Source organism: Podarcis raffonei, chromosome 8, assembly GCF_027172205.1.
Source record: "Podarcis raffonei isolate rPodRaf1 chromosome 8, rPodRaf1.pri, whole genome shotgun sequence".
In the NCBI taxonomy this organism is placed as follows: domain Eukaryota; kingdom Metazoa; phylum Chordata; class Lepidosauria; order Squamata; family Lacertidae; genus Podarcis; species Podarcis raffonei.
The window spans coordinates 11,224,990-11,513,347 of record NC_070609.1 but is presented as its reverse complement, the minus strand read 5'-3'; the positions used below and the strand labels follow the sequence as shown (position 1 = coordinate 11,513,347).

The window sequence follows — 288,358 nt, the reverse complement described above, 5'->3', positions numbered from 1 at the left end:
GCAGAACATGAGACATAATCTCAAGAGTCGTGAGTTCGAGCCCCACGTTGGGCAAAAGATTATTGGGGGTTGGACTAGATCAGTGTTTCCCAACCTTTTTCCAACTGTGACCCCCTTCCATCCTTGTTACCTCCCTGTGGACCCCACCCCTATCCTACTGAATGAATGGTAGCTCTTTAAATGTTTTGTTTGTAAATAAAGCATGTTTTATGTATGATTTTTATAATTTTTACAAAATAGAATTACATAAGATAATAAGAAACCTCCAAGAAAGGAGAGTCCAGAACCTGAGGGAGATCCATCTTCCATGTATTGTAAAAAGTAAACAACACTTCTTTGACCCCAGTTATTTGACACAGAAGGGGAAACCTACAGATAACAGTCCAAAAGCATACCCTCCAACATTTCTTTGATGAAAATAGGAGCGTCCTATTCCTTAATTATTTATACACTGCCCATCTGACTGGTTTGCCCCAGCCTCTCTGGGTGGCTTCCAACATATATAAAAACATAAGCAAACATTAAACATTAAAAAAACTCCCGTATACAGGGCTCCCTTCAGATGGCTCAGGGGTTGGATAACTGTACCCTCCAACATTGCTCCAATGAAAATAGGGATGTCAAGGAAAAACGGGATATTTTGGGATGAAATCAGAAATGGGGACAACTTCAGTAAATCCGGGACTGTCTCTGGAAAATAGGGACACTTGGAGGGTCTGCAAAAGGTGCACAGGGAGTTCTGTATATGTGGGAGAATTTTAAAAAGCAAGTGGTCGTCACTAACCTGGTGCAAAATGATCTTGTCATCTGAAGAAGCCCTGGCTGCCTAGATAAAACACTATAGCCCCCCTACAACTTTACCTCCACTGTCTTTGGGTCCAGTATTGGACCACTTCGATCGGAAACTCCCAGCCAATGTGGACAGACTCCTCCGAGCTGGAAAGCCCTCCACTTGCCCTCTTGACCTGTGCCCATCCTGGCTGATTACAGCATGTCCAGACAAGGTGCAGGGACCCCTAGGTGACATCATTAATTTGTCCCTTGGCACGGGGACATTCCCAGGGGAGCTGAAGGAGGCAGTGATGTGTCTGCTCTTAAAGAAAACATCATTAGATCCTTCAGATCTATCCAATTACCGCCAGGTTTCGAATCTTCCATATCTGGGTAAGGTGATGGAGACAGCAGTTGCTGAAAAGCTTGGTGGATTTCTGGATGAAACATCGGCCTTGGATCCATTCCAGTCCAGCTTCCGCTCTGGTCATGGGACCGAGACGGCTTTGGTTGCCCTAACAGATGATCTCCATAGGCAGCTGGATCGAGACAGGTCAGGGCTGCTGATCCTTTTAGATCTGTCGGCAACCTTCAACATGGTCGATCATGAACGTTTGGACCACCGCCTTGTTGATGTGGGGATTCAGGGCAGAGTCTTACAACGGCTGCACTCTTTCCTTTCTGGTCGGGGACAGAGGGTGGCATTAGGGGGAGGAGCTGTCGTTGCGCCACTCCTTGGTGCGTGGAATGCCGCAAGGTGCAATTCTCTCCCCAATGTTCTTTAACATCTTTATGCGCCCCCTCGCCCAGATTGTCCAGAGCTTTGGTCTGGGCTGCCATCAGTACGCTGATGACACCCAACTCTATCTGTTGATGGATGACCAACCTGACTCGACCCCAGACACACTGGTCAGATGTTTGGAAGCTGTGGTTGGATGGCTGCATGTGAGCCTTTGGAGACAGAGGTCCTCTGGCTGGGTCGGGACAATATGGGGCTGGGGGCCCAACTCCCATCTCTTGTGGGGGCACAATTAGTGCCAGCGCCTTCTGTCAAGAGTTTGGGTGTAATCCTTGATGCCTCACTTTCTATGGAGGCGCAGGTTGCAGCTACAACAAAGGCGGCATTTTTCCGTGCTAAGCAGTTGGCCCCTTACATCTCTCGCCCTGATCTCACCACTGTGATCCATGCGACGGTCACCTCCAGGCTTGATTATTGTAACTTGCTCTATGTGGGGCTGCCCTTGAAACTGACCCAGAAACTCCAGCAGGTGCAGAATGTCGCGACAAGACTCCTTACGGGGTCTTCGCGGTGGGATCACATTCATCCAGTGCTATACCAGCTGCATTGGCTCCCGGTGGAGTACAGGATCAGATTTAAGGTGCTGATTTTAACCTTTAAAGCCCTATACGGCCTAGGACCCTCGTACCTACGGGACCGCATCTCCTGGTATGTCCCATGGAGGACCTTACGGTCTGCAAATAATAACACCTTGGAGAGCCTGGGCCTCAGAGAGATTAGGTTGGCCTCGACCAGAGCCAGGGCCTTTTTGGCCTTGGCCCCAGCCTGGTGGAACGCTCTGTCACAAGAGATCAGGGCCCTACGGGATTTGACATCTTTCCGCAGGGCCTGCAAGACAGAGTTGTTCCTCCAGGGCTCTGGTAAGGGCTCAGCCTGACTCCCCTTTTCTTTTTGTATAAGAACTAGTATGAAAGAGGCCTCCCAGCATTCTGATGGGCCCATATAAGATCAGCGTAAACAGTTGGGCCGATGAGGACTTACTGTTCCCAACCCTAACCCTGCAGAAAGCCATCTAATTAGACTTTAATCTGATTTTGACCTGTTTTTAGGAAGTAATTATTGTTTGATTTTATACTAACGTTATATATCTGATGCTAGCTGCCCTGAGCCCGACTTCAGCCAGGGAGGGTGGGATATAAATAAAAGTTTATTATTATTATTATTATTATTATTATTATTATTATTATTACCTGGGAGTAAGGCCCACTGAACTCAGCCAGCTTTCTTCTGAGTAGACATTTAGTTATTTACAGCATGTGGCGCTGTGGGTTAAACAACAGAGCCTAGGACCTGCCAATCAGAAGGTTAGCGGTTTGAATCCCCGCGATGGGGTGAGCTCCCGTTGCTCGGTCCCTGCTCCTGCCAACCTAGCAGTTTGAAAGCACACCAAAAAGGGCAAGTAGATAAATAGGTACCGCTCCGGCGGGAAGGTAAACGGCGTTTCCGTGCGCTGCTCTGGTTTGCCAGAAGAGGCTTAGTCATGCTGGCCACGTGACCTGTACGCCGGCTCCCTCGGCCAATAAAGTGAGATGAGCGCCGCAACCCCAGAGTCATCTGCAAATGGACCTAGTGGTCAGGGGTCCCTTTACCCTTTACCTTTTTACATGCAAGTCAGCAGCACCAAATGACCATGCTCAGCTAGGCGCTGGGAACCCAGGCCAACGCTGCCAACGGGCCCTGCGCTCCTTGGCAACATCCAAATGCCCCAGTCTGCCAGGTGCTAGATTGGAGTCAGGCCCACGCTGCCACCTGGCCCAGCAGTGGCAGCAGCTATAAGCAGTGGTCAAAATGGCAGCCTCAGCGACCTTGGAAACAAACCAGAACTGCTCCAAGAAAATGCATGTGGCAAAAAGAAGCGCTAGGCTGCCCCCTGGTGGCCCGCCACCGTACCTGCTTGTGATTGGCCAAACAGATAGCCATTTACGTAATTTTCACCTGTGCCCCCTTTGGAATATGCTGGGACACTCACCGGGGGGGGGGGGCTGCCATATGGCCCCCGGTCGGGAAACACTGGACTAAATGACCCTTGTGGTCCTTTCCAACTCTGTGGTCACTGTTGCATCACCCACCGGCCAAAATCCCCTGTGTGGCTTTGCAAGTTTCCCCATTAAGCCCCTGATGTTGCAGATGGGGGAACGCAGGGAGATTTGCAAAGGCAGCTGGTTTAAGGCAGTCTCATGTTCCCTTTGGGAGAGCGGAGATGTCTTAAAGAGTTGCCTTTGAAGCAGCTTCTCCCCTCCTTTATTTATTTTTCCTTTTTTATGGTCTGAAACTTATTATTATTATTATTATTATTATTATTATTATTATTATTATTATTACTGGTTTTCACATATTACATTACAATACAGATGTACCAAAGCCAACACCATTTCCTCCCCATCCCCCCATACATTTACATTTCTATTTCCTCAATCCATCATATTATTATTCTTTTCTCCTTCCTCCCACTTCCCGCCCCCACTCGATTTCCCCCACATTGTACAATTTAAAATAATCTTTGCATTCTACAACCTTCTCAAATCATCTATATATTCTTATTATCTTTCCTTACTAATTTTTCTTCCATCTGGTACCTCACGTTTTAATCTAGGCATATTAGCACATTTAATATGCTAATATTAGCCTATCTTTTTTGAGCAATATTTTGCCATATATTCATCGAAACACTTCCACTCCTTTTTAAATTTTTGATTCGACTGATTTCTTACTATAGCAGTTAATTTTGCCAAAATTAAATATTCATTTAGTTTATGAATCCATTCTCCCCTCCTTTAAAGGCTCTGCCACCTGAATCAACCTTTGACAACCCTCCAGACATTTTGGACTAAAACTCCCATCAGACAAGAAGGTGAGGGAAGTTATCTGCTGGGAGCGGGGGGCGGGGGAGCACAAAAGAACACCCCCACAATGTACACAGGCAACCTCATTCTTCCCTGTGCAGCCCTTTCACTGGAAAGCAGGGCCCTGGGAGAAGGTGTGGTGTAGCGTTGCTCCACAGAGGATCCTGTTCCCTCTCCCCACTGTGCTTGGACGCTGTCCCTTACCACTTGGGCCTTGGGACAGTGAGCACATGAGCTAATAATAATAATAATAATAATAATAATAATAATAATAATAATAATTTATTATTTATACCCTGCCCATCTGGCTGAGTTTCCCCAGCCACTCTGGGCGGCTCCCAATCAAGTGTTAAAAACAATACAGCATTAAATATTAAAAACTTCCCTAAACAGGGCTGCCTTCAGATGTCTTTTAAAGATAGGATAGCTGCTTATTTCCTTCACATCTGAAGGGAGGGTGTTCTACAGGATGGGCGCCACTACCGAGAAGGCCCTCTGTCTGGTTCCCTGTAACCTCACTTCTCGCAATGAGGGAACCGCCAGAAGGCCCTCGGCGCTGGATCTCAGTGTCTGGACTGAACGATAGGGGTGGAGACCCTCCTTCAGGTATACAGGACCGAGGCCATTTAGGGCTTTAAAGGTCAGCACCAACACTTTGAATCGTGCTCGGAAATGTACTGGGAGCCAATGCAGAGCTCTTACGCTCCGTCAAAAACTGAGAAGAAGGGCAGAGCTTTCAGATTTTGTCAGCAAGGATTTGTAGGGGATGTGTGCCCACGGGAGAGCAGGCCATTATATCAGACTCTAGCAGCTGAAGTCTCAAGTGGGATTATTTCCCATCACAGCCAACCCGGGTCAGAAGGGTGTTAGAGCTCACGCCACACTCCCATCCCAGAGGGGCTACTGAGATTTCCCCCTCAGTCATCTTTGGACCATACGCTTCCCAGAAGACTTAGAGAAGGTTAGGAGAAAAGAGCAGGAGCCTGGCTCCCCAAAATGCCCAGGCCAATCTGTTTGGGCCAATTTTTTTTCTGTTTTATCAGCTCAGGGCATCCTTAACCGAAATCTCCTGAGCTGAGACAGGGTGGCAAAAGTGGCCTCCTTAATTGGTGAACTGCAGCGTGGCTGAACGTGGATGCAGATCAAGCCCTGCAACCTTGCCTTGCGGTAGGGGATAAATTCTTCAGGGAATCCCTATTAGTGCGTCTCGACAGTAAAGGAAACTCAGCAGGCCACACCATCTCACCCCCACAAAAATACCCTAAGTCCTGCACACCTCCTCCAAGTTTTTCCTGCAGCTGGTGTAGCCTAGTGGCTAAGATGCTAAGCTGTAAATCAGGAAGTGCCCAGTTTGAATCACTAATTAATTCACTAAGTGGCCTTAGTGAATTAAGGGGTTTTCTCGTAGCCTCAGTCCCCTTACTTGGGGCATAATTATAGGGCTGTTGTAAACAACTGCAGCCAGATGATGTATGTGAAGCTCTTTGCATCCTTGGAAGCACCACAGAAATGCCAAGTTTTGCTTAATCCATGCAAATCTTCCACTCCAGACCTTTCTAAGGGGGCTGGCTAAGCCCTCTGCCTTTGGAGACAACAGGTAGTCTAATCTTTTTTTAAAAAATAATAATTTCTATACTGTTCTTCATCTGAGGATCACAGGACAGTTTAAAACATAAAAACCCTAAGACAGAGAGCGTCTCCTGCACACACACACACACACACACACACACACACACACACAAATACACACACACACACACACACACACACACACTCAACCTTAGAACCCATTAATGGGAGGAACCAGTACTTTGGCCATGTGTAGAATAGTCTTCCACAAGCTGGTGCAAACCATCTCAAAAGCTCCTCCACTGAATTCTCACCCACATATGTAGCCCAGTTGGTAGAGCATAAGACTCTTAACCTCAGGGTTGTAGCTTGAGTCCCAAGTTGGGCAAAAGATTCCTGCATTGCAGGAGGTTGGACTCGATGACTGTCCCTTCCAGCTTGACAATTCTATAATTGCGACAGGAAAAAAACACCCCATCAGTGGTAAAGCATCTACTAGACCAGCCTTTCTCAACCTGTGGGTCCCCACATGTTGTTGAACTACAACTCCCATCACCCCTAGCTAGCAAGACCAGAGCTCAGGGATGATGGGAGTTGTAGTCCAACAACGTCTGGGGACCCACAGGTTGAGAACTGCTGTACTAGACAAAATAAGTTTAATTGCAAGAGTAATCCTGCCTACTTTCTCCGTTTGGAAGAAATATGAGAACTGGAGAGTAGTCCTCAGCTCCGATAACCTTAAATGATGATGATGATGATGATGACAACGGCAACAACGACATCTCCATGGCAGCCTGGGAGTTCTCCAAGCCCTGAGCTGTCTAAGTCTTGATAGACCTCTCATCAGAAGCCTACCTTCAAATCCTGGTCTTGCCAGATCATTTTCCTTTTTTTAAAAGATATTTATTAAAGTTTCAAAAAAGGTTACAAAATAAGAAAAAGAAAAAAAAGAGAAAATACAAAATACAGAAAAATAAAAACAGTTAAAAACAAATCAATCTTTTTATATCTTGTCTTCCATTTACTTGTTTCCCTGACCTCCTCACACCTCCCTTTTTTTGTGTTCCAGTTCAGTTAGTTAATTCAGCAAATCCTTTCCCTACTTGTTTTTATCTTAATCCTTTACCTTGATATATTATAACTTTACATTCTCACCTGTTAACAATCCATTTTTACATACTCCTTTATAACATTGATGCTAAAACCACTTAACTTCATTCCGACATCATTCTAACATTCATTAATTTTGCAGTATTTCTGTAGATAGTCTTTAAATTTCTTCCAATCTTCTTCCACCGACTCTTCTCCCTGGTCTCGGATTCTGCCAGTCATTTCCGCCAGTTCCATATAGTCCATCACCTTCACCTGCCATTCTTCCAGGGTGGGTAGATCTTGTGTCTTCCAATACTTTGCAATAAGTATTCTTGCTGCTGTTGTTGCATACATAAAGAAAGTTCTATCCTTCTTTGGCACCAATTGGCCGACCATGCCCAGGAGAAAGGCCTCTGGTTTCTTCAGGAAGGTATATTTAAATACCTTTTTCATTTCATTATAGATCATCTCCCAGAAAGCCTTAATCTTTGGGCACGTCCACCAAAGGTGAAAGAATGTACCTTCATTTTCTTTACATTTCCAACATTTATTATCGGGCAAATGATAGATTTTTGCAAGCTTGACTGGTGTCATGTACCACCTGTATATCATTTTCATAATATTCTCTCTTAAGGCATTACATGCCGTAAATTTCATACCTGTGGTCCATAACTGTTCCCAGTCAGCCAACATAATGTTATGTCCGACATCTTGTGCCCATTTTATCATAGCAGATTTCACCGTTTCATCCTGAGTATTCCATTTCAACAGCAAGTTATACATTCTTGATAATATCTTAGTTTGGGGATCTAACAGTTCTGTTTCCAATTTTGATTTTTCCACCTGGAAACCAATTTTCTTGTCGAAATTGTAAGCCTCCCTTATTTGATAATAATGAAGCCAATCTTGCACTTTGTCTTTTAGTTTCTCAAAGCTCTGCAATTTAAATTTATCTCCTTCTTGTTCCAAGATCTCCCAATATTTCGGCCATTTGGCCTCCATATTGAGCTTTTTCTGTGCCTTCGCTTCCATCGGTGATAACCACCTTGGGGTTTTATTTTCAAGTAAGTCTTTATATCTTATCCAGACATTGAACAGTGCTTTCCTGACAATATGATTTTTAAATGCTTTATGTGCTTTGACCTTATCATACCACAAATATGCATGCCACCCAAATACATTATTGAAATCTTCTAAATCCAAAATGTCTGTGTTCTCAAGAAGCAGCCATTCTTTCAGCCAGCAAAATGCAGCTGATTCATAATAAAGTTTAAGGTCTGGCAGGGCAAATCCACCTCTTTCTTTTGCATCAGTTAGTATTTTAAATTTTATTCTGGGCTTCTTGCCCTGCCAGACAAATCTAGAAATATCTCTCTGCCACTTCTTGAAACAGTCCATTTTATCCAAAATTTGCAATGATTGAAACAAAAACAACATTCTTGGCAATACATTCATTTTTATAGCAGCAATGCGGCCTAGCAGGGAAAGCTTCAAATTTGACCATATTTCTAAATCCTTTTTCACTTCTGACCAACATTTTTCATAGTTATCTTTAAATAAATTCAGGTTCTTAGCAGTCATATTAACCCCCAGGTATTTTACTTTCTAGATCATTTTCCTTCTGAACGGTGCCAGTTCCATGTTAGGTTCTCCCATTTGCTCTGACCTTGGTACTAGCGCCTTAATGAAGGAGACAACCATTCTAATGATGTTCCCCTGAGAATGGAGAATCCCATCTTTACCCACATCTAGAGCACGTACTTGCTCACTGGAAGGACAGATCCTGAAGCTGAGGCTCCAATACTTTGGCCACCTCATGAGAAGAGAAGACTCCCCGGAAAAGACCCTGATGTTGGGAAAGATGGAGGGCACAAGGAGAAGGGGACGATAGAGGACGAGATGGTTGGACAGTGTTCTCGAAGCTACCAGCATGAGTTTGACCAAACTGCGGGAGGCAGTGGAAGACAGGAGTGCCTGGCGTGCTCAGGTCCATGGGGTCACGAAGAGTCGGACAACGACTAAACAACAATAAGAAGAGCACTTACTACTCAGTTCAGTCTCCTGGCAGAATGCCTTCAGCAATCAAACCGCATCCCGTTTTGCCTGAAAACCTTTTTCCTATTTTAATCACCATTTTAAAAGGCATTAAAGCAAGAATCATAAAAACAAAACAACAACTTGACATCTTGAATGTGGCCTGGGAAATTGCCTTTCCCCTGAAATATGGAAGGGGCACAATTTTTCTTCCTACTTCCCCACCCCAAATGGCTTTCGACTGGGTATGCGTGTCTTCTCTTTTCTTCGCCATCTTTTGAGAGGGATTCTGCTACTGATCGATCGCAGGGCGCAGATGATCACCACTGCCAATATCAGCGCCCATGGTGAGGATACTGGTGAGCTGAGAAGAGGGATTTACGCTGGACCATTTCTCATCATGAGATGACCCCAGTGGTCTACTGCTATGAGAGAGGGAGGGAGAAACCTCTCCCTATCCAACTTTCTCTGCACCATGAATAATCTTATGAGCCTCTAATCACACCTTTCCTCATTTCTAAACTAAATAGCTTCATACATTGCAGTCTTGTCTTTGCAGTGAAGGAGCTGCAGCCCTCTCAGATTTGCGGACATTCATCAGTGACCTGCTTTACAGGCTTCCCACAGTTTAGTGCTGTGAGAACAGAACGATGGACTGAATCTAGCAAGGCTCCTCTTAAGAATACAGGTGAAACTCGGAAAATTAGAATATCGTGGAAAACTTCATTTATTTCAGTAATTCAACTTAAAAGGTGAAACTAATATATGAGATAGACTCATGACATACAAAGCGATATATGTCAAGCCTTTATTTGTTATAATTGTGATGATTATGGGGTACAGCTGATAAAAACCCCAAATTAACAATCTCAGAAAATTAGAATATTGTGAAAAGGTGCAGTAGCTATTCAATCCATAACACCTGCAATGGGTTCAGTAGGAAGCACAATTATGGGGAAGGCTGTTGACCTGACCTGACAGTTGTGCAGAAAGCCATCATTGAGACCCTCCATAAGGAGGGAAAGCCTCAAACGGTAATTGCAGAAGAAGTTGGATGTTCCCCAAGTCTTGTATCAAAGCACATCAATGGAAAGTTATGCAGAAGGGGAAAGTGTGGAAGAAAAAGGTGCACAAGCAGCAGGGATGACCACAGCCTGGAGAGGATTGTCAGGAAAAGACCATTCAAATGTGTTGGGGACTTTCACAAGGAATGGACTGAGGCTGGAGTTAGTGCATCAAGAGCCACCACACACAGACGGATCCTGGAGATGGGCTTCAAATGTTGTATTCCTCTTGTCAAGCCGCTCCTGAACAAGAAACAACGTCAGAAGAATCTTGCCTATGCTAGAGAAAAAGAAGAACTGGTCTGTTGCTCAGTGGTCCCAACTCCTCTTTTCTGATGAGAGCAACTTTTGCATCTCATTTGGAAACCAAGGACCCAGAGTCTGGAGGAAGAATGGGGAGGCACACAATGCCAGCTGCTTGAAGTCCAGTGTGAAGTGTTGATTTGGGGAGCCATGCCATCAGCTGGTGTTGGTCCGCTGTGCTTCATTAAGTCCAGGGTCAACGCAGCTGTCTACCAGGAGATTTTGGAGACCTTCATGCTTCCTTCGCAGACGAGCTTTATGGGGATGCTGATTTCATTTTCCAGCAGGACTTTGGCACCTGCCCACACTGTCAAAAGTACCAAAACCTGGTTCAATGCCCATGGGATTACTGTGCTTAATTGGCCAGCAAACTCACCTGACCTGAACCCCATAGAGAATCTATGGGGCATTGCCAAGAGAAAGATGAAAGACATGAGACCGAGCAATGCAGAAGAGCTGAAGGCTGCTATTGAAGCTTCCTGGTCTTCCATAACACCTCAGCAGTGCCACAGGCTGATAGCATCCATGCCACGCCACAATGAGGCAGTAATTGATGCAAAAGGGGCCCAAACCAAGTACTGAGTACATATGCATGCTTCTACTTCTCAGAGGTCTAATATTGCTCTATTTGCAGTCCTTGTTTTGCTGATTTCATTTAATATTCTAATTTTCTGAGATTGTTAATTTGGGGTTTTCATCAGCTGTACACCATGATCATCACAATTATAACAAATAAAGGCTTGACATATCTTGCTTTGCATGTCATGAGTCTATCTCATATATTAGTTTCACCTTTTAAGTTGAATTACTGAAATAAATGAACTTTTCCACGATATTCTAATTTTCCGAGTTTCACCTGTATGTTTCCTGCAATGCTATAGAGTGGTACCTTGGTACTCAAACGCCTTGGTTCTCAAACGCCGAAAACCCAGAAATAAGGGTTCTGGTTTTCGAACTTTTTAAGAAGCGGAACGTCCGATGCGGTTGTCAGCTATTAAAGATACTCAGCATTTTATTTCTGTTATAGAAGGTCTCGCTGTTCCCCAGGGTGGCTGGGGAAATCCAGCCAGATGGGCAGGGTATAAATAAATTATTATTATTATTATTATTATTATTATTATTATTATTATTAGCTACTTGGGATGTTGAAGCTTTGTATACTAATGTTCCATTGGATAGGTTACGTTCCCTGGTTGAACAAATACTGCATGACAATAATCAAAATGATCCCCCGGTACATGTATTACTCGATCTGTTGGACCTTATTCTTGAAAATAATTTCTTCCGCTTTAAAGAACAGTTTTATTTTCAATGCAGGGGCGTGGCGATGGGCGCCCATTGTGCACCATCCCTCACCTGTATCTATATGCATTATTTTGATTTAGAATATATTTTGAGTGATTCGAATCCATTTAGGAAGCATTTATTGGCTTATTATCGTTACACTGATGATTTAATTTTTGTTTTGGACCAGGATATATTCTTGGAATTTGACATTTGGTTAAATCAATGTGATACAGCTTTAAGATTTACTGGCAAAAAGAGCGAAGTTAGCATTCCCTTTCTAGATGTTGAATTATTTTTTGTTACTGATGAACATGTCATTAATTTACGTCCATTTCGCAAACCTACTGATAGGAATTCTTCATTATCATTCTAACCATCCGGTCCAATTAAAAAATAGTCTCCCGTTCAGCCAATTTATTAGACTCAAAATAAATTCTTCCCTTGATACTGATTTAAAAAAAAATGCTGCACCCCTTTCCTCTTCATTAAGAGATAGAGGATATCCGCAGGAAATAATTCAAACAGCCTTTGAAAAGGCTAAAAAAAACTTCTAGGCAGGAATTGTTAGTACCAAAACCCAAAAACAATTAGGACAGGATTTTTGGTTCTACAGAGTACAAATCCGCTCCACTTCCCAGTGGGGAGGAGTTGTGGTAGACTGCGTGGCCACCCACTCCCCACTGAGGGCGGGGGACCTTGTCCCCCGTTGCCTGGGGGATCCCGGCCACGTCAGAGCCTGGCCAGCCAACCCGCTGGCCAGGGGGAAGTGGCCGGGGCCGTTTAAACGGAGGAGCGAGTCAGAAGACTTTCTCTTTGGCTCGCTTCCTCAATCACCCGCCCTCCCTCCCTATTTTGCAGGATAGGCAATGGCCTTGCTATGGACTTCAGTTGATCACCTTCGTTGTCCAAGGGGCCTGGTAGGAATTTTTCCACTTGGCAAATTGGCACTGGCCACTTGGTTTTCGCCTACCTCGTGGCAATCGTCACAACTTTGTTAGGGTTGCGGTTAGGCATTGTTTGACCTTGTGTGGGGGAGGGGAGGTGTGGCCATCACCTGCCCCTCCATGCTTAAGGGTATTCCGTTAAAGGAATCCGGGGGGTGTTGTTCTAGTCTGAAGGGGGCTAAGGCCTTGACACGACCCCGACGGGAACACCAGGGGGAGCTTGAGTTGGTCCGCATCGACAGGGCTCCCCCTACCGGTGGCTTGCCCTTACTGGGGACTTCCTGCACAATGGGCAGGAGTCAGATATGTTGTTGTTTAGTCGTTTAGTCGTGTCCGACTCTTCGTGACCCCATGGACCAGAGAACGCCAGGCACCTCTGTCCTCTACTGCCTCCCGCAGTTTGGTCAAACTCATGCTGGTAACCTCGAAAACACTATCCAACCATCTCGTTCTCTGTCGCCCCCTTCTCCTTGTGCCCTCCATCTTTCCCAACATCAGGGTCTTCTCCAGGGAGTCTTCTCTTCTCATGAGGTGGCCAAAGTACTGGAGCCTCAGCTTCACGATCTGTCCTTCCAGTGAGCACTCAGGGCTGATTTCCTTAAGAATGGAGAGGTTTGATCTTCTTGCAGTCCATGGGACTCTCAAGAGTCTCCTCCAGCACCATAATTCAAAAGCATCAATTCTTCAGCGATCAGCCTTCTTTATGGTCCAGCTCTCACTTCCATACATCACTACTGGGAAAACCATAGCTTTAACTATACGAACCTTTGTTGGCAAGGTGATGTCTCTACTTCTCAAGATGCTGTCTAGGCCTGTCATTGCCCTTCTCCCAAGAAGCAGGCGTCTTTTAATTTCATGACTGCTGTCACCATCTGCAGTGATCATGGAGCCCAAGAAAGTAAAATCTCTCACTGCCTCCATTTCTTCCCCTTCTATTTGCCAGGAGGTGATGGGACCAGTGGCCATGATCTTCGTTTTTTGGGCAGGAGTCAGATATAGTCAGGTCCAATCAATGCCTAAGCCAATACCACTCACATTTTGTAATTTCAATAAAGTTGTGGCCAAAATTTGCCCAATAACATAAACTTAATATCCGTGTCCTTGCGTGAGTTATTTCCAATGAGGGGGTGGCTGCAGGGTCTTGACACGCAATTGTTTATCTTCTTCCATTGAAAGAGTGATTAAGAGACATTGGCACATCATTTCCCATATTCCAGGCTGTGAAAATGTGCCCGTTTTAGGCAAAAGCATACTAGATCGCTTAGGGACATTCTTTCTCACACTGAATACTTGAATACCATAATGATGACCCACACACTATGCTGAAAGGGCATTATAGATGTGGTCATTGCACATGTTGCAGATTTGCTTTGCCTGTGAAATCATTTACCAACACAATAAATGGGCAAAAGATTGTCTTGCAACAGTTTACAAATTGTTCTACAAAAAATTGTGTGTACTGTATCCATTGTGCTTGTGGGCTTTTATATGTAGGTAGTACTACCCGTAAGTGACGCTGGTGGCGCTGTGGGTTAAACCACAGAGCCTAGGACTTGCTGATCAGAAGGTCGGTGGTTTGAATCCCCGCAACGGGGTGAGCTCCCGTTACTCAGTCCCTGCTCCTGCCAACCTAGCAGTTCGAAAGCGCGTCAAAGTGCAAGTAGATAATTAGGTACTGCTCCGGCGGGAAGGTAAACGGCGTTTCCGTGCACTGCTCTGGTTCTCCAGAAGCGGCTTAGTCATGCTGGCCACATGACCCAGAAGCTGTACATTGGCTCCCTCAGCCAATAAAGCGAGATGAGCGCCGCAACCCCAGAGTTGTCCGCGACTGGACCTAATGGTCAGGGGTCCCTTTACCTTTACCTTTAGTACTACCCGTGCAATCAGGACTAGAATTTCTGAGCATAGGTCCAAAATACGCAATGCTTGCCTTAGTCCAGCATTTCCAGCAAGAGGCTCATACTGAAAATGACCTGAGTTTTTTTCATCCTGTGGACTGTTGAAAAACTACCTTTTAGACCTGTTGATGTACGAAGAGCCTTGTTACAAAAAGAATACAAATTAATATTTCAGCTAGGAACCTTGTTTCCAAAAGGTTTGAATACTGAATTTGACCTTGGTTGTTATATATAAATTTATTTTTGTGCCTTCGTTTGTTTAGCAATAACAGAGAAGTGTTACTGTACCTTTAACCATGTATGAATGTGATTACTGATTCCATGCACCTGTAATGTATTTAAATGTTTGGGATCACCAGTTTCTACATTTGCTGTACCTGTGAGTACCTTTTGTCTTGAGCGAACCGTGTTCAGTGATTAGGTAAGATATAACATGAGATGGGTATTGCATGTATTTTGTGGTTGTTCATTTATTGTAACTGGAGTGCCATTCTGTATTATTCTATATTATTTAGCATTATGGACTGATGAAGCTTGCTGCGAAACCTGGATAATATCCGGAGAACAGGTCTCATCTATTTGGCTTCAATTGATCATTTGGCTTTGCACTTCCAGCTGACGACTACTTAAAGAACGCTTTTTGGCAACCGCTCCTACGTTTATGGCTTTGTGCTTCCAGTGAACGACTATTTGTTCCAGCTGTGTTATGACGTACTTATCGCATACATAACCAGTACAGCAACTAGGGAGACACTGGTACATTCTATGTTCATGAGTATCTCCTGGCTTGAGTATGCACATTGCACTTTAGTCTGCTCATTGTCTAGTTGGTTTATGAGGTTATATACTTATTCTAGTAAAATTTATCTTTATATTCATAAGCCAGTTCTGGTGTTGTTGGTTTGTTGTTTAATTATTGTTTCTGGGGCACCTGTACCAATGGAAAGCAGCGCCTTGGTTTTCGAACATTTTGGAAGTCAAAAGGACTTCCGGAATGGATTAAGTTTGGCGCTTTTGTTTTTGCTATTTATTTTGCGTTTTTGTTTTTGAGGCTTTTTTGGTTGATTTGTTTTTTGTGACTGTGTGGAACCCAGTTCAGCTACTGATCGATTGATTGTGTGACTGTGGAAATGGATGAAAGCCCCCCTCCAAACAATGACTAACATCAGTGCAGGTAAGAAAACACAATTAATTTTAATTTTTATCATCTACAATACTGTCTTATTTATTATATAGTGCAGTACATTATTGCTTTCATTTTATGGATCAATGGTTTCGTTAAACAGTAAAATTCATGTGAAATTGCTGTTTTAGGGGTTGTTTTTAAAAGTCTGGAATGGATTAATCTGTTTTGCATTACTTTCTATGGGAAAGCACACGTTGGTTTTGGAACGTTTTGGTTTTGGAACGGACTTCCGGAATGGATTAAGTTTGAAAACCAAGGTACCACTGTATGCTCATCTTGAGACAGGCCAGTAGGAACCATGCACAGCACCCCAAGTTGAGCCATGGCATACCTATATTTTACAAGGGCATCAGCAACTAAAATTTTGGATTTTGCTGAATCTTTTTTTCTTTTTAGTTTTCATTTATACTTTTCAAGTCTATAGACTTCATTAGTTTTACAATCAATTTAACATTTCAAAATCTGACTTCCTTCCCCCTCTTTCTGTGGTTCCTTAATTTTTATTTTTTATACTGAATATCCAAATTCATTTCACTTGCAAATTTAATTATCTACTGTAGAGATATACTCTTATGAAACTGCAGGTTGTTACAATAATCCTGCTAATGTTTTTATCTGTTTACAATTTATCTGTAAATACTCAATAAACCATTTCCACTCTTTTATAAAAAGTTTGTTATCTTGATTTCTTCCCGTAAGTTTTGCCATTTCTGCCTATTCTGTGAGTTTTTGTATCCATTCTTCCTTTGCAAGGACTTCTGCTTCTTTCCACTTTTGGGCAAGTAGCATTCTTGCCACTGTAGTAGCATACACAAATAAATTTCTATACAATCTAGGTGGTTCTGTCCCTATAATTCCCAATTGTTTTGGGAATTTTGCTGAATCTTATCCCCTCCTGTCTTAAATGGTATACCTGCAAACAGAGCTGTCTCCAGAATTTCCTCTTCCCTCCAGATCCATTGTCCACATTGGGCCCTCCTCATCCATCCTAAGTGATATTTCTAGGTCTTCTTTAAGCCTCTCTATGAAGAGGGGAAACAAACGGCTGCTTTTTCAGTGCGGCAAGTCCACTGCTAGGCTTGGGGATCTGTCACACACTCAGCCTTGCCATCCTTTGGCACCAGACCAATATGTAAAGTACAGATGTAGCTGATTTGTTTTCAAGTCAGACCAGGCGATCACCTAGCCTGGAACTGTCTACTCTAGCCTTCCGTGATCTGCCACCCTTGGGATGTTTTTGACTGCAATTCCCATCACCCCCTGGCAGAATTTGGTACTCCACTTCTGGTAACAAATTGTGTTGCCTCTGCTTCTAGCAAATAATAATAATAATAATAATAATAATAATAATAATAATAATAATAAAATATTTTATTTATATCCTGCCCTCCCCAGCCGAAGCCAGGCTCAGAGCGGTTAACAGCAGTAAAAGTAATACAGCATTCTAAAATTAATTCATTCTAAAATCAATTCAAAATCAAATTAATGGCAACCATTGGGCTAGAGTTCTATGAAGATTACCAAAGGAGGGGGTCAGACTGTGCCTTGGCCAAAGGCCTGGTGGAACAGATCTGTCTTGCAGGCCCTGTGGAAAGATGTCAAGTCCCGCAGGGCCCTAGTCTCTTGTGACAGAGTGTTCCACCAGATTGGAGCCACAGCCGAAAAAGCCCTGGCTCTACTGCAACCTGAAATGCTTTTGATTGAAAATTGAACCTTGGACTTTCACCCATGAACTATGGTAGCAGTCTCTCCCGTGATTGGGAAGGTTGGGATTCAAACTCACGACTTCAGCAATCTCAGGACTGCTTTCCATGACTAAACACAAACTTCACCACATCATCTTTGAAACAGGTGTTTGTGAATCAGGAAGCAGCCGCAAATTAACAGCACTCGCTGTTTGTCAAAATTGCCACCGGGTGGCTCCACTAAGCTACATATGTCCTTCCCTGCCACTTGGATATTTTGTCTATATTTGTCAGGTTTCTTTTCTCAGGCCCGTAAATGACTGTGATTTCCCCAATGATGAATCAATAATGCACCACTGATCATTAATGAGGAGGGCAGGATCTTGGATTGTTGCAGATTCCCTCCCCGATCTCATCGCAAACTTGCTCCCAAATTGCAAAATTAATCCTAAGGCTTTAAAAGGCAGGGCACTGATATCAGAGCATAAGCCTGTGGTTTCTTGAGTGGCCTAGTGGTTAGTGGCATGCACGGGGGGGGGGCGGGGGGCTGGGAACAGGGGCTGTGGCCCAAGGTCTGCAGTTCAGATCAGATTTAAGGGCTACTTGTGTATAGTGCAGGCCCTCCAAGTGCCCCTATTTTACAGGGACAGTCCCAGATTTACAGAAACCATCCTGGTTTCTGATTTGATCCCGAAATGTCCCGCTTTTCCTTAGGATATTCCTATTTTCAATGGAGTAACATTGGAGGGCACAGAGTTATGTGACCCCTGAGCCAAGGAGATAGGTGACTATACACAGAGGCGTAGCAAGGTCAGGTAGTACCTGGTGCAATTTTTTTTTCACCCCCCTCACATTGCACTTTTGGGGAAGCTTGCCCAGTGTTGTTGAGCTTTTTTAAGGGAAGGCTGCCCAGTGTTGTTTAGCTTAAAATACGACCACCGATTGCATAAAACGGGCGGATTTTCATGGCGGCGATCTCACACCACTCGTGAAAATCCGCCCGCCATGGGTGAGAGCAGCGCCACACCAACAACAACAACAACAACAACAACAACAACAACAATAATAATAATAATTTATTTATTATTTATACCCTGCCCATCTGGCTGAGTTTCCCCAGCCACTCTGGGCGGCTTCCAATTGAGTGTTAAAAACAATACAGCATTCAATATTAAAAACTTCCCTAAACAGGGCTGCCTTCAGATGTCTTTTAAAGATAAGATAGCTGCTTATTTCCTTCACATCTGAAGGGAGGGCATTCCACAGGGCGGGTGCCACTACCGAGAAGGCCCTCTGCCTGGTTCCCTGTAACCTCACTTCTCGCAGTGAGAGAACCGCCAGAAGGCCCTCGGCACTGGACCTCAGTGTCTGGGTAGAACGATAGGGGTGGAAATGCTCCTTCAGGTACACTGGGGTGAGGCCGTTTAGGGCTTTAAAAGTCAGCACCAACACTTTGAATTGTGCTCGGAAACGTACTGGGAGCCAATGCAGATCTCTAAGGACTGGTGTTATGTGGTCCCAGCGGCCACTCCCAGTCACCAGTCTAGCTGATTTTGTCATCCCCCCTAGGCATGACACCCAGGGCAGACTGCACCTCGCCCCCCTTGCAACGCCCCTGACTATACAATCTTTAGAAAACATCTGGAGGCAGCCCTGTATAGGGAAGTTTTCAAATGTTTTATTATGTTTTTACATACGTTGGAAGTTGCCCAGAGTGGCTGGGGCAATCCAGTTGGATGGGTGGGGTATAAATAATAAAGTTGTTGTTGTGGAAGAGGACGTCCCTGTTTTCGTCAGAGAAATGTTGGAGGGTGTGAATATGAGGCAGCTTGCCATGTTGCAACAGATATGTGGGGGGAAGTCTCTATCAACAGAGGGCCCTGCAGTCCGCCTGTGGGCCTTTTGTCGTGCAGACCTCGTGCAACTCACCAGCTCAGACGGAAAGGGTCCAAGTGGGTTGGACAGCTTTGCCTGGGAATGAAGCATTGCTTCCCGACCCAATCGCTGCTGCTCATTTGCCAGCCTCTGACCTCTTCCCCTCCATAGCCCACGCTTGTCCCTTCCAATGTTGATTGTGCAAAGCCCTCTGGGCAGCCAGACCGTGCTCCTTGCAGCACCTGAGCAAAAGTGGCGGCATGAAATATTCCTTCTTAGTCCAAAGTCCCGAGCGGATGTTAAAAGCAAGTAAGAAGGAAAATAAATCAGAGGCCCTGGGTGCTTCCAAGAGGAGACCTCCGAACACAAACAGGTCATTTGCATCCTCTTCATATTTCGTACATTTGCTTCCAAACATTCCTCTGTGTGTGATTCATGGACGTTCATTGCTATTCTGGGCAAAACTTGGCAGAATGTATCTGTGGGGCAGGGGGTTGTTCCTCCCCTCCATCATTCCTTGCCTGCCCTCCACTCACTTCTGCTCTGGTCAAGGAATCAGCTGCATTAGTAAAAAAAAAAAAAAGCACTATAAACATGCAACACCAGATGGTGCCAGAGAGCAAAGAAATATTCTTTGTGATTTTTACGTAGCAATTTTTTTCTTTTGTTATGACGATTTAATTTCTGATTTATTTATAGTGTCCCCCCCCCCCCGTGTGTAGACCGCACTCCAAGAGCTCAGGTATTTCTGTAGCTGTACATGCAGACTTAAAAACAAAAATCTCAGGAAGTGGACAGTACCAGCCTGATGTTGCTCCATTGTGATTTTCTGCTGGGAGGTTCAGCGACGTTGCTCCCCCCCAAAAATAACCTCTCATTATACAGTGCAGTTTCTCACCTTTTGGGGAATAGCACAAGAAGAGCCTGCTGGATCAGGCCAATGGTGTTGGGTTTTTTTAATTGCAAGTCTGAGATCAGGGTTTCAAAAGCAGTTTGGACAAACTCATGGAGGAGAAGCCTATATCAGTGGCTACCAGCTATGATGTCTATGCTCTGTCTCCAGAGTCAGAAATCATTCTGTATACCAGTTGCTGGAAGCAGGGCCGGATGAAGGTTTGATGAGGCCCTAAGCTACTCAAGGTAACAGGGCCCTTTATATGTCCAGCTGTCCTTTGTCAGCAACAAATGGTCGCTGTTTTTTGTGTTGAATATTTGCTATATGGTAATTTATGGACCTAATCGGTATCTAAAGCCATTTGCACATGCAGAATGTAGGCACCCTATATATGGAAATGAGCAAACCAGTAAACAGGGTCAGGTTTAAGCTGCTGGTTTTGACCTTTAAAGCCTTATGCTTTAAAGCCTCTCCTGGAATGCCCTGCGGAGGACTTTAAGGTCCACAAATAACAACACTTTGGATGTCCCAAGCTGCAAGGAGGTTAGATTGATCTCAACTGGGCCAGGGCCTTTTCAGTACTGGCCCTGACTTGGTGGAACACTCTGTCACAAGAGACCAGGGCCCTGCGGGATTTGACATCTTTCTGCAGGGCCTGCAAGACAGAGCTGTTCCGCCTGGCCTTTGGTTTGGATTCAGTCCAACCCTTATGTTTCCCTCCCCTTATGGTTTTGATTTATGGGTTACTACTAAAATGAGGCTGCATTTTAAATTGCATTTTAACCCGTATTTTAATTAACTGTTCTTTCTTTTTCTATTACGTTTTATTGTAATTTTATTGGTGTTAGCCACCATGAGCCTGGTTCTGGCCGGGGAGGGCAGGGTATAAATAAATAAATAAATATTATTTATTATTATTATTATTTTACGGAGCAGGCTAGCAGGTGGGGCTCATTAATTACATCACAGGCTTCTACACAACACAAAACACTGTTGCTGTATGTAGGTTTTATTTTATTTGTTTTTTATCTTATATTTTGGAAATGTACATCCAGTTTTTTCCCCTTTAGTTTTTTTTTGGGGGGGAGGCCAAGAGAGTGGGGCCCTAAGCTATACAGTGGTACCTCAGGTTAAGTACTTAATTCGTTCCGGAGGTCCGTACTTAACCTGAAACTGTTCTTAACATGAAGCACCACTTTAGCTAATGGGGCCTCCTGCTGCTGCCGCGCCGCCAGAACACGATTTCTGTTCTCATCCTGAAGCAAAGTTCTTAACCTGAAGCATTATTTCTGGGTTTGCAGAGTCTGTAACCTGAAGTGTATGTAACCTGAAGCGTATGTACCTGAGGTACCACTGTATACATATACGTTTAGCTTGTACGTAAATCTGGCACTGGCTGGAAGCCACAGTAGGGGTGAGTATTCATGTGACCAAGTCCTTTTGTGGTTTTCCCACTGGTTGGCAAGCTCTTCTTATGTTTTAATTTCTCTTTGTACCTTCTTTTGTGGACCCTTTTAGTTGAAAGCGGAGTAAAAATCTTTTGCTGCTCCTGTGACTATAAAATCCTTGAACGCTAGCAGGATTTTATTAGCAATGTGCTATTTTGTGCAGATCCTGAACCTAGGACCAGGGCAGACCTTGCTTGGTTCACAGCAAAGACCTTTATTAAGATCTGTGACTTCAGCTGCAGCCATAGACAGGATCAAAGGGAAGCAAGATGAGGCACAGGTATCAAAATGTGCGCAAGTCTCATCAACTGCAGGTAGGGGTGAGGGGGAAATCCAGCTCAGTTCACATTTGAAAGGTGGACTTAATTTAACACGCACTTCCTGCAGCAATGTATGAATTAAAACGGAGCCATCCTTCGAAATTTGCACTTCTCCAGGTTTTGTGGTGCAGTTCCCCAGCTGAGTAATATTTGCCAAAATAAAAATGCATTTACCAGGGCAAAATGCATATACAAATGCCTGGTGAAAATGCCTTAGAAAAAGCCTTGCAAAAATCTAGTCAGCAAAACTGCGTACGAAAAAGAAAGGGTGTATTAGGATAAATTCACACTAGAATGATGGTGAATTTTCAGGAGGCCTTCAAGCAAAATATTCGCAAACCGATGTGGAAAGGTGAAGAACTGAATTTAGGAAAAAGGAGAAACTGAAATTAACATGTTTTCGCCCATTGAACTGCAGGCCTTTCAAAACCTGGGTTGCAACTCTGCTAAGCTCCTGGCATTGCATTGGAAAAAACCACCAGTCTCACTGGGGCCAAGTCTATTTAGAGCCTCTCACCTTTGCACCAACCCTTTGCCCTTTCCTGTTCCTATATTACCTCCCTTCCTGTCCCCAGACTTTGGTCAATAAAACCTCTCTCTCCATGTCACTTACAGACTCCAACCTTCTTTGGTCTTTCATGCTTTCTTGAGGTGGGGGGCCTTTTTGGGGTGGGATGTCCCAAGTTGTTGTCTTCTCCACACCTGCCTTAACCCGTCTGGGATAGGGATGTACCACACATGACAGAGGACAGCAAACCTCCAAGTGTCCCTGTTTCCCCGGAACAGAAGCAATCCTGGTTTCTGATTTGATATCAGAATGACCCGCTTTTCCTTAGGATGTCCCTGTTTTCATTGGAGAAATGTTGGAGGGTATGGAGTTATACACCCCTCCCGAACCAAGGAGACAAGTAACTATACAACCTTTAGAAGATACCTGAAGGCAGCCCTGTATAGGGAGGTTTTTGGGGGTTTTTATAAAAAAAAGTTTAATTTTTAAATGTTTTTTAAATATGTTCAGATCCCCCCAGAGTGGCTGAGACAACCAAGCCAGGTGAGCGAGGTATAAATAATAAAATCATTGTTATGGAATAGGACGTCACTATTTTCATTGGAGAAATGTTGTAGCGTATGGGACCGGGACTCTTGCAACTTTAATAGCTGCATACAGGAGAGATTCATAGCATTTGTAGATTGTAATGCAAGCTTAAAGGTAAAGGTAAAGGGACCCCTGACCATTAGGTCCAGTCGTGGCCGACTCTGGGGTTGTGGCGCTCATCTCGCTTTATTGGCCGAGGGAGCCGACATACAGCTTCCGGGTCATGTGGCCAGCATGACTAAGCTGCTTCTGGCGAACCAGAACAGCGCACGGAAATGCTGTTTACCTTCCTACCTATTTATCTACTTGCACTTTGACGTGCTTTTGAACTGCTAGGTTGGTAGGAGCTGGGACCAAGCAACGGGAGCTCACCCCATCACGGGGATTCGAACTGCCGACCTTCTGATTGGCAAGTCCTAGGCTCTGTGGTTTAACCCACAGCGCCAGCTGCGTCCCTAGAATGCTTAGCTTCCTGGAATATCTTCTTCTGCACTATTGTTAAAGGTGCAGTAGTCCCGGTCCTGTTTTGCATCTGAGCTGTCTTGTGGAAGTTTATGGGTCCCCAACCTATCATTCTCTCTTGCTATTTGACTGCACCATCTTCAGCCTGGCCCTGCAGAGAGGGCCTGGAACCCCTCTAAGGTGCGGCCAGATAACCATGACCTAGGTGGGACATTTCAGTCACATTTCTTCCACTAATTAAGACTGACCTTTGCAACATTTTGGAACATTTTGAGAGGTCCGGGGGCTGGCAACACGAGAACGGACCTTCTCTGCAGTGGCTCTCCCCAGGGAAGTTTGCCTGGTGCCTTCATTATACACCTTTAGGAAACCAGGCAAAACGTTCCTTTTTAACCAGGTCTTTGGTTGACCTGATGGACATCCCATCTTTTGGGAGGGGTATTATTGGGTTTTTGCTTTTATTTTTATTTTATATACTGTGATATTTTTATGTGAACTGCCCGTAGATCTCTGGGTATAGGGCGGTATATAAATTCAACAAACAAACATTTTAACATATATTGTGACGGCCAAGACAAGTATTTCTGTTGCCTAAGGGCAACTTCATCACTGCATATTTGCCTGTGTATTGTACAGCGCACAATTTAAACATCAGCTGTAAGAAAAGAGCAATGTTTACAATGGAATTTAATTCATTCGTTTATGGAAGTTATATGAATATTGCATGTGACTAGATGACCAGTTCTACGATCAAACTTCTGGACGGTGCTTCCTGGATTGCAAGGAGATGAATATTTTTCGAAGTTGATGTTCCCAGATCATTTGGTAGGGGGCGCCACTATACTTTATTAAAGTCGCTTCCTCACTTGCCATTCTAAGACCACCTTGATGTAGTAATGCTAGTGCTCCTGTCCACTCCCTGCGTGAAATGGTGGCAGAGAGAGAGAGAGAAAGAAAGAAAGAAAGAAAGAAAGAAAGAAAGAGGGAGACAGATGCTGTGTTTAGCAACTGGTGGCCCTTGAACCAAACTGGGCTCCCTGGACACTGTCACTTGGGCCTCCATTTTGCTGAAGGAAGTTGCCACCCTGGCAATGAGATTTGGTAGGAGGCCATTTTGAGGTGTGTGGGACCTCTGGCCTGACTACCCCAGACCCAAAAGTGGCTGTTTGACAATGACCAATTGCTCGAACTGATTGCTTATTTGAAATAGAACTAGACAGGCTTTGAGATTTCTCAGTTCTATTTATTTTTGGCATATGAGAGATGTCTTAAAAGCAAGGATCATGGACGGTCGTCCACAGGTGAAAGCCTCCAAACTTGATGCAACATAAGTATGGTCTCCTCGCTGCCAACCCCCCCCCCGCCACAATTTATTACGCATATTAATGTAAATTTAACGCTCATGGCATTATTTATTTGTGCCACAAAATATCCTTTCAGGGCTCGCCATGTTTTCCCGGCCACTCAAGATCCCCCGGCATTCACTTTCGAAAAGATTTTGCTGCTCAGCCCCCCCAGCGCCCCCCCTGCAGCTGCCACACGATCCCTTCTGAAGCCCCTACAATGGCAGCTTCCACTCCAGACACAGCGCCAAGTTCAAGGAAACCATGAATTGAATATAAACAAAACCCACTCTCTTTTGTTGTCGACAGTCGCCTAGACCAATCGCGCAGCAATCTTTTTTCGCAACTCAGAAATCTTTCTTCTAGGTTTGCCGGGGGCTGGTTTTCCATTAGGACCCCCCCCCACACACACACGTTGCCACCACCACAACTCCAGTTTGCTGCATCTGGTCAGTGGTAAGTCGTCACGTTGCTGTTTCCACACACCGCAAGCATTTGCTCCCGGGAAACGCGTGCCTGTCAGTGCTACGCCAGACAACATATAATCCAACAAACAACTAGCTTTCTGACGAAATATATGAATTAGAGAGGGAAGGGGTGCTCCTTAGCTTTCCTCCGCAGCTCTTAAGTAGTCCTTGGGCCTTCGCCACGTCGCAAAATGGGAGATGCAATGTTTGAGCAAAGTTTATTAAAAAGGAAAGTGGGGTGTTTAAAATGACGCTGCCTGAGATGTCCTAAGGCTCCAGGGGTCAGCAAACTTTTTCAGCAGGGGGCTGGTCCACTGTCCCTCAGACCTTGTGGGGGGCCGGACTATATTTTGAAAGGAGGGGGAAAAAGAACGAATTCCTATGCCCCACAAATAACCCAGAGATGCATTTTAAATAAAAGCACACATTCTACTCATGTAAAAACAAGCTGATTCCTGGACCGTCTGCGGGCCGGATTTAGAAGGCGATTGGGCCAGATCCGGGCCTTAGTTTGCGTACCCATGTCTTAATCCAATGGCATGCAGAATCACTGTTGGCCCATGGTATATCTGGCCGCGCGACCCTGCTTTCTTTGCAAGCATGGATCGAGGTTTGGTGGTCAGACGCATGGATGAAAATGGCAAACAAAGCATCAGGCATGTCAGCTGTGGTTTGGGAGCACTGGCTGGGAGAGCGGGGCTGAATTAACAGTGTGTTTGTGTCTGTGTGCAATATACATTTCATGAGAAACTAACCATGCATTTTGAAGCCACCAAGTTTTGGATCTCAAATTAATTGCAATAATTAATCCACTCTGATATCTCAGTTAAAAGGGTTAGAGGATAAGTCCATTTGCAGTAAAATTTGGTGCAAAGAGCCTTTATTTTTCCCCCAGTCTGTGAGCCTGAGTTGTGGCACATGACATGGTTCCCCCCAACCCCCCACAAACTAATAGAATCTGTATTTTTCCACTTAAAAAGACCCTGTGTGTTGGCCTTCGCTTGCTAGTGTTCTACGTAACACTAAAACCACACTCGGTACGATGTCTAGAATCCTGAGTGTGTATCCTTTGCAAATATTTTAATTGCCATATATAGCAACCTGTAGATTTGGAACAAATATGTATATATATTTGTCTTCAGAGATGTAAGGAAATAATAACTCATTCCAGGTTCCCATTAGATAAAAGCAACAGTTTTTTCCATTTGGCTTTTCTGTTGCAAAAATGCTTCATTCTCGGCAATATTGTCATTTGTTATTCCTTTGATCCTGAAGATGTATCTTCAGACAACTTTAATTATTGTACAGGATTTCCCCAATTTTTGTCTTGCGTGGAATGCTGAATTCATGTTGCACGTAAATAAGGACTGCATGTGATAAATAACGTTTAGATTTCAGTGTACTGTACATCAAGAACACATATAAAGCAGTACAGATTCTGTAAAATCGTTATGACATGCAAAGTTCTAGGTGTGGCATCTAAACCGAATGCCGAATGTATATTGAGTTACTTTTGGATTACTTGTGGGAATTTTTTTATGTTAGCATGATAGTCATCTTAGCAACTTGAGCAGGCAGTAATTCATCCTGTTCAAGTTGCTAAGATTGGTTTTCAAACCAATGAATACGCATACAACAGACACAGAATTACGGATGTATAGTGGATGTTGTGCATATTATTAACATCACCTATTTGGCTAATGAGAATTGATTCCGAGTCTTGCAGAGCATACAACAGGAAAAAGCCCCGGCAATTTTTATTTTTTATTTTTGCAATGAAGCTGACCAACTGAGAAATGAAACCCTCGGACAAACAAAATATCGCAATCCAATGATACACACCACATGCTGTAGGTTTAATTCTTAAAATACATTGGCTTCAACTGCTTCTGAATGTTCACATACATTAGAAAGGGGGAGGGAATTATCTCTCTAACTTAATTACAGCAATTTCTCTTAGTTTTGTATATTTTTACACTGTCTGAGAGCGAAATAAAATTATTTCATTTAACAAGGAATTTCTGGGTGCATTTTCTTGGAAAGTTAATTAAAAGTTAGATGCCTTACATCATGTTTCAGTTACTTAACATACACGTAACTAAATGGATTTGAAAGTTAAATATTAGAAACCCAGTATTGTAAAATTTGGGCTTTGTGTATGCAGACCAGAATTTATATTTCAAAGGTCAATTGAAGATTTTTCTTTTTCCATTTTATACAATACTTTGAATTATTTAATATGATCATCTTAATTTCCGGTGTTGGCAATTATTCTTAAAATTCTGGATTTGTTGATAGAATCTGATAGTGTGAATAATATTTTGCATATTTTCATATTAATTCTTCGTATAAAGTGATTGAAAATATATTTCCAGTAGTCATTTAAACTTTGCTAGGCTTTAACATTTTGTATCTAATCTATGCTAATTCTTTTATATATAACATCAACTGAAAATTAATCAATGAGTATTAAATATAAAGTTCTCAATTTTATACCTATGTTCATTTATCCACAGCAATCCTTGCTTTTAATTACTGCAGTTTGATTATGCTTTTTCTGTTTTCACTGTATGCAAAAACTTTACTTGGATTTACATACAACTATAATATATGGAGTGACATATGTAATCTTATAAATTTTGTTTTCCTTACAGATCAATTCCTAGAAGTTAACACCATTGGGTTTTTCAATTTTTTGCTTTGCATATAATATTGTTTACCTTGAATAGATTTTACATGAAGTGTTTTTGCATATTGAACATAAAATCCTTTATTTAAAATAAAATATTTCTAAATGTACCCACTAATTTTGTTTTCCAATGAGTAATATTCACCTTGTGCTGATTGTATGAATGTCATTTGATATTGTTCTGCTTGCAAATGAAATAATTAAATATTTTGTTGTGTGCATATATATATATATATATATATATATATATATATATATGTGTGTATTGTACTATATATATTGTACTATAATAAAATGCACAGATTATTCAGTTTTGCCACATGATTATTTACATTTAAATTCTAAGTAGCATGCAGGAATTTGTATAATCTAAGTAAATGTAATGTCAGCTGTGGGTCAACAATTACATAAAGCATTTAATATTAGCTGCATTTTTCATTGATTTCAAGGTAATACTATGGATCATAAATATGCATTTTAAAAGACTGTTTTGCATATTTAAATAAAATCTTATTTAGAGTGTATGACTATCTTTCTATTCAAAAGAGTTCATAAAAACATAACTTTCTCTTTTTAAAATTGTTGCACTACTACTTCTTAATATGCACTTCATATAAACCTTTTAATTATTTTAGCATATATGACTTTTAACTTCAAAAATGTCAGATTTAAATTAATTAACAGGTTAGTTATGTAAGGCTTTGTACATGGTACTTCCACTATAGAATATTATTCCATAAAATGCTTTTAACTCCAACATCTACTTCAAACAGTTTTTAAGACCAAATTTTACATTTAATCCTTAACATCTGTTCTATATATTGTTTTTATTGTTTTTACTCTACCTTCTTTTATAATAACTTCTTATATGTATCTTTTGCACTTGCTAGTCAGGATACAATAATTTGAAATCCTGCGTATAACATTGTACAAGAACACCTAATCCCCTTCAGCAATGTTCCTGTCCAGATTATATTACCTTTGATTCCCCAGAATACTAATTACATATTTCAAATCTCCAAAGTGGGCAGCATGTTTTCCCTGCGTGACCAAATGTTAAATTCTGAATTAGGATTATCTATACAAGTCCTTCAGTTTCTATAAAAGGTTACGTTCTTTATCACCAGGTCTTTTTCATGGCCCCTTTGTGAAAGACTACACAGAATTCTTTCCTCTCCATTTCTGTCTAGAAGGCAGATCTATGCAGACGGGAGCAACGTAGAAAGAAAACTTTTGCATAGTTGCATAGAGCATTAAAACTCTTCCTAATTTTGTATTTAGTGATAGTGTGAAGGTGCAAAATAAGGAGAGGGCGGAAGGAAGGTGTTTACAGACCACACACACACACACACACACGCTGCATACAATACACCCCAGGATCCTAAGCATGCCCAAATAGAACCTCGCCATTAGCCTCTCCTACTCTCCGAAGTCCTGCCGTTTTCCCATTCCTATTTTCCTTCCCATTTTAAGCTGGGGGGGGGGGGATCCTCATCCTGCTCCAGGACTCAAAAGAGCTTTCCCCTCCCACCCAACCCCTAAGGCTTTTTCACCCTAACCCTGTCCTAAATCTTATAATTCCGCCCCCCCACCCGTCTTAAAGTTCAGAAGCACCTTTTTCATGCCCCCGACTTTGATGCCCTCCTTCCCTACACCTCATTTCCAGATCGTAAATAACCCTCACCTTTCTGTATTGCCCCTTCCTTCATCTCTCCCCCGCCCCCCACCCTGCCCCCCGTCCCTGCCCCAGCTGAAAACACTATGGGCATTTTTCTTTCTCCCTCTTCCAAAGACCCGCTGCCCCCCCCCCTCAGTCCCTCAGTTTAACAAATTTGGAAACAGCCCCCCCCACTCTAAAATTCGGAAGCTCCTCTTATTTCTTCCCTCCCATCTGCTCCCCCCTCCAATCAGGGCTCCCTTTCACGCGCGCCCCATCTCCATCCCCATCTGCTGTTGCTGCCCTGAGCATCTTTCATCCTGGTGCTGATGCTGCTGCATCTTTCTCGTTGCCCGGGCAACCGTAGCCGGGGAATGGGGAGGGGAGGGGGGAAATGATGGAGAGAATCCGGCGCGCGCCCTGGCTCGCGCTCTGACTGCTGCTGCCGCCGCCGCCGCCGCTTCTGCTATTGCTGCTGCTTCCCCCTCAGCCCCTGTGTATCTGGGCTGCACCCATGCGCGCATGGAGGAGTCAGCTTGCGCCCACCGATGGAAGCAGAGGTAGGTGCAGTCTCTATGCAATCCCCCCCACCCCGCCTCCTCCTCCCTGTCTCCTTCCCTCTCTCTCCCATTTAAAAATCTTTAAAACTTTGCATATTAATATCTGCGCTTTGCATAAATCTCACCCGCTCTTTATTGATTGCAAAATGCTTAATGCAGCAGCTGGTCTATTGCACACACACACACACACGCACACACACACAAGGCAGTCTATTCCTTTCTCTCTCTTCGTCTCTCAACACAGCAGCTGCAATTGTTCCTTCCAAGAGCTTTCTTTTTTTCCTCTCCCTGGCATATTATTTTTGCTGGTGTCTGTGGCTCAGCCTTTAAGGAAACGGACAAAAAAAATTGCAAAGAGGGAAAAATAATAACGGAGAGATGCATATATAAAAATGCATTTTATTTTTATTTTTTACAAAAACAAATAAAATGCAAAAATGATACAGGCGTGTTTTTAAAGGGCATTTTTATTCATTGCAAAGGGGAGGCGTTTTTTGCAATGGCAAAAAATGATATTTGCTGGCCGTTCTTTCCTTTTGCAAATGGCTTTGTGCACTGAGCGAATGTTTAAAAAAATATATCTATATAGGTTTTTTTTGCATGGATGAAAATAAAATCAGAAGACAGAGAAAACGCTGTTGAGGATTTTCTGTAAATGTCTCTTTGCTTTTCGGTGGCGGTGGCTCGGCTTTTGATGCTCTGGCGATGGAAGAAAGAAGGGAGGGGAAAAAAGGAGGAATAGACAGAAGGAACCTGAGGAGATGGGGGGTTGTGGCTCCGGCGTTTACGGTTTTGCAAAGCGGGCATATATTGTTAGGAAATGTGTTGCAATATTTGGATTCCTAACCCCCCCTCCACCCGCCCCCGAAAAGGGGGGGGGGTGTGCATTAGCGGCGATTGCTTTCATACACTAAGGGGGGGTTTCTATGTTTATTGGGGTATAAGAGAGTAGACCCCTCTCTATTATAACCCCTCTCTAGTATAACCCCTCTCTATTATAAACTCAAGTTGCATAATGCGGGGGGGGGGTGTGCGCACCGAAGATGGAATGGTTTGGATTGTCCAAAGAACCGGTGTTGAGGGTGGGGGGGGGGAGAAAGTGAAGGTTGTTGGGGGGGGGGGAAGAAGGTGCAATGGCCGAAGCGAGGAGGGGGAGGCAGATACATACAACGAGAACTGGACTCTTCTTTTGTCCATGGACGGGGTGGGGGTGGAGAAGAGGGAGGAAAGGAAGAATGTTATTAATAATTATTAGCAGCCCATGGCAGCTATTGTGTGGAGGGAGAGATATTGCCAGGATCTGGAGGAGGTGGGAGCCTGGGAGGGGGGGCGCAGGGGAGACCTGGGGTAGTGGCTGGATGGGTGAAGAGGTCAGATTCTGTGTTTTTTTCGGGGTGGGGGAGTGTATGAGAAGGAGACCTATATGAGGGGAAGGTGAGAGGAGGTAGATATTGTGGGGGGGGGCAGGGTGTGTGGCTGAGGCAGGGGAGGAGAGTTGGGTAAGAAAGAAAGGAGACCACTGGATAGAAGAGAGGGGAGCTCCTGGTGAAGGAAGGGGGTTCAGTGGTCTGGATTCAGTGGGGCAGAGAGAGAGAGAGAGAGGTGGAAAGATACAGCCAAAAGAATGGAGATGGACCAAAATTTCCAAAGTGAGTGTGTGGGTTATGAGGAAGGGAGTTAGAGAGCAGGGAACACATCTCCTAAGAATAGGGTTAAGAATAATGGATCTAGGGGTGTGGCTGTTACCTTCAGTCGTCCTGAACCCCTAAATCCAGAACCACCTACTCCCCAAATTCAGGTTTGGTGCAATAGCTGTCTCCCAGGCCAAGTTGGAACACCATCCCAGTTTTCCAAAACGGATGCTATTTCTGTTTCTTGAGTTTTTAGAGAGTGAGCGAATTGAGGGATGCCTTCTGGTCTGCTGTCCCAGAGCCTGGCATTTCCTTGGCGAGTCTCTCTCTCTCTCTCTTCATTGGCATTCCCTAACTTGTCCATAGTTACTTGGAGTTCAGAAATGACTAACTGGGCTTTGCTTATGGGGTGAGGTGGGCTGGGCTGGGCACTTACAGGACATTGCCATGGGGAAATGGGGAGCAGTGGTTATATGCTGTAAAGACCCCCTTAGTCCTGACAGGTGGGCACTGGTGTAAGTGAAGCTGGCAGCATACTAGGCTGCTTGCCACTGACCTCCCCCCTGTGCTTTGTCAGTGGGTTCATTTAAGACACCAAATTTTTACCTCTTGGCTGCTTAAACCACCAACAGCACTGTTGCATTTTTCTTTAAGCAGTTGCAAGTCTACCTGTAAGCAGCACTGGTAGATAATTCACGGTTCTTACTTTTGTGACAGGGAGAAGTGGAAATTACTCTGGAGTAGGTTCTGCAAAAACCTAATAAATGGAGAAGCCGCAAAGAGTTTTGTAACAGTCCTTTCCCCTGCCAGTTGCATTGTTGGGTGACACAACAGCTTTTATTTCTTCTTAAATATCCCCATTCAGGCCTCTGCAATTTGAGATGTGCGTGTGTGTGTGTCTTATGTCCCTGCAAGTGTACAAATTGCCCCCGTGGGTGTGCATAATCCATCTATTTGTCATCTATGGGAGTTTACATTTTCCTATATAGATTGCATCCCTTTCTGTTCCTTGTGTGTCTGAATTGGCATGTCAGTTGTGGGGCTGGTAAGTTTCCATAAAAAAGACCGCACAGTTTTGGTTCAGATTATTTATGGGGAAACACCTGTATTTTCCTAGATTAATCTTCACGAAACAGACTGGAACTGCCACCACATGTATAAAGATTAAGTCAAACTCTGGAAAGAACTCTAACCTTCTATCATTCTTTCATTACCCTAATCTTGTGCACTCAAGTTCAAACGCTTGTGCTCCATGTTAATTAATCGGGGGAAACTAACACCTCCTTGTTCGCTAATGTGGATTAGAATCTTTTACTTCATCCATAAACATGGATTGAAAGGGTGAACACCCCCCTCCCAGCCTTTTATCACTCGGGTTGTGAGTACAGTGTGATTAAAGCTCACTATGGGGTAATTAATCTAGATTAAGTGATAATGGGTGTGTGCCCTGTGTGTGTACGAAAGGGTTGTTGAAGTGTGTCAAGCGGCAGCAGCGATACATACATTGTCGTGCCCTCTTGTTTTGTGCCTGGCCTTGTGTGTGCGTCTGTTGATATAATGGAGCAGGTCCTTCTTGGAACAAGTCCTTTAGTCACCAGACACTTCCCAAATCTCTTTGCTATTACTGCCTTTTCCTTGGATTCTGCAAAGGGTTATTCCCTTTTGAGTGTGGGGTGCAAATCACGGGAAGAGCTCCTTTTGCCTAAACTGCAGAGAATGTCTCATCCTCCCCTTCAGGTCTGGTCCTGTCAAAAGGTTGGGCTCGCCCCCTGACATTTTGCTGCGGGAGGGAGAACAGCAAATGTCCCTCACCCTCCCTTCTCAAGCCAAGGTTAATTGGCTCCTAATTGGAATATTTCACAAGAGCCCCCACTTCCTATAAAACAGAATAATAAAAAATCAAATGATTCACAATTTGCTGCCTTTTCCTGGCATCCGAAACCTGCCTCAGGTGGCTGCTTCACTCTACCTCATGATAGGGCCGGCCATGGTCCCCCCAATCTGTTTACTAGGCCTCGTTTTCATAGACCTATCACTGAAACACTGTATTTCAAAATTACATCCCAATAATCTGGGTTGATTTTTTTTAAATCTGGAAGAGTTGCAGCTCCTTGCGGGTGGTAACCCCGACTGGGTTTGAGGAGGGAGCTATGAGCTAGAATTTGCGTTTCTGTGTCGGATTTCTCTCATGAGGAGCCATAGTGATTGAGGGGATTGGAGTGCCCCTGACTTTGTGAGAGCTAGGCCTAGTGGCAAAGGCAGAATGGTTAAAGCTTGAAGCCATGTACACAAGATCACTCCTTTACTCTGCATGATTGCGGAATCTCCCCTGGAGTTTTTGCAATCACTAATCTGGATTAGAACCCACGAGTATAAATTGAAAGAGGACGCCATCCCTGTGTGTGCAATACAATGTGCTGACGAGTATTGGCAGGCAGTAATGCTGAATATATATATTTGGAGACGTCCCCTATAGAAGTGTGGTGTTGAATCAGTGTCCTTTTATTTTATTTTATGGCACCCACATCTGCTGTGTGTTGTCTGTGTGCCTGACTCCCGTGATTTAATTGCATTGCTTTATGTATTTAGTACAGCCTTGTCTTTCTCCTGCCCACCCCCAGTGTCCGCTAGACGCTACGCATAGGGTCAGAGGAGCCCGGTATGAGAAGCACCGCACTGTTCTGTTGTTGTGTGTTGCTCTGTGGGTCGGTGCGGTTGCTTGTGTGTGTGTCTGCCTTCCTTTTTCTGTTGGGTGTGCATCTGCTGTTGTCAAGTGAGACCTCATTTCTCTGCAGTGACCTTTTTTTTATTGCTGCCTGGCATGTGTATGTGCATTTGTATGTGCGGGTGCCTCGGTAACCCTTTCAGCGCTGCAGTGCCTCTGCCCCTTGTCTTCCTCTACAGCTCACCCTACTGGTTAGGTCCAGTGCGGAAGCCATTCCAGGGCCTGGCCTGTGATTTCCTCAAGCGACCTGCTTACCGGTCCCTTGGCAACAGGGTGTCCTTCGCTGCCCCATTTCCCTACATTTCCAGTCCCAATACACGCTGCTCTCTGAGCTTCTCGGTGCCTGCCCTTGTCTGTCTGGAACTGTGTGGCAGCCTGACAAGATGTTGACACCCTTATAATGTCCTCATTCTCCCCTGTCCTGAGCACTAGGACTTTTCAGTATATATGTATATATTTTGCCACATCCCTCCATCCATCCTTATATATGATCCGTATATTCTTTGAAACCTCTGCACGATTTTGCCAGTTCCGTGTTTTGTGCGCCATACCTTTTATTCTTGCTCTTTTGCTGTTTTTTTCCTCACCTTCCCTTTTAATTTCCTCTACTTTCCCCTCTAATTGTCATTGTATTATTCCCCCCTCCCCACTTTCCACTCCCCTTTCTATCACCCATTTCTCTCCTTTTATGTTTCCTTTGGCTATACCTCCTTCTCAACCTCTCTGACAAAACCCTTCCAAATTCCGTTCCTATTATACCCTCGTACTTGGTCCCCTTTGTCCAAACTATATTTCGCCCTTAGGCCGCGCTGGAAGTCGTATTTCTGCTGGGAACGGAAGGTGCCTCTTTTCGACCTGGCTTTCCTAAAATCCAGAACGTGAGATGCAGTGGCACAGAGAGAGCCTTTAAAAATAAATAAGTAGTTTTCTTTTATTTAATCCGAACCCAGACTCTTAATTTAGGTTTAGTGGGATGCTTACTCCCAATTGTGAGAGATGACACGTTAGTGGGAAAAGCGATCCCTAGTTCTCCACTGCTACATAAGAGCAGCCATTTCCTGGTCAAGAAACTGACCGCCAGCTCCATCTCACCCGACAAAGAGTCCAGGTCATTTATTCCATGAATGTCACCTGGGGAGGAGGGGAAGGGAGAGAGAGAAAGCAGTCATACCCTTCAGCCATCAAACACTCCATCCCCCCACCCTCCCACCACTTTGGTGTCAGTTTCAGTGGGAATTAGATGCTTCCCACCCCCCCAAACACACCTTTACCATATTTTTCTCTGGGGTGGTGGTGGCCAGAAGGCCAGGGATGTGGTTGGTGTGAGGACGTATTGGGGAGGCAGAAAGGGAAAATATCTGAAATCAGGGGTCTGTTTGCTTTATCACAAGCAAAGCAGCCTCACATTCTAGCCCTGGAAGAATAGAGGGATCCGGGAAAGGAAGAAATCATAGAAAGAGGTGCATAAAAGGATTCGTTCTGTCGTTCACCTTGGCTCTCCTGAACAGCTGGAATTTTTAAAAGAAAGAGTAAAAATTACAGACAGATAGAAATATAAGAGGGGAGCGATAGAAAGGCAGCCGCACATCTTAAAACGAGGAGCAGGCCCCAATAACAATTAGTAAAAACCCATCGTCGTTCTTGTTCCTGATGTACAATTTATCTGTTGTGCAGTCTGTGTAATTGTGTGACCAAGAGATTCATTTACAAATCGATGCATGTTAAATGGGAGGCAGTCAATTTAATTACCACTCTTTCTAAAACTTGATTTCCCCATTAGATAATTTATTTTTAAATCTGCAACTTCCAGATGTAAATATAACGATCTTTTTGCAAATCAATAAGGGTAGTTATAAATGACTGTTGTTGAAAAGTTTTTTAAATGTAGCTAGAAAAAGATGGATTTGCTTGTAAATATATAGATCCAGTTAATCCATAAAGAGCAGATTGATTTGTATATGGAAGTATCAAGATACGTCCAGCCTGTATCTTTAAAACAGAACCTTTTGGAATTGTAGGTATAGCAGTTATTCCTATATATATATGTATTACAATTGAAGATTTGTATGTAAAGTCTCTCAGTTTGCCTTTCCCTATCAGTACAGTACAGTGTTATGCAAATATATACACCTGTCCTAAATAGCAGGTGCCTTGCTCGAGATCAACACATCTGTAAAAAACAAGATCAGTGCTCCAATAATGAAAACAAAACGAGTTAACTCTACATATAATTCCACATTTGAAAGTGTCTTTTGTTTTGAGCGTCTGTAATGGATCTATCAATAACAGGATCAGTCAGTAAATACATTCATCCGTATCAATAATATCCGGTATCTATCTCCAGAATACAGTTCAATAAATATAAAGGGATCGATTTACAAACCTATAAATAATATACATCACTACATTGCGTCCTTCATTTTCCATTACACCAAGAGCACTTCAAAGCACTTATGCAGTGTAAAAGGACTATTGTGAAACAGCCGATCGGGCCCGCTGCCTGCAGTTTTTAAAAAGAGCCTTAACAGGAATGAAGTGGTAGGCCATAAATAATAACTCTGTTTCTAAATATGTTTGCATAGATTTGCATCCACATTTTCAGATGCAACCAAATTGCATAATTAAGAAGCATTTGCCGTCCCCTGCCAAATTGTGGTGCAATATTAATAACTGCGTCTCTCTTTCCTTTTACTTTCTCTTATTTTGGCTTTCTTGTCTGTGTCTGCCTATCTGCTTATCTATTGTCATCTGTCACAGCCAAATTAAGTCCAACCCATAATCAGTTATCCCAGTTCCAAATCATACTTTAAGGTATCATAGATACAGAATAATGGGGCCGGGGGGGGGGAGATCTATTCTATTGGATCGGCTAAATTATATATATATAATCAACTTGTATGTGTTTTTAAATATATAGCTACAATAGATCCAATTTTTTAAAAATAGGCGTAAATATATAGAAAAGCCGTATGTCATACAGTTTTTTAAAGAGAACCCTTTAGGTGTCTTGACGTGTAGTGATTATTCCTTTCTACAGAGTTCACTGCAATTAAAGATTTATATGTGCCTCTTTTATTTTCTATCTTTTATTGGCATGATTCTGATTTATTTCGGAATCTGGGCACCTGCTAAATACCAGATGTGTAAGGAAATAGAGGGTAAACATCGTATATATATTCAGAAAATTACATTGTAGAATTACACACTGAAAAATGGCTTCATCAGTTAACAAAATTATTATTTTAATCTTCCCTAAAAACCCCCACAATTCTTCTAATCTGAACATTCTGCGATGGGATTAATATGTAAATTATTGCACAGATATGAATTGTTAGTGCGAGAGGGAATGTTCTTCTGAAGATTTTGGAGGTGGGTCCAGTGTTACTGGTACGTGGCTGAGAAAAGGGGGTACAGGATTGGTGCGAATGGAAAACAGGATGGGAGGTGGAGAGGATGAGATGAATGAGTGCAAAAACTCAGCAGCCTGGTTTAAAGGAAGGGCGACCGTGGTGAAATTTAGATGCATGGAGATCTTGTTAGACTTTTGACATGTTTTAAGTAAATTCAGAGGGTCCATACCTTTTGGACATTGCATTTGTCTTTGTCCAGATGTGTGAAGAGGCAGATATCACCCCCGCTGTCCCAATAACCCCCCCGGTCTACCCCTCAGCCTACTACTTTAGAGAGAACGGAGTCATTCGGCTTCTCATGCTAGGCTGGCAACCAGTATGTTAAATTTCCCCACAGCTGTGAAGACAGCCACTGCCACCTCACCGCGCAGGAAGGAAACAGCCTCCATGTTCTGAACAATGATGAACATTAATGGAACCCAGCGCAGGAAGCAGACGGGATTGTTGTACGCTATGTTGAGAAAAATAATTGTGCCGCCACGGCGTGAGTTCTATTCGACAGTGGCCCTGCGCTGAAAACTACGGTGAATTCGGGTCTGTAAAACACTTTCCCTCTCGCCCTTTTTGTCGACAATTTAGGCTTCGGGAAGCATATTGGACCAGAAGTGAGACAGTTTTTTACAACCCCGAAGCCTAACAGCTATACAATTGACACCTTGCTTTCAACGAAGGCAAATTCTTACCCCTTCCTAGACTGCAGTTTGCACGTAACGTATGGTGGTTGTGCGAAGCCTCCTCTGTGGGCCCGGCCACATCTGGGCAGAACGTTGTGCAAAACACTTTCGGAAGGTTTGTGATGACATGCCCCATTCATATTCCAACCACAGCCCTGGCTAAACATAAAAATGGGTCATGCATTTTGATCCAGTGACTTGGCTGTGTTCCTGACGACCTTGTTGACAAGTTGGAATAAAAGTACCTTAGAAGACCCATTTTAAACTTAGCCACATAAAGCAAGCTCGCTAAATCGGGGGCATCGCCAGTTTAGTTGCATTGTAGTTAATAGGACCAGCTCGCTTTAAATCTAAGTACTTCAAATTAATTGGTTTTGTGGATCAGTCTAAGAAACATGTTTTGCTTCATTCGGTGGCCTTTGAGTGTATATCTAGCTAGATCAGTAGTCTTTGTACAGAGTTGGGATTAAATGTTACCTTCCAGATTTGATCATGTAGATCATTGGGTGAGTAGCAGTGAATTATAGTCCAGTGTAAAATCTAATCTACATGCTGCCCCCCCAACTCCCTGTTTTAAATATGGAGTAAAGACCCTCGCTCCAGATTGACGCCAGTACATCTGTAGGTTTTGAAACTGAAACAATTCCCTTCTGCCTCTGAAATAGTAAGTTAAATGCTGATAGGTGTTTTATTCTGCATAGTGTAGAAAAAAAATGCCTAGGATGCAGTCTTGGGATATTGCAACATGTTTTTATTTGTTATGAAGTGAAATAATCCCACCTTTTACCCTTGTTGAATTTTGTGTGTTGCAAAATATTTTATGTTTGTTTCCACCACCCCAACAAAATAATTGCAAATCATAAATTTCATGTTTGTGTACCTTTTTTTTAAAAAAAAAGTAACTGGCTATTTTGTTTCGGGATTTGCCTCTCCCCCACTTTCTGCCTCTAAATTTCTTTTTTCTTCTTATCTTTTCAAAAGAACAAACAGCAAAAAATAAGCTAGAACTGATTGCAATCTTGCACTTGATATTTCTAACATTTAAAGCAGAAATAATTCCTTTTGAACGAAGGCTTGTATTCTGAATGATTTGTGAGAAGAAGCAGTTTTGTGTTGCTTTTTGGTTTCCTCTGATTCTTACGGGGTGTGTCTGTGTGGTTTAAAACAGTATCCTTGCATGCTTGTACAAACCATTGTATTCCGTGGTAATTAACCCAGCCATCACAGTTTTGCTGTGTACTTGCAGTCACTGCGGTGGATTGGAATTCTACTTTGCCCATAACTATACAATGTGAGAGGATCAAAAAAAAAATCTTATTTCCCCACTTTTTAATCACCCTTGATTGTTGTTATTTTTTTAAATTTTTACTGGGATTTAGCGTTGAGTGGGTTTGAGTGTACACTAATTTCAGAGGAGATCTTTCTAATTAAAGTTCATAATAAAAACGTTGATCATTTGATGCTTTCCTAAAGTGCTTCAGGGTGTGCGAGTAACTTCCATTTGTTCTCTTCTCCTCAGACAAAACTGTAAACGGGTGGTGTCCGTGCTGGCCGGGTGTGTGTGTACCATGGGCAAATACACAGCATTATCTGCTGGTACACTTTCGTCACATTTGGTGCTTGGAGTCAAGTCTCCGAAATTGTAATTTCCACCTTTCCCTGTGCCTCTTTAGGAGTGCGTATTGGGGATGGTAAACCTGTGCTGGAGACTTTGAATGTGGAACCAGGGGTGGTAGTTATTCCAAGTTAGCTAATTTGCAGTAAAGGGGTGTACTCTTTTGTAAAGGCACAACAGGGCCACCACAATCTGGGGTTGCTCCCCTGTTTGCCCCTTATTTTAAGGGGCACTACTTACGTTAAATGATTGTTCCTTATTCTGGAACATTACTGCTTCTTTGGTCTTAATGGGTGTCCTTTATTTCTGAAAACTACCACTCTGGAAGAGCAAAGGCAAAGCAGAGAAGAACGTGAACGAGGCAGTGTTCAAGGAAAAAGTAAAAAAAACAAAACAAAAACCCAACCCTAAATGGATTTGCAGATTAAGATCCCAGCAATTGGAATGTGACTGGGGCAGGAAGGAAATTGGTTATTGGCAGAGGAATATAGACAATAGTAAGGAGTACAATAGGGAAAAGGGTTCGCAGCGGCAACCTAGTGTTTACAAGAAGGCCAGAGCCTCTGGTAGATGGGGATATTTATGTCTATGGAAAAGTAACAGTGATTCTGTACATTGTAGACAAGGGTCCTCTGCTCATATTTTCACTATAGCCTTTCTGTTGTGGGTATATATTTTGATTTGGGGTGGTGGTCAGAAAGTAGATTGAGATCTGACAGTAGATCTCTGGGTCGTTTGCAGTAGATTGGAAACAGTTTCGGACTTCTAATTGCTCAACACACACACACACACACACACACACACACACACACACACACACGTTAGGCTGTTAGTATATCCCTGACCTGTAATAACTCTGATGCAATGTATGGCTTGTGGGGTGCAGTAGTAGGCAATTGTCTGTCTTCCTGACCACCATTTTGCATCTGGCACCATCCCCCTTAGCCACCATTTTGCCCCACTGGGTTCCAGCTGGTGAGCCACATGGGGTGCTAGTAAAAAAACCAAAACCAATAGACCCCACAAGTCCAAAGTCTTTCCACGCCTGCACTTCTTTTGAAATACTGGTACCTTGCAGATCAGAAACATGAGGGCTGATCCTTTATTGCAAGTCAATGGCTATACTTAAGGTACCATAGCCACTTTTTTTTACCCTTAATAGAGGCTATTTTTTAATGGCTCCTATGCAGAAGTTCTATAGGGGCAGGCTCTCTCTGCTTTTTTAGGTCAGAAAAAAAAGCACGTCTCTTGAATTGCTGCCTGTTCTATAGCTGTTAGGTAAGGTAGCCAAGTCTGTAGTTGTGAGGGATTTGAAAGAGTGAAATGTAGGGAGGCTGTGGAATTAAACGGACCCTAATGAAGGTATCGCAACACAAGAGTAAACTTAGTGTTCCTGGGTTGCTGCAGGCAGAGGAAGGAGTGTGGTAACCTCACCTGAAAAGTGTGATCAGGTGCCTGTTTTGGGGTAGAGAAGGAAGAAACAGCACTTTCATAGTTTTCGTAAGTGCCTGTTGGGTCATGCTTGGCTGAAAAACTGGCAGCCCTTTTAAGTCCTTTTTTCCTCTCTCCATGCGCAGGGTGCTTACAGTCAGACAACCTTTTACACCGCCACAATCACTTGAACATACGGCTCATATATGAAAATAGGCACACCTTCTAGGAAAATTGGGACGTCCTGATTGCCACAACCAGTGACCACGAGCACACCATCACCACACTATCATTTCACATTGGGAAAAGGCTCATGCTACTTCTTAGTGCTTGCAATAGAAACACTGTAGTTTTTTTGGTATTTTGTCGCTCCTTGATTGTACTGTATTCCAGTTTCAACTATATTGTCTATTTGGTGCTTGTGTTGTGTTTTTTATATATTATTGCACGCTGCCTGGAGAGGTTTGCGTAACAAGCAGTATTTAAATAAATAAAGAGGAGAGTCCCTGTGCCTTACCCAGGCGATTAGTTGATGTATGTGTTGCCAGAGCTGCAGAGCAAAGGATGCAACACTACGTAATTTCACTCACTGGAGTCCCACCCCTCGCCAAGAGTGTATTGGGTTTGCGCTTCAGGTGCGAAGATGTATGTGGCTGGCCCTGAATGTATAATCGCCTTCTTGAAGGTCTATAGAAAGGGAGTGGCTCCGATAGGCAGGTCTCAAATATGGTTTGTTGGCCGGTGAGTTATGTTTTAAGCATGTCAGCTAAGTCAGCTGAAGCCCACCCACCTCTTTGTGAAGGGGCTGGCGAAACAAAACACAGCGTTTAAACACCTTGCCACATGCAGAGATTGATTAATGCATGTAATTGACACCTCTTGGCTATCGTATTTATAAAAAAACCACGCTGTACATTCACCTGCCGCGTTGTGTCCCAAGGGACTTGCCCAAGGTCACTCAAGAAGCTTGTAGCAGAGAAAAGGAACTAACCTAGACATTTGCCTCTCAGACCAGGGCTCATTGCTCCTGTATTATCTGTCTGTCACCGTCAGGGATAGGGAAGAAATTCAGTTCCCATTCTAATGGGAACCTATCTAATTCGCCCTTCTCGAAACAATACGGGAATAGCTATGTCCTCAGAATTTGTATTCTCTGAATTTTGCAACGCAGTTCTCTAAAACAAAACAATGTGTGAAAAAACGTACATATTATGGAAAAGTGTGCGTGAAAATGAATTTATTGGTGAAAACAACTCACAAAAGTGCATTGTATCATGCAAAATTGATTACAAAAAATTGTATATTGGGATGAATGCACACAAAAATGCTGATAAATTTTTGTGATTGTTTTATTTTACTTTTTTACTTTTTGAAAATGCAGATTGTTATGGAAATGTGGCAAACTTAAAATGGAAAAATGAGAAACTGAGAAGCCTAATACCTGATACAGCAAAGTTTTCATTTATGGTCTTCACCGAATGCTAAAGCTGTTATAGATGTACAAAATGAATTTAAAGTGTAAATGTAGGGTTGCCATATTTCAGGCAGTGAGAGTCAGGACAGAAAAGTTGTTGAGCTTTTCTTTGGCAAGATAAAAACAAACAAACACCGAAAACGTTTTTGAGCCATACGTCTGGATTTCCCCTTTTTGTTGTTGTCCAAAATAAGATTTGTATCGGTATTGGAATTTACTTATTTATTAGAAATTCATAGTGTCCTCCATCCAGAGAGTGCAGAATGCACAACAATCCTAAGAGGTAGGTTAGTCTGAGAGACATTGACTAGCTCAGGGTCATCCACTGAGTTTTGTGGCTGAGTGAAGATCTAAACCCAGGTCTTAACAGTGCTGTTTTGCAAGGGTGCTGTATAGGATATACAGTGGTACCTCGGGTTACATACACTTCAGGTTACATACACTTCAGGTTACAGACTCTGCTAACCCAGAAATAGTACCTCGGGTTAAGAACTTTGCTTCAGGATGAGAACAGAAATCATGCTCCGGCGGCGCGGCGGCAGCGGGAGGCCCCATTACCTAAAGTGGTGCTTCAGGTTAAGAACAGTTTCAGGTTAAGAACGGACCTCTGGAACGAATTAAGTTCTTAACCCGAGGTACCACTGTAATCTCATAACATAGAACAATGGTCTAGAGTCCTTCAGGATCCCTTTGTACATCAACTCATCTGCGGAGGAACCACTACAGAGGTTCCACAAAACACCACAGGATTCTGGGTCATGTTCTGCAGTGTGCTCACACAGGCCGGGACTCTTTGGACCTCACTACTGTGTCACCAGAACTGAGGGAATGACAAAGAACTGGGGTCTCTAATATGGTGTCCATGGGCAGGGGTGGAGCTAGCTGCTCCGGCACCCGGGGGTAGGGCTAGCTGCCCGCAGGGGCAGGGCTAGCCGCCGTAGGGGTGGGGCTGCAAGTGTCCCAGGGGGCGGGACAGCGATGTCACCCCCCCTCAGGGATGACACCCGGGGCAGACTGCACCCATCACACTCCCTTCCTACAGCAGTGTCCATGGGCACCATAGCACCTTCAGAAAATCCACTTGGCACCAACCAAAGCCCACAGCCCCCCTTTTTAAATTGAGGGGTTTTTTTGCGCTTTGGTACTAGTTTCGCTTGTTTTCATTAGTTCCCCCCTCTGTGAAATAGGTCCTTTGTGGTGACCCCTGGCTAAGGCTTGCATCTGTGCTGTACATTTAAAGTGGTATTATACCACTTTCGACAGTAATGGCTTCCCTTAAAGAAACCTGGGAACTGTAGTTTCTTAAGGGTGTTGAGAGAGTTCTTGGGAGACACCTGTTCCCCTCACAGAGCTACAGTTCCCAGAGTTCCTTGAGAAGAAGGATTAATTGTTAAAACACTCTGAGAATTGCAGCTCTCCGAGGGAGTAGGGGGTCTCCTAAAAAACTAGCACCCTTTGCAGTTCCCAGAATTCTTTGAGGAAAGCCATGACTGTTTAAAGTGGCATAATACTGCTTTAAATGTAGTAGCAGGGGAAGCAGTGGTAGAGTTGGCAAGCTGCTTTTTCCAGGAACTATTTTCTGCCACTACCAATCTCTTCACCAACGAACCAATTGGAAGCTTCTGAGGAACTCAGTGCTGCCCAGAACACATTTTGAAAATAAAGTTGGCAGTGTAGCCAAGAGATCATTAAGTAAGGTGTGTTCACATTTCTCTCCTCCAAAACCAGTTGCTTAGTTAGTGGCTGATCTCAACTTCGGTGGCTGCTCTGTATTCCCTGGAAATTGAGTAAGAGACTTGGAAAAACCCAGCCTTTGCATCAGATTCTGCCAAGGAGGAGAAAGGACTTTAATAAGACACACCATAATGCACTTTAAATTATGCTTTTGTACACACTGCCAAGCTTGTTAAAACATGGATCTTTCCTTCACCTTCTCAGCGGATGCTTATGCACTGAGTGGCAATTGTGAACTATGCTGGATATTGTGAAGATCGAATCAGAGGGGGTTGATGGCCAGTCTGGAATAATTATTTCAGAATTAAAGAGCGCCATGAGCAATAAAATGCTAAGAGGCAATGTAGAAATGATAAATAGTAATATTGATCTTTCGGTATGCCCCCTTTGATAGCGTTATCAGGTCTCCGCTATGAAAAGCAAAGAACCTCTGTCCACAAAGGATGGGACTCTTACTCTCTCGTGAACTGCCCTGGGATTTTCAGATGAAGGGCAGTATACAAATTTAATACATAATAATAAAAAGGGAGTCCCTTTCTCCTTCTCTCTTTGGAAATGACATGGGGACATGCCACCAAGGGGACAAAACTATTGTTCCTTGCACCACCAGTCAAAGCCCTGCCAGGGAAGGAAATAGCTGTTGAAGTTCTCCATCTTCAGAGATAACCCAGGAGAATTTTGGCCATGGACTCGCTACCTGCTGAGGAAGATCGTAGTAAATGTTTTTGGCAATGAAACCTCACCAACCTCGGTCTGCCCTCAGCCACCCCCCACTTGCCTTCCTTCCTACTTTATGAGTCCAGAGGATGCCTGCCAGCTTCTTCCACAGTAATCTCCATGTTGCCATTGCAGAACTCAGCCGGCAAAAGGAGACACAATTAGAAAGAGTTTCCTCCCACCCCGATGGCTGGCTCCGACCACCAGTGGTTCTAGGATGAACATATATTCCACGACTGGGTCTCACCATTGCCCCATATCAACTGAGAGCACATCAGCACTCCCTTTCAACAGTGGATTGTAGGGAAAGTTCTGGTGGGGCAGACTAGCCACTTTCAGTGCACTGTTGCCCACAAGTTCTGATCTTTTCATTGAGGAACCCCTGCTAAGCTTCCAGGGAAATCCAGGGTTTTTAAAATCATTGCATTATCACTGCTCTAATGCGGACAGCAGCAAAGTTTGCTGGAGGGCTAATTTGAGAACAGAAGACCACTGGCTGGTTGCCCCAGCCAGTCTTCCCTACCCACCCCTCTTTTGCCTTTGGTTAGCAACTGGGGGCCCAGACTTGCCCCTTCCCCATCTTATTTCGCTGCTGCTCTGATGCTGGGGGAGGTTGAGGCCATATTGAGCCAGCAGCTGCCAAGTGGTTTTTTTATTTTTAGCAAGCAAATAAAGGGGAAGAAAACAGAAGCAGCAGATTGGGAAAGTAGTTGCCTAACGCCATCAATGGTAAAAGTCCATTCCTTAAGTTTGTCGCGAGTAATTCCACTTTCACCAGGGGCGAAAGCACATTGTCACATACATTTTCCTGATATAATTGCTTGTTTCCCTGTCCGCGACAATTGATGTGTAGGGCTTTCATAACTTCAGCATGGCATGTCCTCTGCAGAATTAGGTTCCCCTGGACAAAAACACACAGTGGAGATGGATTCACAATCTATGCACATCACTCTCAGGGTGTATTTCCTCTGTTTGGCACACTAGTGGAGCCCCTGCCAGGCTGGAAGGCGAAGGGAACCCTTGCAAATGAAGGCAGAATGCAATGGACAGCTACCCACTAGGCTCTCTTTTGTTATGGAAGTCCACCTGAGCGCCTGCAAACCTGCTTGCAGAATGCCCAGCTCTAGTATGTATTCAGAGGCTCTGCATGCCCCAAAGGAGTAAGGGTTGCCAGCTTTTTAACAGGCCCTGCTCCTGTGCTTTAAGCAGTTGAAGTTTTCTCCTGGCATGTTGATATAGCGAGGGGGAAAGCTTCACCTACCAGTGGCGCAGTTAGATAATGTTAGTCTCTAATACCCTCCCCTTTTTTATATGGTAATGTGCAAGAACGTAAAGAAGAGACTGGCTGGATCAGGCCAAAGCTCTGTCTAAGTCAGGCATTGGCAAACTCGGCCCTCCAGATGTTCTGGGACTACAACTCCCATCACCCCTAGCTAACAGGACCAGTGGTCACGGGTGATGGGAGCTGTGGTCCCAAAACATCTGGAGGGCCGAGTTTGCCTATGCTTGGTCTAAGTCCAACATCCTGCTTCACATGGTGGCCAACCTGCGAGTGGTATGTGAGCACAATAACCTCCGCACCGGATCCTTAGCGACTGGTATGCAGAGATACACTGCCTCTAATTTGGTGGTAATATAGCCATCATTATTAGTAGCTGCCGTTAGCTTTCCTGTCCACAAATTTGTCCAACCCCCCTTTAAAAAATTGTTCAGGTTGGCAGTCATTGCTGCATCTTGCGGATTTCGTAGTTTTCAGTATGGTGCTGTGTGAAGAAGAACAAAAATGACTTCCTTTTGTCTGGCCAGAAACTTCTACCCTTCATTCAAAAATGTGGTACGTCAGCTGCCTTGCTGTGTTTGGGCGAGCCTCTTGCTCATTCTGTGGCTGGAGGGCCTCAACTTCCACCCCAAAATCCTTTCCCGATGGCACCACAGAACATGAGAGCAGCTCTTCTAGATAAGTTCCATGCAGTCCAGCATTCTGTTCCCCATCGCATGCCTCTGGGAAGCTCAGAAGCAAGGCAGGAAGGCAACAGCGCCCTGTCACCTATTTGTCCTCAGCATCTGGCAATTCAGAAGTATTCTGCCTGAAAACATCGAGCTTGCACTTAGCAATCGAAACTAATGGCCACTGATAGACCTGCCCTCCATGAATTTGTCTAATCCCCTTTTAAAAGCCGGCTGAATTAGTGGCGATCACCATATCTTGTGGTAGTCAATTCTGTAAGTTAATTATGCCCTTTGAGAAGAACTACTATCTTTTCTCTGTCATGAATCTGTCTTGCTTAATTTCTCTACGTGTGTGCGTGAGGCTGCTGTTTTAATGGCAAGAAGAAAAGCTAGTGGGAAAGTTGGCAACCTGACAAAGGCATGGAGTTCAAGACGAGGGGGAATCTCAAATTCTCCCCAGCCTCTTGGTTTTCGGCATGGCAAAATTGCTGGGAAATCCTGGCTGTTGTGGGGTGTGCGTGAGAATCGAAAGGCACACTGGTGAAATGAACAAGTGCACACATCCCTTTCACGTGTATTGCAGTAATGCCCAGTATTATTGCTCCTGCATTTAATTTCCATGGGTATACTACACTGTTGAGCAGTGCTGCCAAATATTTAATAATGGGATGCTCTTGCGCCCTGGTGGTGTCCGAAATGAAGGACATCTTTTACATGCTGCGGAAAAAGGAGGGATGCTTATTCCCTCTGGGACTGTGATGCTCTGGGTTAGTGAGGAAGGCAAAGCATGGCTCACTGATGATGTACTGTCCAGTTTTTGTTGGACTGCCTGAAACGCTGTTGGTTTCAAGCTGCCTGGGGCTGATGGGAGTTGGAATCCAAAATCTTCTGGAGGGCACCATGTTGGCTACCGCTGGTCTGTAGGAAAAGGCAACCTTTCCTCTTCTTGCCTTGAACAGAAATAAACCTTTATTTCTGCTATTTAAAATAATAGCAACTTGCTTCGTTCCCCAGCCAATTTGTGGCCCCTGAAAGCAGCACCTTGGGCAAAATCAACCAATCTCTTGATTTGAGCTCCCAGGAGAAAAGGGTGGGATATAAATGCAGTAACTAAATAGCAATAATAAAGAAAGAAAACTGATATGTGGTGGCAAGCCCACCTTTGGTATAAGAGTTCCCTTTAGGGGGAGGCTTTTGAAAGGGGGGGGGAGCTTTTCAAAGATAGCAGAACCCATGCGAGTTTGTGGGACAGGAAAAGCATGGCATAAAATTAACTGTGTGCTTGCACTCAAATATTGTGTTTTCTTTGAAGCTGCTGGTAAGCAGTGCCAACCCCCAAAAAATCACACCCCAGAAGGAATTATTTCCCAGGTTTTGTCTCGGTGTCAGCCGTCTTGAGCCTCTGAAAAACAGCATATAAATGTTTAAAATAAGTAAAGATAAGGCCATGAAAAAGGCGGTTGGAATGGGTGCAGCAGCTTCGTGTAAAGATCAACCCTGAGCCCCATCGGGTGAGAATAAGACCGAAGTGTTTGCAGCGTGGGCTGATAAACCAGATGCTAACCGCAGATTTATTTTAGGGGTGTGTGTGTCTCCCCCAAACAATGGAGATGTAGTGGGAGGAATAAGAGCTTACAAGATCAGGTCCTCATCCGTGACAGTGAGTCGGAGGCTAGGTAAGAGCTTGGCTATCTCGGCGACAATAACCATCCTTCCTGATCAATAATACATAATGAACACCGCATCATTAAATAATTCATCGGCAGCAAATAATTTCTGTGCCCCGAGGAGGGGAAGAAAAGCCATCTCTTTAGTGCCCCGCTGGGCCAGCCTTGTGGTTTGCAGTGATTAATTAGTTTTATTTCATAATTAGCCCCCATCCTGCTGCCCCTGATAGAAGATTCCCATGCAGGAAAAAAAATAGCTTTGAAAGCCTCAGGGGTTTGGTAAGAAAGGAAATAGAGCAATGCTTGCAAGATTGGACCTGGTGCAAACGCGTTCCTTTCTTCCCATTTTCTCTCCCATTCTTCTTCCTTCTGTCTTTTCTTTCCTGTTGTGTTCACTGTTGTGCATCTTTCTTGCTCATTTGCGTACGTCCTTGCGTTTTTCTTTGGCCAGCTTTCTACTTCTTCTTTTTTAAAAAATCTTTTTCAAGTTTCTTCTTTGATCCAGACAGCTTTTGTTTAAAACGAGCCAGCAAAATAACCACCCACCCACTCACAACACCCCCTTCCCCCTTAAGAAAGAGAGAGAGAGAGAGACTCTTTCCCCAAGTCTCCCCCAAATGAGACAAACCAGTGGACCACATCTCTTCTGATGTAAAGGATCGCAACCCCTGTCGCTGATGGAAGGCAAATGCAGCCATGCAAAGTCCTTTTTTTATAATTATTTTTATTAATTTTCAACACAATTATATAATTTTATCCAAATTTTAACAAATTACACTTTTTTGACTTCCTTCGGTTTCTCTGATAATCATCCGAAGTTACCCTTTAATACGCATTTCCATTCATTGCATTGCCATTTAACTTCCCTCCCTCTTCTTTTTCTTTTGGCAATACATCTTATATTTTTACAGTGCTTCTTGAAACCCCACTAGCGTTGTTTGCACATCACATACATTTTTCAGATAATCTACAAACTTTCCCCAATCTTCGATGAACTTTTGGTTTCGGGCATATCTTTTTTTTTTTTTTAAAGATATTTATTAAAATTTCCAATTTTTATACAAACAAAAAGAAAAAAGCAAAAAAGTTTAAAAACACATAAAATTCACAATACTTTGTTTTCAATGACATATTTCCCTGACCTCCTCATACCTCCCCTTCTTGTATTCCAATTCAAATTATTTATTCAGCAAATCCTTATCTCAAAGCATTACAGCTAAAAACCCCTTGATTTCTATCCGACATCATTCAACATTCATTAATTTTACAATATTTCTGTAGATAGTCCTTGAATTTCTTCCAATCTTCTTCCGCCGACTCTTCTCCCTGGTCACGGATTCTGCCAGTCATTTCTGCCAATCCCATGCAGTCAATCATCTTCATCTGCCATTCTTCCAGAGTGGGTAAATCTTGCGTCTTCCAGTACTTTGCAATAAGTATTGTTGCTGCTGTTGTAGCATACATAAAGAAAGTTCTACCCTTTTTTGACACCAACTGGCCGACCATGCCCAAGAGAAAGGCCTCTGGTTTCTTCAAGAAGGTATATTTAAATACCTTTTTCAATTCGTTATAGATCATTTCCCAGAAAGCCTTAATCTTAGTGCACGTCCACCAAAGGTGAAAGAATGTACCTTCATTTTCTTTGCATTTCCAACATTTATTGTCGGGCAAATGGTAAATTTTTGCAAGCTTGACTGGGGTCATGTACCACCTGTATATCATTTTCATAATATTTTCTCTTAAGGCATTACATGCCGTAAATTTCATCCCAGTGGTCCACAACTGTTCCCAGTCAGCAAACATAATGTTATGTCCAACATCTTGTGCCCATTTGATCAGAGCAGATTTGACCATCTCATCCTGAGTGTTCCATTTCAGCAGCAAGTTATACATTTTTGACAAAATCTTAGTTTTGGGTTCTAACAGTTCTGTTTCCAATTTAGATTTTTCCACCTGGAAGCCAACTTTCTTATCCAAATTGTAAGCCTCCGTTATCTGATAATAATGAAGCCAGTCTTGCACTTTGTTTTTTAGTTTCTCAAAACTGCAGTTTCAGTCTATCTCCTTCTTGTTCCAAAATTTCCCAATACTTCGGCCATCTGGCCTCCATATTGAGCTTTTTCTGAGCTTTCGCTTCCATTGGTGACAACCACCTTGGGGTTTTATTTTCCAATAAATCTTTATATCTAATCCAAACATTAAACAATGCTTTCCTAACAATATGGTTTTTAAATGCTTTATGTGCTTTAACCTTGTCATACCACAAATATGCATGCCACCCAAAAACATTGTTAAAACCTTCTAGATCCAAAATGTCTGTGTTCTCAAGAAGCAGCCAGTCTTTCAACCAGCAGAACGCTGCTGATTCATAGTAAAGTTTAAAGTCTGGCAGGGCAAATCCACCCCTTTCCTTTGCATCAGTTAATATCTTAAATTTTATTCTGGGCTTCTTGCCCTGCCAGACAAATTTAGAAATGTCTTTCTGCCACTTCTTGAAATTGGGCACCCTTGTCGTGTCCCTTTTTCTATCTTAAATTGTTCCGTAACCACGTTATTTACAATTAATTTAGCATTTTGTTCAGAGTATATTGCACCTATACCATTCTCAAAGCCTTGGCCTACCCCCATACCCTGTAGGTTCTTTTTCATAAAACTCCAAGAGATATTGTCAAAAGCTTTCTCCGCATCCACAAATATCAGAACTGCTTTAGTGTTTATATTCACTTCTAGCTTTTCCAAAATGTCAATTATGTTCCTCAAATTATCAGATAGATGTCTTCCCGGTAGAAAGCCCGCTTGGTCCTTATGAATCTCCTCAATCAATACTTTTTTCAGTCTCTTAGCCAAAATATCAGCAAAAATTTTGTAATCCACATTTAATAAGGATATGGGACGGTAGTTCTTAAGTTGTGTCTTTTCAGTTTCCGTTTTCGGTATAAGTGTAATATACGCCTCTTTCCACGATTCTGGTGCTCTTTTCCCTTCCAAAATTTCATTACAGACTTCCTTCAAAGGTTGTAATAACCAGCCCATCCGGTCCTGGAGACTTGCCTAATTGCATATTTTGAATGGCACCTTCTATCTCCTGGTCAGATATTTTGCAATTCAACATTAGTTTGCTTTCTTGTGAATTTTTTTGTAATCCATTTGTTTTCAAAAAGCGTTCAATGTCCATTTCATTCTGTGGCCCATGTGCATATAATTGTTTGAAGTATTTCTGGAAGCAATTTCTAATCTCAGTTGGATTGTGTATATCTTTTCCTTCTACTTCCAAATTTGTGATGGTATTTAGTTTTTGTCTTTTTTTCAATTGCCAAGCCAGTAGTTTCCCACATTTATTCGCTGATTCAAATGTCTTCTGTCTCATTTGTTTAATTTTCCATTCTATTTCCTGATTCATCAATTCCATATATTGTACTTTATATAATTTTATTTCTCTCAAAATCTCCTGCGACTTTGGCTTTACTCTCAGTTTTTTCTCCCCTTCTTTTATTTTCTCCAAAATTTTATCTTTTTTCTCATTTTGACTTCTCTTTTTTATTGCGTTCTGTTGTATCAAGAACCCTCTCATCACAGCTTTACTTGCATCCCAGATTACTCTTTTTTCGACATTAGTAGTCATATTTATTTCAAAATAGTCTTTTGGGCCTTTTTGTATACTTCTTCATCTCTAAATAGGGTGTCATTCATCCTCCATCTAAAGGAGCCGGGTGTTGTTTGCTTCATCTCCATCTTTACAGCGTTATGGTCTGAGCAAGTTTTAGGGCAGATTTCCACTTTCTTTATCTTTGGTGCCATTCTAGTCCATGTCATCTTAGCTTCAGAGAAGAAAGTTCCCTCTCTCCCCAGGGGGTTCTTAGTTCTCCAAATGTCAATCAAGTCCATATTGTCAGTGAATTCAAAGAAAGTTTTTGGTAGTCTACCATCTTTGGTGACTACCTGTTTTTGTGCCTTGTCCATGTTTGTAGATACAACTCCATTCATGTCCCCCATCAATATTATATTATATTATAGTCCATATAGTCCAAAAGAGTCTCATGCAACTTCTTAAAAAATTCAGATTTCCCCTCGTTCGGTGCATACAACCCTACAATCAGAAATTTCTCTCCTTGAAATTGAATTTCGATTGCCAAATATCTTCCTTGTTCATCTTTAAAAATTAATTTCGGTGAAAATTTCTCCTTTGCATATATCACCACTCCTCTCTTTTTGACCTTATCAGACGAAATAAATTCTTGTCCCAATCTCTTATTAATAAGTATTTTCCTGTGTAGCCTCATTACATGTGTTTCCTGTAAACAAATCAAGTCCAATTGTTCTTTTCTTAATATATGAAAAACACCTTTTCTCTTTCGAGGGGAGTTAAGTCCATTACAATTCCAACTTAGAAGTTGCAGAGCCATGGTGAGTTACTTAGTTTTCCCTCCAACTGCACCGAGTTGTTCTTCTTCTGCTCAAATTTCTCCCCTCCACTCCTGCAAACAGGAGGGGAATCACTTTTTTGGTGTTGGATTTTAAGCCTTTAGAGAAGGTCTTTCAAAGTTACAGCTTTAAAGTCTCTTTGCTTTGATCTATTTACAAGCCGGAAAGGCAGACTTCCTGTTTGTACCTTTCCCATTTCGGTGCCAAAATTACTGAAATTTTTCTCCAATTAATTTGCTTGATCCTACTCACGGGTAGTTGCTTTAGATTCCAATTGTCCAGAAAGAAATCAGCGCTCTCCGACCATGGCTATGCGGCTTCACTCCGTGAAGAAGGTAGACGACTCTCGGCCCGGCGCCGCTCACCCCCGTTCTGTTCCGAAGCCTTTAAAAAGGCTCCTTCGCAGCAGGGGGGGCGCAAATGGAGCCCGCCGAGTCTCCAAGTTCACAGGCTTCACTGCCTGTGATTTCTTCGGGTCCCTGCTTCGCCGCAGCGGCCAGACCCAGTCCCCGCGGAGCCGATTCCCTCCGGAGCTCAGAGGGAATCCGCCATTAGTCGCTGGCGCTGACCGGAAGTCCTCGGGCATATCTTATTTTGCCAGTCAGTCTGTCCAGTTCCGCATAGTCTGTTAATTTCAATCTCCATTCTTGTATCGTCGGAACGTCCTCTTGCTTCCATTTCTGGGCCAATAAAATTCTTGCAGCAGTGACTACATATTGGAAAAGCTTACAGTCTTTCCTTCTTATTTCTTTTCCTGTAATTCCTAAAAGAAAAGCTTCTGGTTTCTTAGCAAAAGTATATTTTAACATCTTTTTCAATTCATTATATATCACTTCCCAAAAGCTCCTCACTTTTTTACATTCCCACCACATATGATAGAACGTTCCCTCTTTTTCTTTACATTTCCAACACTTATTACATGTTTTATACATTTTTACAAGTTTTACCGGTGTAATGTACCATCTATAAAACATTTTCATGACATTTTCTTTCAACGCCGTGCATGCAGTAAATTTTAAGTTTTCTTTCCACAGTTTTTCCCAATCTTCAAATTGAATGTTATAGCCCAAGTCTTTGGCCGAGTGTATCATTACCGATTTAACCTCCTCGTCTTTTGTGTACCATTCCAACATTATCTTATACATTTTTGATAAGATTTTACCTTCATTATCAATTATGTCTATTTGGAACTTTGAGTCTTTTTCTACATAACCACTTTCCTTTATATCTTTTTTAAACATTTCATTTACCTGAAAATAATGCAACCAATCATATATATATTCTTTAACTTGTTCATATGGTTTTAGTTTCCATTTTCCTCCTTCTTTAATCACCATTTCCCCATATGTTGCCCATTTCCTTCTCATATTGACTTTCTTTACACACATTACCTCCAACGGGGATAGCCAGTGTGGAACTCTTGGTTCCAAAAGACTCTTATACCTGTCCCATACCTCTATTAACGAACTCCTGAAAATGTGGTTCGAAAAACCTTTATGTACCGTATTTTTCGCCCTATAGGACGCACTTTTCCCCCTCCAAAAATGAAGGGGAAATGTGTGTGCTTCCTATGGGGCGAATGCAGGCTTTCGCTGAAGCCTGGAGAGCGAGAGGCGTCGGTACGCCGACATCTCTTGCTCTCCAGGCTCCAGGAAGCTAGCCGCAAGCCTTGCATGCCCGGGGGGAGTTCCCCCGGGTGCGCACGGCTTGCAGGCGGCAGCCTGCAGCACGGAGCATGGGGCGTCCTTCGGAGGACTCCCCGTGCTTCGCGTAGGTTTCCGCAAGCCTTGCGCGCCCGGGGGGAGATCCCCCCGGGCGCGCACGGCTTGCGGGTGGCAGCCTGCAGCGCGGAGCACGGGGCGCCCTTCAGAGGACGCCCCGTGCTTCGCTCAGGTGTCGGCAAGCCTTGCGCACCAGGGGGAACTCCCCCCGGGTGCGCACGGCTTGCGGGCGGCAGCCTGCAGCGCGGAGCATGGGGCGCCCTTCGGAGGACTCCCCATGCTTCGCTCAGGTGTCGGCAAGCCTTGCGCACCAGGGGGAACTCCCCCCGGGTGCGCAAGGCTTGCGGGCGGCAGCCTGCAGTGCGGAGCACGAGGCGCCCTTCAGAGGACTCCCCGTGCTTCGCGCAGGTGTCCGCAGCCTGCCCCCCGGCGCGTGGGGCGCCCTGAAGCAGAGCGCCCCTCGCGCCGGGCAGACATCGGCCAGCCCCACAAGCTCGGGGGACAGCCGGGAGGTGCAGCGCCACCATCCCACTGTTCCCCGACCTGGTTTGGGGGGGGAAATAAAGGAAAAAATTTTTTCCTTTATTTCCCCCCCCCCAAAAAAGTAGGTGCGTCCTATGGGACGAAAAATACGGTACTTTCTTCTTATCACACCATAGGTAAGCGTGCCAACCGAATCTATTATCAAAACCTTCAAGGTCTAGCAATTCCCTATTTTCTAATTTTATCCATTCCTTTAACCAACATAAGCAAGCTGCTTCGTAATATAATTTCATATCTGGCAGGGCGAAGCCTCCTCTTTCTTTTGCATCCGTTAGCAATTTAAATTTTATTCTGGGCTTCTTGCCCTGCCATATATACCTTGAAATCACTCTTTGCCAGTCCTTAAAGATTCCTATCCTCTTAATAATGGGGATAGTCTGAAATAAAAATAGCATCTTTGGAAGCAAAGTCCTTGTTTGCCACAAGCGTGTGAATAGTTCTGTGGCTGAATGTCTAATTTCCATGCCTAAATTATACCAGCGTATTAATGGTTGCCAAAGGGGCAAAATCTAGGCATCCCAAAAATTTAGCCATGTTGACCCAGAAGAAGAGTCTGTACTTGAGCAAATTGTGCGTGAAGTTTAGAGTTATCTAGAACTCTTCATCATGCTAAATGATAAATAAAGCTGGGGTGTTGGTGGAACAAATTAATCGTCAGCCAAGTTACTGCCCCCTGCCCTCTTTGTTTGCCATATAGCTTGAGTAAAACTTCTGGAAAACCTGGGGGAAAAACTTGTATTATGTTTTATGACATTTTGGTTGGCTTAATAAATACATAAAGACCCAAACACAGATTTTTGGAATCCCAAGGACTGTGAGAATGAAAAGGTATGTAAAAAAACTTGACAGATAGAAAACCATGGGGGGTAGGGTTAGTATTCCAGGACTATTTCCGCTGAGCTGTATCTGGCTTGCCAAAATACCCCCAACTTTTGATCATACAAGAGTTCAGAAACGCCAGACTTATATACCTGTATCTGTGCTTTGACTACTCCTCCTTTCTCCCCACCCTTCCCAGAAACCTCTTGCCTCAGCTCCCCCCTCCCCCAGCCCAGCCCTTCCAGTCTCCTGATGCAGTTGGAATGTAACTGGATTCCACTAACCGGATTTCTGAAGCAGATTTTCACAGGTTCAGCAATTCCCGACTGGGGATGGTGGGCTGCGCCGTTCTTCTTCCCTGTTTATTCAGGTCCAGCAGTTTGGCAGCAAGCGAAGAGAGAGAAGGGAGTAGGAAGAAAGTATATTGATGAACCTCCTTTCTTCCCTTAAGGATGCTTGGGGATGATAGGGTCCAAGGATGGGGCAGTTTCTTCTCTCGTCTTGCTTCCTGATGGCCTTAGCACGAGCTGTGTTCTCTCTTCCATGGCCAGACCGTTGGAGAGCGCTCCTAAGCAAGATACCTCTGAATATGTAAATGCAGATTTGTAGACATTGACGGAATCGGCATTGGGTCACAGTTCCCAGGAAACCTGCGTATACTTCAACCATTCTTACGGACACATTTGGACAAAGTCTGCACACAGCCACATGATTGTGTGCATGTGTGACACTAAAAGCGCCATTTAGCCTGCTGCAGAACAACTTGGGAGTGCGTGCGAATGTTTTTTTGGATGTGTGGAGATCCAGTTTTCAAAGGTGGGCCCTGCTGGATGGGGGATTTACATCTGTGATGAAGCTCAGTGCTATGCTTTTCCCACACCAAGAATTCCTGCAGTGCCTAATGAACAAAGGGAAAAGGTTTTGGGGCACCTCATAAGGCTTTCCAAGTACTCTGCACCTGGCTCTACCATAAGAAAGTATGCAGAGCTCTGCTGCATCAGAGCACACCCCATCCAGCTCTGCATCTTGCTTCCAACAATGGCCAAACACTGGAATCTGGAATCTAATGGACCTTTGTCTGATCTAGTAAGGCAGTTTTCACAGCCTTATCCAGCAAGCATCGTTTAAATCTCAAGCACGCTTAAATGTAAATCATGCAACTCAGCCCTGAAGTGCATGAAGTTTTGCTCTGCTTTATTCTTCCCCTTGCTTGGTTCACTAAATCTGGAGACTGACAATTGTCTCTCTTGTGTTTTCTTAGAAAGCTGGAGCTATTGCTGGTGGTCGTGTGAATTTTCATCTGTGCCGAACAGGTTTGGCAGGTTTTCGTATTGTTTCAAAAACCTACCAAACCTGTTTGATCAGCGAGGCAAAAGACGGGAACTGATGCCTCTCCCAAATCATTTTCAGTTATCAAAAATAAGCAGCTATTTGCCAGATCCATCCTAAGAAAAATAAAAAAAGCCAGCAGGGCAGAAACATTATTCCCTATTTGGGAGCAGTTAGAACGCAGCCCCCGACCTCTTTGGCAAGTGGTTTTATACCTTCCCATTGTATGCTTTGCAACATGGATGAATTTTCTGCTTTTGTATCAGTTCCAGCGTGTCTGCATGTCTCAGGAGAAGAACATCTTTCCTTTTACGTGCTGTGACGCTGTTTCTGTCTGGGCATCCTTGGTTGTTTGCCACTGCTTTGGTTCCAGTTTCCTCCTCTCTCTTCTTCGGCCCTGGCATATTTTGTGGCCAGTGGAAACACCAGAGCCCCATCACCAGTCACGTCCTCGAGCCATTATTCGTTCGTTGCCCTTGTGACCTTCACCAGGATGGTTTCGAATTCATATTTATGGGGTCACAAGGTGGGGGTGAGGGGAGGAGGGGCGTGCAGGGCAACACAATGGGATCTAGGGTAAACATGACCCCTCTTCTACATTGCAAGCCATATGGGCATCCAAACCAGTCCATCTCTCCAAAGCAGAACGTGCACTGCTTCAGCACAAGCCAACAGCACACTGTTAAACTTTTTTAAAAATAAAATGTGCTAGTATCTTCAAACTGGAGTGTGACTATGCTGTCCTGTACCATGAACAATACACACAATGTACACAATTAATTAAAACAGGCACTGGGGTGACTGCAGATGGCAATATCCTAAAAGCCAGTACCCATCTCCGTTCTCCAGCTTGCTGTGCAACACCCACTCAACTCTCCCCATCCAGAGCCCTGTAATCTGTAGACAGCAGTTGTGCACTGAACATAGAATTGTGCAGTTGAAAGGGACCATGGCAACCATCTAGTCCAACCCCCTACAGTGCAGGAATCTTTTGCCTAACACGGGGCTCAAACCCATGGCCCTGAGATTAAAGAGTCTCATGCTCTACCAACTGAGCTAGGCACTCGAATGTGGTCAAGCTGCCTTTTGGGACCAGTATTTGGGCACACCTGAAAGTGAGCCTTTGGGCGGTTTCCTTCCAACTCTACAATTCTGTGATTCTATTACTCTAAGTGGCAAAGGCACATCAGGTTGACGCGGGTTTTCAGTTACTTGGGATGCTTGACTTATTGCATATTTGCACCAAATCATCATGTGGCATTTACCCTTCCGAAGGAATACACCACGGAGGCCAGCACGGCTGCACAGAATGGGATGCAGAGTACATGCTAATTGCCTCTCAGAAGTCAGATTCTCTGAATTTTAGGATGAGATAAAGCAGGCTTACAAGTAGGCACTTGCAAGGTTACCTGTGGCGAGTTAAAGCTTTGTCTGCAGGTGACCAAGCAATAAAGATTTTGTAAAATGGATGGCAGTGGGTACTTTTTTGTCAACGGGCTACAAACAGCAAGCATAGATAGGTGTGAGAAGATGGACTGGCAAACACTCGGCTGGGAATTCTTTACAGATTTTATCCAAAGGCAGAATTGGTATATGTAAGATAAAATCCAGGTGTTGTGGTATCCAGTTGTACATGGCAATATGTCTGACTATCTGTCTGTCTATCATCTAGCTAGCTATCTATCATCTATCTATCTACCATCTATCTATCTTTGATAAAAGATAAAGATGCAAGTAGCTTAAAAACAGGCCATACAGTGGTGCCCCGCAAGACGAACGCCTCGCAAGACGGAAAACCCGCTAGACGAAAGGGTTTTCCGTTTTGGAGGCGCTTCGCAAAACGAATTTCCCTATGGGCTTCCTTCGCAAGACGAAAGCCCATAGGGAAATCTCCGGGACAGCGGGGAAGCGCAGCGCGTCTTCCCCACTGTCCTCGGACCTCCTCTGAAGGCTGGCGGCGGGACGGAGAGACCTCCTCCCGCCGCCAGCCTTCGGAAGGCTCCTCCAAAGGCTGGCGGTGGGGCGGAGAGACCTCCTCCCGCCGCCAGCCTTCGGATGGCTCCTCCGAAGGCTGGCGGTGGGGCGGAGAGACCTCCTCCCGCCGCCAGCCTTTGGAAGGCTGCTCCGAAGGCTGGCGGTGTGGCGGAGAGACCTTCTCCCCGCGCCAGCCTTCGGATGGTTGTCCTGAAGACTTGCGGTGGGAGGAGGGTTTTCCTTCCCACCACCAACATTCAGAATGCTGTTCTGAATGTTGGCGGTGGGGAGGAAAAACCCTCCTCCCACCGCAAGCCCCGGGAACAGAGGAGAAGCGCTGCGCGCCTTCCCCTCTGTTCCCGTACCTGTCCTGAAGGCTTGCGGTGGGGAGAAAAGCCCTTCTCCGCACCGCCAGCCTGGCAAGCGGTCTCCATAGGAACGCATTAATTGATTTTCAATGCATTCCTATGGGAAACCGTGCTTCGCAAGACAAAAAACTCGCAAGAAGAAAAAACTCGCGGAACGAATTAATTTCGTCTTGCGAGGCACCACTGTAATTTGAAACCTTCACCTACCACTCCGCCCCAGTTGTATTTCTGGATCTCTTTCTCTTTACTTCCTCATCTGTTTCATTCATGCTCCCTTTGACATGCAAATTCACATGCAGTCAAGCTCCTCTGGCCCATTTTGTCTGCAAAAAGAGATTTTTCTGGCCTTGATACAGATATATAACCAGAATGGGCAACACCAGATTTTCCCCTCAGTGACTTACTGTGGTGCACATTGATGCATACTTAAAGCTCTAGAATCCTAAGTTTCATTGAGAAACAAACAAACAAACAAGTTTCTAGACCTCAGGAGGGTAGAGATAAGATTTAGATTTAAAATTGGACAGACATGGTAAAGGATTGGAAATTAGGAAGCACACTTCGCATATTATGATAGATGTATGCCTGTGAAGTGCTATTTTATGAGTTGCACTAAGTTTTAGAGTAACAGGTCCAGAAGAAAAATACACGATGGGAAAAGTACACGATGGCTGTGATGAAGCAGTGCCAGAGTTGTGGAAGTTTTGTATGGAAGCATTATTAACAACGTGTGCCATTGAAATAAGCACATTATAGCTGTGACCTTCTCTCATTTGTGGAGGTCTTCATTACTAAGCAAGTATATGGCAACAGGGCGAAGAGTTGGGAAAGTGGCCTCTTTTTTTCACATGTTCACTTCCCCTGCCCCCTCTTTCCCTGCACAGGGGTCTTTTCCTGTACCTTCTTACCCCACAGCCCATGTATTTCCCCTTGCCCCGTTCCTGTCGATAGGTTAATTGCCCAGGGTCAGGGTTATTGACAGCCTGATTAGTGCCCCTGTCAGCTCTGTACCAGGCTAATCTAGGCGGCCACAGCCCGGAAACACCAGCGCATTGATTTTTTGGGGGATTCCCAGCGACCCCCGCGCTGACACATTGATCCGGCTCCCGGGAGCGAACTCTCTGTCAGCGCTTTGCTGCAGGCCTGCCTTCCTGTCCCAGCCGCATGCACTCCGCGCCAAACTCAGGCTGGGAAGCTATATATATAAAAAAAGAGGCGCCAGGTTTTGTCATCGCTATACTTGCTGGGATTAAAAACGCCCAATTTGTGATCCCTTGCTTGAACCACTAGGCCACAGACGTCTCCCACAAGCGGTTACGTTAAAGGGACCCAACTCCCCACTTCACAGTTTGAGGCAAAGTATTGAAATGCCCACCCCTCCTCCTTCTGCACTGTGTCTCAGAGTGCCTAACATAGAATCAGAGAATCGTAGAGTTGGAAGGGACCCTGAGGGTCAACTAGTCCAACCCCTGGCACGGCAGGAATCTTTTGCCCAATGTGGGGCTCAAACCCATGACCCTGAGATCTCATGCTCTACTGACTGAGCTATCCCAGGACTAGGACATCCCAGAGCTTCCTTCACCTCTTCCCTAAGCAAAGGCCCAAGAGGTTTTGGTGCCTGAGGCCGAATTCTAAACAGTGCCCCCACAGAAGTAAATAATACAGCCAACAACTGCATCATTGACAATGGAGGCTCTCTGTCCCTGCAAATTCATTTTACTTATTTATCAGATTTATACCCCGCCTTTCCTCCAAGCAGCTCACAGTGGCATACATGGTACTCTCCCACCCCATTTGATCCAGACAGCATCCCTGTGAGGTAGGCTAGGCTGAGAGACTGTGACTGGCTCCAGGTCACCCCCAGTGAGTTTCATGGCCCAGCAGGGATTTGAACCATGGTCTCCCAGGTCCTAGTACAACACTCTTGGCCCTGGTGGGGTTTCTGCTCTTTCATTCTTCCACCTGCGCTGCATATGCCCTGCTTGCTACAGCTTACACCCTTTCCAAGGCCCTCCTTACCTCCTTCCTTCCATCTTGGGGGATGCAAATGCAAAAGAGGATATGGTTCTTGCACCTTGAACAGTGGTGTGGAAGATGGGAAGCAACACCCTAAGCCCTGCTGTTCCTAGGCCTGTGCATCGAGTGACCAGAGGGGAAGGGGGCTGAAAAAGTGCCATTGTGGCCGACCCTCCAGATCAGCTCTTGGCAAGGCCAGTTCATCTCCTCCACCTAACTACGGCATCTGCAGCTCCTTCTAGGGCAGCAGGAAAAGAGTCGAGCCGTCGTGATGCCGGACGTTCCCAGTCCACGCACCAGGAGGTAGGCGTAGAATCCCCAAACCCCAAATCTGCAACCCTAGAAAGGCACGGAGAGAAAGCTCATGCTAAGAACTCAGCGAGCAGGAATAAGAAACACAACAAGCGGAGCTCCTTCCCAAAGGGAAACAGCGAGCAGAAGATGCCGGGATCCCCCCCCCCCGCCTTTTCCGCACACGCTTCCTCCAGCTTTCAAGTGCTTTCGTGCCAGACTGGGGTTCCCCCCCCCTTTCCCCTCCCCAACTGCCCCCTGCCATCACTTACACAAATATTGACGCTAATGGTGTGTAGCGGGATGTAGAACATCCCAGCCTTCTAATTGTTGTGACTGGGGATCGGCAGGCCGATTAAACGCCATTGATTTTCTCATACTAACCGCATTGATTTTTAAATTTCCTATTGATTCCTGCCCTAAATCTCTTTAAGCAAAGACTTCACTCCGCAGATGACATCGGCTGATTAGCAGGAACAACTGTGGGTACGCTGCGTAGCCAGGGGTGGGGGGTGCGAGGGGCAGGGGGGAGTTTTATGTCAATTCTGGAGGGTACGGAGAACCAGGACACCTGGATTCCGGCACTGGGAATGGGGAGTGGGCTTCAGTGGGCCGTAGCAGGAATGCCACAAGCTACGAGCCAGGACTCTGGAAGAGGTGTGGGGGGGTCCTAAGAGGACAGTTGTGGTCGGACACTTTGGGTGTGGCCTTATGAGATGGGTTGGGTGTTTGCAAGTGAGCTCTTGCAAATGCAAGGCCGTTTTTTTGATGGTCCCTGTTATGACAACAGCGCTTATTCCTCTACAAAGGAATTCTTTGCTATGAGCCCTGTTTAAAAAAAATGCTCAGAGGAAAATGTTTCATCTGAATTGACCATCCGTGTGTATTTTCGAAGAAAGATCCATAGCGTTGCATTTCTGCTTATTCTTCTCAAGTACCGATTCTGAAAAATTAATGTGGATCTTTAGCTTCCCCCTGTTTCTCCACAAGGAAGGATAAACGCAACTTTGGAAGAGGCCCGTTTGTGGATTGCAGAATTTGTGTGCCTCTCTGCTGCAGTAGCTCACTATGTGTGCGCCTACCTTTCTATGTTCTGTGTAATGAAGGGCATTGGGGAATCTTAGGATCCAGCAAAGTTTTATAGGAGTATCCTGCTTTCTGACGTCTGCAGGTCCGTTGTTTTAGGTACGGAGAGTCTGGGTTTTTCTATCCTGGTGCGCATATAGTTTGGCAAAGGGTACTGTTGGCACAGGTGCTAAATGGTGCTGGGACCAGAGGTTTGTGGTACTCACAGATAAAAAAAAATGGGAAGACCCAGCTGTGGTTGGCATAGAGCTAGCCGGGGCCTTTTCTCTGCCTTGCCGTTTTGCAACGCTATGATCCTACACCCTTTGCATTTCCGTAGGATGGAAGCAACTCCACTCTGAGGCGTTTGGGGAGAGGCGCATACTATCTCTCGATATGTGGCCCCCTTGCCAGAAAGGTTGGCCACCTCTGTCTGAGGTATACCTACAAAGTTAAGTTGCTTTAGTAACAGGCCCTGTCATGGCTGACCCCACCATTAAGCACCATTGTGCAGGATTGGTTCTGTGGGAGAAGAGTGTGAGGCATCCATGAAAGAAACTGTCAGAAAAGGAGGCCACAAATGCACACCACCTTGGTACCAATTTAAACAGCCATGACTTCCCCTCCCCCCACAAATCCTGGGAACTGTAGCTTGTCACAGGTGCCAAGGGTTGTTAGGAAACACCCTATTCCCCTCACAGAGCTACAGTTCCCAGAGCGATTTAACAATTAATCCTTCTTGAGGAGGAAATCTGGGAATTGTAGTTCTGTGAGGGGAACGGCTCTCAGCACAAAGGACAGCTCCCAGAATTCTTTGGGGGAATCCATTGCTGTTTACAGTAGTGTCTTAGTGGGGTGAAAGTGCATCCTGAATTTTATTGAGGCTCAACTCCATGTGAACAGTGCCTGTGTTTAAATCTAGGCCTGATTTAGTCACACTTGAAATGGGGGAGTGGGGGCTGGTTTTCTGAGGCATGAGGTCTGGGGGTGGGTTTCAAAGCTGTTGAACTTTTTTTTATAAAAAAGGTGCTAAGCCTTCTCCCTCATGAATGCATCTTTCCTTCTCACAGTCTCTTTCCTGAAGTCACTTCCCCCCACTTCTGGGCAACAACCATGGAAGTAAGCTCAGGAGAGAGAAAAGTGTCTGTGGCGAGATGCTATGAGGAGATATGTGGCAGATTGGGGGCGGGTAAGGATTCAGCTCCCCTCATTGTCCACATATCCCTTTGCTCTAGAAAATGGCTGCACCCCTGCTTTATATATAGTTGGGGCAGACCACTGTTCAAACCACGTTTGTCATGGGTCATTTGAGCCTGGTGGAGAGAAAGAAGGTGGCACCTTTAATGTTTTGCCTAGCTTAAAAACAGATTATATATTTGTTCCCAGATGGTTAAAGGTTGCTGGAGAGAACCACTGTTTTCTCTGATTATATAGATTCACTTTTCCTGTGCTATTAGCATATCCGATCAAACAGGTCATGCAGGTTTTTTAGGATTTTGGAAAACCTTTCGAAGTCTGTTTGACTGGAGATGACAGTCAGGCGAAATAAATGTGAGCATGTGTGTCCGACTGAGGTAAAGATACTTTTTAATAACTCTTTTAAAAACATCTGCTTCCAGTGGGCCCTGCTGAGCATTCAATGAAATCTCATTTCTTTGTGTGCAAGTTGTGCAGTATTTGTGCATACATTGCTGTTCCTTTGATATGTGCCCATGAGAGTGGCGTTGTCATCCCAGGCCTTTTCTGACACTCTGTTCTCTCCTCAGGTTCTGGACTGGACTGGAGTGAATGTACTACAGCTGCCACTTCTGTCTGAAAGGTCAGTAGTTCTGCAAAGTTTGTTTCTGGGGCGTGTGAGCAGGGAGGGAGGCTATTGACTCCCCACCCGTAAAGAAAAATCAACGAGAAAAAGTCACTAAAAACCACGTTTGGAACTCTCTCATTGTATTAGTGACAGATGCAGCGGCAGAACTACGTGTTACATGCACAGGCCTTTATCAAAAGATGGCTGCTTTTCTTGGGCAAAAGCAGCACTGGGGAGGGGGTGGTTTCGAGCAGAGAAGCAGCTGAGTGTGCCTTGTGTGCCGAATCCTTTCTCGGTTGCTACTTCTCCACTCCAAATTGCTCCGCTCCAAGCCAGCCCTGTGCACCTCCGGTGCCAAAAACGTGCATGCTCTCTGCAGGGGCTGAGGGTGTGTGTGTGATTTGGAGCCACAGGCAGGGAAGGGATTAAGCACACCCCTGCCACTTCTCTGCTCAAAAATTGCCATCCAAAAGTTGGCTTTTCCCTAGGCGAAACAGTTAGTTGTCAGACTCTTGTTACCCACGTATGCATGCAGTGTGAAGCTACGCTGTAAATATCACTAATGCAGGGTAGAATACGGAAGGAAAAGCACGTATGGCCAACGCAGGCTTTTCTTCACGGTATGCACCAATTTAAGCGTAAGCTGGTTCCAGGGTCTTTCTTTCTCCCTTGGGAACTGTACTGTGAGGGGAACTAGGAAAGTCCAAGGAATAACTGTCAACCCTATCACCATACCACAATTCCCAGGATTCTGTGGGAGTAGCCATAACAAAGGGACTTTTTCAAAACCAAAATTTGTAGTGTAGATACACTGGACATTTTATGTATGGAAATATCAATGGAGTGTGAATGAAGGAGGCCATCCTGCTGAAATAAATACAGAGGCATGTGCTCCAACTTTCTGAGGCTAACCCTGACCCCAAAAGCCTAACTGGATGATCAGCGATTGGATTTCCTGACATAATTTTCTTCTTCTAAGAGCAGCCACTTGGGGGTCCTGATTCAGAGTAGGACTACAGGAGTATGGCCCTTTAACCTTTTCCCCTTGCACTTCTACCCAGATTCAAATTGCATTCCTACCCCTATCCCTATTAGCCATGTAGGATGTATAATATAGATACTTTTCTGTCGTTGTCCCCCCTGCAGCTAATAGCAGTAGGTGTGTGCCTGAGGTTTTCATTGGTGAAATCAGCACCTGGCATGCAGAGGGTTAATTCCCTTTCCGCTGTTCTGCAGCCCCAACTGACTTTTCCCACAGCTGCTACTTGCCTGGAAAAGAAAAAGGTGCTGAGAGATGCATTAATGCCACTCCAATATCATGTGTAGTTGGGGTCTAAACTACTAGCAAGAGAAGCAGACAGAGGTATTTTGCTTTTAGGATAGGGATAGCTTCAGCACCCAGATTTCTAAATTCTCTGAGGGAAATTAATGCTTTGGTTTTAGGGCACACAGCTAGGAAACCAAAATATGTATGGGTGGGCAAGCCTTGACTAAGTGCCTTGTGGGTAGAGACTCTGTTTGGGTCTCTGTGGGTAGAGACCGACTGTTTGTGTGACCCTTAGAGGAATCGCACTGTCTCTTTTTTGATTCCATCTCACTTTCTGGGCAAGCTGATGGGCAGGGATGGTTCATGGGCATCACTGTGAGTTCTGGCTGAAGATGGGGACACGCTTAGTGACATCTGGCAGTCTTGCCTGCATTCTTCCAAGGGATCTTAACCTGTGTCCTGTGTCAGGAGCAGAGCATATTGTAGGTGGCAGGACCGTTATATTATTTCAAGCACATACAATGAAGTCTGGAGAAGTCTTGGCTATTTGATTGGCCAGGCATGTGAAATTTTGATGCTGTTGGTATCTATCCATGGGTGCCTTGGCTGGCACTGGAGAAGTTGCTATGTCTGTAAAATGGGAATTATAATACTTAACCATGCAGGGTTATGAACTCAGGAAGATGAAAGAGCTAAAGGGGTAGGGTCCAAATATATGCATGCAGGAGATGGACCCCACACACAGGTAGTGTTTTACTTGCTGTTTTTGCTGACAATGGAAGAAGCCTCTTTTTAAAAAGTGAACAGTGGCTTGATATTTCACTGGTGAGAGCTGCTGCAGTGCTGGCATTTCCCCTCTTCCTGAACATACCTGCCCCTTCTTCGCTTGCTGGCCAGAAACTGTAAGGAACATAAGTGCCAAATGCATCATCATACAGAAAAGATACTGCTATGTTTGATTCTGTGACATGGGATTTTATTCATACGTTTTCACTATTGCCTGCTGCTAATAGTTCAAGTTAGAGGAGCAGGGATCAAGAACAGATCTTTGTACAATCAGGCCAAATGTCTACATTTTCTACAAAGTGGCAAGGAAAATGGATTTGGCCTCTGTTTTCTTCTAATCCAGGGCTGGAGGGACTAGGTGAAACATACCTATGAATGTGATTCTGGTGTGCATGTTGTCTTTTCTTCTTAACAAGGCCCACTGAATCCACAATACTGTACTTTAAAATAAGTGACAGTCTCCCATTACTTATTTTTCAGGGTGGGTTGAAATTGGCTTTATTGTTTCGTTGAACATTTTTTTTAATGTGCAAAGCATCAAACTGTACAATTTCTGATCATGTTAAAAGGCACAGGTTACTGCAGTGGAATTTCGGTGGAAAAATTCAGGATGACACCTTTCCCCAAAAGTCATAAAGGATCACTCTAAAAAAACCAAGCTGATCTCATTGCCCATGAGTGGGATAAAGCAAAGGCCTGGCCCCCTATTGATGAAGGCTTACCCCAAATATTTTCTCTTCCATGTCTTACGTGAGAAAACTCCTCTGTATATTTACTAGTTTCCCACTACAGCAATCTTTTTGCAAATATCACATCCACTTTCCTACCTTCCCTTTTTTATGAACTGGGGAATGAGGGTAAAACGCTTTGCAGGTATCTCCCTATCCCCTAAAAGAAGATAGAGTGGAAGACAGCCAAAGAATGATGCCCCCCCCCCTATTCATTGACGATATCCCAGCGAGAGTTCCGCAGCAACAAAGAAATCCCATTCTTTTTGTTCCTTTTATTTCCTCTTTTAATTTTATGTTACTTTCTGTAGGAGGAGAACTATTTCTGATTAAATCTCAATCTCTCTTTCTCTCTCTTTAAATTATCACCTCCTCCAAACCTCTTTCTAGATTTCCCCACTATTGCCTCCAAATTAGCAAATTGCATTTTAGAAAGATAAAATGAACCAACCAAATCTTAATAAGGTTTGGAATGAGAAACTGGAAAAGAGTGTTCATTCCAGATTTCTTGGTAATTTTTCAGACAGTCCATTAATTGCTCTATTAGATCACTTATTGAATTTTTCTTCCAAATCTTTATTTCTTTTGGATTGAGCTTGTAAGCCACGACATCATAGTACTTTAGATCCTTCCATTTCTTTGAAGGTAGGCCCAGGTTGTAGTGAGGATGCTAGGTTGTACAGGAGGAAAGGCTGAAATTGTACATCTTTTTACGATAAACATTTAAATGGTAAACAAATATGATACAGTAGGGGTAGAAAGAGATTTCATGTTTCCCAGTTTTTAATTCTAAATGAAGACAGGAAGTATCTTAATACATGCAAAAGACATATCTAACTCTAGAACTGCAAAGTAACGTCTTGTACATTGCAGGATAGCAATAATGTTTTCTAAATAATATTTAATAGAGAGTGGCTTCTCTCTCTCTCTCTCTCTCTCTCTCTCTCTCTCTCTCTCTCTTATTTCAGTTAACCTTTTGTACACATAATCTGCATGGTTGAAGTGACCAAAGAGTGTGTATGCATGTTTAGTGATGATTCTTATCCATCTAAGTTGATGGTGCTACTTGCTCTGGATTAATCAGTTCACAGAAAAAGGATATACAAGTTTAACCAATCCAGCAAGAAGTATCCATACATAATGCAGGTTCATCTTCTGGATCAGGATCTGTTTACGCTGCAAAATTGCTACATGAGCAGATCTTTTGTTTGGATGCCAGCACCCAGCTATACATACAGTTCCAGATATTGGATTGGGAACCATGCACGCAGTGCCCAGCGCTCCATTGCTGATTGAAAAAGCATTAGTACAGTGTGGTGTGGATAGGATATTCTTTCCCATCCATCTTGTGTGATGCAGATGGAAACGCAGAATGCCCATCCCTTACTTTGAGTCTGCACATATCTATTACCTGCATGCTAATTAATTGCGTGCCATTATATTTGAAGTTTGAATGCACAAATAACAATGTAAAAGCTGGATTATTTAAGAAAAAGCAAACAGGTGTATGCACACATCTATATGATCTGTCTACAGAGAGAAATTAAGGCCAACATCCATAGAACGGCACAACTGGTTCCTCTTACCCAATGAAATTTGGCATGCTAGAAAGAAGTCATTTTTGAAACTAAATAGTTTGTAATATGACACGGAGGAGAAAATTTTGCTGTTTCAAGAAATAAATACTGTAGTCCAGAATCCAAGCAGGGACCCACCCACAAGCCATTGAGCTCAACTCTTCGGATGCTGGCTTATAGGGATAAAACCTTCCTCTGTTTACTCATTATTCCATACACTTTTCTGTTCCACGTCTCCTTGTTTAAACCTCTTACTCCATGCATCAGTTCTGTTGTAGAAAGGTGGAAACAATGGAAACAACAAATAAACAAAACAATAAATACTTTTGCCAGCAATTAAATTTGAGATTAGCGATGTATTTAGGATGAATATTTTTTATTTCCACCCCACCCAATTCCCATTGGTTTAGAGTAGTTACAATATAAAAATAAATCACATTGAAACAATTCTTCTAATGCCCAGTAGAGTAGATACTGGTGCAGAAAGGGTGGAGACTGGAAATGGCATATCCATGCTGCACATTTTAAAAGAGCAGTGTGTTTCTTTTAGTTTGTTTGGGATGAAATAGAAGAGGGGGCAATACCTCATTGGACCAGCAGTTATAAGGGCATTTTCGCAGGTGCTGCTAAGAACTCCCTTTCATCTACAAAGCAATACTTTTAAGCGTTGTTAAATGCAGATTAGAACGTGGAAAGGAGTAATTTTCAAGGTAGCCTGTTCAGGATTTACATTTGGTGGGCAATTCCAATGCAGGCTGAAGCAGCTCTCCTGGAAACGAACCAAGTCCTCCTGTTAGGTGACTGCCTTGTTTCTTTGGATGGGTGGATTTGTGATTAACTCAGCTCCTCTTTCCTACGGTGGTTTATTATTAGCATCTACAGACCTTCCTTTTCCCTTTGAAGGCTGAAATGGGGTGCACATGTACCCTCTTCCCAGCTTCACTCCAGAAAGAGAATTTCTTCAGGTGAGATCAAACACTATCCAAAAACAGCCATCATCCCCAGTTTGGCTTTTGTTATTATTTTGGAAAATGTCTACTATAATAGCCTTGGTTGGTTGGTTGGTTGGTTCGTTTGTGTGTGTGTGTGTGTGTGTGTGTGTGTGTGTGTGTATGTGTGTATGTGTACATTCCATCTTCTGTGACCTAGAGACAGGGAGAAAAGGAGAGAGAGAGAGAGAGAGAGAGAGAACATATTAACACCCCCACTTTAAGGCTAGCGGCAGTTAATTTCTGACCTCAGCACTGTGGTACTGAATCAAATAATTGCACTCTTTCTATCCCACCAACTCTTATTTTTTCCTCTTCTTTCTCTCTCCCCCCCTCTCTCTCCTTCCCTCTCTGCCCCATGCATATTCATCTATTTGCCCCTCCATCAATCTAATATCTATCTATATTACACCATATATACCCCTCTCCTCTCTCCTTCTGCCTCTCACTAATATATTTCCATCCCATTCTCTGTCCATCCCTTTCTCCGTCTCTCTCTCTCCCCCTCCCTTTCATATATTGTCTGTCTGTCTGTCTTCCACTCCGCGCTCTCTCCCCACACATTTCTATCTTTGCATCCATCCTCTATCTACTTTCTCTCCATGTTTCCAGGGCTGTTGGAATAAAAAAAAAAGGGGGGGGGAATCAAATGATACATGAAAAGAGAGTTCAATGGGACACAGATAATGGTATCTGCTGTTGATCTCCTTTTGGACCACTTGTTTGAAATGCAGTTGAACAGGACTTGCAAGATCATAATAGAGTAATAAGGGATATGTGCATGGAGGTGGGGAGAAGAATCCAACTGCACCCAGAGAGTAAATAGGAAAAAAGAAATATCCTGCGATATTGGGGCAGGACTCAAGTTTTGGGGTTTGGCTGGCTCTAGCTGTGACTCACAGCTCATCCACACAACAGTTTCTCCAAGGGCTGATTTGATGCAGAAGCACCAAACTGGAAGTATGGCGGATGGGGTTCAGTGAGGGTTAGTAGTAGCAGGAGAAAGAGGTACCAACTAGCCTGTAGCGTCCCTCCACTCCAGAGGGTTGAAGTCACTTTGGAAAAGCGGTCCTCTAGTTAGACAGGTCTGGCAGGGCTTTCCCCCCATCCTTGTTGCAAAATCCTACCAAACCCTTTTGGAGAGTGGCAGCAGGGTGGGTGCAGGAGAAATTTGTGTGTCGATGACAGGCGACGAAGCCTTTAGCGATCCATGTTGGTGAACTCCCTTTTGAAACTATTGTCTGTCTCAAATCTTGCCACCCTGCCACTTCCGAGGAAACAGCGCTGCCTGGGGTTGAGACCCCAACTGCGGCTTACACAGACCTGACTGTTGGGGAAGTGGGAGAGAAGGCAGTTGGGGAAAAATAAGGAAACCAACATCGTCTAGAGAAGCAACATCTGAATGCATGTGCATTTTTTAAAAATGTGCCAATTCCTTCAATGGGTGATAAGGCCTGGGTGGGGAGATAAGCACGGTGTGATCCTAAGCCAGGAACCAAAGTGATCACAGAAGAGGTCGCTTTCTCACACTTCCCTCCCCAAAGCCTTATAAAGAGAGACTAGGGGATGAACAGACAGGTGCCTCTGCTTTCCCCCTTGAAGGAAAGTAAAAGAAAGTGAGTCTCCTGGAGAGAAGTCAAAGAGTTATTACAGAAACTCTCTTGGCCTCATTATATATCCCATGGGCTATTTTTTGGGGGTGGGGAAGGTCACCCCTTTATTATTACAGTGCCTAGTAGTAATTATCTGTGTAAATCACTCTTCTTCTAATAATAAACCTGGACGGGGCTGTGAGCGCTGAGTGCCTGGTTTGGGGCCACACACACACACACACACACATTAATTTAAGTAAGGGGATGGTGGAGCCTTATGAAGCTGATTAAGGGGTTTATTTTTAGCCCTGGAAAAAGAGGGATAGTGGAAGTGTCAGGTGTAGGGTGTGTGTTAATTTTTTTTTTTTTAGAAAGAAGGCAAGCGAAGGAAGATTATTTGCTTGAGGGGGGGTGTCAATAATTCATCCATACTCTCTTTCCCCTCCCCCCCTTTCAACACCCACACTAAGCTTGTACCTAAGGAATAATTGCTTTTGTCTGGGTGGACTGTATTTGTGCAAAGAGTGAAGAAGGAAGGGGGGGGGGAGAGATGTTGGTAGCGGAGCCCCCCGCGGGGGGGATTGCGAGGGACGGCAAGTCGCTGGCTCGGATGTCATTTGTCAAAGCGGGGTGGTTGGAAGGAGAGAGGGGAGGTAGAAGCAAAGGGGGGGGAGATAACGGGGAAGACAATAAAGTGGGAATCGTAGGCTGTGTGTGTGTGTGTGTAATGGAAAAGGGGGGCGAGGTGAAGTGGGGGGGAGAGAAAGATTCGGACGGAGCTAAGGGACCCCCATTGATCTAGTGAAAAGGGGCAACACACAAACACACACACACACAGGCACTGTCGGGGGGGGCACGCAGTGTTTTACACACACACACACACACACACACTTGCAGGCACTCGCACCCCCTTTTTCTTTTCTGCAAAAGCCTTAAAACGATGCACACTGTCCGGCTGTAGTGCTCAAACCTCACACGTCCTTGCAGCACGGACAAACACACACGCACTTGCCCGTGCACACACCCATGCACGCACGTGTGTAAGTGCAGAAAGCGGAGCAGTGTGTGTCGAAGGGGGGGGAGAGAGAGAGAGAGAGAGAGAAGAGAGAGAGATTTCCACTCCCCCCCCCGGGTTGATTGTCATCCTCGGTCGATCGTCACCTGTCCAGCGTGTGTGTGTATGTGTCCCCCCCCCCCACTTCGCCCGCCCGCCACCCCTTTCTCTCCACTCACCCACCCACCCTTTTATATATATATTTATATTTTTTTCCCTCCGTGGGGTTATGCGGAGTGTCACTCACAGGTCCCCGACATGTTCATCCCACTGCCGGTCCCCTTGGTCTTCCAAAGATCCGCCGGCCCGGAGAACGGATGGCGCCTCAAGTCGCCGCTCGCCCTGCGCTCTGCAAACGGTAAGAAGAAGGGGGTGTAGGGGGCGGACAGAGAAAGAAAGCAGCCGGCAAGTCAGCAAGGAACATAATGGGGAAAAGGAAGGGAAAGGGGGAAAGAAAAAGACGAGAGAGAGAGAGAGAAGGAGAGAGACGCCACCAACTCTTGCAGGCGAGAAGAGAGAGAGAGAGAAAGAGGGGGAAAGGAGGGGAGAAAAAGGGGAAAGAGGGAGAGGAAGAAAGCGGAGATGGGCGAGCGGGGTTTTTATTCATGCGGTATTGATCCGGAGTGTCACTGCTCCGTATCGAACCTCCGGCGCCGGCATCCTGCGGTCGATAGACGGAGGGGGTGGGGGTCGGTGGGGGTGGGTGGTAAGCAGGGAAAAGAAGCCAGAGGCAGCCGCCGAAACCAACAGCACGCAGACGCCGGTGGAAGAAGACTGGGCAAAAAAGAGAAAAAAGAAAGGGGGAGAAAAAAGAAAGAAAAGAGAGATCCCCCCACACTTTCACTTTTGCTGGGTGGGGTGGGGGGGGACCGGTGAAGCCTTTGCTCCCACCCCAATCATCAAGTTATTTTTATAATATTGCTATTATTTCCCTATGAGGTTCTTCCTCTGTTCCGTATATGGGAAACACCAAGTAAGGTTTAGGGCTAGGCAGGTGGTGGGCTGGTGGGGGAGGATTTTTCTAGCCCAGAGAGAATTAGGGGGTGGGGGTGGGCAGAAAGCACCTGTGAGATCCAGTCTGGGAAGGTGCCCCCATATAACCCCACCTGCCTCTTCTCCAATGCCAGCCAGTTCTGTCAAATTGTTCGCAGCCTCCCATATGTACCCCTTTTCATCAATTGTCCCCCAAGAATATCCTGTTCGAGTTTCAGGTGCAACCCCAGTAAATGGTTACTCTAGTGCAATCATGCCAAACACCCCACCAATATTTTCTGGTTTTATGCTTCAGATCCTCCCTCCAAATCTTCCCCACATCTAGTCAAATGCTTCTAACAATAATCTCCTGTTGAAGTTTGACCAGTCCCCCCCCCCATGTCTGCTTATGCCCACCCTCCTCCACCCACCAATTCTGCAAGTTAAATTCTGGAACTGTGAATAGTTCAGATTCTCTGTCTTCCTTGGGATGGGGTGCTTCAGATGGGAAATGAAACAGGACCGTTGCCTTGTGTTTAAGGGGAATTTATGTCCCCCCTACACCCCACAGCATTTGGGGTCTACTTTGTGGCTCACAGCTCCCCTCTTCCGATTTTAGACATTTCCTCTGTATTCTAGTTACTGTTTGTTGTCAGTGTAAGATGTATAGTTCCTCTACCCCCCCCCGTGTCAAGCTATTTCATTCTGCTATGCGCCCCCCCCCATTCTACACACCTCACTATTATGTCTGGGCGCATCTTAAAAATAGACTTTTGGATTGCACCTCTCGACCATTAGACTATGGACAGTGAACTCAAAAGATAAGTGGGGATGGGTTCCTTTGAAGTGATGGGCCTTCAGAACAGGGGAGAGGGGGGTGCATGGGGGTCTAGTAGTTAGAGAAGGGAGTGGGGGGGGGCTGTCTCCAGAGCTGGGGCTCCCGAGGTCTATGAAGGGCTTTTCTAGGTGACCTTGGGGGAAAATTCTCTTCTGCCTCCTAAAATTATGAGGCAGTGGATTATACGGAATGTGCTGGGTAAGAATCTGTGTAAGAACTGGGACGGCAGTGATATTTTTGGGGTGCGATGTGGGTGCTTATTAATGAACAAATTAGCAATAACCGCTGACTGGTAGATCTCCGTCTTCCCCTTCCCCTCCTGCTCTCCACCTCATGGAAGAGAACCCAGGCGTCCTGATGACTGATTTCCCCTACTCTAAGCAACTATATCCTGGGAGAGCTTCCTTTCCTTGGTAGACCTGACAGCTGGAGATTTAGGAGTATCAGGGATAGGGAAGGGTCAGGGCATGAAGAGAAATGTGGGCATTGGTGCATCAGTGGGTAGGGAGAGAAGCAACCCCTGAGAAAGGGTAAAGGCAAGAACGGGGCGACCCAAAGGGAGGGGGGAACGACAGGAGGCAGTTTTATAATCTGTTCCTGACACGTTCTATGGCTGGCGGGTGGGTGGTGGGGGTTCAGAGAAGTGGCTTTGCAGAGCTGGCCCTGCATGCACACCCCTCCCCCCCTGCTCTGCTGCAGCCAGCGCGGTGTGGAAATTGTATTGGTGTCAAGCCCAGTCCGTGCTAATGAACCCGGAGATCTGGGAAGCGAAGCTTGTTCAGAGGCAGAAATCGATTTTCCAGCCTGTAGTAACTGCCCCCACCTCCACCCTCTCATGCTCCTTCCTTCCTTCCCTCTCTTTCTCCCTCTCTCTCTCTCTCTCTGGTCAGAGAAGTCAGTGTGTTTGGTGTGTGTCCATCCTTCCATCCTTGGCGCCTTCCACATCTAGGTCTGGATGTGGGGTGTCGTGGGATGGCACAAAGCCAGCCAAAGTTCTTTTCGTGGTGGGTGTGGAACCTGGATAGCTGTGCACAAGGGGGAAATGCGCATTGTGGACCTTGTCTTGGCATGTTACATTTGTGTTGTGCACTGGCAAAATAATCATAAAATAAAACTCCATGGGGCAGCCATCAAGGTTTTAGGTACTAAGATCAATTCGGGGGAACTTAACATTATTGGAAATCAGTTTTCCTTTTCTTTTCTAGGCCTGATAATATATACTTGGTCAGCGGAGTGGGAGGCAGAGGCCCAGATGGTTGGACAAGCATCCCTTTGCTGTAGGATAGTTACACCATGCCCTCCTGCAATGTGTGAATGTGTTTTTTTGCAGGAGTGTTTGCCACTGGTATCTCTACACAAGGTTGTGCCTCCTTAGTGTCTTGTGGTCTGTTTACAGTGACACGTACATCCAGTTCATGTTTTTGCCTGTGATTTAGGCTGTGATCTAGGCTGCTTTTGCATTTTTAGAATTACCTTGCTCCATAAGTCAAATAAAAAAACCCATGGTAGATAGAACATGCATTTCAAATTGTGATGACTCTATTCAAAAAAATAATACATTTTGAAAAAGATTTTTTATAAAGGTTTAGGAACATGCCTTTTTAGTGTGTTGCTTCTAGTTTTTAATGTTGTCTTTGGAAACTTTAAAGATCCATGTAGGTAATACCTTCATTTCACCAGTTTTGGTGATGGCATAAGGTTGCAAGCTTTTGAGCTGGTCAGAGCTGTTCATTCAGACAGTAGGCACCCGTCTTTGTAATATTAAGTGCCAGAAAGATGAGAAAGAATTTGGCAGTGATGAAGGTTGCTATGAATTTATTTAAACTCCCCAGATGTATTGGGTGATATCCAGTGTTTGTCATACACAGAGTAGACCCGGTGAAATCAGTGGACTTAAGTATATTAGAAGAGTCTTTCTGGATCAGACCAAAGACCCAAATAAACCATTATCCTTTTTGCACGGTAGCCAGCCAGATGACTATGGGAAGCCCGCAAGCCCAACAGCACTTTTCCCAAATATTCTCCCCAGCAACTGGTATTCAGAGGCATACCCCTTCTGATTCTGGTTGTAGTATACAGCCACCGTGACTAGTAGCCATTGATAGCCTTATTCTCCATGAATTCATCTAAACTTTTTTTTAAAGCCATGCAAGTTGGCTGTTACACTAGGAAACTCCATCGTTGAACCATGTGAATAAATGTGAAGAAATATTTCCTTTTGTCTGTCCTGAATGCCAAGTCCAATCATTTCAATCATTTCTGCTTTGACTATGACTTGGATATCACCCAGCGCAGGATGGCAGAATTCGAAAAGGCACTGTAACTCAATAGGCAAGCCACCCCCAAGCTGACCCTGAGCCTCCACAGTGTATTTCGGATTCCGTTTCAGACTTGAGCATCCATTCCTATTGATGGCTTTTGGGATTTGATTCAAACCCATGGAGAACTTCAGCTTTGAATCTTTCATTTGGCTAAACTTTGATTTGGGCTACATTGCTTTGGTAGCTGGGAGCTCGTTTAGTTTGCTTTGTGGGCTGATTAAAATCAAAGCAGGCACCTGTCAAAAAATCTGAGCACAAGTTATATACTGAATTCCCATATACCCAGTTGACACTGGCAAGTAATACATTTGCTAATAGCAAACTAGGCCCTCAATGAGTGTGGATTTCAAGGACAAAGTTCCTGAAAGGAAGGAAAAATTCCATGAATGTGCATTATTTTGGACGGAAATTTATTATTTTATAATATAGCACACCATAAAGTGCTATGCAATCTCTACTTTACTGCCTAAGTACTTTAGAGGTTGCTCTTATTTCCATTTCATATATTGAGAACCTAAACACCAAAGCGGATGGACAATAGCTTGTTTAGGATGTGCTGATAGCAGTCGATGCATGTAGCCATTTTCATTGTAAGGAGTGCATTGTGAAACCACCAAACATTTGACTTTTTTTGACGTGGTGAGAGGCCTTGTATGAATGCTCTGATATGTATCCGTTCAAACCAGATATATAGCTATTTGTTTGACCAGAAGCTGGTCAGCTGAGTAGACCAGGCATAGGCAAACTCCGGCCCTCCAGATGTTTGGGACTACAATTCCCATCATCCCTGACCACTGGTCCTGTTAGCTAGGGATGATGGGAATTGTAGTCCCAAACATCTGGAGGGCCGGAGTTTGCCTGTGCCTGGAGTAGACCATTCACATCACAGGAATTTCATGGGATCTTCCTCATGGTGATTTTTACATGCCATTTTGCCCAAGAAGTTTGTGATTGAGGTGAGTGCAAAACTCAGGTCTGCCATACCCACTGTTTGGTTCTCGTGGACGTTGTATGTTTGCAAGTGCTTTATTTTTAACCATGTACAACTGATGGTAATAGCTCATGGTACATGCCTTTATGATGTGTGTATGAATGTCTGCCGCCAGATAACTGGGTTAAAAGAGAAAGGATAGGCAAACAGATGGAGGAGACACTAACATCCGTACTCAGGGAGTGCAACTGCTTAAACTTGTCAAAAAAAGGCATGGCTATATACGATACCTAAATCTCCTACTTCCTCCGTGTGGGCAGATCTTTCCCTCTAGGCTCGGTAGCTGTGCTTAGAAGCCCTTGCAAATGGTCCTCTCTTAGAAGTGGGATATTCTGCGTGGGGTTATGTATGCAGGCAAGTGATGGCTATGGCACTGGGCTTGATAGTGTCTTCGCTCTCCTATGGTATCCGGGGCTGAATCGCCATGTCATTTCCAACACCTCTCGATCCAGTTGTGCTCAGATCCTGGGCGGAGCGGCTTCTTCTTATGGCACGGGCAGACAGGGATGTGCCCCTTGCTGGGTTGTGCCCTAGCTGATCCCAGGCAATATGGACTCATAAGGAGCCTGGGCAAGGGGGACGGGAGATGATTAGTGCATGTGGGGGTATTTCTATACAGTGGCTGCAGGAGGGCCGGCTTGTCTTTGCAAAGCTCCGGTCCTCTTCCCCCCTCCCCCCGCCTCCCTTTGCTGCCTCCTCCCCTCCTTTCTCCTCTCCTCGCCTCTGCTTTTTCCCTTAAATAATAATCATAAAAAGGTCAGCGGCAGGAGAGCTGCACACCCTGATTGGCCGAGCTCTGGGCCCTTTGTTCCAGCCGAGCCTCCGGGCACAGCCACGCGCCAGGGTCAGCAGGATTGGGGGGGGAGGAGGACAGGCCTCCCAAGGGACTGGCCATTGGTGATGGGAGGGGGGGTCAGTGCTGAGGCTCATGTGTGTGTGTCTGTGTGTATGAGGGGGGGGAGAGATGAGGGCAGGGTGAAAAACCTTCTCTTGCAGAGACAGCTTTTCCACCCTCCCCGACCCCTTAGCCTCTGCCTGCTTCTTTTTCTCTCTTCCTCTTGCTTTCTCTGTCCACTTTCCTCCATCCATATCTCTTTTTGTCTTTTCCTCCTGGAGAACATCTCTGTGTGAGGTGGGTGCACCTTGAAGTCGCCCACACATATATGTGTCGACCTGGTGTCACTAAAAATTGTGCTGGTTTTGGGATGTAGGCCAGTGTTGCAGAGGGTTCACCTGTTTTCCCCACTTCTACAATCCCCCATGCACACCTCACACAGTTTTCACAACCCATTGGTTGTGCCCTCCTGGCCTGTGTAAAGTGCCCTACTCATCTCTAACACCTCCACACTATGTTTCCCATTTCATCTGCCTTCCTTATTGTACAAGCCTTTCCACTCTCCTTGTCCCCAGATCTTTCCCTTGTTCTTCCCCCCCCAAACGTGCAACCCTGCCAGCTGCATCAGTTTCTCATCTCTTGAGTTCTTTCCTCTTCATTCCAAATATTTTGGCTTTCATGCTTTTTTCTCCCCTTACCCTGGAGTTGTTTCAGCTTGTTCCCCCTCACTCCCGTGCTGCTACAAATAAAGGTTTCTGGAGACCCTTATATTTAAGGGGCAACACCTATTTCAGAACAGATGCAGCACCACAGAAAACACCCACACCTAGCCCCAAAGTGTGCCAGGTTGTTGACATTTTGTGTGTAAGCTGCCAAGTTGACCGAGCAAGCGAGAGACGACAATGCAGTGGCTGCAAGTTGCTTCAGGGTGATGGCTCACCCAGGAAATCACCAGGAGCAGATATTTGCCTGCACCAATACTTTCTCCCACTTGGAATCTTCCCCACTACCTTGTGCCTTGCTGACAGCACACCTTTCCCAGAGTCAGGAACCCTCTCTGATCTCCGCATCTGCTTGCATTTCCCATCCTGCTACCTCTTCCAGTTTTCTGCAGTCCTCCTTTCTGTTCAGCGTGGTGGGTCTCCTTCACCAATTCTTGCAATTTTCACGTGCCGAAACTCTCCCTGTAGCCCCCTTTTTCTGTTCTTTTTCTCTCTTCAGCCCTGTCACAGGCTGGACACAGGGGATGTTAATTCTGATAGCTAAGGTAAAATGGCTGCTGTACTGATGTGAACAACAGTGGGCATGAGAGCTGTCACTAGGCTGGTGTGTGTACTAGTGGCAGTGAGAGCAGCATATGGATAAGCACATTGAGCAGCTACTGGGTTAGCCATCTTGAGACTGATACCCATACCCTGGTTTTAGACAGACTCGTGGTTTGTTTGTTTTTCAACCAGCGTATTCTGCAACATGTTGTTGATGCAATAACTGCATTAGTGGTGGATTTACAAAGGACCATCCACACATTGTTCCTCTTTATTGAGTGTTCTGTGATACTTCCTCAATGCTGCTGCACTGTTACTACCTGGAGGGGCTATATTGCACAAAAGTGGGACAATCCCCACCTCAAACCCTAGAAAATTTGTGCTATTAAAAAGTTACAGGATTTCAGCGGTATATTACAGCAGGACATGCACTGATTGGAAACAAAGCAGTAAGGCCATCACAAAACTCTTGCAGGTGCAAACAGTATTGAAATCATGTGTAACTGCCCTGATACCATCATGTGCCCGAATGGTGTCTTGAGGGGCCTTTTGTCTCTTAGGTTCACTCCCCTCCCTGAAATGTATTATAGGGGATAAAAATAGTGGCCCGTCTTATAAGTGTGTTTTGAGAAAAAGTTGCAAAACTGTACCCAAATGCAGTGCTTTCCTTTCCTCCATAGCAGTGAATGGCTGCTCGTATATTCTATCCTATAGAGCTTGATGCAAATGTGTCTTAATGGTGGGATTCATGTAGATGCATATTGCCTGTATCATTTACAAATTGCTGACATGTGAGATGAGTTTTGTGGACTTCCATGAAGCTCATAGCATGCTGTGGGGGTGACTTGATTCACACAGTGAGTCCTCTGTGCATACATCCAATAGATTTTCTAAAACAAGAAAGGATCTAACTATGCCCTAGACTAGAGCAAAGGTGGGCAGAAATTAGTTCAGGATCTTCTGGTAGATCTTTTGGTGATTTGCAGTATATTAGCAAGAGTTTCTGACTCCCAGTTGTTTTAAGAATAGCAATAACTAAAGAATAGCAATAACTAAAAAGCTTCTCACCTCCTTACCCTAATTACGGTGCTGAAACAAAAAAACGAGAGGTGGGTGGGTGTGACCAGCAGTGGGTTTTCATGTCAGATTGGTTCAGGTACTGACTGCAAATTCCTGGACTGAGCATATGCTCAGAGACACCCTGCTCCTCAGTTCTTACTGTATGTCTGCCTACCTGAGCTTCAGTTTTACGCCAGGCTCTAGTTGGTGAACTTCAGGTAAAAAGCAAGCAAGCAAGTCTGAGGTCTGCCTATTCCAGCTCTGGAGGAAATGGAAGGAATATGTGACTGCATGACCACAGATTGCACGGGATTCTGTGAGTACAAAAACACATACAATCCTTTGTATAGATTCTTGCAGAACACATGTGGCATGTGTGGGATAGCTCCTTGAGCATTGTGGAAGGGTGGCTGTGCACTGTAGGCTGAGTCTCTTGGGTTGAGTATGTGCACGAATGGCTATTGGACAGCCGGTTGCGGATGCCACTTGCTGCTGGAAAACCATACAAGGTGCTCTGGTGGAACAGTTGCAGAACAACTGTTGGATTATTGCATGGCTACATGTGCTGGTCTTTATGGTAGAGTTGGTCATGTGTGTGTGAATCGTTGTGGGGTGACTGTGCATTCAAGTTTTTGGAAATACAAGGTTTTTATTTAATGTGCCTTCAGATTACCTTATTGATGTGGCTAGCGAGTGTTTGCATTCTCACAGTGTTGGAACCTTTTTTTGCTCCAAACCATCCTCCACAAACTTATCCAATCCTGTTATGTCAGAGTGAAGTCCTTTGTGTATGAACAGCAGAACATTTTAGCAGCCTTGAGACGATGAAGTTCAAGATCTTCTGTGCCTGTGAGTGCCAGCATATGCAGAAACATGTAGGCTTTAATTGAAGTGGGCAACTGAAGGAATAGTTGTTGCACAGATGGAACCAGCCAGAACAGAAGAAGGCAGATGGATTTTCTTGGAAATCGGTGCTTTGCAACTCAAAGGGAGAAATTTGCAACACAATTCCTGCTGTGGGTTTGCACATCACCACTGAGAATAGGAACAAGTATGGACTGCTTAGTAGAATAGAATTCCCGCAGCAAATTGTTAAAGGGTTTTCTGTTTTGATTTCAAGTCAGGGACAGTATGGTCCAGTAGATAACATTGTGATTGTTTATTTACTAGGAAGTCATTATGACAGGTGGCATGTGTGTTTGTGTGGAGAGAGGACTTGCATATTGCAAGGACTCATGGGGGGATAGTAGTGCTTCTCTTTGTAATGTGTACACACCATGGGTTCCCTGTTGTTGAAGGCCAGGCCACTCAGAAGCAAGGGGATAGGGCTTTTTGCCCTCAACACAGGACTGTCCCCAGGTACAGTACTTTATTATCCCCTATGGGAGTGAATGGCAGCTGTTCATGTGTGCTGGAGAAAGCAAGGAGTTGAATCAAGGCATAATAACTGGGATAGGGGCTAATTCTGCTCCCTGCTCTTGGGAGGGAGCCAAGCTTGCCTCCATAGGCATACCTCCATCCTGGGTTAGTTAGATCACTTTTCTCTTTGGCTCCTTCCACCACTGGCTCTGGCTCCACCCACCACCAGCATGTGGCCCCTGACAGATTACCCCTGAAGGAATGTGGCCCTTGACAGAAAAAAGGTTGATTTCCCCTTCTTTTGATGACCAACTGGCTTTTATATCTGCATGCTTCTCTTCCTCCAGGGGACACATGGCGGAGGAAAGGTGTGCATGGTCCCTCTTTGCACATCTTTTGTCTCCACTCTCACATCATGCGCAAATGCCTTTTTTGCTTGAGCATCTGTGCACTGTGAGCCATAGCAGCTTGTCTCATGAGTGGCGCTGTGAACGTGGAATAGATGAAGATTGGCTTTACTCGTTAAAAGTCACGCATAAACGATGAGTGAATATAATTTATATAATATCAAGTTGTCCTATATCGCAGCGTTGTGACCAAATGGGAATGGAGCACTTTGGGGAATTCAGGTAGTAAGGCATGTAGCAGTAGTGTAAATGGTGCACTTAGTCTAATGGGTCGCTCTGCAGGTGGGCAAAAAGGAACAGCTTTTATGTTCCAGAACCCCTGTTCTTCTTCATATACACTTTCCGCCCAATCCTATGCAGAGCCAAATCCCACTTAGCAGAGTGGAACTGTACTCTCAAATAAGCATGCGTAGGGTTGCTGCCTTTGGGTGGATCTCCATGTTACGAAGCAGACACAGCATTCTCATGTTTGCCTGGCAAGGCAAAGGGGGAAAGGATGTTTGCAGGAGAAAATCCACGCATGGGGGCTGCTCAGCACTTCTTGCGCCTGTTGATTCTCTTCTGCAGAGATCTCCTGCTGCTTCCATCCTTTTCCATCCCTTCATCCCTTCCCAGTTGGCCTCTGGGAGCCTGGAGGGAAAATTGACTCATTTGCAGAGAGGGAAATCAACAGGTAGAGGAAAAACAACAAAGTAAAGTAGACGCACCTCCTTCTTTACCCACTGATTTTCCTTATGTGTTCCTGCATTTGTATTCAGCAAATTTAGTTTTGGTACTGTGTGTTTTGCCTTCATGTGAAACCACACCTATGTTGGTACTATTCTTCTGACACATCCCAACCCTGTTGTAACCACTTACAGGGACATGTAAAGGAGGGAAGTTAGGGAAGAAAGCTGCAGTGGAGGATGTTAAGACTTTGTACCTTGCCCATTAGATGGAAACAGCAAGGATTTATTGCATCAGTTGTTTAAAACATTTATATCTTGGCCCTTTCCATTACTATCAGAACTTCAATGCAGCTTCCCAAAATCAAAACACTCTGCCAATATAATCTGATAAAAGCCACAACTAAAATAGAGAGCATCGTCATTTGTCAAAAAGTCCAGGCAAAGAAAATTGTTTTTAATTCCTGTTAAAGGGCAGAAGAAAGGATGGTAAATAAATGTTTCTGAGGGAGGCATTCCACAGTCTGGAAGCCATCACAGAGAAGGCTCCGCTCCAGATCCCCTTTTGCCTAATCCCGGTGTGCCTGGGGCAGGGCTTTCAAAGACCATCTTATGGGCAGAAGACAGGGATGTGTGTGTAGAAAGTGGGAAACTGGGAGGCAAATGCTCAAAATGTGGCTAGAGATTTGCTTGAAGGCTAGAAAGTTCTGCAGACGGTTTGTGAGGTTGACAGGTTTTATGGCCAAATCATTGAAACAAAGGGTCTCATTCACAGACGCAACTTCTTTGCCCCCTATGGCAACGGTTCTGTTTTTCCTGAAGTGTGGTTACCATTGATGCCTAATGACTAGCTGTGTAGGTGTGAAACAAGATTGCTGCAGTGATGAGCAAGATCCAGGGTGGGGATGGGAGGGAGGGAGGAAGGGGAAAGTTCCACAGCAAAAATGGTGCATATAAATATCTACAGGACTCTCGCCAGCCTGGTTTCCCCACCTGCCAATGCTTTGGACTACAACTCCTGATCCATACTATCTAGAGGGCACCAGGTTGTTGAAGGCTGTTCTGTAGTATCAAATATTAGAATACCTTTGTTTGAAATTTGTTCGCTTTGTGAATCTGGTTTAATTTCAGCAACGTCCAAGTAAAAGGTGCCTAGTATTGCAGGCTCATGCTAGGTTGGGGAACCTGTGGTCCAGCTCTATCAGCATGGTTGATGGCCAGGGACTATGAAAGCCCAACTGGTAATATGAGGGACTCAAGTTCCCAACTCCATGGTGCAACAAATCAGGTGGTTCTTCTGGAGGTAGTTAATTTTTTACTCAGGGAGGGCGAATTAGTACAGGCGTGGCTGTAACTCACTCTACAGGTCAAGGAAAGGGGAGTGCAGAAATAGTGAGAGTGGTGTGATGGATATACAATTGGCTTTGTTGGTTCCAGGTCTAAAGCCTTCTCAGCCATGAACCACACTGGGTGACCTTGGACTCGTCATCGGCTCTGTTGGCACGTCACAATAAGCAAAACAATGACTTACCATGAAAAACCAAGCATGTTCATGCACAGGAAGAAAACAGTGTCCTCTTCACTACTCACCTGTTTCTGTTGCTGCCACACTGCTAGGTGCTAAGCCATGGTTTGGCACAGCATTACACCAGAGCCTGGACTCATGGTTTGCTTCCTCTAAACAAACTCTGAGCAGTAAGCCAAAAACAAACTTTGGTTTGCAGCTCATGGTTTCTTTTGCAAACCACCCTGTGCTCCTTGGAGGATGGACAGGAAACCAATGTAATATATAGAAAGGATAGAACATGGGTAGGCAAACTAAGGCCCGGGGGGCGGATCCGGCCCAATCGCCTTGCCAATCCGGCCCACGGACGGTCCGGGAATCGGCGTGTTTTTACATGAATAGAATGTGTGCTTTTATTTAAAATGCATCTCTGGGTTATTTGTGGGGCCTGCCTGGTGTTTTTACATGAGTGGAATGTGTCCTTTTATTTAAAATGCATCTCTGGGTTATTTGTGGGGCATAGGAATTTGTCCATTCCCCCCCCCAAAAAAATATAGTCCGACCCCCCACAAGTTCTGAGGGACAGTGGACCAGCCTCCTGCTGAAAACGTTTGCTGATCCCTGGGATAGAACATTGGCAGAGTGTCACTGGAAAGTTCAGGCTGAAAAGGTCTTGGTGAAGAAAGGGTAAACTTAAGCCACAGCTCTTTGGATGTAAGGCCTGGAAGTTTGAAATGCTGGATTTGAACATTTTTGTGTCTAAAAAACATGTTCAGTGGTTTATTTCTGTTTATTTTTTGAATAGGGGGATATATTTTGAATTAAGGCGTGGAAGCTGAAGGCCAACCACACTGGCTCTATCTTGTAGCATTCTTGAGTCATGCAAGAGTGTATGTGGGCATCAGCTACGGAAGGTGTGTGTAGGGCTATGCCCTCCAGCTCTACTCTCACCAGAGTCTTCATGCATTTTTCTGAATATGCTTAGAATCGTTCTTGTGAGGATTGTGATTTGGGAACCCTGCATGCAGAGGATTCCTGATTGCCAGAAGGTTTCTTCGTGTATTCAGCCAAACATGCAACTAATCCCATGGTGGTTGGGTATGTAGTCAGTGGAGATAGGGATAGAGACAGGGAAGACTAGTCCAGTTGCTTTTACAGTTGTCTGCTGCAAATGAACCTGGTGTTGGTCTGCCAAAGCCACACCACCCTTGCAGTACTGAGGGCAAGGCTAGTGCCCAGGACCTCCATAGTTTATTCCTACAGTGTCCTTTGAACGGGCTGAAGAGAGCTACTGACTCACTCTTTTGTGTTGGCAAAGGGAGCCAGATGGAAAGCTTCAAGGGGTCAGATTAAGTTCCTGGCCCACCAGTTGTCTACCCCTAGTTTAGAACTTTGGAATCTGGCACTTTGGGAAGTTTTGTGGCTAAGAATCTTGGAGCTGGAGCGTTTTCATGCTGGTATGTTGGGAGTGGTGGGTGGGAGGGCCACTGTGAAGAACTGTGGAGTTTTGAAATGCTCCCTTACAGACATTAATGGTAAATCATTGGCTTATCTGCTGTAATTTGGGAACGGTTTATGACTCAGAAACAACGAAGAAATACTAAAAATAAACAACCCAACAAGCTGTTAAAATCTCTGTTTTTTAGTAGCTCAGATCTAGGTTTTTGCTTCTGTAGGCAGGAGATGTAAGGGGTGATGTGGATCATTAAGAGGCTCTGATGCTGAGCTGCCACCACACAGGTGGCTTTGCTTGGTCGACACTAGGGGCGGGGGTCTAGGCAACCCCCCACCCCAAAATCAATCCTCCCCATGCCTGTTCTAGACTACAGCATGGTATTTAAACACACACCCCATACTCAGTTATTGTGTGAAGCTTTAATCCTCTTTACATTACACAATGAGGTTAGATCATGTGGGTTCCTAGCTGCTGTATTAAGAGGGGGACAAAATAAAGGACCCAGGTATGAAATGGAAAGAACGAAAGAAAGAAGAAAGAAAGAAAGAAAGAGCAGATAAGCGATTGATCAAGCTGAGGTTTAGAGAGTGATCACATTTACGCACGCTCTTTCCTGCTCTCTCTCTCTCCCCTCATCATCATTTAATGAGGTCGGAAGTGGAGCTGCTTAATGAAGTTTAACAGGGTTTTAATTACTGGCAACTCAGAGCCTGCTCTACTAGGACAGGGCCTGGCCGCCAGCAGGAGTGATGGGGGGTGCTGCTTCCTTGCCAGCCTCAGAAAAAAGGCTGGATCTTGGGCAGCCGGCAGCGGGGGGGGGGGGGGAAGGGAGGTGGAAGCACTGGGGGAGCCCCAACTTTGCTTCTTGCTTCCCCCTCCCATTAAGCAGCAGGGACTCTATGGCTGGGAGGCTATTGCTCTGCTTTCCCTGAAAGCTCTGCTTTCGTATCCCCTTTTTCTCCCCACATATTGTCAGTTGGGGGTCAGTTTCTGTCAGGACCGAGCACCTGGTGTTCAGCGGTTGCCTTGGAAAATCCAGAGAATGGGAACTAGCAGGTTTAGGGAGGTGGGCTTTGCTCACAGCCCAAAGTCAAAGGGAAACTGCTGGTTCATTGGGATGTGAAGTGGATCTGAGCAGGGTTGCCACCTTTTCTTCTGGTTGCTACTCCTGTGCATTTCATGGCAACCTGATACATTGAAATATAGCAGGTGAAGCTTCATCTGGTATAGAGGTGAGTGTTAGGTAGAGCTGCAGGTGTTGTGTGTCAGCCTGCTTTTAGTCGCATGGGAGCAGACCCAGGGAAAGGGGCGAGGAGGAGATGGCAACCATAAGCCCAGAGAGTTGTGTGCCTTCCCCCCTAGTCAAGGACAGAAAGTTTGTTTCCTGCTGCATCTGTTCCTCACACATATATAAGGTCTGAGATGTATCCAGGTTCTGTCTGACATGAGTTAGAGTTCACTTTATATGGTTTTCTGTGTGGAGGGTTGTTCTCCTAGTGGTTAGAGCAGGTGTGGTGTTTCCTCCCTTCCACCCCAAGACAGAGACATTGGAAATCTCCCTCTTCTGGTACGGGGGGTGGGGGGAGAGATAGGACTACCCCCTTTGTTTTAGGAGGGGGCTTTGCCTTGACCCCCCCGACCCTACTCTCGACCCCCTGAGGGCGCAGCGTCCCCACCTCGCAGCATGGCTCCTAGCGGCCGACGCGGGCCTGACGGACAGGTCTGGCAATCGGGCAAATTGTGTGGAGGAGGTGGAGCATGAGGCCCAGTCGCCGAAAGCCAGCAAGGGCCAGCGCCTTGCAGGTCCTTGTCTTGGCACAGAGAAACCTCACTATCACATGTACACAGGGAATTTGGTGCACATGCTCCACTGGCAGAAGCACTTATGCGTTGGCTGGCATGGCCACCCACCCTCCAGGCCTCGGTGTCCTTTGCAAAACAGGGCACAGATGCGTTTCAATGCAAGGGTGTGTCTCCTCTTGAGTGCATTGTGTGACGAGTGCCTACAGATGAGACTGGTCATGGGGAGAATTTGGGGAACGGGCACAGGCTTCAGGGGAGGACAACCCTATTAAGTGGCTGTCATAGGTGGTAGATGTGGCAAGTCACCAAAGGTGGCAGAGTGACAGGGAAATCTTCTGGCAAGCTATCTCACCTAGGTCCAACTGAAATAAAATGTGAGTAGTCCTCTTACACAGCTCCTGTTCCTTTAAATGAGGCTGTGCTGGAGAACCCCCAATGGGTTGCGGGCCTCATGCTAATCCATGGGTGTCCCATGGGTGTCCTTGGCCCACTGACTTCAGTATTGTCTACACTGACTGGCAGCGGCTCTCCAGGGTTTCAAGCAGGGGGCAATCTCAGCCCTGTCTGGAGACACCAGAGATGGAGCCTGGGACCTTCTGTAAGCCAAGTAGATGCCACTGAGCTATAGCTTGGATTTTTAGACTTTGGACTTCATGGTCTTCTTCTATAATGGCGGGGGGAGTTCTTAAGCTGGTAATGCTTTACGTACTTTGATATGTGGCAAGCAGACCCTGCTGCATCTGTAGGTACTCCTGTGCACTTCTGCCTCTGATGGCGCTACTGGACCCGCCTCGGTTTCCCGTGGTTCCTGTGTCTCCATCTTTCATTTTCTGCTGTGTTTTGTCCCGGGCTGAAAAGAAGGAAGTGGCTGGTGGCTGTGATACCATTTGTAAAGTACTTTGCAGCCTTTGTGATCTGCACATCAACAACCATGCGAGATGGGTTGCCGCTCTTCCCATTTTACAGCTGGGAAACGAAATTGAGAGAAGAGGTGCTTGCTTGAGATCATGTTGTTGTGAGCCTGTTTTAGGGGTAACTCCTGAACCCACAATAGGCAACAGAGAGGAAGCCACCTTTTCCCCAAACGACACATTCTGCCTTCTGGCTCCAGTGTTGTGAACAGCATGCCATTGTGATTGCAAAATTCTTTCGGGGATCGGTTTGAGGCCCAGGGTGGGTGGGCAAAAGCAGAAGTTGGGCAGCTGCCATTAATATTAATTCTGCTACAGTATGTCCTGGGTGCTGGACAACAGGGAAGGGCAGGCCTTAGACCTACAGTATGGGATCTACTTTGCATTTTACTAGCAGCTGCAAACCCACCTTTTGCAACCAGGTGCAGAAGATGTAGAATTAAAGAACATGGTGCCTCTGAACAACGGCTGAGCTAATGGATTTCTTTTGAGTTCCAGAACTGAGCTGAACTCACAGTCCTTCCACACAAAAATCTGTTCCTGGTGACCCCAAGCTTTGTTCATTTCAGCAGTTCAACTGTGGGAAGGGGGGCTCATTTTGTTGTTGCTCTTGTTAAATAACTGGGAGCCAGAAACACTTGCTGATCTACTGCGAAAAGCCTGTCAGTAGATCCCAATTTATCTTCTGCTCACTCTTGCTGCACAGTACAGAGCTTTCAACCTACTGTAGAGTAAACCAATGTGGTGTAGTGGATTTGGATGTGGGAAACCCAAGTTGAAATGCCTATTCGGCCACAAAACTCATTGGAAAGGGGGCAAGATTCTATGGGCTTGTCCATACTACACAAGACTTGAATGTGAATTTGCACCTACCTGTCTCCTTATTAATGTTGGCGGGTGTCCAACACTATGTCCTCCTCACCCTAATGTTGTGCAGGACCTTCCTCCACCCCTTTAAATTCAGGGGGGGTTTGTTGTTGTTCTTGGGTATTTTAGACTTTCTAAGGATTGCAAAAGAACACCCAGCATTTAAAAGGGAAAGGTGTGAGAAACACTGGCATGGGGAGAATATCATGTGACTGTGCCCTTGCGTTAATGGGGAGACAGTCACAAATTCACATTTCATTGCGGTGTGGACAGGCCCTCTCTCTGAGCTTAAGCTTCCTCACAAGGCTGTTGGTGAGGGTGGGAATGCTGTGTGTACCAATACAGTCTGTGCCCACCCTCCCATTTACTCTTCATCCAGTACCCGCCCCCCCGCCCCCGCTGGTTTGGGAAGTGGTATATGCACAATGTTAGCCACAATCCATATTTATCCTGCCGATGCTCATGAAAGACTGCATTTTGATGCGTTTCCTCCCAAACCGGCTTTGATCCGAATTGAGACAAAGAGCAGCCTTTCAAGCATGTAATGTGTACACACAGCCACACTTGTTGGGAAGGGCAGAAGGTGAGTTTGAGGGCTGGCTGATGTCTTGTGAGGACGGGGTATAGGGAAGACTCAAGTGGAAAGACATGGACTTAGGGAAATGCTTTGAAGACAAAGGGAGGCAGAAGGTGGAATGTGGAGGGAAGAAAGAAAGAAAGAAAGAAAGAAAGAACGAACGAACGAACTGGGTTTATATAGAGAGAGGTGGTGTGTAGTTGAAGGCAGAGGAATACATGTAGCACTAGGCATTAGGGGAATGGGAGATGGAGAAGGAGATAAAAGTGCCCAAGATCAGATACGTAGGAAGATGGAAAAGGGGGTTTAGGGGAGAAGAGACAGCATCAGACTCCTGGGCAAATACGACTGGTGGAGAACACTGTGTTAAGCTGCGTGGGTTTGCAGAACTTGGCCTAGTCCCCGTCCGAGACAGGGATTCAGCTCTTGACCTTTGGGGGCTGTTCCCACCTCTAGGAGAGTGAATGGGGTCTTCAGTGGACTAGCTAAACCCATAGGTTTGTGGCACAGTGTGGGGCTAGGGAGAGGGGTGGGAATTCCAGCTCAGCCATTGTATTTGTATGACCTTGGCAGGGAGTCTTCCTCCCACCTGCACCATTGAGGATGGCGGTGGAGGTACCTGCCTCTTTGTAAGTGGCTTCTGGAGGCCAGAGAGAAGGGATTTTGGTCACTTCTTGGTTCTTGGTCCAGGTTTTAGTTTAATGGTGTAGGGTGGGAGGGGGGAGAAGGAAATAAGTCCAGCTGTTCCCCCAGGTTTTGCTGCTGTTATTGCTTTTTTTTTTGTTGAAAAAAATTATTATTACTATTATAGCTTTGCCAAGGCATGCTGAGAACTGCGAAATCGTGACACAGAGAGAGGGAGAGGAGAAAGAGAGAGAGACTAGACAGGGTGGGGATGTCACCTGCCCCCCCCCACCATTCCGCCACCCCCCAGTCTGCTGCAACGCAGAAACCAGGGAATGGAATAGGAAAGAAAATGAAATGCGTCTGAAGCGAGGAGAAGGGAGAAATCGTCGGGTGGAAAAGGTGGGGGGGAGGGCGAGAGAGCCAGCGAGTGAGCGAGAGGCCTGGCCCTGCCGTAGCTCCAGCCCCCTCTCTCCCCCTGCACAGTATCGATCGGCAGCCGTGGCTCGAAACCATTTTCATTGTCAGGCGCTTGGGCTGACGGATGCCCCCCCCCCAACAAAGCGCAGCCGCTGGGGGATGGGAAGGGATGCTGCAGCTTGGGGGCTGGTTCCCCACGCCCCATCATATTAATCCTATTTATCATCCCTGCTTCAGTTTTATCCCTCCAAAATAATATCTCACTGCAAATTCCAGTGTCCCCTATTCCTCTCCCTTTCTGCCCCCTGTCCCCCACCCTTTCTTTTCTTTGTAGTTTGTTGAAGGGGACCATTGTTCATCGGAAGCTCCCCCCCCCCCGTACACACCCGTTTCTCAAATTTCCCTTATCATAGGGGGCATACTCCAGATCCCTTAACATGGATTAGTTACCCCTTAACACACATTAGATATCCCTCCTTACTCGCAGCCAGGACCGTTAAAGAGAGGCAAAGAGGACGGGATTTCTTTTTCACCCTTTCGATGTACGCTTATGGGTTAAATGTGATTCTCAGTGATATTGGGGGTGGCGTGAGCATGGGTCTGGAGTCTGGGAATAATTCCCAATGTACTAAACCCATATCAAAATTGAGGAAAAGTCCCAGTATGTGTACCACCTCCCCCCGCCATGTATTGCCAGACGTTGTTCTGTCCTGATCGCAGTCCGAGTGAGAATTATACATAGTTTAACTGATGGTTTATTGTGCTGGACCATGTATTGGGATTCAGGTGCTGGATCACGACCTGTGTCCCAGACTGGGGGTGACAGAAGGGAACAGAAGCTTTGTGGGGGCTTAGAACAGTTTCTGAAACATTTCATAAGGAGAAATCTGGAGATATGAGTGGAAGGTGAAGGGAAATACTCAGGTGTGCAGTTGTACACCATGCACATACAGAGGAGGTGTTCTGTGGTAGCTACTCTCTCACAATCCCGGATACATAACATGGGCCGATGCAAGCATTTTTGGCTAATTTGTGATTAGAAGCCCATCTGACTTCTCAGCAGGACGAGAAGATTGTGTGATTATCCCAACCCCATCTCCAGATCACCTCTCCTTCATCCTCAGAAAAGTTCCAAGTGATCCAGAGGCTGAGTTGTTGAAATGGGTGTTGAAATAATTCCATAAGCGCACTCCGTCATGTAGCAAAGGGAGCCGGCTTTGGCTTCCCACATCGCAAATGAGCAATAAAGCAGTTGCGTGAATCAGTTCTGATGTGTGCTACTTTCACATGCAAGCATATGTATTAAGCCACACTCCTTATTCATTATCCTATATTCTCTCATGTTTAACTCCACCATCATGTGCACCTACTCATTTGTGTACGCATCATCCTGAACATGAATCAATGCTTCATCTCACATGCTTGTGCCTTTTAATTTTATTTCTGGGCTTTTTCACCCTAGTTTTTCTCCCCATAAATCTGCTCAAAACACACTTTTACACTTGAATACTAACTGGCAAACATTCTCTCTCTCTATGTATGTCTCTCTGTTTCACAGACGCTTCAGTTCAGCTTGATGATACTTTTTAATTGCAGGAGAAAGTATAAATAATCAAAATGAACTTCACAAGCTGAAAAGGCTTGTGTCCCCCCCCCCTTCCTACACACGCTCGCACAAACATTCAGTTTAAATTGTCTTTCATGGCCCATTTCTGCCTGCATCTAAATAAAGTTTCATCATCTTTGTAGCACATCTTCATAAGGGAGTTTCCTGCATTTTCAAATCTGCTAGCAGAGCTAATCAAAAGTAAGCACCCCAAGCTGCCACTACAAACATCAGCACAAATGTATGCCTGAATGAGTAAGCAGGATCCTTTCCCCCTTTTGAAAAAGTGATGCTAGATACCGAGCATTTAAAATGGTAGAGTTGGAACGGACCCTGAGGATCATCTAATCCAACCCGCTGCCATGCAGGAATATGCAGCTATCCCATATGGGGATCAAATCTGCAACCTTGGCATTATCAGCACCATGCTCTAACCAACTAAGCCATGAAGGACTTGTTTAGACGAGGGCACAGCATTGGCACATAACTGAAAGCATGTGAAGCAATGAAAGGAAGAAAGCACGGTTACGGGGCAGGAGGGTTTGCACAGCATTCTGCTGCATGGACTTTGCTTCCTGCCCTGAGTCCATGATTTCTCCCTGACCCACTGTGGACTACCTGGGCCTTTGGCATGTTGTTACCATGGGCATGGGATTTGCTTGGTGTGTCTGATTTCTTAAATCCCTGCCCTCTAAACTCAGATATTTAGATGGAGCATCGGGCTTTTTTAGCAGTGCTAGAACAGGCACTTTGCACATGATCAGAATCAAGCGACATTACTGAGCCTAGGCATTGAAACAAGAGTGCTGAGCTTTGGCTCTGATTAGACCAGGGGATTATCCACACCGAAGGAAAATGTGGATCTTGTCTTGTTGTCCTGGACCTTTCCTCCTTTAAGTGCAGGGTCTTTCAGTTCTGGGCTTTTTGGAATTTTGAGGAATGGGGGGGGGGGATCCAACAATTTAAAGGGGAAATGTCCAGGACAGCACTGGGATGGGAAGGATGTCATGTGGATGCCCCAACATTAATGGGGAGAGAGGCAAGTGCAAATCCACATTTTGGTCCTGTGTGGACAAGCCCCTTTTAAAATCACCCCTCCACACACATCCCACAACTACAGCTGCAAATATGCTCACAGAGTTCGTTTCCTTGCAATCAGTGATGGTTATTTATAGTGCATAAAATAAATGAAGTGCCACAGAATATTCTTTTTAAAAAGGCATTCATACAAATGTGGTGATTTAATGCCCCCTTTGCTTTCTCCCTTGTTTATTTTTTAAGATTTATAAAAACAAAAGAGATCTCAAAGGACAAAAAAAGCAAGAGGAGGAGTATTTTAAAAGGAAAACAACAACCAAATAAGACCACATAGGAAAGAGCTATCCCAGGCTGTGTACATATTACCAGTTAAAAATTCCGCTAAGTGGTTCTTTTTCTCTATTCAGATTGAAGCTGCTTTGGGGGAAAAACACATCAAAACGCAGTATTTCATAAGAAACGACAGGAGAGATATGGATTTTGGCTAATGTTGTGTGTACAACCATTTCCCAAACCAGCAGTGGGAGCGCACTCGGAGTAGAGCAAACGGAAGGAAAAGATGATAGCAAAATCAAAACATTCCCTTCTGCCCCAGCTACACACATTTTTAAAGACCATCCCCACGGCTGCTGATTTCTCTGCACACATGGTTCTGCATGTGTAGGGAGGCTGGAGAAGATCTGAGTGCTTTGGGAAACTGGAAACTAGCACTAGTGTGTTGAGGAAGGTTTATTTGACATAAGGCATGTATGACACATGTGTGTTTAAGGCAGAATTTAAGGAGAACAAACAGTGCTTGCTGTTGCAAAAGGAGAGACAAGTGTGAAAGTGCAAATAGTAAAAATGTTCTCACAACAAGGCCTCTGTGTGTATGTGAAGAAGCAAATGAGTATGAAAAAAGATGAGGACAGAAATGTGGACAGCCAGAATAGGAATGTAAATGCAGAGAGCTATAAACACACAAGCAAGGTGTAATAGAGTTATCCTTCCAGTTTCGCTCACATATAGTGCATTGCAGGGGGTTGGACTAGATGACCCCTGGGGTCCCTTTCAACTTTACAGTTCTGTTATTCTGTAACCAAGTCTTTTTCATGTATGCCTCACACCCTGAAAGCATTCCCTTCTATGCTATCTATGGAGCTTCGGAGCTTCTGAGATTTCATCAAGTACTTTCAATTCTGTCTTTGCAGCAAAACGGTCCAGAAAGTTGCAGTTTTTAAAACAGATGAATGCACAGATTATCTGAATGCCAAAATCTGTGCCCACAATTTCTGCAGATGTCCTATGTGGCTGCAGAACAAGGGGGCACATACGTTCCTGCCTACAGTGCTTCACGGTTTATAGCTAGTTCACACAGCCATTTCTGGTTTGGTTTTACACAGTGAAATCCTAACATGAACCACACAATGCTGCTCAAAGTTGGCAAGGCTAGGATATGTTGGATTGTAATTCAGACACCTGTTGAAATTTGGTGACCATGGTCCAAAAATGAGATCCGGATTGATTTCACATTGAAAAATAATCCAGAAAGGGTCACATTAAACAGTGTGATTTAGGTATGTTATAATCCAGAATGGCCTTCCTAACCTATACTGCTCATTGAAGTATCACACAGCCATATTGCTGAATTTGGGAAATGCCAAGGGTGAAACCCACACCTCATCAAGAACATAACATTGGCTAGAATCCATTTTTTGTATCTGCCAATGCATTCACACGGTCATGCAGGTGTGTGATGAATGTGAAAAGGTCTGAAGAAATTGGTGAAGAAATAAAGGTTACCTCAGGATTAAAAGCGGTACCTGCCTTATATCAAGTGGTTGTATGAATGCATTGAGGGAGGGACTGTGACTCAAAGGGTCCTAGAATGAATCCCTAGCAACTCTCATCAACCCTGTCCATTGGCCATGCTGATGGGGGCTGATGGGAGTTTTAGTTCAGCAACATCTGCACCCTTGCCCTAAATGGCTCCTTCTCAAGCCCAGAGGCCAAACTGTTTCCTCCAAGACTGGGAAGATCCATCAGCGAATGCCAGAACTCAAGCCTTTCATTTTTGAACTAGGGTGACTCCTTGCATGACCTGTGAAAAGTCCCTGTTCTACATAAATATTAAAGTACACATTGGCTTCCTTTGCCTTTTCTATTGCCTTTCCAGTACTAAGGGGCCTGATTGCATTGAAGGATTGGACTTCTCTATCTTTAACCAAGGAGCAGGTTGTCATGCAGGGGGTGGGGGAAAGTTCATTTGCCAAAAGAAGTTATAGTCAGGTTACTTACATGCCACATTTTCCACAACTACATCAATGCTGAAAGTGCTTCGTGTAAAAACATTCAAAAACAGTTAACATGAAAGCAAAGTCTAAATAAGTAATACAATAACATAATGAAAAATATAATATAGCTACAGTGCTAAAAACAACAACCACCCAGTAATTTGTACATCAACATTTAAGGGAGCATACAGCTCAAGGAAAAAAATACCAGTGACTTCACATCCAAATGTAACATCGACACACTTTGCAATGCCAACACCCCTTTTTATACCTCAGCCCCAAAAGTCAGTAAATCCTCTCAGAGTTGTTCCAGCAGCCTCTGCAAAGGGGCCATAGTAGAGCATTACCTGCCCTTGTGAATTCTGTTTCAGTTTTACCTTAAATGGGCTGTGGTGGACGCACTGCCTTTCCAAAGTAATGGAGACCATGTACCTGTGTGGCATAGTGGGGCAGGACTCAAGTCACACCCTGGTCCTTCTGCACGACGTGTTCTTCCAGTTTCCGTGGTCCTTTTACAGTAACTTTGAGCTTGCCATTTCCACCACTTTTTGTGTAGAAATCCACTGCTTCCTTCACCCGGACACCCCCAGATTGCAGGTTTTGGCCTATAACAAGCAATTGGCTTTAATTGTTGTGTACATCGCTTGTGACAATGACTCTTCAAATTTGTCCATGGAATGTTTTAGTGCTGAAGCTCTCAGAGGGTAAGTTCTAAATATTTCCCCTCCCTTCTGATCAACTCTTTAAAGGTGCAGAAGTCCCACCAGCTCCCCTTTTCAAAGAGTGCCAGATGTGAGCCACACTCACAAAGGGATAATTAGGAGGATGCAGTAAGGCTCCTGATTATTCCTTTGCCAGTGTGTGCCAGAGTTAAATTTGGTGCCTGATGCAAGCCACACTACTTCAGCTGGGGTTGGGTGATTTGCCCATGCACCATGGATCAGCCCCACCCATCTGTCAAACGTGGCTAATGGTTTCAGGCACAATTTGACCCGGAAGTGGTTCCCCAGCCCTGTCTCAAAGGTACATGAGCTCTCTTTCCTACTTCACATCTGGTTACCTTAGCTTTAATCCAAGAATGCAGATTCTGTGGCACTCTTGATTTTGTTGTATTCCAGCAACTTCCATCATCCCTGACTGGGCCATGTTGGCTGGGGCTGATTGGAGTCAGAGTCCAACAATATCGTTTTCCCCTTCTTTGCCTTTATCTCCAACGTGAAGCCATGGTTTGTGTGTACTTGGCTTTCTAAGACACACACTCTGCACATGCTCACAGGCAGTTTCTTTGCCCCTGCCTTCTGGTCTGTCAAAGACAAACCTGCCAATTGAGCAAAGATATTAATGCAGATACTGTGAACAGACTGGGGGCAAGCAGGGCCGCTCGCTTGCGTTAATGTCCTCTTGTCAACACCCTCTGGTCTAAGAAACATGAAGCTGTGTCCCAAGAGAAGGCGCTTAAGGAGGGGAAAGACCTTTCTGTAGGACAGAGCAGCCAAGAAGGCCTCAGGCCTAGACCTAGGGCTAGGGTTGCCACTGAAATTTCACCTGAAGCAAAATTCGAGGCAAACATGCGTTGTGTTCCTCCAGAGGCGAAACACTCAAGGGAACTCAGAAGGGCACCGATGAGACAAACAACGTTTCACGGTGATCTTTTGCCACCACATTTCATTCAAAGTGAAATTTGGAGCTTGGAAATTCCGGGGTTTCTCCTCAGGCGAAATGCCTGGGGGGAAATCTCAGGAAAGCTAGAAGTTTCGACACAACTAGCAAAATAATATAGATAACAATCTACAGCAGAGGTTTCAATACCCCCGTGCCACGGACCCAGGCTTCGTTAGAGGAGTGCACCTGCAAACATTGGTGTGGAAATTGCCAGCCGCCTGTATAGGCAAGGGGAGAGATAGTAGTGAGCCACAGACCCCTTCCTTCTCTCCCTGCACTCCACCCCATAACTTGTTGTGCCTTCTGCCACCTCACCCTCCCAAAACCTGCCCCATTCCCTGTACTTTCCCCCCGCCTGCTGCTCCCCTCCCCCGCCCTGCTCCCCCGGGAGCGCACTCTAATAATGTATTTGATCGACTGGCGGCCGCGGACAAGCGATTATTGTCTTGTAGGGAGTCAAAAGTATTGATCGGGGGAGAAATATGAGCAGCGCGATGGAGCCGGCGCGTCACATACAATAACCACAGCCCCGGGGGAGCGCCCGCGACACCGGCCGTCTCCTCTCATTACCGCCCGCCTCAGCCAGCCGCGGGGACAGGGAGACAGGGACCAGGCAGGGCGACTCTGCTCTTGCCCCTCAATGCTGACCCGCAGGCCTATTGCTATTCCAGCCACAGGTTCCTCATAGACGGCATGGGTTGTGAGCTGGGGGGGGGGTATGGAGCATGGCTGGCTCCTTAATGAATCTCTTTGCCCCCCTGAACAGCTCGGCTGGTGTGTCGCAGTTGCAACCTGTAGCTCTCCCCTCCAGCAGAAAGAGGTCCTAATATTTGAGGTGGCCTGGGAGCGGGCATCTCTTCTGACCTGAAAGTCTGAGGATCTAATCCCAGAGATGTGGTGAGATTGCTCTGTACATGTTCAGAGGCCCTCTGAGCTAAACCTTAGGTCAAAGGAAAGCCTGCCTGCGATCACATTCCCAAACTGGTGCACATCTCACAACTTTGATACCCTAGTTTGAGGGCAAACTTCAGCCTTCGCCTTGTATCCTGCGTCAATGCATCGGCATCCCACTGTCTAGCAACTGCTGCTGACCTAACTCACAGTGAAGGATGCAGTGAGAATGGAGCATCAGGACTTTTTGCTGTCAGTCTAATTCGGGAACTCCTTCTCCAAGAATTAAACACCTGTCCATTGTTCTTTTGTCACAGTCGAGTCAAACAGTCTTGGTTGCTTAGACTGCAAGTCCCAAGCCTCCTAACCAAGCAATAACTCCCATTAAATTCAGTCAGACATAATTCCAAGTAAGCATGTTTAGGATTGGGCTGCTGAAGTTTCGTTTCGTTTTAGTGATAGATCCCCTCTCTCAAAATCACAACTGCAGTGTTCCTGTTTTGCAGGGGAAGAGCTGCACAGTACTTTCAAAGTTGCAAAACTGTTTTCGCAGTTTTTCGTTGTTGTTTGCAATGACCCTGTGAGGCAGGGCACTGTTCCCATTTTACATATCAGGGACTGACATTGGATCACTGGCTTAAGGCCTCTCAACGAATAACTTGTTTTGATCCATGCTTTCCTGCTTCTGTTCACAAGCTGCTGGACCCTTTTAAGTGAACATGTATATAGAGCTGTAAAGAGTTCTTTTAGTCCAGTTATTGCCTACTTTGACCGATGGTGTCTCTCCAAGGACTCAAACAGAGTTCTTTCGCTTCTTTGCAATGTTCAGACTTTTAAAGTGAAGACACCAGGCTGGAGTCTAAAACATCTGGAGGGCACTAAGTTGGAGAAGGCTGCTCTGTTAGTTCTGGTACTGTGTGTGTGTGTGTGTGTGTGTGTGTGTGTGTGAAGTCTCTGTTACTCTGGGACTCATATCTCTCTTATTCCAGCCCCTGGGCTCTCTAAACTTACATAAGCAGCTGTGGATATGTGCTTTTAACTCCCATACACCCAATTAGTCTAAGCCTAAATTAGTAGAGGGGTGTGTGTGATTTTCTGAACGGCGCAAGTTTTACTTGAAATGGGTTAGAGTAAAGGTATACAAGATGGGATGTAAGCAATTTTCTGTCTTGGAAAATTGTTATTCATGGGCTTGTTAGGGGCATAGCTTGTAGGTGTGTCTGGGTGGCCATGTGTCACAGTGTTCCTGGATGTGTGCACGCACAATTGCTTTCTCGTGTATTTTAGGGGCTTTGCCCCTGGGCAAAGTCTGGCCTCTCAGCTGCCAATCCTGAAGGCAAAAGTGGGATGTGGATAAGCAGAACATGTGGCAATGAGACTTGGCAGCTGGTGAGCCATGAATTGGGGCCTTTGCGCTTCAACCCTCACTCCAGAGTAGCTCTCTGGCAGAACTAGCTGCTGACCTGAGCTGTGAATACAAATAGATTGTTCCTACGTAGACATTGCATATAAGGGGTTCATCTTCATGGAGAATAAAACTATCAATGACTACTAGCCTTGATGGCTGTTCTCTTTCTCCGCTGTCAGTAGCAGTAATGCTTCTGAATACCAGTTTCTGGAAGCGAAAGTGCTCTCTTGTGTTCGAGTCCTGCTTGCGATTGTCCCAGAAGCATCTGATCGCATCTGGTTGACCACTGTGAGAACAGGATACTGGACTAGATGGGTCATTGGCCTGATCCAGCAGGCTCTTTTTACGTTATTATCTTGCATATAGTAAATAAATGATCTCAGGTCAGACTACTTGCATTACGAAAACCTCTAACCAATGATAAATCCATAATTATCACTGTCTGTATTTCTCTGTTTTTTCTTTCCTTCCTTCTCACTTTTAACAACTCCCCCCCTCACCCCATCTCAAGCCATGTATATCTTTACCTGCAGCTCCAGATAATACTTTCATACATCTGATGAAGTGGGCTGTAGGTTCGGTCATAATAAATGTACTAATCTTTAAGGAGCCGCAAGACTCTTCATTGTTTTTGCTGCAAGAGACTCGCACAGCTACCCCTCTGAAAAAAGCAAAACTCAGGGTACTCTTGGCTGTCCAAATGTGTGAGACTGTGAGTAGTAGTGTTTGGTGGATGCACAGATGCTTTTGTGTGTGTGTGTGTTTGTGCATGTGTCACATTGCCGAGAGCGAATGTGATGGTCATCGTGTGCAAGGGAGAGCCGTTGGGTGGGACTGTGCTGTTTCTCAGACTGGAACAGGCCACATCGCCACAGGTGAGTGTGAGAACTGGTGGCATGCTGCTTCCCCCCAGTGGTGAGTTGGCAAAAATGCAGAACCAACTTCTAGCATCGAGCAGCAGCTATGTGTTGTCTTACTTACTTGGGTTTTATGGGGCTTAGAGCTTATCCACATTTACCTTTTGCCCCACTCATTCCAGGCATAGGTCCATGCTTTCAAGCGTTGTGTCTGATTGAGTGCTAAAGAGCGGGCTTTTGCAGGGAAAGCTCTGGGACAAAAAAAGGGGCGCTCGGACTTGGAGCTTTAAAGTGCGGACCGTGCCTGGAAATAGCAGAGGAAAGGTAAGTGTGGATAAACCCTGAGCCCCAGAATCTGTTTCTAATGCCACAGGTCAGCCCTAGAATATATGATGCCATAAGAAAACTGCCTCTGAGTATAAACAGAGTGGCTTTCTCTCACCACCAGTTAACCACAGCCAGGCCCCACATTTCTGATGTTTGGGGAGGGTTTCCAGGGTTCACCCCAGTTGTGCAGACAGAAAGGTGGTTCTTGTCCCTTCAGGGATAACTAAACCTGGTTGAGTAGATGCCTCACCATCTTAACATAATAAGCTCCACATTGAGTCGTCCACAATGAGCTGTCAGGATATTCAGTTAAGAAGACCATCATTATGAGATTTCCTGTAAGAGGTAGGATGGGATTAGGATTGCTAGGTCCAGACCCTCAGAGATCACATTTACCATTTCAGGGCTGTTTCTCTGTCTTGTCATCCAGACAGTCTGAGTCCTGCTGTACCACCTGGGTACCCGAGGCACTTGCCTAGGGCTGTGTACACATTACTGGCTTAAAACACAGTTAGGCTGCTCCCCCCCCCCAATCAGATCAAAGCTGGTTCTGGTTGGGGGTTTTGGGAATGCATAAGAATGTAGTTTTTCCTAGGAAATGACAAGGCAGATACAGAATATCTATGGATTGTGACCAACCTGGTGCGAACGCTGCTTCCCAAAGCAGTGAGGGCACACAGGATGCAGTGCAAACAGGATTGTGCGTACACAGCCCTGGACAGCATTTCTCCAGCCACTGCCAAAGGGTTTCAGTTTCCTTTTCCCCCAGTCCCACATTAGCACACATGCTTCTGCTGCTAAGGACATGCCAACCAATAGATAGGGATTGTGACAGCAGCTGCAGAAGGAGTACCTAGTGGGCCTGGGAGCCAGGTTTTAAGGATTGTCTGGATGAACAAGTCCTTGACCCAAGAGGACTAAAGTCCACTGAGAGGTATTGGGGGCAGTGGCAAGCTGGAGGTTGATGGGAAATGTGTTGTATATCCAAGGGAGGTCCTAAGGCTCTTGACAAGCTATTGGCTATAAGCAGTATTTGAGGTGGGATGTAGGACTGGAGTTGCAGGATCTGGTTTGTGTGTGTGTTTTGGGGAGAGGGACTGTGTTGCTGTTTTAATCTTTCAGCTAGCATGCCAGAAAGATTATAAATGGTCCCACTCACATTGGGGGTTGGGGCTGGGCATTATTCCAGATTCAAGAGAAAATTTATCTGTGCTCATGCCCAGGTATGTAGTACAGCATGTGTGAGAGAATGTGGTGCCGTGGTATGTGCATTTTGCACGAACCCTTCACACCACATCTGTGATGGGTGTCCAGGAATGTATGCATCAGAGCCCTGGGTATGGCAAGCACAAAGGGGAGGGCAGCACCTGTGGGCGACAAGGGTAATTGGCAGGTAACACACATGCCCACACACATGTGTTTGTTGTGTGCCAGTCCTTGCAGTGTTCTTGGCTCCCACCCCCCAACATACCGCTATGGCTTCTTCCTCCCAGCTGCTTCCTGCCACATTCACTGTTCTTGCTTCTGAAGCACCAGGGGACTCCCCCGGCTCTGCCCCAAGCTCAGAGGCCCTTCCTTGTCCCGCCATCCGCTCTTCCCCTCTCTGGAAGAGGTACCGGCTGTCAGCGGCAGGCAGGGCTCTCCAATGCTCTCTCTCCTGCACCAGAAGCATCGTTGCCATGGTGAACTCGGGGCTGTGGGCAGCAGGTAAGTGCCAGATGATATACTGGTGCCAAACTGAGTGCATGGGCCACAAATAATTCTGCCCCTGTCACACCCCACTTTCAGCACTTTTTGAAAACTATTGTCTATCGCCAGCCCTGTCTTCTCTGCAGCTCAGTGCAAAGGTGAAGGGAGAGGATAGGGTTTAGGGACAGAGACTCCAGTAGGCCTGAGATCAGGGCTGGAGCATGGAGTTGGGGATAAGCAGCAAAAGCACACTGGGACTTACGGATGAAATGCATTTGAAACAGAGGGGAGCATTCTAGCTTTTCTCTAGTGGGGCTCCTGTGCCCAAGAGCTCCCTGCCAGGCAGAAAGCCAGCTGGAATGTTTTTGTCCCTGCATAGAGATGTGGGCTTGGGGGTGGGATGGGGGGAAGCGCCACACCTAATTTCTGCTGTTAAAGTCACAGGAGCCCTGCTGGGAAAAAGGTGGCAACCTGACTAAGAGCACAGGCCAAGATTTCCAACTTTGTAAGCAACCACAGTAGCTGTGCCTTCAGCAACAACTCTATGTACAGCCATTAGCAAGTGATGCTTATCTCCTTGCTGTGAAAAGTTTCACTTGCTGATTTCTGCAGAGCGAGGTACTGTTAAAAGCACAGGCTCTGGTCACTATGCAAACCGAGCTGGCTGCGAGGGTAGTCCCAAACTTATTTCTATCCTCCAGCGTACTGATGAAGAACCTGTGGCCGTTGCTGGGCCACAGTTCCTTTTAACCCTGGCCATTGAACGAGCTGGCTGGGGCTGACAAGAGCTTGAGTCCAACGACATCTCTAGAGTTCCTGCTTCCCCATCATTGCTGCATGACTGTAGATTGAAGCAAACAAACCAGTTTACTCTCCCTGTTCCCCTCAGGCTTCCAAATTCCTGCAAGGCTTCCTGAAATCCAAGGAGACAGCAGGCTGTCCCATGCAAAAGAAGACACTGTCCCTGTATCTGTCATAGCTGCTTGCACAGTACTATTTTTGCAGGAACGAAAACAGATTCCCTTTCCTGCAAAATGACTAAAATGGCTCAGAGCTCTGCCTTCCTTTGTATCTGGCTACCCTAGCTGTTTCCATCCCAGTGTTTTCCTGCAGGGGGTGCTGTAGAGAGCCAAGGCAGGAGAATGAGGACCGGCTGCTAGGGGTAGGAGGAGCGCTGCCCGGAGGCTGGTTTCTGGGCTTCTGTTTTTAGCTGGGGTTTCAGTAAATTGGAGTCTGTTTTTAAAACATCTAAAAATGTGAAAGGGAAGCAGAAGTGAAAGCCAGCAAAGGGTGGCCGGCAGTTTGGAGGACTGCAGTGGAGGAGGGGAGAGGCTGGAGAAGCATCATCTCTCAGGTCCAGCTGTAGCTGCCGGGTTCCCCTGAGAGAGAACTTGTGCAAATTTAAGAGCCACAGTGAGGAGGAAACTCCTGAAATTATTTCATGAGTGACGTGACAATTGGTAAAATTGCCACTTTAAAAAAATAGGCCCTGCTCCTATATCTCTATAGCAGTAATTCGAGATTCAGACATTCAGCTGGTGAGGCTTTTCCAGATGTGGAGATAAAACTTTCCCCAACAGATTTCTGAAGAAATTCTTGTATGTCTGGCTGCTGTTAAAGGCACAGGGGCAGGACCCCTGAAAACGTCTTACTTCCCTAAAGCAGCAGTCTTGGACCATTTCAGAATCAGGACGCGCTTTTTCACACTGCTGTGCAACTTCAGACCCACTCTTCAATTTTCTGCCATTTGTACGTTTTTCTTCTTCCCTCTGTTTTTCGCCATTTCTGGGCTCTTCCATAGTGTCAACATCTTCAGATGGGATTCCATTGCATAGTGACACATTCAGGCTGCACAATTTGGAGTTCTTGCTCAGCAAACCTGCTTCCCCAAAGAAGCAGACTTTCTGTGGTAAGCAAAGTGGAAACCGTATGATGACATCCTCTTGACAATAAGGATGACAAAATCTGCCCATTTGGGTTTCTCTGAGTTTCTCATTTTTCCAGTCTTAAATGCAATTCTCCACATTTCCACATGAGCTTGCAACTTAAAGAAGAAGAAAAAAGTTCTCACAAAAACTCACCAGCATTTTAGTGTGAATTTTGCCTAATGTATACACACACGTCTGTTTGTATGCAATTTTGCCTAACTCAAAGAACTGAATTTTGAAGAATGGCTGTGTTTTGGTTTGTGTATTGTTTTGGAAAGTACATAAAGTATGTAAATTCAACTTTAAATAAGAACTGAATAGGATCCCACCCCCTCGCCCAATCCGTCTTTGAATCAGTGTCTCCTGCAAACAAATCAGAATGAATTCTCAATAAAAAGCCAGCATAGTCTAACCTCCTTGCAAATAGATCAAGATGATTGCTCAAGAAATAGATTGTTTGGAAGCAACATCTCTTTGCCTCTCTCCCCTTATCTTCTTCTCCAATTGTCTGTTTCTCTGTGTGTTTCTCTTCCTTTTTAAAAAAGACAGTAAGCAAAAGAGTTTTGGTGCCTGTGATCTGACCAACTTTAGGTGAGGGTGCAGTAACTCACTTAGAATCATAGAATCATAGAGTTGGAAGAGACCACAAGGGCCATCGAGTCCAACCCCCTGCCAAGCAGGAAACACCATCAGAGCACTCCTGACATATGGTTGTCAAGCCTCTGCTTAAAGACCTCCAAAGAAGGAGACTCCACCACACTCCTTGGCAGCAAATTCCACTGTCGAACAGCTCTTACTGTCAGGAAGTTCTTCCTAATGTTTAGGTGGAATCTTCTTTCTTGTAGTTTGGATCCATTGCTCCGTGTCCGCTTCTCTGGAAAGAGAAGCGGACTTGTGGGTACCAACATCACCGGTTGACCACTAGCGCTGAAGCATCTTTGAATGTGGGATGGCTCAGTTGGTAGAGCATGAGACTCTTAATTTCAGGGTCACAGGTTGGAGCCCCCACATTGGGCAAAAGGATTCCTGCATTGCAGGGGATTGGATTACATGACCCTTGTGGCCCCTTCCAACGTTACAGTTCTAGGATTCTATGAATGCTACAGGTATTGGAGGCACTAGCTGCCTTCAGACAAGTCTGAGATGACTGTAAAGAACAGAATTGCCAGAGAATTTACTTCTGCTTTAAACCATACTCACGTAGCAGAAGAAGTTGCTGCTTCTGGGCCTCCTACCCTAACCCTTCCCACATCTTGCTGCTGAAAGAATGAGAAAGGAGGATGGAGGGCAAACAGAGGACTGACTGGGACAGGAGATGCAGCTGGACACGCTTTCACTGCTTTAGTGTGGTTAAAAAGTAAAAGGTAGAATCTCTGGGTTGTAACCTGATAGCCATAGTGTAAAAATACATCTTAGATACAAACAATATGTTTTCACACACACCTGTTACTCACTTCATGCACATAGATGCACACAGCCACGCATAACACCCCAAGCATCTCGCACGTGCACACATTACCACTGTTACTGCTGCTATTTCAGTTTGTTTGAGTGTCAGCGGTGTACAGAATTTGCAAGAAAAGTGAAAATTCAGTAAGAGAAGCCTTTGCAATAGGACAGAGTTTTAGTTGTTGTTTGCAGATCACAACACATTTTTCCTGCAATCCGTATATTATTTTTATATTTCTTGTTTATTGAATATATTGGTTGCTTTTTAACCAAGGCAAGCCAAAGCAACCTACAGTATATAAACAAACACATCCATGAAAACTGGCATAAAAATACAAAGAAAAATTAAAAGGCAGGTCTATTTTTTTAAAAAAGCTAGATTAAAACATCCCACCCACCAGGGGTGCCAACTTAAATAAAATATTGTGGGGGCCCAGGTAAGCCCCGCCTCGCAAAATTGATAGCATGATGCAGTGTGCACACACAATTTGAATGGGAATGCCCATCGACTTTGTGGGGGCCTGGCCCCCTAAAATATTTTATTGTGGGGCCAATGCCCCCACAACCCCCAGGAGTTGGGTCCCTGCCACCCACTCAAAGCTACAGAAAATTAAAAGCCAAAGGCCTGGGGAAAAATGTAATGTAATGTGATATAACGATGGTGCCTGGCGGGCCACACCAGGGAGAGCATTCCACAAACGGAGCCACCACTGACAGGGCCCGTTCTCCTGTTGCTGCCCTCTGGTCCTCCCATGAAAGGCCTCAGAGGACAATTTCAGGGTTTGGGTTCATATGGAGAAGAGGCAGTCCTTGAGGTACTGGGGTCCTGAGCCATATAAGACTATAGGTCAAACAAGCACTTTGAATTGGGCCTGGAAACTAATTGGCAGCCAGTGCAGTTGGGCCAGGATTGGTGTTATGCGCTCAGACTGTACTTCCCCAGTGAGAAAGACCTCTGCAGATCTACCTCCTTGTACATGCCAGACAAGTGTCATTTCTCTTGTCTTTTCGGCACCTAATTTTTCAGCGCCTTCCTTTTTTCATAAGCCTTTTAAGCAAAGATTTTCAGATGGTAGATATACCTGATTTGAATTTCTATTAATTGTTTATGTTTTTTATTGTTAATTATTTTGAAATGTTTTCAAGGGATATAATTCATAAGCTGAATAAGTAATTGTAAATAAATAACAGAGAAACTGACATAATTCTTACCCACTGTCAAAATATTTTAGGGCTGCCACATTTTCATCTTACTGGGCTCCTGCGTCTTTAGCATTTGTTAGTCCTTTGTAATATTTGATCCCGGAACTCCCTGACAGGCAGAAATTCAATAAAGAAGGGTTTTCCTATTCACATCAGAAAACGTGTTGCCATTTAAATTTTCTGTTTGTCACAGAAGTCGTGCTAGGAGTTTGGGGTGTGTGTGTGCACATACCAATTCCTGATAGGGTTTGATCAACAAAATCTAATTCATTTGGGTTTAAGAATGGTACTTTAATTCCTTGCATTTGTAAATTGAATCAACGAGCCCATTGATGGGAAGGTGCATTTAATCTGAAAATATGGCTCTTCCATTTTTGGTACTGAATTAACAACATTCAAAGAAGGTGAGTTTGGATGTCATGTTTGTGTATCTTGTGGGCGGCGGGGGGGGGGACGTAACCCTTTAGCTTATTATTCTTTCTCAAAACCAACTTGCTTGCCTCTTACTCATACATACCTACTGCCTCCCCATTATCTTTGATCAGAGGTTATAGAAACTGCTGATTTTTATCATTCTCACTATCGGTCGCCTTACTGTAGGTTGCTTGCAGCAATGAGTTCCACTTATACTGATCATTCTGTGTACAGTGCTGCCACCTGTTCCTCCTGCAGTTCCTCCCCTGCCTCTAACAGCAGTTTGACACTCAGAAATTGAGCAGGTGAACTTTTGCCCATCATTTCATCAACACAGCAGGGGAAAAAGCTTCAGCTGTTTTATTTCTGCTTGTCATTGTCATTTTAAAAGGAGGCAAGCTAATTGTGAATATTCCTCAGTATCGTTTTGAACCTTCTTTAACTTCTGATGTTGCTTCACATCTACACCACCTCCTTCTAGATCATGATTGTCATGAATCCCATGGAGATGTCATGGAGGGGAATGGTTGGATTCTGAGGATGAATGGGTGGAGCTCGGGGAGTTGGAAATGGATGACCCTGGGGAGCGTGCTAGTGGAATGGGGAATGTGACATTGAGATGTGCCTGAGCCTGAGGAGTAGGCCAGAAGTCTAGGGAGTGGAGAGCTGGATCCAGGGCAGGGTTGGCAGAGGACTGTTTCACCCCATGACATCAGACACTCCTAGTCAGATCAAGCCAGTGTGAACCAGCCCATTTGCTTGCAGTGAGGACCAGGACAGTTTGATCCAACCCCTGCAAGCCCAGACCTCACATCAAGACTGGTGACCAATAATTGCACGGCAACAACTAGGACAACTTCATTGCAACCATGGTCAAGTCCTTCCAGCAGCCTTAGAAGAAGGAGACACCCACACGTTGGCTTCAAAATCAGAGGCGTGGGAGAGAATCAGTGGGTGATTACACCAGTGTGTTTAGACTGTAGGCCCAGGACTGGAATTGAAATGAAAAGGTGTATATGCTGCAGTACCAGTTGAGGCTAAATGATGAGATCCTTGATGAATTGGGGCAAACAGCTCTGCCTGGCATCTGATCAGCCCTCATTCAGCTGTGTGGTAGACCTGAAGGTTGCCTGGAGTTCCAGTACCATGCTCCGGCACACATTTCCCATTGTAGTGTGTGAACATGATTGGTTTCAGGGGAGGAACCTATGCAGATTGGATTAGCATGTTCCCGGTTGATGAAGGATGAGAAGACAAGAAGGTGAAAGAAGTGTGTGTGCCTCTGTTGTGGGCAGGTGAGGCACTGTGCCATGTTGTGTTCAGCCAAGCCGGTTGTCAAGACTCTGGTACTAGAAAACTCAAAATCCTAACTCTTATAGAGGTCTGGGAGCTGGGACCAAAGAAGGAATGTGGACCTCCCCAGAAGGCCCCTGAAGCTCCACCACCACTCAAATCAACCATCACCTTGCCTACTGTCTTGCACACCCCTTTGGGGAAAGGGGTGCCTACTTGAGTCATGACAGACTCAGGACCCTCTAGCAACTTCCTGGATTGGGACATTGCCAATCAGCAGGGCATTGGTTCATGCGAGCTCAGTGAGTCACTCTTCATGGAGGCCATTGACAGTAGAGCAATGGTGCCTGGCACAATCATGCGGGCGACTGCACCTGCTACTCCTGAAGTTGCTGGACCCCCAAGAAGAGCTGACATATTACCTGGCAACCCCACCATGCTTTCCCATTATGCTGGGGGCTGCCCTGGTGCACTCAGCACAACTTGTGCATCTCGTGGGGGCAGCAGTCCCTGGCATTTTCACTTCTATCAGCAGTACTACAAGAAAACAGGACGTGTTGGCTGCAGCCACTGCGCTTTCTTCCCCTGAAAACACCTTGCCCCCTTTCACAGCAAACAAGGACAAACTCCCAGCCAAGTATGTCATCTTTCAGGATGTGTCCTGCAAGAAAGAGGCTGGCAAGCTACCACCACACTGTCCCTACACTGTGTCTATGGTACCGCAGCATCCCCATCGCCACCGAGATGGACCCAGGAAAGGCATAGTGTGGGTTGACCCAGCAGCCACCTTGAACCAAGAAGGGTTTTCAGCATCTCATGGGGTTCACAAATTACTTCTGGAAGTTCATTGTCTCCTTCCCTTACTGTGCCATTGACCAACTGCCTCAAAGGTGGGAAATCCTTTCAGTGGACCAAGAAGGCTCAAGAGGGTTTTCATGGCTGAAGACAATGCCTCTGATGTGCCTATTGGGGTAGTGTTGTTGTAGGCCAACCAAGGAGAAGGAGTTGGTTCTGTGCGCATACGATTCTCGGAAACTGACTCCTCCCAAGCAGACCTACTCCAAATGGAAGAAATGAAGAAAGTGCACTGGAATATGTTGGATAACGCTCACTTGATGAAACGTCATCTGATCTCCCAACAGCCAAATCATGATGAGTACTTATTAAATAGCCAACATGGTCTAATCTTTCTGCAAACAAAGCAGCCTAGATGCACATTAAAAAGGTTGCCTGGAAGCGACCAATAACATTGTTATCATACCTACTAATAGTGAACTCATGAGTGCCATTCCCTAGGAAGCCAAAACAGCAATAAGGGAGGTATTGGCCAGCTTGGAGGCATCTTGTGCTTTGCAAAAGTAGTTTTTTGTGGGGAGAGACCCCAGAACAGCACGATCGGTAGCTACAGAATTTTGAACGTCCACTGGAGTGGGGATGAAATCAAGTATCCGGGAAAATGGCATGACTGCCTGGAACCCTGAACCAAGAGCATTCAGCTCTGCAACATTTTATTGCATGTCCCACCCAGAATGCTTTGCTTATTTCTCTCAGCATGGGGCTAATTGAAGGGTGCAGGAAGTCAGAGCAGGAAGGAGAGTTTGGGGAATTTTGGTGTGTATTTGACCCCATCCGCACTGTACATTTAAAGCAGTATCATAGCACTTTAAACAATCATGGCTTCCCCCAAAGAACCCTGGGAAGCATAGTTTGTTCAGGGTGCTAAGAATTGTTAGGAGACCTCTATTGTACTCACAGAGCTACAGTCTCCAGATTTCCCTGGGAACAGGGATTGATTGTTGAACCACTCTGGGAATGGTATCTCTGTGAGAAGAAGAATAGGAGTCTGTTTGTTAGTCCCCTCACAGTGCTCCAATTTCCAGAGTGGTTTAACAGTCTACTCCTCCTCACAGGGAATTCTGGGAACTGTCATTCCATGAGGGGAATGGGGGTTTCCTAACAACTCTCAGTATCCTTAACAAACTACTTTTGCCACAATTCTTAGGGGGAAGCCGTGACCACTTAAAGTGCTTAAACCTTATGGTGTGAATGTGGCAGATGCCTGCAGCTGGTTCCACTCAGTGGCCAACATCTGGAGGGCTACAGAGCCCCCAGCCCTACACACATGAGTGCGCAGGGCCAGCCCACTCATGAGGCAGAGTGAAGCAACCGCCTCAGGTGGCAGAATACTGCGGGACGGCGCTCCCACAAGGTTTCATGGCAACTGCAGTGGCAGCTTCTGGTGAAATTATATAGTAGTTTATTATTTATACCCCACCCATCTGGCTGGGTTTCCCCAGCCACTCTGGGAGTCTTCCAACAAAACACTAAAATACAATAACCTATTAAACATTAAAAGCTTCCCTAAACAGGGCTGCCTTTAGATGTCTTCTAAAAGTTTGGTAGTTATTTTTCTCGTTGATATCTGGTGGGAGGGCGTTCCACAGGACGGGTGCCACTACCGAGAAGGCCCTCTGCCTGGTTCCCTGTAACTTGGCTTCTCGCAGCAAGGGAACCGCCAGAAGGCCCTCGGCGCCGGACCTCAGATTTCATGTTTTCCAACATATGCATGGCAAAAATTCTCCTTTCTGGTGGAGTTAGGCGATCAAACTAACCCAGGTGAGAGAGAGCTCGCCTCAGAGTAGTTTGCCCATTGGCATGAACTCTCTGTGCCACACTGCCTGGCTGCAAGAGGAATCCTTGTCCTCCTCTACCATCCCCACAGCTGCTCCCCCCTTCCCCAGATTTCTGATCAGGTGCCGAATACGGTGCTGCACGTTGCCTAGAGGATGTGTTTTATGAGGTGACTAATATAACTAATAAATAAATAAGCGTGGTAAAATTCTCCTCAGCCTTTGACAGGATGATGCAGGGCACCGATACAGATGGCCAAACTGCACCCTGGGAAACGTATAACCGTTTGTATATCGTCTTGTCAGGAGAATTTTTGCCACACGGAAGGTAGCAAAATGGTTGCCTGTGATGGACTTAATGTGCAGCTACCGCTGTTACACATGCACTTCAGCTACAATTCATTTAATAAGAGGACCCAACTCAGGGGGCGGCCCCACTTTTTCTTGGACTCTCCACCCGTCAACTGCCCCCCACATCGCATGCTGAGGTCTAGCCTAGCTCAACAGGGCTTCCTTATTAGAGTGTGACTCATTAAGCATATGCAAATCAGACAGGAACAGCCGGTGATAAGGCTCCAGTCTTGGGGGTGGGAAACAGAAAAGACATCTTAAGAGAAAGGCAACTCTCTACACCCCCATCCCTGTCCTGCACTGCAGGGCTGGTCCAGGTAGGAGCTGGAGGGCCAGGAGAGGGCAAAAGATACCCTGGAAGCAAGGAGGGCATTCCTTTTTTTTAATTGTTTTGGGTGAGGCAGCTTTTAGGCCAGACTGGAGCAAGAAAAGCCGTGTAAAACCTGCTCACTAAAGCTTTCCATTGTGAACGGTGGGGGTGGAGGGAGAGTTGACTTCAATCACTTTCAGTTATCATAGTATGTAGGCCCAGCCGTGCCTGAAATGGTTAGAGTTGTGTTCCTCAGCTGGGGCTGGTTGTTATTAAGAAAGAGATTTTCCCCACTTCAAGCTAAGCTACGTGCAGTTCTAGCACGGGACCAAAAGTGCCCAGAGCGGGGAAGTCCACCCTCTGACTCTCCCCAGTTGCATCCAAATCACACCTTCCCCTCCCAGGTACCTCGCAGTGTTGTGTGTGCCTTGTTTGGCAGCATCCTCTACTGGCAGCACGTTCACTAAGGGCAGGATTAGGTCATTTGATTTGTGGGGATCTTGGGGGCCAGGAACTGAAATGGATGACTTTGTGGTTTTAACAATCAATGGAAGTTTTGTTTTGTTTTGTTATTTCTATTCCATTCTTCTCAACTTCGTAAAGCTGGGCGAGTGGTTGCCTAGGCCCTCCTCTTGCAAGGTTTCACTTTCTGATCTGAGCTGCTGGGGTCTCCCCAAACATATTGGGCCTTTCCGAAGAGTGTTCTATAGAATAGGTTTCTGTAGTGCTAAAGTCACACAAACTAGGGTCTAGCATTTGTAGTGCAATATCTTATACCTTTGTAGTGTAGCTTGGGAGGTGGTGGGAAGGAGAGGAGGTAGCGTATGTTGGAAAGCAAAAGTATGCCTCTTTTTATTTATTTTGTGCACATGATCCATGTTAGAAAAAAAAGCAACCTTTAGCTCTCATCTTTACACCTTCTGCCGTGCCATGCTATTTGGACCCAGTTATGTATAAATAGGGTTATGGGAAAGCGGGGAAGGAGTCAAGTTTGTTGGTGATGCCAAATTATTTAGGAGAATCAAAAAATTCAACAGAACTAAATGAAAAACATGATGGCAGTAAGATTGCAAAATGAGATAACAACAACGACGACGACGACGACAATGATAATAATAATAATAATAATAATAATAATAATAATAATAATAATAATAATACCCTGACCATCTGGCTGGGTTTCCCCAACCACTCTGAGCAGCTTCCAGCAATAGATAAAAACATAATAAAATGTCAAGCATTAAAAACTTCCCAAAACAGGGCTGCCTTCAGATGTCTTCTAGAAGTTGTGTAGCTCCTTATCTCCTTGACATCTGATGGGAGGGCGTTCCACAGGGCAGGTGCCACTGCTGAGAAGGCCCTCTGCCTGGTTCCCTGTAGCTTCACTTCTTGTGGGAGGGAACTGTCAGAAGACCCTCGGAGCTGGACCTCAGTGTCCGGGCTGAATGATGGGGGGGACCACCTCCTGCAGTGAGCACTGGAAGGGAGGGTAAGTCGCCTTTAGAGGCCTGGTCCTCTAATGGATATTCCTCCTCTGAATTTTCTGCTTCCATTAAAAATAGAAATAAAATATTGTTTTTACTTGCAGGAGGTAACTAGGAAAAACATGCAAGCTCTTGCTCACCAAAAAGTAAACTGCTTTTCAGTGTTGGCCACTGAAATGTCTTTCCATTATATTGGTCAAGATATAGTAAGACAGAGATGGGAATCTGCCAGAAGTTATTAGACTCCATTTTCCATCAGCCTTAGCCAGCAGGGCCAATGGTCAGCAGGGCCAGAGGCTCCAGAGGGTGGCACCACTGCCATTGTGCACCCACTGCATGCCACCTCCAGTTGCCGACAGGGCACACACTGCTGCTGGGTGACCTCTTCCTCCTCCTGTTCCTCTGCCACTGTGACTGTGTCCTCCCCACTGTTGCGTCTCCTCTTTCACCGCCTGGGGAAGCTCTGGTTTGCTTGGCTGGCAGGTGGTCTGCTGTGCAGGCTGTGGAGAGGTGGGGATAGATGAGGGACTGTGGTGGTGGGGCATGGTCACAGTGGCGGAGGAGCAGGTGCCAAGCACTGGGCAGTAGATGCCCAGCGCTGATGAAGATCAGGAGGGGGCAGAGGAGGCGGGGATAGCTCCAGGGCTTTTGCCTCAAGCAGCAAAACGACTTGGGCTGGCCTTAGTGGTCAGGGATGATGGGTGATGGAGTCCAATAACGCAGGAGAGCCACAGATTGCCCATCCCTGATCCAACTAGGCATATATTTTCAAATTCTATGTACTGTAAATGTTACTGTATTGATATTTAAATACTTTAGATTAGTATTTAGGTTCTGGGTGTTCTGCTCTGATTCCCCCCACTGTTGCTTGGTGTACCGTCACAATCTGATGTAGCGCTCACCCCCATTTTCCTCCCACCCTCTTTTCTTTCTCTCATAGAAGTAAGAATGTCTAAGCCCCTGGAGCTGGAGAAGGCGCGGCTGGAGCTGCAAGAGGAGCACACAGGTAGCAGTGCCTGGAGGGAAGGGATGGGGATTTATTCGTCCATTATAATTTTTATGAACTTGCAAAATATGTCATTATGAGCTTTGAAAAATGGGTGAGGGATGGGAGACTGCTGTGATGTGCACAGTGATCTCTAGAGTCATCTCACCTCAGTACAGACTTCTGTGCTCCCCCGTCACCCAACAACGGTGCCCAAAAGCCATTTTCCTTTGTCCCATAACCCCACAGTTGCAGGGAGACCATGCCTCAGCTTTCATTTGCATTGCTCTGTCCTGAGTTCCCTTCTTTGGTCCTACTGGAATGTGACAAACCGACAAGCTTAGGAACTAGCTTTAATATAATACATGAAACACATGTTTTGTGATATGTACACTTCTTGTTTATTTTGTAAACTGCCCTGAGGTGATCAGCTCCTCCTCCTCCTCCTCCTCCTCCTTACTGTTATTGTAAAATAAATCCTCCCAATGTTCTGCATTTTAAAAAGTTTTTTGGACCCAATAAATTAGACTAAGCAATAAATATGCAACTAAGGTAACATATGATTTGCACTAGCAAGTTTTTGAATGAGTCTTAGTGAAGCAAATTTAGGGGAGAGGGGCAAAGTTAGGCATGATGAAAAATGGTCATGTGGGGTGTCTGGGGGCTGAGAAGAGAAGCAGTGAGAAGTCCTGAAAGCGATTGTTTTAGGGGAGCAGAAGGAATGAAGCAGAGAATAAATGTTAGAAGGAAGGCTGGGTGGAAAGAAGCAGCCAATGTTTGGTACATGGCCGTGCCACTTACCGTAACTGTTTAGTGGGCCAGATTACCCCTTGGTAGAAAGAAGGGAAAGCACCAAATATCAGACAAAAAGCGGGGAGACCTCAGAGGTTTGCCTCTATAAACATGCTACATGTACAATCCATAAAACATTCAGGAAAAAAAGCTTGTGTCTTTAGAATTTACTGTAATGTAGAAATGAATGCAAATATTGCATACAAAACCACCTAGCCTTTATATTATAACAACTCATTTCAAAAATGTAATTAAGTCCCTTTCTTTAAAACCATACCAGCATTGTCCAAAACGCCAGAATTATAGTATGGTTTGCATATATATCTTGATTTTAGAGTGATCCTACACTTGGGCATGTGTGTTCATGCATGTACAGTACCATAAGAAACCTCATAGCCATGACTGAAATCCTGCAAGCGACAGGGAAAGGCACAGGGCCTGCGGGGAGAGGAGGAGAAGAAACAGGCATGGCAGGCTTGATGTGGTCTATGGGACTCTTATTTGAGAATGTAGGCCTTGGGAGGAGGGTTCAAGGGATGGGGATTATTGAAGCGATGGCTTTGTATGGAAGCTTTATGACAATTATCTCCTTGGTTTCAGATACAGAAAGAAATGGACCTGACACAAACCACCAGGTGAGAAAAGTTGGCCAGAAGCTGGAGGTTTAAAGTAGTGGCACAAATGTTGTTGTGGCAGACAAGGGGCATGCTCTTAGTCTGTTGATGCTGACTTCCTTTTTCTCTCTTTGTCCCTTGCAGACCCAGCAGAGCAAACCTTCCCCGTTCTCCCCATCCCCAACCAGCACCGGCACCAAGGTAAGTGGCATCCTCTAGCTTCCACTAGCACCACTGCAGAGGACATTGCTTCTCTGCCAGTTCTCACCATACTCAAAAGAGAAGACAGTTTCCCATACATGCTTGTAATAACAGTGGTCTCCGCCAGTAGGGACCATCTTCCAACAGTTTGCAGGGCTGCTTTTTTGTGCTCCCCGATATGGGGAACAAGGTTAAGTTCGAATCCCCACGACGGGATGAGCTTCCGTTGCTCGGTCCCAGCTCCTGCCAACCTAACAGTTCAAAAGCATGTCAAAGTGCAAGTAGATAAATAGGTACCGCTCTGGCCGGAAGGTAAACGGCATTTCTGTGCGCTGCTCTGGTTCGCCAGAAGTGGCTTAGTCATGCTGGCCACATGACCCGGAAGCCGTACACTGGCTCCCTCGGCTAATAAAGCGAGATGAGCGCCGCAACCCCAGAGTTGTCCGCGACTGGACCTAATGGTCAGGGGTCCCTTTACCTTACCTTTTAGGTACCATCTATGGGGAATAAAAATGTCACCTCTTATCTGCAACCACCATAACCAAATCTAGGAGAATGGAGGTCAGAGAGGGAAGAAATCAGGTTGCAGGTTATAATATTAATGAGGAAATAGGAATCCAATTTTGCAGTGCCTCTGACTGGGGAACCTCTGAACTTTGGCACCCAAGCCACACTACCCCTCCACAAGGAGGAGAGATTTGCTTGTTTTGTGAATGGATGTGTGTGTGTGTGTATGAATAAATATGTGTGTATATGTTAATAGGTAAAAATAAAGGTAAAATATGTTAATAGTTAATAGGTGTGTTAATAGTTGTACGTGTGTACGTTCTGGAATGTGGATTCCAGCAGCTTCTAATGGAGGTAAAGTGGACCTTGGCTCTGTGTCCTGCAATAATGCTTTATCATAAGTAAAGGTAAAGGGACCGCTGACCATTAGGTCCAGTCGTGACCGACTCTGGGGTTGCGGCGCTCATCTCGCTTTGCTGGCCGAGGGAGCCAGCGTACAGCTTCCGGGTCATGTAGCCAGCATGACTAAGCCGCTTCTGGCGAACCAGAGCAGCGCACGAAAATGACATTTACCTTCCTGCCGGAGCGGTACCTATTTATCTACTTGCACTTTGACGTGCTTTCGAACTGCTAGGTTGGCAGGAGCAGGGACCGAGCAACAGGAGCTCATCCTGTCGCGGGGATTCGAACCGCCAACCTTCTGATCAGCAAGTCCTAGGCTCTGTGGTTTAACCCACAGCGCCACCCGCGTCCCAATGCTTTATCATATCACATGTTAAATAATAAAAATAACATGGGTCAGTGGGAGCATTTGGGTGAAAAAGGAGGTTGAGGTATCTAGCTATGTTCACTAGCAGCTGCCACCAGAGGGAGCACTGTATCAATTTGGAGTGCCCTTCGTGAAGAGGGTAGCCGCATTCTAATCTTCACAGTGGTTTGGGAGGTGCAAATCAAGCCAGCTTGTATCAGAATTCAGAAAGAACAAATTCCTGAAGTATCCCTGTTTATTATGATAGAGGGGTATAAAATTATGCATGGTATGAAGAGAGTGTATAAGAGACTCCCCCCACCCCCGTCATAATACTAGGACCTAGGGCCATCCAATAAAGCTACATGTTGGAAGTTTCAGGACAGACAAAAGGAAGTACTTTTTTCACCCAGCACGTATTTAAACCATGCAATTCATTACCAAAGATGTTGTGAAGGCTTCAAACTTAGCTGGCTTGAAAATGGGATTAGACAGATTCATAGAGGATAAGGCTATCAGCAGTGGTGGAGCTAGCTGCTCCGGCACCTGGAGCAGGGCATATGCTGGGCGAGGCTAGCTGCCTGCAGGTGGCGGGGTAGCCGCCAGGAGTGCCGACGAGTCGTGGGGGGGGGGGTGCTCCGGCGGCGAGAGCCTTTCATGATGAATACACTGATAAGTTTAGGCAATAGGTTTATTAGAGTGAAAAGAATTTGGAAAGGACAGGAAGCCAAGTTTACATTCCATTCTCCTTCTCAATGCTCCTCCTTGATTCTCTGAAGACAAGTAGTCCAGAGGGCTGTTTAAATGCCTTTTTACAAAAATGATTTTTGAATGGCCTATGCTGTGCTTTGAAATCCCAATAAGTGGGGCTGCAAAGGGTAACATGACCTGCCGCCCATCTGTCAAATTTTGCCCAGCAGGGTTGGAGAGACAAGGATCTGACCCACTCGCCAGAAAACGTTCTCCACCTCTGTTTATCAGTGTGTTTATCTGTCTTAGTTGACCACTGTTTCCTCCAGATCTCCTGTGGTTCTCTAAATGCTGTACTGCAACTCCCATCATTCCATGCTAATGGGAGTTGGAGTCCAAAGACATCTGTGGGCCACAGGTTCCCTATCCCTACCCCAGAACCAGCTATGGTGGCTGTAGATGAGTGAATTCTAAGGAAAAGTAGCATTTTTGCAGTGCCATGGAGTATTATTTACTACATTTCTATTCCTGTCTTCATTTGGAAAGCAACTTACAGATCCCTCAGGCTAGTCCTCCCATCAGGTCACTAACCTACCGGTACCTACTTAGCTTTAAAACTCTGGTTTTTTTACAGCCCCTCTATATTTTCTGGTTAAACAAATGTTGCTGTGTTTTGAAGCACAACAGAAACCTGCAAAACCCATTTTGTCCCAGGACAGGAATCATGAAGTAATTCAATACCCCCCCCCCCAGTTGATTGATTTCTGAGTAACTGAAGAAACTTATTTTTTATTTTTCTGGTATAATATATAGCTGAGTGGAAGGTTGGGTGGGTCAGAACCGTGGGCAGCTTTGTACTTTTGTAATCAGTGTGGTAGAGACTCATGAATCAGGTTTGGTTTTGCGGGGGAATTCCCTGTGCCTCAGGCCCAGCAGCAAAACAGGAAGCCAACCTAGCAATGAGTCAGAGAGATAGCATCAACTTCCATTTGTTGGGATTTTGGTGCTTGTGTTGCTCTTTGTCCCTTTAGCAAGTCGCTTGCAGCAGCAGAGTGAATTAAACACGTGCGGAGCTGCTTACTTAGCATAATGTATTCAAGTGGCAGAATTTTTTTGTTTTCCTTGGTGTTGCTTAGCAGCACCCAGCACCTTGGACAATGTTCCTCAGTTCCATTGGGCCACCATCCTCTCCCTGCAGTGACACAGATAGGACTCCGTATTTTCAATGGTAGCCTTAAAACTTGATCCTTTTGCGCTGCCCTGTGAGAGCTACCCATTGCCATAGCTCTGCTTAAGCGCTTCTTCCAGGTTGGTAGCTCGGATGTTAGGGAAGGGGAGATTAGGGGCACAGGAGAGGGGGTCAGGAAGCATGGAAGGAGAAGGAGGACAGCATCAAATTTGTGTCTCAAACAAGCAATGTTGAGCTGCAACAGGAGCGGAAGGATGTCTGTCACACACAGCTGGAGAGAGAGTCGTAGTGATTCTCTTTCATCTTGTTTTCTCCCTCCAGATCAAAGCTGAAGACCCAACAGAAATTCCTCCAGCTCCAGCCCCAGTCCCGGCTCCCCCAGCTCAGCAGCCACACCTGCCCCAGGCCCAGCTTATGTTAGCTGGCAGCCAGCTGGCTGGGGTAAGTGGAAGGTCCTGTGGCCAGACATAGATTACGGAGTTTGGCTTAAGTGGCCCAGGGGGTGGCAGGGAGGTGGATACAAACAAAGGGCTGTTTCCATGACCAGTTTTCTAACAATTGAAAGTCCTGAACTCAAGAAGCATTGAGCCAACGTTCATTATGTAAAAAGCATGGTTATTATTTGATGGGAAGCTTCTCTCTTTCCATAAAGTTGTTTCATAGATTATGTAGTAACAAATCCAGGTTTGTAAGTATACAGATTAGAGAGAGTGTGTGTGTGTCTTCTGACAAGCACACTGCATGTGTTTATTATTTAGGTGTGCGCTTGGAAAAAATAGTTAAAGAAATCATGTACTAAAAGGCCTGTGGTATCAGTTAATGATTCAGAATAGTTTAAGGGAAATAGAGGGTTGATAGGAAGATGGTAGCTGGGGAGGCATGGCTCCCTGGCACTCTGGGGTGGACACCGAAGGATGATGAAAAGGAAATGATGATTTTGAAATCTCACCCCTCTCCTCTCCTCTGAATGTGGTAGGTAGAGGCCTGGGGAAGTGGACATTTCTCCTGTGCAGGTGTGGCTTGTGGAGGGGCTTAGATTGAAACTAAATTCTCATTCTGCATTGCCCTAGCAAAATGCTGCTTATACCTTCCTCATATAAGCAGTAAGGGACCCAGAATGGCGTTGTGTGTTCGTCAGCATTTCTCAGTAATGTGAGAAGCTTAGGTTTGCCCACTCCATTCCTCCTCCTGTGCCTTTCCCAGGACAAATTCAACACACACAGGATTTCCTGTCCCTGAACATAACGTGAAAGAACAACAGCCCTCATCTGCTTAGTGAAATTGTCCTATTGTGTTGAATTATAAGCACAGGCACTGCTGTCAGGAAAGGAGTTGACCACCAAGAGGAATATATTGCTTGGCTCTCTGCTTGCTGGGGCTCTCATACCTCTGCTAATGCGCTGGGTGGGAGAAGGACCCAACTAACCAGCTTCTTCCTTCTCTCTGCCTGGTTGATTTCTCCTCCTTCCCTTTTTCGCCTCTTTTCCCCTTCTGCCTGGTCACCCCCTCCTGGCCTGCCATTTGCTATGCTGCCCTTGGTACACCTCTTCTCTGCCTTCCACCAACCCAGCTTACGGCCCTGATGCCTGCCCAACAGCAGCTGCTTCTGCAGCAGGCCCAAGCGCAGCTCCTGGCAGCCGCCGTGCAGCAGTCCAATGCCGCAGCTGCCGCAGCCTCCTCTCAGCAGCCTGGGGCTGAGCTGACGGCGCCACAGAACCAGCCCCAGACGCCACAGCTTGCCCTGTCGCAGCCAATCCAGCTCACTGCACAGGTAAGGGCTTGTGCACGGGAGGCTCAGCTTGCCAGGGGTCTGGCCAGAATGGGTTGCCCAGCATTAAACGCTCACCACCACACAGAGAACAGGGCAGAAGTCAAAGCATATGACAGGCTGCTCATGCAGACGTGGCCTGATCCATGGATGGCATCCCTCTGTCTCAGGAGACAATGGAGGGGTGCACCTTTCTGGGCGAGGTCAAACTGTTGGAAAGTTGCAGTGCCTGCTGTGGCTCTAGAGACCGATGCGGGAGAGACATGTTTTGTTGCAGCTGGGACAGGTGAAGGCGTTCAGTTATGCTGCTGCAGGTGTGCTGTGGCATTTCTTCTCTTATGTAAGGATGTGTATAGAAACTAGGAGAGGATGTGTTTGTTAGATATTATCCTTCAGTTCAGCAGGGTACATCCCATTGTCGGCCAAAAATAAGGAACCTGTTGATAGGTTAGCTTTAACCTTTAGTTTTAGTAATCCAGGATACTTTATTGCAGACTGGATTTCCTGTTATTTCCCCCTTTTCTCCCTTAAAAACAATAGACACGCCAAACAGCCTTCTTATAAGTAAAGATAGAGTTACTCGCTCAGTTTCACAGTAGCATTCTTGAGGCAGGCTGAAAATGTAGTTGCAGATATATACAGTAGTTTAGATCAAAATGGAGTTTGAGCTGTGACTCAGATTCAGCACTTGTCCTTCATCCCTAGTCACTGATGAGGCAACGAAGAGAAGAGAGAGATTGGAGATCAGGAATCAAAGAAAGAGCAGGCTGGGAACGTGACTGGCTTATGTAGATTATGCCCCTTTTACCTGGCTGTACACAGTGGAAGTGGCTCTCACAGGGAGGATTTTCTGTAGACCCTGTGAGATCCAACTTCCTCTGTGTGTGCCTTTCTAGCAAACACACATTGCCACTCGCCACAACAGACCCTGGTCAACTGTAGGAGAATCCTCAACACCTTCACCCAGTCCCCAGCATTAAACTGGCATAAATTTGCATGGTAGATATACCCACACTCTTCCTCCCCCTCGCTTCTCTGTTCTAGGACATCCAGCAGCTGCTCCAGCTCCAGCAGTTAGTCCTCGTCCCAGGGCACCACCTCCAGCCGCCTGCACAGTTCCTGCTGCCACAGGCCCAGCAGGGACAGCAAGGTAAGAATGGCTTGTGTGTGAAAAAGAGACTGCATAGGCCACACTCCGCTTCTCCTGGCAAAAGGGTCTTTGCAGGCAAGCAGTTCCTAGTGCAACCAGCCGTTGTTTTTCCGCTGTAAGCTGCAAATGAAATTGCCATTGACTTCATGCCCTGATGGGGGGAAAGCTCAGTGAAGTGCTCTTTCCCAACAACTTTTGAGATGTATAAGAAAAACGTTCTAAAATGTCGTGAAAAGTCTGAAAAATAAAACATTGGCACAGGTTGAAAAAAACAGCAGCATTTGAAAATCAGCGCTATAATACTCTTTTTCATAGAAGTGCTGTGGCATGAATATTTTAATATTTAAAAATGGTTCTAAAAGCATTTTCAGTGTTAATTAAAACATTTTTTTAAAGCAACAACAACAACAATGTAATGAAATGACGCTGACTGGAAAATAATAATAGTGAAGATGAAACGGCAATAGGTTCGGCTGCTTTAGGCAGCAGATGCCAAAACCAGATGGAAAAGAAAATGGAAGAGTAACAAACTACGGTGATTTACACCTATAAAGATTCCACTAGTGTTGTTTATTAATAACAACAACAACTTGGGATTTTTTGTGGTCTTCCGAAAAGCAGAAGAAGCAGCACAGAGAAGACACGGGGGGGGGGGGGAGACAATGAGTTGATGATGTCATGTAGATGCCCTATGAAAAGTGAGTGAACCAAGCATGAGGATAGTAAGCACCTAGTGTGGAAGCACTGTAAGGCAGGGATGGGGAATCTGTGCCCTCCCCCCTCCAGATGCTCTTCGATCTACTAAACTACAGCCAATGTGGCCAATGGTCAGGAATGGTGGAGTTGTAGTCCAGCAACATCTGAAGGACCACACATTCCTCATCCCTGCTGTAAGCCTTGGACAAAAAAAACCCAAAACACAGAGTTCACTGTCAGCCTACATCTTCTTACCCCACCCTCACCAAACCCAGGTCTACCAGGAATTATGTTCAGTCCTGAAAGGTGATAAAATCATGTGTCTGAATATTTTCAAAGTACTGTTCCCTCACCACAGAATTCCCCGTTTGTTCCCCCCCATTCTGGGATGAAGAGGCAGATTAGGGAACTGGAGAAATCTGCCTCAGCATAAAGCATTTTATTCTCTCAATTTAGAATCATGTGCTGGATGGTAGGGGTGAGTCGACTTGCCAATTTTGCTTCCTCTCTGTTTTTCAGTTTTTCGAATATTAAGTTTCCACACCAGTTTGCAATTTTTAAAAAAAAGTCTTCATGAAAATTCCATCAATGTTTTTGTATGAATTTATCCTAATAAATATATTTTTGCAGAGCAACTTTCTTAATATAACACTACATTTCTATGTTATTTTCACAAATATATGGTTTTATATGCAGCCTTTGCTCTCATATATGAATCTTAGTGCAAAATAACCTAGCTGGAGAACTGCATTGCAGAATTTGGAGAAGTACGAATTTCAACAAATGGCTGTATTTCAGTTTACACTTTGTTTCAGAAAGTGTGAATTAAATAGGCTCACCTTCAAATTCCTCCCCAGTCTGCAAGACTGCAAAGACAAACAACTGTGAAGAATAGAAAAACCACATTTTCTAAATGCTGCAGTGTCCAGCTAGGCTTTTTTCTTGTCTGCACATTTTTAGCAGTAGCTGCCATTGTGAATTTTTATTTTCTCTTCAGCCAATGAAGGATTTTACTTCTCCTAAATAACAACAGTGGAGGTTTTTAGGGGTCTGAAGAATGGCACCAAATTGGCAGGTTTTTATTCCGGGTTTGATCAGTAACTTTTCACACGGTGGAATAAGGTGGTGCTTGATTTTGCGAAGCTGAGCTGTTCACTACATCTTTTCCCTCACAGGGCTGCTCCCGACACCAAATCTCTTTCAGCTACCTCAGCAAAACCCAGGGAGCCTCCTGCCGAACCAGCCTCGTGCAGGACTCCCAGCACAGGTGAGTGCGTAAAATACTCAGTGGGAACGCAGAGATTGCCAGCCTTGGTCTGGCAGTCTCATTCTTCATCTTTTAATGCTGTACTCTTGTCTGCTCCAGTATATCTTGCTTTGAAGAAAAGACTGTTTCACCACAGTTAACGCAGTGCAATGATCATTTTGTCAGACCCTTGAAGGCAGTGGCGATCAGGAATTTGTTTAGTACATTTACACCCCTTCCATTATGGAATTTCACAGTGGTGTGCATGGAGGGGGGTTCCTTTCCCACTCAGTCTTCCAACCAGGCACTGATCAGACCTCTAGACCTGCTTAGCTTCAGTATGGTGGCTCTGTATCTTGTGCCCTGGAACTATGAGGGTTGTGATCACTCATCTCACCTTTGCCTCTGCTTAAACCAGCCTTTCTCAACCTGTGGGTCCTCAGATGGTGTTGAACTACAACTCCCATCACCCCTAGCTAGCAAGGCCAGAGCTCAGGGATGATGGGAGTTGTAGTCCAACAACATCTGGGGACCCACAGGTTGAGAATCACTGGAAACAGTTTTCCAGGTATTGTTTCAAAGACTTGCAGAAATGTCTGACCAGAGCCAACAATGGGATAAAAGTAATATGGTAATATTGACACCACCTGGGAAGCAGTGTCCTTTTGTCCCACTGCTTGGCCCGGGAGGCAGGGAGGGGGAAACCACTCTTTAGTGTTCAACTGAAGCACACAACAAGTTGGGTTTTCTCTAGATTTGCTCCAGTGTGGAGCTAGAGTGCAGGGTTTCCCTGGGAAAGGAGTGAGTCAGGCAGAAGACCATTTGGCCCCATGCTTTCTAGGCACGGGACTGGTAGAAGTGTGGATGAGCCCTAAGCTGTTTCTCTGAGCTCTTGTTCATACATTATTCTTTGCCTTCTGTTCAGTGCTTTCGTGCATCTTGGTTCAGCATTTCTGTGTCTTCTTTCCGCTCCCCAGCAAGTGACTCGGCCTGGCCTCCCCGAGTCCCACCTCACTCACTCACAGCCGCCCAAATGCCTGGAGACCCCTTCACACCCTGAGGAGCCCAGCGACTTGGAGGAGCTGGAGCAGTTTGCCCGCACCTTCAAGCAGCGGCGTATCAAGCTGGGCTTCACACAGGTACAGGCCAAGGTGTCTGGCTTCGGCTAGTCCACGATGGAAGAGTGGGATGTTGTTGGTTTCCTTTAGGGGGCTGTGCCAGATGTTGCCCTGTGAACATTTTCGCTGTGAAATTATTACTATTTTTTTCTTTCCCCCCCAAAGATCTTTATTGAAACTTAACATATATACATAATAACCAAAATTCCCAATGATTCCCTCAGATAAAATATAATATCTAAATTACAACAGCTACTTAATTATACACTTAATTTTAAAACCCACCACCTACCCTCTACTTCCCTCCACAGCAATTTGACTTCTTTATATTTCTTTCTACCTTTTCCCCTTGCATTCTATAATAAATTATTTTTGTTACATTCTGATTTTTCCTTCTTTATTGGTTTTGTTATTGCTTACATTTTTTATTCTAAGCCTATTAGCATGTCATTTTTAGAACAGTATTTTGACATATAATCTTCGAAATACTTCTACTCCATTCTTAACTTTTGATTTGATTGGTCTCTTATAATTGAAGTTAATTTTGCCAATTCTATATACTAACTTAATTCACAAACATTTTCGCTGTGAAATTATTGTTCCGTTTATTAAATTTCTATACCGTCCTCCATCCAAGGACCACAGGACGGTTTACAACATAAAAACACAAGAACACATAACCTAGTAACAAACAGAAACAAGAACGACTCTCCCCTCAGTTTAAAAGGCCTTCAATTGTTTAATTAGCCGAAGGCCTGGGAGAAGAGGAATGCTTTTGCCTGGCATCTAAAGATATGTAACGAAGGTGCCAAGCAAGCCTCTCTGGGGACAGCATTCTACAAGCGGGGAGCCAATGTAGAAAAGGCCTGTTCTCCTGTTGTCACCCACCAGAGCTATTGTGGAGGAGGCACACAAAGAATCATAGAATTTTAGAGTTAGAAGGGATCCCAAGTCCAACTGCCTGCAATGCAGGAAAGAAAAGCCTCATATAATGATCGCAGGGTCCAGGTTGGTTCATATGAAAGAAGCATCAGGGATTGAGGTGGCAATGTTCCCTGGAAAAAAGAGACTAAGGTCACTTCCAGATGACGTGTTTATTGAACATTCATTTGTTTGCCCAAAGTTTGTGGGGTGGTTAGACATTGTTGGACATTAGAGGCTTTAGTTGAGATTCCTGCACTACAGGGGGTTGGTCTAGAGGACCCTTGGGATTCCCTTCCAACTCTACAATTCTATGATTCAGTGATTTAGCATTCATTCTTAATTGTTCACAGGGAGCCTAGATCATGTTGATGTTTGATGAGGTGGTCATGTATCTCCAAATCACATTTAATTGTGCAACCTGAACTTGCCTGAATGTGATGGAATCGAAAATAGTGACATTCTGGAAGTGCCCCAAACATACACAGAACAAGGGCAGCTCTAGAAAGTACATTCCCCACGTTGGTTGCATAAGCACAACCTTCTCTTTGGGATCAACCTGAGGAGTGAGGCAGAGATCACGCCAGTTTGAATGCACAGCCTTAAGTATTTTTTTGTGGTTTTTTGTGTGTGTTTTGTTGTTGTTGTTGTTTTTGTTTTATACACAGGCTTTTTTACTACTTTTAGCCAAAAGTAGTAAACTAAGCAGTTTATAAGCATCCACAGTACAAAACCAGTAATATTTTCAAGAATTTTTAACAGTAGAAATACATTATAAAACAGTGGGTTGTATTCAGCACTTAGACCCACTGAAATCAGTGGACTTTAACTAAAAGTCTTGTATTTCAGTGGGTCTATTCAGAGTATGATGCAACCCATTGTCAGTAATGCAATAAAATTGAAGAGGAATAAAATCAGTCAACCAACTAAAAATTCCATAATATAAACACCTGGGCAAATGAAAAAGGTTTTAAGCATGTACCGAAGAGAAGAAAATGTTGGTGTCACCTGTACCTCCCTGAGGGGAGTATTCTACAGTTGAGGCACCCTCTGATGTTTATACATGGTGTATTTCTGCTAGAGATGGAACTTGGAGAAGGGCCTCCTCTGATGATCTTAATGCCCCGGCTGGTTGTATGCTCTCGGTAACAGCTTCTCTCCCCACCTCTGTCTCTCTATTCCACAGGGTGATGTGGGGCTGGCCATGGGGAAGCTTTATGGGAATGACTTCAGCCAGACAACCATCTCGCGCTTTGAGGCACTCAATCTCAGCTTTAAGAACATGTGCAAACTCAAACCTCTACTGGAGAAATGGCTCAATGACGCTGGTAAGTGGAGAGGAGGAAGCGAGCAGGAAGAAGCTGAGGTCTGCTGGAGGAGGGGTTAAGGCCTCTCAGAGGCAAAAATAAAAGAGCTTTTGGGGGTGGGTCGGAACAAGCGATTAGAAGGAAGGTGGAGCTCAAGATCTGAGATATTTTCTGCTGAGGAAGCTAAGCCCTGATTGAGTTGGTGGAGAGGAAAGATGTGGAAATGAGCAGGTGTGAGGGAAACCATTGTCAGGGCTAAGGAGAGCATAACGGAATAGAAGAGACTGACTTCATTATCTAAGAATGGTCCCCACATGTCTGGCTTAATGCAGGTGTCACATAGGCCTGAACAGGGCTTTGGGGAGCTGGTGGGTGGACAGGGGGCCTGGCCCAAGCCTCCAAGGACAGAGGGAGAGAATGCTAACTTCAGGCCTTGAGGAAAATTCACTTTATGGGCTCAAAGTTCTGCAGATTACTTCCCAGTAAGGCAGAGCATGGGAAAGTATTTCCTCATTTGCTTAATCAGCATATACATTCAACTTTAAAATTGCCCCTTGACTGCTACTAAGATAGATCTTCAAAGGTTTCGTTTTTTGAACTGAGAAACTACTGTTACACAGGCTGCTTAAAAGCCAATCCAGTGTGAACTCTCTAAAGCAGGACTCCAACATAGCCCCCTCCAGATGTTGCTAAATGCCCATCAGCCCCAGCCAGCATGAACAGTGGCCACAGATTGTGGGAGTTGTAGTCTCAACAACATCTGGAGGACACCATCTCACAAGGAGATGGCGGAGAGGCAAGGGCGTGGTGTCACTTCTCAAGGCAAGCAAGTGGAAACTAGGCCCAGTAGAGGGAAGGATGAAGACAGCGGAACTGGATCAAGCCACAGGACGGAGGTGACACACCAGGTGGGTGCTGTACACTGGGTGATGATGTTTGCAAGGCGACTAAATGGCTCCCCCACACCTCATGTTTCAGAGACAATGTCTGTGGACTCTACACTTCCCAGCCCCAACCAGCTGAGCAGTCCCAACATGGGCTTTGATGGGCTGCCAGGCCGGCGCCGCAAGAAACGGACCAGCATTGAGACCAATGTCCGCTTCGCATTGGAAAAAAGCTTTCTCGCGGTGAGGCATTTCCCATTGTCCAGCCCCCCACGTACCTAAAGTATGATATGGAAAAGCCAGGTTTCAAATTCCTGTTCTCCTGCAAAACTCTGACCTCGGCTAGTACCCACATCTCAAGGCTGCTGTAAGGAAAGAGGCAGATAAGACCATGGATGGGCCACCCCAGTTTTATTCGCAGGAAGTGTGTGACATATAAGTAAATGAATAAAGACAAAATCAAGCAATTTTACAATGTGTTCATTTAGATTATATATCGCTTCCCAAGGCTTTCAGCAACTTTTCCTTATCTCTAGTTCTTCATGGGGAAAAGCTGTTGAGGAAAAAGGCCAATCTTACTGTCCTTGGCAGCAATTGCAAGAAAATCAGGGGTTATGCCAGGGAATGGGAATCTGAGGAACCAAGGCAAGGGTGGGGAACCTTTTTCAAAGTAAGGGCCACATACCTTTCTGGGCAACCTTCCAAGGGCCATGTTAGTGGTGGGTGGGGCCAGAGGCAAAAGTGAGTGAGGCAATCAATGTACATAGTCAACCTTTGCACAGTAGGCAAGTTTCTATACACACCTCTCTAACCTCAACCTAGGCAAGCAAGAGGCATTATCTGACTCATTCCTGCCAGGCAAAAAACACGTGAGAATCGAGGCCAGCTATGCATGGGGCCTGGAGAAAGGAGGCATAGCCAGAGAGAGTGGCAAGGAGGCTCACATTTGGCGCTTGATCCTGAGGTTTCTCATCCCTGGACCAGGCATGAGTCAGAATCAAAGAAAACACGAGAGCCAGGAAATCCACTTTGCTCTGGCAAACTCCTGACCCAAACAGGAAGCCCTCTATAGCTCTTCCTATTTAGGAGGGCCCGAATGGCCATCCTAGGAAGAGCTTGAGAAGACTTCATTGCCCTACCTAGAAGTCCAAAACTGCTGCTCTGGTGGCTCACACAGAGCCAAAGGCTCCTGGTTTTAGCCCAGGTAATTAATGACACGCCTATTTTACAACAAAGGGGAAAACAAGGCTGAGAGTGTATGACTTGCCCAAAGTCTTTATGCCAGTCTTTGGCTGAGCTACCACTCGACCCAGGTCTCCCAAATGAATGGCTGACTCTCTTCTCATTTGATCCCAGCTGATAGAAGTGTGTACACACCATACATTTAAAGCACATTACTTCCCCCAGAGAATCCTGGCAGCCGCAGTTCACCCTTCACAGCACTACAGTTCCGAGGATTCTTGAAAAACCATGCGCTTTACATGTGTATTTAAATGCAAGATGTGTGCACAGCCTAGGTGTGTGTTCTGGGTTGTTTTTTAAGTTCATTTAACTCTGTTGCGTTTAACTGATAGGTCACCTTAAGCCTCACGTTACTGGTTGTCAGAAGCAAAGGCAGGGAAATTCTCAGCAGGTTGACGTTTTGTCATGTACTGTGTACCAGAAAGAGCAGAGAAAGTGACACAGAGCAGCAGCAGTTCTGTGCCTCATCCTTTCTAGTTTCATCCGCTGCCTGTATTTCAGGTTCACGTGATAGTTTGGCAGCAGATCTAACATTCTTTAGAATGAGTAGAACAGCCCCCTACATGTTTCTATGATTTGTTTTGTTTTGTGTTCCTGTTTTGACTCTACGCCATGACTTGCCCCAATGTCACACCATCCTGTTTCCCCCCTACTTCCAACACCTTCCCCCAAACTGCAGAACCAGAAGCCTACCTCAGAGGAGATCCTACTTATTGCCGAGCAACTGAACATGGAGAAGGAGGTGATTCGCGTCTGGTTCTGCAACCGCCGCCAGAAAGAGAAGCGGATTAACCCTTGCAGCTCTGCTCCCATGTTGCCTGCCCAGGGCAAGCCTCCTGGCTACAGCCCTCACATGGTACGTTCCTACACACGTTCACTCCCCCCCCCCCGGCACAAAACTCCATGGAATATACCTGTACGGAACATGCCTTCTGTGCTGTGCAGGTGAGGGCCTCTTGCAGATACCATCTTATCAGGGTTTTCTGCACAATAGTTGAATTTGGCCTTTAGAGCTTATTTATTTCAGTAAAATTATATGCTACTTGTTTTTTTTTTGTTTTTTTGTAACCCTCAAAGCACTTTACAAAAAAGCAATCAAATTTATCACTTAAAAAAAAAGATAAAAGCAACTGTTTAAAACTTTCAAAAAATTTAAACCAGTGATATGCTAAAATAATAGTAACAGGTGTTGTGGTACCTACCTGTTAAATATTGGACAGGTGCTAGCTCTGTTTGTCTTCTTGGCACCTGCTGAAGACTTTCCTCTTCCAGCAAGCCTTTTAATTAGTGGCCTTTATCCAAGTCTGCATATGTTTCAGGATTATTTCTAAGATGTCTTAATAGTGCTACTTTTTCTGAATTTGCTGCCCTGGGCTTCTTTCAGAGAATAGACATTTAATAAATAAAAATGAATAAATTTAATACATACATGTATTATTTTCCTCTGCACTGCACATTTAATCATACACTTAGCTTCACAGTTTGGAGTGTGAACCCCACCCCCACTACTTCCCCCTAATGGACAATGCCTACATTACTTGCCCCCCATATGATACATAGCTTCCTTCCTTGATACATCCTATTACATGATGCATATATTGTGCTCATACAAAACTCTGCCTACCTACCTGATCTTTCACTGCAACTTCACTGAGCTTGCATTTACCAATCCACTTACCACCCCATTTGATAAAACCATACATGGTACAAACTTTCCAGGTCCCTAGGCATCTTACCTTAACTTCCTCAAATAATGTACATTCCTATTGCTCACATTACAGAATTTGTGTCTAACATACTTAAATCGTTCATGAGTGTCGCCCCAGCCTAGTCTGCTAGTTGCATCTTAGATATGATCCCCAGTCAGGGGAGAAAGGTCTTTATGTGGATTTTATCCATTGTGTCTCTGACAGTCCGTTTCTCTGCTGCATCTCCTCCAGGTGACCAGCCCAGGCACCGGCACAAGTCTGCCCCTCTCCCAGGCTTCCAGTAGTCTGAGCACAACAGGTAGTTGCCTTTTGTTGACACCTTTTCCCTGGGACCCCCTTTCCCCTTTCCTTTGCCTCCTTCTAGCATAGCTGTCCAGTGGTGGGCTGCTGAGAGCTCAAGGTATTGAGGTTGTGGGAATGACACAAGAGCAGTCTGTTGGGTTATGAGTGAGAATGCATCCTGATGTTAAGACTTCCAAAGGCACAAGCGCTTTTGAGGACCCACTCTCGGCACTTGCAAAATGCTTACAGTCATTCAAAGCACCTGCTGCCTCCATTGCCACCTCCTTCCCCAGCCCTGACCTGTATAACTTACCTTGGCACAGCAAGAGGTGGCAATGGCAAAGAAGGCAGCAGGTGCTCCAGAGGCCCCAGGAGAGCATGTTTCCATGCCATGGAAGGACTGGGACTACCAGGTAAGAAAACGCCACTATGCACATATTATTCACTTGAGGTGATGGGACTAGTTGTCCCAGTCCCATACCTGGTGTGGAAACAGTGCAACACTCTTGTGCTCTCCTTTTAGCTCTGCAAAACTTAACTTCTTGCTACATGCTTAAGGGGACTTGGAAGCAAGACCTGGAGTGCTAGTGAGGCCAAAAAGAGCACCAAAAAGTTGTGCTTTGCTCCCTCTGCTGCTACCACGTACCCCACACACTGGGAAATTGCCTCAGAATTGGGATGACCTGGCACTTGTAATGCTGCTGGCAATGCTATGGCAGATGCAGACATAGGAACTATGTCGAACTTGGTGAGATCTGCAGCCTGGATTCTGGGGTGATGCTCCAATGTTCCATCAGCAGGTGGTGGCAGTTGTATTGTCTGGTTACACCACAGCATAAAACCAACGCAAAGCCATCCAACCTGAGCTAGTGCTGATTTATTCAGTGACATGTTAGCGCATGAATATGTGCAACAACATCCAACAATAACATTTTTTTTCTTTTAATGAAAAACATTATTTATTAGGAGGCTGCAATTTTGGGCAGACAAATGACATGTGAGAAGGAGGATCTTAACTATTTGTGTGATGGTTATTCTTATGCTCAAAAGCATATGTGCTTGGCTGGCTTAGCTCTCCATAGCTCTCCCAATGTGTTTACCCCTGCAAATTCTCACCTGGCATTCTGCAGAGGCAAAAGGAGTTTTGGAAAACTGTCCAATTGTCCCAATTATTTGAATGAAATACAGAGGGCTTATTCACACTTCCCTTTTGCCCCACTCTTTGCAGACACAGGTCTATGCTTAAAAGGTCAGTGCCTCTGGATCTTTCTCTGCGAAAACCTGCTCTTTAGCACTTTTCTAAAGCAAACATCACTTTGGGTTTTCTGCAGATTTACATTTACTCCGATTGAGCGTTAAACAGCAGGTTTTTGCAGAAAAAGCTTTGCAGCAAAAAAAAGGGGAGAATGCTTGGACACAGAGTTTTAACGTGCAGACTGTGCTTGGAAAGTGTGGATAAGCCCTAAGCCACAAACCATGGTTATACAAATTACACACAGCTTGAACTCTCCTGCTTTGCTCTTCTCTTCTTCCAGTGGGAAACAATCTGTGGAGTTGTTGGCTTAGGGCAGGACCTGAGTGCAACAGCGCTACTCCCCACTTGTGATTCAGAGGTATACTGCCTTCAGTACTGGACTGGTATGGGGGCAGACCACGATGGTGGCTTCACCCAGTGGTATATCACAGGTGAAACAGATGCCGCTCCTGAACCCGTCTGCTACCAGTGCCACTTTCAACATTGGGCTGCTGGTAGCAGAGGGACAGGAGCAGCGGCGGTTTCACCTGCAATATACTGCCAGGTGAGGATGCTATTACTCCGCCTTTCATACCACAGAGGGAGGAGTGAGCTGTATTGCCAGGCCAATACAGCTTGTTCCTCCCTTGGCTTCTTTAAACCTGTCCCCAGCTGAGCGAGTCCCAATGCTTCGCGCACAAGCTGGAGAAGCATAGGGCTTGCTCAGCTGGGGGGGGGGCAGGAGCAGTTTAATGCTCAGCTTGGGGGGGAGCTTTCCCACCCCCCAGCTGAGCCTTGCAAAAAAGCCTCACAAACAAGTTGTCACAGCTTGCGAGGCGCTGGGGTGAAAGCATCTCTGCTCCCGTGGTGAGAGCTGCGGCAGTTTCGCCCCACGCCTCACTGTATCCAGCAGTAGCAAGATCTAAATTTTAATTACGTGCTCTGCAAAGATGTACTTAGTTTTGTCTTGACTCTGAACATTCAGGGAATGAGATGTCACACTGAGCCTCAGAGGAGCTTGGAAACATGTAGAGATCTTGCACTTCTGGGTGCCTCTGAAGTTCAGCATGCCGTTAGGCAGATGCCCTCTCTGGGGGGAGAGGCAGAGTTGGTGCAGCTCACAATAATGGTTGGCTACCATGCCTGTGAGGGACGCGGGTGGCGCTGTGGGTAAAAGCCTCAGCGCCTAGGGCTTGCCGATCGAAAGGTTGGCGGTTCGAATCCCCGCGGCGGGGTGCGCTCCCATTGCTCGGTCCCAGCGCCTGCCAACCTAGCAGTTCGAAAGCACCCCTAGGTGCAAGTAGATAAATAGGGACCGCTTACTGGCGGGAAGGTAAACGGCGTTTCCGTGTGCTGCGCTGGCTCGCCAGATGCAGCTTTGTCACGCTGGCCACGTGACCCGGAAGTGTCTCCGGACAGCGCTGGCCCCTGGCGTCTTAAGTGAGATGGGCGCACAACCCCAGAGTCTGTCAAGACTGGCCCATACGGGCAGGGGGGTACCTTTACCTTTACCATGCCTGTGGGTTCCTGCTTCTGACCACCAGCCTTGGCAACTCTCCTTCACTTTCTTTGCTCTTCTTTTGGACAGTTACTACCTTGTCCCCCACAGTCTGCTCCCTGACCCCCAGTCGGACAGCGGTGGGAGCAGGGGGCACCACCCTCAACTCGGTCACGCCACCCCCAAGCAACAGCACAAACCCCAGCCCCCAGAGCAGCAGTCACCCAGCTATCAGCTTGCAAGGCCTGAATCCCAGTACGGGGTAAGTGGTGTGGGAGAGAAAGGTCTTTGGGGGGCGGGTTCAGCTTCCTCAATGGTTGGACTGTGGGAGAAGAGGTTTGATCTTGGCTAGGCTCACACCATTAGAGGGAGGGGGCCTTCGGGGACAGAACCCAAACAGTACGGGAATTAGAACTCGCCTGAAATAATAGACTCTCCATAAAACAGTGTCCACACGTCATTTTAAGCTACCTTCTGGACCCATTTTGAACTGGTGATGGGGGGGGCACTCTAGTGTTTGCACTGTAGATCCCCAACTTTAACCTGCTGCCTCTGGTTTGATTTCAGAAGCACAGTGCTAGGGGTGAATGCAGGGTTAAACCCAGCGCTAATGGCCACCAACCCGCTGGCCACCATACAAGGTTTGTGAAAAAGAAGATCAGACATGATGTCATCACTGCCATTTGCTCCACTGGCCTGTCTGTACAAGACTCTGTGTGTGTGTGTGTGTGTGTGTGTGTGTGAGAGAGAGAGAGAGAGAGAGAGAGAGAGAGAAGCAAAAAGTGTGTGTATGTGAACATATACACACAGAAAGAATACATAAACCCGAAACACAGCCATTCTTCAAAACTGATTACGTATTAGGAGAAATTCACACTAAAACATTGGTGAATTTTCATGAGGATTTTTTTAAAAAATAAATAAATCACAAACTAATGTGGAGAGCTGAATTTAAGATTGGGAAAATGAGAGACAGGGAAATTGACATATTCACTCATTCCTATTCTCAACAGGTGGCAGCACTGAGCCAACCATGAATTTCTCTGCCCATTTCTTTCAGTTGTCTGCTCACTGAGGTGATCATATGGCACAGGGTCTGTGATGTAAAACTCGGTGTCCAAGGCTGAAGTCCAGCATCCTGTTCCCCACAGTGACCAGCCAGAAATCACACTTGTAGAAGTGCCTAAAACCAGCCTGTACAACTGGTTACCCACCATACCCAATGCAGTCATGCACAATGGATTATCAGAGACTCATTGAAACCAGTTTTTAATACCTGCTTGGAACTACAAAAATGGGATTGTCAAGCCCATGGCGCATCACTGGTGTGCCTGTGTTTTGCCTTGATGGGTCACAGATTGAGCAGATAAAGCTGTCTTGCCCTGAATCAAACCCCTGGTCTGTCTAGCCCAGTGTTTATTCAACAGCAGCTCCAATAGGATTCAAACAGGGTTCTTTCAACCCTGAGATCCTTTTAGATGGAGATGCAGGGCTGTGTCCTTCTGTAGGCAAGGCATGCATTCTACCACTGAGTTAGGGCCACTCCGCATGTGCAGGCCTGTCTTTAAAAACGCCCCCCCCCCTTCTGATTTCAAGCATGAAATATTTGAGTCTAGGTGAAAGTGTATGTGAGCTGCTGTGCAAATGTCGTGCGGATGCGCATATGTGCAACAGGTCAGTGGAGTCCCTCAGAACCTCCTCTCATTCCTGTTGAGGTCTCTTCTCCATCCCATCCCTTAGCATCCTACTTCATAACATCCGTCTGTAACATTGCACCTGCTAATCATCTGTGCTCACCCTTCTCGCCACACACCATGTGTCCTTTTCTATGTGAAACGTGCTGGGGGAGGGAGACGGCGATGTGGAGCTGTTGGTTGGGAGCAGGTGTCGTTTGAACTGCGGCTGTGCTGAAATGTGCTGCTGCCATTTTGTCATGGTGGGGGGCCTCGGAGGCTCCTGAGAAAAGATGACCCCCGCATCAACACATCAAGAGGAGAGTCACAGAGCTAATGCAGTTCCTCTGGGCCCATTGCATGCTAGAGGCTGGGATAGCTCAGTCAGAAGAACAGGAGACCCTTAGTCTCCGGGTCGTGGGTTCGAGCCCCACGTTGGGCAAAAGAGTCCTGCATTGCAGGGGTGTTATGCACTGAGTTTAATAGGATCCAAAAGGCAGCAGTCTGATTGGTCCTAGAACAATAGGATTCAGAATGCAGCAGTCTTATTGGTCCTAGAACAATAGGGTCCAGAATGCAGCAGTCTGATTGGCCCTAGAACAATAGGATTCAGAATGCAGCAGTCTGATTGGCCCTAGAACAATAGGATTCAGAATGCAGCAGTCTGATTGGCCCTAGAACAATAGGATTCAGAATGCAGCAGTCTAATTGGTCCTAGAACAATAGGATTCAGTATGCAGCAGTCTAATTGGTCCTAGAACAATAGGATTCAGAATGCAGCAGTCTAATTGGTCCTAGAACAATAGGATTCAGAATGCAGCAGTCTGATTGGTCCTAGAACAATAGGGTCCAGAATGCAGCAGTCTGATTGGTCCACAGGAGGCACCCAATCCAGCTCCAGGTGGAAGTGAATCCGCAACCTCCGAGTATATTTCAAAGGGGTTAGACTAGATGACCCCCGTGGTCCCTTCCAACTCTACACTTCTATGTTTCGACAATTCTGTGACCAGAAGCTACTGGCATCATGCTGACACACATGCACCCTAACCACTGTTCTTTTCCCCTCCTCCTTTGCAGCATTGGCCAGTGGTGGAAGCCTGCCAATTACCAGCCTTGATGCCAGTGGTAACTTGGTCTTCAGTACCAGCGGAGGCACGACTGGAAGCCAGAGCATCGTGACTTCGTCGCTCTTCCTCAACCATGCAGGCCTGCCCTTGCTGAGTGCTGCCCCGGGAGGCGTGGGGCTGGTGTCGGCGGCGGCTGCTGCTGTGGCTGCCTCCATGCCCAGCAAGTCGCCCACCCTGACCTCCTCCTCTTCTTCCTCCTCTTCCTCCTCCTCCTGTTCCTCATGCAGCTCCTCCAGCGAAGTGGCGCAGACTCTGGGGCAGGCTGGTCCCGGATCCACCGAGCCGGATGCCAAGACGGAATGAGGGCTGAGGGGGGAGCATCCTCCCTGCCTTCTCGACACGTGGGGGTAGTAAGGAGCGGACGTACAAACCGACGAGTGAAACCAAAAAAAAAAAAACCAAACAAAGAATTGTCAGCAACAGCCAAACGAAAAACCAACCAAAAAATAACCCAAAGCAACCAAACAAGCAAAGCAAAAAGGGACAAAGGAAGAAACCAAAAAGAATTCCCCAAACTTTTAGCGTTCATTTTTTTTCCTTTTTTCTTTTTCCCCTCCGATGTTCAGGACAAAATGCCTTGCAAAAGGTGACTTTGTCAATTGTTTGCTTGAATTATTTTCATTGATTTCTCTTTATTTCTTATTCGCTAGTTTCCTGGACAGTTTCAGAAAGGAAACAAATAAATGGGGATCGGTTGTTCTTTTTTTGTTTTTGTAAGAAAAAGAAAAAAAGAAAAAACACATTTAAAATCCTTAAGGGGAAAATGAATCTCACACCAAAAATCACCAGTCCTAGCTTCACCCAAAGCTTTTTACAGACTTTTCTAACTTCTGTGTCTGGTCGAATGTCTTTCAAAACTCTTATTTATTCTTATTTATTCTTTTACTTTTCTTTGGGATCCAGAAAGGGTTGGACAGGGTGGGGGTATATTGGTTTAATTTCAGGATCTTGCTATATATATTTTCCTTTTCCTTTTTAAAATGCTAAAATAATATCCTTTTCTGCTGTGTTTTTCGGAACTAACTTTATAGTTTAGAGGGATTCTCACGAAGGCTAGGATTTTCAAAAGGCAATAATGAGAATTAGGTACCAACTTCCCATGATGGTTTCCTAATTGATGTCCTGCAATGATTATTATTATTTTGCATCTCTGCTTCTACCTGACTCAGCCTTGCAATGAACTAAAAAACACACCCAAGAACCTCTAGACCACAGCATCCTTTGACCAGCTTGCTTGCCAATGCATTCCTACATATATAGCCAATTCTGGCTTGAAAGGAGAGCTGCTGGTGGTGGGGAAACTGCTCCCTGTCTAGTTCCTTACCTCTGATTCTGATTCATCATAAGGCCAGAGTATCTAGTGTCTGGGTGAGAACTCTGTGCCCCTTCAGAGGTTGCTGTACTACATATCCCAGCATCCCTGAGCATTGGCCATGCTTGCTGGGGCTGATGGGAGCTGGAGTCCAGGAACATTTGGAAGGCCACAGTTTCCCCATCCTGATCTAGTGTATCGAATGCAGGTGGAGGAGCCTAGGCATTGCCCTCTCCCTGTTACCCCACTGAGGACGGAATGAATTGCATCCATTCAGGAGTAAGCTTATTAGTAACACCTGGGTTACTCACAGGGTACAAAATGTAAATACTCATGTCTTTGCAAGACAAGAAGCCTTATTGAAAGTCTCAGCCTTCAACTGTTTCAGGATGGGCAGCACTAAACGTGTACGTTTTGTTTTATCGGCTTTTTCTTTCTTTCGCCACTGTTCAATTTTTCTGTAGCTTTTCTTTTCTAAATTGATTTTTGCCTGGGGTTAGTATCAGGGGTTATTTTTCTGAAAACAGGGGATGTGTAATTTTTATTCTTATTCTTTTTATTTTTATAACTGTGTTCTGAAAAAAATAATAATACTCATATTCCAGTGCCTGACAAAAACCAAAACAAAACAAAAAAAACGGGAATTTCAGCATTCTTTACATTTTCCAGAAAAAAACCAAAAATTGATAGACATCACTACAGAAAACAACAAGATGAAGACCACTGGGGAATAAAAATGAAACCACAGAAGAGGGATAAAAATCCCCCCCTTTTATGTGGCTCACAGAGACTCGGAGGCGAGAGACAAAACTTTTAACCAAAAAGAACCAACCAAGTGAACAAAGGAAGCGTACAACAACAAAAAAACCACCACACCAAAAACTTTTAATTCAAGAAGAAAGGATGAAAAAAATACGTGGGAATAAATGGGAAATCTTTACTTTCTCTGGTTAGACAAATGGCTCAACCGTCTTTCTCTGTCCTGAAAAAAAAAATACCTCATGGAAAGGTGCGTTGAGAAGCCAAGATTTTATAAGTGGCAAAGAGACAAAATAAATAAAAGTAAAACGAACCAAATCAATGGAAGTTGGGAGGGTGAGATCAGAGGATCCTGAAACTTCCTCCCAGAAGTCTAGAAAGCTTTAAAAATGGCTTCTCAAAACGCTCTTTTTATTTTTTTGTTTTTAAACTTTTATTTTGTACATTTTTTGTTGGTTTCCTTTATTTTATTTTTTAAAAAAACTGGTTGTTTTGGGATTTTATTTCTAAATGTGTTTGAGGGGTGTTTTTTTTTAGTCAATGTTTTGGGGGCTCTTTGAATGTTCGTCTTTTACTTTCAACTCCTGCGAACCAAAGTCTTGCTGTTGCAGAGAAGGAAGTTAGCCATGGCATACTGCGATCTGGTAGAAAACAAAAAAACCAAACAAATGGACAGAGTGGAAAAAAAGATAAACAAGCAAACAAACAAAAAAAGAACTTTGAAACCTTTCTTAAAGGGAAAAGAAAACCCTCGACCTCATTTTATCTCCTGCTTTTGCTGTGTTATAGCGTTCAGGTGGGTTTGAGATAACAAAAGAAAAAAAATACTGTGAAACTTTCCAAAAATGAAACAAACAAACAAAAAAACAGGAAACACCTAGTTTTAAAAGACTTGAAAAAAAAAGTTTTTCATCCCATTATGTGCGTGAGTGAGAGAGAACCGGCGAGTATTTATCTGTCTCTTTTAAGATTCCAATCATGCTATTATGGTGGACATCTGGGGAAAAAAGAAGGAAAAACATTTGGGGAGTCCAATTTCTCTCTCTCTCTCTCTCATGTGCTACTGAACGTGTTACTAGGTGGAATGTAACTGTTTTAGTGATATTTGTTACTCTTTTTCTTTCTTTTTTTCTTTTTTGGGGAAAAAAATTCTTTTGGGGGGTATCTTCTATTTTTTTTTTATAGAGAAAATTCTATGTTCCGCTTTATCGCTTCTTACTGTATTAAAAAAAAGACAAAAAAACAAACAAACGCTAAAGGTTTGCAACAAAAAAAAGATAAAAAAGGGAAAAAAACTAAACAAAAAATCAACAAAAAAAGAAACAAAAACCAAAACGTGTTTTTTTAAAAAAATTGATTCTAGACCAAAAATGACCCTATCTCCATGTGCGGAGCTGAGCGGTGGGTGAATGGCATGGAGGGGAAACAGCCAAGATATATAGGGCAAGCAAAGGGTGATGGAAAGTTGGAAAGGTTGCTTAGAACCTGGAGAGAGGCGTTTCCTTTTTCAGAGAGTTGAAAGGGAAATGACGAGTGGTGATGTGGGCATTCTTCCCTCTCTCTGCCTTCAAAAACCAGCCGGCTGTTTGACCAGAGGCAATAGTGGGGCAAGAGAAACACAGTGAGTGATGTTGCCTGTCTCAAATCACTTTCAACTCTTTTTTTAAAAACAACAACAATGACCGGCTCTCTCCAGTTTTAGGAGTTGGATATATGGGAGGTTGTGAATTTTGCAACTGCGGACTCAAGCCAGAGGGGTACCCCCACTTCTTCCCTCACCCCCAAATTGGAGACTGTAAATGAGGACTAAATGCAGAGTTATCGCTAGCCTGGGGAGGGAAATTTTGTTTTGGTTGGTCCAGAGGAGAACTACGTGGTACTCATTTCAGATTTGGCCACTGGTCTTGTGGGGCAGGATGCTTCGCTGTCTCCGTAGCCATCCTTGCCTCTCTAGTCCACATAGTCCCCCCCCCAATGGCTGGTAAGAGAAAACAGGCGTGAGATGCCAGGCTGCCCTCTTTGAAAAGCCGCCACATCTCTCTGTTCCGCCAACCTCCCACGCTCCTAGGAGTTTCAGAACGAGGAAGGAAACAAGCTTTAAAGTACAGCTGTAAAACCAAATATTTGCTCACACGCCTCCGTGCCGGTGCCCGACCCAGGGTTGGGGGGGCACAAGGGAGGGGGGCAGGCTAGACCCCCTCCCTCCCCTCATAGTGCCAAGACACCCACCACAAGGCTCTTTGGAGATAGCCCGCCATATACCTCATATACTTTAATGATAAACCAAATAGAAAAGCTTTATTAAGGGTGTGTGCCGGACGGGTCTGTTTGGGGCGGTGGGGATCAGGTGCAGCATCCTCTCTCACCCCCAGGAGGGAAATCAGGAGAATGGCCAGGCCCCAAAAAGGTGATCCATTCCCTTAAAACCTTGGTGTCCTTTTACGGAGACTCTTTTCCCACTGTGTTGGAAGAGGAGACTCGGCCGCTTGGGTAAAAGAGGTGTCGGAATCGTTGTGGGGGCTAGATGAATCTCAGTGGGCCTTGTTTACATAAAGCGGGTTCTGCCCTAATATAACGGGCGCTTTTGCACCGGGGTTAATTGCAGGACAGCGATGGTGCCAGAACCTCCACTCGGGCGCTGTCCGACATCCAACGCAAATTCTTGACCGTAGATCCCACTGAAGGCTCCATGGAGCATCTCTCCCTTCCTGTCCTCCTGACTTCTTCTCCTGGGTGCTTGTTAGGTCCTCGGTGGCCTGTATCTGGGTCACGAGAGAAGGGAACCTCATGAGGCGCTTCTACACCAGGGAGGGTGTCTGTCACATTTTGATAGCCCTGGAAGAGTGGGTCAAATGGGCTGACCTTTGCATGAGGGATGCTGCTCCAGCCCCCGACTCCCTTACCACCACCACCCCAACAAGACTGGCCTGTTGCTGTAGCCAACCCGGGAGCAGTGGAAAAATCGTGTGATAACTTTGCCAAAGGTAGTTAGTTCCTAGTATTCAATTTTTATTTTTATTTTCATTTTTAAATCTTCCGGGGTCTGATCCTGTCTCGTTAATTTATTTGTAACTGTGGGGCTTAGAAGTGACTTGAAGAAAAAAAATTAATAATGATGATGATGATGATGATGATAATGTAACAAATATTCTGAGTGATTTTTTTTTATTTGTTATTTTATTTGGTTCTGTCGTGGTTTGTGTTTTTTTTCCCCTGTCTTTTTTTTAAATTAAAAAAACAAAAACAAAATAAAAATCTTGCAACCAAAGATGAGTTGAAAAGGAATTGGAAGTCTGTCATGGTGGCTGAATGGCGTGGACAGTCCTATGGGGAATGTGATGAATCGGAGACTCTCTTGCTTCTTCTGTGGGATCAGATTTGGGGTGGTGGGGGCAAAATCTCCATCTGACTAACGAGGAACGGTAAGGAATCTCCAAGCACTTCCAATCAGATCCTCATGGAGCGCTGGTCATTAATTCTGGCTTTGAAATGTTTCAGCTTTTACTGTTACAAAGTGCTGGTTACCTTATCAAGGGGAAGGTCTTGTCTGTATCGACCACTGGCTCCAACAGCCGCTTCATATACACGCCTGTCAGAAAGCATCCTTTACTTTGCCTCTTGTTTCCAAGCAAGGATTGATCTCCCACTACTAGGCCAGGTCTTTCCAGACAGGAAATGACTCCGCAGGCTGCTTTCCTTCCTTGTCCGCAGTTGAGAAGGAACGGAAGCTGCTTTGGTCCGGGGGAACGAGAGAAAAACAGCATGGAGCCCTGAGTATGCACTACCTGGTGGGGTTCCCCCCCCCCCAAATTGTCTGCTGACATTCAACATGCTACTTGCTCTGCAGTGTAAAAGGGATGTGCAGATTAAAACATCTGATAACGGATAGCCGGCCGGCGCTTCTTCTGAAGCAGTTTTATCCAGCCCCTGGTTGGTGACCCAACCTAATTTAAATCGAGATGTCATTTTTTTTGAAAAAAAGGTTCCTCCCGGTTCCATTTGTATGGAAAATAAACCTTATTTTTTCAAGTTGTAAGAAAAAAGAGAGGCTCCATGTTTCAGTCTTTATTTCAGATGTGATGCGGTGACACTGTCTCAGCGATTGTGCTCCATTATTGTGAATCTGCTAATGTTAAAAAAAGGTAAAGGTAAACGACCCTGACAGTTAAGTCCAGTCGCAGACGACTCTGGGGTTCCAGTGGTCATCTCGCTTTACTGGCCAAGGAAGCCGACGTTTGTCCGCAGACAGTTTTTCCGGGTCATGTGGCCATCATGACTAAGCCGCTTCTGGCGAACCAGAGCAGCGCACGGAAACGCCGTTTACCTTCCCGCCGGAGTGGTACCTATTTATCTACTTGCACTTTGATGTGCTTTTGAACTGCTAGGTTGGCAGGATCAGGGACTGAGCAACAGGAGCTCACCCCGTCGCGGGGATTCGAACCGCCGACCTTCTGATTGGGAAGCCCAAGAGGCTCAGTGGTTTAGACCACAGTGCCACCCACGTCCCCAGTCTGCTAATGTTAGATGGCGTCAATTTATTATTGACAGCTTTGGACTAGAGGACCCCTGGGATCCCTTCCAACTCTACAACTCTATGATTCTACAGCTCTCTGCGAGGTGTTTGGCTGTTGTGGCAAGATATACTTCCAGCCCTTGCGTAAGAATAGAGGAGACCCTAAGGGTCTGGCCATCTCCTTTCTAAGTGCCACATGAGATTCTGGATTTTCCAAGTTACATTGGGATGTCCATGTTATCAAAGGCTGGAGATTTATAGGTGACCCTTGAAGCACAGCAGTTGTTTCAGTGTCAACTTTGTCTCTCAGAACCACCATGCTTCTATCCCTCACATGATTATTTGTAAATTAAGGGACGCGGGTGGCGCTGTGGGTTAAACCACAGAGCCTAGGACTTGCCGATCAGAAGGTCGGCGGTTCGAATCCCCTCGAGGGGGTGAGCTCCCATTGTTCGGCCCCTGCTCCTGCCAACCTAGCAGTTCGAAAGCACGTCAAAGTGCAAGTAGATAAATAGGTACCACTCCGGCAGGAAGGTAAACAGCGTTTCTGTGCGCTGCTCTGGTTCACCAGAAGCGGCTTAGTCATGCTGGCCACATGACCCGTAAGCTGTATGCTGGCTCCCTTGACCAGTAAAGCAAGATGAGCTCCACAACCCCAGACTGAACCTAATGGTCAGGGGTCCCTTTACCTTTACATTGCAACATATTTTAAAACCACATCCCACTTTTCATGATTTAGATCTCAAGAGTGGCTTCCTTCAATATCAATATCAATATACAATATGCAAAATTACAAACATAAATTTAAACTCAAAAATATATAAAACCCCAGATATTGAAAATCTCAGAAATTTTTACCAAGAACATGAAATAATTGTAAAACATCAGATAAGCATTTGTGACTTCTAATGGGATGGAGTTCTAAAGATTTGGACCCACAAAACTGAAGACATGACTTGTTCTTGACATAAATCCTGCTTCTGATGTTCCCCAAGGTGACCTCATTAACTTGGGGTAAACAGATTAAACAGATACAAAATACACAAGTCACATGTTAATTCAAAATCTAGTTTTTACCCTATGCATTATCATTATTTTTTTATGCCACCTGTTCATATAATTCATAGGGATATAGATTCTACCTCTGTTCTTCAAAATATAACTTACATCTACTATGTTAAGTTGCAGCGATCCAGTTCTGCAAGGATGTGGGTTGCTGTTTTTTTAATGAAAAAAAATTATAGTGTCCTTCAGCATAGCTGTCAATTCAATCATTTAAATATTTTTTGCAATAGGTCCCCTTTTGAGGATTTTTCCACATTTTTGCATATAAAACACATGTCACAATGAGAGTTTTCAGAATCATAAAATTGTAGAGTTAGAAAGGACCCTGGGGGTCATCTAGTCCAATGTCCTGCAATGCTAGAATCTCAGCTAAATCATACATGACAGATGGCCATCCAACCTCTGCTTAAAAACCTCCAAGGAAGGCGAGTCCACAACCTCCCAAGGGAGACCGTTCCGCTGCCAAACAGTTCTTGCAGCCAGAAAGTTCTTCCTGATGTTGCCTCGGAATCTCCTTTCTTGTAACTGTATTTGTATTTGTTTTTCACTGTCTTTAATATAAATCAACAGACATATCACTGGGTCTAAAACTAGCTTTATCTAGACTTGACAGATCTGGTCACACACTTCTCTATGGAGAATCTGGATGACAGTACCAAATGGTTGCATTCGACTGTTCTCTGCACTTCCTTCCACGTTTATGTTTAGACTCACTTTCTGGTGATCCCCCCCCCCAAAAAAAACTGCTGTTACAGTGCCAGCCTTTCCAGGGGACAGGAAGTGCCATTAAGGCTTCTAAGAACTACAATGGCACCTCAGGTTACATACGCTTCAGGTTACATACGCTTCAGGTTACAGACTCCACTAACCCAGAAATAGTACCTCGGGTTAAGAACTTTGCTTCAGGATGAGAACAGAAATCGCACTCCGGCGGTGCGGTGGCAGCAGGAGGCCCCATTAGCTAAAGTGGTGCTTCAGGTTAAGAACAGTTTCAGGTTAAGAACAGGCCTCCAGAACGAATTAAGTTCTTAACCCGAGGTACCACTGTACTGTGACTTTAATTAAAAGTATTTTCCTTGCAGGCTGTGCCCCCTATACAGTCTGCCTCTGAAGATTAAAGAGTTGTAAAGTCAACTCCTGGCATAGTGGGGGTTTTTTAAGGGGAAAGGAAAATGAATTAAATAGAGGTTTCCTTTCCTTTCCCTGCCCTTTTGCTTATTCTACAGTATAGCAAAATAGCAGTTTTTCACAATAAAAGAAAGAAAGAAAGAAAAGTAATGTAAACCAGTAATTGAACCTGCCCTCCCGCATAGGGAGAACAAAAGGTGACTAATTAGGGTGCAGTTCATCATTAACCCTTCTGCTATGTTGCTCAGGAAGCGATAAAAAGGGCAGAATCTACAAAGAGGTTGCAAACATAGACTCCATTCATGTGGTAGCTCATTCCTTTTCCCAGACTTTTCCTTAACTGCTAATTTCTGCATTATATCTGAGCTTTCACTTCTGCCACTTCTGGAAACATAGCAGAATATAGTGCTGGTGCTTTTTTCAGTGTTATTTGGTTCCAGAGAAGCTGCATACCCTTCCAATATTTCTCTGATGAAAATAGGGGACGGCTTCTGTAAATCTGGGGCTGTCCCTGGAAAATGGGGACACTTGGAGGGTCTGCTAAATACAGCAGTTCTCAATGGCATGCTGTTGCTTCCAAATGAGAAATTGTTAAGGTTTTCTAATGGCTGTTCCCATGGCTGCTCCCGGTTCCCTTTTTTCATGATCAATTTTAGCCTTTTCCCTGTAGAAGGCAGAAGCCCCTCAAGTTCTGGGACTTCTGCTGGAGTTTCTCAATGTTAATCAACCAAGGCTAGATTCTCCATATCGTATGCGTAACAAATGCCTTTCAGAATTATTCCTATTCAGTCCTTAAGCCAACACCGTAGTCTTCAGATCACTTGAGTTCTGGTTGATTTACAATATAATGATATAATAATAATTTATTATTTGTACCCCGCCCATCTGGCTGGGTCTCCCCAGCCACTCTGGGCGGCTTCCAACAAAGACAAAAAAATACACTAAAATGTCACACATTAAAAACTTCCCTGAACAGGCCTGCCTTCAGATGTCTTCTAAATGTTAGGTAGTTGTTTATCTCTTTGACATCTGATGGGAGGGCGTTCCACAGGGGGGGGCGCCAATACCGAGAAGGCCCTCGGCCTGGTTCCCTGTAGCTTTGCTTCTCGCAATGAGGGAACCGTCAGAAGGCCCTCAGTGCTGGACCTCAGCATCCGGGCAGAACGATGGGGTTGGAGTATATTGGGCCGAGGCCATTTAGGGCTTTAAAGGTCAACACCAACACTTTGAATTGTGCTCGGAAACATACTGGGAACCAATGTAGGTCTTTCAAGACAGGGGTTATGTGGTCTTGGCGGCTGCTCCCAGTCACCAGTCTAGCTGCCACATTCTGGATTAGTTGTAGTTTCCGGGTCACCTTCAAAGGTAGCCCCACGTAGAGCGCATTGCAGTAGTCCAAGCAGGGGATAACTAGAGCATGCACCACTCTGGCGAGACAGTCTGCGGGCTGGTAAACAGCTGCCCTGGATACAGAATTGACCTGCACCTCCATGGACAGCTGTGAGTCCAAAATGACTCCCAGGCTGCGCACCTGGTCCTTCAGGGGCACAGTTACCGCATTCAGGATCAGGGAGTCCTCCACACCAGCCCGCCTCCTGTCCCCCAAGAACAGTACTTCTGTCTTGTCAGGATTCAACCTCAATCCATTAGCCGCCATCCATCCTCCAACCGTCTCCAGGCACTCACACAGGACCTTCACCGCCTTCACTGGTTCTGATTTGAAAGAGAGGTAGAGACACAATATATTTGTGTCCTCTCGAATCTCCCAGGAAACTTGGGTTTCCTTCACAGACTGAAGTTTTTCAAAGTTCTTCATGACTGAAGTGATCGGAACGGAGAAATTTATTTCCAGTATTTTGGGTTTTACATCAGTCACGGCTCCACACTCACTGGGACAGATGGATTTGGATGGAGCCCCCGCCCCCTGCCCCGGTCACTATTTGATCTCAAAATGGTGATCTCATCTCAGAAACGGCCTTGTTGCATAAATTCCTGAAACAGCATTCTGGAGGGCGTGCTGTCCTTGCTTGGGGCAAGAGAGCAAAACTGCATTGCTGTTGCGGAAAGTGTCATTTGAGCCAGGAACATGAGAGCTTTTGAAAGGCGGCATTTGATTTCACAACAGGCAAAAATACCAGGCTGGCTAGGTGACTTGAGTGAGACTTATTGGAGTAACTACCTCTCGTTCCTGTGATCCACCAGCAAAATCACAAACAGTATTTGAGATCTGAGGAAATGATAAGCATTCAAGGGTTACGCCCATTCTATTACCAGCAGACAAAACTCACCAAAGAAAGACTCATCTGGTACACTTGGCTACAGATGACTTGCAGGGCTGGCCCTAATATTAGGTAGACTGAGACTGCTGCCTCAGGTGGCAGGTTGTGAAAGGCAGGGAAGAGCACTTAGGTGCTGGAGAAGATAAGAGGAGTTTTCTGGAACAGACCAAGGGCCAAGGGCCTGTTTATTCCAGGATCCAAATCCTGTTCTAAGTGGAAGCCCAAAAGCAGGACCTGTGTACAACAGGTTTCTCCTTACTTATGATTCCCAGCAACTGGTGTTTAGAGACATACTGTCTCCAACAGTAGAGGTTGAACAGAGCTGTGTGTGCTGTGCATTTGGCCTGTTTCTCCTAAACTGACCTACTGTTCTCAGGTGGGTGGAGGATAATGTCCCCATCACTACTTTGAAGTAAGATTCAGCGGGTCTGATTGGCTTCTGCAGACAAATAGGGGGTGCTATTGTGTCCTTCATCTAAGGTAGCAGGTGTATTGGGCTGGCCCCACTGATTTGACAGCTTCCTTGCCATGGAGATGCTAGGCTTTGGGGCCAGCGAGATTTTATTTTTCAACAGCAGGCCCTGTATTCTTTCTTTACACTTGGGCAAGCAGGCGGAAAGAAACAGCCACATGGCTTCTCCCCAAGAATTTTGGAAACTAGTTTGCTAAATGTGCTTGGAATTGTAGCTCTGCAGGGGCTAAACTATAACAGCTAGGGTTCTTTGGGGAAAGCAACACCTTTTATAGTGGTATCAATGTGCTTATGTATGTGGCGAACCACACAATCAATGCTTGCTGTCACCCTTTCAGCAGTTTGAATGTTAGTTGGCCCAATAAACTAATGATAAAGGGAATGATAAGAATTCAAGGGTTATGCCCATTCTATTACCAGCAGACAAAACTCACCAAAGAATGACTCGTCTGGTCTTTTGTTCTGTTCGGGGGCTGCAAGGTAGTGGTAATACCAGATATTTCATAATTTTTGAAAATGTTATGGGATTTCCTCCATTCCAAATCCAAGCATGGCAAACTCCATTTCTGAATTAATAGCTCTCAGCATAATTCTACATAAACAGCATGCTCTTTTAGCCAGATATGCAATTATCTAGGTTTTCTGCAGTCTAGTGCTATTCAAATGAATTAAGTTGTACTTTGCACCAGCAGACTCCTGCGTTTTTATCAATACCTGATGCATTTCAAACACCAGGAGAAACAAAATTATAGAACAGTCCTATGTATACTTTTTGCCAGTTTTAGTACCATTTTAAGAAAAAATAGCTTTGAAGCCTGCAAACATTTAAGTAGTAAAATATGGTTCTTTCAATCTGGAACTGGCCTGCTTTGTTTAATTCTTGCAGCTGTACGCTGAAGCCTCTTGACAATTCTGTTCGTCAGTCGAACAAGACAGTGACTTGCCCAGCAGTTGAGTGATGATTTGAGTTTCCAAGAGGGAGAAACAGCTGAAGACACAAAAGGCTGTGCTCACATTAACAGCTTAAAATACAGCCCAGCCTCATATAACCAACATGCTTAAGTCTAATTAATACATGAAGGAGTTAACACCATAGAGTATGCTGTCCTGCCAGGCTTAGCTATGCCGCTTCCCTTTACCTTGGGAGGAAATAGATAATCAAGCCCTTGTTCACTCCCTGTTTATCTGAGAAGCTCAGTGTCCTCCAACTCAACCACATGGCTTTCAACAGCCACTCTTGAGTTCCTATACCAATACTGTAGTCTAAGAACTTTGACCATTTAGTAATTAAGCTAGGTTTTGCTGCCAGTTTTTCTTATTGATATATGGAAAAGAGCATGAACCAGACCTTTGAAGCGTTTGTAAGTAAACCAATTTTTAACTTATCAAACGTGGTATTTTCCTATGTGGGGGGAAGAGGGAAATTTTGGAACTCGCTTGAAGGGGCATAGTTTAAAGATCTAACAGCTTATGTTTGCACACTTTAAAGGTAAAGGTAAAGGGACCCCTGACCATTAGGTCCAGTCGTGACCAACTCTGGGGTTGCGGCGCTCATCTCGCTTTATTGGCCAAGGGAGCCGGCGTACAGCTTCCAGGTCATGTGGCCAGCATGACTAAACCACTTCTGGTGAACCAGAGCAGCACACGGAAACGCCGTTTACCTTCCCGCCGGAGCGGTACCTATTTATCTACTTGCACTTTGATGTGCTTTCGAACTGCTAGGTTGGCAGGAGCAGGGACCGAACAACGGGAGCTCACCCCGTCGTGGGGATTCGAACCGCTGACCTTCGGATTGGCAAGTCCTAGGCTCTGTGGTTTAACCCACAGCGCAACCCGCGTCCCTTTACTTTGTTACATATTTTGTGCCTTTAGCATAGCTCAATAGCTCAACCAGTAGAACATAAGACTCCTAATCTCAGGGTGGTGGGTTCAAACCACACCATAGGCAAAAAGATTCCTGCATTGCAGGGGGTTGGACTAGATGACGCCTGGGATCACTTACAATCCTACAATTCTATGATTCTGCTGGGGTTCACTCACCAAAGAAGTATGCACTTGAGCGAAATTTGGATCTTGGCATCCAATGATTTCTCCTTTCTATATATATGCTACACACGCGCGCGCGCACACACACACGGATTGTGGCTAAAGCTATGTGCACACCGCTTCCCAAACCAGCAGCGGAAGAACTCAAGATGCAGAATAAATTGGAGTGTACATGAACAATCTAACACTAACAATAGTCATATCCCTGAACGGTCATGGCTTCCCCCAAAGACTCTTGGGAACTGTAGTTCTCCCCCCACAAGCTACAACTCCCAGCAACTTTAACAAACTCCAATACCCAGAATTCTTTGGGGGTGGGGGTCCTACATTGCAAATGTGATGTAACTTGTCAGTGTGGCTTCATTACAGGGGGTTGGACTATATGACCCTTGAGAACCCGCACACAGGGTGGTTGGGCGACAGGAAGCATCAGGGCCGTATTTAGGTTTGATGAGACCCTAAGCTACTGAAGGTAATGGGGCCCTTTGTATGTCCAGCTGTCCTTTGTCAGCAACAAATTGCCACTGTTTTTTTGTGTTGAATACATGCTATATGGTAATTTATGGACCTAATCGGTATCTAAAGCAATTTGCACATGTTGCCATGCAACCAGTCCATGCAGAAATGTTGTTGTTTAGTCGTGTCCGACTCTTCGTGAACCCATGGACCAGAGCACACCAGGCACTTCTGTCTTCCACTGCCTCCCGCAGTTTGGTCAAACTCATGCTGGTAGCTTCGAGAACACTGTCCAACCATCTTGTCCCCTGTCGTCCCCTTCTCCTTGTGCCCTCCATCTTTCCCAACATCAGGGTCTTTTCCAGGGAGTCTTCTCTTCTCATGAGGTGGCCAAAGTATTGGAGCCTCAGCTTCACGATCTGTCCTTCCAGTGAACACTCAGGGCTGATTTCCTTAAGAATGGATAGGTTTGATCTTCTTGCAATCCATGGGACTCTCAAGAGTCTCCTCCAGCACCATAATGTAGGCACCCTATATATAGAAATGAGCAAACCAGTGATATTTTAGGGAGCAGGCTAGCAGGAGGGACCCATTAGCTACATCATAGGAGCCTACGCAACACAAAACACTATTGCTGTGTGTTAAGTTGTGGGTGAACATATCAGACGACACAGCGATTTTTTAGACAGCTTGTTTATTCACAGGCCAGAACAGAACTGAACTGAAGGGTTCAGCCAACCTGCTTATATAGAGCTCCACTACAACGCAACAGTAACAACTTTCTGTAACTATCCAATCACTGAACGTCACTTTTAATTCCTTATTTGCATATGTGGACCTGAGTGAAAACTATCTACAGTAACCCTGCTGGCCCAAGGTGAGAACTTCAGTACATAACACCGTGTGTAGGTTTTATTTGTTTTTTAACTTATATTTTGGAAATGTACATGAAGTGTTTTTTTCCTTTAAATTTTTTGGGAGGCCCCAAGAGAGTGAGACCCTAAGCTATAGCTTGTTTAGCTTATACGTAAATCCGGCACTGGCAAGCATGGAACTGTGCTTCAGGAATCCAAGCAACTGAGAAGACCCAGCGTTATTCACAGGTGGACTCCAACTCCCATCAGGCCTTGCAAGCACTGGCCCAATGGCTCATGGGAGTTGTAGTTCAGCAACGCAGGGACCTCGATCTGGCGGCCGCAGGTTTCTCCGCCCTTGAGAGGGCGCTTTACAAGTACTCCGCAGGAAACCCAGGCCAGGAAGCACGTGACCCTCGGCACCCGAGAGAACCATCAACGGTCTGAGGAGAGCTTTTCCTAGGGGCAGCTTGAGAAGGGTCCATGTTCCCTTGTTAGGGGAGCAGAAGAGAGGATGAAGGATGCCTTGGCAAAAAAAGGGCAATATATATAAACGTCATAAAAAAGCAAAACAAATGCATTTACGTTCATAAATATCGGTTTACTTCTACTTGTAATCAGTTAAACCGCCGTTTCGACGTTTCGTGTCTTCTCAGACACCCCCCTCCCCCGCCGCTTTTTTGGTACAACCCAACTGCCATTTCTCCCCATTCTCTCGGCCAGCGGGTTCCCTCGCTTTCCCTTTCAGCCCCGCCCACTTCCTCGACGCGCCAGGCGCAGCCTCGCTTCGGCCTCCGCATGACGTCAGTGTCAGATCGCCTATACGGATCCCGACGGGTTCGGGCAAGGGCTCGCGCGTCGGGTAGGAACGACGGCCCCGATTGGGCGCGGGCTTGAGCAAGCGGCCTCCCGATTGGCCGCCCGCCGCGACCCAATCGGCAGGCGGTTTGTTCTGGGAGGAGGGTGAGAGAGAAGGCTGGGCTGTGGGGGACAGAAGGGAGGAAAAGGTGAGGGGAGGAGGGGGACTCGGGGAGAGCGCCCCTAGTGCAGGGGGGAGCCCAAGGCGGGACGGGGGGTGGGGTGGGGGTGGGGAAGGTAAGGAAGCCCAGAGCGGAGCCACCGCCCCCCACTTTGCAGGATTGTGGGGGAGGGAGGGGAAGTGGCCCCTCCCGCAAGGGTGGGGGAGGGGAGCCCTGCACGCCCCATGCAAAGAGGGCGAGTTCCTGGTGGATTTGACCCCACCCCCCATGAAAATGGGGGTGGTGGTGGGGAATGGGAGCCCCCATGCACAGACTGGGAAATCAGACCCCTGTGTAGGGGGCTGGGGCGGAGGAGAAGCGGGGCAGGCGCCCATGTGCAGAGGAGGATGGGCGAAGGGGAGTCCCAGATGCACAGGGAGACCTGGAGAACTACCTGAGGAAGTAGGTTGTGGCCCGTGAAACCGTACTGCGGTTAATGCGCTAGTCTTGCCAAGGTATCATAAGGCTCTTTGTTGGTGATGGGGGGCGGGGTGGGCAGAGAGAGAGAGAGAGGAGGGGGTTCCTCTTTTCCGAAGTGAGGTGGAGAGAAAGAGGAGTGAGAGCTGCTTTCAAGGGCAGGATTGGAAGAAAGTGTGAACTGGAGGCTCTGATCCTCTCCTGTGTAAACAAACAAACAATTTAAGGGAAGGGTGCAGTCCCCTGATGAGAGGTTGGATGTCAAATCATTGAGGGGTCTGTTCAGCCTTGCAGTGGGGATGAGGGGCTGATCTGCACCTTTGCTTCCTGTCTACTTATTTACAGTCTTCTTTTGAACTCAAGTTTTCAGAGGACCGGCTTTCTCAGTCTTGGTGTGTGCTGGAGCAGGCAAGATTGGGTGTCTTTCTAGAGCCACAGGCCCTTCTGGGGCTGGTCCGTGGCTTTAGACCTCGAAGGTATGTGGGAGATGCACCCTGAAGCCAGGTGAAATACAGCTCAAGCCTCAGAAACAGCTGGTGGGGTAAAAATCAGATTTTCGTTTTTTCAAAGATGAATTTAAATTGGTGTTTTTTAAGAGTCTTCCCTCCCCCCTTGAAATAAGATTGTTCAATATGGCAACTTACAGTAATTAAATGCAGATAAAATGTATATATTATAATCTTATACAACTGGACTAATGGTCTCCTATCAAACACATTGAGATAAAACCTCATTTTCTATGTAAAAGACATGTTTATTTTAATCTGTTCTCAGGTCAAGACTTATAAAGGTGGTAATAAGTCACTGAGAAAAATGATGAATATTTATTACGCTGCCAGTACGCTGCACAGACATTTACATTCCATCTCATGGAAAAACATGATTGTGACTAGTAATAGCCTTGCTTCTGGAATGTGTTGGACATTCCTGACTGGGATCTAAAGAACAGCTTAAAAATCTGCAGATTATATGGACCGTCCTAGTAATATTGTTGACTTATTTTCTCTGAAGTGACTCCCATACTAGATCACAACTACTTTTGAAATATCCACAGTATCAAAGCTATGCTTCCCCCCTCCCCTGTGCATCATTTTGCACTTAAATCAAATATTGTTTGTCTTTGTTGCCTGTTCATCCATTAAGGAGAGATCCTTTTGGATCCCCATCCTTAATAACGTAGTGTCCTCCTCAAATAGCGTTTGCATACAGATCCATTGACTGGTTATTTTCTCTGGAACATGCAGTGCACCAGAAATTCAGCTGCAATGTGGCAGTTGGAACTGCTGAGAACTAGGGAAGGCTGCTGTACACTGGAGGACATTTGCATGTCAGTGCCTCTTACATCTGCTGCCAAGATCTGCAAGAAACATCAGCAGCCGTGAGAACCTGGCAGAGGAAGCCCTGCCCTATGACGAACTAATAATATTCCAATTAAATGTTTCCTTGCTCTTTAAATGCATTATAAGGGAGCTTGAGATCTTTGCGTAGCTAATGGGCTATAATCCTAATCAATATTGTCAGCTGACCTAGTCAGATGAGCCACCATGGGGATACAGAGTGCTAGGCAAGATGGGCCTTTGGCTGGACCTAGCAAAGCTCTTCCTAAATGATTGAAAATTGACTTACTTCCAACTTAGCACAACTGAGTTGTGTGTGTGTTTTTTTAAATAATTGCCTTTACTTTTATTTCTTGATTTTAATTGTAACTATTGGCTGACCTTGGTGTTTCAGGATAAATTCTTTTAAAAGTCTGTTTACTAAACATGCACAGTTAGAAAAATATTACTTAACATAGGGGTGTTAGGGGAAGGGTAGTACCTCGGGTGGGGGGACCGGTTGTGGCTCCTAGAAGCTGTCAGCATGTGACAGCAGCCACACCTCAGGAAATGGCTTCAATTGGCCAGCTAAACCAGGTGTGGGTGGCAGGTGGATCTCAAACCCTCTGTGAGTTAGCAACTTCCCCTGCATGCAAAGACAGGCTCCCACAGATTGAGCAGACAAGACCAATAGTGAGTCCAACAGTCAAGATGGTTTCTGCAGGTGCTGTAGAGGGGAGTGAGAGGCAGATGGGGCTCATCAACCTGGGAAGGGAGCCCATCTAGGAGAATGATCCTAAACTTCTGCTACTTTGTGGGCTATCTTTGGGAGAAGAGGAGGCTAAGGAGTAAACCCTACACAAATCTGGACTGGAGTCCCCAAGGCAGTTGGATGGTACCTTGTAGGCTGCCTCCTAACAACTCCAGCAGCCAAGCTGGTGCCAAATGTATCACTCTGCTTTCCTTTGGACCACTTCAGTGAGGCTGAGGGGGAGTCTTGTCACCTGGGCAGCCCAGGAGCTCCATATATAGGTTTGCGCCTTGGGGCGATCACTTGGGTGTTGCTAACATAGCAGTTTGACTTTAGTTAATTTGGGCATTCCATGGTTCTTTGGTTTTTTTGTAATTAGTGTAAGTATCAAGCCTGTTGATGATCAAAAAGATTTCTTGTTTAAATAAGCCTACAAATAGTTAATCATTATTTGACAACATTTGTCCAAAATTGAGTTGATCTTTTCTAACCAGTCAGATGCTCAATTCTGTCCTCAAACTTGGCTGTCTCATTGTTTACCCCAGCTCCAGGTGTCTAATGAAATAGTTATGGTAAATGACTGCTATCTACAGAAGCTCATGGGATACCCCAATACAGTGGTATCTCGGGTTAAGTACTTAATTCATTCTGGAGGTCTGTTCTTAACCTGAGGCTGTTCTTAACCTGAAGCACCACTTTAGCTAATGGGGCCGCCGTGCCGCTGGAGCACGATTTCTGTTCTCATCCTGAAGCAAAGTTCTTAACCTGAGGTAATATTTCTGGGTTAGCGGAGTCTGTAACCTGAAGCGTATGTAACCCGAGGTACCACTGTACTTGTTCCCATCTGTTTTGAAAACAGTCCTCTTATTGCTTACTTCTTTTTTTAACCGGTTTCCAATCCACCTATCTTCCCATGCAGAAGCCATAGTGACTGTTTGGATCCTGCTCTCAAATGTGATTAAAATCATTTATTTATATTCAGCCTTTTCCTAGGCAATTTAAAATCATGAAATCACAGAACTCTGTGATTTACAGTGCAATCCAAACCCCAGAACTGCCAATATGAGTTTGGATTTGGCAGATCTTGGACTTTTTCCAGTTCAGCTAGGGCTATACCGGCTTAAGTCCCTCATCCTGACTGAGCCAAAGATCTAACAGTGTAAGTCTTTCATCCCCAGCTCAGCTGGCAGAACTTACACCAGTGTAGTCCCCCAAAAGAGGTGTTTTGAAGAAGTGGGTAGAGTGAAAGAAGGAGAGACTTACACCTGTTTCAAACCCCATTCAGCTTGGTTGTGTATCCTAGGTCCCAATCCTCAAAACTTAGGCACCCACCCAGCTTCTGGCTTGGCCAGCACTTAGTCTCCTTCCTCCCTCCCCTTGCCAGAGGCTCTTGAAATGGGGTAACATGTGCTAGCATAAGTTTCACCAGTTCTCTATAGTTGGGATTGCTCTGCCACATCAGTCCAATCGCTGCTGTTGGACTCTAGAATTGGGCAAAAAGAAACAATGATACCGTGTGCTAACAAAACAGCACTGAAATCAGGACACAGGCGGCATGACAAGGAGTAGTGCCTTTACTTCTGCTTCGTACTGAAAGAAATGAGAATATTTGTTATAAAACCACACTAAAGAAGATGTAAACATGTGTTTATGCTACATGTTTAAGCCACTTTGAAATCTGTCCATAGTATCTGGCAATTGTACAGCAGAAGGGCTATAGCTCAGTGGTGGAGCGCGTGCATGGCACACAGAAGGTCATCGGCTCAAAATCTGCCATCTCCATTTAAAAGGTTCAGGTAGCAGATGATGACAGTGATCCCTGCCTGAGATCCTGGAAAACCACTGCCAGAGAGTAGGCAACACTGGACTAAACTGCATAAATCCCTGGGTGATTTACTGCCACAACTTCCGTATAGGTGTTTTTGTGAAATAACTTAATTGATACAAGGGAAAGAGGGTCTTTAATGTTTTGTTTTTCCATTCCCTGTTGCAGTAATGCATGAAAACCTAAGTAGCCTTGCAATGTAACGCAAGTCTGCTTAACTCTCAGCCCCGCCAATTAAGGTTTTTGCCCTCAGCTGAATAAATACCGCATTTTCGCTCTATAAGACGCACCAGACCATAAGGCGCACCTAGATTTTGGAGGTGGAAAACAAGAAAAAAATATTCTGAATCCCAGAAGCCAGAATAGCAAGAGGGATCTGGCTTCTGGGATAGCCTCTGGCTGTTCTGGCTTCTGGGATAGCCCCACCAAGCCTCTTCAGGGCAGCGGGATGAAGGCTCCCCCTGCCCAGAAGAGGCTGTGTGTGGCTAAGGCAGAAGCCAGGACAGGCGCTACACAGAGAGGGAGAGCTGCGCAGCGCCCCTTCAGCAAAGCGGGAGGAGAAACAGAAGGGGATCCGTTCCTCCTCCCACTTCTCTGAAGGGGCGCTGCGCAGCTCTCCCTCTTTGCGCAGCGCCATTCGCTCCATAAGACGCACTCAACATTTCCCCTTACTTTTTAGGAGGAAAAAAGTGTGTCTTATGGAGCGAAAAATACGGTACTCTAAAAAAGCAGTAGTTGACTGACGTACTGATGGATGCTGCAATCTTATACACTCTTATCTAGGAGTAAGTGTCGTTGAACTCAATGGGGCATCCTTCTAGGTAGGCCTGTATTGGGCTGTGGCGCTTATACATTTAGTTCTTGCCATTCCTGCTCCTTGCTGTGGGAACCTGTGAACGACCCATATCTTACCTGTTCCATCATAGGATGTATTCTAGACCAGGGTTGTCATTTGATTAATTGGTCGAATTAATAAGTAGCATTTTTCTTTGTATTTAGATGTCTGCATACTTTATCTGATTTTAATTTTGTATTTTTATATTGTAACCTGTCCTGGAACCTTATGGTGAAGGGTGGATAAGGAATATTATTACTATTATTAATTAATTAAAGTGTCACAGTAAACAGCATCTCAGAATCGCCATTCTGTTGTTGTTTTTTAAAAATTTGCAGGCACTGATCAAAGTATTTTTCAGTCAGCGATCCAGATTAATCACCCAAAAGTTGCGACCCTAGTCTAGAACACCGGGCTCCCTAATTTTTCCTTTCTCTTTCTTATACACCCCAGCAGGCTTTCACGATGGCAGAGTCAACCGAGGAGACGCTGCTGTATGTGGAGCATCGCTTTGTCTGCTCGGAGTGCAGCCAGCAGTTCAACTCCTTGGAGGAAGCCCTGGTACATCAGCAGAGCCACCTGTGCTCCCAAGAGCAGCAGTATCAAGTGGTGGGGCTGGCAGAAGCTGGGCTGGTGGCAGGTGGTGAGGCCGGCCTCTACCAGACCGTGACTGTGCAGGAAAGCCAGTACCAATGTCTGGAGTGCGGACAAATCCTCCTGTCTCCGAGTCAGTTGCTGGAACACCAGGAGATGCACCTCAAGATGGTGATCCAGGAGCCGGAACCCTTGGTGAAACTGCTGAGCTCCAGCCAGATCCATTATGAGTGCACAGAATGCAAGGCCCTGTTCACCAGCCAGGATGTGTGGCTCGCTCACCGGCAAACCCACCGGAAGCCACCCGAGCCACCGGCTCCCCCTCCTCAGAGCCGGGCACTGGTCAACCTGGAGCACTCCTACCGCAAGCCGCAGGACGGGGTAGACACTGTGCAACTGCTGCTGTATGAATGTGGCGAGTGTTTCCAGCTGTTTCAGTCGACGGCAGACTTGCTGGAGCACCAGACCACACACCAAGTGATCCAAGCCTCCCCAGGGACACGAGCGAGGGAGCTGCCTGCATCCTGCCCCACGGAACCGAAGGCGCCACCGCCGCTGCCACCACCACCACCTCCAACTTTAGTGGCTGTGCACAACGGGGCTGTGCCGCCGCCAGCCCCCACCAGTGTCACGGCCACGGATCACAGCTATGAGCTAAAAAACAACCCCGGGGAGCAGCTTCCCCGGAAAGCGAAGCAGGCCGCCAAGGAGCACATGTGTGCTGAGTGTGAACAGCCCTTTCCTTCGGCCCACAAGCTCCAGCTTCACATGAGGAGCCACCGGCAGGGCGCCTTCAAGTGCCCGCTCTGCAGCAAGGTGCTGCCGTCCCCAGCCACCCTTGAGAAGCACCGGGAGGAGCACAGCGGCGAGTCGCGCTTTCTGTGCATGGACTGCGGCCTGGGCTTCGGCACGGAGGCGGTGCTCTTGTCCCACCGGCGCACACACTCCTCCAACCCCCTCTACCGCTGCGCTTGCGGGAAGACCTTCATCAACATGACCAAGTTCCTTTACCACCGACGTTCCCACAGTGCCAATTCAGCGCAGACCCACGAGTTGCCTGCATCTCCTCCTGAGGAACAGCCTCCTGAGGAGGAGCCACCTGAAGCCTTGGAGCAGCCGGAGCAGCCGCCGCCACCACCTCCACAACCACCTCCTCCTCAGCAGCAGCAGCAGCAGCAACAACAGCAACCACAGCAACAGCAAGAACAAGAGGTGTTTCCACTGGCCATTATCTGCTCGGTGGACAAGACCTCTGCCCCAGCCGAAAGCAACGTACAGGAGCAAAAGCCCTCGGAGTTCCAGTGCCTGCTGTGCAACAAGACCTTCCCCAAGTTGACGCTGCTGCTGCGCCACCAGCGCTTTGTCCACAACATGGAGCGCCGCCACAAGTGTCTGACTTGCGGCAAGATGTTCAAGAAGAAGTCGCACATGCGCAACCACCTCCTGACGCACACCGGCGAGAGGCCGTACCACTGCAAGGAGTGCGGCAAGAGCTTCAACTCGCAGGCCAACCTGCAGCGCCACCGCCTGACGCACACGGGCGAGCGCCCTTACCGCTGCGAGATCTGCCAGAAGTGCTTCACGCAGTCGTCCACCCTGCAGCAGCACCTCCTGGTGCACAAGCGCCACTACCCCTACAAGTGCCAGGAGTGCAACAGCGTCTTCCACCGGCCCTACCGCCTGCTCATGCACCGCTACCACCACACGGGCGAGTACCCCTACAAGTGCCAGACCTGTGGCCGCTCCTTCCTGCTCCGCCGACTGCTGGAGGTCCACCAGCTGAGTCACACGGGGCAGCAGCCCCACCGCTGCACGTCCGGCTGCGGCGCCGCCTTCGTCACGGCCGAGCAGCTGAAGGAGCACAAGTGCGGCAAGATGAGCCGCCACTTTGAGTGCTCCGTCTGCGGCAAGAAGGTTGGCTCGACGGCGCAGTTGAGAGCCCATGAGCGGCTGCACGGGGACATCCAAGTTCCCGAAGGGGTGGAGGAAGAGCCCCCCGCTTTGGAGCCGCCCCCGCCCCGGCCACGCCGCCCCACCGGCCCCAAGGTTTTCGAGTGCAGCGACTGCAAGAAACTGTTCAGCACCGAGACGTCGCTGCAGGTCCACCGCCGCATCCACACGGGCGAGCGCCCCTACCCGTGCCCGGATTGCGGCAAGGCCTTCCGGCAGTCCACGCACCTCAAAGATCACCGGCGGCTGCATACCGGCGAGAAGCCCTTCAAATGCGACGAGTGCGGGAAGGCCTTCACCATCGCCGTGCGGCTGGCCGAGCACAAGCGCATCCACACGGGGGAACGCCCGTACCACTGCGACGCTTGCAACAAGGCTTACCGCTCCTTCTCCAACCTCTGGAAGCACCGCAAGATGCATCAGCAGCAGCGGCTGCAGAACGAGCAAGAGGCCATGGCAGAGGCTGTTGCTGCCGCTGCCGCCGCGGCCGCTGCTGCAGCTGCAACGCCGTCGGCCTCGTCCACGCCTAGTGACCAGGTCTATGGCAACACTGTTACCATTATGGAGACCATCCCTGTGGTGGAGACCATTGAAATCTACCCTACAGATGCCGGGGTTCACTTCGAGAACATCCAGGTGGAGAATGTCCAGATAGGGGGAGTTTGAGTTGGGCTGGGGGGAGCAAGGAGATGCAGCTGGCCACGCTCTGTGGACCGGGAGCTGCTGCTCTCTGGCTCCCCCTTGCTGGGGCTCTAGTGTAGCTGCAACAACTTCTGCTCCCTAGCTTTTTTATCCATGCTCCCTCTGCTGTCCAGGTTTTGGCCATTTCTGCAACGTGGCATCTTGACTTCTCCGGTTCTGAAGGTGAACTGGGCTCCCATTTCCTCCCTGTCTGCACAAACACCAGGACGGCACTGGGGTTGGCTTGTGCGCTCGATGCCACCGTGGGCTCTGACCCTCCCATTTCCTTTGGGGTTGGGTTCTTTCCCACATAGTGTGTGGAATGTGGCTTTTATTTTTTTTAATGACACAGGCGACCCCCCAGACTTGAGAATGCCCAACCACAGCCTCCCCCCATGGCTGAGCCCCTTGAATGCTAAATGGTTTTGTTTGTTTCATAGAGAGCTCCAGGGAATAGCTTCCCTGCTGGGGTTCAGTCTGACTTGTAAATACCTCTTGACTGGGTTTCCCTCTTCGCTGTGGGAGCTTCTCTCACTGTTTGCTGTTGCTCCCCTATCACCCACACATATTCCCCTTGTGACCCCTGACAGCTGCTTTTATTTGGTTTCTTGCTAACTGGATTCTTCCCCATGGCTGCAGGAGCATTTTGTTATTTCGTATGAAAATTAAACAGGAATCAAAGCGCTCATGGTTTTTTGAAGTGTGTTCTTTTGTATTACGGTGGTTTTGAGTAGAGCTGGGTGCAGCGTAAGGCTGTCAGTGGGTTAATTTCTAATCACCTGCAATGTTCATTATTTGTTATATTAATACTTAATGCCTTCTTAAAACAGGCATTCTTCCCTCTTTCTCTCTCTCACAGGAGGGAATTTATTTCATTCCATTTATGAATCGCTTCCCATAGAACATCTTGAAGCAATTTAACAAGGTGGCTGTTTCGAATATTGTGCCTGTTGCAACATGTTACTTCGTTATCTGAAAAGGGAAATAACCCTTTCTTCAAAGTGTTCTTTATTTATATGGAAATCTATGCAGATTTAATTGTTTTGACTGAAACTTAACACAATTAATCCCCTGATAACGGTTTTTAAAGCAGACAAGCCCTAAAGTTTTCATGTAATCCTCACTGTAAGGTGCTTTGACAAAAATTTAATAAGCAGAAACTGCTGGTCGTTGTTGAAAGAAAGGAGTATCTGTACCGTTTTCTGCTTTCATTTGCTGTTGTAGTAACACGAGATCACTGAAATACACTAAATAAACAACCTGTGCAATTAAATCTTGGTGCCACCACATACAGTTGTCCCCCACTAATTAACTAAAGCAGGAATAGCTAACCTGTTGCCTTCCTGATAATGCTGGATGCCATTTCCTGGAGGCCATGCTGGCTGGACCTTCTGGGAGTTGTAGTCCAGCAACTTGCGGAGAGCCAAAGGTTCCGCACCTTCGATCTAAAGCATTATCTGTCATTTAAAAGTTGCAGCAGTAGCAGAGTAAAAAGTTATGACAAGTCTAGAGGATAGTGCGAAGTGTTTCTTCTTCCCAGGCAGGACTTCCCCGTTAAGGATAATTCTAGCCTGGTGAGGAATTTCCCCTCTGGAATGTGTCCCTTTGTTAGTGGGAGTCTGTAGACCATGGGACTCTTAATTTCAGGGTCGTGGCTTCCAGTCCCATACTGGGCAAAAGACTCCTGCATTGCAGGGGGCTGAGCTAGATGATCCATGTGGTCCTTTCCAACTCTACTATTCTATGATTCTTTTGGTGGATGGATATGAGAGTGAGAGATTCCCCTATCAGACCTTTTTTGGTCAGAGGCTGTAATTTTGCATCATGTCCACTAGGTGGGACAGTTTTTAAGAATTGCCTTGCTGAATTTGACCAAAGGTATGGTTTGGCCCAGCAATCTGTCTCCCAGAGCAGACAGCCAGATGTCACAGATGCAAGCAGGGCGCAACAGAGGTGACAATCAGGGGAATTATAGCATCTCTGAATGTGAAGGCTTAAGTTTAAGCCTTCAATACATACCAGCAGCCCCTTGATACTTGGAAGGCTTGATTGCTTGGAAAGGAAGCTGCTGAAACACAAAAATATATATGAGTCACAAAGTCAGGGTGCGGTGTGGTGGAGGTAGAGAGACCTAGTTGGATTTGGACAGAGGTTGTCACTTACCCAAGTGGAAGCAAGAAGAACATTTTGATTAGAAGGTAAATGATTTGGGTCCCAATAAATGCCAACTGAGAAGAGCTACCTAAAATTCCATCCCTGGACAAACAGAAGCACCAGGTCCCTTAAAATGTAAGCTATGGACATTTTCAGGATCCAGTTGGGGGACAGCTTGCTGCAGGTTGTATCACTCAAGTTTGTGGGCTTTCTGCACTGCAGGTAAAGCCAAGCTAAGGGTTTCTTCTTTCCTCTTTGCTGTGCTTCCCTCTGCTGTCTTCGCCCTTGCAGCCCAAGTAGGGCATCTGCTTGGATCCTCATCCTCTCCAGGTAGGGCTAGGAGAGACCCATGGCTCAAAGCCTGCAGAAACCAACATCTCTCAGCACAGACAATGCAAAAGGCAGCTTCTCACCTTCCTAACAATTGACGCAAGCGATTCCTAGCTGCTGCTGCTTTTTCAGGCTGCCCGGGGGACCTTGGAGCAGGTGGCTTTTCTCCCCCTTATACCCACATAATCACACATGGAGTCTGTGCGGATGGAAGGAAAAGAGTTCCCGACTCTGGCGGGGTGTTTTATGCCACTGGGCTTCCCTCAGCATCTTCTCTCTTAGTTTGCGCCTTATCTCCTGTTCCTCGCTGGCCAAGGAGCTGGCCTTGGTGCTGAGGACACCAGCTGTGAGGGCTCAGTCACTGAAATGCACATCAGATGAGAGAACATTTGCCTTTGTGCTCTCATGGACATGCTTTCCATTCTCCCAGGGCCGCAGAGCAGCTTCTCCTGTGCGTTTTGATGAGGCGCTTTCAGTGGTGTCACGACAGCTTGAGGAAGGATCCCGTTCTGGTCATTTCTCTCTTTCCGCCTGGCTGCAACGCGGCTGCTATTCCCTAGGCATGGCTGTGTCCTTAATACCTCTCCGTTTCTACCTCTGGCACATTAAGGCACCTTCCGGTTGAGCAGCACGTACGTTGAAGATGTGCTAATGCAATATTAAGCACGGAGGGAGGAGGTGTTATTCTGTGATTCAAGATAATGGGAGTTGTTGGTCTGTTGTTGTTTTAATGGCTAGGTGTGCTTGCATTTTCCCAGAGTAAAAGCTTCCAATTTATACATGGCACTCCTGTGGAAATAACTTCTCCAGTAGCTTTTGTGAAGTTCCCCAAGTTATTGAGCAGGAACATCTTTTCAGGAGTGAAGACTCATGGCAGGGGTACTGAAAGAAATGGTCTGTTGAACTTCGGAGTAATTTTATTTTCTTGTATTTTTTCTTTCATGCATGCCTTTTTTATTGGGGGGGATGTTTCAGGAACAGGAGCAGGAAGGGGGCGGGTTAAAGCAAGGTGACTTTCCATTAGGAACATTTTCCTATGCAGATACAGGTAATTTGCATCAGAAAGTGTTCAGCTTGCATTAGAACATTTTCCAACGCCCTAGAGAGTGATCTAATTTAGCACGCTTATTTACGTGTATTTAGTAAACAAAGCTAAAATCTTTGAAATTTCCTGATACTTTATTGGCAGTTGACACCCATTTATCGTTACTAATAAGCTTAGGAGATGGAGATTTTTCTGTGAAAAACCACATCACTGTGAAATTTCTAGCAAATGTTTTTTGTGGTTTCCCCCCAAAACCTGTTAGCTGATTATACTGTTCTCCACAGTTATACATTGCAGTTACACACTCTACAAGCAAATCCTTGGAAGGAGGAAAACCTAGAGCAGTGCTTTTCACACAGAGATGCACCGGTTACCCTCCTGAGTGACCGTGGTGCATCTCCAGTGGGAGTAACTGAATGGCCCATTTGCACCTGAAGAATGTCAGGGCAGGAGGCTCACCATGAGTGAAAGCTAATGGGAAATGCCAGAGTTGTCACAAGTTCACCATATCATTCAGGGAGTCAACAGGCAATGATTTGCTGTGGATAAATTCTCTGGATTAATTTTTTCCCTTGAGGCACAAGTTGTGAAAACAGCTCTGGATAGTCCACGAAAATGGTAACTCTGGATTTAATAAAGTGTCCACGGGTGGCCCCTCTTCTCCCTGCCCCAATGGTTACAGGGGCAATATGGTGGTGGTCTTCAACCTTTTCACATATGACCTACCTTTAACTTCAACTGGCAACAAATGACTGGGCTCTGTTTCTGAACTTTATGCCCTTTCTCTCTGCATGGCTCAGCATATTTGGTTTAGCTCTTTTTTTCCTTGTCTCCAAAGATCTGCGGCAACACAAGAACAGGCCTCCTTGCTTATAGAATGCTGTCCCAGGGGACGCTCACCTGGCACCATCATTGCATATCTTAGGTGCCAGACAAAAACATTTTAAACATTTCTTTTTAATCAGGTCTTTAAGCAGAGGCTTGACAACCATATGTCAGGAGTGCTCTGATGGTGTTTCCTGCTTGGCAGGGGGTTGGACTCGATGGCCCTTGTGGTCTCTTCCAACTCTATGATTCTATGATTTTATAATCAAGCCTTTGGCTTTTATCTGCCTATGGCCTTTTTTCTTGGGTGGGAGGTTTTAATGTAGATCCATCACTTTTATCCTTTTTGTCGCTCTTTTCTGAACCTTTTCCAATTCTTCAATATCCTTTTGGAGGTGAGGCGACCAGAACGGTACACAATCTCATTCCAAATGTGGTTGCACCATAGATCAACACCTTTCAGAGGTGGTCCTCTCCCTCCCTGACTTACATCGCTGGTTTTGTCTTTCAAAACTGATCTACCCTGCACCAAACAGGCCAGAAACTTAAATAAAAAAAAACCCCATACATATTTGCGCACGTGGAGCAGGGACCGCAAACCTTCCTGTTTCTGCTCCAGGGCTGTCTGTGCCTGGAATTGGAGATGGCAGCTTCCAAGCCTGCTTTGGAACTCAACCCAGACAAGTTGCAACAGGAAGACTGGGCAGTGCTGAGGATGATGGGGAGGGAAGCTGGCAGCGAGGAAGGCTAGCAAGAAGAAAGGAATGCGAATGAGTTGAAACTGTTATTCAGTCTTCCCTACGAAGTCCTTTCAATGCATGGGAAGCGAAGGAGCAGCTGCAAGGAATGTGTATCCAAGATACAGTGGTACCTTGGTTCTTGGAATGGCTTGGCTCCTGAACGCTGCAAACCCAGAAGTGAGTGTTCCAGTTTGTGAACGTTTTTTGGAAGCCAAACATCCGGCATGGCTTCCAGTTGAGTGCAGGAAGCTCCTGCAGCCAATTGGAAGCCGTGCCTTGGTTTTCGAACCGTTTCAGGAGTCGAATGGACTCCTGAATGGATGAAGTTCGAGAACCAAGGTACCACTGTACACAAGGGTAAGGGAGATGGATCTGCACTCAAACTGCTCATTAGAGCCAGGAGGGTTGCAGGATTCTTCCCCTAGCTCCAGGTAGAGAGAGAGGTAAAGGTAAAGGGACCGCTGACCATTAGGTCCAGTCGTGGCCGACTCTGGGGTTGCGGCGCTCAACTCGCTTTATTGGCTGAGGGAGCCGGCGTACAGCTTCCGGGTCATGGGGCCAGCATGACTAAGCCGCTTCTGGCGAACCAGAGCAGCGCACGGAAACGGCGTTTACCTTCCCGCCGGAGTGGTACCTATTTAACTACTTGCACTTTGACGTGCTTTTGAACTGCTAGGTTGGCAGGAGCAGGGACCGAGCAACGGGAGCTCACCCCGTCGCGGGGATTCGAACCGCTGACCTTCCGATCGGCAAGTCCTAGGCTCTGTGGTTTAACCCACAGCGCCACCCGCGTCCCTTTAGAGAGAGAGGTAGAGGAGATTAAAACAGGAGGCATGGGAACTGTAGTTTTCCCTTCACAGAGCTACAATTAACCAGCATGCTTAACAAACTACACTTCCCAGGATTCACGTGCTTTAAATGTGCAGTGTGTGTGTGTGTTGTGCGTCTCCTGGAGCTCTCCCTAAGCAGATTTCAAAACACACAAGGTAGGAAAGGAAAGTAGGAAGGGAAGGCAAGCTAATAAGGAGCAGAACAACTGAGGTATGGTGTGGATCTGCCAACCTTTTGCTGCTATGATGCACAATAAGCAACCAGCAACCCACTATGCCTAAATAAGACTGTCTATGGGTACGGGAAGTTCTTGGGTCCCCCTGCACCTTGCACTTAATCCCTTTCTACCCAAAGCTGCCTATGCCAATTGTAGTGTCAGCTTGCATATTAAACAGCTGAAACCAAGATGTGGCCCTTGATTTGTCTGCTTAACAAGGTGTCATGATTAATCTTGATCCTTGGATCGATGCTCCTGTGTTATACAGGTGTTTGCTGCATTCAAACCTTGCAGTTTCAGGTGTACGTGTTAAAACATATGCAGCTGATGTTAGGTACAAAGTTCCAACATAAAGTATGAATGCTACTGCACACTTCAGGTACTTCAAAATAATCTGCCCCAGCAGTTAGCATAGATGACCAGCCTGCGATTAGAGCAGTGCTTTCCAAACGTTTCAGGTTGGTGACACACTTTTTAGACATGCATCATTTTGCAGCACAGTAATTCAGTTTTACAGTACAGTGGTACCTGGGTTTGCGTATGTCTTTGTTTGCATATGTTTTTTATTACAAACATGTCAAACCTGGAAGTGTGTGTCCTGGTTTGCAACCTTTTTTTGGATTACAAACTTCTTCTTTTTTATATTACTAACAAAAAAAATTTGGAGGCCCCATTGCCAAAAGCGCGCCTTGGGTTACAACCTGTTTTGGTTTACAAATGGACCTCTGGAATGGATTATGGTTGTAAACCAAGGTACTAGCAAACGGGAGGTTAAACTAACCCCTTTCCAGCTGCATGGGGAGCGTTTGAGCGACACACAAACTGCAGCCAACACACTGATGTGTCGCGACACACAGTTAGGAAAGCTCTGAATTAGAGCATCAGACGAAGACCAGGTTGGGGGATGGGGAGAGAGACTTGCCTAAAAATCTCCACGCAGGCATTGAGCAATTCCCAGTCATCTTTCCCTAACTATCTTATAGGGTAGTTGTTGTGAGGGTACAGGGAAAAATATATTTTATGCCATCCAGGGCATTTTGGAGGACAGGTGGCATAGAACTGCAATTACGTAAGAAAGTCCAAACCAGTCACATTTGACTTCAAAAGAAAACAGTTTTTTAAAAAACAACAGTAAGTAAGGGGACAGGGAAGAAGGAAACTGGAAGGGAAAGCCAAGAGGGTTCTGGGGTGAGTTGTATGGCTAAAACAAAATGAGGTTGGGTAAGAACTCCAAAAGAATCTCTCCAAACTCAGTAACGGGCATTAAAATCCCAGATACAGCTGGGGGTAAGCAACTGTAAGTGATGCACATTAGGGCAATAAGAAACCTAACTTTGCAGATTTGCTTGTAGGGTCTGAACTGGTGGTGAGCAATCGGCGGAGAGCTCTCAGGGTTGCAGTGGGAGCACGTTGAAGGCGTCGACCCAGTGTGCAGCAGCTGCAAAGAGAGTAAATTCTATTGTAGGGCTCATTAGGAAAAGGATTGAAAATAAAATTGCCTATATTATACAAAATCTATGGTGCAGCTGCACTTAGAATCCCATGAACGGTTTTGGTTGCCATGCCTCAAAAACTACATTGGCTCAGAAAACGGTAACCAGAGCGATCACGGACATGGATCAACTCGCTTACAATACTGGGGATTATTTTAATTTTTTTATGATTGAGGAAAACAGCAAGTAAGATGGGGAAGGTGCAGAGAGAATGGGTTGAGAGAAGTCTATTATAAGAACTGAGGGCCATCTCATGAAGCTGAATGTTGGGAAATTCAGCTTACACAATGGAAAGGACTTACTCGTACAGCGCATAGTTAAAAACTGGGGGATTTGCTCCCACACAATAGAGTGCCGGCTACCAATTTGCATGGCTTTAAGAGGAGATTGGACAAATTAATGATAGCTTTGATACCCTCCATTGCAGCTATGGTTTACCTTCCACTGTCAGAGGCAATGTGCCTCTTAGTACCAGTTTGTGGGAACTGCTGGTCCTGCACTCATGTGCATTGCAAGCCTCCCATAGACATCTACTTGCCCACTGTAAGAACAGGATACTCAAATATCTGGGCCTTTGGTCTGATCCAGTAGACATTTGGGGAGCCAGGCAAAGCCTACCCTGTTTCAGTTGGCATTTGTGCTTTAACTCGGTCACGTTTGCCAGTTCGTTAACTTTGCTTCGTATTTTATGTTTCAGATCTAGCCCTGCAATGTCTGAATTATAGCTTTTACGGCTTTTGTTCTTTCATTCTGCTAGCCTGAGTTTGGCTTCTGCTATATGTTTTGTCACTTGCATTTTCACATCGCATTATATTTTTATGATGTGCTACTGTTTGTCAAGCCACCTTGAGTGCAATTTGTAGAAAGGCAGCACAAAATAAATAAATTAAAGCATCTCTCTCTCTCTCTCTCTCATGCACACACACACACACACACACGCACGCATGCGACCACCAGACCAGAATCAAGCTTTCAGGCTGCAAGCAATTCTGGTTGAACATTTCAGTACAGAATTTATCGAAGGAGGCGGACGCTCCATTGAGGAATCGCTGATTTCATTTCTGGTCCCTCGTGAAAGTGACGCGTGTATGTAGAAGGAAATGGGGAGAGACCAGTAGAAGCAAAGATGATAAAGGGTTTGGAATGCAGAGCAGGCTAGAAGAAAGTGAAGGGAAAAAGAGAGAGGTACATTTAGTTGGGGGGGGGGCAGATTAAGACAGTGGGATAAGCATCTTCAGATATGTAAGAGTCTGCCAGTTACAGAAATTCTCTCTTGCTGCCACTGATGTTTTTGCAATTTTGATTCATCCTATTCCATTCTTATATACCCTACAGTGAGAGGGGGGAAACTTTCCCCCCTGTTGAGGGCCGCTTTGCCATGGGGACAATCTGTTGGAGGCCACATGCCAACTATGGGCACGACCCCTTCCTTTCCCTCTTTCTTCCTCCCATTTATCTCACATTCCACCCTCCTCTTTCTCCTAACTGCACAGATGGCTTTGCAAGCCCCCTACTTGCCTGTTTAAATTTACAGGTGTCTCATAGGAATCCCAGGCAGGAGCAGGGAGGACCTACAACCCTTTTGGATGGCAGTCCTACAAGAAATATGCAAAATAACTACACAGGTATTAGAAGCCACCCCAGAACTAGCAGGTGAAATCATCAGTGACACACTGGGCAATGTATATAGGACATAATATTGAATTAGCAGCATGGGAAAGGTTATGGAACGTTGATTTGGAATTTACAGCATGCTATGTGATAAAAAAATTATATGAAAATGGTGTATAGATGGTATCTGACTCCTAGTAAAGTAGCAAAAATATATAAGTCGGAATCGTTGGAAATGTAAAGAGAAGGAGGGTAATTTTTATTCCATATGTGGTGGTCATTTAAGGTAGCAAAAGCTTTCTGGTAAATGATTTATAATAAATTGGGGGAAAATGTTGAAGATAACCTTTGTTTAGAAATACTTGGTGGAGAGGTACCTAAAGAACAGAAAAAAATATTTATGTATGCTACTACACATGCCTGAATGATTTATGCCCAGAGATGGAAAGAAGAAACAGTTCCGACAAAGGAGGACTGGCAAACAAAACTGATGGAATACGCAGAGATAGTGAAGCTTATGGGAAGAATAAGAAACCAAGAAGATAGACTTTTTAAAACAGAATGGGAAAATTTATTGATTAATTGAAAATACATTGTAAGCAACTTAAAATATTAGCAGGGCTGACATTAGGGTTGCCATATTCTCAAAAGTGAAAATCCAGACAAAGGTGTTGAGCTTTTTGGGGGAACATCTCCCTCTCAAAATACATTTTTGGGCTTTTCTTGATTTTTTTTAACCATAAAAAAAACAAAACAAATCACTCTACGAACGTTTGGGTTTTCTCAGTTTCTTCAGCTGCCCAGACACCATTTTGCAGCCCAAATCCTGGATATGTCCAGGAAAACCCAGACTCATGCAGTAAGAAATAACAAAATGAGAACATAAGGGAAAATTCATAAACAGGTTTGAGCTGGAAAAGCTGTAGTAAAAAAGATATAAACTAAGTAAATGGAGAAAGGAGGGGAGGGAAGTTGAAAGAAATGTAGACTAACTTTGTTGGGATTTTTGCTTAAAATATTTGTAAAATGTGAACGTGAAAAATGTACTGGCCCTACTGAATATTTTCCAAGACAGGAATATGCTCACTCACACTATAAAGAGCTTATAACCCACCTACTCTCAGCAGCCAGAAGCATCATAGCTGGACCCTGGAGAGACCTGTTGATTTATAGACCGCTCTGCCACAAGGTACTGTAATGGCAAATGCCTTTCAGTTGCACAGATTCATGGCGAACGATCCGTTTGCCACTTAGTGGCCATAAGGCATAATGGCTAAATGGAAACGCTTAAGTTCATGACAGCACACAATGGGAGAAAGGCTTTATTGCCAAGGATGAGGAAGCTGTGAGCTGTGAGCCTCTTGGTCCTGTTGGCATCCCAATTCCCAACAAATCCCAGCTGGAACAGCCAGTGGGCAGGAATGGTAAGCGGTGTGGGCCGACCACATCTGGAATGGCAGGCTGCAGTTTATCCCTCACGGAGCTACAGTTCCCAGCGTCCTTAACAAACTACTTGGAGGGAAGCCACATGCTTTAAATGTATGGGGCAGATGTGACCTAGGATGGAGGATACAGGTGCGAGAATGCGAAGAAAGCAGCTTACTGTACAAAGGTAGTATTTGCATTCGTAGATCTAACCCCCAGTTGCCTCTGGCCTTGCCCACACTGGCATGTGGCCCCTGGAAAGTTGCTCATAAGGGATTGTGGCCCTCAAGCTGACGAAGATTCCTCACCATGCTATAACATAGTTGGGGGGTGACCATGATGTGCCAACCAGTGTCTGCCTGCATTCCTTTTACCAAGTTGTGTTTTCTTTTCTGTCTCCTCATTTGGATAAGACTTCTGTTTTCTTGCCTCTAGTAGCTTCCTTGACTCTGCTGGTTAACCACACTGGCATCCTCTCGGCCCATTTGGATACCTTCTAGCAGAGCTTCTCTTATTGTTGTGGTTTTGAATCATGCCAAGCATTCTGGAGAGATGTGATCCTCTTGACTTTCCTCTTTTTGAAGTCAAATGTGATTTGTGTGGGACTCTCTTGGCAACGGTCTGTTCAAGACATCTAACGAAAAATAAAAACCTAACTATCAGTTTGGAAAAGGGTCTGTCCATTTGTTCCCTATACAGTGGTACTTCAGGTTACATGCGCTTCTGGTTACAGACTCCGCTAACCCAGAAATAGTGCTTCAGGTTAAGAACTTTGCTTCAGGATGAGAATAGAAATTGTGCTCCAGTGGCGCGGCGGCAGCAGGAGGCCCCATTAGCTAAAGTGGTGCTTCAGGTTAAGAACAGTTTCAGGTTAAGAACGGACCTCTGGAACAAATTAAGTACTTAACCCGAGGTACCACTGTAGGTTCCAGCCGCTTCTGGAGATATCGCGGCCAAACATGGCGCCAGGGTTCCTGCGGCGGGGGCAGAGGAACTCATCAACATTGGATGCCAGCTGCCATTTTGAACCAAGATGGCAGACCAGAATGTGACTTGGGCGTGACTTTACACAATCTTTGGCGCGAGGGGTCCCAACTAAAATGAAAAACGCTATCCATTAAGAAACCTCGCAACCTTCTTTGGATTCTAAACATAATTGTTTAGTGCCGGTAACTCCCAACCTAGTAAAAAAAAAAATGATGTTGTTGATGCAAGGCGGTGGTAAAAGGAGAGGCAGTTTGCACATGCTCAGATGCACTCTTGCTATGTGCAATTCTCACCGCCCTAAAGCTGAGTGTCGGTGTGGGGGGGCGGAACAGGTGTCTGGGTACACATCGCAGCTTAGGTTCACAGATGCGCGCGCGCAATCCCGCTCCTCGCGGGCCGCCGGAGTGAGTCCGGATTGCAGCGAGCCTCATCAAGATTCTGTGCGCGCCGGCGAAGCGATGCAGCGCATGCCAATGCGCCTCTCTCCTCTCCCTCCTCCGACGCCGCGCTCCCCTCCCCAAGTCAACCACCCCCTCCCAGCAGTGGGAGCCTGATGAGAGGGAGAGAAAAAGGCAGTGCTGCCGCCGGCCAACGCCCCTCCCAGCCTCGACACCCCCAAAGGGACACCCCCCCCAGCCCAGCCACCTCCGCTTCCGCGCATCGCCCACCCCCTCTCTCCACGGGGGTGTAGCAGGATAACGGGAGGGCGGAAGAAGAAGGGAGAAGGAAGGAGCGTTTTGGCTGCTGCGGCTTTGGCAGCCAACAGATCGCAGCCTCTGGCCTCCCCCGCCTGGCTTTGGGGGGTGGGTGGTAACGGGGGGGGGAGGAGGAGGAGGGGGCCAACCGGAGAGATCTCGTTCCTCCCCATCACCACCCCCCGGGAGGACCATCCAGACGTGGACCGCGGATCTTCGCCCCTCCACTTCGCTTGCCTCCGCCGCCGAATGATTGAAGAATCGTAGAGAGAGAGAGAGAGAAGGGGGGGCGCTGCGTCTCTCCCACCCAATTTGCAGAAGGAGGCTCGACGTTTGCTCCCAGAATCCGGAATTTGGGGGGGGGGGTGAGCCAGAAGAAGACAGCGTTCGATTACAGAGGAGGGGGGTCCGGGAAGGGGGTCCTACCCCCACCCCCACCCCCCGAAAAGGGGGGTGCTGCATCCTGGAGAGACGGACATGGGGAGTTTCCTATTTTATGGGCAGTTCTCCCCCCCTGGACAGGAGGGGGCCTGCGAGGCTTTGACTCCTGAGACATCTGATTAGCCCCCCCCCTCCTCCAACAACCCCACACGACCCTGAACTTGCTGTGCACCACGGTTTGGCTGCAAGGGGCTGGGGGGGCCAGGCCCCCTGGGAGCAAAGGACCCCTCTTGTCTCACTCTCTCCCCCCCCCAACCATTTTCTTCTCTTGAGCCTTGCGGTACTGGGGCTGTTTTCTGGATGGAGAGGTGATCCGAGAGTTCTCCAAGGATACTCCGTGGAAGGGAGATTCTGAGGGAGCCGAAATCTGGAGAGTGTACGCTTTTATTTTCCAGAGAAATATATATATATATATATAAAAGAAAGGGGTGGGGGCGACCGGCCTCTCCCCAAGGAAGACCACAGAGGAAAGTGGGCCTCCCCCCTCTCGAAGAGGGGGAGCTGCAAGGAGACAGAGGCCGGGGGGCGCAGTTCACGGATTCCGTAAGTGGGGAGCACTTCGCTCTTTCATTTCTTCGGGGGGGGGATGTGGGGTGGGCGAAAGAGGGTGCCTCTGTGTTTGTTGTCCCCCTTTCCTCGCTCCCTCGGATGTGGCCTCAGTCCAAGGGCCCTACAGGCATATGTGAGGGTGATGGGGGGGGGAATTGGTGGGTCTTGGAGGGGGGCAGGGATCAGAAGGGGGTGTTTGGATTTGAGGCTGGTGGGTGGGTGGGTTGCCTTTCAGATGTTGTGTTTGGGCTGAGTGGTTGGGTGGCTCGACGGAGACGTACAACGTAGAAGGTGGTGGAACTGGGTGAAATGGGTTTTTGGGATGAGTGGGTGGGGGTCGTGGAGAGGGTGGGGAGATGCCACACGAAGATGCAGTTTATCTTCCCATCTGCCCACCCTCCTGCACCATCCACCGCTTGCCATAGATCATGTCTTTCCCCTCCTAATCTCGCCTTGCATCCCATCTCCCCACCAAAAAAAGCCCCCAATGAATTATTACATTTGAGCCGCACGCTCACCGCCGCTTTAGAAAAAGACTTATTTACAGCAGCCGAATACCCCAGGGCTTCCCCCTCTCCACTGCCTCTCCCTCGCCTTCCTAGGCTTTCTGGCTCCCTCAATCTAGGCCAGAGAGCTCTCTTGCTCTCCCAGTTGGCCTAGGTTGTTTCTGTTAGCCAGGCCCATCAGCCGAGGCCACAGCCCTCCCTTCTCCTTGTTAATGGAGGGGATGGTGCAGGTGAGTGGCATCGGACAAATCCAGGGGCTTTTCCAGCCCAGTAGGCAAGGCCGACAGAGTCTCGGTTGGAGAGCAGAGATCTGGGGATAGCTAAGGAATACATGTGTCGGAGATGGGTTTAAGCCCGCACAAGTTTCTAGCCCACATTGTGTGTGTGTGTGTTCACTAGTGCACTTGCTCACAACTGGCTGCTGCACCAGTCTTTTGTGGCGTATTGGTGGTCTAAGGGGCGGAAAGAAAGAAAGAAAGAGAAAGGGCCAACTCTGTTTCAGGATACAAAGGCCCCGTTGCCTCTAGGCCATTCTTAGTTGCCACGGGCTACACAAAGTCTGCCTGCCTGCGCAAGTCTCCTTCACTCCCTGTGTAATTTTTAAGAAACACTTCTCTCGTTCTGTCCCCTTTCCTGGCTCTTCTGCAAATCTCTGTCTGTGTGTCAGAACAGAACCATCAGAAGCTTCCCAGCTTCGCCCACCCTGGAAGGTAGGCCTCTGTTGCTATAATTTCTCGGTCCATTGTTCTCAAGTTAGACTTTAGGCCCACAGACATTCCCTGCTCTGTTTCCAGCTCCTTTACCCCACAATGCAGTTCACTCCTTGTTTCCTTCCTTCCTGAAGGAGGTCTCCTGAGGTCTCTCCATCTTCTGACGTCTTCTTTTGCATCCTCTCAAGCCTCTTCGCCACAGTCCCAATCCTTCTGCCCAGGACACCTGCTTGGGCAACTCTCGGGTTCAACCCCCCCCCCCCCGTTCCATAACACCAGATATTCTCGCTGGTATCTCCAGCTCCCGCTCCCACAACCCCACCTTCCGCTCCAAATCCTCCCCATGCAAAACAGAGGCAGGCTTTTGAGACTTAGGAAGCGGCCTGCCATCAGGCAAACTATTTGTCCACCTAACCCAGTGCTGCCTGCTCTGACTGGCAGTCACACTCTCGCATCTCAGGCAGAGGTCTTTCCTGATCCCTTTCTAACTGGAGATACGAGGGATCAAACCCCTGGACCTTGTTCCTGTAGAGCACTGCGTTATGGTCCCACCCTCAAGCTCCCATCCCACATTGATTCCACATTGGGTTTCTTAATGCAGGCTTCCCACTGGGACACCTAGTTGGCCACTGTGAGGACAGGATGCCTGATCCTGCAGGGATCTTCTTTCATTGTTCCTTACAAACCCACCTACATGTCTGGAAGCAGCAATGACCAAGGATGGGGCACCATTAACGACTGTTTGGAAGAGGGAAATTCAGCAACTTTTCTGCCCCACTTGCTGAAATTCTCTCTCTTGCACAACAGCTGTAGTTACAGTTGGGAACCTTCTCCTCCTCTGTCCATCCTAATAGGGGGCCCCTTTCTTCCCAATCTCCCACCTACACCTCTCCCCAAACCGAACCATTAGGAAGCACCCCCAGTGACCTCTCTCCTGCCATCAGTTACCTTGCACACCTGCCTTGTATCTCACTATTGCAACCTCCTGCATAAGCTCCCTGCTTCCCCCTCCAGCCACGGCGTGTTTCCTTTATCCAGGATGCACCTCCTTGCTCCTAACCCAACCCGCTTGGTTGGTTCTTTGTTGTCATCCCAGCCTGCCTCCATTCTCCCATCCCCAATCTGCCCCTAGGGAAGCCACTATCTCCTCCTCCTGTGGTGCCCTTTGCTCTCCCCCCAACATACTTCCATCCTCCTTGTTTGCTCCTTGGATGTAACCCTTGCCTCTCTCTCTGTGTGTGATGATGTGACCTCTTCCTCTCTCTCTCTCTCTCTCTCTCTCTCTCTCTCTCTCTCTCTCCTGACTCCCTCCCTTCCTTTGAATCTCACACCCAACACCCTTTGCTTTCCATTAAGAGCCGGCTCTGCCATTGCTTAGCAGGGTGAAGTGGCCCGACTCAGGTAGCAAATTTATTTGGTGGAGGTTGGCGGGAAGAGCAGCAAATTGTTAACGACTTAGTTGGCGCCCACCATGGTGGGCCCTAAAACTAAGGAGGCTTTCTTATTCGGATCTCATCCGGCTTCCACACGGTGCCCTGTGCCCGCTTACTTCCCTCTTTTCCTTCTCTCCAGTGCCCGCCTCCTTCTCCTCTCCTGACCAGCTGGGAATTTTGGAACCCCTGTGCCCTATTTCCACCCCCTTTGCTCCCTGCCCCTTTCTGTCTTGGGTGCGCAGCAGCCTTGCCAAGCAGCTGTTGAGGCCGCGGGTGGCGGTTGGTGAGGAGAGGGGTAGAGCTCTGCCCCTGCCAGCCCCAGTTAGCATCTCCCCATCCCCCTGGCAGCTTCACCAAGCTCCGTGGCAAGAGACGGAAACGGATCCCAGACAGGGACCCAATTGCTGTGACAGCCACAGCAGATTTGCCGAGGCCTGGGTGTCGCAGCCTTCCTGGGGCTTTGGTGGAGTGTGGTGGTGGTGGTGGGGAGGAAATGGGGTGGGGGGGCCAGGGAAGTGCATGGGTTTGTGTCTCTCTCTGTGTTTAACGTGTCTCTGTGTGGCTCAGGAAGCGAAAGGGAAAGGACAGTGGCGTTTCTGGGTGCCAGGGAGCTCAAAAAGGTCTTGTTTCCTTATCCAAGCTTTCTTGCTCTGTTTGCTGGGAAGAAAAGGAGCTGTTTTATTCAGGGGGAGTTTTTCCTGGGGAAGAAGGGATGGGAAGTTGCAAGGAAAATGCAAGCGTCTGAGGCTGGAGGGTGCCAGCGTTAAGCTCTGGGTCCCCAGCAACAACTTGGCTGCTTGTTTGCAGTCTGTTGTGGCACCTGCTTAGGAAATGTGCATGTTTCGTGGCCTGGCGTGTCTCCATGACTGTATTCACATGCTCCGTTTGAAGCACTATAAACTGTCATGGCTTCCCCCAAAGGATTCTGGGAGCTGCAGGTCCCAGAGTGGAATAATTATCATTCCCTCTTCCCAGGGAACTCTGGGGATTGTAGCTCTGTTAGCGGGGTAGGGCGGTCTCCCGACAACTCTCAGCTCCCTTAACAAACTGCAGTTCCCAGAATTCATTGGGAGGGGGAGCCACAACTGTTTAAAGTGGTATCACAGTGGTTAAAATGTTTGGTGTGACCATTGTTCAAGAGCTGGAATCCTTAATGGAAATAAGTCTTTCCCCAGTGTAGGACTGGAGTGTGGAAAGTCTGGCTCTCCAGAGATGCTGCTGGACTACAACTCCCATCATCCCCAGCCGTCGTGGCCAATGCCACCTGCGAGGCCACCGCATTCCCCAGTTTTCTCTGTGGGTCTAGGCTGGGCCTGCGGGATTTGTGACTACATTTCACCAGCAGCGGAGAAACATCTCTGCTTTGCTTTCTACCCGAGATGGCAAAGATGGGGCAGTGTTGTTGAGCATTTTGCGGCTGCAATAAATCAGGGGTGGGGGCTGCAATTCAGCTTGATGGGTCGTGTTCAGCAGGCACAGCTGGTGGGCACAGGGATGCTTGTGACTTTGGACACTGGTGGCGATTTTACGACCCACCACAATAGGAGATCAACATGTGCGCTGTGCTGTGAAAACGATGCAGAACATCTCCCTGGAATGCTACGCGGTGTCCATTTCTTTCTCAACCACCTCCTTCTGAATCCCTATTCCCAGACCATAGGTTTTTATCAACGAAGTATACCCCTCAGCCCCCATCGCAAAAATACCAAAGTCTAAGCACTGACATCTGCATGGGGCCCTATTTATCCCTTGTTATTCTTGTCCCTCTCCTTTTGTTTTGTCTCCCACAGCCAACGTTTAGACTGTAAGTTGCTTGGGGCACAGACTGATCTGCCTGCTGTCCTCAAGTACATTGATGGTTCTAGAGAGGAATGTTCCCCTTAACTTGAAAGAGTTTGAGGCATGCACTTGTACTCTGGTTTTGTCCTACTGAGAATAAGCCCAACTTCTTTTCTTCTACACGTGCAGTAAAATGTGTTGGGAATGAGGTAGTAGAGTCCTTGAATGGGAGAGGACTGTACCACTTCACAGGCTGCAGGGAGCAATTGCTTCCCTAAATGGTGGAAAAATCCCTATCAACCCCCCCCCCCAAAACCCCTAAAGCAAAACATCAGATTGTTCATAATAAGCCTTAACAGTTCAAAAGACGTAAGATAAGTTTTCCCCAACCTGGTGTCTTCCAAAGCTTTTGGGCCAGAACTCCCATCGTTCCTTGCCGGTGTAGCGGAGAGTTGTAGCCCCAAACTCCCAGAAGTTGGGGAAGGCTGAGTAGGAGTTCAGAAATGTAACATTTCTATGCACTGATTAAAAATTCAGACTTAACAAGTGGAAAATCTAGAGCGGTGATCTTCAGCTTCTCCAGAACCGAGGCCCACCTCTGATTCCTAACCTGCAATGTGGGACCTGCTTTCCCACATTCTCTTTTGATCTATACTTACTATAATATGCTAATGAGGCATATTATTGAATCTTGAAATGGCAATTCACAGAGCAATGGACACAGTGGTATCTTAGCATTACTACTAAATGAAAACCAGCAAGAAATTAACTTCCCCCTGATTCCAACCCTACTGCAGGAAGTGGAGTGAGGCTGATGTTTTTATCCCTGCTTTTTCTACCCTCCAACATTTCTTCGATGAAAATAGGGACATCCTATTCAGTTGTTCAGTTGCTGCTGCCTTCAGATGTCTTCTACAGGTTGTATCTCCTTGGCTCGGAGGTTGCATAACTCCATACCCTCCAACATTTCTTCGATGAAAATTTGTTGTTGTTGTTTAGTCGTTTAGCCGTGTCCGACTCTTCGTGACCCCATGGAGCAGAGCACACCAGGCACTCCTGTCTTCCACTGCCTCCCGCAGTTTGGTCAAACTCATGCTGGTAGCTTCGAGAACACTATCCAACCATCTCGTCCTCTGCCGTCCCCTTCTCCTTGTGCCCTCCATCTTTCCCAACATCAGGGTCTTTTCCAGGGGGTCTTCTCTTCTCATGAGGTGGCCAAAGTATTGGAGTCTCAGCTTCAGGATCTGTCCTTCCAGTGAGCACTCAGGGCTGATTTCCTTCAGAATGGATAGGTTTGATCTTCTTGCAGTCCATGGGACTCTCAAGAGTCTCCCCAGCACCATAATTCTTTATGGTCCAGCTCTCACTTCCATAAATCACTACTGGGAAAACCATAGCTTTCACTATACCGATGAAAATAGGGATGTCCTAAAGAAAAGCGGAACGTTCTGGGATCAAATCGGGAAACTGGATGGCTTCTGTAAATCCGGGTCTCTCCCTGGAAAATAGGGGCTCTTGGAGGGTCTGTAAACTCTCATATCCTGTAACCAGACTTCTGCCATCACTTCCTGGGTCCCCTTGTTGCTGCCATGATGTCAACTGCTGGGCAACCAAGCTACCCGCAGAAGGAGACACTTTGGCATTACAATCCCCAAAGTACTTCCATTCTGGGAGAAGTCTAGAAAGCCGTCAAGACAGACTGGAAAGCAAGCAGAGTGTCCCTTGTTCCATTGAAAAGCTCCCTCACTAAAGACGTAACTCTAGGAAGGTGGGCCACGTGGTTAGCCAGAAATGCTGTTTTTATTGAAAAAAAAGGCTCTTAACTATCTCTTGACCCATCGCGAAAATGAGTGTCTTGTCCGAAGAAGTTGCTCTAGCCCAGAAACTGCATAAAATGCTCCTTTGGTTTGGTCAGCCTTAGCTTGGAGTCCAACATGGCAGCGTCAGCACTGTCGTGACCTATCTGGTATGGCCTCACTTCCTCCCTGTGGGTCCTGACCCACTGGTGGAAGACCTCTGATGCTGAACAGAACAATCCATCAATTTATTATAGGCAGTACAGCAAGCACTTTAAAAAGCATGCTGTGCAGGGAAATCTCACAGCAGCACAGGTTGAGAACAGTTGTACTGTATAAAGCAGGCATAGGCAAACTCTGGCCCTCCAGATGTTTGGGACTACAATTCCCATCATCCCTGACCACTGGTCCTGTTAGCTAGGGATGATGGGAATTGTAGTCCCAAACATCTGGAGGACCGGAGTTTGCCTATGCCTGGTATAAAGCTTCGATAATGTTGAGTGAGGCCCTAAAGATTGTTCTTCCAGGTTCAGGAATGGATTTGCTTGCTTCTTCTCACTGCTACAGATAGTAAGCAACTCCTTTGCCAGTGATACTGTTGGGATTTTACCCTCCATTAGATATTTAACATACAATTGAACTGACCTTCCAGGTAGTTTGATCAGCAAAAGGCCAATCCATCCATCCATCCATCCATTGACTGATTAAGCAATCAATTAATTAATTAACTGAAGGGGAGAACCATGTATGCCACTTTGAGCTTCCTTGAAGAAAAGTGTGAGATAGAAATGCAATAAGTAAATAAGCAAGTAATATAATTAATATAATGTATGCTGCTGAACTCCAGCACAGAAAATACAGAACGGAAGGGCACAGAACGTATTTTCTTTCTATAATATCGTGGTTATGATTTGATAGACGGGGTGCAGAAGAAGGGGAGAAACAACAACACCATGCGAAAAGGGGTGGGAAGTCGACAAAAATAAGAGAAAAGATGAAATTGTGTTTTGGCTGTATATGCTAAAAATGTTGAAACTTAATAAAATATAAAGGGAGGGAGGGATGGAGGAAGGAAGGGAAAGTAAGTAAGTAAGTTCTTTATCACTAGGGAGGTGAAATCCCTGCCAAACTTCATGTGCCCCCCCATTAGCTCTGAGACAGTGGATTTGAAATAGTGAAGGGTTTAAGGGACATGTTTACTTCCTGCAGTGGTGGCTTGCGGTATACCATGGAAAACGAGAGGGCCGGCTGGTCATTTTGGGATAGTTCTTCCTGCCTGATTTGCCAAGATGCAGACTGTAGAACAGGATTGTGCTCAGATGGCATATTGAGCTGGGCATGCAGACTGGAGCAGATCATGTGTTGATGCTTGCTTGAAGACTTGCGTGTGATTTCTTGGTTTCTAACATTTTTTCCCCCTCGGGGGCAGCGGCTGGATGTAGTGGAATTGATGGGTGCTGCCGCCTTGATGCTGCGAAACTCCCGGAGAAGGGAGTTGTCATAGAGAGCTCTGGGTTTCCTTTTCAAATACTATATCTGTGGCAGAGGAAATCAGATTGCATTTCTCCAGTACTGGCATTTTCAGGGTGCCAACCTGGCTTGCAACAGGGCTAGTTTTTTAATACCAGGCATCTGTGCTTGGACTGGAATATTTGTTTAAAGAGAGAGCTTCAGAGCATGTGCAGAATGGCCTCTCCCTGCAAACTGGCCACAGTCGAAGCACATCTGAACTTTCAAATTTTCCCTGCTTTTGCCACTTTGTCCTCTGTGCCCAACATATCAGTCAACAGGAATGCTCTGTCCCTCCTCTGTGAGCTTGCATGCATGTGGCTACTAGGCTAGAGTGTTTCATTCATTCATTTGTGTAATATATTTATGTCTTGCCTTTCTTCCGAGCTGGGATTCCAGGTGGCTTACAACACTTAAGAATGTATATATAAATTATAAAAATGCAAACTGGTTAGAAACAAAACTTAAAACACATCAGAACACATTTAGAACCAGTAATTGAAATCCAGTTTGCCTCTAGAGCAGCCCTGATCCTTAGTTTCCAAAGGTCTGCCTGAACAGGAAGGATAACAAAGAGGGAGCCAGTCTAACCTCTCTTGGGAGCGAATGCTGCAATATGGGAACAGCCACCGAAAAGGCTCCTTCTCATGTCATCACCAACCGGGCTTCTGATGTTGATGGGACCGAGAGGAGGTGCTCACCTGGGCATCTTAGCACCAGGGCAGGTTCATATAAGGAGATATGATCTTTCAGGTAGCCTAGGCCCAAGTTGTATATGCAGAGCTGACCTCAAGGATTTGGCTTTCAGGCTCCCTGATCCAGTGACTGGGTAGAAACTGCTGTTGTTTACAACAGGAGTTTCATTGCCATTGAGGTGGCATACCTGTGTCTCAGTTGGAATGGAAGTAAGGACCAAGGCCTTACCCACACTTGTCTTTTGCCCTGTTCTTTCCAGGCCCAGGTTCATGCCAGGAGAAGGAAAGCTGGTCCTAAACCTCTGCTGCCTTGCAGGATATCTTCAGGAGAATAAATGCCCAAGGAATAAACCCTTAGTCCCTAAGACGGTTGGATGGCACCTTGTACACCTCCTTCCACAACTCCAGTTCAGTGAGGCTGAGAGGGGGGTCTTGTCATGTGGGCAACCCAGGACCTCCATGCACACCGTCCAAGCTTGCACCCCGAGGAGGTCACTTTGGCATTGCTAACGCAGAGGTTCAATTTTACCCCTGGAGGCCAGTGTGGTGTAGTGGTTAAGAGTGGTAGTCTCGTAATCTGGTGAAGCGGGTTCGCTTCCCCGCTCCTCCACATGCAGCTGCTGGGTGACCTTGGGCTAGTCACACTTCTTTGAAGTCTCTCAGCCCCACTCACCTCACAGAGTGTTGCTGTGGGGGAGGAAGGGAAAGGAGATTGTTAGCCGCTTTGAGACTCCTTAGGGTAGTGATAAAGCGGGATATCAAATCCAAACTCTCCTCCTCCTCCTCCATTGTCTCTCAAGACAGATGGCTGCCAACACTTTATCTGACTTAATATAAGGCAAAACAAAAAAATGTTTTTCCTTCCAGTAGCACCTTAAAGACCAACTAAGTTAGTTCTTGGTATGAGCTTTCGTGTGCATGCACACTTCTTCAGATACCCTTCAGATGCATGCACACGAAAGCTCATACCAAGAACTAACTTAGTTGGTCTTTAAGGTGCTACTGGAAAGAAAAAAAAATTTTTTTTGTTTTGACTATGGCAGACCAACACGGCTACCTATCTGTAACTTAATATAAGGCAGCTTCTGTAGCTTGTGAACCCCACTTCCAAACTGAAGTGGTAAAGGGTGGGGGGATGTCTTCAAGGAAAGCATGTTTTACAGGAGTTGGGATATTAGTCTGCTTTGATCATTTGCAAGACTTCAGCCCTTCTTTAAGTGCAGGAGCTGAGGAGAGCGGCATGGGCAAAGTGGTCTCAGCTGTCCCTTGATAACTGAACTCCTAGGACTGGGAAATCTTTATAAACAATTATATGTAGATATACACATGCTGAGTTCGATGATCTGTCTGTTGAGCCTGTACATAAGTAAAGCCCCTACGTTGCAGGGTGAAGGTTAAAGATGCTTGTTGGGTCTGGGAAGGGTAAAGGCCACAGGTCTAGGGAATGAATCCGCGCAGGGGGACGAAGCCACTACCAGCATCTCTGTAAGCTGATTATCTCCACAGCCTTCTCCTTGCTAGGATTGCAGCTGGGAGCGCAGGAGGCCTTTGATCCCATTAAACTCTTACCAGGGCTTTGCCCACAGCTAATCGGGGACTTCCTGCTAAGAACCGCTGTAATACAACCTACCTCCGAACATTTAACGGAGGAAACGAGCCATGTTTAGGGTCTCTTTTTCTCGCCACCAGCTCAGTATGGGCTGGGCAGGGCTTTGAGAAAAGCCTTCTAGATTGTTGAAAAAAAGGAATCTAGCACACGACCCGCAGCTGTGGCTTCCTGCCCCCCCCCCAGTGTGATATGGGTAAGGGGTACTTGAACCTTCTCCTTGGTGCATGGGCATAGTTGGGCAGCTGCCCCCCCGTAAACAAAGTAAATAAATACAAATACTTCACTAAAAGTAGAAATGATCAGAATATTTGAAATTTAAATGCTTGCGGAGGTCTCTTGGGTGGTGTTGCGCTGCATTCTAGTGATGCAACTGACAATCCGACTGAGCAATAGACAGAGCCAGAGAGAGGGTATGACAGGCGGGTGTCCTCCCCCCCAACATCATCATCATCATCATTATTATTATTATTATTATTTATACCCTGCCCATCTGGCTCAGCTTCCCCAGCCACTTTGGGCGGCTTCCAACAAAATATTAAAATACAGTAATGCATCAAACATTAAAAGCTTCCCTAAACAGGGCTGCCTTCAGATGTCTTCTAAAAGTCTGGTAGTTGTTGTTCTCTTTGACATCTGGTGGGAGGACATTCCACAGGGCGGGTGCCACTACCGAGAAGGCCCTCTGCCTGGTTCCCTGTGACTTGGCTTCTCGCAGTGAGGGAACCACCAGAAGGCCCTTGGTGCTGGACCTCAGTGTCCAGGTAGAACAATGGGGGTGGAGACGCTCCTTCAGATCTTGGCTATGCCCAAGCCTTGGTGTGAGGAGCAACAGGCTGAGCTCACTTATTGCAGGAGAGCATAGGGACCTGCAACGGACCACGGATCCAACACATTGTCTACGCTTGGCTGGCTGTGGCTCTTTAGGATTCCATTTTTTTTGGGGGGGGGGTCCTCTCTCAGCCCTACCTGGAATGAACCTTGACCTCCTGCATGCTGATGCTGTGTCACTGAGCTGCCTCCTTCCCTGGAGTGATAAGTAGCAACCATTTCTTTTTATTTAAGTAATGTATTGATTAACTGGGATGTGGGTGGCACTGTGGTCTAAACCACAGAGCCTAGGGCTTGCCAGTCGGAAGGTTGGCAGTTCGAATCCCCGCGACGGGGTGAGCTCCTGTTGCTCGGTCCCTGCTCCTGCCAACCTAGCAGTTCGAAAGCACGAAGTGCAAGTAGATAAATAGGTACCACTCCAGCGAGAAGGTAAACGGCATTTCCGTGTGCTGCTCTGGTTCACCAGAAGCGGCTTAGTCATGCTGGCCACATGACCCGGAAGCTGTATGCCGGCTCCCTCGGCCAGTAAAGCGAGATGAGCACCACAATCCCAGAGTCGTCCGCGACTGGACCTAACAGTCAGGGGTCCCTTTACCTTTACCTGTTGATTAACTGGAACATTCATAGCCTCTTCCTCCAGTGTAAATACACCAGTCAGGGTGGCTAGGACTGTACAAAAGTTGCAATTTCATAAATAAATTTTTAGATATTTTTACTTTCGGTTTTTTTCTATTAAAAAGATTAGGTCTCTAGTAGGGCTGAGCGATATGTGGTTTTCAACATCGTTATATATCACCAGCTAAACATCACAATACAGTGGAACCTCGGTTGTTGAACGTAATCCGTTCCAGAGGACCGTTCGACTTCTGAAATGTTTGACAACCAAGGCACAATTGCCAGTTGCCAATTGCAATTGAGAAAATGGAGAAATGCGCCTCAGAAGCTGTTCAACTTTCAAGGCACGTTTGAAAATGGAAGCATCCACTTCTGGGTTGTCAGCGTTTGAAAGCCGAAACATTCGACTTCCGAAGCATTCAAGAACCGAGGTTCCATTGTATACCAATATATCACAATGTCTGAAATAAGGATGGAGCTACATAGAGACATTGGCAAGCTTCACAGTTTTTCTTGCATTATGATTTTTGCATAGCATACATATGATTCACAATATATTGCCAGGTCAAAAATTATGAAACCGATATCACAGTATGGACTTAAAACCGGTTTTGGATGATATATCACTATATTGCCCAGTCCTAGTCTCTAGCCCACAGATGGAGAACCTAAGCCCTTTGGACGCTGTTGGACTACAACTCCCATCATCCTTGACCATGCTTGCTGCAGCTGATGGGTATTGTAGTCCAGCAACTTCAGGAAGTTCCCCACAGGTTCCCCACACCTGCCTTATGGTTATGAAAGCTTGTGAGCGATATATTGTGTGGCATTTGTAAAGCCAAAAAGGAATTTGGTAGGGTTTCCAACAGAGGACGACTTGAGCAGAGCTTCCGTGTCTTGCTGTGCTGTGTCTAGAAGCAGAATGAATTATAGAAAGTAAGAGAAGAGATATTCGAAGCTCCTTTGACTGGGGATCGCAGTGGGACCGGGAGGAAAATGAATTTGTGCATCCGCAGGCAGCAATTCTTCTATCATGCTGCCTCTATGTCTCTGAAAAACGGTTCTGGGCACACATGAGGATTATCTCACAAACACGATGACCGAGTGCTGAAGCCCCAAGCTGGTCACAACAGCACAGCTATAGCCACAAATAAGATGCCCTCTAGCTTGTGTCTGAATTATGTGCTCTGTGGGCACCCATAAAGAGCAGACTCCCAGATTTATGCCTTGTCTTGTTTCGTGGGCACAGTTGAGGTAATAAGACGCTCCACCCCAGTGGTTTTCTCAAACGGCGTTCGGGGAAATCCCTGGGTTCATACTGGGGGTTCCTCAGGGACAAGATCAGTAATGGCAGACAAGTTTTACTGTCCCCCATTAACTAATCTCCCTTTGCATTAAGGGTTGCCATAAAGAAAAATCACCCTACTTGCCACACGTCTGGGTTTTCCTGGACATTTTTGCCAATTCAGCAGAAATCCTCCCGGGTGCCTTTTTGCAACCCGATTCCCAGATGTGTCTGGGAAAACCTGGACTTTTGGCAGCCCTACCTGCATGCAAGCTCTGTGTGAAGCCAGTTCAACCTGGGGAAGCAGGCTGATTAATTGGTTAGATTAACCATTTAAATATGTACGTGTGTGTGTATATGTATGTGTGAGTATGAAATATATGTATATCAGTGTGGGGTAGAGGTTTGAGTGCAGGACTACTGAACTAGGACCTGGGAGACCAGGGTTCAAATCTCCACCCAGCCCTGAATCCCGCTGAGTGACTTTGGGCCAGTCGCTGTCTCCCAGCCTGACCTACCTCACAGGGTTGCTGTGAGCACAAAAATGGACTGGGGGAGAAGTGTGTAAGCCACCATGATCTCTTTGGAGAAAAGGTGGGACATAAATGTGTGTTTGTGTGGGTGTGGGTGCGGATACACTTAGAATAACTTAAAATCATTTTTAAAACAATTACTCTTTTAAAAAAAACAACAGATCTCAGAAAACTTTTTTTTTGTCAGCTCCACTAGAATGCAACAGTAACCATTTTCTGTAACTATCTAATCACTGAACGTCACTTTCAATCCCTTATTTGCATATGTGGACCTGAGTGAAAACTATCTACAGTATCCCCCTGCTGGCCCAGGGTGAGAACCTCAGTACATAACAGTCACCTTCCACACACAGCTGCTCCTTGTCAGATTGGGACCTGAGTTCAAATCTATACTTTGCCATGAAGCTCCTTGGGCAGCTGTGCAGGGCCAGTGGCTTTCTTTCAGTTTGACCTACTTCGCTGGGTGGTTGTTAGAGTAGTCAGATGTAAAAAAAGAAAAGCATGAGGTTCCTGCACTTTTAAGAGTTGTATGGGGGAACGAGGGGGTGCACTGTTTTATATTTTGTCTCAGGCAGCAGAATGTCTTGGGCCTCAGAATGAGTCGCAGAATCCTCAATAGTGCAAAGTTTCTTCAGCAGACGGATCAATGTGGAAAAACTTCCATGAAAGTGGATATTCTGAAAAACCAGTATTCTACCAAAGGAGAGAGGCATATTCCAGGCCGTGTACGCACTATTCATTTAAAGCACATTCAAAGGACGTTCATTCCCTCAAAGAATTCTGGGCAATGTAGTTCCCCCCCTCACAGAGTTAGAATTCCCAGCAACCCTTAGCAAACCATAATGTTCAGAAATTTATGAGGGAAATAATGTGCTTTGAATGTACTTTAAAGGTATCGTGTGTGCATCCTAAGTCTCCAAAGGCTCTCTCAAATTGTGGATAATGTCTTTTTGGTTGGGGTGCCTCTTCAGAATGGTTTTTTAAAAAGAGAGCTTTTTTATTATTAAATTTCAAGTATAAGCAACATAAACAACTCCCGCCCCCACAGATGAGTGCAATATATCATGTCTGTATTGAAAGCAACTCCAATCAAAATGTCCATCACATTTAAGTGACCTTCCATAGATAGCTGTGAGATGCTGGCATGTTTTGTCAAGGCATATCTAATGAAACTGAGCCAACCAGCATAACATTTGTCGGAATTACAATATTTCTTTGTTCTTGTGGTTTGTGGGTTAATTTTTCCACGAGCAACCTGTCCAATAATTGCAGAGAAACTAAGTTTCCATTAAGTTTGGGTTTTACGACCTGGGTGCAATAATAGACACATGACAGAAAGTTTATAAAAATTACTTGTGAAATAGAGGAAGTCGAAAAATAGAGGGAGGGAATTCTTCTCTTATAGCTCTAGAACTCATGAACATCCAGGGGAAGCTGAATGTAGAAAGGTTCTGGACCAAAATATTATAAATTGTTGATATACGGCCTTTATCCAAAGAATCTGTGGAGTAAAATCCTATTTTTACACCTTCTTTGGAACACTATGCTCCTGGAGTTTTGCTAGCCTGTTGTTTATGCTGAAATTATTTTGTTGCCAGGCAGAGAGCTTTCTAATTCTTCCAGGGTTTCTGTTTATTTGTTTGTTAACCTTTTTAAGCAGCTTTAGAAGTTCTCTGTCAGCTGTGGGTTTGGTTTTGGTTTTTTTGTCATCTCTTTGTTGTTGCTTTATTTTCCTGTTTGTTAATTATGCAGGGACGTCTTGTATGGTTTTCCCCTTTTTTTGCGACCTGCCTTGGAAAGACCTGGACGTCCAAGGCAGAAATAGATAGAAAGAGTTGATGGGGGAGGGGCAGAGAGGAAGGTGGGTGAACAATAGAGGGAGAATTTAAGCCGTGTATTATAAATAGAAAAAAATGTCAGAGAACCCTAATTCACTCCCACCTACTCACATTAAACAGCAGCTCCTCGCTTTATTTATTGCTCTATCTCCCCTCCTTTATCTCGTTCGTAAGCTGAAGGTCTGTTATCTTGTCTCCTGCAAAAACCTCCTTGTGGGTAACAAAATCTTTATGTACCACATATTTATCTCTCTGTGTATGTGTGTGTATATCTGCTCCGCCCTCCTGAGGGCCATTTAATATAATCAAGAGGTAAAGGTTCCTTTGGACTGTACTATTTTGGGCTGCAAGTGTGCTGTTCTAAGCTAAATCTAATATTTCTGCCTAACATGCTCGTTTTGCATATATGTAGAGACTTTTGTTTTTATTTTTTAAAGGGGGGGAATGGAGTATTGTAATATCCCTTACCTGCCGCTTGTCCTGGGATAAATTGGACTGCTTGGTGCTTTCTGAATTTACACCCTGAACCTGAGCAATCGAACGCTCAGTCCCTATATGACTAAATCCCTATATTTAGGCATGGAGTTCTTCAACCACAGTTACCTGCTTAAGTGGGAACAAATATAGAAAATTCACGGGGTTGTGGGAGGACAAATTAAATATTGCGGAAAGCGATTTGCGCGTTAAAAGTGCTGTGTAAAACTTTAATCAACGAGATGCTGGAGGTTGTGCTGGTTGCCTCGGGGGAGAGCCAGGGGGAGGAACAGCGTAATCTTTTTGGGGTTTTTTTTTGGGGGGGGAATGGATGCTCAGTGGGCATAAACCCAGCTCATTCCCCTCTGTCTCCCACCTTTTCCAGAAGACAACAGGCTGGGCAGAAGGGTTGTGTTAGGGCAGTCGTATTTTCATCAGAGAACTGTTGGAGGATATGTGACAGGGCTTTTTCAATGGTGCTTCCCCATTCATGGAATGACCTGCCTGGCGATGTGCTTCTGTCTCCTCGCTTTTGACTTTCAGTAGAAACCTAAAAACATTGTTTACCTAGGTATTCTGTGGCCAAAAGACCCTGTTCCTGGCGACTAGAGAACACTGACTGTTTTTAGCTGTCTTTAGAATGTTTTTAACAGGTATTTATTTTTATTTTTATTTAGTTTTAAAATTATTATTGATGTTTTGGCTGCCCTGGGTTCTTTCAGGAAGAAAGGCGGGATATAAATTGAGTAAAGAAACAGTAATAAAGGTGAAATATACTCAGAGTCGCAAAGTGATTTCACGCTCTTTATTCAGCTCATAGTGGTGAGGAGGAATGAAAGTCCCCTCAAGTATCTGTTTTATAAACATTATTTACACAATGGGCTGCACATGATTGGCTAATTCCGGAATTGTCCTGTAGGCCAATCAGGTTGTGGATTCACTTCTATCTGCAGCTGTATTGGGTGGCTCCTGCCGACCAATCATACTGCTGCATTGTTCTAGGACCAATCAGACTGCTGCATTCTGAATCCTATTGTTCTAGGACCAATCAGACTGCTGCATTTTGGATCCTATTGGTCTAGGACCAATCAGACCGCTGCAGTTTGGATCCTATTCAACTCAGTACATAACAAAAGGTATGTCTTATAGCAGGCGTAGGCAAACTTGGCCCTCCAGGTGTTTTGGGACTACAATTCCCATCATCCCTAGCTAACAGGACCAGTGGTCAGGGATGATGGGAGTTGTAGTCCCAAAACATCTGGAGGGCCGAGTTTGCCTATGCCCTGAGGCACGAAACTAGCCGGCCACCTCAGGTGTGGCAAAGGATGCTATCCCATCACCAGTCCTGAATAAGATTTGACTTCTGTACGTAGAATGGGGAAGGAAGTCATCTTGCTCTTTGCGTCAGGTGACAAAATGTCCTGGGTCTGGCCCTGAGTCTGGACTATTTTCATCCTGTGGACGACATTCTGGCAGAGCTCCTGTGCATTTCAACACCTGTATAACCAGCAAAGAGTTAAGCGTGAAGGCTTTTTTCGCCACGGCCTTTCCTGCCAGTCGAAGCTTCGCTTCTTGAATGTTTTGTTCGTCCCACAGCTGCCAAAGTCGCAGGAGCCCTGCCAGAAGTAAAGTTGGCAACCTTGCATGCCCACCTGCTATTCCTTCAGTGCCGTCCTGGTGTCCTGCAATGAACCCAGCAAACCTATACTCCTCGTCCGTCTTCACAGCCTCGGCTTGGATGTCTCCCGGGGAGCCTTCTTGCTAGATTTTCTAACAGCACTTTAAACTGTAGCTTGTTTGTTTTGTTTTTTTATAAAAAGGGCTGAAATGCGGTAATTTAAAGCCCTTTAAGGCTGGCATATCAATTTACATCACAATGAAAGCTGCCTAGGTCAAGAAAACAAACAATCCAGCCTTTCCCACTAGGCCAACCCTGCTGTGAAGGAACACAAAGGCAGTGATATGATTAATACAACAACAGCAGACCTGATTCTGCCTCCACCGCCATCCCATATTAATCTTTTTACTGGCTCCGCTGGGGTTATCTGTTTATCAGCCAACCAACCCGCCTGTAGCGGCACCGTCTAACTAAGGCTACATTCACATCATACATTAGAGCATTTTAAACAGGCATGGCTTCCCCCAGAGAATTCTGGGAGCTGTAGTTTGTTAAGGGTGCTGAGAGTTGTTAGGAGACCTCGGAGAACTACAGTTCCCAGAGTGGTTTAGCAGTCAATCGCTCTTCACAGGGAACTCTGGAAATTGTGACTCTAGGAGCAGAACCGGGATCTCCTGGCTGCTCTCAGCAAACCACAGATCCCAGAATTCTGTGGGGGAAGCCATTTTGGAAAGGGTGAATGAGGAAGCCTCGCCTTTTCAATGTGAACTTGAAATATACTCGGAGTCGAGTGGACTTCATGCTCTTTATTCAGCTCATAGTGGTGAGGAGGAATGGAAGTTCCCCCACAATATCTGCTTTATATACATTATTTACACAATGGGCTGCACGTGATTGGCTAATTCCGGGATTCTCCTGTAGGCCAATCAGGTTGTGGATTCACTTCCACCTGGAGCTGGATTGGGTGGCTCCTGCGGACCAATCAGACTGCTGCATTGTTCTAGGACCAATCAGACTGCTGCATTCTGAATCCAATTGTTCTAGGACCAATCAGACTGCTGCATTTTGTGGGATGTAAACACAGGAGCAGTCAATGACAACATTCCTAGAGTGTACATGTTAGAACATGGGGAGGGATGTCTGTCTAGCAAGCAGGTAAACTTCCTGGGGACGGACTTCCTCCGCATGTGACCAGAGGTGGGTGTGGCCTCACCTGTGCAGGTAAATGACAAAAGCACAGGGCAGGCAGCCATCTCTCTCTCTCTGCCATCTTCCTTCGATGAGGAAACATCTAAGGATGCTCTCTTGGCTCCCAGCCAAGAGAGGAGATAAGGACTATCTTGCTACAAGATAGATTCTAAATGTATTTTACCTTTTTAAGCCTGTGTGCCTTCTGGGATCATATTGTGAACAGAACGTGAGTAAACTCTTTTATACTTTTATAAAGACTGTGTTGTGTCTTGTATTTTAAGAGGGAACAAAAGGGGAAATTACCAGAGTAATTATTATAGAGGTTCTAGCGAACCTGTGCACACGTTACCGTTGCGAACTTAAAGGGGAATGTCTATAAACTCTGCTGATATTTTGGGAACTTGTTAGCACAAGTTGGATAAGGATATAATTAGTCAATATATCCTCTCCTGCACCCCTGAACATTCCCACAAAGGGTTAGTGGCCCCAGTATTGCACATTTCTGCGTATTTTTGAAGGATTGCATTGGATTGTGATTTTAAGTTGAGTAGTATTTTTCTGAGTTAACTTCCTGGTAAGCACATGGTCCTTTGTTCCATTGTGCAGTGGGGATTAAGCAACCCCCCCCCTTCCCTCAGAGTTCACAGTGACCCAAGGCAGTGAAGAATTGTTTTGCATTTTGAGATTTTTGAGATTTTGATTTTAAAATTTTGAGAAATTTTGAAATTTTGAAGAATTTTCAAATTTTGGATTTTGAGATGGCTAGAGCAGCTTTTGATAGTGATGCAAAGCTAGGAATGCCTGTGCTGAATGAATACAATTTCATACACTGGAAGCAGCGCTTGATAGCATGTTTAGATTATAAGCACATTTTGGAAGCTTTAGAGCCTCAGCCTACAGGGTCGTCTGAGGAGGATTTAGCCAAGATAAGTGCTTGGAAACGCATGAACAGCGAAGCTAGACACATAATTTTGAGTGGACTTCGTGATGAGCAGCTATCATTAATAAATAGTACAGATGATGCATCTCAAATCTTAAGAGATATTGAGCGTGTGTATGGAGAATCTAGCATAAACTGCTTCAGAAACTTGGTGTGTAAATTAACCAGAGTGAGGATGAATTCAAAAGAGGAATTCACAGAGCACATCAACAAGTTTACTGAGATTATTCAAAGAATTGATCTGACTCCCAAAGCTTTTGATGAAGATACAAAGATAGCATTTTTGTTATCATCACTTGGACCACGCTTTAGCGCATTTGTAAGTTTGATGGAACATAGACAAGGTCTGACTTTTAAAGACTTGATTGGTTATTTAAAAGAAGAATGCAGAGATAGAGCTGAATCTCCAGTGAGAAATGCTAGAAGCAAAGACAGCAGTTATGCATCTAGGCAATGTACAAAGTCCAAAGAGATGCCTAAGAAAGTGATTTGTTTCAATTGTAACAAAGAAGGACACATTGCAAAGAACTGCAGGGCTCCTAAAGCAAAGAAACCCCACCCCTTTCAGCCAAAAGGGGAAAAGAAGGGGAAATGTGAATGCACATGGCTACTGCAAGAAAGGAATTTAACTGTCCAGAATCGTGTAAATAAACGTAATAAATGGATTTTGGATTCAGGTGCATCCTCCCATTTTTGTCATAAAAAGGACTATTTTAATGAGATAAATGATGAAGAAGGATCTGAAATTGAGATTGCAGATGGCAACATTGTTAAAGCAAAAGGTGCAGGTTCCATGAGTCTGAAATGCAATATAAACAATGAATGCATTGAGAACACAATCTCTAGAGTTTTGTATGTTCCAGAGCTGAGCTGCAATTTAATCAGCGTGTCCACTTTGGACAAGAAAGGTTTCCAGATCACATTTGGAAATGGAGAATGTAAAGTGACTAGAAATGGCAAAGTGTTTGCTCAAGCAAAGCTAATCAATGGTGTATATGAGCTTGATCTTTCAGAGAACCAGTCTGCAAAAGTGGCACATTCCAGCCAGAGGGATGAAGCAGATCTGGACCTATGGCACAGAAGGCTTGGACACAGAGACACCAGCATCATTCTGGATCTACAGAAAAGAGATCTTGTAAGAGGTTTGCAGGTAAAGCAGAGCAACAAAGCTCCAGCAAAGTGCATAAGCTGTATTACTGAGAAGGCTGTAAAACCTTCATTTCCACGTTGTGCAGAACAAAGAAGCAACAAAGTGCTTGACATAGTGCACACTGACATATGTGGACCCATGAATGTTCCCTCACTGGGAAAGAATAGATACATTTTAATATTTCTGGATGACTTTTCAAGATTTTGTGTTGTATATTTCCTCAAAGAGAAGAGTGAGACAGTGGACAAGCTCCAGGAATACATTGCCATGGTCAAGAACAAATTCCAAAGAGCTCCAGCTGTGTTAATGAGCGACAATGGAGGTGAGTACTGCTCAAATGAAATGCAGGCTCTCCTGGCCAAGGAAGGAATTGCACACGTAACCACAATTCCTTACACACCACAGCAGAATGCCATAGCTGAAAGAAAGTTTAGGTCCATTATGGACATGACAAGGTGCATGCTAAAGGATGCATGTTTGCCACAGAAGCTGTGGGCCGAAGGAGTATACACATCGGTCTATTTGCAGAATAGACTGCCAACTAAAGGTGCAGAGCGCACACCATTTGAACTTTGGCATGGGAAAGCTCCCAATCTGTCGCACATACGTGTGTTTGGAAGTCCGTGCTACTTCCACGTGCCCAAGGAACACAGACACAAGCTTGACTCCAGGGCAAAAGCAGGTATCCTGGTGGGATATGCCTCTGGAGGCAAAGGATACAGAATTATGGACTTACAAACTGGTAAGACAAATGCATACCATGCGGTTTATTTTGATGAATATGGAAAAGTAGACACTAAGAACACTGTTGTGGATTCTTCAGATGAGTCAGAAAGGACTCAAGAGTTTGTATATTTCCCTTTTGATACCCCACAAAGTAATAATCTGCCTTCGAGTGTTACAGCGCCCCCTACAGGCGACGCACCAGAAGACGCAGAGGACCAGAACCCTGGCGGCACCAGAGACGAAGATGAGGACTCAGATGGGGACATGCCTGCGTTGGAGGAGGATGAGGAAGCTGATGCGGTCACACAACCAGAGGTCAGGATCTCATCCAGAACCAACAAAGGTGTCCCACCATTACGGTTGTCCTACTTTGCAGGGTCGGCGTTTCCACAGGAACCTTCCACTTGGGAAGAGATACAGGAGATGCCAGCTGCAGAAGCCAGTCTCTGGAGGAAGGCCGCACAGGAGGAGATGGATGCACTGCATCAGAACAAGACCTGGACACTCACTGAGCTGCCTCCCGGTAAGAAGGCCATTGGCAGTAAATGGGTTTTCAAGGTTAAGAAGGGGTCAGAAGGAGAAGTGCAGCGCTACAAAGCTAGACTTGTAGCACAGGGATTTTCACAGCGTTTTGGTGAAGACTATGATGAAGTTTTTGCACCAACCATTAGGTACAGCAGCGTAAGAATGCTTTTAAGCATCGCAGCCTCCAAGAAAATGAGGGTGAAACACATAGACATTGCTACCGCTTTTCTACATGGGCAGATTTCTGAAGAAATTTATATGAAACATCCCAAAGGTTTTGTAAAACCACATGAGGCACATTTAGTGTGCAAACTCCAGAAAGGACTTTATGGACTTAAACAGGCTGCCAGAGCCTGGAACCAGAAGTTGCATAAAATGCTGACGCAACTTGGGTACAAGCAAGGCGATGCTGACAAGTGCTTGTACAGTAAGTCAAATAATGGACAATTCTCATATATCTTAGCTTTTGTTGATGACCTGATTATTGCTACAGCAAGTGAGAGAGACTATACACAAATAGTAAAACACCTTAGCAAAGAGGTGGAGGTCAAGGAGCTAGGAGATGTCCAGTACTACCTCGGGATCCAGGTGGAAAGAGAAGAGGACGGATCATTTCTTCTCAGCCAAAGACAGAAGATCCACGAGCTGATTGAGCACATGCAGATGCAAGACGCACATCCAGTTGCTACACCGATGGCTACTGACTTCCTGAAGAATCAGCAGGATTTGAAGCAGTTGCCAGACAACAATGACTACAGGTCGGCGATTGGTAAACTTTTGTATTTAGTTACCACATGTAGACCTGACTTAGCTAATGCTGTGGGGATTCTTAGCAGAAAAGTGAATTCTCCCACTGAGCATGATTGGGCAGGTGTAAAGAGGGTGGTGCGATATTTGAAGGGTACCATGAATTGTAAATTAAGGTTACCAGCCGTCAGAGACCCTAAGTTGGTTGGGTATACTGATGCGGATTGGGCTGGGGATAATGTTGACTATAAATCAACAAGTGGTCATGTTTTCATGTTTGGGGATGGACCTGTCGCATGGGGCAGTTATAAACAGAGCTGTGTAGCATTATCTTCCACAGAATCAGAATACGTTGCAGCAACAGAAGCCTGCAGAGAGATCGCCTGGCTTGATCAACTCATAAAGGACTTTGGGTTGGTGAGGAAAGGGCCTGTCAGCTTGCTGGAGGACAATCAAAGTTGCCTGAAGCTGACGCAGAGTGAGAAGTTCCTGGCCAGAACAAAACACATTGGGGTTAAATACCACTACATACGCCAGATGATCCAGGATGGACTTGTGGAGCTATCCTACTGCAGCACCCAAGAGATGACTGCTGACATCCTGACGAAACCCCTACCAAGAGAGAGTTTCCAGAATCTACGTGTCAAGCTGGGACTCTGGGTGGTTGAATAAAGTTGTTTATGTTTTGTATATGTTGTATTGCCTGAGAAGGGGTATGTGGGATGTAAACACAGGAGCAGTCAATGACAACATTCCTAGAGTGTACATGTTAGAACATGGGGAGGGATGTCTGTCTAGCAAGCAGGTAAACTTCCTGGGGACGGACTTCCTCCGCATGTGACCAGAGGTGGGTGTGGCCTCACCTGTGCAGGTAAATGACAAAAGCACAGGGCAGGCAGCCATCTCTCTCTCTCTGCCATCTTCCTTCGATGAGGAAACATCTAAGGATGCTCTCTTGGCTCCCAGCCAAGAGAGGAGATAAGGACTATCTTGCTACAAGATAGATTCTAAATGTATTTTACCTTTTTAAGCCTGTGTGCCTTCTGGGATCATATTGTGAACAGAACGTGAGTAAACTCTTTTATACTTTTATAAAGACTGTGTTGTGTCTTGTATTTTAAGAGGGAACAAAAGGGGAAATTACCAGAGTAATTATTATAGAGGTTCTAGCGAACCTGTGCACACGTTACCGTTGCGAACTTAAAGGGGAATGTCTATAAACTCTGCTGATATTTTGGGAACTTGTTAGCACAAGTTGGATAAGGATATAATTAGTCAATATATCCTCTCCTGCACCCCTGAACATTCCCACACATTTTGGATCCTATTGTTCTAGGATCAATCAGACTGCTGCATTTTGGATCCTATTCAACTTAGTACATAACAGAACTGAACTTAATTTCTCCTCGGCACAAGGTGGACACGAACAGGCCAGGTTCTGTCTGCGCCGTGGAGATGGGTCGCTGCTGGTTCGGTTTGTGAGCTGTGCCCTTCACTGACAAACGCAGGGGTCACGGATACCACCGGGCAGCATAGGGCAGTGGGCAGCTATGCGTCCATACGACAGCACTGACAGCACTGCCTCCTTCCTTGGCGGCTGCTTCACATCTCCCTCAGGCAAGGACGTGCTTCTCCAACTCTCCCCCTTGTTGCTGCTCAGTGGCGGCGGCGGCTGAGGACGCCTTGGGCCCAAGCCTCACCATTTGTGTTGGCAGCTCTAAAGAGAGAAGCAGTCCCCAGATTGCAAATTTGGATGCCTGTACTCCAGATTCGTTGGGACGCCATCGTTTGTACCAGGCTCTCTGCTCCTGCGCCTTTTTAACAGGAGCCTGAAAAGGACTGCTTCCTTTTCTCCAGACCGTGCCCAGTGCCAAAATCAGCAGAGGGCATCCTCTTGGTTGTTCTATCTTCCTCAGAAGTTTGTAGGCGGTGGATGAAAAGACATTCTTTGTGGCAGCTCCTAAGTTGTGGAACTCAGAGGTGCATTTGGCTTCCTACAGTTTTCAGATAATGCGGAAGACGCACCGCTTTTGACCCAGGGTTTTCGACGCCTGAGGTGTGTGTTTTCACCCTGTTCCCGTGACTGTCATCTGATTTAACTGTTATTAATTCTGAATATTAAATTGTTGTAACCTGCCCCAGAACCTGCTGGCGGTGGATGGGTAATAAATTTAATGATAATAATAAACAGAAATATTAATAATAATCTTTTCCCAACCAGCATGGTGCTAAGGTTTCTTTGAAAATAATAATAATAATAAAAAAGCAGAATAATTCAATCAGGGCAATCATGCACACAAGTACAAAGGATGGTATGGGTCCAGTACAGGTATAACTCACTGTATAAACAGTAAATTGTTTGGTGAGTCTTTCCAATCCATGTGTACTGATATAACTAGCTAAAGGGTACCAAGTTACAGAAAACACATCATTTTTTGTATGCCCTAACTCTGTTGTACCAATAATTCATTGAAAATCTTTCTAGGACCTGCCACTAACGTGCTATTTGCAATCAACAAGCTGCTAAGAGAAGTAATATTAGGTCTTTAAAGAAAATATTATGGCTTATGTTCTCCAATAAGTTTAATAATTCCAGTGCTGGTGGGATAGTGAAGGACTGGCGAATTACCACATTATTTCATCAAATACAATTACCTAGGATACCTGTACTATTGGGCAGTGCTACCTCATGTGAAGGTAGGTGTCAATTTCTCTGCCCAGTCTCCAATGTTCAGCTTTTGTGCTATTTAGCGTGTGTCTGAAAAGCAGTAAAATTTTGAGTCACTTGTGCAGCACAGTGCAAATAATCTAAAGTCACACTTGGTGCCCGTTCACTTATTTAATTGCCCCAAAGTGGGAGCTTGCTTCCTAATCCTTATATTTTAAATGGGGATGATAACCACTTGAGCCTCTTGGGCTTGCTGATCAGAAGGTCAGCAGTTCGAATCTGCGTGATGGGCTGAGCTTCCATTGCTCTGTTCCAGCTTCTGCCAACCTAGCAGTTCAAAAGCACACCAGTGCGAGTAGATGAATAGGTACTGCTGTGGCAGGAAGGTAAACGGCGTTTCTATGTGCTCTGGCACTCGTCACAGTGTCTCTTTGCACCAGAAGTGTCCTAGTCATGCTGGCCACATGATCCAGAAAACTGTCTGTGGACAAACGCCGGCCCCCTCGGCCTGAAGCGAGATGAGCGCCGCACCCCATAGTCGCCTTTGACTGGTCTTAAACCATCCAGGGGTCCTTTACCTTTTACCTTTTTTTTATTCACAAGCAGTAGCAATGGAGATGGAGGTGGTGATGGTATTTTAAACCAGGACCTCCCCAATCTTGAGTTAAGGGTTAGAGACGTGTGTCTTCTCATGAGGAACGGGAGGGAAGTAGCAGCACCATCCCAGCTTATCCTTTCGGTTGTGGATTATAAGGTGCTTAAGTTGAAATGCTTCAAAATAAATTGTAGGTGAGGGATTTCCAGACCTCCACATACTGGATCTTGTTTCCAATCCTAATTTCCGCACACCCCATGTATAAAGGAAAGAAGCATGTTTTGCCAAATATTAAGACATTCTCGTAGAGAAGGGGAACTCAGGAAAACCTCTTGCACCTCTTCCTTGTGTCCAGCTGTCCAGCACTGCTGTAGAGAGCCACCTACTAATGCCACCCCCTTGTGAGACTCTGGCCTATTTCCCCCAGAGAAGGAAGGAAGGATTTGGGGCTGTCCAATTATCAAGTAGATCCTGGGATCCCAGAAGGATGCACCACCGGCCAATCCCTTGCAATTTACCAGGAGTGCAAAGGCAGCCCACACTCCCAGTCTCTCTCAGACATGATAGAGCAACATAAAGGTAAAGGTAAAGGTACCCCTGCCCGTACGGGCCAGTCTTGACAGACTCTGGGGTTGTGCGCCCATCTCACTTAAGAGGCCAGGGGCCAGCGCTGTCCGGAGACACTTCCGGGTCACATGGCCAGCGTGACAAAGCTGCATCTGGCGAGCCAGCGCAGCACACGGAAACGCCGTTTACCTTCCCGCCAGTAAGCGGTCCCTATTTATCTACTTGCACCTGGGGGTGCTTTCGAACTGCTAGGTTGGCAGGCGCTGGGACCGAGCAATGGGAGCGCACCCCGCCGCGGGGATTCAAACCACCGACCTTTCGATCGGCAAGCCCTAGGCGCTGAGGCTTTTACCCACAGCGCCACCCGCGTCCCGATAGAGTAACATACTGATCCCCAAATAGTCCTAAATTTGCAGTGGCGTGGATCCCAAGTCCTCTTGGGATTCCACGGCAAATGCTAAGATGCTGAGATCAGCAAGCACCCACACTTCAGTGGTCCAGTGATGAAACTTGATTAAGAACAAAAGAATTTACTCTGAACCTGGCCACAGAATGAGCATTGCAGCCCTTGTGAAGGAATCACCCATGTTTATTTTGGTCGTTAGTGTCTTCAGGAAATCGCAGCTGGTCTTGTCAAAGCCTAAGAAAGAATAGCCGGGGGTTTTGTCATTGCTTGCTAAAGTGCATTTAAGGAGCCTGCGAATACTGTGAGGTATTTGCCACCCTCCCATAAAGTCTACTTGGTCTGGTAGAATATGTTTTGTAATTGAATCAACTGATTCTAGTGTGGACAACTGGAGCTTACCAAGAGGGCAGGGAGCGAGGCTCAAGGAGATTGTCCCGGTGAGGGTGTGACGATAGGAGTGTTGAATTGGCCACCTCATTGGCTGCTACTGGATGGACTGATATGATTCTGCAATTTGGGGAGTAACACAATCTTAGAACAGAACCATGAAGGAGTTATAGAACCTTGTTACATGAGGTAAGTAAATAAGTTGGCAAGATGAGGAGGGGCTGGTCCCCTCCCCCAATTTATTTTATAAAAGTTAGCTCTAAAGCCATCAGTGCCTAGGGATTTATGATTCTTTAATTTCTTGTTGGCTTCAATCACTTATTTGCTTGAGATATTTTGGTTTAGATATACTTTATCCTTTTTAGCCAATGGTGGAATACCAGTTGTTTGTAGTAAAATATCTTTACAGCTCCACCATTTGTTCTTTGGGTGAACATAGAGTTGTATAGAAGTCTGCAAAAATGTTGCTCATTTCACTATGGACAAAGCAAAGCTTCCTCTTCTGGTTTTGTACAGAACCAATTTTTCTACTATTTTGTTTGTTTTTATTTTAAAAAACACACAATTTTTATTGGTTTTTAAACAAATACTAATATACAATAACCATTCAGCAGTTATCCAGCAGTACAGCTAATTGTGTTTGTTTTATCCCTTGTCTCTAGACATACACATTCAACATTCAGACATATTACTTCATGTAACCTCTCTACTGAGAATATTGAGTGGTTGGTATGAGAAGATCTTGGTTTCTTTTCAATTTGGTTTGCAAGTAATTGAGAAATTTTCTGCCAAATTTGTATTTCTTTCCCCCCTCTTTTTTCAATTGTATATCTTTATTGTTTTAAAATAGATACATTTATGCGAGGAAAGCAAAGAAACCAGCCAACCAACCAACAACATACAATCAAATAGACAAACAATAAATTAACAAACAATAACAATATATGAAACATCACAATTATTATAACTGACATCATTTATACTTCCAATGATGTGAACAGTTATAGAACTTATAAAACAAGAAATTAAAAATGACTTCCAATTAGTCTCGCTGTACTTTATCTGTTGATTATCTTGTACTGCACAGTTACATATTTCATATCTAGTTTCTGTTAACTTCCCTACAAACTATATTTATACCTTGCAAGGTTCAGTCTAATTCGGCCAAGAGGTTTCATTTTATACCATAGTTTTTAAAGTATTCTTTTAAAAAAAATCCAATCCTTATAGACTTTTTGTTTCGTTTGGCCTCTTTTCCTTCCTGTCGTCTTTGCTAGCTGCAGATATTCTACCAAATTCATATTTCTGATTAACATACATTAGTTGTGTGGGAGTTTTTGCAGCCTTAATTCTGCCTGTTCTTAAAGAAGTGTTCTTTTTCATGTTTAAGTTCCAGTTCTCCAATTTCCTTCACCAGACATTCTTGTTCTGCTTCTGTGGCTTATTTTGATGGCTGACGTTCCACTGATACAGACCCCTCTGATGGCCAATTTCATGGCATCCCAAGTGGTCGACGATGAAAGGTTGCAGCAGGAGTTCACTACAAAATACCCTGTGATTGATGAACCCAGTCTTCCCACCTCCAGCTGATTTTGCAGTAGTAGTGAAAGGCAGCTCCAGAACAGCAGGCGAGCAGAGCAGGATTGGCGTTTGACAGTAACCCATACAGGGACGCAATCTGACACTTCCAGGCAGACAGTTTTTGCATAATTTTTCAACTCATCCAGGGGATGATAGGATGTAAGCTGTTCATGTGTATACATTTTAGGTTTAGGGGGGGAAAAACAACAGGTGCAATTTCACAAATTAGGAAAAAAGTCTTTCAAAGTTCCTTCTAGGGTTTGCTGAGCATTCTCATTTGTTTGGATCAACCTTCCCTTTTTATTGTGCTGTAAATGCCTCGCTGGATTCAAATCACCTCCCCTGGAATGTTTTCAACACTTTAAAAGTTTTATCCAAGAAGGGGAGCTGGGACAATGCTATGTTTTTACTGCCTTAATAGGCCGCGACAAAAATATAACATTCCTCCGTATCTTCGAGCTATGCTAAAGGAGAAAAGTTAAATTAGCAAATAGTATTGCTACCCCTTATGCTGGTGAAATATATTGCAGGAGAAATCTCTTAAAGGTAAAGGTAAAGGGACCCCTGACCATTAGGTCCAGTCGTGGCCGACTCTGGGGTTGCGGAGCTCATCTCGCGTTATTGGCCGAGGGAGCTGGCGTACAGCTTCCGAGTCATGTGGCCAGCATGACTAAGCCGCTTCTGGCGAACCAGAGCAGCACACAGAAACGCTGTTTACCTTCCCGCCGGAACGGTACCTATTTATCTACTTGCACTTTGAAGTGCTTTCGAACTGCTAGGTTGGCAGGAGCAGGGACCGAGCAACGGGAGCTCACCCTGTTGCGGGGATTCAAACCGCCGACCTTCTGATCGGCAAGTCCTAAGCTCTGTAGTTTAACCTTAACATGTGCCTTCTGATGCCTAATTCCCCCCCCCCCCGCTCCCAAAGACTTCTTCTGTGTCTGATTCTTCATCATGGGATCTGCATTGTTGAAGGAGAGGGGATGAGAAGTCTGAGTTAAGTAAATAGAATAAGTTCCTCATCTCCTTATGAGTGGATTGCCCAATGCATGACACTACCTGTAGTGGTGATCACCCCACCAATATCTCATGCCTGCCTTTTGCATTTTTTCTGTGTAGGGGTGAAATTCACCAATGTGCCTTAACGTATCGGGACCAGTTGTAAAGAAATAACAGTGGTTTGTCTTGCTGTATAACTTTTTCCAGGCTGTATACTCGCTTGCAAATGGAGATTTCTTGTAGTTGCAAGACTCCTGAAGCGGATCACTAGGTCTCTAGGCAAACGATCCTTTTGGACCAATTCTATACAACACATCAGTGTTGAATTCTGTGATTCCCTCTGAACATGGCAATTTAGTCAGCCATTTTGCCATGAAGGGTATTACAGCTTCACGCCCAGAACCCTTGGCTAATCTGCTCACTTTTAGGTTCAAGCGGTAGCGGTCATTTCCCACCTCCTCTAAGTGTAATTGCGGGCTGAGAGTATTATGCGCTAGCAATTTCAGTTTTCCCACCTGTTTGACAGCTAGATTCACAGCTTCAATGGCTGTCTGAACCACCTTGGTAAGGCTGCCTTTGACTATAGTAACTCCATCTTCCAGAGGCTTTAAAATATCTTTCCAACCAGTGGTTAGATTAGTTCAGAGTCTGTCAAGCCGAGCTGACATTTCTGACAGGAAGAAGTCTGTGACCACTTTGTCCTTCTTTGTCAGTTTCAGCTCCTTGGCCGCCATAGCGGGCCTTCTTCTTTGCTATCTGACAGGACTTTGGGCTCAAAACACTCTCTCAGGTTTCGCTCCGACTACTTGTTTCTTGTTGCGTATACTCGGTGTAAATATTTGTCCTGATTTCAGAGAAGTCCTCATTTAGCGTTTGATTAGCTAAAGATTAAGTGCTGGGGAGAGGAGCTGGTGGATTGCTCCTCCACTTTCTTTCAGTGGCGTTATTATGCTTCCCCTGCATGAAGAAAGTGTTGCCCACTGAATTTATGTGGGAATATCAGACCTGGCTGGCAGGATGTCACTTGGAAACATTCGTTTCAATGGGCTTTCTCTGAGTAGGACTTAATTGGAGACAACTCGTAGTGTTGGCATCAGCGGTGCGCGGACAATGGACTAGGGAGACTAGGCTAGTCCCCTAAATGTTCCCCTTGTGCCTCCTTCTCAAAGCCTTGGAAACTTCTGCCTGGCTTAGGGAGGGAAGAGCGATGCTCTGATGGGTCCATGAACCCTCCCACCACCTTCCCAAAGTCCGTCCAGCTTTGGGAAGGAGGCAAGAGGGCTCCAGCATCCTGTCAGAGCCCTGGCACCTCCTTCCTAAAGCCCAGGAAGCTTCTGTCTAGCTTAGAGAGGGAGGTGTGATGCTCACGCATGTGACATTGGGACGTCACAAAGCCATGCTCATGATGGCGGTCCCCCACCACCTGGCCCTAACTGTTCCCCAATGAAAATTTTCACTGCATGCCACTGGGTGGCATCATTCATTGTCAAAACTCTTACCCTCAAGAAACTCTTCCTAGATAAGTTTTACCTAGGTAAAGGTAAAGGGACCCCTGACCATTAGGTTCAGTCATGGCCAACTCTGGGGTTGCGGCGCTCATCTCGCTTTATTGGCCAAGGGAACCGGCGTACAGCTTCCGGGTCATGTGGCCAGCATGACTAAGCCGCTTCTGGCGAACCAGAGCAGTGCACGGAAACGCCGTTTACCTTCCCGCCGGAGCGGTACCTATTTATCTACTTGCACTTGACGTGCTTTCAAACTGCTAGGTTGGCAGGAGCAGGGACCGAGCAACGGGAGCTCACCCTGTTGCGGGGATTTGAACCGCCGACCTTCTGATCGGCAAGTCCTAGGCTCTGTGGTTTAACCCACAGCGCCACCCGCGTCCCACAAGTTTTACCGACCTACCTAATAAAATAATAATAATAATAATAATAATAATAATAATAATAATAATAATAATAATTTATTTGTACCCCGCCCATCTGACTGGGTAGTCCCAGCCACTCTGGGTGGCTTCCAGAAGCCCCTGTGTGTCTGTCATGGTTGATGTTGCAGAGAATTTGATGTTCGATGTTGCAGAGAATTCTGGGAGCGTTCTCAGTTCCCATGAGGCAATGGGTGCCTCTCTTGGGTTGCCCCACAGGCTCTGAAAGTGTCCTCTAGAGTAAGGGCAACACTCCCCTGTGTCTGCAGTTTTGCACCATGGTCGGCAAACTGACTTCCGGGGAATTCATTCTGCTGTTACTGAATTTCTTATTGAGGAACCCCAGAGTTCCTTCATCACATTGTGAAAGCTATTGGGGGTATGGGCCATGTTTAGGTTTTTTGAGTAGGGATTGGACCTGAAATTCTGACCTGGGAGACAAGCGCAGGTTCCGTCTTTATGATCTGGCTGGCCAAGGAAGGTCCAGGGGTGTCAGAATTCAGAAACAGGGCGTTTCCTATTTGCCCCATAATAAATCTTATTGGGAGCCACCGCTTTTACACACTGAGTGAAGACTCTCCATTTTCCCGACTGCTGAGCGCCTGTGTGTATCGTGGGGTGGAGAAAAGAGTGTGTCTGTTGCCGTTTGAACTTTGATGCAAATATTGCTTTTCCAAATGTGCTGTGAATATGAACGACACTCATGCAAGTCAATGAGGAGGAACTTGGCATTAAATATTCTCTTAAGCAGCACCTGAGTGCAGAATCCAAGAATTCGGGTCTGCGAAGAAGGGTTGGCCAGAGGCAATATATAGAGGACAGGCTGGCAATCCTGTCCCTTTTATAAGTTGAGTTGGGAGTAAGTGACTCCCGTCTGGGGCGGAGGTTTAGCTGTGGTGCAGGAATACTACTGGAAGCAATAAGCTTTAAAAGTTTAAATTAAAAAAAAATGGGGATGGTGTTCATGAAATGTGGATTAAGCAGGGCAGGGAAATACCTTGGCCCTAACTGGGAGTGACTGGAAGTGGCCGCCGAGACCATATAACACCAGTCCTGAAGGACCTACATTGGCTCCCAGTACGTTTCCGAGCGCAGTTCAAAGTGTTGGTGCTGACCTTCAAAGCCCTAAACGTCCTTGGCCCAGTCTACCTGAAGGAGCGTCTCCACTCCCACTGTTCAGCCTGGACACTGAGATCCAGCGCCGAGGGCCTTCTGGCGGTTCCCTCCCTGCAAGAAGTGAGGTTACATGGAACCAGGCAGAGGGCCTTCTTGGTGGTGGCGCCCGCCCTGTGGAACGCCCTCCCATCAGATGTCAAGGAAATAAACAACTATCTGAATTTTAGAAGACATCTGAAGGCAGCCCTGTATGGGGAAGTTTTTAATGTTTGATGTTTTCTCATGTTTTTAATATTGTGTTGGGAGCCGCCCAGCGTGGCTGGGGAAACCGAGCCAGATGGGCAGGGTATAAATGATAAATAATAATAATTATTATTATTATAAAAAACAAAGCCCGAAGGTAATCCTGATGCAAAACAGACAGCACCTATAATGTGTAGAAGACTTAATTCAGCAGGTGTAGCTTGCATGACAAACTATACCTGTTGGAAAGTCCCCTTTCCACAACTACTATATGGAACCTTTTACAGCTAGAGGGCCATATTCCCTTCCGGCCAGCCTATCAGGGGCCACATGCCAGTGGCAGGCAGGGCAATGAATACGGATGTTACCTCTGTACACTAGGCTGATCTGCAAAGATCCAGGAAAGACGGAGGCGCTCGGCCTAAGTTTTGGGAACCTCCCTGCTCTGGAAGACTATGTTGAAAAGAGGAAAGTGAAGAATAAGAGGAAGGGGCATAAAGGTCCTGTGCTGGATGTTGGAAGCATCTGGGTCACCGACTTAGAGAAATACAGCCCAGAAGGGAAATGTGGGAAGGGTCGCTCGCAAGACGAGATCCTTTCACAGAACGGACAATTGATGTCAGCAGTGCAAGAATCAGCAGCGAAAAGACATATGGAGTTCTCTGGGGGATGACTTGCAATGGGCTTGGGAGAAGGAGTTAGCTCATTGAGTGAAAAGCCACATTTTGCTGCCTTTATGCTTTGATTTTTTTTTTATTAAATATGTTGTGCTTTGTTTATTTTTATTATGTAGTTTGTGCTTTGTATGCTGTAACTTTGTGTTGTGAAGCACCCTGAGACCTACAGGTGTAGGTTGGTATACAAATGTTAATAATAATAATAATAATAATAATAATAATAATAATAATGGGCAGGTTTATACACACCTTGGGTTGCCTGACCACTGATCCTGCTAGCTAGGGATGATGGGAGTTGTAGTCCAACAACATCTGGGGACCCCAGGTTGAGAAAAGCTATCTCTAGAGATTGGTGAGCCATAACTCCCATCATTCCTGACCATTGGGTGTACTTGCTGGGGCTGATGGGAGTTGTAGTTCAGCAGCCTCTGGCAGGTCAAAGGTCCCCGCATCTGCCGTTGGCCCTTAATTCTTAGTGTGTGGGAAATGGCTGGCTGTTGCTACTCAGGGAGGGAGACGCCTGTTTATTATTCCAGAGGGAGGGCTGCGTAGCCACATCAGTCTGTTACATCTAATGTAAAAGATGTTTTCTGTAGCAAATCTGTTAGTGTTTTACGGATCTCTGCCTGTTTTCTTTCTTAATTTGAAGGAAGTCCCTTTGCATTGTCCACAGAAGAGGGCCTGGTGATGGAAAATGGGCATGTTTAGGGCAGAAGGATCAGGCCAACGGCTCATCTTAGTCCGGCTTCCTATTCTTACAGTGGATGCTTGTGGGAAACCTCAAGCAGGACCCGGGTTCAAGAGCACTCTGTGGTTTCCAGCAACTGGCACCAGAGCACAGCCATCATGGCTTGTAGCCATCAAAAGCTCCCTGAATTTGTCCAAACCTCTCAGGACCACAGAGTTCCCACCTGCATTAGCAAAATTACCCCTCCTCCCTAGCTGCACCAATGTAAGAACCGTGCGTGACAAATGAGAATTTATTGCACAACAAATCGCCCCTTTCCCCACCTCCCGGCCTGTCGCTGACTTTCATCCCTTAGAAAGTGTCAATATGCGGTGCACCAGATTGGGAAGAAAGCACAGGGCTTGCCTTGTAGGAGAAGCGCTGCCATGCCCCCAGGCCACCTTTGGCTGGGCATGCACTTCCCTCCTTTGCTTGGAGGGGCAAGGAGGTGAGAGAGGGCAGCCAAGCTGCAGATGGCTCTGCCTAGCAACCGCAACATCCTTTTAGCAGCTTCCTGTTTCCTGGCAACGGTTGCCACGTGGTGCACGATAGAGCCCTCTTAGCCAAACTCGGCGGCGGCTGCGAGTACCCCCACATCGCTTCCTAGCAGAGTGCTGTGATGTCTGGGGGTGTCCCTGCTGCCGGTTCCTGACCGTGTTTAAGGCAACCCACCTGCCTGCTTGCTGCCGTGCTCTTCTGGCGCCTTCGCACCCTTGGCTGCTGAGGTTCCAGTTCCTCCACAGGTCTCCCCTGAATGCCTGTCTTTCATTTTAAAAAGAAGAATAAATCAATCTCATAAAAAAAAAAGTCAAGGTGTTGTTGGACTACAACTCCCATCAGCATCAGCCAGAATTGCCCCTGGTCAAGGGTGATGGGAGTTGTAGTGCAGCAGCAACTGGAGTACACCATGTTTACTTCCCCTTTGCTCTAACCTAGACTTTTCGGTTTTGAAGAGGGAGTAGAAAGTGTATATGCAGCCTTTAAAAAAAACACCAAACCACCCAATGGCTCACTGAGAAATGATAAAATTGAACAACTTTAAACATATTAAAGGTAAAGGGACCCCTGACTGTTAGGTCCAATCACAGACAACTCTGGGGTTGTGGCGCTCATCTCGCTTTATTGGCCGAGGCAGCCAGCGTACAGCTTCCGGGTCATGTGGCCAGCATGACTAAGCTGCTTCTGGCGAACCAGAGCAGTGTATGGAAACGCCGTTTACCTTCCCGCCGGAGCGGTACCTATTTATCTACTTGCACTTTGATGTGCTTTCGAGCTGCTAGGTTGGCAGGAGCAGGGACTGAGCAACGGGAGCTCACTCCATCGCGGGGATTCAAACTGCCAACCTTCTGATCGGCAAGCCCCAGGCTTTGTGGTTTAGACCACAGCGCCACCCGCGTCCCTTACTTAAATTTACACTCCGGCTCTTCCGAGATGATCCACATCTTCAACTATTTGAAGGGCTGTCACAGAGATAATGGAGCAATTTTGTTTTCTGTTGTTTCGGAGGGTACAACCTGAAACCAGTGTGTTCAGATGATAAGAATGCAGATTTTTAAAACTAAAAATGAGGAAGAACTTCCTGAGAAAGTTCAGTAGTGAAAAAGTCTGCCTCAGAAGGTAGCAGGCTATCCATCATTGAAGGTTCCGAAATGGAGGCTGTACAGGGCACCTCTTGAGAGTGCTGTAATTGTTAACTTCCTGCATCAGCAGTGGGCTGAACTGGATGATCTCTAAGGTGCGCTTCCAGCTTCCCACATCCCTGCTAAGCCTCCTCACCCCTCTGGCTATGTGGGCTTGCCTTAGAAGCAGGCACTCTTCTCTCCAGCCGGCTCCGGAATACCAATAAGTATGTAGGGCATTAAAAAACCCAAAACAAAATTGAATGCAGAAAGACCCTGCAGCTGAAAGTTGGTCCTGGGGCTCAGCTCAGAGCCCTTTGCTAAAATTAATCCCTAATTAATTTGGAGTAAGGAAAAGATAGTATCTTCCCTTGCAGTGTAAAAGGCCTAGCGTAATGCTCAGGCCTTCATTTGAGTTGGAGTTTGCCAGGGGCAAGATGACACTCTAGCTTTGAGCAACAGGTTCCCAGAAGGGCTGCCATTTCCTTGCTTCCCTCTTCCATTTCTGTTTGCCGTTAAACAAGCAAAAAACAAAACAAAACAAAACCCAAACTCCAGCCCTGAGTGAAGGGATGAGGAAGCATGCAAACCATCTTGTCCTTTTGCTTCAAGGAACCTGCTGGCAAAGCAGCAGCACTCTGCAGGACTGAACCCAGTAACGCCAGCTGATTGACAGGTGGCTGTACAATGCAAGTGGCATTGTGGGCCAAATCGGACACCCTGGCACACTGAGAGTGACCTGCATGTTGGAGGTTCCCCACCCCTGAATGGCATCTTTACAAAGTTTAACCTTAGGATATGATGCAGAGACACCCAAATCCACCTTTGCTACTGGCTAGTTTTGCTGCAGAGGCTGCTGCAGCTTGGAGGGGGGCAGAGAAGGGAGAATTCCATTGGACCCTGCTTTTTCTGCCCTGGCACCACTGTGGCAGACCCTCCAAGTGCCCCTCTTTTCCAGGGACAGTCCCAGATTTACAGAAGCCGTCCCGGCTTCTGATTTGACCTGTTTCCCCTTAGGACATTTCTATTTTCATCAGAGAAACGTTGGAGGGTATGGTGTTATATGACCCACCCTGAGCCAAGGAGATAAGTAACTACAGTCATACCTCATGTTACCTCGGCTTCATGTTACGTTCTTTCAGGTTACGTCCCGCGGCAACCCAGGAGTACCGGAAAGGGTTACTTCCGGGTTTCACCGCTCACGCATGCACAGAAGTGCAAAATGACATTACGTGCATGCGCAGAAGCGGCGAATCACAACCCGCGCGTGCGCAGATGCGCTGCTGCGGGTTGCACTCTTTTCATGTAGCGAACGGGCCTCTGGAACGGATCCCGTTCGCAACCAGAGGTACCACTGTATATACAACCTTTAGAAGACATCTGAAGGCAGCCCTATATAGGGAAGTGGTTTTTTTTTTAATGTTTAATGCTTGTTTATATGTATTAATACATGTTGGAAGCCGCCCAGAGTGGCTGGGGCAACTTAATAAAAATTAAGATGGTATAGGACGTCCCTATTTTCATCGGAGAAATGTTGGGTCCTGTTGCGGTGAGGGATGTTCCCTCTTCTGCTAACCAGCAACACGGGCTTGGGCGCTTCCATGTGAATGCAACGAGAGCTTTGCTTCCAGCAGCAATCGGCCAATTGCCTCCGGGAAGCCCAGAAGGAGGCCTGAAGGCCAGAGCCCTCATTTCTGTTGTTTGCCCTCCAGCAACTGGTACTGAGAGAAACAGTGCCTCTGAGCACTGATCATGCATGCCTCTCGTTTTAGAAATAATCTGCTGTTTCAGCTGGAGGTGTATTTTTTCCTCTCCTCCTGGCTCTTATCTACAGGAATCTTCCTCCCCGCCGTCAAAATGAGCTTGCGAAGTGCAGCACCCCTTTGCCAGCTACTGACCCTTCTCCCCACCCTCCTCACCCCAGCCCCCCACTTACGGCACTCTCCCTGCCCCACCCTGGGGGAAAGGGGAGGGGGCAGCGGAGTCTGACGTGTCTCCCCTTCGGCGAACCTCAGCTGTGCCGTTTGCCCGGCCGAGGCTGAGCGAAAATAAATATTAATGCTCAAGGTGAACGCAGTGCGAGGATGTCGGGTGGGGAGTGTTGCTGACTAAGCTCATAGCAGGACCAGCGTCAAGTGCAAAGGGGGAGGAGGATGTGCTGGTCCCTCTGCAGCACCAGGCCTTGGATGGATGCCCAGAGCTTGGGGAGTGCTGGACTTGGTGGCCACAAGGGGGCAATGGGCTGCAGAGAGGAGGTTTGGCAGTCGGCGGGGTCCCGGAGGGGCCAAAATGCTCTCCAAGTCTCCCTCTTTTCCAAGGACAGTCCTGGGTTTACAGAAGCCGTCCCAGTTTTTGATTTGATCCCGGAATGTCCCGCTTTTCCTTTGTTGTTGTTTAGTCGTTTAGTCGTGTCCGACTCTTCATGACCCCATGGGCCAAAGCACGCCAGGCACTCCTGCCTTCCACTGCCTCCTGCAGTTTGGTCAAACTCATGCTGGTAGCTTTGAGAACACTGTCCCACCATCTTGTCCTCTGTCGTCCCCTTCTCCTTGTGCCCTCCATCTTTCCCAACATCAGGGTCTTTTCCAGGGAGCCTTCTCTTCTCATGAGGTGGCCAAAGTATTGGAGCCTCAGCTTCACGATCTGTCCTTCTAGTGAGCACTCAGGGCTGATTTCCTTAAGAATTGATCGGTTTGATCTTATTGCAGTCCATGGGACTCTCAAGAGTCTTCTCCAGCACCATAATTCAAAAGCATCAATTCTTCGTCAATCAGCCTTCTTTATGGTCCTGGTCTCACTTCCATACATCACTAATGGGAAAACCATAGCTTTAACTATACGGACCTTTGTCGGCTTTTCCTTAAGACGTCCCTAGTTTCATTGGAGAAATGTTGGAGGGTATGGAACAGGACGTCCCTATTTTCATTGGAGAAATGTTGGATGGTATGGAATAGGACGTCCCTATCTTCATTGGAGAGATGTTGGAGGGGACATCTTTATTTTCATCTCCAAGTAGGTTTGGGAATCTCCCAATAGAAACGGTGAGAACTTCTGCCAGTGGTTGTAGACCAGCCTTCTCCAGTCTGGTATCCTCTGGAGGTGAAGTCTGAAACTTCCAGAGGGCACCAAGTTGGAGAAGGCTGGTGTAGACAGTTCCAAGATGGATAGACCAATGGTCTGATGTGGTATATGCCAACTTCCCGGTTCCCTCGCTTCTGGAACCTCTTTTTAGTTGCCCTCCTTGCTGGTCTCCTGAGCTCTGCAAGAGCAGCTGGGAGAGTGGATTAGGGATGGCATTGCTTCAGCAACTCAGTGTGAGACCTTCAACAACATCCCCAGGCCCCAGGTAGCTGGTGGAGTTTGCTGCATTCTGGCACCGTCTGCAGGTCTTCTGCCTTCACCTTTTAAAATGCACCAGGGCACAGACGTGCAGCCACCCCGATCCTCCGCTGTACCTTTGGTCCACCCTTCTCCTTCCCTGTTCTGGAGCAAAAGGAGATTTGCTGGCTCCAGCAGGCAGTGGGCGGAAGAGGACAGGGGGTCGGTGGAGGAAAAGGGCAAGAGGCTCAGCACCAGGGTATTTTAGGGTCCTCCTTTTAACTGGATGTGCTTTCAACTGGGAGGATGTGGTGCCTCTGTTTGGACCCTCAAAGGCCGTGTGTCGTGGGAGACTGTGGAGTCCGCCTCTGGGGGTGAAGTCAGGCTACTACATTAGCAGCACCAAAGTCACCACCCCGGGGTGCAAGCCTGGGCAGTGTGTATGGAGTTCCAGGGCTGCCGAGACAAAAAGACCCCCTCTTGGCCTTGCTGATATGGTCCAGAGGAAAGCAGAGCAAGACGTTTGGTACCACCTTGGCTGCAGGAGTTGCTGCAGGGAGGCGTACAAATAGCCGTCCAACCGCCTTAGGGACTCCACTCCAGATTTGTGTAGACTTTTCTACTCCTGACGATATTTCACAAGGACCAGAGTTTTCTTTCTCCCAGGTGGGCTACCTTCCCAGGTTGGCAAGCCCCCTCTGCCCAAGCTATACTGCAAGGGATCATTATGGCTGTGCCCAGAAGGGGGTCGCTGTGCCAAACTCGGTGTGCCCGCTCCATGTACCTCACAGGGTGTGTTTCTCCTGCCCCTCCTGCAGGTGGCAGCGCGGAGGCCACGGCCGAACTTTCTCCATGAGGAGGGGTAGAAGATGCCGGCTTTGCCCGTGCTGCTGCTGCTGCTGATTCTCGGCTTCGCCCACAAGAGCCTAGAGGTGCTGTCGTCTCTGCGCATGGGTAAGTGGGGGACGCCCACGGGGTGGGATGGGGGGCTGATCTACAGGGCTGATGCTGTGGGTGGCTGGATCCTAGGGGTGAGGCAACAATGGTAGAGGGCAATCTGACTGGGTCGGGTTGGTGCTGAGATGTGGATAGACGCTTGGAAAGGATATATTTGTTAGGTATATATTTGTGAGTGCCATCCTTTTGCAGCTTAAAGGGGATGCTTAGATAAACCAGTTTTAGCCTTTTGGTTTAAGTAACTCAAGATGCTTTAAGGAAGACTGGGTTTTCCTGGTCTTTCCCCCTTAAAACAATAATCAGTCTTGTAAAAGGTAAAAATAATATTTACTCGCTCTTAATTCTTTTTTGAAGAGTACCAGATACAGTAGCTTTGTTCAGGCAGGCTTAAAATGGTAATCCAGCTACAAAGACATACCATATTTTTCTGTGTATAACACGCCCCAGTGTATAAGACACCCCCTCTTTTTTGGGACTCCAAATTGAGAAAATGGAGGGAGATTGCCCAGAGTTGTTGAGCATTTTGGGGGGGGAGCTTGCCCAGACTTGACTTGTTGAGCTTTTTTGGGGGAGGGATTGCTAAAAAACACAGGACCAACACAGCCAATTGCCCGCCCAACTGCTGCAGCAGCCAATAGCCAGCGGACCTTGCAGCACCCACCAATCACCAACGAGAACACCGCTGACAATCTCTTGCTCGCGGCAGCCACCAATTGCCCGTCCTACCTCTCCACTATCCATGTATAAGACAACCCACAATTTTTTGCATATATTTTTTATTACAAAATAACCTAGTCTTATACACGGAAAAATACGGTAACTTTAGTCTAATTTAAGATGGAGTCTGAGCACTGGAGCTCAGACTCAGCCGTTGTTCTCACATTTCTACTTGGCGATGAAGGTGGAAGAGTAAGAGCAATAGAGAAAAGAGGATGGGCCCAGGCAGGTAGGAGAAGTTATATGGCTACTCACGCCCCCTTTCAGGGCACAGTGGGAATGTCTCTCACAGAGGTCTCTAGCAAACTTACAGGAAAACTCTGTGAGCTCCAGCTCCTATCATGTGCCTTTCTAGCAAAACATCACTTGTTGGTTTGAGTGCACTTTAAATATCCGACAGCCGTTTGACAGCTCCATTCTCCATCCTTGAGTCCAGGTGGCTGCAGGGGGAATAAATCAGAACAGGGAAAATGTGGGGAATGGAAAGACATTTCGTGGGGTCACGTGAAAGCCGCTATTGATCCGATTTGATTGCCTTTCTGCTCCGCTTTCCATTCAAATGAACCCCAAAGTGGCTTACAAGCAATAAACAGAAGCAGCACCGACAGAACATTATATAGTTACAGCACAACTCAGAAAATATAATTAGCAGATAATCAATAAAAACAATTACACAACAAAACTGTAACAAGTACGCTAAAGACTATTACATTCAGAACCGCTGCCACTGCTACCACCCCCAGCTCAATCGTCTTTCGCTCTACGCAATCCATTAAATCACAGAGTCATAGAATTGTAGAGGTGGAAGGGACCTCAAGGGTCATCCAGTCCAACCCCTTGCAGTGCAGGAATCCCAAGCAGACCATGCATAACAGATGGCCAACAGACCTCTGCTTTAAAATCTCCAAGGAAGGAGAGTAGACCACCTTCCGAGGGAGTCTGTACCACAGCTCTTACCACTAGACAGTTCTTCCCTATATTTAGTTGGAATCTCCTTCCTTGTAACCTGAACCCATTGGTTCATTTCCTACCCTCGGGAGCAGGAGAAAACAAGCTTGCCGCATCTTCCATGTGACAGCCCTTCATAAAATACGCACCTAGCATACAAGAGGACAAAACACCCACAGCAGAACCACACTGTAACAAGCACCCTGTCTCCCACGCACCAAGGGTGCAATAGGATTGATCAATGTGCTCTGCAGCTGAGCACCTCCTCATCAGGAGGTCCCTTCCATATGATGCAGGAACTGGGCCTTTAGTGTGGTGGCTCCTACCCTTTGGAACTCCCTCCCACTACATGTCAGACGGGTATCACCTCTATTTTCTTTTGGGCATTTATTGAAGTTCTTTTCTTTTCAACAATCCTTTTCAGAAGGCATCACCGTCCTGATTTGCTCACGTACTGGATTCGAAATGGTTTTTACATACGAAAGCATTGTTTGATTCTTCATCACAATATTTTTTGCGTATGAAGTTGTGTGAAGTTCTTTTCTCCCAGTTGCTGATGATTCTGTTGCAAAATTGCTTCGAGATCTTTAAAGGGAAGCGATTCATCAATGGTTCGCCCAACCCCCTGGAGCAGATTTTGGGAAAGATGTGAGGGAAGGCAGTGTGTGTGGAGGGGAAGCCTATTGTAGAAGCAGAAATCCTTGTGCTGGTCGGATGCTTACATACTTAGCATTCTGCGGGATACAACCCATGACCAACATATAAATGTGTGTCCCATGGGCAAAAGCCCTACCCTCACTCAGGCTGCTGCACCTCCAACTCTAGCTCTCACTGAGGAATTGAGATAAACTCCATACCCGTTATGTACTGAGTTGAATAGGATCCAAAATGCAGCAGTCTGATTGGTCCTAGAACAATAGGATTCAGAATGCAGCAGTCTGATTGGTCCTAGAACAATAGGACCCAGAATGAGCAGTCTGATTGGTCCACAGGAGCCACCCAATCCAGCTCCAGGTGGAAGTGAATCCGCAACCTGACTGGCCTACAGGAGAATCCCGGAATTAGCCAATCACGTGGGGCCCATTGTGTAAATAATGTATATAAAGCAGACATTCTGGGGGAACTTCCATTCCTCCTCACCACTATGAGCTGAATAAAGAGCATGAAATCCACTCTTGACTCTGAGTATATTTCAAGACCCTTTCCCTCGAGACCCCACACTGCACCACCATTCAACACCCCCCAAACATAAAACAACAGAGGCAGTGATATATCTATGCCCAACAAATTGGCAGCAGGGCCACCCTATCACTGTTCCCCAGCAGTTCTGTTCTGGTGAGAGTTGAAAGGGTAAAGGCCCCTTAGGGCAGGATTAGAGAGGGCAGGATCCATCCATAACAGACAAACCTCAGCTAGGGATTGCGGACTGTGTGGCTGCTGCATGCTGTACGTTCAAGTCTTCCAAAGCTGGAGTAAATGGTTAGGTTTTTCATTCTTCCAGAAAAGTGGGGCGGGGGATGCCTCTGTGATCTGAGAAAGGAGCAGTGGGCTCTGGAAATGGGGGCGGTCCTGCCTGCCATCTTCCTCCTCCTCACTCTGTGTTGCCCGTGCAGGGAGGAAGGTGGGGGACAAACCCAAAATCTGTTGGCTGTGCCAGACGTTGGCTGTGGCTCCGGCGGCTGTGCTCCTCTCTGCCTTCCACCCTGCCAATTCCAGCAGGCACCAGCTGCCGCTGCCTGAAGGGAGGCGAAGGGCCATGGCTCAGTCCGTCTTTCAAGCAGATGACCCTGGGTTCAATCCCGGACGTCTCCTGGTATGGCTGGAAGAGACTCCTGCCTGGAACGATGCCAAGCCACTGCCAGCCAGTGTAGACAGTCCTGAGCTAGATGGACCAAATGGTCTGGATGGGCACCAGGCAGCTTCCGATGTTCCACTGAGTAGCAGCCCAGGACCCTCCGTTTTTCCGCTGCTTGTCAGTTACAGCCCCTGGTTCCCTGGCATCAGCTGCCTTCTCCAACGCGAACACATCTGGTGGGGCTGGTTTCTGTGTAGCAGCAGCCATTTCTACTGCCTTCAGGCACTCCTGAAGCGCATCATGTGCAGATGTTAGGAGGCGACAGTGCTTAAGACTGCACCATCAGAAAGCCACATGCTGCTTGCTTTTTGATGGTGTTGTTGCTGCTGCTGCATGATAGCTGTTATTTTCTGGTCAACTGGCAACTCTGCTATGGTGGAGGCAGGGCTGAGATGCCATGGGGAGGTTGGTACAGGGTGCAGGCGTCATGCTCTGAAAGCTAAGCTGGTCTGGGTCTGGTCAGCGTGTCAGTGGGAGATCTGAGGACCTTATGCACGCTGCCTTGAGCTCCACAGAGGGAATAGAATCGCAGGTTTGCAGAACCAGAAGGGACCTTGGGGGTCATCTAGCTCAACCCCCCTGCAGTGCAAGGAATGTCAGCTAAAAGCATCTATGACAAGTGAAACAAATGGACAAATGAACACGAGGCCCCATGGCAGCTTCTCACCAAACCAATTTAATGGCGCCTCCAAATCTGCCACTGAAAAGGTATCACTGGCAGTGTGCATTCTGGCAAACCCTCAGAGGGCCATATGCTCAGTGGGTAGAGTGTGAGACTCTTAGTCTCAGGGCCGTAGGTTTGAACCTCACATCGGTCAAAAGATTCCTGCATTGCAGGGGGGGGTTGGACTAGATGACCCTTGTGGTCCCTTCCAACTTTTAAAATTCTATGATACGATTCTATGTCAGTGTCAGGTGGGGCCAAGGATTAAAATAGGCAGAGCAAGGCATTAAATTGTAACCGTACAGTAAGTGAGCTTCTACACACGCTGGCATGTGTCTTTCTATCCACCCAGACAAGCGAGAGACGTTATTAGAATTTAATGACGCATTCCAGCCAGGCAAAAATAAAAATTCAGGGTGTGAAATAGGGCCAGTGTGTGGCCTGAACCTATTTTTGAGGGCTGGATGGAGAGTCCCATTTGGCCCTTGAGATTCCCCTACCCCTGTGTTGCAGGAAACACATATCATGTCCATGCAGTACGGTACAGTGGCTAGATGCAAAAACAGGGTAGGGCTTTTGCACCTTTAATAGTGGTGCAAACATGGGAAATTTCATTTTTTTTTTTTATAATATTTTTATTGAACCATTTTTTATAACAGAAACAAAACATGCATGAACAAACATTCAACAATAATAAAACATAAAACAAGTACCATTTCATAACCCAATTTCTAAACCTTACTTCCTCGACCTCCTCTTACTTCCCGTTTCTGTATTCCAAATTCTTACAGTTATTCAGCGAAATCTTGCCTTATTTTATTATAAATTTATGCTAATCACCCTTATTCTCTTTGTCGTAACCATTACTGATAGTAACCATTTGTTTTAATCCAACATCATTCTAACTGTCACCAATTTTATAATATTTCTTTAGATAGTCCTTGAACTTTTTCCATTCTTCTTCTGCCGCTTCTCTTCCCTGGTCTCGGATTCTGCTCGTCATCTCTGCCAAGCTCATATAGTCCATCACCTTCATCTGCCATTCTTCCAGTGTGGGTAGATCCTGTGTCTTCCAGTACTTTGCAATAAGTATTCTAGCTGCTGTTGTAGCATAGATAAAAAAAATTGTATCTGTCTTTAACACCCCCTGGCCGACAATACCCAAGAGAAAGGCCTCTGGTTTCTTGGGGAAAGTATATTTAAATACCTTTTTCAGTTCATTATAAATCATTTCCCAGAATGCCTTAATCTTCGGGCACGTCCACCAGAGGTGAAAGAAGGTACCTTCCTTTTCTTTACATTTCCAACATTTGTTATCAGGCAAATGGTAGATCTTTGCAAGCTTGACTGGGGTTATGTACCACCTATAAATCATTTTCATTATATTTTCTCTTAAGGCGTTACACGCCGTAAACTTCAACCCGGTGGTCCACAACTTTTCCCAATCAGCAAACATGATGTTATGACCAATGTCCTGAGCCCATTTAATCATACTTGATTTTACCATTTCATCTTGTGTATTCCATTTCAGCAGCAGATCATACATTTTTGACAAATTCTTAGTACTGGAATCTAACAGTTCAGTCTCTAATTTTGATTTTTCCACCTGGAAGCCTATTTTTCTGTCTAGTTTAAACACTTCATTTATTTGGTGATAATGTAACCAATCTCTCACCTTCCCTTTTAATTTTTCAAAACTCTGCAATCTCAGTTTGTCCCCTTCCTTTTCCAAGATTTCCCAATATCTTGGCCATTTCGACTCCATATTTAGCTTTTTAACTGCCTTAGCTTCCATTGGTGATAACCATCTTGGAGTCTTATTTTCCAACAAGTCCTTATATTTAACCCAGACATTCAGCAGTGCTTTTCTGACAATATGATTTTTGAAACTTTTATGCGCTTTAACCTTGTCATACCACAAATATGCATGCCACCCAAAAATATTGTTAAATCCTTCCAAATCCAAAATGTCTGTGTTTTCAAGAAGCAGCCATTCTTTTAGCCAGCAGAAAGCTGCCGCTTCATAGTACAATTTAAAGTCTGGCAGGGCAAACCCCCCTCTTTCCTTTGAATCCGTTAATATCTTAAATTTTATTCTGGGCTTCTTGCCCTGCCAGACAAATTTAGATATATCTTTCTGCCACTTCTTGAAACAGTCCATTTTATCCATTATTTGTAATGCTTGAAACAAAAACAACATTCTTGGCCAAACATTCATTTTTATAACTGCAATTCGACCTAACAAGGAAAGCTTCAAGTTTGACCATATCTCTAGATCTTTTTTCACTTCTGTCCAAGTTTTTTCATAATTATCTTTAAATAAATTCACATTCTTAGCTGTCATATTCACACCCAAATATTTCACTTTTTTAGCCACAGTCAACCCCGTCTCATTCTGAAACCTTTCTTTTTCAATCTGTGTTAGATTTTTCTCCAATACCTTAGTCTTTAACTTATTCAATTTAAATCCTGCCAATTGACCAAACTCTTGGATTATTTCCAAAACTCTTTTCGTGCTAGCTTCTGGCTCCTGTAATGTAAGTACCAGGTCATCTGCAAATGCTCTCAATTTGTATTGTTTGACTCCGACCTGAATCCCTTTAACCAACTGGTCCCTCCTGATCATATTAAGCAAAACCTCAAGGACCGATATAAAAAGTAATGGGGAAATAGGGCACCCCTGTCGTGTCCCTTTTTCAATCTTAAACTCTTCTGTTACAACATTATTTACAATTAATTTTGCTTTCTGTTCAGAATATATTGCACCTATACCATTTTCAAACCCTTGGCCTACCCCCATCCCCCGGAGGTTCTTCAACATAAAACTCCAAGAAATGTTGTCAAAGGCTTTCTCGGCATCCACAAATATCAAAACAGCCTTAGTGTTTATATTCACTTCCAACTTCTCCAAAATGTCAATTATATTCCTTACATTATCCGACAAATGCCTTTTCGGGAGAAAGCCCGCTTGGTCCCCATGAATCTCCTCCATCAAAACTCTTTTCAGTCTCTTTGCTAAAACATCAGCAAAGATTTTGTAATCCACATTTAGTAAGGAGATGGGTCGGTAGTTCTTAAGTTGGGTCTTTTCAGTCTCTGTCTTTGGTATAAGTGTAATGTAGGCCTCTCTCCACGTATCGGGTGCCCTTTTCCCCTTCATGATCTCATTACAGACTTCCTTCAAAGGTTGTATAAGTCCTTCCTTCAAAACTTTGTAATATTTGGAAGTCAGTCCATCTGGTCCAGGTGATTTGCCCAACGTCATGTTTTGAATGGCATCTTCTATTTCCTGTATTAATATCTCCTGATTCAAAATTGTCTTACTTTCCTGCGAAATTTTTTTCAGCCCATTTTTCTCGAGGAATTGTTGTGTATCTGTTTCAGTCTGCGGCCCTTGTGTATACAATTGTCTAAAGTAGTTCTGAAAACAATTCCTAATTTCCACTGGGTTACATATGTTCTTTCCTTCCACTTCTAAGTTTGTTACCGTGTTGAGTTTTTGTCTCTTCTTTATTTGCCAAGCCAATAACTTGCCACATTTGTCTGCAGATTCAAAAGACTTCTGTCTCATTTGTTTAATTTTCCATTCTATTTCTTGATTCATCAGTTCCATATATTGTGTTTGGTACAATTTAATTTCTCTTAGAATCTCTTGCGATTTTGGCTTCAATCTTAATTTCCTTTCCCCTTCTTTTATCTTATCCAGGATTTTCTCCTTCCTCTCATTTTGCTTTCTTCTCTTTAATGTATTTTGTTGTATCAAAAACCCTCTCATCACGGCTTTGCTTGCGTCCCATACTATTCTTTTTTCTACTTTAGTCCTTAGATTAATTTCAAAGTAATCTTTCAGGGTTTTTTGGGCCTTTTTACAGATCTCCTCGTCTCTAAATAAGGTGTCATTCATTCTCCATCTGAAAGAGCCAGTTGTTGTTTGCTTCATCACCATCTTTACTGCATTATGGTCGGAGAGAGTTTTTGGGCAGATTTCCACTTTCTTTATATTCGACGCCATACCGCTAGTCACCCAAATTTGGTCGATCCTAGTCCATGTCATTTTGGCTTCAGAAAAGAAGGTTCCCTCTCTCTCTAATGGGTGTTTTGTTCTCCAAATGTCAATCAAATCCATATTGTCAGTCATTTCAAAAAAGGTTTTTGGTAGTCTTCCATCTTTTGTGACTACCTGTCTTTGTGCTTTGTCCATATTTGTTGAAACTACTCCATTCATGTCTCCCATCATAATCAGTTTATAGTCCATATAGTCCGTTAAAGTCTCATGCAACTTCTTAAAGAATTCTGTTTTCCCTTCATTTGGTGCATATACCCCCACTATCAGAAATTTTTCTCCTTGAAATTGAATTTCAATTGCCAAATATCTTCCTTGGTCATCTTTAAAGATTTGTTTCGGCTGCAAATTTTCCTTTACGTAGATCACCACTCCTCTCTTTTTTACTTTATCTGAAGATATAAATTCTTGTCCCAGTCTCTTATTTGTTAACAATTTTCTATGTGCTCTTGTCACATGGGTCTCTTGTAAACAAATCAAATCCAAATGATCTTTCTTTAAAGCGTGAAATATATTTTTTCTTTTTCGGGGGTTGTTTAGACCATTACAGTTCCAAGTTAGAAGTTGCAAAGCCATGATGGGGTTATTTAATTCCTCCTACAGCTCCCAATTGTTGTTCGTCCTTTGTCGATGGTTCTGTGTCTTTGTCTAATCTTGAAGGATGTCCTTCTCCTGGATGGGTCTCTTTCTGTAGGTCTTCTTCGTGTTCTCCCAAGAACTTGTCTTTATCACTCACTGTTTTTATTCTTCTTTTCTTTCCTTTGTATTTAAAAGACAAGCCTTGGGGAAACTCCCACCTGAATAGTATGTAGTTCCTCTTCAGTAGTGTCACCAAATCCTTATAAGGACCTCTTGCATCCAAGATACTTTTAGGCATGTCTTTAAAGATCTCAATATAAGAGTCCTCAATCCGAAGGGTTGTTTGATAATGCAGGTTCAATATTTTATCCCTCTCTTCTTTGGATCTTAGAGTTATCAAGCAGTCTCTGGGTCTATTCTTCTTCTGCCTTGTTCCCAACCTAAATGCACTCTCTATTTTGAACTCTTCTTCTTTCAAATCTTGCTTCCAAAAGTCAGAAAACTCTTTTGTCAAATAATCCACCAAGTTGTCTCCTTCTTTTTCCGGCACAAGTCTAATCCTTAGGTTTTTCTCCTTGCGTTGCATATCCTGCATAGAAAGTGTCAGTTCATACTCATCCAATTTCCTGTACACCGGTGGAAGTTTCCCTTCAACAGCAGTGGCAATTTCCTTAGCTTCTTCGGCTATCTTTCGCGTTGTAGATGAATCTTCCAATAGTTTCCCAATTGCTTCTGCATTAGAGTTCACTTTATTTCCAAGGTCAGTTATACTTTTTGTATTCAGATCAATTTTCCCAGAGATTTCTTCAATTTTCTTATTTGTTTCAGCACCTTGCTTCTTTAATTCCTCTAAAGAATCACTTATTTTTCCCAAGGCCTTTGTAAACGCATCTTCTGAAGACATTGTTTTCACTCTTGCCTTTGTTGCAGCTGCAGTTCCCGGGGCCCCTGATACAGAGGCCCTTCTTTGCATAGAAGAGTCCACTTTGTATTGTCTACCAGATCTCAAAGTTGTTTCTTGTGGATCTTCTTTCTGTTTACCATCTGCCATAACAAAGTCTTTCGTTCAAGGTCATTCCCACACTCTTAAACTGTCAACAATAAAAAGTTCTCAGGTTTTAAATTCCACTTAGTTACTGAAGCTGACCAAATCCTCTAGAGGGCGCAAAATCAGTTTCTGAACTTTAAATTGTTCCCACACTTCCAAAAAGCAAAAGCCCTCCAAGTCCCTTACTTTGTAAAAGATCCAAATTAAAAGTGTCCTGCAAATGACTTACTATGTAGCCAAATACGATGTTTCAAGTTGAGAGTAACCAAAGTCTATATGTCAGTTACTTTCTAACCTTATTTGTAGCAACCGTCCTTAGCCGGTGTCTTTCCTCCGGCAGTCCGACCCCCAGGTAGATAAGCAGCGGTAATCAGTTCAATCTCCTTTAAATTAGGCAGGAAATCCCTTTAAAATCTTCTTCCCCCCCTCCCCTGCCTTTTGGGGGGGAGTTCTTTGCTTGGTGTTGGGTTTCTTAGCTCATAAAAGCTCCTGTCAGAAGTTACAGCTTCACTGTCTTTCGCTTTAATCTTGCTGCAGGACGGTAAGCAGACTTCCTTTTTAGTACTTATCCGTCTCGGTGCCCAAATTCATTAATTTTGACGTCCAATTTGTAATGCAAACTCAATCCTACTCACGGAAAGTTGCTCTCTTTTAGTCCAAAATCTTCGGAAGAAGTCAGCGCTCTCCGCTGATGGCGACGCGGCTTCGCTTCGCAGGCTGGGTGAAAGCGACTCTCAGCACCGCTCCACGCACCCCTCCGCTGATCTATAGCCTTTAAAAAGGCTATTTCACAACGTCGGGGGGGGGCGAAGGTGCCCGCCGAGTCTCCGGTTCACAGGCTACGCGCCTGTGACTTTTAAGGGTCTTTGCTCCGCCGTGAGCAACAAGACCCGAACCCGCGAAGCAGATCTCTCCCGGAGCTCCGGGAGAAATCCGCCATTCAGCGCTGGCGCTAACCCGGAAGTCAAACATGGGAAATTTCAGCAGGGGTAGCAGGCATGACACAACTAAAGGTACAGGAGCCCTGTACCCTTTTGCATCTGACTACCCTAAGTGCCATAATGGAGGCACCGTAGTAGCTACAGGTGCAGCAGGGTGCTCTCAAGGAAGGTGTGAAGGTGCTTTCCCTTCCTTCTTTGTAGTTGTAAGGACACTGCCTGCACTCCCAGAGCTTCCACTTAGCTGTCACGGTTAATGGTCATTGACAGAGCTCTCCTCTTCATTACAGGAGTCCTGGCAAAACGTGTCATCTGCTGTCATTGCTCTCTGTGGAGCTAGTGATGTTGATTCTGGGGGAAATGAATGCTTTGGGATAAGGAGTAGTTTCCTGGAGCTCTGTGCTCCTTAGGAAGGCTGACGCAGTTTAAAAAGACTTTGCGGTTTTAGTTGGTGGGCTTTAGGCAACCATTACGCCAGAGATATTGTTGGACTCCAAGGCCCATCAGCCCCTGCTGGTATGGCCCCTGACTAGGGTTGATGGGAGTTGGGGTTCAGCAACATCTGGAAATCTGCAAGATTTCCATTCCTATTCAAATCACTCTAGCCCAATGGTTCTCAAACTTTTTCCTCTGTGCCACACTTTCAGAAGAATAATTCGCTTGCACCACACCAAATTTTTATCGATAATAAATACAAATGGAGGACCAAATATTGCATGGTGAGATTCAGAGTCAATACAAGGGCATTAAAGGAGAGCAGCTTTAAAAATCAGGTTCGAGCCAGGCATGCCTTTGACGTTGCAGGGGCTGGTCCTTTGGGGCTACTGGAAAACTGCCCCACCAATCTCCTTCTGCACTCAGCAAGCCATTGCCTGCCATCTCACTTAAAACATGCCCAGTTGCCTGTTCTTCCACTGTAGTTTCAGATTTGCCCTTGTAGAATTGAGCAGGGAGGAAAAATGGGGACAAACACAGAATCAGATGACTCTGCCTGTCATTAGCTCTGGCTAGAACGTTGTTTAGGGGTTTTGGTTTTTGCTGTTGTTATTGACATTATTATTTTTTGTATCCTTATTTTAGATCTTCTTATGATTTATGTGGAAATTGTTCAGTTTCGTTGTGTACTTGTTTATTTATTGTTTATGACTACTTTTGGTATGCTTGTAATTATGCAATTTTTTTATATGTTGCAAGTGGCCTTGAGCATGACTTTGACTCTGGAAAGGCGGCCTACAAATAGAATTATTGACTGGTTGGTTGGTTGGTTGGGTCCACCTCCCCTCGGCCTCCCTGTTTTCAGCCCTACCAGACCCAATAGGCATCAACCACCACTGTTCCTCACTTTCTTGAGGATGAGATGAGAAATGGAAGCACTGGCAACAAGGATGGTGGCTGAAATCTTACCATCCCTTGAATCTCCCTGAGCAGTAGTATCGGATCCTTAGTGCTATCTGGCATTCAGGTCAATAGCGTCTCCTTGGAGATGAGAAACTGACACCCCTAGCTCCTCCAATCCCATCAGGCCTGATGGGTGTGAAAGCGTGCTATTGGCCACCAACTTTTTACCCTCCCAGTCCCAATGGGCAGAAGCCACCCCTCATTAGGGACCCCTTGGGTGCTCATGAGTGATGTTTGCAGAGGAGAGATTTTTCGCCGTGGGCAGGCCGCAGTGACTGACTTCTTGCTTTTCTTCTCCCCTGCCTTGCTGTCCCCCATGACCAGCCGCCATTTTGGATGACCAGACAGTGTGTGGCCGGGGGGAGCGACTGGCCTTAGCCTTAGCACGCGAGCACATCAACAGCATCATCGAGGTGCCTGCCAAAGCCCGAGTCGAGGTGGAGATCTTCGAACTGCAGCGGGACAGCCAGTACGAGACCACCGACACCAGTAGGTTGTGTGTGTGTGTGTGTGTCCGTGTGCAACACTGGAGTGTGAAAGGATCTACGAAGCTCATGTGGGGCAGGGGAGGGCCTTACCTCACAAAGAATATTGTAGAGATGGGAGAGGGTTCCAAAAATGGCAACTGTGATGATCAACAGGATGGAGAGACTCTCCCATGAGGAACGTTTGCAGCGTTTGGGACTTTTTAGTTTAGAGAAAAGGCTAGTAAGCGGGGGCATGGTAGAAATTTGTCCAGTTATGTATGGCATGGGGTAAGTGGATAGAGAAAAGTGTTTCTCCCTCCTTCATAACTCTCCCCTTCTGTGGTTTCCAGTATTCAGAAGCATTATTGCTTCCAATTGTGGAGGAATAGAATAATAATAATAATAATAATAATAATAATAATAATAATAATAATAATAATTTATACCCTGCCCATCTGGCTGGTTTCCCCAGCCACTCTGGGTGGCTCTCAACAGAATATTAAAAACCCGATAAAAGATCACACATTAAAAACTTCCCTAAACAAGGCTGCCTTCAGATGTCTTTTAAAAGTCAGATACAGTGAACGCTCGGGTTGTGAACATGATCTGTGCAGGATGCACGTTTGCAACCCGCAGCGCCTGCAACCCGCAGTGGCGCGTCTGCGCATGTGCAAAGCGCAATTTAGTGCTTCTGCGCATGCGCGACCGCCGAAACCCGGAAGTAACCCGTTCCGCTACTTCCTGGTTTTGGCGGTCCGCAACCCGAAAAAACGCAACCTGAAGTGTCTGTAACCTGAGGTATGACTGTAGTTGTTTATTTCCTTGACATCAGATGGGAGGGCGTTCCACAGGGAGGGTGCCACTACCGAGAAGGCCCTCCGCCTGGAAGAGCATAGCCATCGTGTTTAGTAGCCATCAATAGCTTTCTGCTCCATGAACTTGTCTTTTAAAGCCATCTAAGTCAGTGGCTGTCACTTCCTCCTCTGGGAGAAAGTTCTATAGTTTAACTATGTGCTGTGCCAAGAAATACTCTTTTCAGTCTGGCCCATTCAGCTTCACTGGAGATCCATGAGTTCTGGCGTTAGGATAAAAGGGAGAATAGCTTTTTCCAAGTCACATCATCTACGCCCCGGATCATTTTATACATTTGCTCCATGTCACCTTTTCCTCCAAACTAGAAAATCCCAGATGCTGCCACATTTCACCATAGGGGAGAATAGCTTTTGGTAGAAGATGAATTGCAGCCCGACAGAAACAGCGCTGTATGTAGGTTGTGAATACAGAGCAGAGTGGGGGACGGGACGGGACAGGACCTTCTTCCATTCCCTTACCAGGTGGGAAGAGCTGTAGACTTTGAAAGGTGATGCAGACAGTTTGGTCAGAGGTCTGGGTAGGTGGACAGAATTATAGCCACGGCAACTTAATCACCTTCATGGCCAGCTGTGAGAGCTAGCGGCTGGGGATGTTTGTGTGCATGTCATCGGGTGACCAGGAGGAAGTGAAAAGGCAATTTCCATGAGGTTAAGTGTGCAAGGCCATGTGGCTTTGCTCAGGTGGTCTGGGCACAAGTGTGAGAACAAGCTGAAGGGTACAATAATAATGAATCTGTATAACCTCTTTCTCCTGTTCTCTTTGCCCCTGCACTACAGTGTGTCAGATCCTGCCCAAAGGCGTAGTTTCTGTCCTGGGCCCAGCCTCCAGTCCGGCCTCTGCTTCCATTGTTAGCCACATCTGCGGGGAGAAAGAGGTAATGGCAACTCCATCATCTTCATCACCTTCATGAGCCATAAAACAACCATGTAAGGTTGGTCACTATTATATTGCAGCTTCGGAGGCTGAAAGGCAGTGACTTACCTACAGCCGCCTAGTAAACTTATGTCCAAGAAATTTTCCTGGTCCACAGTTCAGCTACCAATCGCATATACTGTAATGACATTATTATTACTGTTAAAATCATTACCTGCCCTTCACCGACGGATCCCAAGGCAGGTTACAGCAAACGAATTAATTCAAATTAATTCAACCGTTCTGAATTAATGGTTGCCTAGGAAAGCCTGTTTAAAATTTTCGGAGCTGCTGGGGGTTCTTATTACAGACCCCATCCTTCTCTTCGTCTCTGTCCTAACTCCTACTTGAAGCTCCGGCTGCTTTTAAAATTTTTCTCAACCTCTTTCTGCAGTCGGTGACAGAAAGGGGAGGAAATCTGGTTCGGTAGCCCACCCAGTATATAATAGACTTCCCCAAAGGCTTTGATTGCTTTAAGCAGTCTATGGAACTGTAATTAATTTGCTGCATGTAACACTTGTCACAAGAGTTTTCTGTCCTGCAGAAGCTGATCTAAATGAGGACAGCCTCTGTGCTGACTTCTCAGCTGCAGAGGACGACATGGGGAGGCTTGTGTCAGCACTGTAAACAAACGCCTTCTTTCTCTGCCCTAGATCCCCCACGTGAAGGTGGGTCCTGAGGAGACCCCCAAGCTGCAGTACTTGCGCTTCGCCTCTGTCAGCCTCTACCCCAGCAATGAGGACGTCAGCCTGGCCGTATCCCGTATTCTCAAGTCCTTCAACTACCCCTCGGCTAGCCTCATCTGCGCCAAGGCTGAGTGTGAGAAATTGTGGCTGAGCTCTTTGGCGGGGAACGGAGAGGGCAAAGTGGGAGGGGCCAAATGCCGTGCTCGTGGGGGCGGGGCAAGCGGGTGGCCAATCAGATTTCACAGAGATGTGAGCCGTGGGGATGGAAGCGGTTTTCAAACGTCATACCTCTGGCTTTATTGGGGATCTTTTAAAAATTAAAATACGTTTTTAAATTAAAATACAGTGGTACCTCGGGTTACAAACTTAATTCGTTCCGGAGGTCCGTTCTTAACCTGAAACTGTTCTTAACCTGAGGTGCGCTTTTGCTAATGGGGCCTCCCGCTGCTGCCTTGCCACCGGTGCGTGATTTCCGTTCTCATCCTGGGGCAAAGGTACTACTTCCGGGTTAGCGAAGTTTGTAACCCGAAGTGTTTGTAACCCGAAGCATTTGTATCCCGAGGTACCACTGTACTTGTTTAGTGCCATGCCTAGTTTGGCCCCAGTGACTAGATGTGAAGAAAACGGAGCTCCTTCACTTCCTTCAAAGCTGAATGCTGGCAGACTTGGTCAGGGATCCCACTGCATAGTGTTGGCACCACCACAAAGAAGACCCTGCTTGGATTACCTGAAGCCCTAGCCTCCTTCGAAATTAGTATTCAAAGCAGGGCTTCCTCTACTACAGTTCTGGGCACAAGAATATATATATAAAAGCAGAGGTGTTCAAATGCTTTTATGTCCTGATCGGATGGTTCCCGGGCCAAGTCCTAAGCTCTGAAGCCAGGCGGGTTGGGCTGGGTTCTAGCTTGGGCGAAGTGTTGGCGCAACCCCTTGTTCCTTTCGCATCCACCAGGCCTGCTGCGATTGGAGGAGCTCGTGCGTCAGTTTCTCATCTCCAAGGAGACGCTGTCGATCCGGATGCTCGATGACACCAACGACCCGACGCCGCTGCTCAAGGAGATCCGGGACGACAAAATCTCCACCATCATCATCGACGCCAATGCTTCCATCTCTTATCTCATCCTCAAGAAGGTGAGGAGAGGGAGTGGCAGGCATGGGTTTTAGGGTGCCCTGCGAGAGGTCAACATTTGATGACCCTCCTCAACCCTCACGCTGCCTTGCCAGAGGTGGGTAAGGAGGCACCTGGAATAATAATAATAATAAATAATTTTATTATTTATACCCCACCCATTTGGCTGGGTTTCCCTAGGGTGCGAGGCACTGGCAGGGTCCTAGAGCCCTCCCACCTCCTTCCCAAAGCTGGGAAAGCGCTAACTAGGCTTTGGGAAGGAGGAAGGAAGATTCTAGGATCCTACCGGAGCCTCACGCCTCCTTCCCAAAGCCCAGAGCCTCATTTACAGGGCTTTGTTTTTGTTTAATAATATTTATTAAAGTTTTAAAGGTTACAGAAAGAAAAAGTAAAAAACACCATTTTAAACAAAAACAATACAACACATCACAATAAGGAAGAACCAAGAATGAGAAAAAGAAAGAAAAAACAGAAAAATAAAATCCATTAAAAAAAAACAAAAAAGAAAAAGAAAATACAGCGAATCTTCCCATAACTTATCTTTCATTAGCTTATTTCCTTGACCTCCTCACACCTCCCTTTTTTGTATTCTAGTTCGATTATCTGTTTCAGCAAATCCTTTCCATCTTTTCATGTTTTTGTCCTGTAATTTATCTTTATATAATGTAACTTTACTTCCTCCTTTCACCAATTAACAGTCAGTTTTTTCTTAATCCTTAATAACATTTCTGCTAAAGCCACATAACATCATTCCAACATCCTTCTAACATTCATTAATTTTACAATGTTTCTGTAAATAGTCTTTAAATTTCTTCCAATCTTCCTCCACCGACTCTTCTCCCTGGTCTCGGATTCTGCCAGTCATTTCCGCCAGTTCCATATAGTCCGTCACCTTCATCTGCCATTCTTCCCGGGTGGGTAAATCTTGTGTCTTCCAGTACTTTGCAATAAGTATTCTTGCTGCTGTTGTAGCATACATAAAGAAAGTTCTATCCTTCTTTGGCACCAATTGGCCGACCATGCCCAGGAGAAAGGCCTCTGGTTTCTTCAGAAAGGTATATTTAAATACCTTTTTCATTTCATTATAGATCATCTCCCAGAAAGTCTTAATCCTTGGGCATGTCCACCAAAGGTGAAAGAATGTACCTTCAGTCTCTTTACATTTCCAACATTTATTATCGGGCAAATGGTAGATTTTTGCAAGCTTGACTGGTGTCATGTACCACCTGTAGATCATTTTCATTATATTCTCTCTTAAGGCATTGCATGCCGTAAACTTCATACCGGTGGTCCATAACTGTTCCCAGTCAGCCATCATAATATTATGTCCAACATCTTGTGCCCATTTAATCATGGCAGATTTCACCGTTTCATCCTGAGTATTCCATTTCAACAGCAAGTTATACATTCTTGACAAGTTCTTAATTTTAGGATCTAGCAGTTCTGTTTCCAATTTTGATTTTTCCACCTGGAAGCCAATTTTTTTGTCCAAGTTATATGCCTCCATTATCTGGTAATAATGAAGCCAGTCTCGCACTCTATTTTTTAATTTTTCAAAACTCTGCAGTTTTAATCTGTCTCCCTCTTGTTCCAAAATTTCCCAATATTTCGGCCATTTGGCCTCCATATTGAGCTTTTTCTGAGCCTTCGCTTCCATTGGTGACAACCACCTCGTTTACAGGGCTTTGAGATGGCGCCCCCTCAACTCATCACCCACTGTGTGCGCCCTGCTTGCAGAGCCCTAAATCCACCCTTTGGGAATGGGTGGGGCTCTGCTGCAGGCAGAGGTGGCTGGTGCCCCCTAGGACTGGCAAGGCGGAAAGCGGGAGGGCCAGGAAAAGGTGGAGCCAAAGACAGTAGTTTTGTCTGACTCTCCGCCTCCTCCCTGTTGAGTTCTACAAGAGGCAAAACTGAGATGAAGGAGGAGGGATATGGCAGCCAGTGCCACCCCTTGGCAAGAAGGCAAGCAGGTGGGGGGGCTGGCTGAGGTCCATGGGGCAGCGCCCCAGCCTCCAGCGACTGTGGGGAAGCTCATGCCATTTTCAGTCCTAACTTGGTCACTGTGTGCAGAGCAGAGGCACCATGTTCCAGAAAGCACTGAGGGGGCCTGACATTATTCCACGCCCGGCCCCTGTTCGATCTCAACAATGGGGGGGGGGGCTGCCCCCCTAAAAATGATTGAGGGGGGCCCAAAGAACCTTGGTCCCCTGCCACAGAGAGACCTTTAACTGTGTCTGGCCGTTCTGTCTAGGGCTGCCGTTTCCCCGGGATTTCAAAGGTGGAATTGAAGTCTGGGGGGAATTTCTGAAGGGCGGTGCTTTGTCCTGGATCTTAGAGAAGTGAATCGGAAAATTGTGTTGTTTTGGCATTTTTGTAAAACAACAACAACAACAACAAAACACTCAACAACTTTGGGGTCTTCCTACAAAAACTTTTGGGGTGTCCTGGTTTTTACTATTTGAAATATGACAACCATAATTCTGTCATGGGGGCTGGAGGGGGGGGGCTCTTGGTCCTTGTGCTACCAGGCCTAGAAACTTGATTCTGTCCTGGGGAAGAAAGCGCCACGCTGATTGCAGTTAGCAGTGTGGGCTCTGGGGTTCGGGCGGCTGCCACAAAACCGGAAGGCGGCAGCAGGCCTCCACTCAGCATCCCACGGATCGCCTCAGCTTCTGTCGGGTTTTTGCAAGCGTTGCCTCCGAGTAGCTCGAGGGCTTTTGCAGATACTTGAAAAGAATCCTCGAAACGCCCCCGTCCCAATCAGCGCTCCCCCTTTCCCCGCCCCGCTTTGAAGAGCTGCTCGTGGGAAAACGGTTGCTGTGGGCAAAAAAAAAAAAAAAAGGAGACCCTTGAGGTAAAGAGAAGCCCCTGTGGCAGGGTGGCTTTTTGCCTCAAAGTGTGGACGGTGGCGGTGGAAACAATCAAGTTTTTAAAATATCCCTTTAAAGCGGTTTGCAAAAGCCCGTGAGGGTTTGTGAAAACGCTTGCAAAAAATAAAATAAAGGCCTGTAGTTTGTAAGGTGAACCGGGGGGTGGGGTGGCGGGATGTTCAGCCATCTTAGTTAGGATTTCAGCAACACCAGATTTTGAAATAAGAATGCAAGGCAGCCACAGCCAAATTAAAACGGCAGAAGTGGAAGCACAACTATTGCTGGGATCATATAAACTCCAGTTACATTGATAGGGAGTGGAGTGTTTAATGACAGGAAGGTTTAAACACAACAGAGCCCATTTCTTGCAGGGAAAAGATGCAGCACTGGTTAGAGCAAGCGCGGGGAATGTTTGGCTCTTCAGAGGTTTCTGGACTACAACTCCCACCATCCCCGGCCATCAGCCATGCTTGCTGGGGTTGATGGGAGTTGTAGTTCAGCATTGGAGAAAGGGGGTAGTTCTTTTAGTTGCAAGATAAAAGGAAGCGCTTCTTCTAACAGAGCGTAGTTAAACTACAGAATGTTCTCCCAGAGGAGTCAGGCATGTCCGCCCACTTGGGTGTCTTTAAAAGGGGGTTGAAACGAGATTTTGCTATAAACAAGATTTTGCTACAAAATGAGATTCCGCTATATAGCATGACGAAACGAGATTTCACTTACATAGCATGACAAATGTTTGTGATTTTATTAGGACCCATAACAACTGCTTAGAGGTTTTGACCAAAAAAGAAGCAGCAGTATACACATTTTTAAAAAAAAACAAACATATTTTTAAAAATAAGATGCACATGCATTTTAAGAGGCAATTTTCCTTTTAAAAACAAATGTATATTTTGAACTGATTTTATGTATACTTGAGTTGTTGTTTTTTTAGGGCAACTTGTTTTTGACTCCTATTGAAAAATCTCTGTGTCTTTTTTTATGGTTTGTGTAAACTGGTTTGCATTTTCTAATAATTGCATTAATTAAAAAAAAGGGGGTTAGAAAAATTCATGGGGGATAAGGCTCTGAGAAGCTACTAGCCATGATGGCTGAGATCTGCCTCCACGGTCAGAGGCAGCAATGCTTCTGAATACCAGTTGCTGGAAACAACAGGAGGGGCCTCATCCAGCGCTGCAGCGAAACCAGAGCTGGTGAATATTGAGGGTCCGTCGTTGGTGGGGGAGCTCAGAGACCTGAGTTCCTGGAAACTGATTCTCCTCCTTCTCCTTTTCTAGGCTTCAGAGCTTGGGATGACGACCGCGTTCTACAAGTACATCCTGACTACTATGGTTAGTACTGAGACCATGCTATGCAGGCAAAGGAGTCCCTTGTGTGTCTGTGTGTGATTGCGCATGTTCAAATCCCACCCTGGTTTGTGCACTGGAAAGGAGCCGTAGCTCGACAGCAGTTAAACATGTGTTGTGACGCAGATCTCTCACCCTGGAAGAGCTCCTTGCTGCTAGTTTAGAAAACGCAGAGCTGGACAGGACAGTGGAATGATAGCATAAACCAGTGTCACATCAGCTGAGATTCCTGCATTGTGTTGGGTTGGGCTAGATGAACCTTGGGGGTCTCCCTTCCAACTCTAGAATTCTACAATTCTGTATTTTCAGCCTGGGTGGTTTGTAGGGATGTCAGAGAGTTCTGCTGAAAACGATAATGGGGTGGAAATTGCCAATATTCTCTCACCCATTATTCCATGTCTGGAACAGAAATCAGTCCAACGAATACGGTAGAACTGTGCTTCCAATACCCATTCCACATATAGCTCATTCAGACCTCTGCTTGTCTTGCCTGTTCTCTCCCCCCAACCCCTGTTTTTTACCACTGAATTGGAGCAACTGTGAATCAGGTTTTGTGCAGATGGACATTTGCTCGCGTTCAGTGCTAGAGAGCAGGTTTTCCGGGGCAAACTGCAAACCGCTCGGACCCGTGCTTTCTAACTGGCCAATGGGATCAAAAGCCATTGAGAGATCAAATAAAAACAATAGGTTCACATTTTCCCCTGTGTCCTTCTCCCAATAAAAGTCGTCATCCGTCAGGGAGACCAAAGCTGGTTCATTCCTATAAACAGGTCTAAACCCAGATCGAAATGGGTTAAGATCATTTGTTTCATCCAAGAGTGCTTGCGATCGTCGTGCCCCAACCCTCTCGGCCACCTTTCCTGTTTCACCTCTGCACATGCTTGCAGAGTCAGTACTTGTCCGGTCAGTACTTGCAGAGAGCCCCTCTCTCCTCCCCGTAAAACCCAGACCTGTCTGATATAATATACAGGAGAGCAGGGGCAAAGCTATAGATGTGATGCTGCCAAAAACGTTATGTCGTGTTTTATTTTAATTATCGCTTTTTGGCTCAAAGGCTCCCCAAGTAGCAACTATAAAATACAATGCAAAGTAAATATACAATCACAGTGCAATGAATCAATCAAAACAAGATAAAACAGCGAAATTACAACGTACCTATAAATCACGCTAGCTATGCATTAGGAACGCACCAATTAACCCTCCTGGGGGGGGGAGATCTATCAAGTTACCTCTATCTCCCACCTAGAGTGTGCACATCTTCCTGTGCCCAGTTTCCTCTTTTCATTTCAGAAATTGAACATTTTTTGTGGGGTTTGAGGAAAAGAAGGGGGTAATTGGATCTGAGGGCAGCTTTTTTCCAGCTGCAAATCTGTATTGGGGCTGCAGCTTGCATCTCCTTCCTCCCTCAACTGACCCCTGCTTCAGAAAAGGGAGTCCTTGTCCCCTTCTTTAGCGAAACATTGGATCTGGTTCAGCAATTGTTTTAGCAGTGACGAAGGGTGACCCTGCCACAGAAATTCAGCTGGAGGGTATGTTGGTGTTTTTTTATATATATGCTTCTTCTCACTGTGAAGGGATGCTCAGTCTCAGTTTTTTGGGTTTTTGTCCCCGTTTTGTTGGAAGGTGAAAACACTGGAGATTTAGAGCAGGGCAGTACAATGATCCAGACAGAATCATTTTCCAAGCCAGCTTCTGTCAACCCCTTTGCCAAATGTAAATTTGGGGCTGGGTATGCACCACATAGGGACGCAGGTAGCGCTGTGGGTTAAACCACAGAGCCTAGGACTTGCCGATCAGAAGGTCGGTGGTTCGAATCCCTGCGACGGGGTGAGCTCCTGTTGCTCGGTCCCTGCTCCTGCCAACCTAGCAGTTCAAAAGGACGAAGTGCAAGTAGATAAATAGGTACCACTCTGGCGGGAAGGTAAGCGGCGTTTCTGTGCGCTGCTGCTCTGGTTCGCCAGAAGCGGCTTAGTCATGCTGGCCATATGACCCGGAAGCTGTACGCCGGCTCCATCGGCCAATAAAGCGAGATGAGCACCGCAACCCCAGAGTCGGCCACGACTGGACCTAATGGTCAGGGGCCCCTTTACCTTTACCTTTATGCACCACATACTTAAACCATAGGACTTCACCTCCTAAAGAATCTTGGGAAATGTTGTTCATTAAGGGTACTGGAAGTGGTAGTTCTGTAGGGGAGGAACTGCAGTTCCCAAGATTCTTTGCAGGGAGTCCTGCGCTCTCAACGAGTCAAGCTCTGTTACCCCTCTTGTGTTGTAATGTACCGTAGATTCTGGCGTATTAGGCGACAGGGCGTATAAGACGACCCCCAACTTTTGCTGTTCAGTTTTAGAGTTATAGAGTTTGAGCGCCGCCAGGGGCAGAGCGCGCACCCCTCCGCTGCCTCTGCTGTCGCAGAGGTGAGGTGTTTGGCAGGCAGGCAGGTGAGCGCCACGCTCAGAAGGACTTTCCGTGTCCCCTTCTGTGGGGAGGGAGGAGCAGCGACGGCAGAAGGGGTGCCTCTGCTCACCGTCTCCCCCTCTTCCTTCCCAATGCGTATACCCGGCGTATAAGACGACCCCCGACTTTTGCGGTGATTTTCCAGGGATAAAAAGTCATCTTGTACTCCGGAACATACGGTAGGCTTCAAGCTCATCAGGACAAGAACCTACCCCTTCGTGCTTTGTAGAGATCCAGCCACGCTGCTGAGTTAAATGCTCAATGACAATAAGAATCAGCACGAAACATAAAGTGCCAATTAACCTGAAAACAACAGAAATGAAACAGCTACAGCCAGAAGCAGTAAAAAAAATGACAATCAATCCTGCCATCTCTTGGGAAAGTCTCAGGAAAACAAAACCACGTGGCATGTTCGAAAGCAGGAGTCGCCCCTTCATTTCTGAGAGGTGGGTGGAGCCTTGTCCCCTCCTGCCATCCACCTGACCTTCAAAGATGGGGGCACAGGTGTGCTTAGGGCTGCTTATACTGCAAGAAGAAAGAGGAGGGAAAGGTCAAGATTTTTCACCGAGGTAATGCCAATTATCTGCCTAACCCACTTCTTCATCATCATCGACTTTTATTGCGCTAGCCATAGGCCATCGCATCGTTCAGAAAAATAACAAAAGGAAAAACAACAATAACCATAAAAATCATCAGGCACCACACATACAATATGAACCACGGTCACAACTGCTAAGATTGTTTGTTGCATAAAATAGAATAGCAGAAGATTCTTTAGTAAAATGGTGACAAATTAAATATCCGAATTCCCTTTGCAGTTGACCGCTATTTTATCTACTGTAGTTCTTTCCTCCTGATCTTCTTAGCTGCCAACGCATAGAGTGCTACTTTATAAGTTACAAAGTCATCGGTATCGCTCAGCAGCCATTTCACCCTTTCCACACTATTCCATTCGGAAAGAGGGGTTTTATGAATTGGTCTCTTGGGTCTATATATAACGGGCACTGCAATAAATAGCGGCACTGGTCCTCCACACAGGGTTGCCCACACAGCCAAAGTCTCTCTTCATAATGTACTTTGCCGTGGCGTCCGACCTAACCCACTTGAATTTTGCAAAATGCACAACTTCTGCAAAAGTGCACCTCTTTGCTTAGATGCCATTCATTCTGCTCTTAAAGGAGATGCAAACAGGTGTGTAGAGCACTGAGCCCCTCACTCCATGACTGCTTAAAATCCTAGCCCAGTGGCTCTCTTCTTCTCAGCTCCTGAGATTTTGGTAGTGATCGCCCTCATTCTTTCAAACCTATCTTTACAGCGTTGAGGACCAGAAACCTGCTTTTTTAAAACAAACAAACAGAAAATGAAAGCTGAGCTACTCAGGGCACACAATTCTGATCCTGAACCTGGAAGGTCTAGACTTGGGCTACATGCAACCATGGCTACATTTTATGAAATAAATAAAAGCTTAATAAAATAAATTGCCTTGTGTAGGGCCAACCCATAGGACCTGATCAGGAATATGGAACAGAAATCTAGCCCTCCTATGGGTTGGATAAACCACCTACCTTTGCAGAGCAGGAAAGCATGGAATTGCAAGTTAAGAGCTGGGATGTTCTCCTACTTTGGGGCAAACCATAGAAATGCAATACCGTTCTTCGTATTGCTTTCCCATTGCTTTCTCCTAACTTATGGGGAACTGAACCCAGCTCATTTTAGGCTGTGCCTACTTCTCCCTACCTGCCCATAATATGACGGACAGCTGTCCTTTTGCCAGCTGTGGTGGTGTTTGTGATGGTGGTTTAGCTGGAATCGCCCCACCTGGTGGTGGCTCAGAGCCGCTGCTGGGAAGAATGCTGATTAACTTGTTCACCCATTCTGGGCCTGACCGGGGCTGACCCTGCTTTTGCTGTATCAGACTTGACGGGATCCCAGCCGGAGGCATACGGCTCGCCAGATGTTCCCAACGTAACTCAGCCGTGCTCGGTGTGAGCAACTGGCTGAGTCTGCTGCTCCCCTGCAGACACCGCTGCCATTACGGATCTTGGCTGTGATGAGCTCTGCTGAAGGAGCATCGCTGGAACGTTTGCTGAGAAACCAAGCGGTGGACCTTCACCAGCTCCCCTTGCCCTGAATCGACAGCAATCTGCCAGCAGATTTTAGGAAATGAGCAATTCTGCCCAAGCATTAATGGCCCAAAAGTCAGATCCCTCTCTCCCTGTACAGTAACTCCACCAATTTTTTAATTCAAAAAGGTGTATTCCAATTTCTCTCGAAGGGAAGGGGGAAATTGTAAGCAGTAGAGGCAGTCTGCACACTTTCCCCTCTTCTGCACTGAATATTCAGCTGTGAATTTGTGTGTGTGTGTGTAAAAGGATTTTTTCGAGGAACTTGATAGTGTATGTACTCTCCTCAAAATTCCACTGTACCTTATTTTTGCAGGCTTATTATCACATTTGCAAACAGTGCAGGGCATGGGAGAAAAATATACATAGATGTTTCATCTACCGATCCCAGAATTTCTTAAACAATGAATTTCTACGAAGGTTCTCAGCAAGACATGTTTTTAGGTCATGCTGACGGCCTTAAGTGCTGAAGTTCCAAAACTATTTTCATTCTGTGTTTGTCTTGTCACGCTAGCAAGAAATATTAGCAGTGTGTACTTATAACCAAATGGCTTCCTCTTAAAAATCTTCCTTTGCACTTCTGGAAATAGGAACAAAGCAGATGAAATATCTGATCTTGTTGGCAAAAACTTGTTAGAAAACACAGAGCTAAGAGGTGAAGCTAGGTGAAGAACACAGGGTGAAAAGGGCAAGCTGAGAGGTTAGCTATATCTAGCTAAACAGGAGAGTGAATATGTCATGTTTCTTTCTTTTTTTCAATATTTCTATGAGATCATAGGCAACATTATCCAACATTACTGGGCAACAAGAATTTGCAAAGTTAATTTTAAACTAAGTGCAATGATGCATTAAGCTGAGCAGACACTCCTGGGATAACTATCAATCTCTTTCCCTCTTAATAGTCATTAAACTGATTCATTAAAAAACATCCGTAGCATTAGTAATATTTATATCAGAACATTAAAATATCCCCGGCGTATTTATCCATAGTCGTAGACACACACTAGCGGGTAACAAGCCTAACCGACAGCTCACAAACACAAGAACAGTGACAGAAGAAAAAGAAAACCAGAATTATTTTAACATATAGCTGCATAACTCTGTCTCAGAAGTAAGTCCCATTGAATTATGTGGTGCTTCCTCCCAGCAGAGTGGATATAGGGTTGTAATTGAAGATCAAGTTAGTGTTATTTCAACGAACAGCAGCATTCCAAAGGAAATAAAAGGAGAGGGGAAAATGCCTCCATACAAATTAATCTTTCGAGCAAAGCAAACAACAAATGTGGTTGCACAAAAATCAGGAAGCGTAGCGTTCCAGAACATTGTGAATACCATCCATTGTCTTTACAAAGTTGTTAGTGTTATACATCTATGTGATAAGCACGTTTCACTGCTATGGCTGCATCCCAAATTCGAAAAGTAAATAAATAAATAAAACCAGAAAAGGAGAAAGAGAGAGAGAGAGAGAGACTCTCCCCACCCTATAAATGTATTTTAGCAGCTGTGAGCAGATTAATGACCATTTCTACCTCATTATCTACACATCAAGATCATTCCGAATCTTTAACGGAATCCTCAAAGCGCCATCTGTGAATTCATACCCCGTGGCTTGTTCAAACTACAATAACATGGAGAGCATCAATAGATTTTAATTTTCTCACACATTCCCAAAACATATGCAAATAGACACCGTGCAGTTTTGCCTGCACTGGTAACTTTGATTAGTGATCGACGGTAAAACAATTGAATTTTATTGGGTGTGTGTGTGTGAAGTAACATGGGTGTATTTTTGTTTGTTTCAAAGTGTTTCATTGAGTCATAGAACCGTAGAGTTCAAAGCGACCCCCAAGAGTCATCTAGTCCAACCCCCTTGATTGCAAGAATCTCAACTAGATCATATTTTCATTGCAACCGTGTTCCACACAACCCCACTGATGGAGGAAGGGGGGTGCAGTGGGTGCGGTCCGCCCCAGGTGTCATCCCTGGGGGGGTGACATTGTCGTGGGCTGCCCCCCCAGGAGGCTTGCCACGGGTGGTGCCCCCCTGGGACGCTCACAACGCCCCTGTGGGCAGCTAGCCCCTCCCCTGGGTGCACAGCATGTTCGCCGCTCCGGGTGCCAGAGCAGCTAGCTCCACTCTGCACATCCCTGAGCACTCTTGATGAAGGACAGTGGCTCTGAGTACATGCTTCTTGTGCAGAAGGTCCCAGGTTAAATCCTGGTGTCACTGGGTGGGGGTAGGAGAGAGACCCCCACCTGCAATTCGAGAGTCACTGCCAGTGACTGTAATAATAATGTTGTTGTTGTTGTTTAGTCGTTTAGTCATGTCCAACTCTTCGTGACCCCCTGGATCAGAGCACGCCAGGCACTCCTGCCATCCACTGCCTCCCGCAGTTTGGTCAAACTCATGCTGGTAGCTTCGAGAACACTGTCCAACCATCTCGTCCTCTGTCGTCCCCTTCTCCTTGTGCCCTCCATCTTTCCCAACATCAGGGTCTTTTCCAGGGAGTCTTCTCTTCTCATGAGGTGGCCAAAGTCTTGGAGCCTCAGCTTCAGGATCTGTCCTTCCAGTGAGCACTCAGGGCTGATTTCCTTCAGAATGGAGAGGTTTGATCTTCTTGCAGTCCATGGGACTCTCAAGAGTCTCCTCCAGCACCATAATTCAAAAGCATCAATTCTTCGGCGATCAGCCTTCTTTATGGTCCAGCTCTCACTTCATACATCACTACTGGGAAAACCATAGCTTGAACTATACGGACCTTTGTCGGCAAAGTGATGTCTCTGCTTTTTAAGACACTGTCTAGGTTTGTCATAATTTTCTCCCAAAGTAGTGTGACTTGGTGTTGGGCAAATACTCTGGTTCTCCTTTCCATTGCCAAATCAGCTCAGATAAGGTGAATGTTTTCTTTTAGCCATTGTCTTAACTCCAAGGCTCTGGAGTCAGAGGCTGCAAGAGAATGCCCACTTTGTATGCATAAGAAGACTTGGGTATCTAGGGAGCTTAATGGATAGTGCATTTGAACCAGTAAGACCTTGGTTCAGTCCTTTCTCTGCGTTGGGGCTCACTGGGTATTACCCTTGGCTAACCGCCTCTTTCTCAGCTTATCCTACCTCACAGGGTGGCTGTGAAGCCAAAATGACAAAAACCCATTTATAGTGATGTGAGCTTCTTTAAGGATGGAATATGAATGGGTTGGAAATATAAAGAAGTATGATGGGGATATACAGAAATAAACTCTCAGGTTGAAGAATTAGACCTAGCTGAACTGGCATGAGGAACAGATGGAAGAATTTGGGGGAGACACAAACACACACGCAAGCTAATGTAATGCATAAACTGCAAAGCAGTGTTTTCATGAAATATAGCACCAATTAAAATGAACAATGTGAATTTCTGTTTGTATCCAGAGCAAAATGATATTAATAATAATAATAATTTCCAAACAGGAATAGTATAAATAAACCTGATGTTTAAAAACCGAATGCATATGGCTCATAAAGTATCACAGAGCACACACAAAAAATCAGTAAAACCGAGCCGTTAAAATAACAAGCTGCAACCAAACCCAAATGCGTTTCAGCTCTTGATTTCCCTCGGTGGTCTCATTAAAGCTACTTGGCAGCAATAATAATAATAATAATAATAATAATAATAATAATAATAATAATTGTAACTCAATAGATTATAAACTAGAGGTTAGATGAGCAAATCACAAAAGAGCATCGTCTGCAAATATAGTAATTCAGAATATTATAACCTGATTAAAGTAATTTTAAAATCCAATAAAAATGGTGTGAGGAAGACCATTGTTGCTTTTCCTGTCTCTTGATCAGGAAGAAGGTTTCTCCAATGTGAGGTTAGTCCATTGCATTCCAGGTGTGCTGAAACCCCGCCCCCTGCAATTTCCTTAAACACAGGACACTTGACTGCATGCTGTACTTTCCTGTGCATAAGACCAGGTGTTTTTTTTTTGTTTTTTTAAAAATGTTAGAAATTGGGGGTCATCTTACATAGGGGAGACGTGGGATTGGTTGCTGCCATGACCTGGAGATTGTCAGCGGCTATTTGGCGTGTTATTGGTGGCTGTGGCAATGGCTGGTGTTGATTTGCTGTCGCTGTGGCAATTGGGTGGGCGATTGGTGGCTTCTGCCGGCGAGGGGACAGACGAGAGAGAGCCAGTGTGGTGTAGTGGTTAAGAGCGGTGGACTCGTAATCTAGTGAACCGGGTATGATTCCCTGCTCCTCCACATGCAGCTGCTGGGTGACCTTGGGCTAGTCACACTTCTCTGAAGTCTCTCAGCCCCACTCACCTCACAGAGTGTTTGTTGTGGGGGAGGAAGGGAAAGGAGAATGTTAGCCACTTTGAGACTCCTTTGGGTAGTTATAAAGTGGGATATCAAATCCAAACTCTTCTTCTTTTGGGACGTGTGTGAGTGGCAGCGTAGGTCAGGCGGGTGAGCGATTTCTGGCAGTCCCCCCTAAAAAACGCTGAACAAGTGTAGGCCACCCCAAAAAGCTCAACAACTCTGGGCAATCTCCCCCCACTTTTCTAATTTGGTAAAGGTAAAGGTAAAGGGAACCCTGACCATTAGGTCCAGTCGTGGCTGACTCTGGGGTTGCGGCGCTCATCTCGCTTTATTGGCCGAGGGAGCCGGCGTACAGCTTCCGGGTCATGTGGCCAGCATGACTGAGCCGCTTCTGGCGAACCAGAGCAGCGCACGGAAACGCCGGTTACCTTCCCACCGGAGCGGTACCTATTTATCTACTTGCACTTTGACGTGCTTTCGAACTGCTAGGTTGGCAGGAGCAGGGACCAAGCAACGGGAGCTCACCCCATCGTGGGGATTCGAACTGCCGACCTTCTGATCGGCAAGTCCTAGGCTCTGTGGTTTAACCCACAGCGCCAATTTGGAGTCCCCCAAAATAGGGAGTGTCTTATACATGGAACGCGGGTGGCGCTGAGGGTAAAAGCCTCAGCGCCTAGGACTTGCCGATCGAAAGGTCGGTGGTTTGAATCCCCGCGGCGGGGTGCGCTCCCGTCGCTCGGTCCCAGCGCCTGCCAACCTAGCAGTTCGAAAGCACCCCCGGATGCAAGTAGATAAATAGGGACCGCTTAATAGCGGGAAGGTAAACAGCGTTCCGTGTGCTGCGCTGGCTCGCCAGATGCAGCTTGTCACGCTGGCCACGTGACCCGGAAGTGTCTGTGGACAGCGCTGGCTCCCGGCCTATAGAGTGAGATGAGCGCACAACCCTAGAGTCTGGCAAGACTGGCCCGTACGGGCAGGGGTACCTTTACCTTTATACATGGAAAAATATGGTAATTTGTGAAACTGCTGCTCACCAACTCCCCTCCTTCTGCTTCTCTTTGCCTCCTGACTTGTTCCTTACAGGATTTCCCAATCTTGCACTTGGATGAGATTGTGGATGAGCACTCCAACATCCTGGGCTTCTCCATGTTTAACACCAGCCATCCTTTCTACATGGAGTTTGTTCGCAGCCTCAACATGTCGTGGCGGGAGAACTGTGAGCTCAGCCCTTACCCGGGGCCTGCGGTAAGTCTGGCAACTCAGAGTACAAGGGTAATGCTGTGCATAGGAGAAATCCTACCGAATTCTGTGAAGTGACTCTACTAGAATGACCGGCCACTAGGGCTGGAAGAACATGTCAATTTCATTTCTTCTGGTTTCTCGTTTTCCCAATCTTAAATTGGGTTCTCCACGTTTCTGCAGCTAATTTGTGACACATTTATTTATTTAGATCCTCACGAAATTTATTCAGAACATTGGTGCAAATTTCTCCTACCACAATACACATTTGTGTATGCTGTTTTGACTCCTGTACACATTTTTTTGCAAGCAACTTCTCCTGATATAATGCATTTCTGTATGTTATTTTCATGGATATGATCATTTTTTTTAATGCTCACTTTTACCTAACCTATGCATTTTTAAAAACAATTGTCTGTCTGTTGGAAGACTCGATCACAAAATTCAAATCAGTGCTAATTTCAAAGGATGGCTGTGTTTCGGTTCTTCTGTTGTTTCAGATTTGATAGATTCAGCTTTAAATGTGAACTGAATCGAATTTCTCCCCCATGAAATAAGATTTTAGTTTGCATTTAAAGATTTAGTTTGCATTTTCACAGGCTTTTCCCCTAAGGTGAACTCTGAGAAGAGTTTGGGTGTGCCTCCTCTGACGAAACTTCTGAGTGATTTCTAGGAAAGCGAAAATAATTTCAATTAAGGTTAATTAGGTTTCTCGGTGGGGGTTTTGCCTGTCCCTAATGCAGAATGTTAAATTCTGATGTTAAGATACATGGCTGTCCGTTTGAGAAACACATTAATTCCATCCTTGCTCAGTAACTATGACTCATTTCATCCACCTCCAGCTTTGCAGAGGCAGAGATGTTTGAGCCTAGTTGCAGAAGTAAGAGTAGAATGGAGATGATAGGCTAGAGGCCCAGAAAGAATGCTTTGACAGCTGGAAGTGCAACCTGGCTCCATCTGTCAGCCAGGGAAGAAGCAATTGCAGGAGATTTCATTGCCCTGGCATGCTTGGAAGAACACATATAAGAACTTCATAACTGAGAACCGGAGCCTGAGTTTGTTTTTCCCCCTCCTCCTCATCAGCCCCTTTTCCTTTTGTGCCGTGTCTTTTAGAGGGTTAGGATTATCTTAAGTTTTTTCACCTGAAGACTGTGTGTGGGGGTGCTTTAAATAATAAACTAATAATAATAATGGGACGCGGGTGGCGCTGTGGGTTAAACCACAGACCCCAGGACTTGCCGATCAGAAGGTCGGCGGTTCGAATCCCCGTGACGGGGTGAGCTCCCATTGCTCAGTCCCTGCTCCTGCCAACCTAGCAGTTCGAAAGCACGTCAAAGTGCAAGTAGATAAATAGGTACCACTCCAGCGGGAAGGTAAACGGCATTTCCGTGTGCTGCTCTGGTTCGCCAGAAGCGGCTTAGTGATGCTGGCCAGATGACCCAGAAGCTGTATGCCAGCTCCCTCGGATAATAAAGCGAGATGAGCGCCGCAACCCCAGTCGGCCATGACTGGATACAATGGTCAGGGGCCCCTTTACCTTTACCTTTAATAATAATAACAGGTGCCCTCACCCTCCGAGCTGCTTGATAATTAAACGCTGGCTGAACTATTTGCTCCCCTTCAGCTGTCGGCGGCACTGATGTTCGATGCGGTGCACGTGGTGGTGAGTGCTGTGCGAGAGCTGAACCGCAGCCAGGAGATCGGGGTCAAACCCTTGGCTTGCACCTCGTCTAACATCTGGCAGCATGGGACCAGCCTCATGAACTACCTGCGCATGGTGAGATGTGGCTGTGCTCGTAGTGGGCAGGCTGTGTTACCTATAATATCGAGGCACCTACACAGTATGAAGAGGGCCTTGTGCAGATTATATTTGCCCCAGACACAAACGTTTGCCTAGGTTTGAGCCAAAAATAAGAATGGGGTCCAAGTTTTCTGACAGAAATTGTGGCCCTGTGGTGGATTTCTCCTCTTTTCTTGTTTTTATTCTTTTCTTTTTGACACTGTGCTCGCCGTCAGAGATGCTTCTCTGTCTGCTTCCTCTGAGGGGGTGCAAAAGAGGGCAGTGTGTGAGTGGGCCTTCTCGGTGGTGGCTCCTTGTTTGCGAAATGTTCTCCCCAGGGAAGCACACCTGGTGCCGACATGGTTTACTTCTAACTGCCTGGGCAAAACATTTCAATTTACCGTATTTTTCGCTCTATAAGATGCACCCGACCATAAGACGCACCTAGTTTTTAGAGGAGGAAAACAAGGAACAAGAAAGGAACGCAAAGCCTCTTGAGTGAAGAGGCAGGAGCGCTCCGGCTGCGCTCAGGAGGCTTTGCGTGGCTATCCCTGAAGCCAGGAGAGTAAGAGGGATTGGTACGCACCGATCCCTCTTACTCTCCTGGCTTCAGCGAAAGCTGTGCAGACTGCATTCGCTCCATAAGACGCACACACATTTCCCCTTACTTTTTAGGAGGGGAAAAGTGTGTCTTATAGAGCGAAAAATACGGTACCTAGGCGTTTGATGGTTAATTGGGAGAGTAGTGAGTTTTCTGGCCCTTTAGTGGGGTGGGTCAGATTCATCCTTTTACAAATATTCTTGGATGAGCATGCTTGGGTATTATAATGCAGCTGCAGAGATAATGATACATTACTGCTCAACTTCCCAAACTGCTCCTTGGTGGGTAGCTGAGATTTAATAGCCTGGTCTCTCAAAATGGCCTACCAAGCTCTTTTATCTCCTCCTCCCATCACTCTGTGCCCTCCTTCCTTTTCTGCTACCTGTGCGTAGCAGTCAGGTCTTTGAGGCCTTGCCTCCCTGTAACTATTCCTGCTAACACTAAACAGCTCCTTCTGTAAGTAGGCCCTTTGTTTTGCAAAATCCACCCCCCCCCGCCCGAGCAATTCGGAATGTTCACAAACATTCCATGATGTCACTGCAGCCCTGGCCAATGGATGGGGAGGAAGGGCACATTTCAGTCGATTGAAAGCCGGAGCTCTGACAACTTCATTCTCCAGGCTTTTGCACATCACACCTGCTCAGCCAATCTGGAGCAGGCTCAGTTACACTGGGGGGGGGAGGATGGGGGGAAGTAATTTAGTTTTAAAAAGTAAATCTGCACATTGCATCTTTGATAACCTTCATATGTGCACACACTGTCTTAAAATGATGCGCAGAGAGGAACCCATAGTTCACATATATTGATGAATCTAGGGGGATGTGAAAATCCAGTGCTGGCTACCACAAGCTGGTTGTGACCTTCACCGCAGGCTGGCCATATCTCACTGTCTTCCCTTCTTTTCCTGTCTCCCTCTCTGTCTTTTCTCCCTCCCAACCCCCATTTCTGTCTCTCCATCCCTGGCCAGGTAGAGTATGACGGGCTGACAGGCCGTGTAGAGTTCAACAGCAAGGGCCAGAGAACCAATTATACCTTGCGCATCCTGGAAAAAGCCCGCCATGGGCACCGGGAGGTAAGTGGGGGGTTATCCTTAAAACTGGCCTTCCCTTCCGAGTCCAGGTTCTGAGCAAAGGCAACCCAAATCATGCAGTTCAGAATATGCATTTATAGTTCCTCAACTGCAAATCATGGCCACTGGGCCCATCACCTCCTGGCAAATAGAAGGGGAAGAAATGGAGGCAGTAAGAGATTTTACTTTCTTGGGCTCCATGATCACTGCAGATGGTGACAGCAGCCACGAAATTAAAAGACGCCTGCTCCTTGGGAGAAAGGCGATGGCAAACCTAGACAGCATCTTAAAAAGCAGAGACATCGCCTTGCCAACAAAGGTCCGTATAGTTCAAGCTATGGTTTTCCCAGTAGTGATGTATGGAAGTGAGAGCTGGACCATAAAGAAGGCTAATTGCCGAAGAATTGATGCTTTTGAACTATGGTGCTGGAGGAGACTCTTGAGAGTCCCATGGACTGCAAGAAGATCAAACCTATCCATTCTGAAGGAAATCAGCCCTGAGTGCTCACTGGAAGGACAGATCCTGAAGCTGAGGCTCCAATACTTTGGCCACCTCATGAGAAGAGAAGACTCCCTGGAAAAGACCCTGATGTTGGGAAAGATGGAGGGCACAAGAAGAAGGGGACGACAGAGGACGAGATGGCTGGGCAGTGTTCTCGAAGCTACCAGCATGAGTTTGACCAAACTGCGGGAGGCAGTGGAAGACAGGAGGGCCTGGCGTGCTCTGGTCCATGGGGTCACGAAGAGTCGGACATGACTAAACGACTAAACAACAACAACAACATTATTATTACAGTCACTGGCAGTGACTCTTGAATTGCAGGTGGGGGTCTCTTTCCTACCCCCACCCAGTAACACCAGGATTTAACCTGGGACCTTCTGCACAAGAAGCATGTGCTCAGAGCCACTGTCCTTCATCAAGAGTGCTCAGGGATGCGCAGAGTGGAGCTAGCTGCTCTGGCACCCAGAGCGGGGTCACGGAGAGTTGGACACGACTAAACAACTAAACAACAAGAACAACTGCAAATCATCTACTCCTGTTGGGTCATTTCCTGTAGCCTTGAGGGGCTGCAGGTTGAAGTCCGCTGTGTGCTCATCTTGCAAGAAAGCGAAATGAATCGGGCCAGGTTTCGAGATAGGAGCCAAGTTTTTTCTGAAGTTTCTACGTGCAGAATTCTAAGGCCTCTTCTCTTCCTCCTCCTTCAACTGTTCTTCACTCTCCAGTCCTGCAGCTTCTTGTGCCTCTGACTCTGTCTCCTGGCTGTCACAGACGCCTCCAGATCACTGCTTCCCTTCTACCAAGACTGTCTCCAACCCTGCTTCTCCCTCTGACGACTCCTCAGTATCCACTCCTCAGTGTCTATCCAGTTCCTGACACCGTTTCTATACTGCTCTATACTTTAAAGAACAAACCTCAAAGCAGTTCACATCACATTAAAACATCAAATAGAACAATCTGGAATAAAACTAATTCAAGCTCCCAGTACGTTGGTCCTTTAAAGCCCTCAACAGCCTTGGTCCAGTATATCTGAAGGAGCGTCTCCTCCCCCATCGTTCTGCCCAGACACTGAGGTCCAGCTCCGAGGGCCTTCTGGTGGTTCCCTCACTATGAGAAGCCAAGTTACAGGGAACCAGGCAGAGGGCCTTCTCGGTAGTGGCGCCCTCCCTGTGGAACGCCCTCCCACCAGATGTCAAAGAGAACAACAACTACCAGACTTTTAGAAGACATCTGAAGGCAGCCCTGTTTAGCGAAGCTTTTAATGTTTGAAGTACTACAGTATTTTAATATTTTTTTGGAAGCTGCCCAGAGTGGCTTGGGAAGCCCAGCCAGATGGGCGGGGTATAAATAATAAATTATTATTATTATTATTATTATTATTATTATTATTATTATTAGCTTCAAGGGAGATCCTTCAAGCTTCAGATCCTTCTCGAAGTGACGTTTTGCTTCTCCCAGTCGCCAGCCTGGCACCCAGAGATCTCCACACGGTAGCGATCAAACTTGTGCCAGTCACAAAACACACCTGGCACCTAGCTAATTTCAAACACTGCTGATAAAACAGTCTCACTCAGGGTTGGGGGCCTGGGGGCCGAATGCAGCCTTCCAGGTCACTCGGTCTGGCCCTTTGGATTCTCCTCAGGCCACACCCCCTTTCACCAGGCCACACCCTCCTTGGTTGTTTTTTGCCTGGCTGGAATGTGTGCTTGAACCCTGGTAGTGCTTTTTATGTGCCTGAACTGAGGACAAGGGAAGTATGGCTGTGCATTCATTGCTCCGCCCACCTGTCCTTCTAGCCCCGCCCACCCTGGCAACTCTGGGAAGTTTCCCAGAAGGTGTGATGGCCTGGGACTTGGGCTCGGACTCGGAACCAGAGGAGTCTCAGTCTGCACCGGGTCCTCTGTCTCAGGCAGCATCTGAACTGAGTCTGGGGCCTGATTCTGAAGAGCCCCAGTCTGCACAGGTTCCCCTGCAACAAGCACCAGCTGGGCCGAGTCAGGGGCCTGAGCCTGCCCTGGCTCCAGATGCGGGGATTACCTTGTTACCCTCTGCTGGGCAATCACGTACAGCTGCTCCACTACCAGTTGGGTCAGGAGAGGCTGAGGCGGCCTCTAGGTCTAGTAACCCACCGACATCTCCCGAGCTGCAGAGACTCAGGTCTGAGAGAAGGAGAGACCTGAGTACTCGCAGGAGGAGTGCTTGCCTTTTGGCGAGACAGGGAGGTGAGTCACCGGGGGATCAGGACCGGTCATTACCCCAACAGAGATAAAAGGCTGCCAGACCCTGCCCCAGGTTGTGGGAGCAACATTGCTGCTGGAACCTGCCTGAGACCCTGTGCCTGACCTAGCCTGGTTTCCTGTCTTGTGACTTGCCTTGGCCATGTTGGACTGACTCCTCACAGAATCCTTGGATTCGGGACCAGACCTGGACCGCGTTGCTTGGGTTTACCCCCGGGCCCAGCACAGAAGGGAATGCAGCCTTGAGCTGGAAAAGCTTCCCCTTGCCTCTTCTAGTGTGACCCTCTAACACACTTCCTCTTATTTGCAGATCGGGGTGTGGTACTCCAACAGGACTCTTGCCATGAACGCCACAACGCTGGACATCAACATCTCAGAGAGCCTTGCCAACAAGAATCTGACGGTCACCACCATCTTAGTAAGCTTGCTGCCCGCCTTTGCCGGGTTTTGTTAAGGGAGGGGAGTGTGGGTTCCCTTGGCCTTTAATATCAAATTCAGGTTGAGAGTCTTCTGGGCTTGACAGACGGTGAGTTTGTACGTGGGACGCAAGCGACCAGATCCAGAGCGCTGAGCTTCTCAACTTCTGTCGGGGAGTGAATTTTCGCAAACTCTGTTTGTCACGCAAGAGGGAGGAGCGCAACCCCTGCTGAGATTCTTCCACTTTGGCACGGCTATCAAAGCTGCGCTGGCACAGCTCACTGATCAGAAGGCATAGAGCAGCCCCATGACAGGGAGCCTAATGATCTGTCGGTCTGCTCCAGCTTTGATCCTGGCAACCCTCCATGCCATATATTGTAGTCACACACATAATATGGGACGTGGGTGGCGCTGCGGGTTAAACCACAGAGCCTAGGACTTGCCAATCAGAAGGTCGGCGGTTTGAATCCCCGCGACAGGGTGAGCTCCCGTTGCTCGGTCCCTGCTCCTGCCAACCTAGCAGTTCGAAAGCACGTCGAAGTAAGGAAGGTAAACGGCGTTTCTGTGCGCTGCTTTAGTTCACCAGAAGCGGCTTAATCATGCTGGCCCCATGACCCGGAAGCTGTATGCCGGCTCCCTCGGCCAATAAAGCGAGATGAGCGCCGCAACCCCGGTGTCGGCCATGACTGGACCTAATGGTCGGGGGTCCCTTTACCTTTTACACATAATACACCCCTTCTGTGCAGTAGTCTCATGCCGGAAGCAAAACAGGAGGAGTATGGAGTCCCTTGTGGGCTGCCCTACACGGCTCATGGTGCATTGCCAGTGTGGTCCTCTGCTGGACTCCAGCTCCCATCATCCACATCTATTCAGCATGCTAGCAGGAACTGATGGGAGTTGTAGTCCAACAACACTGGGAAGGCACTGTGCATTGGCCAGCTCCGTTGAGCACCATTTTGGCTTGATTGGTCCCAATTCTTGCGAGGTTGGGATTAAAGGTCTAAAGGACCTGTTCTGCTGTACACCTGGTCTGCGGCAAGAGGGGCCCATGGGGCACCTTCCAGATGCCATTGGACTACAGCTCCCATCAGCCCCAGCCAGCATGGCCTGTGGTCAGGGCTGATGGAGCCCACAGCATTGGCTGCCCTTGGTCTAAGGAGAAGACATGATCAAAACATTATTACACTGGAACTCATAGTAATTGAGTGTAAGCCGATTGATTCAGGATTGGTGTGATCTGAACTAGTGCAGTTTGAGTAGAGGTTTTTTGTGGGGGGGAGGTGAATGCCTCTCTTTTATTATCTATCTTTTCGTTTTTTAACAAGCGCTTCTTTGCTGTGTAGAGCTCCTCAGGGTGTCTGGCTGCCATTCTCCTCCTCACAGAAGGCGCTGAGACACGTAGCGCAGCCCCAGTGCCTTGTGGGAGGAGAATAAAGTGCTTTGTGGAGAATGTGAGAGCGGGGCTTTGTTTTGTTTCGTTTGAAGAAGGCAGGGGAAGGCGACTGCTTCACCAACCTGGGTAGTTTCCCCCTCTCCTCCTCCTGAAAAGAAATAAGCCAACATTTCTCTCCTCTGCAGAGGGCTATTCTGACTTAGCTGTAGATGTAGACTGACAAAAGTTTCGGAATACGCCACATGATTAATCTGAGGAATTCACTGCCACAAGATGTGCCGGTGGCCCGCAGTGGAGGGCGAAAAGGGGCATTGCCCACAACCTCGGTCTGCCCTCACCCAGCCCTCCACCCCCTCCTGGGTGACACAGCCTGCCATCAGTTGAGTCAGTTGCGAGGAGTGAGAAATGTCCTTATTTTCATCTGAGGAATGTCGGAGGGTATGAAACGGAACAAGGCCTTGGTGAAACTTCCTTGCAAACTTTCTTCTAGAACTTATTCCCTAACGCAAGGGGCTGTTACTCACTGTCTCCCTGTCCCCTCTTACAGGAAAACCCCTACGTAATGCGCCGTGCAAACTTCCAGGAGCTGTCCGGCACAGAGCAGTACGAGGGCTTCTGCGTAGACATGCTCCATGAACTCGCCGACATCCTTAAATTTCGCTTCCAGATTAAGCTGGTGGACGACGGGCTCTATGGGGCTCCCGAGCCAAATGGATCTTGGACTGGCATGGTGGGAGAGCTCATTAATAGGGTACGGCTCCTTGGGGTGGAACCCAGTGGGGTCTCTTTCTCCCAGACCTTTTCCTGAAGACCCACAACCCCCTTATCTTTCGGTAGTATATCATCTGACAGGGAATCTTCTGTCGGAACCAAAAGCACAAAAGTGTGGGCTGCTGAAAGAGGACAAGCGCATGTGAGCATGTACAGCATGCCCTTCTTCTGCAGGGCACCATGACTGCCCTATCACTGTCTTTCCGGTTCCTCCGAAAGCTCAGGCCCTAGTGCTGCTTCTTTGGTTCTTTGCCCTCAGATGAAGGCCTGTCTAGACACAGAGCAAAATGTGATAGGTGACAGGGGATCAGATTTTTTTAATGCACCTGCGTTCCTGTACTTGCTCCCTGCAAGTAGAAAGCTAGCATCACAGGAACTGGGCTCGACTAAAATATTTTCCTAGCTTTTTTCTTGCAGGGAGCAAGTACAGGAGCAAGTACAGGGAGCAAGTACAGGAGCAAGTTCTTGTTCTGTTTGTTCGCATGAAAGAGTGCTCAGGAATGGCATCCCCGCAACTGAAGTCTGAAGTTGTAAAACCACTCTGTCACTTCACTTTGCTGCATGGGTTGACCAAGGGCTTTCCCACAGCTTTCCTCCAGGGAAAACCACTCTTCACCGCTCAGTTGGAGCAAACTGCAGTTGGGTTTTCTAGGGATTGCCATTTGTTCCGATTTAGAGCTAAAGAGCGGGTTTATCCCTGGGAAAGGAGTGAGTCGGGGGTGGCAGGAACCTCTCAGTGCTTTCAAAGCACATGACAAGCAGAAGTGTGGACAAGCCCCCAGGCACAGGCCCGGTCTTATTTGTGGAGATAATGAATGAGCAGTGGGTACTTCATTCTTTTTCCAGGGCTACAAAAGATAGTGTGATTAAAATGGACAATAATTCACTATGGGAAGAACTGCTATCTGCTGTAGTTCTGGAGTCTCCAACCAGAGGGTGATACTGAGACCTGTGGCTGCCAGTTGAGTGTTTGCTACATCCAGCCCACAAGGGTTCCTCCCAGATGTTGCTAGACTCCAGGGCCCATCAGCTTCAGCCAGCATGGTCGAAGGTCAGGGCTGATGGGAGTTGTAGTCTGGCAACATTTAGAGAGCATCACATTGGCCACCCATATACGAGGGTGGGGTTTCTCCAAACTTGGGTCTGTAGCTGTTTTTGGACCACGACTCCCATCATCCCTATCTAGCAGGACCAGTGGTCAGGGATGATGGGAACTGTAGTCCAAAAACACTAAGTTGGAGAAACCATGTACTGGGGGACATATTTATACATTAAATATGCATTCAGCGTGGGAAATTTTTTTCTAACCATGTGGTTGGAAACCTCAGTATGAAATAAATGTGCAAAATCACCCTGATTTTCTGCTGCATGAGCAAGCAACTCTATAAAGTTGCTGGAAGTTTGCTGCCACAAATCAGCCTGTGAAATTCAGTGCCCCTCTCTGCCCACCCTCCCTGACCACCAGCTTGGCCTTTCTGGATCTCTGACACACTCTTCCCTGCCACCTCCTTTCCTGCTTGCAAAATGTCGTTGCCAGAGTGATCTTTCCCTTGCTCTGAGCAGTTAGAATGGCTGGCGGGTGGAGGGGGAAGAGGAAGAGAAGGCACCGCTCCTTTGCTCCTGCTCCCACCCAGAAGAGGGCGCATGGCGGTGGGTTGGGCCATGCAATTCTCTGAGTGACAGGCAGGGGTCACTGTGCTTTGCTCCGCAGAAAGCTGACCTGGCCGTGGCTGCGTTCACTATCACGGCCGAGCGGGAGAAGGTCATCGACTTCTCCAAGCCTTTTATGACCCTGGGGATCAGCATCTTGTACCGGGTTCACATGGTATGTGCGCTTTTGTCTTGTGGGACTGGGAGGAGGGGGGCCACGGCTGAGAGTTGAGCAAATGGGCCGGTGAACCTTAAGGGCAGAACAGTGTGGCTGTTGAGTCTCATTTCACACACAACCCAGTACAGTGGTACCTTGGTTGTCAAACGCCTTGGTACTCAAACAACTTGGAACCCAAACACTGCAAACCTGGAAGTAAGCGTTCTGGTTTGCGAAGTGTTTTCGGAAGCCGGATGTGCTCCGTTAGAGTCTTATGCTGAGGTCTGTCTGTTTTTGCCGTTTATCCTTTATGTTTTTGTTTTTGCAGCTCTTTGTTTTTCGTTTTTGTGACTGTGTGGAAACCCAGTTCAGCTACTGATTGACTGTGTGACTGCAGTACATTGTTTATTGCTTTCATTTTATGGATCAGTGGTCTCGTTAGAGAGTAAAATTCATGTTAAATTGCTGTTTTAGGGGTTGTGTTTAAAAGTCTGGAACAGATTAATCCGTTTTGCATTACTTTCTCTAGGAAAGCGTGCCTTGGTTTTGGAATGCTTTGGTTTTGGAACGGATTAAGTTTGAGAACCAAGGTACCACTGTACCTATTCTGAGACTTTAGACAGCCTCACAATTATAGGTGGGAGTTTTGACCCCTGTGGGTGATGTTCTTCAGCCTTCTTAAAGCAGTTCTTTATCATGGGAAACTCTGGTTAAAGGAACACTCCTTCATCCTCTCCTCCATTCTGATAACGGTGCAAAATTGTGCTGTGGTTTCACACCATCCCACGACTCTTCTCTCCTGTCTTCAGTTTGGGAAGGCAGCAAAAACGACAACTTTTATCACATTGCAAGGTTGTCAAAACAAGGTCTCCTTGGCTGCATTCAGCTTGATGGATCGCAAAGTGTGCAGCGGGGCTAATATAAGCAACGGTGCTGGAATTGCACCAACGATACCCTTGTTCCAGTCCCGTTTCAGCCTCGAAATTCATTGAGTGACTTCAGGTTGGCCAGTATCTCTTGGCCTCACAAAGCCATTGTCAGAATAAAACAGGGAGTGAGGAGCGAAGCCACGTCCTCTGCCTTGAGCTCATTAGAGGAACATTATCCTAACAAATACCTTGTTATTTGCGAAAGACCTTTAAATGGAGCAAGGGAGCGTAGCTGCAATTGCCCCGGGTTTGTCATGAATCAGCAGAAACCAAGGTACCAGCCCTGAGTCAACAACCTCTGAAACAGCCTCCAGAAACCCCCATATAATGCCAACAACAAGCCGGTTTCCTTCAAGGCGCATTAGAGCGAAGAGAACGGCATTAAAGCTAATTGTGTAGCTCCATTATCTCTGCAGTTAGCAGAGTTGACCCGTTAAGTCTGCTTTCAGGAGCACTGCAAGCAATGCTGGCTCTGCTTCCGTGGAGGCAGCTTTTAATTGGAATGCACCACGGCAGTTTGCTGGCCCACATGAAACAGCCCAGTCTTCCTAACTTAGGGATAGGCAGTGTTTAGGCTGGTCCATTGGGGCGCGTTGACACACCAACCTTCGTCTGCCTCCAGCCAGCCAGCCCTGGCCTACCTGCCTCTTTTCTTGCAACCAGTCAGAGATGGTCTGGTTGTCAGCTTCCTTCCCCTTAGTCTCAGCGTTGCCCCTGTAGAACGCAGCAGCAGCAACAGGGAGGAAGATGGGGACAAAACTAGAAATGGCTCTGTCATTGGCTCTGGCGCCACCTGCTGTTGGTCTCCCTGCGTTCTGCCCTACCAGTCACAATGCACACCAGCCACTACTGGGGATAGGCAAGGTTTAGGCTGGGCTGAATAGAGGGATATAGGGAATATTTGTTGGAAGCCACCCAGAATGGGTAGGCCCGCAGGGGTCAGCAAACTTTTTCAGCTGTGGGCCAGTCTGCTGTCCCTCAGATCTTGTGGGGGGCCAGGCTATTTTTTTTTGGGGGGGGGGAGATGAATGAATTCCTATGCCCCATAAATAACCCAGAGCTGCATTTTAAATAAAAGCACACATTCTACTCATGTGAAAACACCAGGCAGGCCCACAAATAACCGAGATATGTATTTTAAATAAAAGGACTCATGTAAAAACATGCTGATTCCTGGACTGTCCGCAAGCCAGATTTAGAAGGTGATTGGGCCGGATCCGGCCCCTGGGCCTTAGTTTGCCTACCCATGGGCTAGGGCAATCCAGTCAGATGGGCGGGGTACAAATAAATTATTAATATTAATGGTGATTCAGTGGTCTTGCTACTCTGGTGCTTATTTCTTTTTTTTACAGGGACGCAAACCAGGGTATTTCTCCTTCCTGGATCCTTTCTCCCCGGCTGTTTGGCTTTTCATGCTCCTAGCTTATCTCGCTGTCAGCTGCGTCCTCTTCCTAGCTGCCAGGTTAGTGCCCCCTACCCTGGAGCCATACTGAGGCACTACTAGGGATGGGCCTATAGGGCATGACCTCCCAGCAGTGTAGCTGGCTGCTTGGGCACCGGGGCTGAGCCATCCATGGGGGCAGGGCAAGCTGAGCAGGTCTCTCTGGGCGGAGCCTGCAGAGTGGCTGAGGGGAAGGCGCGTGGCAGACGCGAGCCCCACGTCACCCGAAAAGGAGACATGTATGGCTTGGGCACGTTGCAGGCCCTGTGGTAAGTGCCACCCCCTGGGTGAGTGGCACCCAGTGTGCCCCCCCTCCCAGCTCCGCTGCTGTGGCCTCCCCCACAAAAAAAATTCTAAGTGCCCCTAGTGGGTAATGAATCCAGCAGAAGTCTGTGCTTCTGTGTGTTCTCCATGTTACTGGGATATTAATTTGAGAGAATAACTTGAAATTACTCTCTAAAGAGTCTATTTGGGGGTGTTGAATTGTGTAACTGAAGGGAAAGTGAATTGGGTTGGAGCAGGAGGTTAACGGGGAATAACTGAGCGAAAGAAGTTTGGGGTGATCTGGGATGTGGTACAAATTAACTGAGTATTTTTTGGAAGTGGGGTTTGGGTTGGGAAATTAATCGGCTTGCATTCTGTTGCATTAAAATTCTGAAACTGCATCCACACATATAAATTAGCGTCTGCCCATTTTTGCTTACGGGCTTTTAAGAACCTAACCAAACATCCTTGTTGCATTGTGTGTTGCGATGCACCCTGAAGCCGAGGTGGTCAGGCATCTGTATTCTTTCCCAGGGGAGGTAGATTTAGTCACACAAATTGAGCTCTGCATAAAGTCACAACCGCCTGCCAGCAGGTACTCAGACATAATGGTATATGCAGATATGTACATTCACACATACACATTGCACAGAAAGAGCAAGGCAGAGGAGTCACCTTGAAGCATGTAATATTTCAATTTCTTACAACATTCCTTCCACCATATTCCAAATAAAATTGGGGAGGGCTGCCAGGGACCGGATGAAATTGCTTTGAGTGCTGCATCTGATTCAGAGGCTGCCTGTTAGCCATCCCAGGCTAGGTTTCTTCCACATGTTATGCTTGTGGAAAGGACCGTAGTTCAGTGGAAGAGTGCCTGATCTACATGCAGTAGACTCCAGGTTCAGTCCCTGGTAGCATCTTCAGGTCAAAAAAGGGATCGGGTAGCTGACGATGTCAAAGATCTCTAGCCCAGAGGCCTGCTGCAAGCCAGAGCGGTTTGCACTGGGCTAAACGGACTAAAAGTCGTGTGCTGTCTTTAAGGCAGTTCTTGTGTTCTTTGCTGCAGCAGATTGTGGGAAATGTCACTGCTCAAATCCTGTGATGGATGTTTGTGGCTGCAGCCATTTATGGTGAGATCTGAAATGTCACTTTGAAACTGGTTCATCTTTCATGCCTTCCTGTAATTAAATTGGTAGTTTAGTGAAGGTGCAGAGACTAACCCCTAAGAACCTGAGCCTAAATATGTTTACATAGCAGTAAGCCACCTCCTCTCCTCTCTTTCTTTTCTTTTCTCTCTTATTTTCTTTTCTTTTCACAGGCTGAGCCCTTATGAATGGTACAACCCCCATCCTTGCCTGCGCGAGCGGCACAACATATTGGAAAACCAGTACACGCTTGGCAACAGCCTCTGGTTCCCAGTTGGCGGCTTCATGCAACAGGGGTCAGAGATCATGCCTCGGGCCCTCTCTACCCGCTGTGTCAGTGGGGTCTGGTGAGCATCTGTGGGGCATGTGCCTGACAGCTTTGGAGAAAGGGGCCTCTGTGGAGTTGGGGTCCGTAGCAGGAGGGCTGACCAGCTATGGGGTATATTCAAATCTGGAAAATTCCAGACACCACCTCATCTCCCAGCTGCCTAATAGCATTCTGCTGCCGTTTAAACAACTGAAATATATTAAATATATTTTTTCCAGGCGCCTCTTAAACATTTGGTGGTGGCTCCTAGGAATTTGGGTTTTTAAAATGGGATAGTGGTTAAGTTTTGATTAATCTACTAAAGTTTTAGTTGATTAATCTGGGGGGGGGGAGGTTGGTGCCGACAACATTTGAAGGGCACATCTGTTTATCTGTGAGGGCTGATTTGGTTTCTGCATGTTACTGCAACAGAGAATGAAAAAAAATAAAGGAGGCAATTCCTTCTGAAAGGGAAACTGCCGTTTGTGTTTACTGAATTGTAGGCTGTCATACTTCATTCAGTGTCTTACATCAGAGTTTGGGTGATATCTAATGTTAATTGATTAATTGTTTAAAAAGCAGATTCTAGAATTCTAGAAATTCTTTAGCCAGTTGGCAGTGTGGATTTGTAATCTAAATCAATGTTTGGGCCCACTCAACCTTTTTCAGCACCTTATGTTGCTTAGCCTATTCTACAAAGATATAAAATAGAATTTACTAAAAAGTCTTAATCTGAGCAACATAATGGAACAGACCTTTTCACCTCAGTGTATGTGTCTAGGACATGTTAAATTAACAAGGATAATGTTGGTTTGTGTCAAATGAGGACACAACCTTCTCTCTAGGCTAAAGGCTAACAGCATATCTTCAGTGGGTATTGTTGAGGACTTAAATAAGCATCAATGCTTAGGTGAGTGTTGATTAATTTTAATGGCTGGTATCTGCTAGCTACTAGGGATACTCCCATCTGCTTTGCTGACGGCTGGGGAGAAATATTTTAGCAGTTGGCATGCAGCCAAAGAAGGAGAAAGACAATCAAGTTTTTTTAAAAAAAACCCTGTCTGGCAGGCAAGAAGTGGCTTTTTTTCCTTTAAAGCGTAGCTTTACCCATTTGGGAGTTTGCTTGCTCCTTTGTTCTCAACCTGGATATTTGTAAAGTTAACTGCTATCGCAAAGGGTTGCCACCACCGTCTCCTCGGAAGGACTTGGGCCCTGTAAGCTTCCGACTGAGAAATTGTGGCAATGTGAATTCTGATTTGCTGGTAAGGAGGCTAGGCGATGTTACACCAAAGCAACACCCTATCGCTTTCCTTATTGCAAAGAAGTCCAATCTTTCGGGGAAGCCCTCCCAATCTGCTACATAAATATGCAACCTGAGTTTGCCTGTGATTAGATGCCATCCGAAAATAGCTGCAGCCTGGAAGCGTTGCGGCATTAGATCTTGAAACCCGAAGGGATCTCATTAGCTAGGAAGTTTTCCTCTGCTTCTGCAGGATAAGTGGAGAGGCACTTTTATGCATGCCCAGAATGCCCTTCCCCGAGAGCCAGTGTGGCATAGTGGTTAGATGGCAGCACTATGACCCAGGAGAGCAGGGTTCAAATCCACACTCAGCCACCAAGCTCACTGGGTGACCTTGGGCCTCTCACTTTGCATGGCGAGTTCCCGCCTTCCGCATCGGAAATAAAGACACATGACACCAGCATTTTAGGTTAATGGGCAAAAATAGGCCACAACTTTATTGGTTACAGGAATTGAGCGGTATTGGCTTAGGCATTGGTCCTACCGACTATCCGGCTTCAGCCTGATTGCTTGAAGTCCGGGAAGGGTTAACCGCCAGTAGGGGGAGTCCTGCTGATGCACGTCAACTAGGAGCTCCCCCGGGGTCACCGCTCGGGGGCGTGCCTTAGGCCGACACCTCCATAGGCTTCGGACAGGGCAACGCCCCCCGGAATCCTTTACCGGACTACCCTTCGATAAGGGGGAAGGTGATGGCACTTCCTCCCCCCCCATCTACATAACAATACCCTTACCAATGCCTAACCGCCAGTGCCGAGGAAGTTGTGACGATTTGCTACGAGGTAGGCGAAAAACCAAATGGCTGGAGCCAATTTGCCAAGTGGAAAAAATTCCTACCAGGCCCCTTGACGGCGACCAACCGAAGTCCATAGCAAGGTCAGAGAGCCGAACCTAAAGGGTGGGAGGGTTGGGAAACTGGAGCAGCTGGAGTGACGAAAGAGGAAAATCCTCGGCCGCGCCGGCCCTAAATAGCGCGGGCCACGCCTCCTGGACCAGCCGATTGGCTGGCAAGGGAGATGACGCGGCCGAGGATTCCCTCAGTCTCGCGGGGGCTGTGAGCCAGGCTCCGCGCATGTGGGGAGAGCGTGAAGCCCGCAACCCCACCTCCTCTCCAGCTCGGAAGTGGCTTTCTCTTAGCCCAACCTACTCCACAGGGCTGTTGTGAGGATAAAATGGAAGCTGGTTTTTTTTTGGGGGGGTGAGCTATAAATCAAATGCATAGAAATGCTTACATTGCCCTCCTTAAATGGCTTTTTTTTTTTTTTTGGTACTGAAAATTGCGTGTGAATTTTGTTCTTGTTGCTGCAGGTGGGCATTCACCTTGATCATCATCTCCTCTTACACGGCCAACCTTGCTGCCTTCCTCACCGTTCAGAGGATGGAGGTGCCCATTGAGTCGGCGGACGACTTGGCTGACCAGACCAACATTGAATATGGCACCATCCACGCGGGCTCCACAATGACCTTCTTCCAAGTGAGAGAGACGCGCTCGTCAGCTGTATGGCTGGGCTGACACCCAGTTCCCTCCCGCAACTGTCATTCATCCGTCCACGGTCACCGAGCATGCTCAGTCAACATCGGGCTGTTTTTTAAGTTTCCCCCCTTCTAACAATGTTTATGCGCTTCTGTAAACCGCGGGGGTTTTCCTGAGGCTGCTGCTGCCTTCCTCTCACGGGTGGGTGGTGCTGTTTTAGCTGCAAAAGGCATTGGCACCCAGCCCTGAAGTTGGCAGATACGGGTCTTTGATTTGAATTGGGGGAAATAACGTAGCTGTGTTTTGATCATGTCCGCTTAGCTACTCTGTCCCAAGTTTTGCTCTTGTTTGTCTTGATAGCTAAAGCCCAGAACCTCTTTATTCAGAGACGGGAAAACTCCTAAATGCCCCAGGGGTGGCAATCCCCACTATGACCTCTCTGTGAACTTTTTGGGATCACCTGCTTGGCCCTGGTTGGATTACATGCTCCTTTTCTGTGAATCAGAGAGACATCTGTGCGTCCTTAGAAGCAGGATAATAGAATCCTGCTGGCCTTCCCTTCGGCTTATGGGGGAATCCAGGCCTAACACGACATTCTCCATGCTTAATAGGAATCAGTCCAAAAAAGAATTCCCATGGACAATTCCTTGCGTGTAGTTCCCATTTCACTCAGCAGTTAAACAAAGACATGTATTAAGATTGCACTGTAAATCTGAACCAGTGCTCAAAAAGAGTGCAGTTCTGGAAACCGCTGCAACCTCTGCACAACCTCTGTGGTTTGAGCTTCCAGGGCAGAAGCTTTTGTTCACAGCACAAAATATATATATTTTGCAAATATAACAAGGGGCAAAGGAGAACAGGTCCTTTCAGGACTCCCCTATTCCTGCGGCTGCAAACTGTTTTTTAATTCTGAATTTCAAATTGTTGCAAGTCTGAAACCTTCTGGTGAAGGGCGGGTAATTAATAGTAGTAGTAATAATAGTGATAAATTTGTGTAAAATGCTTTTTTTGTTTTGTTTACTAGTGCAGCTTCCCCTTGCCACACAACATAAGCTGTTCCCTTTCAAAATACCCCTTTCTGAATCAGTATAGGGCCCTGTTCTCTCTCGCATCTGAAAAACATTATGTGAAGAGTGGCCTTCATTTCTTTTCAATCTCCCGACTTCCTGAGTACCTTTTAAAATACCTTCTTGAAATTCTCTGAGTGGTGGGGAGGAAAAGATCTCCACAAAACCACTTTAATTACTGGGTGGATAGCTGAGATGACCTTCAGCTGTCTCTTTAACTATCCCAAATGTTCTCATACATATAAACGCCCAACATCAAGCCCAGACTTCTGTCTCTTGGGACTTGGGCAGTGTCCTAGCCCTGGCTAGCTTTTTCTCTGATATTGTGCTGGGCTGAAGAACTGTTCCCTCTGAAAATATATTCAAAGCTGATGTCCCTCAGGGCCAGCGGGGGCACAGGATCTGACATATCAGCCCGAGTGCCCCCCTCACTACTAATCATAGTATTGGGGTATTGGAGGGGGGAGGGAGAGAAGGTCAAGGCTGGAGGTTCCCATGGCAACAGTAGCCAAGGCGGCAGTGACCAGTCTATTGTCATTTTTTTGGGGGGGGGGTCTAATTCTATCCTTCTCTTGGTTGCTCTGGCAACCTGTCTCCACAGTAACAGCAGTCTCTGCTCCGGGAGACATTAATGAAGGGAAATCAATCAACAAACAAGGTGGCAGGCCGGATGGCGGAAAGGAAATCCTACAGTTTTGCCTTTCAGCCAGGGCCCTGCAAATTCCTTTCCATCCTGAGTCCCAAAGCTGTCTCCTCCTTATGTTACAGAAAGGTAGCCGTGTTGGTCTGCCATAGTCAAAACAAAAAAAATTTTTCCTTCCAGTAGCACCTTAAAGACCAACTAAGTTAGTTCTTGGTATGAGCTTTCGTGTGCATGCACACTTCTTCAGATACAGATACGGGTATCTGAAGAAGTGTGCATGCACACAAAAGCTCATACCAAGAACTAACTTAGTTGGTCTTTAAGGTGCTACTGGAAGGAAAAAATTTTTTTGTTCCTCCTTATGTGTTGCCCTTGTCAGGTCTGAGGACCAGCTCACTACATCTTGCCACTTCACAATCACATCGCAAATTAGTTTTTAGTGTGGAGTCCAGTTCCGCCTTCATATGTTTCTAAGACCTCGGGTTTTTCTTACAGTTGAAGTTGATTCGTTAGTCGCCTTCTAAAAACACCGTCTCTCGTGGCGATTTGCACTGGCGATAGTTGACGACAAAGAATAACGCATTTAAAGCAAGGCTAAAACCCCAGCGAGTGCACACTTGTGGCAAAGACCCATTGATTCATCTGAGAAAGCTTATCGGAACAAAAATGTTTTTGACTGTTTCCGGAAAGTGCAGATAAGTGACCGCCTGTCATCTTGGCAGGAATGCCGTTCTGTAGAACAGGGACAGCCCTTCTCCTAGTTACTGCAGAAGAGGCTTCTGAGATCTTTGCAACTGGCAGGAGAAACCTGACCACAATAATCTACTAGGTGTGCAAGGGCTGTATCATTAATAACAGTAATAATAACAACAACCCCCTCAGACAGAAAACACAAAAATGACAGGTTACCCTGATAATTCCCTTTGTAGTGCTAAACTTGGGCAGCCCACTGCGTTATCAGTTTGGAAGCAAAGCATCCAATAATTCAACATAAAATTGTGACTTGCTCAAGTGCATTGCCTGGGCAGTTTCTGATTTATTTATTTTTTAATGTTCGCCACCATCTCTCGCCACACCGCTTGCTTCTGTCTGCTCGTCGCCTGAGAACAACCTAGTCTTTTTATTTCCACCAGCCACAGGGAGGACGGAGCAAGCCCAGTTCCACTACTTGTTGCTGAAAGCAGTAATCTGTGTGTGTGTGTGTGTGTGTGTGTGTGTGTGTGTGTGTGTGTGTATATATATATATATATATATATATATATATATATATATATATATTTAAGCTGGGCGGGGGCCACAACCAGGGACTGGCTGCTTTTTTGTTTGAGTTTATTCTATTTCATTCTAGCAAGTTGAGTTTATTCTATTTCATTCATTCATTATTTCATTCTAGCAAGACCTGAGCCTCAGACAAGCTCTGCAGCATGTCAGTGAACTGTGTGCTTGGAATATTGAAATTAATATGAGTGAGGCCTAAATTTAAAATTCCCGCTCAGCCACAAAGCTTTCTGAGTGACCTTGGGTCAATTGCTATCTTTCAGCCTAGCCTACCCAACAGAGTTGTTGGGAAGATAAAATGGGGAGAGTGAGAGAAACTTGCAGACTGCCCTGATATCTTTTGGATAAAAATGTAATAAACCAATGTACAGGTCCTTCCTTCGCGTTATGACGCTTATCATGATAAAATTTCATTTGTGGAAGAAACTAACCTCTCAAAGCAAGCCACAAGTATATGATCGCCTTTCAAAGTCTCAGCATCCTCTCCCTCATTCATTCTCTCCCTATCTTTTTCTCCAACCAGAATTCTCGGTACCAGACGTACCAGCGGATGTGGAATTACATGCATTCAAAGCAACCTAGTGTCTTTGTCAAGAGCACAGAGGAGGGGATCGCCCGGGTGCTGAATTCGAAGTATGCCTTCCTGCTCGAGAGCACGATGAACGAGTATCACCGGAGGCTCAACTGCAACCTGACGCAAATTGGGGGGCTGTTGGATACCAAGGGCTATGGCATCGGCATGCCACTGGGTGAGTGGCAGTAGCTGGAGCCAATCATCAGCTGGCATTGGTGCCAAGAGCAGAACAATGGAAAATGTCAAAGGCACAGGGACACAGAAGCGTGGGCCTAATAATAATTACAATGCTGATAATAATAGATGCTATTTATATATACCTGAGTCACTTCTACTTATTGTGGAGGTTGCTGTAAGACTCCTACCTTGATTCTTCTGTACTGCACCTGGCACTAGGAATTCCTGGTGCTAGATGTTGCACAAAAACAAAAAAGAAGTTATGAATCGTGTCTATATTATGCTAACATGAAAGATCAACAGCACAAACGTTTTACAAGCACATAAAAAAATCCCAAATAACAATGAATGCTATGAATCATCAACTCTTTACTAACAATCCGTAGTTAGTAGTCCATAGTCTACACTGTTTAAATAATAATAATAATAATAATAATAATAATAATAATAATAATAATGTGATTTTATTATTTAGAGGCTGCCCATCTGACTGGGTTGCCCCAGCCACTCTGAGCGGCTTCCAGCAAAATAGAAAAACATTATAAAACATCAAATGTTAAAAACTCACCTATACAGGGCTGCCTTCTGGATTCTGTATGTGTTTGTGTGACGTCTAGATACTGTTTATATGTATGTGAGCCTCTTTATTGTCCGAAAATATCAAGGCAAGGCCCTATTTTGTAGATTTATAATCTGAAAGTAGTCAGCATGGGTGTGCAATGGGGGTTCGTGGAGAAGTACCACCACAGAAAACCTTTGTGAGGTTGAGCCAGGTGCCCTGTTAATTGGCTCAGCCTGGGGTTGGAATGGGTATTGGAAACAGATAAATGCAAATAACTGGGGGTTCCGCCAGGTGGCAGGTTGTCAAATGCATTTGGAGTTCAGGACACTCTGAACTAATCAGAAGGAATTCTTTTTGAAGGCCAAAATTGACCGTTTAATTTTTTTTTCTACCAGAAAGGTAGAAGGTGTGCTTTGTGGAGAGGGCGTAATTTGAGATATTGCAAATGGGTTGTCGACAATTTTTTATTTTTTTAACATAAAATGTCCCTTGGAAAGGGTAAATCCAGAATAAACTGAGCTGGGTGGGGTGGAGGTTATACAGGTTAGTGTTCTGCTGTCAATGACATTGTGTGAACGCCAGTGCTTTTGTTTCTGGGGGGACGCAGGGGTACGCGTACCCCTAAACATTTTGTGAATCTTTGTACTTTTGTCCATTTACTGTATTTATTTCCCCCGATTTGAACTATAAAATGGTGAGAATTCTTGAGTCAAAATGAGAGTACCCCTAAGCATTTTTTTAAAGAAAAAAAGCACTGGTGAACGCTACAACAACAACAAAACACCTTGCATGAACCTTTCTAAAAAACACATTGATTTCTCATTCAGATGTGCTTGCTTATACCAGCTCCTTCTCTTTTTCCTTCTCTCTCTCTCTCTCTCTCTCTCTCTCACACACGCACGCACGCGTGTGTGCACGCGCGCGCGCACACACACACACACACACACACACACACACACACAAACACCCCTACATAGGCAGGTATAGCCTGTCTTTGGGGATGTTCAAAACAGTGGTTTCATCAACATGGATCTTTTAGATTCCCCTTTCACTTTGGATGAACTTTGGCAGTAAGGTCGGCCAATCACCCAGAGATCAATACTGAGGGAGATTTTCAAAAAAGTGATATAGGAGCTGCAGCTGATTGCGGGAGCTGAGACCCCTTTCACCTTCCCCCTGCTTACCTTAAACGCTGACAAGCCTTGTGTGACCAATAAGCCAACTGGTAAATGAGACTCAAAGTCAGCAGGGAGCTATATTAGACGACTTTCATAATGCTGGAGCCGACATGCCGGCCCCTGCTCTGAAGCTCGACTGAGTGATGGCCTGAGAAGGGGTGGATAAATCATCATCGACAGCCCTGTGTCATATCTGCCTCCTTGACAATCCCGCAGGCTCCCCGTTCCGGGATGAGATCACCCTCGCCATCTTGCAGCTTCAGGAGAACAACCGCCTGGAGATCTTGAAACGGAAGTGGTGGGAGGGAAGTAAGTGTCCGAAAGAAGAGGACCACCGGGCCAAAGGTGAGGTTCTAAGGGTTAGAGGGGCGCCTATGTTGGGTGCTGCCAACTTGAGGTTGCCAATGGATGCCATGGTTGGGTTAACACTGAGCAGAACCCAACTGGAATTGCAGCCCAAGGTTTTTGATAAATATGGGTTAAACCACACCAGGCACCTCAAGTACAGTGGTACCTCGGGTTACATATGCTTCAGGTTACATACGCTTCAGGTTAAAGACTCCACTAACCCAGAAGTAGTGCTTCAGGTTAAGAACTTTGCTTCAGGATGAGAACAGAAATCGTGCTCTGGCGGCGCAGCGGCAGCAGGAAGCCCCATTAGCTAAAGTGGTGCTTCAGGTTAAGAACCGTTTCAGGTTAAGAACGGACCTCCGGAACGAATTAAGTACGTAACCCGAGGTACCACTGTACATAACTTCTCCCCCCAAAGGATTCTGGGAACTGCCATTTACCCTTCACAGATTCCCAGTTCCCAACAAACTGCAGTTCTCAGGATTAATTGGGGACGGAGGCATGTGATCTAAATAGTAAACATAATAGTAAATTTTATTTATACCCCGCCCTCCCCAGCCAAGACCAGGCTCAGGGCGGCTAACACCAGGTATAAAAACAATTGATTAAAATACAACTTAAAAACAAGATTAAAATACAACATGAAAATGCAGCCTCATTTCAGTAGAAACTCAAATCAAAAACTTTTGGGGGATGAAAACGTCAAATCTTCAGCAAGGCCAACTATCCAGACGTGGGCCAGAAAAAATCCAGGGAAGTCCCCCCAAATAGGAGTTCCATCACAGAAGGAGAAAGGAAAAAGGATAGATGGGAAGGGGATCAAGTTGATTCCAAGCCAAAGGCCAGGCGGAACAACTCTGTCTTACAGGCCCTGCGGAAAGAAATGTGCTTTGAATGTATGTCACAATGTTCCTCACACCTCTCTTCCATACAAACAATTAAATATGGCAAGCTGGGGGCGGGGGGAGAGAATAATACCTGGAGGAAGAAGCCAGCAGGTGAAACCTTGGCATTGAGCATGGTTCTCTGCCTAAATGAAGGCCCACAGTATATGGTTGTGAGGCCCTGTCTTTGGGGCTGTTTTGGCCTTAGTTTTTGGAACTTAGATTTCATGTGTGGCTCACAGGCATTTCCACCTGCTGAAATCAGATGTAAGTTTTGTGGAGATTGCTAATAGGCTGTGTAGAGCAACCTCTGGTGGCAAGAGAGAAGACTGCCAGTCGAAAAAGATGGGTTGGTGGAGGAAAATCCAATGAGCTGCAGCTGTAGACGCAGTAATACATGCCTCACCATAGCAGAAACAGATCCAATATTGTGTCCGACTAACGGTTGAGCAAGTCAGTAGCTTCTGTTGGTTTGGACGCAAAGGGTTTATTTTCAGCCTGTGTCCTATTGATTTTTAAAGATCCCACTTATCGAAAAATCAGCGAAATGTGTCAGCCCATTAACTAAGGGATTCCGGATTGGCTGGATTCTGGGGAAGGAAAAGCTGAAAAATTGTAGCCAGGGAACAGCAGGGAAAGGGAAACACGGTGTCTGCAAACATCCTAACTTTCAAAAGCATACATTTAAGTTTTTCTTGGGTGAAATTTGGAGATATTCCAAAGCACTGAAAATTTCACTGAGAATATTTGGAAGTGAACATTCAGAGCTGCTCTAGGCACACTGGGCAAGGAGACAACATTATAGGTGTGTGTGAGAGATGTGAAATCCAGGGTGTTAGGAATGCTCTCTGACTTCCTGAAAGTGGGGCAGCTTCGAGCTGTGTCCATCCTGTCCTTGCTGGCTCCCATTATTATTATTTTTCCTCTCTCTCTCTCTTCTCTTCCCCCCCCCTCCCCCAGGGCTGGGCATGGAGAACATTGGAGGCATCTTTGTGGTGCTCATCTGCGGGCTCATCATTGCAGTCTTCGTCGCTGTCATGGAATTTGTATGGGCCACGCGTCGCTCGGCTGAACATGAAGAGGTGAGGTGGGGTGGGGCTGGTTCTCTGGTTACATGGAGGAAGGAACGAAGGACAGTCGCTGGGTCTAAAGGGAAGACTATTGCCATTGAGGAAGTATGAGTGGGTGGTTTTAAGAAGGGCATTAAACTGGTCAAGGAGCCACAAGGAGATGGAGGAGTGAATCAGAGGGTCTCATGTGCAGACTGGAGGCAGAATTGCAGGTGTGTGTGTGTGTGTGTGTGTGTGTTTGTGAGAGAGACAGAAAGACAGACAGACAGTGCACACATCCAACATTTCTCCAATGAAGACAGGATCGTCCTATTCCATTATTATTATTATTATTATTATTATTATTATTATACCCTACCCATCTGATTTTATTAGTTATACCATTTTATTATGTATTGCCCCAGCCACTCTGGGCTGCTTACAACATATATAAAAGCATAATAAAACATTAATCATTTAAAAAAAGCTTTCCTATACAGGGCTGCATTCAGATAGCTCGGGGAGTCGGATAACTCCATACACTTCAACATCTCTGGGTTGAAAATAGAGACTTCCTAAGGAAAAGCGGGACATTCTGGGATCAAATCAGAAACGTGGACGGCTTCAGTAAATCCGGGACTGTCCCTGGAAAATAGGGACACTGGGAGGGACGAGGAGAGGAGAAGTTCACGTTCACACCATACATTTTAAAGTACCATGCCACTTTAGACAGTCCTGGCTTCCCCAAAGAATTCTGGGAACTATAGTCTGTTAAGAGTGTTCGGATGCCCCTATTTCCCTCCCAGGGACACAATTCTCAGAGTGATTTAACAACCAATCCCTCTTCACAGGGACCTCTGGGAATTGTAGCTATGTGAGGGGTCTCCTGACAAGTCTCAGCATCCGTATCGAACTACAGCTTCTAGAATTCTTTGTGTGAAACCATGACTATTTCAAGTGGTGTGACACTGCTTTACAAGTATGGTGTGTGTGTGTTGAGAGCGGGCAGAAATCTGCCGTTGTTTTCAGCGCAGGAGCAATGATATTGTCCTGCTTGTTTGTGGGTGGTGACTGGGCCTTACTTGCTCCTTCTTCAGTATTAATGCTGCTCAGCCATGTTGGCAGCCGTCTACCTGTATTGCCTACCAAGTGTGCCAGCCATCAAACTACCTTGGCACTTAGTATTACCTACAATGACTGGCAACAGTTCTCCTGGATTTCAGGAAGGGGGGGTCTCTCTTTACCTGAGGACGCCGGGCATTGAACCTGGGACCTTCTGCATGCAAAGCAGGCATTTTACTGCTGAGCTACATCCTCTTCTGGGGGCTTGCTGTTTGAGGTTGCCCTGTAACAGAAAAGCATAATTTCCCTATTGTTCATGAGCTGACATTGGCTTCATTTTGCGGTAATTTATCGGTTGCGAGCACATATTATTTATTTGCTTGCTTGTTTGTTTTGACTTGTTTGTTGCTTGCTACCCAAAGGTCTCCAAGCAACTTGCAACATATTTAGAACATAAATTTAAATATATTCTGCCGTAAAACAGAACAAAACAACCGCCCTAACAGCCGCAGGAAGCTTTGTAGTCACATAAACAATGAAGATCACAGAGGATGCTGCCCTGCTGTTCAAAATGAATTGTTTTATTATTTTGTTCATCAGCTGTTGGAAGTTGTTTTTTTTTCATACACGGGGGGAAAAAACCCTCTTGTTTCTAACAAGAGCTGAAGGGTTATTCTCACCTTACATGTCCTTGATTCTTGTTCCCCCCGTATTAATACTTCTTAAATTGGGGAGGGGAAACCTGTGGCCCTCTTGATATTGTCAGTGTGCACTTCCCATCAGCTCCAGCCAGAATGACCAGGAATGATGGGAGTTTCAGCCCAGGAACTTCTGGAAGGTCACAAATCCACCCTGCTTTAAATACACCAATAATCATTCAATTATCATTATCAACTCTATTAATTGCTGTTTATATCCCATCCTCTAAGACGCTCAGGGCAGTGGGGTAGTTTTGGCCCAGAGAGTGTGTGTGACTGACTGACTGGAACAAGGCCCTCTGGTGTCCTTGACTCCTAGAATTGTAGAGTCGGAAGGGACCCCGAGGGTCATCTAGTCCAACCCCCTGCAATGCAGGAATCTTACCTAAAGCAGCCATGGCAGATGGCCACCCAACCTCTACCTAAAAACTCCCCGTGAAGGAGAGAGTCTGTCACCTTCTGGGAGCGTCTCTTCCACTATCAAACAGCTCTTAATGTCAGAAAGTTCTTCCTGATGTTTAGTCAGAATCTCCTTTCTTGAAACTTGAAGCCATTGGTTCAAGTCCTACCCTCTGGAGCAGGAGAAAACAAGCTTACTCCATCTTCCGTGTGACAGATACTTGAAGATGGTTATTATATTTCCTCTCAGTCTCCTCTTATCCAGGCTAAACATACCCAACTCCCCCCAAGCTCAGCTACCAAGGCCTTTTCTTACAGAAACTCCCTCCCACTCTATCCCTCTTTTCCCTCTGGGTCAGCAACAGGGGAAGGGGAGAACCCTTCAGAAGTATTTAGTATGCTAGCCTCCATTTTTTGTTTTGTTTTAAAGACTTCTCTGTTGCTCCACCTTTTGAGAATTTCCCCCACATTTTACCCAAGAAAGGACCATCTCCAAAATGGCTGCCGTGTTGTAACATCACAAGATGGCTGCTATGTCTGGAATGGCACTAAGTGATTATGTTTCATTGAAACCAACTGGCAGTAGGCTCAGAAGAATTTATTCCAGCAGGACAGGTTGGATTTATTCAAGCAGTAGTACTTAGGGAAAACACTACCCAGTTTCTGAAGAAATTATATCTTTAAAGGATTAAATGAACCCAGACTAGGTCTATCAAACGTTATTAATCAGAAGGCATAATTTCTGTATTGCCCTATGTTCCTCGCATAAACATTGCTTCCATTCCGCTGCAGTTCGCCTTGAAAACTATGTTATTTGTCTCTCTGTCTGCTGTGATGGAACTACGTAACTTAGGTAATTAATTACGTAAATTATGTTGTCGCTTCATTTTTCCATCCCATTCATGTCACTGCAAAGGAAGTTGCGGTGGACAATGAATTAGGTATCATTTTGAGACTGAAAGCAGCAGCAACAAGTGAATACTGATCTATTTGGTGGATTGAGTTCCGTTCTAAACACAAGACAAATAAATGAACTGTGGCCACTTCTGTTCCCGCTGAAATTTCCCCACATCTCTTTTCATCATAGTTCAAAGACAAACCCCTGTGTTCAGAGGCAGTCTATCTATGGTTACTAGGTGCTGGGGAATCCCACAGGGGTCAGAGGTCAATACCTTTCCCTGTAAGTTTCTCTGGTGCATTCTAAGTGCAAAGGTGGATCTTTGTTCTCTCTTTCAGCATTGACTTTTTTAAATTAAAAAAACCTCTTGTGATTTTAAGGTAGTCTGTGCTCATATTCTTGTTTGTGTCATGAGAATCCAAGAGGATTGTACCTCAATGATTTGGAGGCTGGGTTTGCCAGCAACACTTTCATTTCAAAAATACTGTTTTTTTCTGGGTAAGTGTAGGACGATCAAGTCGCAGCGGAACCTGCAAGCATCTGAAAACTGAGGAACAGGGTTGAGGTAGAATCTCATAGGGCAAAATACAAAGTTTATCAACTTTTTAGGCCCCGTTTACTGATGGGCTGGATCAATAAAATACTTGCTGCTTGGAAACCCTGGTCAGGGTGCAAATAGAGGGGCAGGGTAGCCGTGAAATGAGACGCCAGAAGGGCCAAAGAAGCATGCCTTCCTCCATTGGTGCCCCACAAGTGGGCAGGGGCTGGTCCTGAAATGCTGCCCGCTGTGTTAAATTACCCACCATGCCCCAAGCCGCCTAATGTAGCAACATTACACTGGGTGCTCTCTGCGGTATTGTGCAAAGTTTAACATGGCTATTGGCTTCTCAGTCTCAGCCACTGCCACCACACAAGTATATATGGCCGGGGAAACAGGGGCATGCAGAAAAATGGGTTTTCCCCCCTATTTTCACCCGAGGAGTGTTGGAAGTATGCTTAGGGTGGCGCCCACCTCCTCACTGCTTGCTCCTTCCTTCGCGACAGATCTCGGTGTGCCAGGAGATGCTGCGAGAGCTGCGCCACGCCGTTTCTTGCCGCAAGCCAACCCGCTCCCGCCGGCGCCGGCGCCACTACACCACCCGAGGCGCCCTGTCGCTGCGCTCCGTCCGAGAGATGCGCCTCAGCAACGGCAAGCTCTACTCGGGGACTCTGGTGTCTGAGCCGGGGCCGCAGCGCCTCCTGGAGGAGACTCCCCGGCCTTGCACCCACGTCCGGATCTGCCACGAGTGCCGGCGCATCCAGACTCTTCGGGGAGCCCCCCCGCCGCCTCGGGGGCCCCCGCCTTCTGAGGAGGGCACTCCGCGCCGGGGAGCCCCCCGCGAACTCAGCGGGCAGGAGTGACGCCCTCCCCACGTGCTTATTGGCCCCCTTCCCCACCTCGGCCCTGCCTTCGCTCTCGTGCGGAGGCGCCTGCTCTTAAGACATGTACGCTATGCGTATGCCCTGATTTGGGGGACCCAGGCCTGAGGGGACTTCCCCGCGCACACCCTGGCACATAATCCCTTGCCGTAGGGGTAGTGTGTGGATATCTTTGCGGCCCTCCTGCCTCCCCGCCAAAAGAGAAGGCCACAGCTCTTCTCAAAATCCAAGGGAGAGAGAGAGAGAGAGAGTCTTTTTCTAATCCCCACTTCTCGTGGGAAAGAGACATACATGCCCCCCCCTGCCCCAGTTGAACCTCGCCGTTGTGGTGATTAGATCTGTGGCAGCTTGTTTCTGACGCTGCAGAAAGACAGTTTCCTGAGCCTCTTACTATGAGGGAAAGGGATACGAAAACCAATATCCGCAGACACAGACCCCACCCCACCCCTGTCGGCCTTGCCCCCCTCCAGCTCCTCCTACCCCTTCCACAGTGCAGCTGCAACCACAGCCCCCCCTTTTTGTGCTGTTCCCCCCATGCCTTTGCCCCGTGGAGGGAGTTTGCTTAAGCAGAGGTGCCAAAAGGGGTTTGGGATCCCACACTGCCCCCGCCACGTGCCTGCTGGGAAATGAATACCTCCAGCTATTTGTGGGGCAAAGGGACAGTTCGCCTTCTTTTTCTAGGGTGGGGGTGGGGGGAAGGCCGGGACCCCTGCCGGAAGGTCCAGTTAGCGGCGTGGAAACGTAAACCCGCCGCAAGGCGGGCAAGGAGGTGGGTTGCGTGCAAGCAAACTGTACACTGGCGATGGAGACTGAACTCAGGGTCAACTAAGCCGCCTTCTGAGGAGTCGTGGGGCCTGCCGGGTTCCACGCTTTTAACAAACCAACCTGAAGTAATACAGGACCAAGAACTAAAAAAAAGGGGGGCAAGTGGGAAGATAAAGACCCCGACAGAGGTAATGAACCAACCCAGCTTTTGGGGTGGGGGTGGGGGGAAGTGAACCGCACAGGACCCTGGAAGCAGAAGAGAGTGGGGAGCGAGGATTTGGTCTGTGGGGGCCCCTCCCCATGACGTCTTGTCTGTCTTTTTTTAATTTTTGTTTCATTCTTTTAAAAAAGATTTTTTCTTTTTCTTTTTGGAGAAATTTCTATAGAAGCCAAAAACTGGAGACTTTAGTGGCAACCCCAAAAGACAAATAAACGTGAAAATACTTGATTCTTTTATGTGAGTGATGGGAGAGAATTATTACTTTGTGCTCATGGTGGGGGCACCCTGGTACATGTCCGGGGGGGGGGAGGAACCCATGTGTGGACACCTGCAAACATCAGCACACATAATCCATCATTTTTCCTTCCCTAAGCCCTGCTTGGGACATGGGTGGCGCTGTGGTTTAAACCACTGAGCCTCTTGGGCTTGCTGACCAGAAGGTATGCAGTTCGAATCCCCGCGATGGGGTGAGCTCCCGTTGCTCGGTCCCTGCTCCGGCCAACCTAGCAGTTCGAAAGCACACCAAAAAGTGCAAGTAGATAAATAGGTACTGCTCCAGCGGGAAGGTAAACAGTGTTTCCGTGCGCTGCTCTGGTTTCGGTGTTCCGTTGCGCCAGAAGCGGCTTAGTCATGCTGCCCACATGACCCGGAAAAACTGTCTGCGGACAAACGCCAGCTCCCTTGGCCTGTAAAGCGAGATGAGCGCCGCAACCCCTGAGTTGTCTGCAACTGGACTTAACCGTCAGGGGTCCTTTACCTTTATGCCCTGCTTGCTTGAAACAGTGGCTTGTGAAATGAAGCCAAGAAAGCAAAGTCGAAGGATGCACAAAACTTTATTGACAAAATGGTCTTTCGGATTTTTTTAACGTACTTCAAACATCTTCCTAGGGGGAGGTTAAATAATGCACAATCATTCAAAATCAGAATCGTTTCATCATACTCACAGAAATTAACTGCAGAGTGTACCCCTTTTCTCTGATCCATAGAACAATTGTAACAAAATGTGTTTAAAAATAAGAAGAAAGGGAGAGGAAATTGGTACGAACACATTACAGGTATTTCAGCTGGAGCCGGCCCTGCTCTTAGGCAGGCCGGAGAAAGGATACCACCTCGGGCAGCTGATTTCAAGGTACCGCTAAAGGACAGCAAATGTTCAATTGTAATACATTGCTGGGTATTTTTTTTACCCCCATTCGTACATTAGATTCCATAAATTATAAGGTTGAGCTTTGAGTAATACTTCTGGTGATTATCTGATTGATCCTCAGTGGAGAATTACTTTTCAATTGACATGTACAGGGTTGCAATGCTAATCAAAAAGAGACTAATTACATCCCTGTGCAGGAAACCTATAAGTTCTTATATATATATATATATATATATATAGAGAGAGAGAGAGAGAGAGAGAGAGAGAGAGAGATCACATGAAAGTTCTCATACAAAGTGTATTGAGATAAATTGATGATGTTTTGGTTTTTCTGATGAAGGCAAAACAGATTCAAATACAGTGGTTTTAAAGCTTCTGTTCTGTGTGTGGCGGCCGGACAATATGCCCAACATAAAATATACCAGCATTTTCCTTCATGGTGATTCCCAGACGTTTTGGACTTCAACTCCCATCATCCCTGACCATGGGCCAAACCAGATGGTGCTGATGGGAGTTACAGTCTTCTCTTCAGCACTCTGTTTACCAGCCCTTGTTCTTGAACCTATTTGCCCAGTTCCTTCACACTCCTGTTTCCCCTTGACCCTGTGATATGTCTCTCTGACCTTTGGCACAGGAATATTTCTACAGATTCCACTCCCGATATTTCCTCTTTGCCTCAGCTCCTTGTCCTCCCTGCCCCTCCTTCCAATTCACTTCTTCCTCTTCCAGACATCCATCCCTCAAAATCCTAATTTCCAGACTTACTCAGCATCTTTCCTCTGGCCACTCTGTCACATATCTCTTCCCAAGGTTCTTTCCTTAGCCTTTGGCTAGCCTCAGGAAGTTGGTCTTGTCAGCAGGGACCTTGCCAAACATATTTTTCCTTCTCCCACAGAAACGGGAAACATTCCTAGAGCTTTGTTCTTTGAGCAGCTGGAGTGTTTGTGGATATTCAGTGCCAGCACCTGGGCTCAGTTAGTCGGTGTCTGGAGATTTTACTGCTGCAAGTCCAGGACGATATAGAAGCGGCCTGTTAAAACCTCGCTGCTAGCCAGGGCTTGATGCAACACATACGCAGTCTGCCATGAAATGATCTGCGTGGCTTAGGATTGTGTCATGGGAGAATGCCAAAATCTGATTACAGGGAAACCTCAGCATTTCGGAGGGCTTTCGAACAAAACATCCTGTCCGAGGTAATTTTAATCAACAAGACGAAAGCCTCCATTTCAAACCATTGATTTTAGTCAGCATGCCAGCTCCCATTTCTTTCTTCTTTTTACAACGGAGAGGGACATTTTTATGGATTGACACTTATTATTGATTGGCACAGCCATTAACCATGTTGTTCTGCAGTTTTAAAAGGCTTCTACACAAGACAATCTCCTGTCTTACATTGGAGAGAACGTAAATAAATATATGATTTCTTTCCATGAGGAAACGTATGCAGGATGCAATGTTTGGTGGTGTCTTCGTTTTCTTCCCTTGTACACAAAATGTAGGGTTTAACTCACACTTTAAAGGTAAACATGAAGTGGCTTGTGGATTCACATAGGCTAGTTTGAAAGGCTTGAGCTGTGGAGCTGGCAGAGCCTGGCTTTAGATCTCAGCTTGGTTTCATCTCAAAGCTTTCATTTTCTCTCAGACAACACCAGGAGGCTTAGTTTCCAGAGCCAGGATCAGTGTCATATGCTCAAACCATCTTGCCCCAGTGAGCAACCTGGACGCTGAATTCTGCACCTGTCGGCATTTCCGAACCAACTTCAGAGGCAGCCCTACGTATAACGAATTGCAGTAATCTAACCTCGAGGTTACCAGAGCATAGACAACAGTAGTTAGGCTGACCCTGTCCAGATAGGGGCGTAGCTGGGCCACCAGCTGAAGCTGATGGAAGGCACTCTGGGCCACTGAGGCCACCTGAGCCTCAAGCGACAGCAAAGGATCCAGGAGTACCCCCAAGCTACGAACCTGCTCCTTCAGAGGAAGTGTAACCCTATCAAGAGCAGGTGATCTCCCAGCCATCCGGTCTAGGCAACCACCCACTAACAGTGCCTAAGTCTTATCTGGATTGAGCTTCAGTTTATTGGCTGTAATCCAGTCCATTATTGAGGCAAGGCAATGGTCCACCACATCCACTTCTTCGCCTGCAGATGTAAAGGAGAAGTAGAGCTGTGTGTCATCAGCATATTGCTGACAACGTACTCCAAAATGACCCCGTTCAGCGGCTTCATGCAGATGTTACACAGCATAGGGGATAAAATTGAACTCTGAGGAACCCCACTTTGAAGGCTCCACAGGGTCAACCCCCCCCCATTAACCTCTGGAAATGTCCACCCAAGTAGGACCGGAACCACTGCAAAGTGGTGCCACACACACCCCTAACTTGGACAGCCGCTCCAGAAGGATACCATGGTTGAAGGTATCAAAAGCTGTTGAGAGGTTGAGGAGAATTAACAGGGGCACATTTCCCCAGCTCTCTCCTAACAGAGGTCATCATACATGGAAACCAAAGAAGTTTCTGCGCCAAAACCGCACCGAAACCCCAGTGGAGATGGATCCAGAAAATCTGTTTCCTCCAAGAGCACCTGGATCTGGTCTGTGAGCCTTTAGCATCACAGCAACCCTGTGAGATCAGTTGGACTATGCTGAGAAATAACGGCTGGCCCAAGGTCTCTTCCTGGGCTTTGGGGCTGTTGGGTGGGGAATTATTATTAATAATAATTTTAAAGCTAGGTCCCTCTTGCTCTAGGTCAGGGGTCAGCAAACTTTTTCAGCAGGGGGCCGGTCCACTGTCCCTCAGACCTTGAGGGGGGCTGGACTATATTTTGGGGGGGAAATAATGAATTCCTATGCCCCACAAATAACCCAGAGATGCATTTTAAATAAAAGCACACATTCTACTCATCTAAAAACACGCTGATTCCCAGACCATCCGCAGGCTGGATTTAGAAGGCGATTCGGCCGGATCCGGACGTCGGGCCTTAGTTTGCCTACCCATGTTCTAGGTCTTATGGTATTTGGAACCTAACAATTGGGCTGGGGTCTAAAACTAATCCCTGCTATATGGTTGACCTCAGCTTTTAAAAATCTAGATTGTTCCAAATTGCATATAGTCCATTCTGTCTTCTCAGGCATGCTTGAGTGTAGTGGTATATCAGCAGCTTACTTTTATTTATTTTTAAGGAAAATGCATTTTTATTTTAACATTTTGAATTTTTATCAATACTTCTCAAAAACTATATAAACATGTATACCCAATACAAAGTATTTTTTTCTAATACACCAGAATAAAAGAAATATTTTAAAAATCTAACTTAAAAGGAAACAGGAGCAAAGAGAAAGAAGAGGGGAGAGAAAAAAGGAAACTGTATAAAAAAAGTTAAAGCATTGCTTGTATTTCTGTAATGTTTTGCACACTGGAATTTCTCAAGCAGACATGTATTTACCCTTCATTAGAGGAATGCCTTGCAGTGCCCACTTTTAAACACCAGGTGGCATCCTCTTCTTTAATCTAGTTATGGCTTGATGCTATGGTCTAACCGCTGAGCTTCTTGAACTTGCTGATCGTAAGGTCAGCAGTTCGAATCCCCACGTTGGGGTGAGCGCCTGTTGCTCTGTCCCAGTTCCTGCCAACCTAGCAGTTCGAAATCACACCAGCGCAAGTAGATAAACTGGTCTGTGTACTAAATCGTGCCAGATTGTCAATTGAATTTTAATTTTGATGAAAAATTGTACCCAGGAGCCAGTAGGCTAGACCACATGGAGGCAAACACGGCCTTATCCTCTCTGTGCCTACTCAGCGGGTGCTGACTCATTCTGCCTCATGATATGGCCAGCCTTTCCTGGCATACATTTTCCATCATGTTAATATGTGTGCAGACTGATGCAAACATCATCGTTCAAACCTTCTTCTTTTTTAAATGAGATTTTTATCAGTACCCCCCCCCATAATACAGCAAAATAGCAGCTGCAGAAAAATACAAATCGAACTAATAGAATATGGAGTCCTCTCTTAAAAGTAATTCTTAGCCCTTAGCACATGGGTTGGCAACCTAAGGCCCGGGGGCCGGATGCGGCCCAATCACCTTCTAAATCCGGCCCACAGACGGTCCAGGAATCAGCATGTTTTTACATGAGTAGAATGTGTCCTTTTATTTAAAATGCATCTCTGGGTTATTTGTGGGGCCTGCCTGGTTTTTTTACATGAGTAGAATGTGTGCTTTTATTTAAAATGCATCTCTGTGAATTTGTTCGTTTTTCCCCTTCAAAATATAGTCCGGCCCCCCACAAGGTCTGAGGGACAGTGGACCGGCCCCCTGCTGAAAAAGTTTTCTGACTTCTGCCTTAACACATCCACAGAGGAAAGCAGCTCTCCCCTGCTCCTGCCTAAGATCTTTCAATTCATTTCTCAGCCTCTCACCCTGTGAGACAGACGTTCCTCTGGCTCTCGCCCATCAACCACCTTCAAAAGTACAGCGGTACCTCAGGTTAAGAACTTAATTCGTTCCGGAGGTCCGTACTTAACCTGAAACTGTTCTTAACCTGAAGCACCACTTTAGCTAATGGGGCCTCCTGCTGCTGCCGCGCCGCCAGAGCACGATTTCTGTTCTCATCCTGAAGCAAAGTTCTTAACCTGAGGTACTATTTCTGGGTTAGCGGAGTCTGTAACCTGAAGCGTATGTAACCTGAGGTACCACTGTATATAATCTCTGGACTTTAAGAAAGGCCCTGAACGTAGGACGCCAAAGAAAGAAGGTGGAAGGAAAGGGACAGTAAGAACAGAGAAAAGAGACAGATAAAAAAGACAAAAGAAAAATAAACATTAGAGAAAGATACAAAAAGAAAACTTCAAATTTTCCATCTGCCGGTTACATTAAAAAAAAAGGATTATTTAAAACATGCTGACATCCATCATCTCCACTTTCTGCTGAACCAGGGCTTTTTTCCCCAGCTGGAACTCCCCAGAACTCAGTTCTGGCACCCATCAGGTGGGCACCATGGCCATTCTAAGAGAATGAGGGAAATTTCATGGGATGCCAACTTGAATAAAATATTGCGGGGGAAGGGGGCAGATAAGCCCCGTTCAGCATAATCAATCACATGTCACGGTCACACAGACCATTTGAATGGCAATGCCCATTAACTTTTTTATCCCCCACGAAAATTCTGAGGTTGGTTCCCTAATTGTTGTTATTACTGATAAACACTGGCCATGGGTTCCCCCCCTTGTGACTTTGTCATTCAAATGTTCTGATGGCTATAGGAATTTCAGGATCGATCTCAAAAGGCCGCTTTCTTTTCAGTGCTATTTTCATAATGCAAATACAACCAAAAGAAAGGAGCAGCATCAGCTCACATTAGCAATTTTAAAAACCCATCAGTCCTGACTTATATATATTAATAGAAGCAGTTCATTTGTCCAAATCAGGGGCAGCCCAAGACATTTTGGCACCTGCAGTGAACCGCAAAATGGCATCCCTGCCCCCCCTCACCAGGGAAGAAGAGGTGAGGGGAAATCTTCGTCAGAAGGAAGTGGGGAATAAAATTTTGCATTGGGATCCAGTGGTGCAATGTGGTGGGGGCACAGGAGCAGTTGCCTCGGGCACAAAATTATTAGGGGCACAAAATTTCCAAAGAAAAAAATAGCAATCTCTCCTCCTCTGTCAGGATCTCTCTCAAGAGGCAAATCCCACCCAGGTGCTGTCATAGGTTAGGGAGTGCAATAGTTGTCTTGCCCCGGGCCCTGGCAACTCACGCTATGCCACTGTTGGGATCTGCTGCCCCTGTGGATCCTGCTGCCTGAGGCGACCTTGTCTCATAGCTGGGCCGGCCCTGATCCAAATAGATATCCAAATGGGACTTATAAAAGCCATATGTTAAAATGTTGATGTAATGCTGATTACGCCTTTTGAGGGGACATGGGTGACAGGGCTTGTCCTGTGGCGCTTTCTTTCTGGTTAGAAATTGTTGGTCACGTTAACTTTGGGGTAAATCCTTGATATTTGCAGATGTTCAGACACTTTTAAATGCCATTCTTGTGATGTGTGTACGTGGGTGTGTCGGGGTGCTTTGCTGTTTTTGCTACAAGAGAGGAACACAACTACCCCTCTCTGGAAAATATTATTATGAATACTAATTAATATCCCACCTTTCTCCCAGAACCGATCTGAATCACATCTCCCCACCCTGACTCGGAGTGGCTAGGAGCCCAGTCTGCACTTCGGCACATTCCTGGGCCATTTCTCCGCTGGGCGAGGAGTGCAGACTCCTCTGGGTGCGCCGACGTAACTCCTTGCCACTGCTTGCCAAGGGTGCAAGGACTGGGCGGGGGAGGGCGCCGATACAGCTCCTTGCCGAAGGTTCAAGGGAGCCTAGGTACACCTGTGGCACTAGCGCGCAGAAGGAGAAGCGCTTCCCCGGACATTGTGTTTAATAATTCCTCAGAGGCGTGGGAGGGGAGACGACCCCAGAAGGAAACCGCAACTCTCTTTGAAGGAACCGAGGCAATCCTCACGGCGAACACGCGGGGGCAACCTCGAGTCGAAGTGCGCGCCCTCTTTTTCCTGCGCTTCCATCGCGGGGTTTGCATCTCATGCAACCAAACGGGGCAGAACGAAAGTGGTTCTGCTGCGGGAACCGAGGCAGCAGGATCCCCTTCGCTCGCCCCACACAAAGGGAGGAGTTGCGGAAGGGTGGGGCGGGCGGAGGAGAGAAAGAGGGGGTGCTAACGGTATTGGAGGAGCAACGGTCCTAATTCGGAGTGTTCTGGTTTTGGGGGCGATGATGAGCACCCCGACACGTGGAGATCATGGGTGCGGGCGCCAGACGTACTGATGAATCCTGAAGGGGGGAGGGTCCAGGGTCGAGATCGCTTGGGAGCTGCTGCGCAGGGACAGATCTATCTATTAATCGGAGTCAGCATTTATGCTACTTTTAGCTGAATCACAGGATTTGAGCGTCCCTATGCAGAGCTCCGGAGGGGGAAGAGGGAAGGACAAAGAGAACTAGAAACTTGGGCTGTAGACCCGTTATAAAGTCCCCAGAGGGGTAAGGAAAGCCGCAACCTCCCCTCATATAATATTTTTGCACCAGGCTGCAGGTGGATTCCTTATTAATTCCTAGGGTTTAAGGGGGTGTCCCCCCCAAAAAAAAATCTCTAACAGTATTCACAAGTCACACCACCCACGAGCCCCAGCGGTTAAGTGGTGGAGATGGTGGAGTGGGGGGACAATGCGTTCCCCCTCCCTCCCCGGCAAACCACACCCCGAGCGTGTGATTCCCCCCCCCATGCCAATTAATACATGGTTTAAAATTGCAGAGGATGTAATGGTATATCTTACAATGCAGCAGCAGGAGGTGGGGGCGGGCGGGAGGTCGGATCTGTGTGCCCCCCCCACGCCTCTTCCCCATATACCAGCTGCCTGTCTGTCTGCGTCTTCCTCCCCCCCCCCCACCCCGAGGTCTTGGCATGAGATGGAAAAAGCGAGGCGTCCGATATGAGGCTTATGTAACCGGAGCCTCCTCTCTGGACAAGACGGGACACGTGCGGGAACGGATGAGACAGCTGTCCGGGAGGGGGGAGAGAGAGGCGTAGGGAAGGACAGAGAAAAGACGGCGGGGAGGAAGGTGAAAGGGCGTCTCGGTCTAAGAGCCCAGGCTCCTTCGCGAGAGAGAGAGGGGAAAAAACATTCTGTGTGTTCTAACCACTAGGCATCACTCCCCTTCCGCACGATGAGCCCCGGGAGTTATGAAGCTTCCCCGCTGGAAAGGGAAAGGGGTATATCTCCATCTAATGGTGTCCTTACAGGAGGAGGGAGAGTTAGCACCAAGAATTAGACTTCCATTTTCATCGTCTCCCCATCGCTTAGATGGGTTTGGCAACTCCTTCAGCCAGCCTCTGCAGCTGTGCCTTCAACAGTCATCTGTCAGGAAAGCTTTAGTTGAGATTCCTGCATTGCAGCGGGTTGGACTAGATGACCCTCGGGAGCATAGCTGTCAACGTTCCCCTTTTTTAAAAAGGGAAATTCCCTTATTCCGAATAGGATTCCTCGCAAGAAAAGGGAAAAGTTGGCAGCTGTGCTTAGGAGTTCCCTTTCCACTCTATGATTCTATATCAGGGGTCAGAAAACTTTTTCAGCAGGGGGCCGGTCCACTGTCCCTCAGACCTTGTGGGGGGCCGGACTATATTTTGAAAAGAAATCATGAACGAATTTCTATGCCCCACAAATAACCCAAAGATGCATTTTAAATAAAAGCACACGTTCTACTCACGTAAAAGCACGCGGATTCCTGGACCGTCCGCAAGCCGGATTTAGAAGGCGATTGGGCCAGATCTGGCCCACGGGCCTTAGTTTGCCTACCCATGTTCGATATCATCAGAAGATGCTTGACCTCTCCTGTGCTGTGGGGGGCGGGGGCGGGGAGCTTCCCCAGCTGATTTCTATATCATCAAGGGCACAAGAGCATGTCTGGTTTTTCCTCTTTGGGTCAACTTTTATTTCATTTTATTTCATAAAATGTATACAATAAAATAAGAATTTTAAATCCAAAACACACACACACAGTTCAACGCAGATTATTTAAAAAAAGAAAAAAGCAATATAGTTACCAATAAGAAAAATTAAAACAATAATTAAAAACTTCCAGAATGTTAGAATGAAGGGTAAAGGTAAAGGGACCCCTGACCATTAGGTCCAGTCGTGGTCGACTCTGGGCTTGTGGCGCTCATCTCGCTTTATTGGCCGAGGGAGCCGGCGTACAGCTTCCGGGTCATGTGGCTAGCATGACTAAGCCGTTTACCTTCCCACTGGAGCAGTACCTATTTATCTACTTGCACTTTGATGTGCTTTCGAACTGCTAGGTGGGCAGGAGCAGGGACCGAACAATGGGAGCTCACCCCATCACAGGGATTCGAACCACTGACCTTCTGATCAGCAAGCCCTAGGCTCTTTGGTTTTAACCCACAGCGCCACCCGCGTCCCTAATGTTAGAATATCAATAAACTAATAGCAGTTGGCAATCTTAGACCCCAGGGTCCATATTTTCTTCCTGATATACCCAATATGGCAAATATTTTTGCTTAACCATTTATGGAACAAGAAGCATT

General features: G+C 46.1%; 3 protein-coding genes and 1 long non-coding RNA gene across 23 annotated transcripts; 3 read left to right on the top strand and 1 right to left on the bottom strand.

Annotated features, from left to right (window-relative positions):
- Positions 1 to 29,944: 29,944 nt before the first annotated feature.
- POU2F2 (POU class 2 homeobox 2) lies at positions 29,945 to 141,664 on the top strand. Of its 5 annotated transcripts, XM_053397908.1 has the most exons (18): positions 29,946 to 30,287; positions 65,630 to 65,682; positions 73,910 to 74,018; positions 116,288 to 116,353; positions 117,725 to 117,759; positions 117,883 to 117,939; positions 121,395 to 121,514; positions 122,644 to 122,844; positions 123,886 to 123,991; positions 125,863 to 125,954; positions 126,911 to 127,072; positions 129,159 to 129,300; positions 130,258 to 130,406; positions 132,085 to 132,261; positions 133,319 to 133,412; positions 136,219 to 136,390; positions 136,696 to 136,769; positions 138,879 to 141,664. In XM_053397908.1, the coding sequence occupies exons 3-18, from the start codon at positions 73,919 to 73,921 to the stop codon at positions 139,229 to 139,231; spliced, it is 2,100 nt and encodes a 699-aa protein (XP_053253883.1). In that variant the 5' UTR covers positions 29,946 to 30,287; positions 65,630 to 65,682; positions 73,910 to 73,918; the 3' UTR covers positions 139,232 to 141,664. The 5 variants fall into 5 exon arrangements, with proteins under 5 accessions (XP_053253884.1, XP_053253883.1, XP_053253881.1 ...); XM_053397909.1 differs by lacking the exon at positions 73,910 to 74,018 and having other exon boundaries at positions 29,945 to 30,287; XM_053397906.1 differs by lacking the exons at positions 29,946 to 30,287; positions 65,630 to 65,682 and having other exon boundaries at positions 73,335 to 74,018.
- On the bottom strand, positions 68,190 to 74,010 carry LOC128418340 (uncharacterized). Its single transcript, XR_008331692.1, has 2 exons — positions 73,908 to 74,010; positions 68,190 to 71,170 (listed from the first exon to the last, which is right to left on the bottom strand). It is a non-coding gene; the product is annotated as an uncharacterized LOC128418340 (long non-coding RNA).
- A 13,066-nt stretch (positions 141,665 to 154,730) lies between the features above and the next one.
- Positions 154,731 to 163,886, top strand: ZNF574 (zinc finger protein 574). Of its 15 annotated transcripts, none has more exons than XM_053397896.1 (3): positions 154,731 to 154,819; positions 155,612 to 155,724; positions 160,429 to 163,886. In XM_053397896.1, exon 3 carries the CDS (start codon positions 160,441 to 160,443, stop codon positions 163,183 to 163,185), a length of 2,745 nt encoding a protein of 914 aa, XP_053253871.1. In that variant the 5' UTR covers positions 154,731 to 154,819; positions 155,612 to 155,724; positions 160,429 to 160,440; the 3' UTR covers positions 163,186 to 163,886. The 15 variants fall into 15 exon arrangements, with proteins under 15 accessions (XP_053253871.1, XP_053253877.1, XP_053253865.1 ...); XM_053397902.1 differs by having other exon boundaries at positions 154,801 to 154,819; positions 155,619 to 155,724; XM_053397897.1 differs by lacking the exon at positions 154,731 to 154,819 and adding an exon at positions 154,907 to 155,233.
- An 11,499-nt stretch (positions 163,887 to 175,385) lies between these two features.
- GRIK5 (glutamate ionotropic receptor kainate type subunit 5) lies at positions 175,386 to 278,342 on the top strand. Of its 2 annotated transcripts, XM_053397888.1 has the most exons (20): positions 175,388 to 176,537; positions 216,696 to 216,831; positions 229,369 to 229,533; positions 231,161 to 231,258; positions 231,950 to 232,115; positions 232,935 to 233,113; positions 237,259 to 237,312; positions 247,298 to 247,459; positions 249,078 to 249,230; positions 250,802 to 250,906; positions 253,950 to 254,057; positions 255,997 to 256,200; positions 257,932 to 258,045; positions 260,309 to 260,418; positions 261,980 to 262,153; positions 264,719 to 264,884; positions 268,396 to 268,621; positions 270,580 to 270,708; positions 272,559 to 272,680; positions 276,749 to 278,342. In XM_053397888.1, exons 2-20 carry the CDS (start codon positions 216,747 to 216,749, stop codon positions 277,103 to 277,105), a joined length of 2,877 nt encoding a protein of 958 aa, XP_053253863.1. In that variant the 5' UTR covers positions 175,388 to 176,537; positions 216,696 to 216,746; the 3' UTR covers positions 277,106 to 278,342. The 2 variants fall into 2 exon arrangements, with proteins under 2 accessions (XP_053253864.1, XP_053253863.1); XM_053397889.1 differs by lacking the exon at positions 250,802 to 250,906 and having other exon boundaries at positions 175,386 to 176,537.
- Positions 278,343 to 288,358: the final 10,016 nt, after the last annotated feature.

Excerpts from the sequence above, each read along its gene's own strand:
- ZNF574 (XM_053397890.1), top strand. The coding sequence starts at position 155,060 with ATGAAAATGGGGGTGGTGGTGGGGAATGGGAGCCCCCATGCACAGACT. Across the intron at positions 155,234-160,431 it reads CTGGAGAACTACCTGAGGAA|GCTTTCACGATGGCAGAGTC; the intron begins GTAGGTTGTGGC and ends ACACCCCAGCAG.
- POU2F2 (XM_053397906.1), top strand. The coding sequence starts at position 73,787 with ATGTGTCCCCCCCCCCCACTTCGCCCGCCCGCCACCCCTTTCTCTCCA. Across the intron at positions 117,760-117,882 it reads GACCTGACACAAACCACCAG|ACCCAGCAGAGCAAACCTTC; the intron begins GTGAGAAAAGTT and ends TGTCCCTTGCAG. Across the intron at positions 132,262-133,318 it reads CTGGCTACAGCCCTCACATG|TCCGTTTCTCTGCTGCATCT; the intron begins GTACGTTCCTAC and ends TGTCTCTGACAG.
- GRIK5 (XM_053397888.1), top strand. The coding sequence starts at position 216,747 with ATGCCGGCTTTGCCCGTGCTGCTGCTGCTGCTGATTCTCGGCTTCGCC. Across the intron at positions 247,460-249,077 it reads GCCCTTACCCGGGGCCTGCG|CTGTCGGCGGCACTGATGTT; the intron begins GTAAGTCTGGCA and ends GCTCCCCTTCAG. Across the intron at positions 256,201-257,931 it reads TGGGAGAGCTCATTAATAGG|AAAGCTGACCTGGCCGTGGC; the intron begins GTACGGCTCCTT and ends TTTGCTCCGCAG.